Raw genomic sequence first — 261,408 nt, forward strand, 5'->3', positions numbered from 1 at the left:
GCCTTACCAATCTCACCAGACAAACTAGATGTAACTTTAGCTCACCACTTGCTTTTGTGTTGGAAGACATCAACATTTCAGGGCATGTTTCAAGAACACTGGTCGCATGGACCTCACAATGCATTAACATCTGATATGTGCCAGCCTTTAGGAAACCTCATGGTGCATCTTTGATCCATTTGCAGGGCACTTCTGTAATTTAATGCAGCACTTTGGACTGTTCCAATAACTCTCATTGTAATGTTGCAGTAAGGATACTGTGTGCTCAGGGACACACATCTAGCTCATGTATTGGACCTACTGCGTCTCTAGACTCTTCACTTGTTGGCCTAGCGCTCGCTGACTCTGAGCCTACCTGGATGCTCACAGCATCCATACCTTCCCTTACGTTGGTCCTCCAGTGAGAGATACCAAACTAACATTACTGCTGTGCAGTTTAGTGCAGACACAAAGCCTGGAAGCCTGTCCTGGTGAACACCAGGCTTCAATCAAACGGTATAGCCCTTCATTCAAGGTATCCCAGGATAGCAAAGCAAGGGCATCCTCTGATAGCAGTCCAGTGGTTTGAACATGGTTAGTCAGCCACTCGAGTGGTTATTGTCAGAATTCTGTCCAGGTGACAGGTAAGGAGCTGAATGTTGGGATGTCCATCATCTGTTTTGGTTCTTTCTGCCTTATCATGGGTTTTTGTCCTGGAATTATGGAACATGAGAGCAAGTGACACAGCTTTTACAGCTGGTGAGATGTTCCGAGCTATTGAGTGAGCAACGCAGAGGGCATGTAGGGTTAGTAGTGTCGGGGTTGTAGGATCACAGTGAGTAAGGGTAGATGTTGCAGGTAATAGTGAGAATGATGCAGCATGAGTCTTGATGGGAGGTGAGAACAGCAGCAGAGATAGAGTGAGGTGTTAAACAGAAGATGGCGGTACTTATGCTAGCAAAGTGCAAAAGTACCTATAGCACTGAGCATTCTTCCAGTTGGCAGAGACTGCTTTAATCTGTTTAAAAAAACCCAGACCAGGCTGGCTTGGTCAGGAATCTATACTGCGGATCCTGAGGAAATCCTACCTCTGCACCACCCTCCTCCAGCTCCCTGCCTGCACAGTGGGCCACTGATTTCCCTCTTTCTGCTGCAACCAAGGCAAAAGCCAGCAACCATTCTTCAATCTAAGTTAGATGAATGCAGCAAAGTAGCATGTTCATCCCTGTGTTCAAACGGGAACAAGATTTTATTTCCTTGAAACAAAGATTACATAGTGATTGTATCACTTGATGCAACACCTAATTTGTCATTTACAAAGACAAGGAGTTAGGAATCTTTCATTAAAACTTTATAAGTTTGAACATTTCTAATCATCGTTATTTGTTTCTCTCTGTTTTCAAGAGGAGTGCAATGAGAGAAAGAGTTCACTGTGTACTCCACAGTGAAAGTATAGACAATCTGGATGGCCCATTTGTGACTGGGTCTTTGTACATTTGATCTTTACCTGTGTCTTTGACGCATTTTACAATATTGATACATTTTGACTCAGAAACACGCAGTCTGACATTTTCTGTAATCATTAACCCACTGCATGTTTAACATTGCTCAATATGTCACTGAGCATCCATCTCTTTATATAAGCCTTCATTATGCATTCCAAGTAAACAACTGCACAGTACTGACCCAACCACTGCAGGACAATGAGACTATTTTCAGGTTTTGTTCTTTTCTCCTTGTTGTTATTCTATGTCATGGGTAAGTTACTCCTCATTCCATTGTTTGCTATTATGGACTGTAATCACTCCTGGCATTCTTTCTTCTTATTTTGTTTTCTGAACTAAGTAATAGACTTACCACTAATGAACTTAATTCTGTTTGTGGAGAAGCCGGTGTTGGACTGGGGTGGACAAAGTTAAAAATCACACAACACCAGGTTATAGTCCAACAGGTTTATTTGGAAGGACTAGCTTTCAGAGCGCTGTTTCTTCATCAGGATCATAAAACACAGAATTTATATCAAAGGATCACAGTGTCTTGCAATTAAAACGATATATTGAATAAACCTAGATTGCTGTTAAGTCTTTCATCTTTTAGAATGGGTTGCAGGTTTCGGTTCATTAAAAGATAAATCCCAGAATTTCTTTGCAGAATTGTATTTGCAGATGCATTCCATTCTTGCTCAAAAAGCACACAACCCAAAGCAGCCAATGCAGGTAGCCAATCCATGCAACACGCTACAAATTCCTCCTTTGAAACCGAACCAATCTGACCCAAGAACGGGACACAGGCAGACCTGTCCCACTGGTTACCTGATGAAGGAACAGTGCTCTAAAAGCTAGTGCTTTAAAATAAACCTGTTGGACTATAACCTGGCATTGTGTGATTTTGAACTTAATTCTGTAAGCACCTTATACTTTCCACTGTAATTGGTTAAGCCTAAAGTGACAATGAAGGGTGAATTGCACTGGTTGTTCTCGAGAGCAATTTTATCCACAACGCACTTGCGATGCTGCCTCACTTGTTCACTAGAGAGTTTTATATCCTGCTATAGGTCGGAGAAGAGTTTGACTCCAAACTTTGAATGGAACTTACTCTTAATGATGTGATAGTTTTGGGAATGGTGTTAACTTTTCCTAAATGCCCACTGTACCCCATCCCTCCAGTATAAAGAATTCGCAACTGTGTACAATAAGGAGTTTCAAATCATTTCCACCTTCATTAATATGCTCCAAATGAAGTCCAATGCATTCTTGTAATATTAAAAAAAATTTCTCAGCCTCACTCTTGTTGAATTGCAATTTAGAATAATATCAAGTTGCTATTAAATGAAGGCATTGATGGTGATGTTTTTAACTCCATATAGCATACTAATGCTGAGAAACTAAGCCATATAGTGCCTGGTTTTTCAGGCCTCTTAATCTTCTCATATTGATGAGCATAATTTTAGCTCTTACAGCCAGAAGTGCGCCACACCTCAAATTGGAATGTGGATGTGTTTGCATCAGCAGTGCACATTAAGAAAACTTGCCAATTACATTGGGATCCTGCACCTCTTTCAGGACCCATTTTCAATGGCACTATCCTCGAGCACACTACACACGCTGAACTCACATGGTGTAATGTGACACACATTTTGAGGAAGGCCCTCAAAAATGAATCTGGAGCTGAGATGCGCAAAACTGCATGTCCTAGCCCTATACGACAATAATGCAGGCAGTGATCTGCCAGACATAAATTGTCCCTCCCTCAATCATTGCTACCTACACTAACAAACCACTAATTGCCCATGGCACACCTCAAATCCCAATTACACATGCTTCCTCATTTACTTGGGGGTCAAAGTGATTCCAGCAACAACTTAAGTGTCTTTAATGATTCCATCTTCATTCAATGAGGCCTATGGATTAATAGGGGCCTTCATTGTTCAAGCTCAGTGTCTGTGATCTGTGCCCAAATTTCTAGAACAACTATCTGTATCATGCTCAACAGGGATGTAACCAGTGTCTTATATGAAGGAATATCCTCACACGCTCTCTAGATAAAATTCTTTTTCCTGTTTGATCTCCATGATATGAGGCTCATCTATAGGTAAAGGTGAAGTCACCATTTTCTTAACAGACCATAGGCTACTCTCTCATTCGAGAGAGACGACTAGTGGTGGTTTAACCTGAGGGGCACCACAACTCAGACAAGGGGAGAAAGTTGAGAAGGAAAGTCCTTCATGGTAACCTTAGTCAGAATTGAACCCACGTTATTGGCATTACTCTGCATTGCGAGCGATGTAAGTTAATTGTTGAAATAAGGAAGCGAACAGTTGACACAAGCTTCTTGGTTAAATCCTTGCTGCTTTTGAGATAATTGTTGATCATGTTCTCTATTTTAAGTCAACTTTACAAGATCCTGAACTTTTTTGCTTTATCGTGAATATGGATTTTCTCTCATGCCACTCTTTTATCTTGTTGATTCACTTTTATTCCATTGTCTCTCTTGTTTTTAACTCATCATTTCTCCATTTTTAATATATTTTGATTCTAATTGATTTTCATGATTTTGTTTCGAACATTTCTTGTCTTGAAGCTTTTTATTATTTTCCCCTCCCCTGTGATAAGCAATATTTACCAGATGAGTGCTCAGCACAGACCACCAGAAAAAAATTAAGTACACAGTCCAAGTGTTGGGAAATTGCCTGTATTTGGGAATCCTTAAAAATTAAACTTGCTGACCATACCAAGATCAGAGATCAAAACGATTACAATCCAGTGACAAATACGATTGTATAATTATGAAGGCTGAGCCTTGAAGTAAACATGGTGTTCAACAAAATGGAAATACTGGATCTATTCCGAGAAGATTGACGAGGAGGGACTGCACATCATGAAAAACTACTGGAGAAAGCAAAAGAAAGTTGCACTATTTATACAAACCATGGGTTTAGTGAATGCCTCAGAATATAATTTAGTTTTGTCCTTTAAATGAGTCTTCATAGGATGGTTTTGCTTGTCAATATATAATCTAACCAAAGTATGCAAAATGTGTTGTTTTCGTAAGGCTCATAATTCAGTAACTATTTTTTATCCTGTTATTTTAATTTTTATAGCTGTAAACTTTGAAACAGGAATGGAGGTAAGCAGTCCATATTTACCCTTCAATGTTAAAGCTGTTGTGATTTAGAACACAACTATTTTCACTTTGTGATCGAGATTTCATGCAATTATGTCTGAAAAATCACTCACATGACAGAGTGCCTGTGACTCACTCTCCATTCCAGAGCGTCTGTAACTCACTCTCATTCCAGAGCGCCTATGACTCAGACTCACTCTCATTCCAGAACGCCTGTGACTCACTCTCATTCCAGAGCGCCTGTGACTCACTCTCCATTCCAGAGTGCCTGTGACTCACTCTCCATTCCAGAGTGCCTGTGACACACTCTCATTCCAGAGCGCCTACGACTCACTCTCATTCCAGAGCACCTGTGACTCACTCTCCATTCCAGAGCACCTGTGACTCACTCTCCATTCCAGAGTGCCTGTGACTCACTCTCCATTCCAGAGTGCCTGTGACACACTCTCATTCCAGAGCGCCTACGACTCACTCTCATTCCAGAACGCCTGTGACTCACTCTCATTCCAGAGCACCTGTGACTCACTCTCCATTCCAGAGCGCATGTGACTCACTCTCATTCCAGAACACATGTGACTCACTCTCATTCCAGAGCGCCTGTGACTCACTCTCCATTCCAGAGTGCCTGTGACTCACTCTCATTCCAGAGCACCTGTGACTCACTCTCCATTCCAGAGTGCCTGTGACTCACTCTCCATTCCAGAGTGCCTGTGACTCACTCTCATTCCAGAGCGCCTACGACTCACTCTCATTCCAGAGCACCTGTGACTCACTCTCCATTCCAGAGCGTATGTGACTCATTCTCATTCCAGAGCACCTGTGACTCACTCTCCATTCCAGAGTGCCTGTGACTCACTCTCCATTCCAGAGTGCCTGTGACTCACTCTCATTCCAGAGCGCCTACGACTCACTCTCATTCCAGAACGCCTGTGACTCACTCTCATTCCAGAGCACCTGTGACTCACTCTCCATTCCAGAGCGCATGTGACTCACTCTCATTCCAGAACACCTGTGACTCACTCTCATTCCAGAGCGCCTGTGACTCACTCTCCATTCCAGAGTGCCTGTGACTCACTCTCATTCCAGGGCACCTGCGACTCACTCTCATTCCAGAACGCCTGTGACTCACTCTCATTCCAGAGCGCCTGTGACTCACTCTCCATTCCAGTGCCTGTCACTCACTCTCCATTCCAGAGCACCTGTGACTCACTCTCCATTCCAGAGCACCTGTGACTCACTCTCATTCCAGAGCACCTGTGACTCACTCTCATTCCAGAACGCCCGTGACTCACTCTCCATTCCAGTGCCTGTGACTTACTCTCATTCCAGAGCACCTGTGACTCACTCTCCATTCCAGAACGCCTGTGACTCACTCTCCATTCCAGAGTGCCTGTCACTCACTCTACATTCCACAGTGCCTGTGACTCACTCTCATTTCAGAACGCCTGTGACTCACTCTCCTTTCCAGTGCCTGTGACTCACTCTCCATTCCAGAGCACCTGTGACTCACTCTCCATTCCAGAGTGCCTGTGACTCACTCTCCATTCCACAGTGCCTGTGACTCACTCTCATTTCAGAATGCCTGTGACTCACTATCCTTTCCAGTGCCTGTGACTCACTCTCATTCCAGAGCGCCTGTAACTCACTCTCCATTCCAGAGTGCCTGTCACTCACTCTCATTCCAGAGCGCCTGTGACTCATTCTCATTCCAGAACGCCTGTGACTCACTCTCATTCCAGAGCGCCTGTGACTCACTCTCCATTCCAGAGCACCTGTGACTCACTCTCCATTCCAGAGTGCCTGTGACTCACTCTCCATTCCAGAGTGCCTGTGACTCACTCTCATTCCAGAGCGCCTACGACTCACTCTCATTCCAGAACACCTGTGACTCACTCTCATTCCAGAGCACCTGTGACTCACTCTCCATTCCAGAGCGCATGTGACTCACTCTCATTCCAGAACACCTGTGACTCACTCTCATTCCAGAGCGCCTGTTACTCACTCTCCATTCCAGAGTGCCTGTGACTCACTCTCATTCCAGAGCACCTGCGACTCACTCTCATTCCAGAACGCCTGTGACTCACTCTCATTCCAGAGCGCCTGTGACTCACTCTCCATTCCAGTGCCTGTCACTCACTCTCATTCCAGAGCACCTGTGACTCACTCTCCATTCCAGAGCACCTGTGACTCACTCTCATTCCAGAGCACCTGTGACTCACTCTCATTCCAGAACGCCTGTGACTCACTCTCCATTCCAGTGCCTGTGACTTACTCTCATTCCAGAGCACCTGTAACTCACTCTCCATTGCAGAGTGCCTGTCACTCACTCTCATTCCAGAGCGCCTGTGACTCATTCTCATTCCAGAACGCCTGTGACTCACTCTCATTCCAGAGCGCCTGTGACTCACTCTCCATTCCAGAGCACCTGTGACTCACTCTCATTCTAGAGCGCCTGTAACTCCATTCCAGAGCACCTGTGACTCACTCTTCATTCCAGAGTGCCTGAAACTCACTCTCCATTCCAGAGTGCCTGTGACTCACACTTCATTCCAGAGCACCTGTGACTCACTCTCCATTCCAGAGCAACTGTGACTCACTCTCATTCCTGAGCGCCTGTGACTCATTCTCATTCCAGAACGCCTGTGACTCACCCTCCATTCCAGTGCCTGTGACTCACTCTCCATTCCAGAGTGCCTGTGACTCACTCTCATTCCAGAGCGCCTACGACTCACTCTCATTCCAGAACGCCTGTGACTCACTCTCATTCCAGAGCACCTGTGACTCACTCTCCATTCCAGCGCGCATGTGACTCACTCTCATTCCAGAACACATGTGACTCACTCTCATTCCAGAGCGCCTGTAACTCACTCTCCATTCCAGAGCACCTGTGACTCACTCTCATTTCAGAACGCCTGTGACTCACTCTCATTCCAGAGTGCCTGTGACTCACTCTCATTCCAGAGCGCCTGTGACTCAGTCTCATTCCAGAGCACCTGCAACTCACTCTCATTTCAGAGTGCCTGTAACTCACTCTCATTCCAGAGCACCTGCAACTCACTCTCATTTCAGAGTGCCTGTGACTCACTCTCATTCCAGAGCACCTGTGACTCATTCTCCATTCCAGAGCACCTGTGACTCACTCTCCATTCCAGAGCACCTGTGACTCACTCTTCATTCCAGAGCACCTGTGACTCACTCTCCATTCCAGAGTGCCTGTGACTCACTCTCCATTCCAGAGTGCCTGTGACTCACTCTCATTCCAGAGCGCCTACGACTCACTCTCATTCCAGAACGCCTGTGACTCACTCTCATTCCAGAGCACCTGTGACTCACTCTCCATTCCAGAGCGCATGTGACTCACTCTCATTCCAGAACACCTGTGACTCACTCTCATTCCAGAGCGCCTGTGACTCACTCTCCATTCCAGAGTGCCTGTGACTCACTCTCATTCCAGAGCACCTGCGACTCACTCTCATTCCAGAGCGCCTGTGACTCACTCTCCATTCCAGTGCCTGTCACTCACTCTCATTCCAGAGCACCTGTGACTCACTCTCCATTCCAGAGCACCTGTGACTCACTCTCATTCCAGAGCACCTGTGACTCACTCTCATTCCAGAACGCCTGTGACTCACTCTCCATTCCAGTGCCTGTGACTTACTCTCATTCCAGAGCACCTGTGACTCACTCTCCATTCCAGAACGCCTGTGACTCACTCTCCATTCCAGAGTGCCTGTGACTCACTCTCCATTCCACAGTGCCTGTGACTCACTCTCATTTCAGAACGCCTGTGACTCACTATCCTTTCCAGTGCCTGTGACTCACTCTCATTCCAGAGCGCCTGTAACTCACTCTCCATTCCAGAGTGCCTGTCACTCACTCTCATTCCAGAGCGCCTGTGACTCATTCTCATTCCAGAACGCCTGTGACTCACTCTCATTCCAGAGCGCCTGTGACTCACTCTCCATTCCAGAGCACCTGTGACTCACTCTCATTCCAGAGCGCCTGTGACTCACTCTCCATTCCAGAGTACCTGTGACTCACTCTCATTTCAGAATGCCTGTGACTCACTCTCCATTCGAGTGCCTGTGACTCACTCTCATTCCAGAACGCCTGTGACTCACTCTCATTCCAGAACCCTGTGACTCACTCTCCATTCCAGTGCCTGTGGCTCACTCTCCATTCCAGAGTTCCTGTGACTCACTCTCATTCCAGAGCACCTGTGACTCACTCTCATTCCGGAACGCCTGTGACTCACTCTCCATTCCAGTGCCTGTGACTCACTCTCATTCCAGAGCGCCTGTGACTCACTCTCCATTCCAGAGCACCTGTGACTCACTCTCATTCCAGAACGCCTGTGACTCACTATCATTCCAGAGCACCTGTGACTCACTCTCACTCCAGAGCGCCTGTGACGCACTCTCATTCCAGAGCGCCTGTAACTCACTCTCCATTCCAGAGCACCTGTGACTCACTCTCCATTCCAGAGTGCCTGTGACTCACTCTCCATTCCAGAGTGCCTGTGACTCACTCTCATTCCAGAGCGCCTACGACTCACTCTCATTCCAGAACGCCTGTGACTCACTCTCATTCCAGAGCACCTGTGACTCACTCTCCATTCCAGAGCGCATGTGACTCACTCTCATTCCAGAACACCTGTGACTCACTCTCATTCCAGAGCGCCTGTGACTCACTCTCCATTCCAGAGTGCCTGTGACTCACTCTCATTCCAGAGCACCTGCGACTCACTCTCATTCCAGAACGCCTGTGACTCACTCTCATTCCAGAGCGCCTGTGACTCACTCTCCATTCCAGTGCCTGTCACTCACTCTCATTCCAGAGCACCTGTGACTCACTCTCCATTCCAGAGCACCTGTGACTCACTCTCATTCCAGAGCACCTGTGACTCACTCTAATTCCAGAACGCCTGTGACTCACTCTCCATTCCAGTGCCTGTGACTTACTCTCATTCCAGAGCACCTGTGACTCACTCTCCATTCCAGAACGCCTGTGACTCACTCTCCATTCCAGAGTGCCTGTCACTCACTCTCATTCCAGAGCGCCTGTGACTCATTCTCATTCCAGAACGCCTGTGACTCACTCTCATTCCAGAGCGCCTGTGACTCACTCTCCATTCCAGAGCACCTGTGACTCACTCTCATTCTAGAGCGCCTGTAACTCCATTCCAGAGCACCTGTGACTCACTCTTCATTCCAGAGTGCCTGAAACTCACTCTCCATTCCAGAGTGCCTGTGACTCACACTTCATTCCAGAGCACCTGTGACTCACTCTCCATTCCAGAGCAACTGTGACTCACTCTCATTCCTGAGCGCCTGTGACTCATTCTCATTCCAGAACGCCTGTGACTCACCCTCCATTCCAGTGCCTGTGACTCACTCTCCATTCCAGAGTGCCTAAGACTCACTCTCATTCCAGAACGCCTGTGACTCACTCTCATTCCAGAGCACCTGTGACTCACTCTCCATTCCAGAGCGCCTACGACTCACTCTCATTCCAGAACGCCTGTGACTCACTCTCATTCCAGAGCACCTGTGACTCACTCTCCATTCCAGAGCGCATGTGACTCACTCTCATTCCAGAACACATGTGACTCACTCTCATTCCAGAGCGCCTGTAACTCACTCTCCATTCCAGAGCACCTGTGACTCACTCTCATTTCAGAACGCCTGTGACTCACTCTCATTCCAGAACGCCTGTGACTCACCCTCCATTCCAGTGCCTGTGACTCACTCTCCATTCCAGAGTGCCTGTGACTCACTCTCATTCCAGAGCGCCTACGACTCACTCTCATTCCAGAACGCCTGTGACTCACTCTCATTCCAGAGCACCTGTGACTCACTCTCCATTCCAGCGCGCATGTGACTCACTCTCATTCCAGAACACATGTGACTCACTCTCATTCCAGAGCGCCTGTAACTCACTCTCCATTCCAGAGCACCTGTGACTCACTCTCATTTCAGAACGCCTGTGACTCACTCTCATTCCAGAGTGCCTGTGACTCACTCTCATTCCAGAGCGCCTGTGACTCAGTCTCATTCCAGAGCACCTGCAACTCACTCTCATTTCAGAGTGCCTGTAACTCACTCTCATTCCAGAGCACCTGCAACTCACTCTCATTTCAGAGTGCCTGTGACTCACTCTCATTCCAGAGCACCTGTGACTCATTCTCCATTCCAGAGCACCTGTGACTCACTCTCCATTCCAGAGCACCTGTGACTCACTCTTCATTCCAGAGCACCTGTGACTCACTCTCCATTCCAGAGTGCCTGTGACTCACTCTCCATTCCAGAGTGCCTGTGACTCACTCTCATTCCAGAGCGCCTACGACTCACTCTCATTCCAGAACGCCTGTGACTCACTCTCATTCCAGAGCACCTGTGACTCACTCTCCATTCCAGAGCGCATGTGACTCACTCTCATTCCAGAACACCTGTGACTCACTCTCATTCCAGAGCGCCTGTGACTCACTCTCCATTCCAGAGTGCCTGTGACTCACTCTCATTCCAGAGCACCTGCGACTCACTCTCATTCCAGAGCGCCTGTGACTCACTCTCCATTCCAGTGCCTGTCACTCACTCTCATTCCAGAGCACCTGTGACTCACTCTCCATTCCAGAGCACCTGTGACTCACTCTCATTCCAGAGCACCTGTGACTCACTCTCATTCCAGAACGCCTGTGACTCACTCTCCATTCCAGTGCCTGTGACTTACTCTCATTCCAGAGCACCTGTGACTCACTCTCCATTCCAGAACGCCTGTGACTCACTCTCCATTCCAGAGTGCCTGTGACTCACTCTCCATTCCACAGTGCCTGTGACTCACTCTCATTTCAGAACGCCTGTGACTCACTATCCTTTCCAGTGCCTGTGACTCACTCTCATTCCAGAGCGCCTGTAACTCACTCTCCATTCCAGAGTGCCTGTCACTCACTCTCATTCCAGAGCGCCTGTGACTCATTCTCATTCCAGAACGCCTGTGACTCACTCTCATTCCAGAGCGCCTGTGACTCACTCTCCATTCCAGAGCACCTGTGACTCACTCTCATTCCAGAGCGCCTGTGACTCACTCTCCATTCCAGAGTACCTGTGACTCACTCTCATTTCAGAATGCCTGTGACTCACTCTCCATTCGAGTGCCTGTGACTCACTCTCATTCCAGAACGCCTGTGACTCACTCTCATTCCAGAACCCTGTGACTCACTCTCCATTCCAGTGCCTGTGGCTCACTCTCCATTCCAGAGTTCCTGTGACTCACTCTCATTCCAGAGCACCTGTGACTCACTCTCATTCCGGAACGCCTGTGACTCACTCTCCATTCCAGTGCCTGTGACTCACTCTCATTCCAGAGCGCCTGTGACTCACTCTCCATTCCAGAGCACCTGTGACTCACTCTCATTCCAGAACGCCTGTGACTCACTATCATTCCAGAGCACCTGTGACTCACTCTCACTCCAGAGCGCCTGTGACGCACTCTCATTCCAGAGCGCCTGTAACTCACTCTCCATTCCAGAGCACCTGTGACTCACTCTCCATTCCAGAGTGCCTGTGACTCACTCTCCATTCCAGAGTGCCTGTGACTCACTCTCATTCCAGAGCGCCTACGACTCACTCTCATTCCAGAACGCCTGTGACTCACTCTCATTCCAGAGCACCTGTGACTCACTCTCCATTCCAGAGCGCATGTGACTCACTCTCATTCCAGAACACCTGTGACTCACTCTCATTCCAGAGCGCCTGTGACTCACTCTCCATTCCAGAGTGCCTGTGACTCACTCTCATTCCAGAGCACCTGCGACTCACTCTCATTCCAGAACGCCTGTGACTCACTCTCATTCCAGAGCGCCTGTGACTCACTCTCCATTCCAGTGCCTGTCACTCACTCTCATTCCAGAGCACCTGTGACTCACTCTCCATTCCAGAGCACCTGTGACTCACTCTCATTCCAGAGCACCTGTGACTCACTCTAATTCCAGAACGCCTGTGACTCACTCTCCATTCCAGTGCCTGTGACTTACTCTCATTCCAGAGCACCTGTGACTCACTCTCCATTCCAGAACGCCTGTGACTCACTCTCCATTCCAGAGTGCCTGTCACTCACTCTCATTCCAGAGCGCCTGTGACTCATTCTCATTCCAGAACGCCTGTGACTCACTCTCATTCCAGAGCGCCTGTGACTCACTCTCCATTCCAGAGCACCTGTGACTCACTCTCATTCTAGAGCGCCTGTAACTCCATTCCAGAGCACCTGTGACTCACTCTTCATTCCAGAGTGCCTGAAACTCACTCTCCATTCCAGAGTGCCTGTGACTCACACTTCATTCCAGAGCACCTGTGACTCACTCTCCATTCCAGAGCAACTGTGACTCACTCTCATTCCTGAGCGCCTGTGACTCATTCTCATTCCAGAACGCCTGTGACTCACCCTCCATTCCAGTGCCTGTGACTCACTCTCCATTCCAGAGTGCCTAAGACTCACTCTCATTCCAGAACGCCTGTGACTCACTCTCATTCCAGAGCACCTGTGACTCACTCTCCATTCCAGAGCGCCTACGACTCACTCTCATTCCAGAACGCCTGTGACTCACTCTCATTCCAGAGCACCTGTGACTCACTCTCCATTCCAGAGCGCATGTGACTCACTCTCATTCCAGAACACATGTGACTCACTCTCATTCCAGAGCGCCTGTAACTCACTCTCCATTCCAGAGCACCTGTGACTCACTCTCATTTCAGAACGCCTGTGACTCACTCTCATTCCAGAGTGCCTGTGACTCACTCTCATTCCAGAGCGCCTGTGACTCACTCTCATTCCAGAGCACCTGCAACTCACTCTCATTTCAGAGTGCCTGTAACTCACTCTCATTCCACAGCACCTGCAACTCACTCTCATTTCAGAGTGCCTGTGACTCACTCTCATTCCAGAGCACCTGTGACTCATTCTCCATTCCAGAGCACCTGTGACTCACTCTCCATTCCAGAGCACCTGTGACTCACTCTTCATTCCAGAGCACCTGTGACTCACTCTCCATTCCAGAGTGCCTGTGACTAACTCTCCATTCCAGAGTGCCTGTGACTCACTCTCATTCCAGAGCGCCTACGACTCACTCTCATTCCAGAACGCCTGTGACTCACTCTCATTCCAGAGCACCTGTGACTCACTCTCCATTCCAGAGCGCATGTGACTCACTCTCATTCCAGAACACCTGTGACTCACTCTCATTCCAGAGCGCCTGTGACTCACTCTCCATTCCAGAGTGCCTGTGACTCACTCTCATTCCAGAGCACCTGCGACTCACTCTCATTCCAGAGCGCCTGTGACTCACTCTCCATTCCAGTGCCTGTCACTCACTCTCATTCCAGAGCACCTGTGACTCACTCTCCATTCCAGAGCACCTGTGACTCACTCTCATTCCAGAGCACCTGTGACTCACTCTCATTCCAGAACGCCTGTGACTCACTCTCCATTCCAGTGCCTGTGACTTACTCTCATTCCAGAGCACCTGTGACTCACTCTCCATTCCAGAACGCCTGTGACTCACTCTCCATTCCAGAGTGCCTGTGACTCACTCTCCATTCCACAGTGCCTGTGACTCACTCTCATTTCAGAACGCCTGTGACTCACTATCCTTTCCAGTGCCTGTGACTCACTCTCATTCCAGAGCGCCTGTAACTCACTCTCCATTCCAGAGTGCCTGTCACTCACTCTCATTCCAGAGCGCCTGTGACTCATTCTCATTCCAGAACGCCTGTGACTCACTCTCATTCCAGAGCGCCTGTGACTCACTCTCCATTCCAGAGCACCTGTGACTCACTCTCATTCCAGAGCGCCTGTGACTCACTCTCCATTCCAGAGTACCTGTGACTCACTCTCATTTCAGAATGCCTGTGACTCACTCTCCATTCGAGTGCCTGTGACTCACTCTCATTCCAGAACGCCTGTGACTCACTCTCATTCCAGAACGCCTGTGACTCACTCTCCATTCCAGTGCCTGTGGCTCACTCTCCATTCCAGAGTTCCTGTGACTCACTCTCATTCCAGAGCACCTGTGACTCACTCTCATTCCGGAACGCCTGTGACTCACTCTCCATTCCAGTGCCTGTGACTCACTCTCATTCCAGAGCGCCTGTGACTCACTCTCCATTCCAGAGCACCTGTGACTCACTCTCATTCCAGAACGCCTGTGACTCACTATCATTCCAGAGCACCTGTGACTCACTCTCACTCCAGAGCGCCTGTGACGCACTCTCATTCCAGAGCGCCTGTAACTCACTCTCCATTCCAGAGCACCTGTGACTCACTCCCCTTTTGAGAACGCCTGTGACTCACTGTCATTCCAGAGTGCCTGTGACTCACTCTCCATTCCAGAGTGCCTGTGACTCACTCTCATTCCAGAGCACCTGCGACTCACTCTCATTCCAGAGCGCCTGTGACTCACTCTCCATTCCAGTGCCTGTCACTCACTCTCATTCCAGAGCACCTGTGACTCACTCTCCATTCCAGAGCACCTGTGACTCACTCTCATTCCAGAGCACCTGTGACTCACTCTCATTCCAGAACGCCTGTGACTCACTCTCCATTCCAGTGCCTGTGACTTACTCTCATTCCAGAGCACCTGTGACTCACTCTCCATTCCAGAACGCCTGTGACTCACTCTCCATTCCAGAGTGCCTGTGACTCACTCTCCATTCCACAGTGCCTGTGACTCACTCTCATTTCAGAACGCCTGTGACTCACTATCCTTTCCAGTGCCTGTGACTCACTCTCATTCCAGAGCGCCTGTAACTCACTCTCCATTCCAGAGTGCCTGTCACTCACTCTCATTCCAGAGCGCCTGTGACTCATTCTCATTCCAGAACGCCTGTGACTCACTCTCATTCCAGAGCGCCTGTGACTCACTCTCCATTCCAGAGCACCTGTGACTCACTCTCATTCCAGAGCGCCTGTGACTCACTCTCCATTCCAGAGTACCTGTGACTCACTCTCATTTCAGAATGCCTGTGACTCACTCTCCATTCGAGTGCCTGTGACTCACTCTCATTCCAGAACGCCTGTGACTCACTCTCATTCCAGAACCCTGTGACTCACTCTCCATTCCAGTGCCTGTGGCTCACTCTCCATTCCAGAGTTCCTGTGACTCACTCTCATTCCAGAGCACCTGTGACTCACTCTCATTCCGGAACGCCTGTGACTCACTCTCCATTCCAGTGCCTGTGACTCACTCTCATTCCAGAGCGCCTGTGACTCACTCTCCATTCCAGAGCACCTGTGACTCACTCTCATTCCAGAACGCCTGTGACTCACTATCATTCCAGAGCACCTGTGACTCACTCTCACTCCAGAGCGCCTGTGACGCACTCTCATTCCAGAGCGCCTGTAACTCACTCTCCATTCCAGAGCACCTGTGACTCACTCTCCATTCCAGAGTGCCTGTGACTCACTCTCCATTCCAGAGTGCCTGTGACTCACTCTCATTCCAGAGCGCCTACGACTCACTCTCATTCCAGAACGCCTGTGACTCACTCTCATTCCAGAGCACCTGTGACTCACTCTCCATTCCAGAGCGCATGTGACTCACTCTCATTCCAGAACACCTGTGACTCACTCTCATTCCAGAGCGCCTGTGACTCACTCTCCATTCCAGAGTGCCTGTGACTCACTCTCATTCCAGAGCACCTGCGACTCACTCTCATTCCAGAACGCCTGTGACTCACTCTCATTCCAGAGCGCCTGTGACTCACTCTCCATTCCAGTGCCTGTCACTCACTCTCATTCCAGAGCACCTGTGACTCACTCTCCATTCCAGAGCACCTGTGACTCACTCTCATTCCAGAGCACCTGTGACTCACTCTAATTCCAGAACGCCTGTGACTCACTCTCCATTCCAGTGCCTGTGACTTACTCTCATTCCAGAGCACCTGTGACTCACTCTCCATTCCAGAACGCCTGTGACTCACTCTCCATTCCAGAGTGCCTGTCACTCACTCTCATTCCAGAGCGCCTGTGACTCATTCTCATTCCAGAACGCCTGTGACTCACTCTCATTCCAGAGCGCCTGTGACTCACTCTCCATTCCAGAGCACCTGTGACTCACTCTCATTCTAGAGCGCCTGTAACTCCATTCCAGAGCACCTGTGACTCACTCTTCATTCCAGAGTGCCTGAAACTCACTCTCCATTCCAGAGTGCCTGTGACTCACACTTCATTCCAGAGCACCTGTGACTCACTCTCCATTCCAGAGCAACTGTGACTCACTCTCATTCCTGAGCGCCTGTGACTCATTCTCATTCCAGAACGCCTGTGACTCACCCTCCATTCCAGTGCCTGTGACTCACTCTCCATTCCAGAGTGCCTAAGACTCACTCTCATTCCAGAACGCCTGTGACTCACTCTCATTCCAGAGCACCTGTGACTCACTCTCCATTCCAGAGCGCCTACGACTCACTCTCATTCCAGAACGCCTGTGACTCACTCTCATTCCAGAGCACCTGTGACTCACTCTCCATTCCAGAGCGCATGTGACTCACTCTCATTCCAGAACACATGTGACTCACTCTCATTCCAGAGCGCCTGTAACTCACTCTCCATTCCAGAGCACCTGTGACTCACTCTCATTTCAGAACGCCTGTGACTCACTCTCATTCCAGAGTGCCTGTGACTCACTCTCATTCCAGAGCGCCTGTGACTCACTCTCATTCCAGAGCACCTGCAACTCACTCTCATTTCAGAGTGCCTGTAACTCACTCTCATTCCACAGCACCTGCAACTCACTCTCATTTCAGAGTGCCTGTGACTCACTCTCATTCCAGAGCACCTGTGACTCATTCTCCATTCCAGAGCACCTGTGACTCACTCTCCATTCCAGAGCACCTGTGACTCACTCTTCATTCCAGAGCACCTGTGACTCACTCTCCATTCCAGAGTGCCTGTGACTAACTCTCCATTCCAGAGTGCCTGTGACTCACTCTCATTCCAGAGCGCCTACGACTCACTCTCATTCCAGAACGCCTGTGACTCACTCTCATTCCAGAGCACCTGTGACTCACTCTCCATTCCAGAGCGCATGTGACTCACTCTCATTCCAGAACACCTGTGACTCACTCTCATTCCAGAGCGCCTGTGACTCACTCTCCATTCCAGAGTGCCTGTGACTCACTCTCATTCCAGAGCACCTGCGACTCACTCTCATTCCAGAGCGCCTGTGACTCACTCTCCATTCCAGTGCCTGTCACTCACTCTCATTCCAGAGCACCTGTGACTCACTCTCCATTCCAGAGCACCTGTGACTCACTCTCATTCCAGAGCACCTGTGACTCACTCTCATTCCAGAACGCCTGTGACTCACTCTCCATTCCAGTGCCTGTGACTTACTCTCATTCCAGAGCACCTGTGACTCACTCTCCATTCCAGAACGCCTGTGACTCACTCTCCATTCCAGAGTGCCTGTGACTCACTCTCCATTCCACAGTGCCTGTGACTCACTCTCATTTCAGAACGCCTGTGACTCACTATCCTTTCCAGTGCCTGTGACTCACTCTCATTCCAGAGCGCCTGTAACTCACTCTCCATTCCAGAGTGCCTGTCACTCACTCTCATTCCAGAGCGCCTGTGACTCATTCTCATTCCAGAACGCCTGTGACTCACTCTCATTCCAGAGCGCCTGTGACTCACTCTCCATTCCAGAGCACCTGTGACTCACTCTCATTCCAGAGCGCCTGTGACTCACTCTCCATTCCAGAGTACCTGTGACTCACTCTCATTTCAGAATGCCTGTGACTCACTCTCCATTCGAGTGCCTGTGACTCACTCTCATTCCAGAACGCCTGTGACTCACTCTCATTCCAGAACGCCTGTGACTCACTCTCCATTCCAGTGCCTGTGGCTCACTCTCCATTCCAGAGTTCCTGTGACTCACTCTCATTCCAGAGCACCTGTGACTCACTCTCATTCCGGAACGCCTGTGACTCACTCTCCATTCCAGTGCCTGTGACTCACTCTCATTCCAGAGCGCCTGTGACTCACTCTCCATTCCAGAGCACCTGTGACTCACTCTCATTCCAGAACGCCTGTGACTCACTATCATTCCAGAGCACCTGTGACTCACTCTCACTCCAGAGCGCCTGTGACGCACTCTCATTCCAGAGCGCCTGTAACTCACTCTCCATTCCAGAGCACCTGTGACTCACTCCCCTTTTGAGAACGCCTGTGACTCACTGTCATTCCAGAGTGCCTGTGACTCACTCTCATTCCAGAGCGCCTGTGACTCACTCTCATTCCAAAGCACCTGCAACTCCCTCTCATTTCTGAGTGCCTGTAACTCACTCACATTCCAGAGCACCTGCAACTCACTCTCATTTCAGAGTGCCTGTGACTCACTCTCCATTCCAGAGCACCTGTGACTCACTCTCCATTCCAGAGCACCTGTGACTCACTCTCATTCCAGAGAACCTGCAACTCACTCTCATTTCAGAGTGCCTGTAACTCACTCTCATTCCAGAGCACCTGTGACTCACTCTCCATTCCCGAGCACCTGTGACTCACTCTCATTCCAGAGCGCCTGTAACTCACTCTCCATTCCAGAGCACCTGTGACTTACTCTCCATTCCAGAGCACCTGTAACTCACTCTCATTCTAGAGCGCCTGTAACTCCATTCCAGAGCACCTGTGACTCACTCTTCATTCCAGAGTGCCTGAAACTCACTCTCCATTCCAGAGTGCCTGTGACTCACACTTCATTCCAGAGCACCTGTGACTCACTCTCATTCCAGAGCAACTGTGACTCACTCTCATTCCTGAGCGCCTGTGACTCATTCTCATTCCAGAACGCCTGTGACTCACTCTCATTCCAGAGCGCCTGTGACTCACTCTCCATTCCAGAGTACCTGTGACTCACTCTCATTTCAGAATGCCTGTGACTCACTCTCCTTTCGAGTGCCTGTGACTCACTCTCATTCCAGAACGCCTGTGACTCACTCTCATTCCAGAACGCCTGTGACTCACTCTCCATTCCAGTGCCTGTGACTCACTCTCCATTCCAGAGTTCCTGTGACTCACTCTCATTCCGGAACGCCTGTGACTCACTCTCCATTCCAGTGCCTGTGACTCACTCTCCATTCCAGTGCCTGTGACTCACTCTCCATTCCAGAGTTCCTGTGACTCACTCTCATTCCAGAGCACCTGTAACTCACTCTCCATTCCAGAGCACCTGTGACTCACTCTCATTTCAGAACGCCTGTGACTCACTCTCATTCCAGAGTGCCTGTGACTCACTTTCATTCCAGAGCGCCTGTGACTCACTCTCATTCCAGAGCACCTGCAACTCACTCTCATTTCAGAGTGCCTGTAACTCACTCTCATTCCAGAGCACCTGCAACTCACTCTCATTTCAGAGTGCCTGTAACTCACTCTCATTCCAGAGCACCTGCAACTCACTCTCATTTCAGAGTGCCTGTGACTCACTCTCATTCCAGAGCGCCTGTAACTCACTCTCCATTCCAGAGCACCTGTGACTCACTCTCATTTCTGAGTGCCTGTAACTCACTCTCATTCCAGAGCACCTGCAATTCACTCTCATTTCAGAGTGCCTGTAACTCACTCTCATTCCAGAGCACCTGTGACTCACTCTCCATTCCAGAGCACCTGTGACTCACTCTCATTCCAGAGCACCTGTGACTCACTCTCCATTCCAGAGCACCTGTGACTCACTCTCATTCCAGAGCGCCTGTGACTCACACTCCATTCCAGAGTGCCTGTGACTCACTCTCATTCCAGAGCACGTGCAACTCACTCTCATATCAGCGCGCTTGTGACTCACTCTCCATTCCAGAGCACCTGTGACTCACTCTCATTCCAGAGCACCTGTGACTCACTCTCATTCCAGAGTGCCTGTGACTCACTCTCATTCCAGAGCACCTGTGACTCACTCTCATTCCAGAGCGCCTGTGACTCACTCTCCATTCCAGAGTACCTGTGACTCACTCTCATTCCAGAGCACCTGTGACTCACTCTCATTCCAGAGCACCTGTGACTCACTCTCCATTCCAGAGCGCCTGAAACTCACTCTCCATTCCAGAGTGCCTGTGACTCACACTTCATTCCAGAGCACCTGTGACTCACTCTCCATTCCGAGCACCTTTGACTCACTCTCATTCCAGAGCGCCTGTAACTCACTCTGCATTCCAGAGCACCTGTGATTTACTCTCCATTCCAGAGCACCTGTAACTCACTCTCATTCTAGAGCCCCCGAAACTCCATTCCAGAGCACCTGTGACTCACTCTCCATTCCAGAGTACCTGTGACTCACTCTCATTTCAGAATGCCTGTGACTCACTCTCCATTCGAGTGCCTGTGACTCACTATCATTCCAGAACGCCTGTGACTCACTCTCATTCCAGAACGCCTGTGACTCACTCTCCATTCCAGTGCCTGTGACTCACTCTCCATTCCAGAGTTCCTGTGACTCACTCTCATTCCAGAGCACCTGTGACTCACTCTCATTCCGGAACGCCTGTGACTCACTCTCCATTCCAGTGCCTGTGACTCACTCTCATTCCAGAGCGCCTGTGACTCACTCTCCATTCCAGAGCACCTGTGACTCACACTCATTCCAGAACGCCTGTGACTCACGATCATTCCAGAGCGCCTGTGACTTACTCTCACTCCAGAGCGCCTGTGACTCACTCTCATTCCAGAGCGCCTGTAACTCACTATCCATTCCAGAGCACCTGTGACTCACTCTTATTTCAGAACGCCTGTGACTCACTCTCATTCCAGAGCGCCTGTGACTCACTCTCATTCCAGAGCACCTGCAACTCACTCTCATTTCAGAGTGCCTGTAACTCACTCTCATTCCAGAGCACCTGCAATTCACTCTCATTTCAGAGTGCCTGTAACTCACTCTCATTCCAGAGCACCTGCAACTCACTCTCATTTCAGAGTGCCTGTAACTCACTCTCATTCCAGAGCACCTGCAACCCACTCTCATTTCTGAGTGCCTGTAACTCACTCTCATTCCAGAGCACCTGCAACTCACTCTCATTTCAGAGTGCCTGTGACTCACTCTCATTCCAGAGCGCCTGTAACTCACTCTCCATTCCAGAGCACCTGTGACTCACTCTCATTTCAGAACGCCTCTGACTCACTCTCATTCCAGAGTGCCTGTGACTCACTCTCATTCCAGAGCGCCTGTAACCCACTCTCATTCCAGAGCACCTGCAACTCACTCTCATTTCTGAGTGCCTGTAACTCACTCTCATTCCAGAGCACCTGTGACTCACTCTCCATTCCAGAGCACCTGTGACTCACTCTCATTCCAGAGCACGTGCAACTCACTCTCATTTCAGCGCGCTTGTGACTCACTCTCCATTCCAGAGCACCTGTGACTCACTCTCATTCCAGAGCACCTGTGACTCACTCTCATTCCAGAGTGCCTGTGACTCACTCTCATTCCAGAGCACCTTTGACTCACTCTCATTCCAGAGCGCCTGTGACTCACTCTCCATTCCAGAGTACTTGTGACTCACTCTCATTCCAGAGCACCTGTGACTCACTCTCATTCCAGAGCACCTGTGACTCAATCTCCATTCCAGAGCGCCTGAAACTCACTCTCCATTCCAGAGTGCCTGTGACTCACACTTCATTCCAGAGCACCTGTGACTCACTCTCCATTCCCGAGCACCTGTGACTCACTCTCACTCCAGAGCGCCTGTAACTCACTCTGCATTCCAGAGCACCTGTGACTTACTCTCCATTCCAGAGCACCTGTAACTCACTCTCATTCTAGAGCGCCTGTAACTCCATTCCAGAGCACCTGTGACTCACTCTTCATTCCAGAGTGCCTGAAACTCACTCTCCATTCCAGAGTGCCTGTGACTCACACTTCATTCCACAGCACCTGTGACTCACTCTCCATTCCAGAGCAACTGTGACTCACTCTCATTCCTGAGCGCCTGTGACTCATTCTCATTCCAGAACGCCTGTGACTCACCCTCCATTCCAGAGTGCCTGTGACTCACTCTCCATTCCAGAGTGCCTGTGACTCACTCTCATTCCAGAGCGCCTACGACTCACTCTCCATTCCAGAGCGCATGTGACTCACTCTCGTTCCAGAACACATGTGACTCACTCTCATTCCAGAGCGCCTGTGACTCACTCTCCATTCCAGAGTGCCTGTGACTCACTCTCATTCCAGAGCACCTGTGACTCACTCTCCATTCCAGAGTGCCTGTGACTCACTCTCCATTCCAGAGTGCCTGTGACTCACTCTCATTCCAGAGGGCCTACGACTCACTCTCATTCCAGAACGCCTGTGACTCACTCTCATTCCAGAGCACCTGTGACTCACTCTCATTCCAGAGCACCTGTGACTCACTCTCCATTCCAGAGCACCTGTGACTCACTCTTCATTCCAGAGCACCTGTGACTCACTCTCCATTCCAGAGTGCCTGTGACTCACTCTCCATTCCAGAGTGCCTGTGACTCACTCTCATTCCAGAGGGCCTACGACTCACTCTCATTCCAGAGCACCTGTGACTCACTCTCCATTCCAGAGCACCTGTGACTCACTCTCCATTCCAGAGCACCTGTGACTCACTCTCATTCCAGAGCACCTGTGACTCACTCTCCATTCCAGTGCCTGTGACTTACTCTCATTCCAGAGCACCTGTGACTCACTCTCCATTCCAGAACGCCTGTGACTCACTCTCCATTCCAGAGTGCCTGTCACTCACTCTCCATTCCAGAGTGCCTGTCACTCACTCTCCATTCCAGAGCACCTGTGACTCACTCTCATTCCAGAGCACCTGTGACTCACTCTCCATTCCAGTGCCTGTGACTTACTCTCATTCCAGAGCACCTGTGACTCACTCTCCATTCCAGAACGCCTGTGACTCACTCTCCATTCCAGAGTGCCTGTCACTCACTCTCCATTCCAGAGTGCCTGTCACTCACTCTCATTCCAGAGCGCCTGTGACTCATTCTCATTCCAGAACGCCTGTGACTCACTCTCATTCCAGAGCGCCTGTGACTCACTCTCCATTCCAGAGCACCTGTGACTCACTCTCATTCCAGAGCACCTGTGACTCACTCTCCATTCCAGAGTGCATGTGACTCACTCTCATTTCAGAACGCCTGTGACTCACTCTCCTTTCCAGTGCCTGTGACTCACTCTCCATTCCAGAGCACCTGTGACTCACTCTCCATTCTAGAGTGCCTGTGACTCACTCTCCATTCCACAGTGCCTGTGACTCACTCTCATTTCAGAACGCCTGTGACTCACTATCCTTTCCAGTGCCTGTGACTCACTCTCATTCCAGAGCGCCTGTAACTCACTCTCTATTCCAGAGTGCCTGTCACTCACTCTCATTCCAGAGCGCCTGTGACTCATTCTCATTCCAGAACGCCTGTGACTCACTCTCATTCCAGAGCGCCTGTGACTCACTCTCCATTCCAGAGCACCTGTGACTCACTCTCATTCCAGAGCGCCTGTGACTCACTCTCCATTCCAGAGTACCTGTGACTCACTCTCATTTCAGAATGCCTGTGACTCACTCTCCTTTCGAGTGCCTGTGACTCACTCTCATTCCAGAACGCCTGTGAGTCACTCTCATTCCGGAACGCCTGTGACTCACTCTCCATTCCAGTGCCTGTGACTCACTATCATTACAGAGCGCCTGTGACTCACTCTCACTCCAGAGCGCCTGTGACTCACTCTCATTCCAGAGCGCCTGTAACTCACTCTCCATTCCAGAGCACCTGTGACTCACTCTCATTTCAGAACGCCTGTGACTCACTCTCATTCCAGAGTGCCTGTGACTCACTCTCATTCCAGAGCGCCTGTGACTCATTCTCATTCCAGAGCACCTGCAACTCACTCTCATTTCAGAGTGCCTGTAACTCACTCTCATTCCAGAGCACCTGCAAATCACTCTCATTTCAGAGTGCCTGTGACTCACTCTCATTTCAGAGTGCCTGTGACTCACTCTCATTCCAGTGCCTGTCACTCACTCTCATTCCAGAGCACCTGTGACTCATTCTCATTCCAGAGCACCTGTGACTCACTCTCATTCCAGAACGCCTGTGACTCACTCTCCATTCCAGAGTGCCTGTCACTCACTCTCATTCCAGAGCGCCTGTGACTCACTCTCATTTCAGAGTGCCTGTAACTCACTCTCATTCCAGAGCACCTGCAAATCACTCTCATTTCAGAGTGCCTGTGACTCACTCTCATTTCAGAGTGCCTGTGACTCACTCTCATTCCAGAGCACCTGTGACTCACTCTCATTCCAGAACGCCTGTGACTCACTATCATTACAGAGTGCCTGTGACTCACTCTCACTCCAGAGCGCCTGTGACTCACTCTCATTCCAGAGCACCTGTAACTCACTCTCCATTCCAGAGCACCTGTGACTCACTCTCATTCCAGAACGCCTGTGACTCACTATCATTACAGAGTGCCTGTGACTCACTCTCACTCCAGAGCGCCTGTGACTCACTCTCATTCCAGAGCACCTGTAACTCACTCTCCATTCCAGAGCACCTGTGACTCACTCTCATTTCAGAACGCCTGTGACTCACTCTCATTCCAGAGTGCCTGTGACTCACTCTCATTCCAGAGCGCCTGTGACTCATTCTCATTCCAGAGCACCTGCAACTCACTCTCATTTCAGAGTGCCTGTAACTCACTCTCATTCCAGAGCACCTGCAACTCACTCTCATTTCAGAGTGCCTGTGACTCACTCTCATTTCAGAATGCCTGTGACTCACTCTCATTCCAGAGCACCTGTGACTCACTCTCCATTCCAGAGCACCTGTGACTCACTCTCCATTCCAGAGCACCTGTGACTCACTCTTCATTCCAGAGCACCTGTGACTCACTCTCATTTCAGAATGCCTGTGACTCACTCTCCTTTCGAGTGCCTGTGACTCACTCTCATTCCAGAACGCCTGTGACTCACTCTCATTCCGGAACGCCTGTGACTCACTCTCCATTCCAGTGCCTGTGACTCACTCTCATTCCAGAGCGCCTGTGACTCACTCTCCATTCCAGAGCACCTGTGACTCACTCTCATTCCAGAACGCCTGTGACTCACTATCATTCCAGAGCGCCTGTGACTCACTCTCATTCCAGAGCGCCTATGACTCACTCTCACTCCAGAGTGCCTGTGACTCACTCTCCATTCCAGAGCACCTGTGACTCACTCTCATTTCAGAACGCCTATGACTCACACTCATTCCAGAGTGCCTGTGACTCACTCTCATTCCAGAGCGCCTGTGACTCACTCTCATTCCAGAGCACCTGCAACTCACTCTCATTTCAGAGTGCCTGTAACTCACTCTCATTCCAGAGCACCTGCAACTCACTCTCATTTCAGAGTGCCTGTAACTCACTCTCATTCCAGAGCACCTGCAACTCACTCTCATTTCAGAGTGCCTGTGACTCACTCTCATTCCAGAGTGCATGTGACTCACTCTCATTTCAGAATGCCTGTGACTCACTCTCCATTCCAGTGCCTGTCACTCACTCTCATTCCAGAGCACCTGTGACTCATTCTCATTCCAGAGCACCTGTGACTCACTCTCATTCCAGAACGCCTGTGACTCACTCTCCATTCCAGTGCCTGTGACTTACTCTCATTCCAGAACACCTGTGACTCACTCTCCATTCCAGAACGCCTGTGACTCACTCTCCATTCCAGAGTGCCTGTCACTCACTCTCATTCCAGAGCGCCTGTGACTCATTCTCATTCTAGAACGCCTGTGACTCACTCTCATTCCAGAGCGCCTGTGATTCACTCTCCATTCCAGAGCACCTGTGACTCACTCTCATTCCAGAGCACCTGTGACTCACTCTCCATTCCAGAGTGCATGTGACTCACTCTCATTTCAGAACGCCTGTGACTCACTCTCCTTTCCAGTGCCTGTGACTCACTCTCCATTCCAGAGCACCTGTGACTCACTCTCCATTCCAGAGTGCCTGTGACTCACTCTCATTCCAGAGCGCCTACGACTCACTCTCATTCCAGAATGCCTGTGACTCACTCTCCATTCCAGTGCCTGTCACTCACTCTCATTCCAGAGCACCTGTGACTCATTCTCATTCCAGAGCACCTGTGACTCACTCTCATTCCAGAACGCCTGTGACTCACTCTCCATTCCAGTGCCTGTGACTTACTCTCATTCCAGAACACCTGTGACTCACTCTCCATTCCAGAACGCCTGTGACTCACTCTCCATTCCAGAGTGCCTGTCACTCACTCTCATTCCAGAGCGCCTGTGACTCATTCTCATTCTAGAACGCCTGTGACTCACTCTCATTCCAGAGCGCCTGTGATTCACTCTCCATTCCAGAGCACCTGTGACTCACTCTCATTCCAGAGCACCTGTGACTCACTCTCCATTCCAGAGTGCATGTGACTCACTCTCATTCCAGAGCGCCTACGACTCACTCTCATTCCAGAACGCCTGTGACTCACTCTCATTCCAGAGCACCTGTGACTCACTCTCATTCCAGAACGCCTGTAACTCACTCTCCATTCCAGAGCACCTGTGACTCACTCTCATTTCAGAACGCCTGTGACTCACTCTCATTCCAGAGTGCCTGTGACTCACTCTCATTCCAGAGCGCCTGTGACTCATTCTCATTCCAGAGCACCTGCAACTCACTCTCATTTCAGAGTGCCTGTAACTCACTCTCATTCCAGAGCACCTGCAACTCACTCTCATTTCAGAGTGCCTGTGACTCACTCTCATTCCAGAGCACCTGTGACTCACTCTCATTCCAGAACGCCTGTGACTCACTCTCATTCCAGAGCGCCTGTTACTCACTCTCCATTCCAGTGCCTGTCACTCACTCTCATTCCAGAGCACCTGTGACTCACTCTCCATTCCAGAGCACCTGTGACTCACTCTCATTCCAGAGCACCTGTGACTCACTCTCATTCCAGAGCGCCTGTGACTCACTCTCCATTCCAGAGCACCTGTGACTCACTCTCATTCAAGAACGCCTGTGACTCACTATCATTACAGAGCGCCTGTGACTCACTCTCACTCCAGAGCGCCTGTGACTCACTCTCATTCCAGAGCGCCTGTAACTCACTCTCCATTCCAGAGCACCTGTGACTCACTCTCATTTCAGAACGCCTGTGACTCACTCTCATTCCAGAGCGCCTGTGACTCATTCTCATTCCAGAGCACCTGCAACTCACTCTCATTTCAGAGTGCCTGTAACTCACTCTCATTCCAGAGCACCTGCAACTCACTCTCATTTCAGAGTGCCTGTGACTCACTCTCATTTCAGAGTGCCTGTGACTTACTCTCATTCCAGAGCACCTGTGACTCACTCTCATTCCAGAACGCCTGTGACTCACTCTCATTCCAGAGCGCCTGTGACTCACTCTCCATTCCAGTGCCTGTCACTCACTCTCATTCCAGAACACCTGTGACTCATTCTCATTCCAGAACGCCTGTGACTCACTCTCATTCCAGAGCACCTGTGACTCACTCTCCATTCCAGAGCACCTGTGACTCACTCTCATTCCAGAGCACCTGTGACTCACTCTCATTCCAGAACGCCTGTGACTCACTCTCCATTCCAGTGCCTGTGACTTACTCTCATTCCAGAGCACCTGTGACTCACTCTCCATTCCAGAACGCCTGTGACTCACTCTCCATTCCAGAGTGCCTGTCACTCACTCTCATTCCAGATCGCCTGTGACTCATTCTCATTCCAGAACACCTGTGACTCACTCTCATTCCAGAGTGCCTGTCACTCACTCTCATTCCAGATCGCCTGTGACTCATTCTCATTCCAGAACACCTGTGACTCACTCTCCATTCCAGAGCACCTGTGACTCACTCTCCATTCCAGAGTGCCTGTCACTCACTCTCATTCCAGATCGCCTGTGACTCATTCTCATTCCAGAACACCTGTGACTCACTCTCCATTCCAGAGCACCTGTGACTCACTCTCATTCCAGAGCACCTGTGACTCACTCTCATTCCGGAACGCCTGTGACTCACTCTCCATTCCAGTGCCTGTGACTCACTCTCATTCCAGAGCGCCTGTGACTCACTCTCCATTCCAGAGCACCTGTGACTCACTCTCATTCCAGAACGCCTGTGACTCACTCTCATTCCAGAGTGCCTGTGACTCACTCTCCATTCCAGAGCACCTGTGACTCACTCTCATTTCAGAACGCCTGTGACTCACTCTCATTCCAGAGTGCCTGTGACTCACTCTCATTCCAGAGCGCCTGTGACTCATTCTCATTCCAGAGCACCTGCAACTCACTCTCATTTCAGAGTGCCTGTAACTCACTCTCATTCCAGAGCACCTGCAACTCACTCTCATTTCAGAGTGCCTGTAACTCACTCTCATTCCAGAGCACCTGCAACTCACTCTCATTTCAGAGTGCCTGTAACTCACTCTCATTCCAGAGCACCTGCAACTCACTCTCATTTCAGAGTGCCTGTGACTCACTCTCATTCCAGAGTGCATGTGACTCACTCTCATTTCAGAATGCCTGTGACTCACTCTCCATTCCAGTGCCTGTCACTCACTCTCATTCCAGAGCACCTGTGACTCATTCTCATTCCAGAGCACCTGTGACTCACTCTCATTCCAGAACGCCTGTGACTCACTCTCCATTCCAGTGCCTGTGACTTACTCTCATTCCAGAGCACCTGTGACTCACTCTCCATTCCAGAACGCCTGTGACTCACTCTCCATTCCAGAGTGCCTGTCACTCACTCTCATTCCAGAGCGCCTGTGACTCATTCTCATTCTAGAACGCCTGTGACTCACTCTCATTCCAGAGCGCCTGTGATTCACTCTCCATTCCAGAGCACCTGTGACTCACTCTCATTCCAGAGCACCTGTGACTCACTCTCCATTCCAGAGTGCATGTGACTCACTCTCATTTCAGAACGCCTGTGACTCACTCTCCTTTCCAGTGCCTGTGACTCACTCTCCATTCCAGAGCACCTGTGACTCACTCTCCATTCCAGAGTGCCTGTGACTCACTCTCATTCCAGAGCGCCTACGACTCACTCTCATTCCAGAGTGCCTGTGACTCACTCTCATTCCAGAGCGCCTACGACTCACTCTCATTCCAGAACGCCTGTGACTCACTCTCATTCCAGAGCACCTGTGACTCACTCTCATTCCAGAACGCCTGTAACTCACTCTCCATTCCAGAGCACCTGTGACTCACTCTCATTTCAGAACGCCTGTGACTCACTCTCATTCCAGAGTGCCTGTGACTCACTCTCATTCCAGAGCGCCTGTGACTCATTCTCATTCCAGAGCACCTGCAACTCACTCTCATTTCAGAGTGCCTGTAACTCACTCTCATTCCAGAGCACCTGCAACTCACTCTCATTTCAGAGTGCCTGTGACTCACTCTCATTCCAGAGCACCTGTGACTCACTCTCATTCCAGAACGCCTGTGACTCACTCTCATTCCAGAGCGCCTGTTACTCACTCTCCATTCCAGTGCCTGTCACTCACTCTCATTCCAGAGCACCTGTGACTCACTCTCCATTCCAGAGCACCTGTGACTCACTCTCATTCCAGAGCACCTGTGACTCACTCTCATTCCAGAGCGCCTGTGACTCACTCTCCATTCCAGAGCACCTGTGACTCACTCTCATTCAAGAACGCCTGTGACTCACTATCATTACAGAGCGCCTGTGACTCACTCTCACTCCAGAGCGCCTGTGACTCACTCTCATTCCAGAGCGCCTGTAACTCACTCTCCATTCCAGAGCACCTGTGACTCACTCTCATTTCAGAACGCCTGTGACTCACTCTCATTCCAGAGCGCCTGTGACTCATTCTCATTCCAGAGCACCTGCAACTCACTCTCATTTCAGAGTGCCTGTAACTCACTCTCATTCCAGAGCACCTGCAACTCACTCTCATTTCAGAGTGCCTGTGACTCACTCTCATTTCAGAGTGCCTGTGACTCACTCTCATTCCAGAGCACCTGTGACTCACTCTCATTCCAGAACGCCTGTGACTCACTCTCATTCCAGAGCGCCTGTGACTCACTCTCCATTCCAGTGCCTGTCACTCACTCTCATTCCAGAACACCTGTGACTCATTCTCATTCCAGAACGCCTGTGACTCACTCTCATTCCAGAGCACCTGTGACTCACTCTCCATTCCAGAGCACCTGTGACTCACTCTCATTCCAGAGCACCTGTGACTCACTCTCATTCCAGAACGCCTGTGACTCACTCTCCATTCCAGTGCCTGTGACTTACTCTCATTCCAGAGCACCTGTGACTCACTCTCCATTCCAGAACGCCTGTGACTCACTCTCCATTCCAGAGTGCCTGTCACTCACTCTCATTCCAGATCGCCTGTGACTCATTCTCATTCCAGAACACCTGTGACTCACTCTCATTCCAGAGTGCCTGTCACTCACTCTCATTCCAGATCGCCTGTGACTCATTCTCATTCCAGAACACCTGTGACTCACTCTCCATTCCAGAGCACCTGTGACTCACTCTCCATTCCAGAGTGCCTGTCACTCACTCTCATTCCAGATCGCCTGTGACTCATTCTCATTCCAGAACACCTGTGACTCACTCTCCATTCCAGAGCACCTGTGACTCACTCTCATTCCAGAGCACCTGTGACTCACTCTCATTCCGGAACGCCTGTGACTCACTCTCCATTCCAGTGCCTGTGACTCACTCTCATTCCAGAGCGCCTGTGACTCACTCTCCATTCCAGAGCACCTGTGACTCACTCTCATTCCAGAACGCCTGTGACTCACTCTCATTCCAGAGTGCCTGTGACTCACTCTCCATTCCAGAGCACCTGTGACTCACTCTCATTTCAGAACGCCTGTGACTCACTCTCATTCCAGAGTGCCTATGACTCACTCTCATTCCAGAGCGCCTGTGACTCATTCTCATTCCAGAGCACCTGCAACTCACTCTCATTTCAGAGTGCCTGTAACTCACTCTCATTCCAGAGCACCTGCAACTCACTCTCATTTCAGAGTGCCTGTGACTCACTCTCATTTCAGAATGCCTGTGACTCACTCTCATTCCAGAGCACCTGTGACTCACTCTCCATTCCAGAGCACCTGTGACTCACTCTCCATTCCAGAGCACCTGTGACTCACTCTTCATTCCAGAGCACCTGTGACTCACTCTCATTTCAGAATGCCTGTGACTCACTCTCCTTTCGAGTGCCTGTGACTCACTCTCATTCCAGAACGCCTGTGACTCACTCTCATTCCGGAACGCCTGTGACTCACTCTCCATTCCAGTGCCTGTGACTCACTCTCATTCCAGAGCGCCTGTGACTCACTCTCATTCCAGAGCACCTGTGACTCACTCTCATTCCAGAACGCCTGTGACTCACTATCATTCCAGAGCGCCTGTGACTCACTCTCACTCCAGAGCGCCTGTGACTCACTCTCATTCCAGAGCGCCTGTAACTCACTCTCCATTCCAGAGCACCTGTGACTCACTCTCATTTCAGAACGCCTATGACTCACTCTCATTCCAGAGTGCCTGTGACTCACTCTCATTCCAGAGCGCCTGTGACTCACTCTCATTCCAGAGCACCTGCAACTCACTCTCATTTCAGAGTGCCTGTAACTCACTCTCATTCCAGAGCACCTGCAACTCACTCTCATTTCAGAGTGCCTGTAACTCACTCTCATTCCAGAGCACCTGCAACTCACTCTCATTTCAGAGTGCCTGTGACTCACTCTCATTCCAGAGTGCATGTGACTCACTCTCATTTCAGAACGCCTGTGACTCACTCTCCATTCCAGTGCCTGTCACTCACTCTCATTCCAGAGCACCTGTGACTCACTCTCATTCCAGAGCACCTGTGACTCACTCTCATTCCAGAACGCCTGTGACTCACTCTCCATTCTAGTGCCTGTGACTTACTCTCATTCCAGAGCACCTGTGACTCACTCTCCATTCCAGAACGCCTGTGACTCACTCTCCATTCCAGAGTGCCTGTCACTCACTCTCATTCCAGAGCGCCTGTGACTCATTCTCATTCCAGAACGCCTGTGACTCACTCTCATTCCAGAGCGCCTGTGATTCACTCTCCATTCCAGAGCACCTGTGACTCACTCTCATTCCAGAGCACCTGTGACTCACTCTCCATTCCAGAGTGCATGTGACTCACTCTCATTTCAGAACGCCTGTGACTCACTCTCCTTTCCAGTGCCTGTGACTCACTCTCCATTCCAGAGCACCTGTGACTCACTCTCCATTCCAGAGTGCCTGTGACTCACTCTCATTCCAGAGCGCCTACGACTCACTCTCATTCCAGAGTGCCTGTGACTCACTCTCATTCCAGAGCGCCTACGACTCACTCTCATTCCAGAACGCCTGTGACTCACTCTCATTCCAGAGCACCTGTGACTCACTCTCATTCCAGAACGCCTGTAACTCACTCTCCATTCCAGAGCACCTGTGACTCACTCTCATTTCAGAACGCCTGTGACTCACTCTCATTCCAGAGTGCCTGTGACTCACTCTCATTCCAGAGCGCCTGTGACTCATTCTCATTCCAGAGCACCTGCAACTCACTCTCATTTCAGAGTGCCTGTAACTCACTCTCATTCCAGAGCACCTGCAAATCACTCTCATTTCAGAGTGCCTGTGACTCACTCTCATTCCAGAGCACCTGTGACTCACTCTCATTCCAGAACGCCTGTGACTCACTCTCATTCCAGAGCGCCTGTTACTCACTCTCCATTCCAGTGCCTGTCACTCACTCTCATTCCAGAGCACCTGTGACTCACTCTCCATTCCAGAGCACCTGTGACTCACTCTCATTCCAGAGCACCTGTGACTCACTCTCATTCCAGAGCGCCTGTGACTCACTCTCCATTCCAGAACGCCTGTGACTCACTATCATTACAGAGTGCCTGTGACTCACTCTCACTCCAGAGCGCCTGTGACTCACTCTCATTCCAGAGCGCCTGTAACTCACTCTCCATTCCAGAGCACCTGTGATTCACTCTCATTTCAGAACGCCTGTGACTCACTCTCATTCCAGAGTCCCTGTGACTCACTCTCATTCCAGAGCGCCTGTGACTCATTCTCATTCCAGAGCACCTGCAACTCACTCTCATTTCAGAGTGCTTGTAAGTCACTCTCATTCCAGAGCACCTGCAACTCACTCTCATTTCAGAGTGCCTGTGACTCACTCTCATTTCAGAGTGCCTGTGACTCACTCTCATTCCAGAGCACCTGTGACTCACTCTCCATTCCAGAGCACCTGTGACTCACACTCCATTCCAGAGCACCTGTGACTCACTCTTCATTCCAGAGCACCTGTGACTCACTCTCCATTCCAGAGCGCATGTGACTCACTCTCATTCCAGAACACCTGTGACTCACTCTCATTCCAGAGCGCCTGTGACTCACTCTCCATTCCAGAGTGCCTGTGTCTCACTCTCATTCCAGAGCACCTGTGACTCACTCTCATTCCAGAACGTCTGTGACTCACTCTCATTCCAGAGCGCCTGTGACTCACTCTCCATTCCAGTGCCTGTCACTCACTCTCATTCCAGAGCACCTGTGACTCACTCTCCATTCCAGAGCACCTGTGACTCACTCTCATTCCAGAGCACCTGTGACTCACTCTCATTCCAGAACGCCTGTGACTCACTCTCCATTCCAGTGCCTGTGACTTACTCTCATTCCAGAGCACCTGTGACTCACTCTCCATTCCAGAACGCCTGTGACTCACTCTCCATTCCAGAGTGCCTGTCACTCACTCTCATTCCAGAGCGCCTGTGACTCATTCTCATTCCAGAACACCTGTGACTCACTCTCATTCCAGAGCGCCTGTGACTCACTCTCATTCCGGAACGCCTGTGACTCACTCTCCATTCCAGTGCCTGTGACTCACTCTCATTCCAGAGCGCCTGTGACTCACTCTCCATTCCAGAGCACCTGTGACTCACTCTCATTCCAGAGCACCTGTGACTCACTCTCATTCCAGAGCACCTGTGACTCACTCTCATTCCGGAACGCCTGTGACTCACTCTCCATTCCAGTGCCTGTGACTCACTCTCATTCCAGAGCGCCTGTGACTCACTCTCCATTCCAGAGCACCTGTGACTCACTCTCATTCCAGAACGCCTGTGACTCACTCTCATTCCAGAGTGCCTGTGACTCACTCTCCATTCCAGAGCACCTGTGACTCACTCTCATTTCAGAACGCCTGTGACTCACTCTCATTCCAGAGTGCCTGTGACTCACTCTCATTCCAGAGCGCCTGTGACTCATTCTCATTCCAGAGCACCTGCAACTCACTCTCATTTCAGAGTGCCTGTGACTCACTCTCATTCCAGAGCGTCTGTGACTCATTCTCATTCCAGAGCACCTGCAACTCACTCTCATTTCAGAGTGCCTGTACCTCACTCTCATTCCAGAGCACCTGCAACTCACTCTCATTTCAGAGTGCCTGTGACTCACTCTCATTTCAGAGTGCCTGTGACTCACTCTCATTCCAGAGCACCTGTGACTCACTCTCCATTCCAGAGCACCTGTGACTCACTCTCCATTCCAGAGCACCTGTGACTCACTCTTCATTCCAGAGCACCTGTGACTCACTCTCCATTCCAGAGCGCATGTGACTCACTCTCATTTCAGAACGCCTGTGACTCACTCTCCATTCCAGTGCCTGTCACTCACTCTCATTCCAGAGCACCTGTGACTCACTCTCATTCCAGAGCACCTGTGACTCACTCTCATTCCAGAACGCCTGTGACTCACTCTCCATTCCAGTGCCTGTGACTTACTCTCATTCCAGAGCACCTGTGACTCACTCTCCATTCCAGAACGCCTGTGACTCACTCTCCATTCCAGAGTGCCTGTCACTCACTCTCATTCCAGAGCGCCTGTGACTCATTCTCATTCCAGAACGCCTGTGACTCACTCTCATTCCAGAGCGCCTGTGATTCACTCTCCATTCCAGAGCACCTGTGACTCACTCTCATTCCAGAGCACCTGTGACTCACTCTCCATTCCAGAGTGCATGTGACTCACTCTCATTTCAGAACGCCTGTGACTCACTCTCCTTTCCAGTGCCTGTGACTCACTCTCCATTCCAGAGCACCTGTGACTCACTCTCCATTCCAGAGTGCCTGTGACTCACTCTCCATTCCAGAGCGCCTACGACTCACTCTCATTCCAGAGTGCCTGTGACTCACTCTCATTCCAGAGCGCCTACGACTCACTCTCATTCCAGAACGCCTGTGACTCACTCTCATTCCAGAGCACCTGTGACTCACTCTCATTCCAGAACGCCTGTAACTCACTCTCCATTCCAGAGCACCTGTGACTCACTCTCATTTCAGAACGCCTGTGACTCACTCTCATTCCAGAGTGCCTGTGACTCACTCTCATTCCAGAGCGCCTGTGACTCATTCTCATTCCAGAGCACCTGCAACTCACTCTCATTTCAGAGTGCCTGTAACTCACTCTCATTCCAGAGCACCTGCAACTCACTCTCATTTCAGAGTGCCTGTGACTCACTCTCATTCCAGAGCACCTGTGACTCACTCTCATTCCAGAACGCCTGTGACTCACTCTCATTCCAGAGCGCCTGTTACTCACTCTCCATTCCAGTGCCTGTCACTCACTCTCATTCCAGAGCACCTGTGACTCACTCTCCATTCCAGAGCACCTGTGACTCACTCTCATTCCAGAGCACCTGTGACTCACTCTCATTCCAGAGCACCTGTGACTCACTCTCATTCCAGAGCGCCTGTGACTCACTCTCATTCCAGAACGCCTGTGACTCACTATCATTACAGAGTGCCTGTGACTCACTCTCACTCCAGAGCGCCTGTGACTCACTCTCATTCCAGAGCGCCTGTAACTCACTCTCCATTCCAGAGCACCTGTGACTCACTCTCATTTCAGAACGCCTGTGACTCACTCTCATTCCAGAGTGCCTGTGACTCACTCTCATTCCAGAGCGCCTGTGACTCATTCTCATTCCAGAGCACCTGCAACTCACTCTCATTTCAGAGTGCCTGTAACTCACTCTCATTCCAGAGCACCTGCAACTCACTCTCATTTCAGAGTGCCTGTGACTCACTCTCATTTCAGAGTGCCTGTGACTCACTCTCATTCCAGAGCACGTGTGACTCACTCTCCATTCCAGAGCACCTGTGACTCACTCTCCATTCCAGAGCACCTGTGACTCACTCTTCATTCCAGAGCACCTGTGACTCACTCTCCATTCCAGAGCGCATGTGACTCACTCTCATTCCAGAACACCTGTGACTCACTCTCATTCCAGAGCGCCTGTGACTCACTCTCCATTCCAGAGTGCCTGTGTCTCACTCTCATTCCAGAGCACCTGTGACTCACTCTCATTCCAGAACGCCTGTGACTCACTCTCATTCCAGAGCGCCTGTGACTCACTCTCCATTCCAGTGCCTGTCACTCACTCTCATTCCTGAGCACCTGTGACTCACTCTCCATTCCAGAGCACCTGTGACTCACTCTCATTCCAGAGCACCTGTGACTCACTCTCATTCCAGAACGCCTGTGACTCACTCTCCATTCCAGTGCCTGTGACTTACTCTCATTCCAGAGCACCTGTGACTCACTCTCCATTCCAGAACGCCTGTGACTCACTCTCCATTCCAGAGTGCCTGTCACTCACTCTCATTCCAGAGCGCCTGTGACTCATTCTCATTCCAGAACACCTGTGACTCACTCTCATTCCAGAGCGCCTGTGACTCACTCTCCATTCCAGAGCACCTGTGACTCACTCTCATTCCAGAGCACCTGTGACTCACTCTCATTCCGGAACGCCTGTGACTCACTCTCCATTCCAGTGCCTGTGACTCACTCTCCATTCCAGAGCACCTGTGACTCACTCTCATTTCAGAACGCCTGTGACTCACTCTCATTCCAGAGTGCCTGTGACTCACTCTCATTCCAGAGCGCCTGTGACTCATTCTCATTCCAGAGCACCTGCAACTCACTCTCATTTCAGAGTGCCTGTGACTCACTCTCATTCCAGAGCGCCTGTGACTCATTCTCATTCCAGAGCACCTGCAACTCACTCTCATTTCAGAGTGCCTGTAACTCACTCTCATTCCAGAGCACCTGCAACTCACTCTCATTTCAGAGTGCCTGTGACTCACTCTCATTTCAGAGCACCTGTGACTCACTCTCATTTCAGAGTGCCTGTGACTCACTCTCATTCCAGAGCGCCTGTGACTCATTCTCATTCCAGAGCACCTGCAACTCACTCTCATTTCAGAGTGCCTGTAACTCACTCTCATTCCAGAGCACCTGCAACTCACTCTCATTCCAGAGCGCCTGTGACTCACTCTCATTCCAGAGCACCTGTGACTCACTCTCCATTCCAGAGCACCTGTGACTCACTCTCCATTCCAGAGCACCTGTGACTCACTCTTCATTCCAGTGCGCCTGTGACTCACTCTCCATTCCAGAGCACCTGTGACTCACTCTCCATTCCAGAGCACCTGTGACTCACTCTCCATTCCAGAGCACCTGTGACTCACTCTCCATTCCAGAGCGCATGTGACTCACTCTCATTTCAGAACGCCTGTGACTCACTCTCCATTCCAGTGCCTGTCACTCACTCTCATTGCAGAGCACCTGTGACTCACTCTCATTCCAGAGCACCTGTGACTCACTCTCATTCCAGAACGCCTGTGACTCACTCTCCATTCCAGTGCCTGTGACTTACTCTCATTCCAGAGCACCTGTGACTCACTCTCCATTCCAGAACGCCTGTGACTCACTCTCCATTCCAGAGTGCCTGTCACTCACTCTCATTCCAGAGCGCCTGTGACTCATTCTCATTCCAGAACGCCTGTGACTCACTCTCATTCCAGAGCGCCTGTGATTCACTCTCCATTCCAGAGCACCTGTGACTCACTCTCATTCCAGAGCACCTGTGACTCACTCTCCATTCCAGAGTGCATGTGACTCACTCTCATTTCAGAACGCCTGTGACTCACTCTCCTTTCCAGTGCCTGTGACTCACTCTCCATTCCAGAGCACCTGTGACTCACTCTCCATTCCAGAGTGCCTGTGACTCACTCTCCATTCCAGAGCGCCTACAACTCACTCTCATTCCAGAGTGCCTGTGACTCACTCTCATTCCAGAGCGCCTACGACTCACTCTCATTCCAGAACGCCTGTGACTCACTCTCATTCCAGAGCACCTGTGACTCACTCTCATTCCAGAACGCCTGTAACTCACTCTCCATTCCAGAGCACCTGTGACTCACTCTCATTTCAGAACGCCTGTGACTCACTCTCATTCCAGAGTGCCTGTGACTCACTCTCATTCCAGAGCGCCTGTGACTCATTCTCATTCCAGAGCACCTGCAACTCACTCTCATTTCAGAGTGCCTGTAACTCACTCTCATTCCAGAGCACCTGCAACTCACTCTCATTTCAGAGTGCCTGTGACTCACTCTCATTCCAGAGCACCTGTGACTCACTCTCATTCCAGAACGCCTGTGACTCACTCTCATTCCAGAGCGCCTGTTACTCACTCTCCATTCCAGTGCCTGTCACTCACTCTCATTCCAGAGCACCTGTGACTCACTCTCCATTCCAGAGCACCTGTGACTCACTCTCATTCCAGAGCACCTGTGACTCACTCTCATTCCAGAGCGCCTGTGACTCACTCTCCATTCCAGAGCACCTGTGACTCACTCTCATTCCAGAACGCCTGTGACTCACTATCATTACAGAGTGCCTGTGACTCACTCTCACTCCAGAGTGCCTGTGACTCACTCTCATTCCAGAGCGCCTGTAACTCACTCTCCATTCCAGAGCACCTGTGACTCACTCTCATTTCAGAACGCCTGTGACTCACTCTCATTCCAGAGTGCCTGTGACTCACTCTCATTCCAGAGCGCCTGTGACTCATTCTCATTCCAGAGCACCTGCAACTCACTCTCATTTCAGAGTGCCTGTAACTCACTCTCATTCCAGAGCACCTGCAACTCACTCTCATTTCAGAGTGCCTGTGACTCACTCTCATTTCAGAGTGCCTGTGACTCACTCTCATTCCAGAGCACGTGTGACTCACTCTCCATTCCAGAGCACCTGTGACTCACTCTCCATTCCAGAGCACCTGTGACTCACTCTTCATTCCAGAGCACCTGTGACTCACTCTCCATTCCAGAGCGCATGTGACTCACTCTCATTCCAGAACACCTGTGACTCACTCTCATTCCAGAGCGCCTGTGACTCACTCTCCATTCCAGAGTGCCTGTGTCTCACTCTCATTCCAGAGCACCTGTGACTCACTCTCATTCCAGAACGTCTGTGACTCACTCTCATTCCAGAGCGCCTGTGACTCACTCTCCATTCCAGTGCCTGTCACTCACTCTCATTCCAGAGCACCTGTGACTCACTCTCCATTCCAGAGCACCTGTGACTCACTCTCATTCCAGAACGCCTGTGACTCACTCTCCATTCCAGTGCCTGTGACTTACTCTCATTCCAGAGCACCTGTGACTCACTCTCCATTCCAGAACGCCTGTGATTCACTCTCCATTCCAGAGTGCCTGTCACTCACTCTCATTCCAGAGCGCCTGTGACTCATTCTCATTCCAGAACACCTGTGACTCACTCTCATTCCAGAGCGCCTGTGACTCACTCTCCATTCCAGAGCACCTGTGACTCACTCTCATTCCAGAGCACCTGTGACTCACTCTCATTCCGGAACGCCTGTGACTCACTCTCCATTCCAGTGCCTGTGACTCACTCTCATTCCAGAGCGCCTGTGACTCACTCTCCATTCCAGAGCACCTGTGACTCACTCTCATTCCAGAACGCCTGTGACTCACTCTCATTCCAGAGTGCCTGTGACTCACTCTCCATTCCAGAGCACCTGTGACTCACTCTCATTTCAGAACGCCTGTGACTCACTCTCATTCCAGAGTGCCTGTGACTCACTCTCATTCCAGAGCGCCTGTGACTCATTCTCATTCCAGAGCACCTGCAACTCACTCTCATTTCAGAGTGCCTGTGACTCACTCTCATTCCAGAGCGCCTGTGACTCATTCTCATTCCAGAGCACCTGCAACTCACTCTCATTTCAGAGTGCCTGTAACTCACTCTCATTCCAGAGCACCTGCAACTCACTCTCATTTCAGAGTGCCTGTGACTCACTCTCATTTCAGAGTGCCTGTGACTCACTCTCATTCCAGAGCACCTGTGACTCACTCTCCATTCCAGAGCACCTGTGACTCACTCTCCATTCCAGAGCACCTGTGACTCACTCTTCATTCCAGAGCACCTGTGACTCACTCTCCATTCCAGAGCGCATGTGACTCACTCTCATTCCAGAACACCTGTGACTCACTCTCATTCCAGAGCGCCTGTGACTCACTCTCCATTCCAGAGTGCCTGTGTCTCACTCTCATTCCAGAGCACCTGTGACTCACTCTCATTCCAGAACGCCTGTGACTCACTCTCATTCCAGAGCCCCTGTGACTCACTCTCCATTCCAGTGCCTGTCACTCACTCTCATTCCAGAGCACCTGTGACTCACTCTCCATTCCAGAGCACCTGTGACTCACTCTCATTCCAGAGCACCTGTGACTCACTCTCATTCCAGAACGCCTGTGACTCACTCTCCATTCCAGAGTGCCTGTCACTCATTCTCATTCCAGAGCGCCTGTGACTCACTCTCCATTCCAGAACGCCTGTGACTCACTCTCCATTCCAGAGTGCCTGTCACTCACTCTCATTCCTGAGCGCCTGTGACTCATTCTCATTCCAGAACACCTGTGACTCACTCTCATTCCAGAGCGCCTGTGACTCACTCTCCATTCCAGAGCACCTGTGACTCACTCTCATTCCAGAACGCCTGTGACTCACTCTCATTCCAGAGTGCCTGTGACTCACTCTCATTCCAGAGCGCCTGTAACCCACTCTCATTCCAGAGCGCCTGAAACTCACTCTCCATTCCAGGGTGCCTGTGACTCACACTTCATTCCAGAGCACCTGTGACTCACTCTCCATTCCCGAGCACCTGTGACTCACTCTCATTCCAGAGCGCCTGTAACTCACTTTCCATTCCAGAGCACCTGTGACTTACTCTCCATTCCAGAGCACCTGTGACTCACTCTCATTCTAGAGCGCCTGTAACTCCATTCCAGAGCACCTGTGACTCACTCTTCATTCCAGTGTGCCTGAAACTCACTCTCCATTCCAGAGTGCCTGTGACTCACACTTCATTCCAGAGCACCTGTGACTCACTCTCCATTCCCGAGCACCTGTGACTCACTCTCATTCCAGAGTGCCTGTGACTCACACTTCATTCCAGAGCACCTGTGACTCACTCTCCATTCCAGAGCAACTGTGACTCACTCTCATTCCTGAGCGCCTGTGACTCATTCTCATTCCAGAACGCCTGTGACTCACCCTCCATTCCAGTGCCTGTGACTCACTCTCCATTCCAGAGTGCCTGTGACTCACTCTCATTCCAGAGCGCCTACGACTCACTCTCATTCCAGAACGCCTGTGACTCACTCTCATTCCAGAGCACCTGTGACTCACTCTCCATTCCAGAGCGCATGTGACTCACTCTCATTCCAGAACACATGTGACTCACTCTCATTCCAGAGCGCCTGTGACTCACTCTCCATTCCAGAGTGCCTGTGACTCACTCTCATTCCAGAGCACCTGTGACTCACTCTCCATTCCAGAGTGCCTGTGACTCACTCTCCATTCCAGAGTGCCTGTGACTCACTCTCATTCCAGAGGGCCTACGACTCACTCTCATTCCAGAACGCCTGTGACTCACTCTCCATTCCAGAGCACCTGTGACTCACTCTCCATTCCAGAGCACCTGTGACTCACTCTTCATTCCAGAGCACCTGTGACTCACTCTCCATTCCAGATGGCCTGTGACTCACTCTCCATTCCAGAGTTCCTGTGACTCACTCTCATTCCGGAGCGCCTACGACTCACTCTCATTCCAGAACGCCTGTGACTCACTCTCATTCCAGAGCACCTGTGACTCACTCTCCATTCCAGAGCGCATGTGACTCACTCTCATTCCAGAACGCCTGTGACTCACTCTCATTCCAGAGCGCCTGTGACTCACTCTCATTCCAGAGCACCTGTGACTCACTCTCCATTCCAGAGCGCATGTGACTCACTCTCCATTCCAGAGTGCCTGTGACTCACTCTCTTTCCAGAGCACCTGTGACTCACTCTCCATTCCAGAGTGCCTGTGACTCACTCTCCATTCCAGAGCACCTGTGACTCACTCTCCATTCCAGAGTGCCTGTGACTCACTCTCCATTCCAGAGTGCCTGTGACTCACTCTCCATTCCAGAGTGCCTGTGACTCACTCTCATTCCAGAGCGCATGTGACTCACTCTCATTCCAGAACGCCTGTGACTCACTCTCATTCCAGAGCGCCTGTGACTCACTCTCCATTCCAGAGCACCTGTGACTCACTCTCATTCCAGAGCACCTGTGACTCACTCTCCATTCCAGAGTGCATGTGACTCACTCTCATTTCAGAACGCCTGTGACTCACTCTCCTTTCCAGTGCCTGTGACTCACTCTCCATTCCAGAGCACCTGTGACTCACTCTCCATTCCAGAGTGCCTGTGACTCACTCTCCATTCCACAGTGCCTGTGACTCACTCTCATTTCAGAACGCCTGTGACTCACTATCCTTTCCAGTGCCTGTGACTCACTCTCATTCCAGAGCGCCTGTAACTGACTCTCCATTCCAGAGTGCCTGTCACTCACTCTCATTCCAGAGCGCCTGTGACTCATTCTCATTCCAGAACGCCTGTGACTCACTCTCATTCCAGAGCGCCTGTGACTCACTCTCCATTCCAGAGCACCTGTGACTCACTCTCATTCCAGAGCGCCTGTGACTCACTCTCCATTCCAGAGCACCTGTGACTCACTCTCATTCCAGAGCACCTGTGACTCACTCTCCATTCCAGAGTGCATGTGACTCACTCTCATTTCAGAACGCCTGTGACTCACTCTCATTTCAGAATGCCTGTGACTCACTCTCCTTTCGAGTGCCTGTGACTCACTCTCATTCCAGAACGCCTGTGACTCACTCTCATTCCGGAACGCCTGTGACTCACTCTCCATTCCAGTGCCTGTGACTCACTCTCATTCCAGAGCGCCTGTGACTCACTCTCCATTCCAGAGCACCTGTGACTCACTCTCATTCCAGAACGCCTGTGACTCACTATCATTCCAGAGCGCCTGTGACTCACTCTCACTCCAGAGCGCCTGTGACTCACTCTCATTCCAGAGTGCCTGTAACTCACTCTCCATTCCAGAGCACCTGTGACTCACTCTCATTTCAGAACGCCTATGACTCACTCTCATTCCAGAGTGCCTGTGACTCACTCTCATTCCAGAGCGCCTGTGACTCACTCTCATTCCAGAGCACCTGCAACTCACTCTCATTTCAGAGTGCCTGTAACTCACTCTCATTCCAGAGCACCTGCAACTCACTCTCATTTCAGAGTGCCTGTAACTCACTCTCATTCCAGAGCACCTGCAACTCACTCTCATTTCAGAGTGCCTGTGACTCACTCTCATTCCAGAGTGCATGTGACTCACTCTCATTTCAGAACGCCTGTGACTCACTCTCCATTCCAGTGCCTGTGACTCACTCTCATTCCAGAGCACCTGTGACTCACTCTCATTCCAGAGCGCCTGTGACTCACTCTCATTCCAGAACGCCTGTGACTCACTCTCCATTCCAGTGCCTGTGACTTACTCTCATTCCAGAGCACCTGTGACTCACTCTCCATTCCAGAACGCCTGTGACTCACTCTCCATTCCAGAGTGCCTGTCACTCACTCTCATTCCAGAGCGCCTGTGACTCATTCTCATTCCAGAACGCCTGTGACTCACTCTCATTCCAGGGCGCCTGTGACTCACTCTCCATTCCAGAGCACCTGTGACTCACTCTCATTCCAGAGCACCTGTGACTCACTCTCCATTCCAGAGTGCATGTGACTCACTCTCATTTCAGAACGCCTGTGACTCACTCTCCTTTCCAGTGCCTGTGACTCACTCTCCATTCCAGAGCACCTGTGACTCACTCTCCATTCCAGAGTGCCTGTGACTCACTCTCATTCCAGAGCGCCTACGACTCACTCTCATTCCAGAGTGCCTGTGACTCACTCTCATTCCAGAGCGCCTACGACTCACTCTCATTCCAGAACGCCTGTGACTCACTCTCATTCCAGAGCACCTGTGACTCACTCTCCATTCCAGAGCGCATGTGACTCACTCTCATTCCAGAACGCCTGTGACTCACTCTCATTCCAGAGCACCTGTGACTCACTCTCATTCCAGAGCACCTGTGACTCACTCTCCATTCCAGAGCGCATGTGACTCACTCTCATTCCAGAACACATGTGACTCACTCTCATTCCAGAGCGCCTGTGACTCACTCTCCATTCCAGAGTGCCTGTGACTCACTCTCATTCCAGAGCACCTGTGACTCACTCTCCATTCCAGAGCGCCTGTGACTCACTCTCATTCCAGAGTGCCTGTGATTCACTCTCATTCCAGAGGGCCTACGACTCACTCTCATTCCAGAACGCCTGTGACTCACTCTCCATTCCAGAGCACCTGTGACTCACTCTCCATTCCAGAGCACCTGTGACTCACTCTTCATTCCAGAGCACCTGTGACTCACTCTCCATTCCAGAGTGCCTGTGACTCACTCTCCATTCCAGAGTGCCTGTGACTCACTCTCATTCCAGAGCGCCTACGACTCACTCTCATTCCAGAACGCCTGTGACTCACTCTCATTCCAGAGCACCTGTGACTCACTCTCCATTCCAGAGCGCATGTGACTCACTCTCATTCCAGAACGCCTGTGACTCACTCTCATTCCAGAGCGCCTGTGACTCACTCTCCATTCCAGAGCACCTGTGACTCACTCTCATTCCAGAGCACCTGTGACTCACTCTCCATTCCAGAGTGCATGTGACTCACTCTCATTTCAGAACGCCTGTGACTCACTCTCCTTTCCAGTGCCTGTGACTCACTCTCCATTCCAGAGCACCTGTGACTCACTCTCCATTCCAGAGTGCCTGTGACTCACTCTCCATTCCACAGTGCCTGTGACTCACTCTCATTTCAGAACGCCTGTGACTCACTATCCTTTCCAGTGCCTGTGACTCACTCTCATTCCAGAGCGCCTGTAACTGACTCTCCATTCCAGAGTGCCTGTCACTCACTCTCATTCCAGAGCGCCTGTGACTCATTCTCATTCCAGAACGCCTGTGACTCACTCTCATTCCAGAGCGCCTGTGACTCACTCTCCATTCCAGAGCACCTGTGACTCACTCTCATTCCAGAGCGCCTGTGACTCACTCTCCATTCCAGAGTACCTGTGACTCACTCTCATTTCAGAATGCCTGTGACTCACTCTCCTTTCGAGTGCCTGTGACTCACTCTCATTCCAGAACGCCTGTGACTCACTCTCATTCCGGAACGCCTGTGACTCACTCTCCATTCCAGTGCCTGTGACTCACTCTCATTCCAGAGCGCCTTTGACTCACTCTCCATTCCAGAGCACGTGTGACTCACTCTCATTCCAGAACGCCTGTGACTCACTATCATTCCAGAGCGCCTGTGACTCACTCTCACTCCAGAGCGCCTGTGACTCACTCTCATTCCAGAGCGCCTGTAACTCACTCTCCATTCCAGAGCACCTGTGATTCACTCTCATTTCAGAACGCCTATGACTCACTCTCATTCCAGAGTGCCTGTGACTCACTCTCATTCCAGAGCGCCTGTGACTCACTCTCATTCCAGAGCACCTGCAACTCACTCTCATTTCAGAGTGCCTGTAACTCACTCTCATTCCAGAGCACCTGCAACTCACTCTCATTTCAGAGTGCCTGTAACTCACTCTCATTCCAGAGCACCTGCAACTCACTCTCATTTCAGAGTGCCTGTGACTCACTCTCATTCCAGAGTGCATGTGACTCACTCTCATTTCAGAACGCCTGTGACTCACTCTCCATTCCAGTGCCTGTCACTCACTCTCATTCCAGAGCACCTGTGACTCACTCTCATTCCAGAGCGCCTGTGACTCACTCTCCATTCCAGAGTACCTGTGACTCACTCTCATTTCAGAATGCCTGTGACTCACTCTCCTTTCGAGTGCCTGTGACTCACTCTCATTCCAGAACGCCTGTGACTCACTCTCATTCCGGAACGCCTGTGACTCACTCTCCATTCCAGTGCCTGTGACTCACTCTCATTTCAGAACGCCTGTGACTCACTATCCTTTCCAGTGCCTGTGACTCACTCTCATTCCAGAGCGCCTGTAACTGACTCTCCATTCCAGAGTGCCTGTCACTCACTCTCATTCCAGAGCGCCTGTGACTCATTCTCATTCCAGAACGCCTGTGACTCACTCTCATTCCAGAGCGCCTGTGACTCACTCTCCATTCCAGAGCACCTGTGACTCACTCTCATTCCAGAGCGCCTGTGACTCACTCTCCATTCCAGAGTACCTGTGACTCACTCTCATTTCAGAATGCCTGTGACTCACTCTCCTTTCGAGTGCCTGTGACTCACTCTCATTCCAGAACGCCTGTGACTCACTCTCATTCCGGAACGCCTGTGACTCACTCTCCATTCCAGTGCCTGTGACTCACTCTCATTCCAGAGCGCCTTTGACTCACTCTCCATTCCAGAGCACGTGTGACTCACTCTCATTCCAGAACGCCTGTGACTCACTATCATTCCAGAGCGCCTGTGACTCACTCTCACTCCAGAGCGCCTGTGACTCACTCTCATTCCAGAGCGCCTGTAACTCACTCTCCATTCCAGAGCACCTGTGATTCACTCTCATTTCAGAACGCCTATGACTCACTCTCATTCCAGAGTGCCTGTGACTCACTCTCATTCCAGAGCGCCTGTGACTCACTCTCATTCCAGAGCACCTGCAACTCACTCTCATTTCAGAGTGCCTCTAACTCACTCTCATTCCAGAGCACCTGCAACTCACTCTCATTTCAGAGTGCCTGTAACTCACTCTCATTCCAGAGCACCTGCAACTCACTCTCATTTCAGAGTGCCTGTGACTCACTCTCATTCCAGAGTGCATGTGACTCACTCTCATTTCAGAACGCCTGTGACTCACTCTCCATTCCAGTGCCTGTCACTCACTCTCATTCCAGAGCACCTGTGACTCACTCTCATTCCAGAGCGCCTGTGACTCACTCTCCATTCCAGAGTACCTGTGACTCACTCTCATTTCAGAATGCCTGTGACTCACTCTCCTTTCGAGTGCCTGTGACTCACTCTCATTCCAGAACGCCTGTGACTCACTCTCATTCCGGAACGCCTGTGACTCACTCTCCATTCCAGTGCCTGTGACTCACTCTCATTCCAGAGCGCCTTTGACTCACTCTCCATTCCAGAGCACGTGTGACTCACTCTCATTCCAGAACGCCTGTGACTCACTATCATTCCAGAGCGCCTGTGACTCACTCTCACTCCAGAGCGCCTGTGACTCACTCTCATTCCAGAGCGCCTGTAACTCACTCTCCATTCCAGAGCACCTGTGATTCACTCTCATTTCAGAACGCCTATGACTCACTCTCATTCCAGAGTGCCTGTGACTCACTCTCATTCCAGAGCGCCTGTGACTCACTCTCATTCCAGAGCACCTGCAACTCACTCTCATTTCAGAGTGCCTCTAACTCACTCTCATTCCAGAGCACCTGCAACTCACTCTCATTTCAGAGTGCCTGTAACTCACTCTCATTCCAGAGCACCTGCAACTCACTCTCATTTCAGAGTGCCTGTGACTCACTCTCATTCCAGAGTGCATGTGACTCACTCTCATTTCAGAACGCCTGTGACTCACTCTCCATTCCAGTGCCTGTCACTCACTCTCATTCCAGAGCACCTGTGACTCACTCTCATTCCAGAACGCCTGTGACACACTCTCCATTCCAGTGCCTGTGACTCACTCTCCATTCCAGAGCACCTGTGACTCACTCTCCATTCCAGAGTGCCTGTGACTCACTCTCCATTCCACAGTGCCTGTGACTCACTCTCATTTCAGATCGCCTGTGACTCACTATCCTTTCCAGTGGCTGTGACTCACTCACATTCCAGAGCGCCTATAACTCACTCTCCATTCCAGAGTGCCTGTCACTCACTCTCATTCCAGAGCGCCTGTGACTCATTCTCATTCCAGAACGCCTGTGACTCACTCTCATTCCAGAGCGCCTGTGACTCACTCTCCATTCCAGAGCACCTGTGACTCACTCTCATTCCAGAGCGCCTGTGACTCACTCTCCATTCCAGAGTACCTGTGACTCACTCTCATTTCAGAATGCCTGTGACTCACTCTCCTTTCGAGTGCCTGTGACTCACTCTCATTCCAGAACGCCTGTGACTCACTCTCATTCCAGAACGCCTGTGACTCACTCTCCATTCCAGTGCCTGTGACTCACTCTCCATTCCAGAGTTCCTGTGTCTCACTCTCATTCCAGAGCACCTGTGACTCACTCTCATTCCGGAACGCCTGTGACTCACTCTCCATTCCAGTGCCTGTGACTCACTCTCATTCCAGAGCACCTGTGACTCACTCTCATTCCGGAACGCCTGTGACTCACTCTCCATTCCAGTGCCTGTGACTCACTCTCATTCCAGAGCGCCTGTGACTCACTCTCCATTACAGAGCACCTGTGACTCACTCTCATTCCAGAACGCCTGTGACTCACTATCATTCCAGAGCGCCTGTGACTCACTCTCACTCCAGAGCGCCTGTGACTCACTCTCATTCCAGAGCGCCTGTAACTCACTCTCCATTCCAGAGCACCTGTGATTCACTCTCATTTCAGAACGCCTATGACTCACTCTCATTCCAGAGTGCCTGTGACTCACTCTCATTCCAGAGCGCCTGTGACTCACTCTCATTCCAGAGCACCTGCAACTCACTCTCATTTCAGAGTGCCTCTAACTCACTCTCATTCCAGAGCACCTGCAACTCACTCTCATTTCAGAGTGCCTGTAACTCACTCTCATTCCAGAGCACCTGCAACTCACTCTCATTTCAGAGTGCCTGTGACTCACTCTCATTCCAGAGTGCATGTGACTCACTCTCATTTCAGAACGCCTGTGACTCACTCTCCATTCCAGTGCCTGTCACTCACTCTCATTCCAGAGCACCTGTGACTCACTCTCATTCCAGAACGCCTGTGACACACTCTCCATTCCAGTGCCTGTGACTCACTCTCCATTCCAGAGCACCTGTGACTCACTCTCCATTCCAGAGTGCCTGTGACTCACTCTCCATTCCACAGTGCCTGTGACTCACTCTCATTTCAGATCGCCTGTGACTCACTATCCTTTCCAGTGGCTGTGACTCACTCACATTCCAGAGCGCCTATAACTCACTCTCCATTCCAGAGTGCCTGTCACTCACTCTCATTCCAGAGCGCCTGTGACTCATTCTCATTCCAGAACGCCTGTGACTCACTCTCATTCCAGAGCGCCTGTGACTCACTCTCCATTCCAGAGCACCTGTGACTCACTCTCATTCCAGAGCGCCTGTGACTCACTCTCCATTCCAGAGTACCTGTGACTCACTCTCATTTCAGAATGCCTGTGACTCACTCTCCTTTCGAGTGCCTGTGACTTACTCTCATTCCAGAACGCCTGTGACTCACTCTCATTCCAGAACGCCTGTGACTCACTCTCCATTCCAGTGCCTGTGACTCACTCTCATTCCAGAGCACCTGTGACTCACTCTCATTCCGGAACGCCTGTGACTCACTCTCCATTCCAGTGCCTGTGACTCACTCTCATTCCAGAGCGCCTGTGACTCACTCTCCATTCCAGAGCACCTGTGACTCACTCTCATTCCAGAACGCCTGTGACTCACTATCATTCCAGAGCGCCTGTGACTTACTCTCACTCCAGAGTGCCTGTGACTCACTCTCATTCCAGAGCGCCTGTAACTCACTCTCCATTCCAGAGCACCTGTGACTCACTCTCATTCCAGAGTGCCTGTGACTCACTCTCATTCCAGAGCGCCTGTGAATCACTCTCATTCCAGAGCACCTGCAACTCACTCTCATTTCAGAGTGCCTGTGACTCACTCTCATTCCAGAGCGCCTGTAACTCACTCTCCATTCCAGAGCACCTGAGACTCACTCTCATTTCAGAGTGCCTGTAACTCACTCTCATTCCAGAGCACCTGTGACTCACTCTCATTTCAGAGTGCCTGTAACTCACTCTCATTCCAGAGCACCTGTGACTCACTCACATTCCAGAGCACCTGCAACTCACTCTCATTTCAGAGTGCCTGTAACTCACTCTCATTCCAGAGCACCTGTGACTCACTCTCATTTCAGAGTGTCTGTAACTCACTCTCATTCCAGAGCACCTGCAACTCACTCTCATTTCAGCGCGCCTGTAACTCACTCTCATTCCAGAGCGCCTGCAACTCACTCTCATTTCAGAGTGCCTGTGACTCACTCTCCATTCCAGAGCACCTGTGACTCACTCTCATTCCAGAGCACCTGTGACTCACTCTCATTCCAGAGTGCCTGTGACTCACTCTCATTCCAGAGCACCTGTGACTCACTCTCATTCCAGAGCGCCTGTGACTCACTCTCCATTCCAGAGTGCCTGTGACTCACTCTCATTCCAGAGCACCTGTGAGTCACTCTCCATTCCCGAGCACCTGTGACTCACTCTCATTCCAGAGCGCCTGTAACTCACTCTCCATTCCAGAGCACCTGTGACTTACTCTCCATTCCAGAGCACCTGTGACTCACTCTCATTCTAGAGCGCCTGTACCTCCATTCCAGAGCACCTGTGACTCACTCTTCATTCCAGAGTGCCTGAAACTCACTCTCCATTCCAGTGTGCCTGTGACTCACACTTCATTCCAGAGCACCTGTGACTCACTCTCCATTCCAAAGCAACTGTGACTCACTCTCATTCCAGAGCGCCTGTGACTCACTCTCCATTCCAGAGTGCCTGTCACTCAGGCGCATTCCAGAGCGCCTGTGACTCATTCTCATTCCAGAACGCCTGTGACTCACTCTCATCCAGAGCGCCTGTGACTCACTCTCCATTCCAGACCACCTGTGACTCACTCTCATTCCAGAGCGCCTGTGACTCACTCTCCATTCCAGAGTACCTGTGACTCACTCTCATTTCAGAATGCCTGTGACTCACTCTCCTTTCGAGTGCCTGTGACTCACTCTCATTCCAGAACGCCTGTGAGTCACTCTCATTCCGGAACGCCTGTGACTCACTCTCCATTCCAGTGCCTGTGACTCACTCTCATTCCAGAGCGCCTGTGACTCACTCTCCATTCCAGAGCACCTGTGACTCACTCTCATTCCAGAACGTCTGTGACTCACTATCATTCCAGAGCGCCTGTGACTCACTCTCACTCCAGAGCGCCTGTGACTCACTCTCATTCCAGAGCGCCTGTAACTCACTCTCCATTCCAGAGCACCTGTGACTCACTCTCATTTCAGAACGCCTGTGACTCACTCTCATTCCAGAGTGCCTGTGACTCACTCTCATTCCAGAGCGCCTGTGACTCACTCTCATTCCAGAGCACCTGCAACTCACTCTCATTCCAGAGTGCCTCTAACTCACTCTCCATTCCAGAGCACCTGCAACTCACTCTCATTTCAGAGTGCCTGTAACTCACTCTCATTCCAGAGCGCCTATGACTCACTCTCATTCCAGAGCACGTGCAACTCACTCTCATTCCAGAGTGCTTGTGACTCACTCTCCATTCCAGATCACCTGTGACTCACTCTCATTCCAGAGCACCTGTGACTCACTCTCCATTCCAGAGTGCCTGTGACTCACTCTCATTCCAGAGCACCTGTGACTCACTCTCATTCCAGAGCACCTCTGACTCACTCTCATTCCAGAGCACCTGTGACTCACTCTCCATTCCAAAGCAACTGTGACTCACTCTCATTCCAGTGCGCCTACGACTCACTCTCATTCCAGAACGCCTGTGACTCACTCTCATTCCAGAGCACCTGTGACTCACTCTCCATTCCAGAGTGCCTGTCACTCAGGCGCATTCCAGAGTGCCTGTGACTCACTCTCCATTCCACAGTGCCTGTGACTCACTCTCATTTCAGATCGCCTGTGACTCACTATCCTTTCCAGTGGCTGTGACTCACTCACATTCCAGAGCGCCTATAACTCACTCTCCATTCCAGAGTGCCTGTCACTCACTCTCATTCCAGAGCGCCTGTGACTCATTCTCATTCCAGAACGCCTGTGACTCACTCTCATTCCAGAGCGCCTGTGACTCACTCTCCATTCCAGAGCACCTGTGACTCACTCTCATTCCAGAGCGCCTGTGACTCACTCTCCATTCCAGAGTACCTGTGACTCACTCTCATTTCAGAATGCCTGTGACTCACTCTCCTTTCGAGTGCCTGTGACTCACTCTCATTCCAGAACGCCTGTGACTCACTCTCATTCCATAACGCCTGTGACTTACTCTCCATTCCAGTGCCTGTGACTCACTCTCCATTCCAGAGTTCCTGTGTCTCACTCTCATTCCAGAGCACCTGTGACTCACTCTCATTCCGGAACGCCTGTGACTCACTCTCCATTCCAGTGCCTGTGACTCACTCTCATTCCAGAGCGCCTGTGACTCACTCTCATTCCGGAACGCCTGTGACTCACTCTCCATTCCAGTGCCTGTGACTCACTCTCATTCCAGAGCGCCTGTGACTCACTCTCCATTACAGAGCACCTGTGACTCACTCTCATTCCAGAACGCCTGTGACTCACTATCATTCCAGAGCGCCTGTGACTCACTCTCACTCCAGAGCGCCTGTGACTCACTCTCATTCCAGAGCGCCTGTAACTCACTCTCCATTCCAGAGCACCTGTGATTCACTCTCATTTCAGAACGCCTATGACTCACTCTCATTCCAGAGTGCCTGTGACTCACTCTCATTCCAGAGCGCCTGTGACTCACTCTCATTCCAGAGCACCTGCAACTCACTCTCATTTCAGAGTGCCTCTAACTCACTCTCATTCCAGAGCACCTGCAACTCACTCTCATTTCAGAGTGCCTGTAACTCACTCTCATTCCAGAGCACCTGCAACTCACTCTCATTTCAGAGTGCCTGTGACTCACTCTCATTCCAGAGTGCATGTGACTCACTCTCATTTCAGAACGCCTGTGACTCACTCTCCATTCCAGTGCCTGTCACTCACTCTCATTCCAGAGCACCTGTGACTCACTCTCATTCCAGAACGCCTGTGACACACTCTCCATTCCAGTGCCTGTGACTCACTCTCCATTCCAGAGCACCTGTGACTCACTCTCCATTCCAGAGTGCCTGTGACTCACTCTCCATTCCACAGTGCCTGTGACTCACTCTCATTTCAGATCGCCTGTGACTCACTATCCTTTCCAGTGGCTGTGACTCACTCACATTCCAGAGCGCCTATAACTCACTCTCCATTCCAGAGTGCCTGTCACTCACTCTCATTCCAGAGCGCCTGTGACTCATTCTCATTCCAGAACGCCTGTGACTCACTCTCATTCCAGAGCGCCTGTGACTCACTCTCCATTCCAGAGCACCTGTGACTCACTCTCATTCCAGAGCGCCTGTGACTCACTCTCCATTCCAGAGTACCTGTGACTCACTCTCATTTCAGAATGCCTGTGACTCACTCTCCTTTCGAGTGCCTGTGACTCACTCTCATTCCAGAACGCCTGTGACTCACTCTCATTCCAGAACGCCTGTGACTCACTCTCCATTCCAGTGCCTGTGACTCACTCTCCATTCCAGAGTTCCTGTGTCTCACTCTCATTCCAGAGCACCTGTGACTCACTCTCATTCCGGAACGCCTGTGACTCACTCTCCATTCCAGTGCCTGTGACTCACTCTCATTCCAGAGCGCCTGTGACTCACTCTCATTCCGGAACGCCTGTGACTCACTCTCCATTCCAGTGCCTGTGACTCACTCTCATTCCAGAGCGCCTGTGACTCACTCTCCATTACAGAGCACCTGTGACTCACTCTCATTCCAGAACGCCTGTGACTCACTATCATTCCAGAGCGCCTGTGACTCACTCTCACTCCAGAGCGCCTGTGACTCACTCTCATTCCAGAGCGCCTGTAACTCACTCTCCATTCCAGAGCACCTGTGATTCACTCTCATTTCAGAACGCCTATGACTCACTCTCATTCCAGAGTGCCTGTGACTCACTCTCATTCCAGAGCGCCTGTGACTCACTCTCATTCCAGAGCACCTGCAACTCACTCTCATTTCAGAGTGCCTCTAACTCACTCTCATTCCAGAGCACCTGCAACTCACTCTCATTTCAGAGTGCCTGTAACTCACTCTCATTCCAGAGCACCTGCAACTCACTCTCATTTCAGAGTGCCTGTGACTCACTCTCATTCCAGAGTGCATGTGACTCACTCTCATTTCAGAACGCCTGTGACTCACTCTCCATTCCAGTGCCTGTCACTCACTCTCATTCCAGAGCACCTGTGACTCACTCTCATTCCAGAACGCCTGTGACACACTCTCCATTCCAGTGCCTGTGACTCACTCTCCATTCCAGAGCACCTGTGACTCACTCTCCATTCCAGAGTGCCTGTCACTCACTCTCATTCCAGAGCGCCTGTGACTCATTCTCATTCCAGAACGCCTGTGACTCACTCTCATTCCAGAGCGCCTGTGACTCACTCTCCATTCCAGAGCACCTGTGACTCACTCTCATTCCAGAGCGCCTGTGACTCACTCTCCATTCCAGAGTACCTGTGACTCACTCTCATTTCAGAATGCCTGTGACTCACTCTCCTTTCGAGTGCCTGTGACTTACTCTCATTCCAGAAGGCCTGTGACTCACTCTCATTCCAGAACGCCTGTGACTCACTCTCCATTCCAGTGCCTGTGACTCACTCTCCATTCCAGAGTTCCTGTGACTCACTCTCATTCCAGAGCACCTGTGACTCACTCTCATTCCGGAACGCCTGTGACTCACTCTCCATTCCAGTGCCTGTGACTCACTCTCATTCCAGAGCGCCTGTGACTCACTCTCCATTCCAGAGCACCTGTGACTCACTCTCATTCCAGAACGCCTGTGACTCACTCTCATTCCAGAGCGCCTGTAACTCACTCTCCATTCCAGAGCACCTGTGACTTACTCTCATTTCAGCGCGCTTGTGACTCACTCTTCATTCCAGAGCACCTGTGACTCACTCTCATTCCAGAGTGCCTGTGACTCACTCTCATTCCAGAGCGCCTGTGAATCACTCTCATTCCAGAGCACCTGCAACTCACTCTCATTTCAGAGTGCCTGTGACTCACTCTCATTCCAGAGCGCCTGTAACTCACTCTCCATTCCAGAGCACCTGAGACTCACTCTCATTTCAGAGCACCTGCAACTCACTCTCATTTCAGAGTGCCTGTAACTCACTCTCATTCCAGAGCACCTGTGACTCACTCTCATTTCAGAGTGTCTGTAACTCACTCTCATTCCAGAGCACCTGCAACTCACTCTCATTTCAGAGTGTCTGTAACTCACTCTCATTCCAGAGCACCTGCAACTCACTCTCATTTCAGCGCGCCTGTAACTCACTCTCATTCCAGAGCGCCTGCAACTCACTCTCATTTCAGAGTGCCTGTGACTCACTCTCCATTCCAGAGCACCTGTGACTCACTCTCATTCCAGAGCACCTGTGACTCACTCTCATTCCAGAGTGCCTGTGACTCACTCTCATTCCAGAGCACCTGTGACTCACTCTCATTCCAGAGCGCCTGTGACTCACTCTCCATTCCAGAGTGCCTGTGACTCACTCTCATTCCAGAGCACCTGTGAGTCACTCTCCATTCCCGAGCACCTGTGACTCACTCTCATTCCAGAGCACCTGTGACTTACTCTCCATTCCAGAGCACCTGTGACTCACTCTCATTCTAGAGCGCCTGTACCTCCATTCCAGAGCACCTGTGACTCACTCTTCATTCCAGAGTGCCTGAAACTCACTCTCCATTCCAGTGTGCCTGTGACTCACACTTCATTCCAGAGCACCTGTGACTCACTCTCCATTCCAAAGCAACTGTGACTCACTCTCATTCCAGTGCGCCTACGACTCACTCTCATTCCAGAACGCCTGTGACTCACTCTCATTCCAGAGCACCTGTGACTCACTCTCCATTCCAGAGTGCCTGTCACTCAGGCGCATTCCAGAGCGCCTGTGACTCATTCTCATTCCAGAACGCCTGTGACTCACTCTCATCCAGAGCGCCTGTGACTCACTCTCCATTCCAGACCACCTGTGACTCACTCTCATTCCAGAGCGCCTGTGACTCACTCTCCATTCCAGAGTACCTGTGACTCACTCTCATTTCAGAATGCCTGTGACTCACTCTCCTTTCGAGTGCCTGTGACTCACTCTCATTCCAGAACGCCTGTGAGTCACTCTCATTCCGGAACGCCTGTGACTCACTCTCCATTCCAGTGCCTGTGACTCACTCTCATTCCAGAGCGCCTGTGACTCACTCTCCATTCCAGAGCACCTGTGACTCACTCTCATTCCAGAACGTCTGTGACTCACTATCATTCCAGAGCGCCTGTGACTCACTCTCACTCCAGAGCGCCTGTGACTCACTCTCATTCCAGAGCGCCTGTAACTCACTCTCCATTCCAGAGCACCTGTGACTCACTCTCATTTCAGAACGCCTGTGACTCACTCTCATTCCAGAGTGCCTGTGACTCACTCTCATTCCAGAGCGCCTGTGACTCACTCTCATTCCAGAGCACCTGCAACTCACTCTCATTCCAGAGTGCCTCTAACTCACTCTCATTCCAGAGCACCTGCAACTCACTCTCATTTCAGAGTGCCTGTAACTCACTCTCATTCCAGAGCGCCTATGACTCACTCTCATTCCAGAGCACGTGCAACTCACTCTCATTCCAGAGTGCTTGTGACTCACTCTCCATTCCAGAGCACCTGTGACTCACTCTCATTCCAGAGCACCTGTGACTCACTCTCCATTCCAGAGTGCCTGTGACTCACTCTCATTCCAGAGCACCTGTGACTCACTCTCATTCCAGAGCACCTCTGACTCACTCTCATTCCAGAGCACCTGTGACTCACTCTCATTCCAGAGCGCCTGTGACTCACTCTCCATTCCGGAGTGCCTGTGACTCACTCTCATTCCAGAGCACCTGTGACTCACTCTCATTCCAGAGCACCTGTGACTCACTCTCCATTCCAGAGCACCTGAAACTCACTCTCCATTCCAGAGTGCCTGTGACTCACACTTCATTCCAGAGCACCTGTGACTCACTCTCCATTCCCGAGCACCTGTGACTCACTCTCATTCCAGAGCGCCTGTAACTCACTCTCCATTCCTGAGCACCTGTGACTCACTCTCATTCTAGAGCGCCTGTAACTCCATTCCAGAGCACCTGTGAGTCACTCTTCATTCCAGAGTGCCTGAAACTCACTCTCCATTCCAGAGTGCCTGTGACTCACACTTCATTCCAGAGCACCTGTGACTCACTCTCCATTCCAGAGCAACTGTGACTCACTCTCATTCCTGAGCACCTGTGACTCATTCTCATTCCAGAACGCCTGTGACTCACCCTCCATTCCAATGCCTGTGACTCACTCTCCATTCCAGAGTGCCTGTGACTCACTCTCAATCCAGAGCGCCTACGACTCACTCTCATTCCAGAACGCCTGTGACTCACTCTCATTCCAGAGCACCTGTGACTCACTCTCCATTCCAGAGTGCCTGTCACTCATTCGCATTCCAGAGCGCCTGTGACTCATTCTCATTCCAGAACGCCTGTGACTCACTCTCCATTCCAGAGCGCCTGTGACTCACTCTCCATTCCAGAGCACCTGTGACTCACTCTCATTCCAGAGTGCCTGTGACTCACTCTCATTCCAGAGCACCTGTGACTCACTCTCATTCCAGAGCGCCTGTGACTCACTCTCATTCCAGAGCGCCTGTGACTCACTCTCCATTCCAGAGCACCTGTGACTCACTCTCATTCCAGAGTGCCTGTGACTCACTCTCATTCCAGAGCACCTGTGACTCACTCTCATTCCAGAGCACCTGTGACTCACTCTCATTCCAGAGCACCTGTGACTCACTCTCATTCCAGAGCGCCTGTGACTCACTCTCATTCCAGAGCACCTGTGACTCACTCTCATTCCAGAGTACCTGTGACTCACTCTCATTTCAGAATGCCTGTGTCTCACTCTCCTTTCGAGTGCCTGTGACTCACTCTCATTCCAGAACGCCTGTGAGTCACTCTCATTCCGGAACGCCTGTGACTCACTCTCCATTCCAGTGCCTGTGACTCACTCTCATTCCAGAGCGCCTGTGACTCACTCTCCATTCCAGAGCACCTGTGACTCACTCTCATTCCAGAACGCCTGTGACTCACTATCATTCCAGAGCGCCTGTGACTCACTCTGACTCCAGAGCGCCTGTGACTCACTCTAATTCCAGAGCGCCTGTAACTCACTCTCCATTCAAGAGCACCTGTGACTCACTCTCATTTCAGAACGCCTGTGACTTACTCTCATTCCAGAGTGCCAGTGACTCACTCTCATTCCAGAGCGCCTGTGACTCACTCTCATTCCAGAGCACCTGCAACTCACTCTCATTTCAGAGTGCCTCTAACTCACTCTCATTCCAGAGCACCTGCAACTCACTCTCATTTCAGAGTGCCTGTAACTCACTCTCATTCCAGAGCGCCTGCAACTCACTCTCATTCCAGAGCGCCTGTAACTCACTCTCCATTCCAGAGCACCTGTGACTCACTCTCATTTCAGAACGCCTGTGACTCACTCTCATTCCAGAGTGCCTGTGACTCACTCTCATTCCAGAGCGCCTGTAACCCACTCTCATTCCAGAGCACCTGCAACTCACTCTCATTTCTGAGTGCCTGTAACTCACTCTCATTCCAGAGCACCTGTGACTCACTCTCATTCCAGAGCACCTGCAACTCACTCTCATTCCAGAGCACCTGTGACTCACTCTCCATTCCAGAGCACCTGTGACTCACTCTCATTCCAGAGCACCTGCAACTCACTCTCATTCCAGAACGCCTGTAACTCACTCTCATTCCAGAGCACCTGTGACTCACTCTCCATTCCAGAGCGCCTGAAACTAACTCTCCATTCCAGAGTGCCTGTGACTCACACTTCATTCCAGAGCACCTGTGACTCACTCTCCATTCCCGAGCACCTGTGACTCACTCTCATTCCAGAGCGCCTGTAACTCACTCTCCATTCCAGAGCACCTGTGACTTACTCTCCATTCCAGAGCACCTGTGACTCACTCTCATTCTAGAGCGCCTGTAACTCCATTCCAGAGCACCTGTGACACACTCTTCATTCCAGAGTGCCTGAAACTCACTCTCCATTCCAGTGCCTGTGACTCACTCTCCATTCCAGAGTGCCTGTGCCAATGACTCACACTTCATTCCAGAGCACCTGTGACTCACTCTCCATTCCCGAGCACCTGTGACTCACTCTCATTCCAGAGCGCCTGTAACTCACTCTCCATTCCAGAGTGCCTGTGACTCACACTTCATTCCAGAGCACCTGTGACTCACTCTCCATTCCAGAGCAACTGTGACTCACTCCCATTCCTGAGCGCCTGTGACTCATTCTCATTCCAGAACGCCTGTGACTCACCCTCCATTCCAGTGCCTGTGACTCACTCTCCATTCCAGAGTGCCTGTGACTCACTCTCATTCCAGAGCGCCTACGACTCACTCTCATTCCAGAACGCCTGTGACTCACTCTCATTCCAGAGCACCTGTGACTCACTCTCCATTCCAGAGCGCATGTGACTCACTCTCATTCCAGAACACATGTGACTCACTCTCATTCCAGAGCGCCTGTGACTCACTCTCCATTCCAGAGTGCCTGTGACTCACTCTCATTCCAGAGCACCTGTGACTCACTCTCCATTCCAGAGTGCCTGTGACTCACTCTCCATTCCAGAGTGCCTGTGACTCACTCTCCATTCCAGAGTGCCTGTGACTCACTCTCATTCCAGAGGGCCTACGACTCACTCTCATTCCAGAACGCCTGTGACTCACTCTCCATTCCAGAGCGCATGTGACTCACTCTCATTCCAGAGCACCTGTGACTCACTCTCCATTCCAGAGCACCTGTGACTCACTCTCCATTCCAGAGCACCTGTGACTCACTCTTCATTCCAGAGCACCTGTGACTCACTCTCCATTCCAGAGTGCCTGTGACTCACTCTCCATTCCAGAGTGCCTGTGACTCACTCTCATTCCAGAGCGCCTACGACTCACTCTCATTCCAGAACGCCTGTGACTCACTCTCATTCCAGAGCACCTGTGACTCACTCTCCATTCCAGAGCGCATGTGACTCACTCTCATTCCAGAACACCTGTGACTCACTCTCATTCCAGAGCGCCTGTGACTCACTCTCCATTCCAGAGTGCCTGTGACTCACTCTCATTCCAGAGCACCTGTGACTCACTCTCCTTCCAGAACGCCTGTGACTCACTCTCATTCCAGAGCGCCTGTGACTCACTCTCCATTCCAGTGCCTGTCACTCACTCTCATTCCAGAGCACCTGTGACTCACTCTCCATTCCAGAGCACCTGTGACTCACTCTCAACCAGAGCACCTGTGACTCACTCTCATTCCAGAACGCCTGTGACTCACTCTCCATTCCAGTGCCTGTGACTTACTCTCATTCCAGAGCACCTGTGACTCACTCTCCATTCCAGAACGCCTGTGACTCACTCTCCATTCCAGAGTGCCTGTCACTCACTCTCATTCCAGAGCGCCTGTGACTCATTCTCATTCCAGAACGCCTGTGACTCACTCTCATTCCAGAGCGCCTGTGACTCACTCTCTATTCCAGAGCACCTGTGACTCACTCTCATTCCAGAGCACCTGTGACTCACTCTCCATTCCAGAGTGCATGTGACTCACTCTCATTTCAGAACACCTGTGACTCACTCTCCTTTCCAGTGCCTGTGACTCACTCTCCATTCCAGAGCACCTGTGACTCACTCTCCATTCCAGAGTGCCTGTGACTCACTCTCCATTCCACAGTGCCTGTGACTCACTCTCATTTCAGAACGCCTGTGACTCACTATCCTTTCCAGTGCCTGTGACTCACTCTCATTCCAGAGCGCCTGTAACTCACTCTGCATTCCAGAGTGCCTGTCAGTCACTCTCATTCCAGAGCGCCTGTGACTCATTCTCATTCCAGAACGCCTGTGACTCACTCTCATTCCAGAGCGCCTGTGACTCACTCTCCATTCCAGAGCACCTGTGACTCACTCTCATTCCAGAGCGCCTGTGACTCACTCTCCATTCCAGAGTACCTGTGACTCACTCTCATTTCAGAATGCCTGTGACTCACTCTCCTTTCAAGTGCCTGTGACTCACTCTCATTCCAGAACGCCTGTGACTCACTCTCATTCCAGAACGCCTGTGACTCACTCTCCATTCCAGTGCCTGTGACTCACTCTCCATTCCAGAGTACCTGTGACTCACTCTCATTCCAGAGCACCTGTGACTCACTCTCATTCCAGAACGCCTGTGACTCACTCTCCATTCCATTGCCTGTGACTCACTCTCATTCCAGAGCGCCTGTGACTCACTCTCCATTCCAGAGCACCTGTGACTCACTCTCATTCCAGAACGCCTGTGACTCACTATCATTCCAGAGCGCCTGTGACTCACTCTCACTCCAGAGCGCCTGTGACTCACTCTCATTCCAGAGCGCCTGTAACTCACTCTCCATTCCAGAGCACCTGTGACTCACTCTCATCTCAGAACGCCTGTGACTCACTCTCATTCCAGAGCACCTGTGACTCACTCTCCATTCCAGAGCGCATGTGACTCACTCTCATTCCAGAACACATGTGACTCACTCTCATTCCAGAGCGCCTGTGACTCACTCCCCATTCCAGAGTGCCTGTGACTCACTCTCATTCCAGAGCACCTGTGACTCACTCTCCATTCCAGAGTGCCTGTGACTCACTCTCCATTCCAGAGTGCCTGTGACTCACTCTGCATTTCAGAGTGCCTGTGACTCACTCTCATTCCAGAGGGCCTACGACTCACTCTCATTCCAGAGCACCTGTGACTCACTCTCCATTCCAGAGCACCTGTGACTCACTCTCCATTCCAGAGCACCTGTGACTCACTCTTCATTCCAGAGCACCTGTGACTCACTCTCCATTCCAGAGTGCCTGTGACTCACTCTCCATTCCAGAGTGCCTGTGACTCACTCTCATTCCAGAGTGCCTACGACTCACTCTCATTCCAGAACGCCTGTGACTCACTCTCATTCCAGAGCACCTGTGACTCACTCTCCATTCCAGAGCGCATGTGACTCACTCTCATTCCAGAACACCTGTGACTCACTCTCATTCCAGAGCGCCTGTGACTCACTCTCCATTCCAGAGTGCCTGTGACTCACTCTCATTCCAGAGCACCTGCGACTCATTCTCATTCCAGAACGCCTGTGACTCACTCTCATTCCAGAGCGCCTGTGACTCACTCTCCATTCCAGTGCCTGTCACTCACTCTCATTCCAGAGCACCTGTGACTCACTCTCCATTCCAGAGCACCTGTGACTCCCTCTCATTCCAGAGCACCTGTGACTCACTCTCATTCCAGAACGCCTGTGACTCACTCTCCATTCCAGTGCCTGTGACTTACTCTCATTCCAGACCACCTGTGACTCACTCTCCATTCCAGAACGCCTGTGACTCACTCTCCATTCCAGAGTGCCTGTGACTCACTCTCTATTCCAGAGCACCTGTGACTCACTCTCATTCCAGAGCACCTGTGACTCACTCTCCATTCCAGAGTGCATGTGACTCACTCTCATTTCAGAACGCCTGTGACTCACTCTCCATTCCAGAGTGCCTGTGACTCACTCTCCATTCCACAGTGCCTGTGACTCACTCTCATTTCAGAACGCCTGTGACTCACTATCCTTTCCAGTGCCTGTGACTCACTCTCATTCCAGAGCGCCTGTAACTCACTCTCCATTCCAGAGCACCTGTGACTCACTCTCATTTCAGAACGCCTGTGACTTACTCTCATTCCAGAGTGCCTGTGACTCACTCTCATTCCAGAGCGCCTGTGACTCACTCTCATTCCAGAGCACCTGCAACTCACTCTCATTTCAGAGTGCCTCTAACTCACTCTCATTCCAGAGCACCTGCAACTCACTCTCATTTCAGAGTGCCTGTCACTCACTCTCATTCCAGAGCGCCTGTGACTCATTCTCATTCCAGAACGCCTGTGACTCACTCTCATTTCAGAACGCCTGTGACTCACTCTCCATTCCAGGGCACCTGTGACTCACTCTCATTCCAGAGTACCTGTGACTCACTCTCATTCCAGAACGCCTGTGACTCACTCTCCATTCCAGTGCCTGTGACTTACTCTCATTCCAGACCACCTGTGACTCACTCTCCATTCCAGAACGCCTGTGACTCACTCTCCATTCCAGAGCACCTGTGACTCACTCTCATTCCAGAGCACCTGTGACTCACTCTCCATTCCAGAGTGCATGTGACTCACTCTCATTTCAGAACGCCTGTGACTCACTCTCCATTCCAGAGTGCCTGTGACTCACTCTCCATTCCACAGTGCCTGTGACTCACTCTCATTTCAGAACGCCTGTGACTCACTATCCTTTCCAGTGCCTGTGACTCACTCTCATTCCAGAGCGCCTGTAACTCACTCTCCATTCCAGAGCACCTGTGACTCACTCTCATTTCAGAACGCCTGTGACTTACTCTCATTCCAGAGTGCCTGTGACTCACTCTCATTCCAGAGCGCCTGTGACTCACTCTCATTCCAGAGCACCTGCAACTCACTCTCATTTCAGAGTGCCTCTAACTCACTCTCATTCCAGAGCACCTGCAACTCACTCTCATTTCAGAGTGCCTGTCACTCACTCTCATTCCAGAGCGCCTGTGACTCATTCTCATTCCAGAACGCCTGTGACTCACTCTCATTCCAGAACGCCTGTGACTCACTCTCCATTCCAGGGCACCTGTGACTCACTCTCATTCCAGAGTACCTGTGACTCACTCTCATTTCAGAATGCCTGTGACTCACTCTCCTTTCGAGTGCCTGTGACTCACTCTCATTCCAGAACGCCTGTGAGTCACTCTCATTCCGGAACGCCTGTGACTCACTCTCCATTCCAGTGCCTGTGACTCACTCTCATTCCAGAGCGCCTGTGACTCACTCTCCATTCCAGAGCACCTGTGACTCACTCTCATTCCAGAACGCCTGTGACTCACTATCATTCCAGAGCGCCTGTGACTCACTCTGACTCCAGAGCGCCTGTGACTCACTCTCATTCCAGAGCGCCTGTAACTCACTCTCCATTCCAGAGCACCTGTGACTCACTCTCATTTCAGAACGCCTGTGACTTACTCTCATTCCAGAGTGCCTGTGACTCACTCTCATTCCAGAGCGCCTGTGACTCACTCTCATTCCAGAGCACCTGCAACTCACTCTCATTTCAGAGTGCCTCTAACTCACTCTCATTCCAGAGCACCTGCAACTCACTCTCATTTCAGAGTGCCTGTAACTCACTCTCATTCCAGAGCGCCTGCAACTCACTCTCATTTCAGAGTGCCTGTGACTCACTCTCATTCCAGAGCGCCTGTAACTCACTCTCCATTCCAGAGCACCTGTGACTCACTCTCATTTCAGAACGCCTGTGACTCACTCTCATTCCAGAGTGCCTGTGACTCACTCTCATTCCAGAGCGCCTGTAACCCACTCTCATTCCAGAGCACCTGCAACTCACTCTCATTTCTGAGTGCCTGTAACTCACTCTCATTCCAGAGCACCTGTGACTCACTCTCATTCCAGAGCACCTGCAACTCACTCTCATTCCAGAGCACCTGTGACTCACTCTCCATTCCAGAGCACCTGTGACTCACTCTCATTCCAGAGCACCTGCAACTCACTCTCATTCCAGAACGCCTGTAACTCACTCTCATTCCAGAGCACCTGTGACTCACTCTCCATTCCGGAGCGCCTGAAACTAACTCTCCATTCCAGAGTGCCTGTGACTCACACTTCATTCCAGAGCACCTGTGACTCACTCTCCATTCCCGAGCACCTGTGACTCACTCTCATTCCAGAGCGCCTGTAACTCACTCTCCATTCCAGAGCACCTGTGACTTACTCTCCATTCCAGAGCACCTGTGACTCACTCTCATTCTAGAGCGCCTGTAACTCCATTCCAGAGCACCTGTGACACACTCTTCATTCCAGAGTGCCTGAAACTCACTCTCCATTCCAGTGCCTGTGACTCACTCTCCATTCCAGAGTGCCTGTGCCAATGACTCACACTTCATTCCAGAGCACCTGTGACTCACTCTCCATTCCCGAGCACCTGTGACTCACTCTCATTCCAGAGCGCCTGTAACTCACTCTCCATTCCAGAGTGCCTGTGACTCACACTTCATTCCAGAGCACCTGTGACTCACTCTCCATTCCAGAGCAACTGTGACTCACTCTCATTCCTGAGCGCCTGTGACTCATTCTCATTCCAGAACGCCTGTGACTCACCCTCCATTCCAGTGCCTGTGACTCACTCTCCATTCCAGAGTGCCTGTGACTCACTCTCATTCCAGAGCGCCTGTGACTCACTCTCATTCCAGAGCACCTGCAACTCACTCTCATTTCAGAGTGCCTCTAACTCACTCTCATTCCAGAGCACCTGCAACTCACTCTCATTTCAGAGTGCCTGTCACTCACTCTCATTCCAGAGCGCCTGTGACTCATTCTCATTCCAGAACGCCTGTGACTCACTCTCATTCCAGAACGCCTGTGACTCACTCTCCATTCCAGGGCACCTGTGACTCACTCTCATTCCAGAGTACCTGTGACTCACTCTCATTCCAGAACGCCTGTGACTCACTCTCCATTCCAGTGCCTGTCACTCACTCTCATTCCAGACCACCTGTGACTCACTCTCCATTCCAGAACGCCTGTGACTCACTCTCCATTCCAGAGTGCCTGTGACTCACTCTCTATTCCAGAGCACCTGTGACTCACTCTCATTCCAGAGCACCTGTGACTCACTCTCCATTCCAGAGTGCATGTGACTCACTCTCATTTCAGAACGCCTGTGACTCACTCTCCATTCCAGAGTGCCTGTGACTCACTCTCCATTCCACAGTGCCTGTGACTCACTCTCATTTCAGAACGCCTGTGACTCACTATCCTTTCCAGTGCCTGTGACTCACTCTCATTCCAGAGCGCCTGTAACTCACTCTCCATTCCAGAGCACCTGTGACTCACTCTCATTTCAGAACGCCTGTGACTTACTCTCATTCCAGAGTGCCTGTGACTCACTCTCATTCCAGAGCGCCTGTGACTCACTCTCATTCCAGAGCACCTGCAACTCACTCTCATTTCAGAGTGCCTCTAACTCACTCTCATTCCAGAGCACCTGCAACTCACTCTCATTTCAGAGTGCCTGTCACTCACTCTCATTCCAGAGCGCCTGTGACTCATTCTCATTCCAGAACGCCTGTGACTCACTCTCATTCCAGAACGCCTGTGACTCACTCTCCATTCCAGGGCACCTGTGACTCACTCTCATTCCAGAGTACCTGTGACTCACTCTCATTTCAGAATGCCTGTGACTCACTCTCCTTTCGAGTGCCTGTGACTCACTCTCATTCCAGAACGCCTGTGAGTCACTCTCATTCCGGAACGCCTGTGACTCACTCTCCATTCCAGTGCCTGTGACTCACTCTCATTCCAGAGCGCCTGTGACTCACTCTCCATTCCAGAGCACCTGTGACTCACTCTCATTCCAGAACGCCTGTGACTCACTATCATTCCAGAGCGCCTGTGACTCACTCTGACTCCAGAGCGCCTGTGACTCACTCTCATTCCAGAGCGCCTGTAACTCACTCTCCATTCCAGAGCACCTGTGACTCACTCTCATTTCAGAACGCCTGTGACTTACTCTCATTCCAGAGTGCCTGTGACTCACTCTCATTCCAGAGCGCCTGTGACTCACTCTCATTCCAGAGCACCTGCAACTCACTCTCATTTCAGAGTGCCTCTAACTCACTCTCATTCCAGAGCACCTGCAACTCACTCTCATTTCAGAGTGCCTGTAACTCACTCTCATTCCAGAGCGCCTGCAACTCACTCTCATTTCAGAGTGCCTGTGACTCACTCTCATTCCAGAGCGCCTGTAACTCACTCTCCATTCCAGAGCACCTGTGACTCACTCTCATTTCAGAACGCCTGTGACTCACTCTCATTCCAGAGTGCCTGTGACTCACTCTCATTCCAGAGCGCCTGTAACCCACTCTCATTCCAGAGCACCTGCAACTCACTCTCATTTCTGAGTGCCTGTAACTCACTCTCATTCCAGAGCACCTGTGACTCACTCTCATTCCAGAGCACCTGCAACTCACTCTCATTCCAGAGCACCTGTGACTCACTCTCCATTCCAGAGCACCTGTGACTCACTCTCATTCCAGAGCACCTGCAACTCACTCTCATTCCAGAACGCCTGTAACTCACTCTCATTCCAGAGCACCTGTGACTCACTCTCCATTCCGGAGCGCCTGAAACTAACTCTCCATTCCAGAGTGCCTGTGACTCACACTTCATTCCAGAGCACCTGTGACTCACTCTCCATTCCCGAGCACCTGTGACTCACTCTCATTCCAGAGCGCCTGTAACTCACTCTCCATTCCAGAGCACCTGTGACTTACTCTCCATTCCAGAGCACCTGTGACTCACTCTCATTCTAGAGCGCCTGTAACTCCATTCCAGAGCACCTGTGACACACTCTTCATTCCAGAGTGCCTGAAACTCACTCTCCATTCCAGTGCCTGTGACTCACTCTCCATTCCAGAGTGCCTGTGCCAATGACTCACACTTCATTCCAGAGCACCTGTGACTCACTCTCCATTCCCGAGCACCTGTGACTCACTCTCATTCCAGAGCGCCTGTAACTCACTCTCCATTCCAGAGTGCCTGTGACTCACACTTCATTCCAGAGCACCTGTGACTCACTCTCCATTCCAGAGCAACTGTGACTCACTCTCATTCCTGAGCGCCTGTGACTCATTCTCATTCCAGAACGCCTGTGACTCACCCTCCATTCCAGTGCCTGTGACTCACTCTCCATTCCAGAGTGCCTGTGACTCACTCTCATTCCAGAGCGCCTACGACTCACTCTCATTCCAGAACGCCTGTGACTCACTCTCATTCCAGAGCACCTGTGACTCACTCTCCATTCCAGAGCGCATGTGACTCACTCTCATTCCAGAACACATGTGACTCACTCTCATTCCAGAGCGCCTGTGACTCACTCTCCATTCCAGAGTGCCTGTGACTCACTCTCATTCCAGAGCACCTGTGACTCACTCTCCATTCCAGAGTGCCTGTGACTCACTCTCCATTCCAGAGTGCCTGTGACTCACTCTCCATTCCAGAGTGCCTGTGACTCACTCTCATTCCAGAGGGCCTACGACTCACTCTCATTCCAGAACGCCTGTGACTCACTCTCCATTCCAGAGCACCTGTGACTCACTCTCCATTCCAGAGCACCTGTGACTCACTCTTCATTCCAGAGCACCTGTGACTCACTCTCCATTCCAGAGTGCCTGTGACTCACTCTCCATTCCAGAGTGCCTGTGACTCACTCTCATTCCAGAGCGCCTACGACTCACTCTCATTCCAGAACGCCTGTGACTCACTCTCATTCCAGAGCACCTGTGACTCACTCTCCATTCCAGAGCGCATGTGACTCACTCTCATTCCAGAACACCTGTGACTCACTCTCATTCCAGAGCGCCTGTGACTCACTCTCCATTCCAGAGTGCCTGTGACTCACTCTCATTCCAGAGCACCTGTGACTCACTCTCATTCCAGAGCACCTGTGACTCACTCTCATTCCAGAGCACCTGTGACTCACTCTCCATTCCAGAGCACCTGTGACTCACTCTCCATTCCAGAGCACCTGTGACTCACTCTTCATTCCATAGCACCTGTGACTCACTCTCCATTCCAGAGTGCCTGTGACTCACTCTCCATTCCAGAGTGCCTGTGACTCACTCTCATTCCAGAGCGCCTACGACTCACTCTCATTCCAGAACGCCTGTGACTCACTCTCATTCCAGAGCGCCTGTGACTCACTCTCCATTCCAGAGCGCATGTGACTCACTCTCATTCCAGAACACCTGTGACTCACTCTCATTCCAGAGCGCCTGTGACTCACTCTCCATTCCAGAGTGCCTGTGACTCACTCTCCATTCCAGAGCACCTGTGACTCACTCTCCATTCCAGAGTGCCTGTGACTTACTCTCATTCCAGAGCACCTGTGACTCACTCTCCATTCCAGAACGCCTGTGACTCACTCTCCATTCCAGAGTGCCTGTCACTCACTCTCATTCCAGAGCGCCTGTGACTCATTCTCATTCCAGAACGCCTGTGACTCACTCTCATTCCAGAGCGCCTGTGACTCACTCTCCATTCCAGTGCCTGTCACTCACTCTCATTCCAGAGCACCTGTGACTCACTCTCATTCCAGAACGCCTGTGACTCACTCTCCATTCCAGTGCCTGTGACTTACTCTCATTCCAGACCACCTGTGACTCACTCTCCATTCCAGAACGCCTGTGACTCACTCTCCATTCCAGAGTGCCTGTCACTCACCCTCATTCCAGAGCGCCTGTGACTCATTCTCATTCCAGAACGCCTGTGACTCACTCTCATTCCAGAGTGCCTGTGACTCACTCTCTATTCCAGAGCACCTGTGACTCACTCTCATTCCAGAGCACCTGTGACTCACTCTCCATTCCAGAGTGCATGTGACTCACTCTCATTTCAGAACGCCTGTGACTCACTCTCCTTTCCAGTGCCTGTGACTCACTCTCCATTCCAGAGCACCTGTGACTCACTCTCCATTCCAGAGTGCCTGTGACTCACTCTCCATTCCACAGTGCCTGTGACTCACTCTCATTTCAGAACGCCTGTGACTCACTATCCTTTCCAGTGCCTGTGACTCACTCTCATTCCAGAGCGCCTGTAACTCACTCTCCATTCCAGAGCACCTGTGACTCACTCTCATTTCAGAACGCCTGTGACTTACTCTCATTCCAGAGTGCCTGTGACTCACTCTCATTCCAGAGCGCCTGTGACTCACTCTCATTCCAGAGCACCTGCAACTCACTCTCATTTCAGAGTGCCTCTAACTCACTCTCATTCCAGAGCACCTGCAACTCACTCTCATTTCAGAGTGCCTGTCACTCACTCTCATTCCAGAGCGCCTGTGACTCATTCTCATTCCAGAACGCCTGTGACTCACTCTCATTCCAGAACGCCTGTGACTCACTCTCCATTCCAGGGCACCTGTGACTCACTCTCATTCCAGAGTACCTGTGACTCACTCTCATTTCAGAATGCCTGTGACTCACTCTCCTTTCGAGTGCCTGTGACTCACTCTCATTCCAGAACGCCTGTGACTCACTCTCATTCCAGAACGCCTGTGACTCACTCTCCATTCCAGTGCCTGTGACTCACTCTCTATTCCAGAGGGCCTGTGACTCACTCTCCTTTCCAGAGCGCCTGTGACTCACTCTCATTCCAGAACGCCTGTGACTCACTCCCATTCCAGAGCACCTGTGACTCACTCTCATTTCAGAACGCCTGTGACTCACTCTCCATTCCAGAGCGCCTGTGAATCACTCTCATTCCAGAGCACCTGTGACTCACTCTCATTCCGGAACGCCTGTGACTCACTCTCCATTCCAGTGCCTGTGACTCACTCTCATTCCAGAGCGCCTGTGACTCACTCTCCATTCCAGAGCACCTGTGACTCACTCTCTTTCCAGAACGCCTGTGACTCACTATCATTCCAGAGCGCCTGTGACTCACTCTCACTCCAGAGCGCCTGTGACTCACTCTCATTCCAGAGCGCCTGTAACTCACTCTCCATTCCAGAGCACCTGTGACTCACTCTCATTTCAGAACGCCTGTGACTCACTCTCATTCCAGAGCGCCTGTAACTCACTCACATTCCAGAGGACCTGCAACTCACTCTCATTTCAGAGTGCCTGTAACTCACTCTCATTCCAGAGCACCTGCAACTCACTCTCATTCCAGAGCACCTGTGACTCACTCTCATTCCAGAGCACCTGCAACTCACTCTCATTTCAGCGTGCTTGTGACTCACTCTCATTCCAGAGCACCTGCAACTCACTCTCATTTCAGCGCGCTTGTGACTCACTCTCCATTCCAGAGCACCTGTGACTCACTCTCATTCCAGAGCACCTGCAACTCACTCTCATTTCTGCGCGCTTGTGACTCACTCTCCATTCCAGAGCACCTGTGACTCACTCTCATTCCAGAGCACCTGTGACTCACTCTCATTCCAGAGCGCCTGTGACTCACTCTCATTCCAGAGCACCTGTGACTCACTCTCATTCCAGAGCGCCTGTGACTCACTCTCCATTCCAGAGTACCTGTGACTCACTCTCATTCCAGAGCACCTGTGACTCACTCTCATTCCAGAGCACCTGTGACTCACTCTCCATTCCAGAGCGTCTGATACTCACTCTCCATTCCAGAGTGCCTGTGACTCACACTTCATTCCAGAGCACCTGTGACTCACTCTCCATTCCCGAGCACCTGTGACTCACTCTCATTCCAGAGCGCCTGTAACTCACTCTCATTTCAGAGTGCCTGTGACTCACTCTCCATTCCAGAGCGCATGTGACTCACTCTCATTCCAGAACACCTGTGACTCACTCTCATTCCAGAGCGCCTGTGACTCACTCTCCATTCCAGAGTGCCTGTGACTCACTCTCATTCCAGAGCACCTGTGACTCACTCTCATTCCAGAACGCCTGTGACTCACTCTCATTCCAGAGCGCCTGTGACTCACTCTCCATTCCAGTGCCTGTCACTCACTCTCATTCCAGAGCACCTGTGACTCACTCTCCATTCCAGAGCACCTGTGACTCACTCTCAACCAGAGCACCTGTGACTCACTCTCATTCCAGAACGCCTGTGACTCACTCTCCATTCCAGTGCCTGTGACTTACTCTCATTCCAGAGCACCTGTGACTCACTCTCCATTCCAGAACGCCTGTGACTCACTCTCCATTCCAGAGTGCCTGTCACTCACTCTCATTCCAGAGCGCCTGTGACTCATTCTCGTTCCAGAACGCCTGTGACTCACTCTCATTCCAGAGCGCCTGTGACTCACTCTCCATTCCAGTGCCTGTCACTCACTCTCATTCCAGAGCACCTGTGACTCACTCTCATTCCAGAACGCCTGTGACTCACTCTCCATTCCAGTGCCTGTGACTTACTCTCATTCCAGACCACCTGTGACTCACTCTCCATTCCAGAACGCCTGTGACTCACTCTCCATTCCAGAGTGCCTGTCACTCACCCTCATTCCAGAGCGCCTGTGACTCATTCTCATTCCAGAACGCCTGTGACTCACTCTCATTCCAGAGTGCCTGTGACTCACTCTCTATTCCAGAGCACCTGTGACTCACTCTCATTCCAGAGCACCTGTGACTCACTCTCCATTCCAGAGTGCATGTGACTCACTCTCATTTCAGAACGCCTGTGACTCACTCTCCTTTCCAGTGCCTGTGACTCACTCTCCATTCCAGAGCACCTGTGACTCACTCTCCATTCCAGAGTGCCTGTGACTCACTCTCCATTCCACAGTGCCTGTGACTCACTCTCATTTCAGAACGCCTGTGACTCACTATCCTTTCCAGTGCCTGTGACTCACTCTCATTCCAGAGCGCCTGTAACTCACTCTCCATTCCAGAGCACCTGTGACTCACTCTCATTTCAGAACGCCTGTGACTTACTCTCATTCCAGAGTGCCTGTGACTCACTCTCATTCCAGAGCGCCTGTGACTCACTCTCATTCCAGAGCACCTGCAACTCACTCTCATTTCAGAGTGCCTCTAACTCACTCTCATTCCAGAGCACCTGCAACTCACTCTCATTTCAGAGTGCCTGTCACTCACTCTCATTCCAGAGCGCCTGTGACTCATTCTCATTCCAGAACGCCTGTGACTCACTCTCATTCCAGAACGCCTGTGACTCACTCTCCATTCCAGGGCACCTGTGACTCACTCTCATTCCAGAGTACCTGTGACTCACTCTCATTTCAGAATGCCTGTGACTCACTCTCCTTTCGAGTGCCTGTGACTCACTCTCATTCCAGAACGCCTGTGACTCACTCTCATTCCAGAACGCCTGTGACTCACTCTCCATTCCAGTGCCTGTGACTCACTCTCTATTCCAGAGGGCCTGTGACTCACTCTCCTTTCCAGAGCGCCTGTGACTCACTCTCATTCCAGAACGCCTGTGACTCACTCCCATTCCAGAGCACCTGTGACTCACTCTCATTTCAGAACGCCTGTGACTCACTCTCCATTCCAGAGCGCCTGTGAATCACTCTCATTCCAGAGCACCTGTGACTCACTCTCATTCCGGAACGCCTGTGACTCACTCTCCATTCCAGTGCCTGTGACTCACTCTCATTCCAGAGCGCCTGTGACTCACTCTCCATTCCAGAGCACCTGTGACTCACTCTCTTTCCAGAACGCCTGTGACTCACTATCATTCCAGAGCGCCTGTGACTCACTCTCACTCCAGAGCGCCTGTGACTCACTCTCATTCCAGAGCGCCTGTAACTCACTCTCCATTCCAGAGCACCTGTGACTCACTCTCATTTCAGAACGCCTGTGACTCACTCTCATTCCAGAGCGCCTGTAACTCACTCACATTCCAGAGGACCTGCAACTCACTCTCATTTCAGAGTGCCTGTAACTCACTCTCATTCCAGAGCACCTGCAACTCACTCTCATTCCAGAGCACCTGTGACTCACTCTCATTCCAGAGCACCTGCAACTCACTCTCATTTCAGCGTGCTTGTGACTCACTCTCATTCCAGAGCACCTGCAACTCACTCTCATTTCAGCGCGCTTGTGACTCACTCTCCATTCCAGAGCACCTGTGACTCACTCTCATTCCAGAGCACCTGCAACTCACTCTCATTTCTGCGCGCTTGTGACTCACTCTCCATTCCAGAGCACCTGTGACTCACTCTCATTCCAGAGCACCTGTGACTCACTCTCATTCCAGAGCGCCTGTGACTCACTCTCATTCCAGAGCACCTGTGACTCACTCTCATTCCAGAGCGCCTGTGACTCACTCTCCATTCCAGAGTACCTGTGACTCACTCTCATTCCAGAGCACCTGTGACTCACTCTCATTCCAGAGCACCTGTGACTCACTCTCCATTCCAGAGCGTCTGATACTCACTCTCCATTCCAGAGTGCCTGTGACTCACACTTCATTCCAGAGCACCTGTGACTCACTCTCCATTCCCGAGCACCTGTGACTCACTCTCATTCCAGAGCGCCTGTAACTCACTCTCATTTCAGAGTGCCTGTGACTCACTCTCCATTCCAGAGCGCATGTGACTCACTCTCATTCCAGAACACCTGTGACTCACTCTCATTCCAGAGCGCCTGTGACTCACTCTCCATTCCAGAGTGCCTGTGACTCACTCTCATTCCAGAGCACCTGTGACTCACTCTCATTCCAGAACGCCTGTGACTCACTCTCATTCCAGAGCGCCTGTGACTCACTCTCCATTCCAGTGCCTGTCACTCACTCTCATTCCAGAGCACCTGTGACTCACTCTCCATTCCAGAGCACCTGTGACTCACTCTCAACCAGAGCACCTGTGACTCACTCTCATTCCAGAACGCCTGTGACTCACTCTCCATTCCAGTGCCTGTGACTTACTCTCATTCCAGAGCACCTGTGACTCACTCTCCATTCCAGAACGCCTGTGACTCACTCTCCATTCCAGAGTGCCTGTCACTCACTCTCATTCCAGAGCGCCTGTGACTCATTCTCGTTCCAGAACGCCTGTGACTCACTCTCATTCCAGAGCGCCTGTGACTCACTCTCCATTCCAGTGCCTGTCACTCACTCTCATTCCAGAGCACCTGTGACTCACTCTCATTCCAGAACGCCTGTGACTCACTCTCCATTCCAGTGCCTGTGACTTACTCTCATTCCAGACCACCTGTGACTCACTCTCCATTCCAGAACGCCTGTGACTCACTCTCCATTCCAGAGTGCCTGTCACTCACCCTCATTCCAGAGCGCCTGTGACTCATTCTCATTCCAGAACGCCTGTGACTCACTCTCATTCCAGAGTGCCTGTGACTCACTCTCTATTCCAGAGCACCTGTGACTCACTCTCATTCCAGAGCACCTGTGACTCACTCTCCATTCCAGAGTGCATGTGACTCACTCTCATTTCAGAACGCCTGTGACTCACTCTCCTTTCCAGTGCCTGTGACTCACTCTCCATTCCAGAGCACCTGTGACTCACTCTCCATTCCAGAGTGCCTGTGACTCACTCTCCATTCCACAGTGCCTGTGACTCACTCTCATTTCAGAACGCCTGTGACTCACTATCCTTTCCAGTGCCTGTGACTCACTCTCATTCCAGAGCGCCTGTAACTCACTCTCCATTCCAGAGCACCTGTGACTCACTCTCATTTCAGAACGCCTGTGACTTACTCTCATTCCAGAGTGCCTGTGACTCACTCTCATTCCAGAGCGCCTGTGACTCACTCTCATTCCAGAGCACCTGCAACTCACTCTCATTTCAGAGTGCCTCTAACTCACTCTCATTCCAGAGCACCTGCAACTCACTCTCATTTCAGAGTGCCTGTCACTCACTCTCATTCCAGAGCGCCTGTGACTCATTCTCATTCCAGAACGCCTGTGACTCACTCTCATTCCAGAACGCCTGTGACTCACTCTCCATTCCAGGGCACCTGTGACTCACTCTCATTCCAGAGTACCTGTGACTCACTCTCATTTCAGAATGCCTGTGACTCACTCTCCTTTCGAGTGCCTGTGACTCACTCTCATTCCAGAACGCCTGTGAGTCACTCTCATTCCGGAACGCCTGTGACTCACTCTCCATTCCAGTGCCTGTGACTCACTCTCATTCCAGAGCGCCTGTGACTCACTCTCCATTCCAGAGCACCTGTGACTCACTCTCATTCCAGAACGCCTGTGACTCACTATCATTCCAGAGCGCCTGTGACTCACTCTGACTCCAGAGCGCCTGTGACTCACTCTCATTCCAGAGCGCCTGTAACTCACTCTCCATTCCAGAGCACCTGTGACTCACTCTCATTTCAGAACGCCTGTGACTTACTCTCATTCCAGAGTGCCTGTGACTCACTCTCATTCCAGAGCGCCTGTGACTCACTCTCATTCCAGAGCACCTGCAACTCACTCTCATTTCAGAGTGCCTCTAACTCACTCTCATTCCAGAGCACCTGCAACTCACTCTCATTTCAGAGTGCCTGTAACTCACTCTCATTCCAGAGCGCCTGCAACTCACTCTCATTTCAGAGTGCCTGTGACTCACTCTCATTCCAGAGCGCCTGTAACTCACTCTCCATTCCAGAGCACCTGTGACTCACTCTCATTTCAGAACGCCTGTGACTCACTCTCATTCCAGAGTGCCTGTGACTCACTCTCATTCCAGAGCGCCTGTAACCCACTCTCATTCCAGAGCACCTGCAACTCACTCTCATTTCTGAGTGCCTGTAACTCACTCTCATTCCAGAGCACCTGTGACTCACTCTCATTCCAGAGCACCTGCAACTCACTCTCATTCCAGAGCACCTGTGACTCACTCTCCATTCCAGAGCACCTGTGACTCACTCTCATTCCAGAGCACCTGCAACTCACTCTCATTCCAGAACGCCTGTAACTCACTCTCATTCCAGAGCACCTGTGACTCACTCTCCATTCCAGAGCGCCAGAAACTAACTCTCCATTCCAGAGTGCCTGTGACTCACACTTCATTCCAGAGCACCTGTGACTCACTCTCCATTCCCGAGCACCTGTGACTCACTCTCATTCCAGAGCGCCTGTAACTCACTCTCCATTCCAGAGCACCTGTGACTTACTCTCCATTCCAGAGCACCTTTGACTCACTCTCATTCTAGAGCGCCTGTAACTCCATTCCAGAGCACCTGTGACACACTCTTCATTCCAGAGTGCCTGAAACTCACTCTCCATTCCAGTGCCTGTGACTCACTCTCATTCCTGAGCGCCTGTGACTCATTCTCATTCCAGAACGCCTGTGACTCACCCTCCATTCCAGTGCCTGTGACTCACTCTCCATTCCAGAGTGCCTGTGCCAATGACTCACACTTCATTCCAGAGCACCTGTGACTCACTCTCCATTCCCGAGCACCTGTGACTCACTCTCATTCCAGAGCGCCTGTAACTCACTCTCCATTCCAGAGTGCCTGTGACTCACACTTCATTCCAGAGCACCTGTGACTCACTCTCCATTCCAGAGCAACTGTGACTCACTCTCATTCCTGAGCGCCTGTGACTCATTCTCATTCCAGAACGCCTGTGACTCACCCTCCATTCCAGTGCCTGTGACTCACTCTCCATTCCAGAGTGCCTGTGACTCACTCTCATTCCAGAGCGCCTACGACTCACTCTCATTCCAGAACGCCTGTGACTCACTCTCATTCCAGAGCACCTGTGACTCACTCTCCATTCCAGAGCGCATGTGACTCACTCTCATTCCAGAACACATGTGACTCACTCTCCATTCCAGAGTGCCTGTGACTCACTCTCCATTCCAGAGTGCCTGTGACTCACTCTCATTCCAGAGCACCTGTGACTCACTCTCCATTCCAGAGTGCCTGTGACTCACTCTCCATTCCAGAGTGCCTGTGACTCACTCTCCATTCCAGAGTGCCTGTGACTCACTCTCATTCCAGAGGGCCTACGACTCACTCTCATTCCAGAACGCCTGTGACTCACTCTCCATTCCAGAGCGCATGTGACTCACTCTCATTCCAGAGCACCTGTGACTCACTCTCCATTCCAGAGCACCTGTGACTCACTCTCCATTCCAGAGCACCTGTGACTCACTCTTCATTCCAGAGCACCTGTGACTCACTCTCCATTCCAGAGTGCCTGTGACTCACTCTCCATTCCAGAGTGCCTGTGACTCACTCTCATTCCAGAGCGCCTACGACTCACTCTCATTCCAGAACGCCTGTGACTCACTCTCATTCCAGAGCACCTGTGACTCACTCTCCATTCCAGAGCGCATGTGACTCACTCTCATTCCAGAACACCTGTGACTCACTCTCATTCCAGAGCGCCTGTGACTCACTCTCCATTCCAGAGTGCCTGTGACTCACTCTCATTCCAGAGCACCTGTGACTCACTCTCATTCCAGAACGCCTGTGACTCACTCTCATTCCAGAGCGCCTGTGACTCACTCTCCATTCCAGTGCCTGTCACTCACTCTCATTCCAGAGCACCTGTGACTCACTCTCCATTCCAGAGCACCTGTGACTCACTCTCAACCAGAGCACCTGTGACTCACTCTCATTCCAGAACGCCTGTGACTCACTCTCCATTCCAGTGCCTGTGACTTACTCTCATTCCAGAGCACCTGTGACTCACTCTCCATTCCAGAACGCCTGTGACTCACTCTCCATTCCAGAGTGCCTGTCACTCACTCTCATTCCAGAGCGCCTGTGACTCATTCTCATTCCAGAACGCCTGTGACTCACTCTCATTCCAGAGCGCCTGTGACTCACTCTCCATTCCAGTGCCTGTCACTCACTCTCATTCCAGAGCACCTGTGACTCACTCTCATTCCAGAACGCCTGTGACTCACTCTCCATTCCAGTGCCTGTGACTTACTCTCATTCCAGACCACCTGTGACTCACTCTCCATTCCAGAACGCCTGTGACTCACTCTCCATTCCAGAGTGCCTGTCACTCACCCTCATTCCAGAGCGCCTGTGACTCATTCTCATTCCAGAACGCCTGTGACTCACTCTCATTCCAGAGTGCCTGTGACTCACTCTCTATTCCAGAGCACCTGTGACTCACTCTCATTCCAGAGCACCTGTGACTCACTCTCCATTCCAGAGTGCATGTGACTCACTCTCATTTCAGAACGCCTGTGACTCACTCTCCTTTCCAGTGCCTGTGACTCACTCTCATTCCAGAGCACCTGTGACTCACTCTCCATTCCAGAGTGCCTGTGACTCACTCTCCATTCCACAGTGCCTGTGACTCACTCTCATTTCAGAACGCCTGTGACTCACTATCCTTTCCAGTGCCTGTGACTCACTCTCATTCCAGAGCGCCTGTAACTCACTCTCCATTCCAGAGCACCTGTGACTCACTCTCATTTCAGAACGCCTGTGACTTACTCTCATTCCAGAGTGCCTGTGACTCACTCTCATTCCAGAGCGCCTGTGACTCACTCTCATTCCAGAGCACCTGCAACTCACTCTCATTTCAGAGTGCCTCTAACTCACTCTCATTCCAGAGCACCTGCAACTCACTCTCATTTCAGAGTGCCTGTCACTCACTCTCATTCCAGAGCGCCTGTGACTCATTCTCATTCCAGAACGCCTGTGACTCACTCTCATTCCAGAACGCCTGTGACTCACTCTCCATTCCAGGGCACCTGTGACTCACTCTCATTCCAGAGTACCTGTGACTCACTCTCATTTCAGAATGCCTGTGACTCACTCTCCTTTCGAGTGCCTGTGACTCACTCTCATTCCAGAACGCCTGTGACTCACTCTCATTCCAGAACGCCTGTGACTCACTCTCCATTCCAGTGCCTGTGACTCACTCTCTATTCCAGAGCGCCTGTGACTCACTCTCCATTCCAGAGCGCCTGTGACTCACTCTCATTCCAGAACGCCTGTGACTCACTCCCATTCCAGAGCACCTGTGACTCACACTCATTTCAGAACGCCTGTGACTCACTCTCCATTCCAGAGCGCCTGTGACTCACTCTCATTCCAGAGCACCTGTGACTCACTCTCATTCCGGAACGCCTGTGACTCACTCTCCATTCCAGTGCCTGTGACTCACTCTCATTCCAGAGCGCCTGTGACTCACTCTCCATTCCAGAGCACCTGTGACTCACTCTCTTTCCAGAACGCCTGTGACTCACTATCATTCCAGAGCGCCTGTGACTCACTCTCACTCCAGAGCGCCTGTGACTCACTCTCCATTCCAGAGCACCTGTGACTCACTCTCATTTCAGAACGCCTGTGACTCACTCTCATTCCAGAGCGCCTGTAACTCACTCACATTCCAGAGGACCTGCAACTCACTCTCATTTCAGAGTGCCTGTAACTCACTCTCAATCCAGAGCACCTGCAACTCACTCTCATTCCAGAGCACCTGTGACTCACTCTCATTCCAGAGCACCTGCAACTCACTCTCATTTCAGCGTGCTTGTGACTCACTCTCATTCCAGAGCACCTGCAACTCACTCTCATTTCAGCGCGCTTGTGACTCACTCTCCATTCCAGAGCACCTGTGACTCACTCTCATTCCAGAGCACCTGCAACTCACTCTCATTTCTGCGCGCTTGTGACTCACTCTCCATTCCAGAGCACCTGTGACACACTCTCATTCCAGAGCACCTGTGACTCACTCTCATTCCAGAGCGCCTGTGACTCACTCTCATTCCAGAGCACCTGTGACTCACTCTCATTCCAGAGCGCCTGTGACTCACTCTCCATTCCAGAGCACCTGATACTCACTCTCCATTCCAGAGTGCCTGTGACTCACACTTCATTCCAGAGCACCTGTGACTCACTCTCATTCCAGAGCACCTGTGACTCACTCTCATTCCAGAGCACCTGTGACTCACTCTCCATTCCAGAGCGCCTGATACTCACTCTCCATTCCAGAGTGCCTGTGACTCACACTTCATTCCAGAGCACCTGTGACTCACTCTCCATTCCCGAGCACCTGTGACTCACTCTCATTCCAGAGCGCCTGTAACTCACTCTCCATTCCAGAGCACCTGTGACTTACTCTCCATTCCAGAGCACCTGTGACTCACTCTCATTCTAGAGCGCCTGTAACTCCATTCCAGAGCACCTGTGACTCACTCTTCATTCCAGAGTGCCTGAAACTCACTCTCCATTCCAGAGTGCCTGTGACTCACACTTCATTCCAGAGCACCTGTGACTCATTCTCATTCCAGAACGCCTGTGACTCACCCTCCATTCCAGTGCCTGTGATTTACTCTCATTCCAGAGTGCCTGTCACTCACTCTCATTCCAGAGCGCCTGTGACTCACTCTCTATTCCGGAGCGCCTGTGACTCACTCTCCATTCCAGAGCACCTGTGACTCACTCTCATTCCAGAGCGCCTGTGACTCACTCTCCATTCCAGAGCGCCTGTGACTCACTCTCATTCCAGAACGCCTGTGACTCACTCCCATTCCAGAGCACCTGTGACTCACTCTCATTTCAGAACGCCTGTGACTCACTCTCCATTCTAGAGCGCCTGTGACTCACTCTCATTCCAGTGCCTGTGCATCACTCTCATTCCAGAGTGCCTGTCACTCACTCTCATTCCAGAGCGCCTGTGACTCATTCTCATTCCAGAACGCCTGTGACTCACTCTCATTCCAGAGCGCCTGTGACTCACTCTCCATTCCAGAGCACTTGTGACTCAGTCTCATTCCAGAGCGCTTGTGACTCACTCTCATTCCAGAACGCCTGTGACTCACTCCCATTCCAGAGCACCTGTGACTCACTCTCATTTCAGAACGCCTGTGACTCACTCTCCATTCCAGTGCCTATGACTCACTCTCCATTCCAGAGCGCCTGTGACTCACTCTCCATTCCACCGTGCCTGTGACTCACTCTCATTCCAGAACGCCTGTGACTCACTTTCCATTCCAGTGCCTGTGACTCACTCTCATTCCAGCGCGCCTGTGACTCACTCTCCATTCCAGAACGCCTGTGCATCACTCTCATTCCAGAGCACCTGTGACTCAGTCTCATTCCAGAGTGCCTGTGACTCACACTCATTCCAGAGCACCTGTGACTCACTCTCATTCCAGAGCACGTGCAACTCACTCTCATTTCAGCGCGCTTGTGACTCACTCTCCATTCCAGAGCACCTGTGACTCACTCTCATTCCAGAGCACCTGTGACTCACTCTCATTCCAGAGCGCCTGTAACTCACTCTCATTCCAGAGCACATGCAACTCACTCTCATTTCAGAGTGCCTGTAACTCACTCTCATTCCAGAGCGCCTGTGACTCACTCTCATTCCAGAACGCCTGTGACTCACTTTCCATTCCAGTGCCTGTGACTCACTCTCATTCCAGCGCGCCTGTGACTCACTCTCCATTCCAGAGCATCTGTGACTCACTCTCATTCCAGAACGCCTGTGCATCACTCTCATTCCAGAGCACCTGTGACTCAGTCTCATTCCAGAGTGCCTGTGACTCACTCTCATTCCAGAGCGCCTGTGACTCACTCTCATTCCAGCGTGCCTGTGACTCACTCTCCATTCCAGAGCATCTGTGACTCACTCTCATTCCAGAACGCCTGTGCATCACTCTCATTCCAGAGCACCTGTGACTCAGTCTCATTCCAGAGTGCCTGTGACTCACTCTCATTCCAGAGCGCCTGTGACTCACTCTCATTCCAGAGCACCTGCAACTCACTCTCATTCCAGAGCACCTGCAACTCACTCTCATTTCAGTGTGCCTGTAACTTACTCTCATTCCAGAGCACCTGTGACTCACTCTCCATTCCGGAGTGCCTGTGACTCACTCTCATTCCAGAGCAACTGCAACTCACTCTCATTTCAGAGTGCCTGTAACTTACTCTCATTCCAGAGCACCTGTGACTCACTCTCATTCCAGAGTGCCTGTGACTCACTCTCATTCCAGAGCGCCTGTAACTCACTCTCATTCCAGAGCGCCTCTGACTCACTCCCATTCCAGAGCACCTGTGACTGACTCTCCATTCCAGAGCGCCTGTAACTTACTCTCATTCCAGAGTGCCTGTGACTCACTCTCATTCCAGAGCGCCTGTGACTCACTCTCATTCCAGAGCACCTGTGACTCACTCTCATTTCAGAGTGTCTGTAACTCGCTCTCATTCCAGAGCACCTGTGACTCACTCCCATTCCAGAGCACCTGTAACTCACATTCATTCCAGAGCACCTGTGACTGACTCTCCATTCCAGAGCGCCTATAACTCACTCTCATTCCAGAGCGCCTGTGACTCACTCTCATTCCAGAGCGCCTGTGACTCACACTCCATTCCAGAGTGCCTGTGACTCACTCTCATTCCAGAGCGCCTGTGACTCACTCTCATTCCAGAGCGCCTGTGACTCACTCTCCATTCCAGAGCGCCTGTGACTCACTCTCATTCCAGAACGCCTGTGACTCACTCCCATTCCAGAGCACCTGTGACTCACTCTCATTTCAGAACGCCTGTGACTCACTCTCCATTCCAGAGCGCCTGTGACTCACTCTCATTCCAGAGCACCTGTGACTCACTCTCATTCCGGAACGCCTGTGACTCACTCTCCATTCCAGTGCCTGTGACTCACTCTCATTCCAGAGCGCCTGTGACTCACTCTCCATTCCAGAGCACCTGTGACTCACTCTCTTTCCAGAACGCCTGTGACTCACTATCATTCCAGAGCGCCTGTGACTCACTCTCACTCCAGAGCGCCTGTGACTCACTCTCATTCCAGAGCGCCTGTAACTCACTCTCCATTCCAGAGCACCTGTGACTCACTCTCATTTCAGAACGCCTGTGACTCACTCTCATTCCAGAGCGCCTGTAACTCACTCACATTCCAGAGGACCTGCAACTCACTCTCATTTCAGAGTGCCTGTAACTCACTCTCATTCCAGAGCACCTGCAACTCACTCTCATTCCAGAGCACCTGTGACTCACTCTCATTCCAGAGCACCTGCAACTCACTCTCATTTCAGCGCGCTTGTGACTCACTCTCCATTCCAGAGCACCTGTGACTCACTCTCATTCCAGAGCACCTGCAACTCACTCTCATTTCTGCGCGATTGTGACTCACTCTCCATTCCAGAGCACCTGTGACTCACTCTCATTCCAGAGCACCTGTAACTCACTCTCATTCCAGAGCGCCTGTGACTCACTCTCATTCCAGAGCACCTGTGACTCACTCTCATTCCAGAGCGCCTGTGACTCACTCTCCATTCCAGAGTACCTGTGACTCACTCTCATTCCAGAGCACCTGTGACTCACTCTCATTCCAGAGCACCTGTGACTCACTCTCCATTCCAGAGCGCCTGATACTCACTCTCCATTCCAGAGTGCCTGTGACTCACACTTCATTCCAGAGCACCTGTGACTCACTCTCCATTCCCGAGCACCTGTGACTCACTCTCATTCCAGAGCGCCTGTAACTCACTCTCCATTCCAGAGCACCTGTGACTTACTCTCCATTCCAGAGCACCTGTGACTCACTCTCATTCTAGAGCGCCTGTAACTCCATTCCAGAGCACCTGTGACTCACTCTTCATTCCAGAGTGCCTGAAACTCACTCTCCATTCCAGAGTGCCTGTGACTCACACTTCATTCCAGAGCACCTGTGACTCATTCTCATTCCAGAACGCCTGTGACTCACCCTCCATTCCAGTGCCTGTGATTTACTCTCATTCCAGAGTGCCTGTCACTCACTCTCATTCCAGAGCGCCTGTGACTCACTCTCTATTCCGGAGCGCCTGTGACTCACTCTCCATTCCAGAGCACCTGTGACTCACTCTCATTCCAGAGCGCCTGTGACTCACTCTCCATTCCAGAGCGCCTGTGACTCACTCTCATTCCAGAACGCCTGTGACTCACTCCCATTCCAGAGCACCTGTGACTCACTCTCATTTCAGAACGCCTGTGACTCACTCTCCATTCTAGAGCGCCTGTGACTCACTCTCATTCCAGTGCCTGTGCATCACTCTCATTCCAGAGTGCCTGTCACTCACTCTCATTCCAGAGCGCCTGTGACTCATTCTCATTCCAGAACGCCTGTGACTCACTCTCATTCCAGAGCGCCTGTGACTCACTCTCCATTCCAGAGCACTTGTGACTCAGTCTCATTCCAGAGCGCTTGTGACTCACTCTCATTCCAGAACGCCTGTGACTCACTCCCATTCCAGAGCACCTGTGACTCACTCTCATTTCAGAACGCCTGGGACTCACTTTCCATTCCAGTGCCTGTGACTCACTCTCATTCCAGCGCGCCTGTGACTCACTCTCCATTCCAGAACGCCTGTGCATCACTCTCATTCCAGAGCACCTGTGACTCAGTCTCATTCCAGAGTGCCTGTGACTCACACTCATTCCAGAGCACCTGTGACTCACTCTCATTCCAGAGCACGTGCAACTCACTCTCATTTCAGCGCGCTTGTGACTCACTCTCCATTCCAGAGCACCTGTGACTCACTCTCATTCCAGAGCACCTGTGACTCACTCTCATTCCAGAGCACGTGCAACTCACTCTCATTTCAGCGCGCTTGTGACTCACTCTCCATTCCAGAGCACCTGTGACTCACTCTCATTCCAGAGCACCTGTGACTCACTCTCATTCCAGAGCGCCTGTAACTCACTCTCATTCCAGAGCACATGCAACTCACTCTCATTTCAGAGTGCCTGTAACTCACTCTCATTCCAGAGCGCCTGTGACTCACTCTCATTCCAGAACGCCTGTGACTCACTTTCCATTCCAGTGCCTGTGACTCACTCTCATTCCAGCGCGCCTGTGACTCACTCTCCATTCCAGAGCATCTGTGACTCACTCTCATTCCAGAACGCCTGTGCATCACTCTCATTCCAGAGCACCTGTGACTCAGTCTCATTCCAGAGTGCCTGTGACTCACTCTCATTCCAGAGCGCCTGTGACTCACTCTCATTCCAGCGTGCCTGTGACTCACTCTCCATTCCAGAGCATCTGTGACTCACTCTCATTCCAGAACGCCTGTGCATCACTCTCATTCCAGAGCACCTGTGACTCAGTCTCATTCCAGAGTGCCTGTGACTCACTCTCATTCCAGAGCGCCTGTGACTCACTCTCATTCCAGAGCACCTGCAACTCACTCTCATTCCAGAGCACCTGCAACTCACTCTCATTTCAGTGTGCCTGTAACTTACTCTCATTCCAGAGCACCTGTGACTCACTCTCCATTCCGGAGTGCCTGTGACTCACTCTCATTCCAGAGCAACTGCAACTCACTCTCATTTCAGAGTGCCTGTAACTTACTCTCATTCCAGAGCACCTGTGACTCACTCTCATTCCAGAGTGCCTGTGACTCACTCTCATTCCAGAGCGCCTGTAACTCACTCTCATTCCAGAGCGCCTCTGACTCACTCCCATTCCAGAGCACCTGTGACTGACTCTCCATTCCAGAGCGCCTGTAACTTACTCTCATTCCAGAGTGCCTGTGACTCACTCTCATTCCAGAGCGCCTGTGACTCACTCTCATTCCAGAGCACCTGTGACTCACTCTCATTTCAGAGTGTCTGTAACTCGCTCTCATTCCAGAGCACCTGTGACTCACTCCCATTCCAGAGCACCTGTAACTCACATTCATTCCAGAGCACCTGTGACTGACTCTCCATTCCAGAGCGCCTATAACTCACTCTCATTCCAGAGCGCCTGTGACTCACTCTCATTCCAGAGCGCCTGTGACTCACACTCCATTCCAGAGTGCCTGTGACTCACTCTCATTCCAGAGCGCCTGTGACTCACTCTCATTCCAGAGCGCCTGTGACTCACTCTCCATTCCAGAGCGCCTGTGACTCACTCTCATTCCAGAACGCCTGTGACTCACTCCCATTCCAGAGCACCTGTGACTCACTCTCATTTCAGAACGCCTGTGACTCACTCTCCATTCCAGAGCGCCTGTGACTCACTCTCATTCCAGAGCACCTGTGACTCACTCTCATTCCGGAACGCCTGTGACTCACTCTCCATTCCAGTGCCTGTGACTCACTCTCATTCCAGAGCGCCTGTGACTCACTCTCCATTCCAGAGCACCTGTGACTCACTCTCTTTCCAGAACGCCTGTGACTCACTATCATTCCAGAGCGCCTGTGACTCACTCTCACTCCAGAGCGCCTGTGACTCACTCTCATTCCAGAGCGCCTGTAACTCACTCTCCATTCCAGAGCACCTGTGACTCACTCTCATTTCAGAACGCCTGTGACTCACTCTCATTCCAGAGCGCCTGTAACTCACTCACATTCCAGAGGACCTGCAACTCACTCTCATTTCAGAGTGCCTGTAACTCACTCTCATTCCAGAGCACCTGCAACTCACTCTCATTCCAGAGCACCTGTGACTCACTCTCATTCCAGAGCACCTGCAACTCACTCTCATTTCAGCGCGCTTGTGACTCACTCTCCATTCCAGAGCACCTGTGACTCACTCTCATTCCAGAGCACCTGCAACTCACTCTCATTTCTGCGCGATTGTGACTCACTCTCCATTCCAGAGCACCTGTGACTCACTCTCATTCCAGAGCACCTGTAACTCACTCTCATTCCAGAGCGCCTGTGACTCACTCTCATTCCAGAGCACCTGTGACTCACTCTCATTCCAGAGCGCCTGTGACTCACTCTCCATTCCAGAGTACCTGTGACTCACTCTCATTCCAGAGCACCTGTGACTCACTCTCATTCCAGAGCACCTGTGACTCACTCTCCATTCCAGAGCGCCTGATACTCACTCTCCATTCCAGAGTGCCTGTGACTCACACTTCATTCCAGAGCACCTGTGACTCACTCTCCATTCCCGAGCACCTGTGACTCACTCTCATTCCAGAGCGCCTGTAACTCACTCTCCATTCCAGAGCACCTGTGACTTACTCTCCATTCCAGAGCACCTGTGACTCACTCTCATTCTAGAGCGCCTGTAACTCCATTCCAGAGCACCTGTGACTCACTCTTCATTCCAGAGTGCCTGAAACTCACTCTCCATTCCAGAGTGCCTGTGACTCACACTTCATTCCAGAGCACCTGTGACTCACTCTCCATTCCAGAGCAACTGTGACTCACTCTCATTCCTGAGCGCCTGTGACTCATTCTCATTCCAGAACGCCTGTGACTCACCCTCCATTCCAGTGCCTGTGATTTACTCTCATTTCAGAGTGCCTGTCACTCACTCTCATTCCAGAGCACCTGTGACTCACACTCCATTCCAGAGCGCCTGATACTCACTCTCCATTCCAGAGTGCCTGTGACTCACACTTCATTCCAGAGCACCTGTGACTCACTCTCCATTCCCGAGCACCTGTGACTCACTCTCATTCCAGAGCGCCTGTAACTCACTCTCCATTCCAGAGCACCTGTGACTTACTCTCCATTCCAGAGCACCTGTGACTCACTCTCATTCTAGAGCGCCTGTAACTCCATTCCAGAGCACCTGTGACTCACTCTTCATTCCAGAGTGCCTGAAACTCACTCTCCATTCCAGAGTGCCTGTGACTCACACTTCATTCCAGAGCACCTGTGACTCATTCTCATTCCAGAACGCCTGTGACTCACCCTCCATTCCAGTGCCTGTGATTTACTCTCATTCCAGAGTGCCTGTCACTCACTCTCATTCCAGAGCGCCTGTGACTCACTCTCTATTCCGGAGCGCCTGTGACTCACTCTCCATTCCAGAGCACCTGTGACTCACTCTCATTCCAGAGCGCCTGTGACTCACTCTCCATTCCAGAGCGCCTGTGACTCACTCTCATTCCAGAACGCCTGTGACTCACTCCCATTCCCGAGCACCTGTGACTCACTCTCATTTCAGAACGCCTGTGACTCACTCTCCATTCTAGAGCGCCTGTGACTCACTCTCATTCCAGTGCCTGTGCATCACTCTCATTCCAGAGTGCCTGTCACTCACTCTCATTCCAGAGCGCCTGTGACTCATTCTCATTCCAGAACGCCTGTGACTCACTCTCATTCCAGAGCGCCTGTGACTCACTCTCCATTCCAGAGCACTTGTGACTCAGTCTCATTCCAGAGCGCTTGTGACTCACTCTCATTCCAGAACGCCTGTGACTCACTCCCATTCCAGAGCACCTGTGACTCACTCTCATTTCAGAACGCCTGTGACTCACTTTCCATTCCAGTGCCTGTGACTCACTCTCATTCCAGCGCGCCTGTGACTCACTCTCCATTCCAGAACGCCTGTGCATCACTCTCATTCCAGAGCACCTGTGACTCAGTCTCATTCCAGAGTGCCTGTGACTCACACTCATTCCAGAGCACCTGTGACTCACTCTCATTCCAGAGCACGTGCAACTCACTCTCATTTCAGCGCGCTTGTGACTCACTCTCCATTCCAGAGCACCTGTGACTCACTCTCATTCCAGAGCACCTGTGACTCACTCTCATTCCAGAGCGCCTGTAACTCACTCTCATTCCAGAGCACATGCAACTCACTCTCATTTCAGAGTGCCTGTAACTCACTCTCATTCCAGAGCGCCTGTGACTCACTCTCATTCCAGAACGCCTGTGACTCACTTTCCATTCCAGTGCCTGTGACTCACTCTCATTCCAGAGCACATGCAACTCACTCTCATTTCAGAGTGCCTGTAACTCACTCTCATTCCAGAGCGCCTGTGACTCACTCTCATTCCAGAACGCCTGTGACTCACTTTCCATTCCAGTGCCTGTGACTCACTCTCCATTCCAGAGCATCTGTGACTCACTCTCATTCCAGAACGCCTGTGCATCACTCTCATTCCAGAGCACCTGTGACTCAGTCTCATTCCAGAGTGCCTGTGACTCACTCTCATTCCAGAGCGCCTGTGACTCACTCTCATTCCAGCGTGCCTGTGACTCACTCTCCATTCCAGAGCATCTGTGACTCACTCTCATTCCAGAACGCCTGTGCATCACTCTCATTCCAGAGCACCTGTGACTCAGTCTCATTCCAGAGTGCCTGTGACTCACTCTCATTCCAGAGCGCCTGTGACTCACTCTCATTCCAGAGCACCTGCAACTCACTCTCATTCCAGAGCACCTGCAACTCACTCTCATTTCAGTGTGCCTGTAACTTACTCTCATTCCAGAGCACCTGTGACTCACTCTCATTCCAGAGTGCCTGTGACTCACTCTCATTCCAGAGCGCCTGTAACTCACTCTCATTCCAGAGCGCCTCTGACTCACTCCCATTCCAGAGCACCTGTGACTGACTCTCCATTCCAGAGCGCCTGTAACTTACTCTCATTCCAGAGTGCCTGTGACTCACTCTCATTCCAGAGCGCCTGTGACTCACTCTCATTCCAGAGCACCTGTGACTCACTCTCATTTCAGAGTGTCTGTAACTCGCTCTCATTCCAGAGCACCTGTGACTCACTCCCATTCCAGAGCACCTGTAACTCACATTCATTCCAGAGCACCTGTGACTGACTCTCCATTCCAGAGCGCCTATAACTCACTCTCATTCCAGAGCGCCTGTGACTCACTCTCATTCCAGAGCGCCTGTGACTCACACTCCATTCCAGAGTGCCTGTGACTCACTCTCATTCCAGAGCGCCTGTGACTCACTCTCCATTCCAAAGCGCCTGAAACTCACTCTCCATTCCAGAGTGCCTGTGACTCACACTTCATTCCAGAACACCTGTGACTCACTCTCATTCCAGAGCACCTGTGACTCACTCTCCATTCCGGAGTGCCTGTGACTCACTCTCATTCCAGAGCAACTGCAACTCACTCTCATTTCAGAGTGCCTGTAACTTACTCTCATTCCAGAGCACCTGTGACTCACTCTCATTCCAGAGTGCCTGTGACTCACTCTCATTCCAGAGCGCCTGTAACTCACTCTCATTCCAGAGCGCCTCTGACTCACTCCCATTCCAGAGCACCTGTGACTGACTCTCCATTCCAGAGCGCCTGTAACTTACTCTCATTCCAGAGTGCCTGTGACTCACTCTCATTCCAGAGCGCCTGTGACTCACTCTCATTCCAGAGCACCTGTGACTCACTCTCATTTCAGAGTGTCTGTAACTCGCTCTCATTCCAGAGCACCTGTGACTCACTCCCATTCCAGAGCACCTGTAACTCACATTCATTCCAGAGCACCTGTGACTGACTCTCCATTCCAGAGCGCCTATAACTCACTCTCATTCCAGAGCGCCTGTGACTCACTCTCATTCCAGAGCGCCTGTGACTCACACTCCATTCCAGAGTGCCTGTGACTCACTCTCATTCCAGAGCGCCTGTGACTCACTCTCCATTCCAAAGCGCCTGAAACTCACTCTCCATTCCAGAGTGCCTGTGACTCACACTTCATTCCAGAACACCTGTGACTCACTCTCATTCCAGAGCACCTGTGACTCACTCTCCATTCCGGAGTGCCTGTGACTCACTCTCATTCCAGAGCAACTGCAACTCACTCTCATTTCAGAGTGCCTGTAACTTACTCTCATTCCAGAGCACCTGTGACTCACTCTCATTCCAGAGTGCCTGTGACTCACTCTCATTCCAGAGCGCCTGTAACTCACTCTCATTCCAGAGCGCCTCTGACTCACTCCCATTCCAGAGCACCTGTGACTGACTCTCCATTCCAGAGCGCCTGTGACTCACTCTCATTCCAGAGTGCCTGTGACTCACTCTCATTCCAGAGCGCCTGTGACTCACTCTCATTCCAGAGCACCTGTGACTCACTCTCATTTCAGAGTGTCTGTAACTCGCTCTCATTCCAGAGCACCTGTGACTCACTCCCATTCCAGAGCACCTGTGACTGACTCTCCATTCCAGAGCGCCTGTGACTCACTCTCATTCCAGAGTGCCTGTGACTCACTCTCATTCCAGAGCGCCTGTGACTCACTCTCATTCCAGAGCACCTGTGACTCACTCTCATTTCAGAGTGTCTGTAACTCGCTCTCATTCCAGAGCACCTGTGACTCACTCCCATTCCAGAGCACCTGTAACTCACACTCATTCCAGAGCACCTGTGACTCACTCCCATTCCAGAGCACCTGTGACTGACTCTCCATTCCAGAGTGCCTGTGACTCACTCTCATTCCAGAGCGCCTGTGACTCACTCTCCATTCCAAAGCGCCTGAAACTCACTCTCCATTCCAGAGTGCCTGTGACTCACACTTCATTCCAGAACACCTGTGACTCACTCTCATTCCAGAGCACCTGTGACTCACTCTCCATTCCGGAGTGCCTGTGACTCACTCTCATTCCAGAGCAACTGCAACTCACTCTCATTTCAGAGTGCCTGTAACTTACTCTCATTCCAGAGCACCTGTGACTCACTCTCATTCCAGAGTGCCTGTGACTCACTCTCATTCCAGAGCGCCTGTAACTCACTCTCATTCCAGAGCGCCTCTGACTCACTCCCATTCCAGAGCACCTGTGACTGACTCTCCATTCCAGAGCGCCTGTGACTCACTCTCATTCCAGAGTGCCTGTGACTCACTCTCATTCCAGAGCGCCTGTGACTCACTCTCATTCCAGAGCACCTGTGACTCACTCTCATTTCAGAGTGTCTGTAACTCGCTCTCATTCCAGAGCACCTGTGACTCACTCCCATTCCAGAGCACCTGTGACTGACTCTCCATTCCAGAGCGCCTGTGACTCACTCTCATTCCAGAGCGCCTCTGACTCACTCCCATTCCAGAGCACCTGTGACTGACTCTCCATTCCAGAGCGCCTGTGACTCACTCTCATTCCAGAGTGCCTGTGACTCACTCTCATTCCAGAGCGCCTGTGACTCACTCTCATTCCAGAGCACCTGTGACTCACTCTCATTTCAGAGTGTCTGTAACTCGCTCTCATTCCAGAGCACCTGTGACTCACTCCCATTCCAGAGCACCTGTGACTGACTCTCCATTCCAGAGCGCCTATAACTCACTCTCATTCCAGAGCGCCTGTAACTCACTCTCATTCCAGAGCGCCTGTGACTCACACTCCATTCCAGAGTGCCTGTGACTCACTCTCATTCCAGAGCGCCTGTGACTCACTCTCCATTCCAAAGCGCCTGAAACTCACTCTCCATTCCAGAGTGCCTGTGACTCACACTTCATTCCATAGCACCTGTAACTCACTCTCCATTCCAGAGCACCTGTGACTCACTCCCATTCCAGAGCGCCTGTAACTCACTCTCCATTCTAGAGCGCCTGTAACTCACTCTCCATTCCAGAGCACCTGTGACTCACTCTTCATTCCAGAGTGCCTGTAACTCACTCTCATTCCAGAGCACCTGCAACTCACTCTCATTTCAGAGTGCCTGTGACTCACACTCCATTCCAGAGTGCCTGTGACTCACTCTCATTCCAGAGCGCCTGTGACTCACTCTCCATTCCAAAGCGCCTGAAACTCACTCTCCATTCCAGAGTGCCTGTGACTCACACTTCATTCCAGAGCACCTGTGACTCACTCTCCATTCCCGAGCACCTGTGACTCACTCTCATTCCAGAGCGCCTGTAACTCACTCTCCATTCTAGAGCGCCTGTAACTCACTCTCCATTCCAGAGCACCTGTGACTCACACTTCATTCCAGAGCACCTGTAACTCACTCTCCATTCCAGAGCACCTGTGACTCACTCTCATTCCAGAGCGCCTGTAACTCACTCTCCATTCTAGAGCGCCTGTAACTCACTCTCCATTGCAGAGCACCTGTGACTCACTCTTCATTCCAGAGTGCCTGAAACTCACTCTCCATTCCAGAGTGCCTGTGACTCACACTTCATTCCAGAGCACCTGTGACTCACTCTCCATTCCAGAGCACGTGTGACTCACCCTCATTCCAGAGCGCCTGTGACTCATTCTCATTCCAGAACGCCTGTGACTCACCCTCCATTCCAGTGCCTGTGACTTACTCGCATTCCAGAGCACCTGTGACTCAGTCTCATTCCAGAGTGCCTGTGACTCACTCTCATTCCAGAGCACCTGTGACTCACTCTCATTCCAGAGCACGTGCAACTCACTCTCATTTCAGCGCGCTTGTGACTCACTCTCCATTCCAGAGCACCTGTGACTCACTCTCATTCCAGAGCACCTGTGACTCACTCTCCATTCCAGAGCACCTGTGACTCACTCTCCATTCCAGAGCACTTGTGACTCACTCTCGTTCCAGAGCGCTTGTGACTCACTCTCATTCCAGAACGCCTGTGACTCACTCCCATTCCAGAGCACCTGTGACTCACTCTCATTTCAGAACGCTTGTGACTCACTCTCCATTCCAGTGCCTATGACTCACTCTCCATTCCAGAGCGCCTGTGACTCACTCTCATTCCAGAGCACCTGTGACTCACTCTCATTCCGGAACGCCTGTGACTCACTCTCCATTCCAGTGCCTGTGACTCACTCTCATTCCAGAGCGCCTGTGACTCACTCTCCATTCCAGAGCACCTGTGACTCACTCTCATTCCAGAACGCCTGTGACTCACTATCATTCCAGAGCGCCTGTGACTCACTCTCATTTCAGAGCGCCTGTAACTCACTCTCATTCCAGAGCACCTGCAACTCACTCTCATTCCAGAGCACCTGTGACTCACTCTCATTCCAGAGCACCTGCAACTCACTCTCATTTCAGCGTGCTTGTGACTCACTCTCATTCCAGAGCACCTGCAACTCACTCTCATTTCAGCGCGCTTGTGACTCACTCTCCATTCCAGAGCACCTGTGACTCACTCTCATTCCAGAGCACCTGCAACTCACTCTCATTTCTGCGCGCTTGTGACTCACTCTCCATTCCAGAGCACCTGTGACTCACTCTCATTCCAGAGCACCTGTGACTCACTCTCATTCCAGAGCGCCTGTGACTCACTCTCATTCCAGAGCACCTGTGACTCACTCTCATTCCAGAGCGCCTGTGACTCACTCTCCATTCCAGAGTACCTGTGACTCACTCTCATTCCAGAGCACCTGTGACTCACTCTCATTCCAGAGCACCTGTGACTCACTCTCCATTCCAGAGCGCCTGATACTCACTCTCCATTCCAGAGTGCCTGTGACTCACACTTCATTCCAGAGCACCTGTGACTCACTCTCCATTCCCGAGCACCTGTGACTCACTCTCATTCCAGAGCGCCTGTAACTCACTCTCCATTCCAGAGCACCTGTGACTTACTCTCCATTCCAGAGCACCTGTGACTCACTCTCATTCTAGAGCGCCTGTAACTCCATTCCAGAGCACCTGTGACTCACTCTTCATTCCAGAGTGCCTGAAACTCACTCTCCATTCCAGAGTGCCTGTGACTCACACTTCATTCCAGAGCACCTGTGACTCACTCTCCATTCCAGAGCAACTGTGACTCACTCTCATTCCTGAGCGCCTGTGACTCATTCTCATTCCAGAACGCCTGTGACTCACCCTCCATTCCAGTGCCTGTGATTTACTCTCATTCCAGAGTGCCTGTCACTCACTCTCATTCCAGAGCGCCTGTGACTCACTCTCTATTCCGGAGCGCCTGTGACTCACTCTCCATTCCAGAGCACCTGTGACTCACTCTCATTCCAGAACGCCTGTGACTCACTATCATTCCAGAGCGCCTGTAACTTACTCTCATTCCAGAGTGCCTGTGACTCACTCTCATTCCAGAGCGCCTGTGACTCACTCTCATTTCAGAGTGTCTGTAACTCGCTCTCATTCCAGAGCACCTGTGACTCACTCCCATTCCAGAGCACCTGTGACTGACTCTCCATTCCAGAGCGCCTATAACTCACTCTCATTCCAGAGCGCCTGTGACTCACTCTCATTCCAGAGCGCCTGTGACTCACACTCCATTCCAGAGTGCCTGTGACTCACTCTCATTCCAGAGCGCCTGTGACTCACTCTCCATTCCAAAGCGCCTGAAACTCACTCTCCATTCCAGAGTACCTGTGACTCACACTTCATTCCATAGCACCTGTGACTCACTCTCCATTCCCGAGCACATGTGACTCACTCTCATTCCAGAGCGCCTGTAACTCACTCTCCATTCCAGAGCACCTGTGACTCACTCCCATTCCAGAGCGCCTGTAACTCACTCTCCATTCCACAGCGCCTGTACCTCACTCTCCATTCCAGAGCACCTGTGACTCACTCTTCATTCCAGAGTGCCTGTAACTCACTCTCATTCCAGAGCACCTGCAACTCACGCTCATTTCAGAGTGCCTGTGACTCACACTCCATTCCAGAGTGCCTGTGACTCACTCTCATTCCAGAGCGCCTGTGACTCTCTCTCTCCATTCCAAAGCGCCTGAAACTCACTCTCCATTCCAGAGTGCCTGTGACTCACACTTCATTCCAGAGCACCTGTGACTCACTCTCCATTCCCGAGCACCTGTGACTCACTCTCATTCCAGAGCGCCTGTAACTCACTCTCCATTCTAGAGCGCCTGTAACTCACTCTCCATTCCAGAGCACCTGTGACTCACACTTCATTCCAGAGCACCTGTAACTCACTCTCCATTCCAGAGCACCTGTGACTCACTCTCATTCCAGAGCGCCTGTAACTCACTCTCCATTCTAGAGCGCCTGTAACTCACTCTCCATTCCAGAGCACCTGTGACTCACTCTTCATTCCAGAGTGCCTGAAACTCACTCTCCATTCCAGAGTGCCTGTGACTCACACTTCATTCCAGAGCACCTGTGACTCACTCTCCATTCCAGAGCACGTGTGACTCACTCTCATTCCAGAGCGCCTGTGACTCATTCTCATTCCAGAACGCCTGTGACTCACCCTCCATTCCAGAACGCCTGTGACTTACTCGCATTCCAGAGCACCTGTGACTCACTCTCATTCCAGAACGCCTGTGACTCACTATCATTCCAGAGCGCCTGTGACTCACTCTCACTCCAGAGCGCCTGTGACTCACTCTCATTCCAGAGCGCCTGTAACTCACTCTCCATTCCAGAGCACCTGTGACTCACTCTCATTTCAGAACGCCTGTGACTCACTCTCATTCCAGAGCGCCTGTAACTCACTCACATTCCAGAGGACCTGCAACTCACTCTCATTCCAGAGTGCCTGTGACTCACTCTCATTCCAGAGCACCTGTGACTCACTCTCATTCCAGAGCACGTGCAACTCACTCTCATTTCAGCGCGCTTGTGACTCACTCTCATTCCAGAGCACCTGTGACTCACTCTCCATTCCAGAGCACCTGTGACTCACTCTCCATTCCAGAGCACTTGTGACTCACTCTCGTTCCAGAGCGCTTGTGACTCACTCTCATTCCAGAACGCCTGTGACTCACTCCCATTCCAGAGCACCTGTGACTCACTCTCATTTCAGAACGCTTGTGACTCACTCTCCATTCCAGTGCCTATGACTCACTCTCCATTCCAGAGCGCCTGTGACTCACTCTCATTCCAGAGCACCTGTGACTCACTCTCATTCCGGAACGCCTGTGACTCACTCTCCATTCCAGTGCCTGTGACTCACTCTCATTCCAGAGCGCCTGTGACTCACTCTCCATTCCAGAGCACCTGTGACTCACTCTCATTCCAGAACGCCTGTGACTCACTATCATTCCAGAGCGCCTGTGACTCACTCTCACTCCAGATCGCCTGTGACTCACTCTCATTCCAGAGCGCCTGTAACTCACTCTCCATTCCAGAGCACCTGTGACTCACTCTCATTTCAGAACGCCTGTGACTCACTCTCATTCCAGAGCGCCTGTAACTCACTCACATTCCAGAGGACCTGCAACTCACTCTCATTTCAGAGTGCCTGTAACTCACTCTCATTCCAGAGCACCTGCAACTCACTCTCATTCCAGAGCACCTGTGACTCACTCTCATTCCAGAGCACCTGCAACTCACTCTCATTTCAGCGTGCTTGTGACTCACTCTCATTCCAGAGCACCTGTGACTCACTCTCCATTCCAGAGCGCCTGATACTCACTCTCCATTCCAGAGTGCCTGTGACTCACACTTCATTCCAGAGCACCTGTGACTCACTCTCCATTCCAGAGCACCTGTGACTTACTCTCCATTCCAGAGCACCTGTGACTCACTCTCATTCTAGAGCGCCTGTAACTCCATTCCAGAGCACCTGTGACTCACTCTTCATTCCAGAGTGCCTGAAACTCACTCTCCATTCCAGAGTGCCTGTGACTCACACTTCATTCCAGAGCACCTGTGACTCACTCTCCATTCTTGAGCAACTGTGACTCACTCTCATTCCTGAGCGCCTGTGACTCATTCTCATTCCAGAACGCCTGTGACTCACCCTCCATTCCAGTGCCTGTGATTTACTCTCATTCCAGAGTGCCTGTCACTCACTCTCATTCCAGAGCGCCTGTGACTCACTCTCCATTCCAGAGCACCTGTGACTCACTCTCATTCCAGAGCGCCTGTGACTCACTCTCCATTCCAGAGCGCCTGTGACTCACTCTCATTCCAGAACGCCTGTGACTCACTCCCATTCCAGAGCACCTGTGACTCACTCTCATTTCAGAACGCCTGTGACTCACTCTCCATTCTAGAGCGCCTGTGACTCACTCTCATTCCAGTGCCTGTGCATCACTCTCATTCCAGAGTGCCCGTCACTCACTCTCATTCCAGAGCGCCTGTGACTCATTCTCATTCCAGAACGCCTGTGACTCACTCTCATTCCAGAGCGCCTGTGACTCACTCTCCATTCCAGAGCACTTGTGACTCAGTCTCATTCCAGAGCGCTTGTGACTCACTCTCATTCCAGAACGCCTGTGACTCACTCCCATTCCAGAGCACCTGTGACTCACTCTCATTTCAGAACGCCTGTGACTCACTCTCCATTCCAGTGCCTATGACTCACTCTCCATTCCAGAGCGCCTGTGACTCACTCTCATTCCAGAGCACCTGTGACTCACTCTCATTCCAGAACGCCTGTCACTTTCCATTCCAGTGCCTGTGACTCACTCTCATTCCAGCGCGCCTGTGACTCACTCTCCATTCCAGAACGCCTGTGCATCACTCTCATTCCAGAGCACCTGTGACTCAGTCTCATTCCAGAGTGCCTGTGACTCACTCTCATTCCAGAGCACCTGTGACTCACTCTCATTCCAGAGCACGTGCAACTCACTCTCATTTCAGCGCGCTTGTGACTCACTCTCCATTCCAGAGCACCTGTGACTCACTCTCATTCCAGAGCACCTGTGACTCACTCTCATTCCAGAGCGCCTGTAACTCACTCTCATTCCAGAGCACATGCAACTCACTCTCATTTCAGAGCACCTGCAACTCACTCTCATTTCAGAGTGCCTGTAACTTACTCTCATTCCAGAGCACCTGTGACTCACTCTCCATTCCGGAGTGCCTGTGACTCACTCTCCATTCCAGAGCATCTGTGACTCACTCTCATTCCAGAACGCCTGTGCATCACTCTCATTCCAGAGCACCTGTGACTCAGTCTCATTCCAGAGTGCCTGTGACTCACTCTCATTCCAGAGCGCCTGTGACTCACTCTCATTCCAGAGCACCTGCAACTCACTCTCATTCCAGAGCACCTGCAACTCACTCTCATTTCAGAGTGCCTGTAACTTACTCTCATTCCAGAGCACCTGTGACTCACTCTCATTCCAGAGTGCCTGTGACTCACTCTCATTCCAGAGCGCCTGTAACTCACTCTCATTCCAGAGCGCCTCTGACTCACTCCCATTCCAGAGCACCTGTGACTGACTCTCCATTCCAGAGCGCCTGTAACTTACTCTCATTCCAGAGTGCCTGTGACTCACTCTCATTCCAGAGCGCCTGTGACTCACTCTCATTCCAGAGCACCTGTGACTCACTCTCATTTCAGAGTGTCTGTAACTCGCTCTCATTCCAGAGCACCTGTGACTCACTCCCATTCCAGAGCACCTGTAACTCACATTCATTCCAGAGCACCTGTGACTGACTCTCCATTCCAGAGCGCCTATAACTCACTCTCATTCCAGAGCGCCTGTGACTCACTCTCCATTCCAGAGCGCCTGTGACTCACACTCCATTCCAGAGTGCCTGTGACTCACTCTCATTCCAGAGCGCCTGTGACTCACTCTCCATTCCAAAGCGCCTGAAACTCACTCTCCATTCCAGAGTGCCTGTGACTCACACTTCATTCCATAGCACCTGTGACTCACTCTCATTCCAGAGCACCTGTGACTCACTCTCCATTCCGGAGTGCCTGTGACTCACTCTCATTCCAGAGCAACTGCAACTCACTCTCATTTCAGAGTGCCTGTAACTTACTCTCATTCCAGAGCACCTGTGACTCACTCTCATTCCAGAGTGCCTGTGACTCACTCTCATTCCAGAGCGCCTGTAACTCACTCTCATTCCAGAGCGCCTCTGACTCACTCTCATTCCAGAGCACCTGTGACTGACTCTCCATTCCAGAGCGCCTGTAACTTACTCTCATTCCAGAGTGCCTGTGACTCACTCTCATTCCAGAGCGCCTGTGACTCACTCTCATTCCAGAGCACCTGTGACTCACTCTCATTTCAGAGTGTCTGTAACTCGCTCTCATTCCAGAGCACCTGTGACTCACTCCCATTCCAGAGCACCTGTAACTCACATTCATTCCAGAGCACCTGTGACTGACTCTCCATTCCAGAGCGCCTATAACTCACTCTCATTCCAGAGCGCCTGTGACTCACTCTCCATTCCAGAGCGCCTGTGACTCACACTCCATTCCAGAGTGCCTGTGACTCACTCTCATTCCAGAGCGCCTGTGACTCACTCTCCATTCCAAAGCGCCTGAAACTCACTCTCCATTCCAGAGTGCCTGTGACTCACACTTCATTCCATAGCACCTGTGACTCACTCTCATTCCAGAGCACCTGTGACTCACTCTCCATTCCGGAGTGCCTGTGACTCACTCTCATTCCAGAGCAACTGCAACTCACTCTCATTTCAGAGTGCCTGTAACTTACTCTCATTCCAGAGCACCTGTGACTCACTCTCATTCCAGAGTGCCTGTGACTCACTCTCATTCCAGAGCGCCTGTAACTCACTCTCATTCCAGAGCGCCTCTGACTCACTCTCATTCCAGAGCACCTGTGACTGACTCTCCATTCCAGAGCGCCTGTAACTTACTCTCATTCCAGAGTGCCTGTGACTCACTCTCATTCCAGAGCGCCTGTGACTCACTCTCATTCCAGAGCACCTGTGACTCACTCTCATTTCAGAGTGTCTGTAACTCGCTCTCATTCCAGAGCACCTGTGACTCACTCCCATTCCAGAGCACCTGTAACTCACACTCATTCCAGAGCACCTGTGACTCACTCCCATTCCAGAGCACCTGTGACTGACTCTCCATTCCAGAGCGCCTATAACTCACTCTCATTCCAGAGCGCCTGTGACTCACTCTCATTCCAGAGCGCCTGTGACTCACACTCCATTCCAGAGTGCCTGTGACTCACTCTCATTCCAGAGCGCCTGTGACTCACTCTCCATTCCAAAGCGCCTGAAACTCACTCTCCATTCCAGAGTGCCTGTGACTCACACTTCATTCCATAGCACCTGTGACTCACTCTCCATTCCCGAGCACATGTGACTCACTCTCATTCCAGAGCGCCTGTAACTCACTCTCCATTCCAGAGCACCTGTGACTCACTCCCATTCCAGAGCGCCTGTAACTCACTCTCCATTCTAGAGCGCCTGTAACTCACTCTCCATTCCAGAGCACCTGTGACTCACTCTTCATTCCAGAGTGCCTGTAACTCACTCTCATTCCAGAGCACCTGCAACTCACTCTCATTTCAGAGTGCCTGTGACTCACACTCCATTCCAGAGTGCCTGTGACTCACTCTCATTCCAGAGCGCCTGTGACTCACTCTCCATTCCAAAGCGCCTGAAACTCACTCTCCATTCCAGAGTGCCTGTGACTCACACTTCATTCCAGAGCACCTGTGACTCACTCTCCATTCCCGAGCACCTGTGACTCACTCTCATTCCAGAGCGCCTGTAACTCACTCTCCATTCTAGAGCGCCTGTAACTCACTCTCCATTCCAGAGCACCTGTGACTCACACTTCATTCCAGAGCACCTGTAACTCACTCTCCATTCCAGAGCACCTGTGACTCACTCTCATTCCAGAGCGCCTGTAACTCACTCTCCATTCTAGAGCGCCTGTTACTCACTCTCCATTCCAGAGCACCTGTGACTCACTCTTCATTCCAGAGTGCCTGAAACTCACTCTCCATTCCAGAGTGCCTGTGACTCACACTTCATTCCAGAGCACCTGTGACTCACTCTCCATTCCAGAGCACGTGTGACTCACTCTCATTCCAGAGTGCCTGTGACTCACTCTCATTCCAGAGCGCCTGTAACTCACTCTCATTCCAGAGCGCCTCTGACTCACTCCCATTCCAGAGCACCTGTGACTGACTCTCCATTCCAGAGCGCCTGTAACTTACTCTCATTCCAGAGTGCCTGTGACTCACTCTCATTCCAGAGCGCCTGTGACTCACTCTCATTCCAGAGCACCTGTGACTCACTCTCATTTCAGAGTGTCTGTAACTCGCTCTCATTCCAGAGCACCTGTGACTCACTCCCATTCCAGAGCACCTGTAACTCACATTCATTCCAGAGCACCTGTGACTGACTCTCCATTCCAGAGCGCCTATAACTCACTCTCATTCCAGAGCGCCTGTGACTCACTCTCATTCCAGAGCGCCTGTGACTCACACTCCATTCCAGAGTGCCTGTGACTCACTCTCATTCCAGAGCGCCTGTGACTCACTCTCCATTCCAAAGCGCCTGAAACTCACTCTCCATTCCAGAGTGCCTGTGACTCACACTTCATTCCATAGCACCTGTGACTCACTCTCATTCCAGAGCACCTGTGACTCACTCTCCATTCCGGAGTGCCTGTGACTCACTCTCATTCCAGAGCACCTGCAACTCACTCTCATTTCAGAGTGCCTGTAACTTACTCTCATTCCAGAGCACCTGTGACTCACTCTCATTCCAGAGTGCCTGTGACTCACTCTCATTCCAGAGCGCCTGTAACTCACTCTCATTCCAGAGCGCCTCTGACTCACTCCCATTCCAGAGCACCTGTGACTGACTCTCCATTCCAGAGCGCCTGTAACTTACTCTCATTCCAGAGTGCCTGTGACTCACTCTCATTCCAGAGCGCCTGTGACTCATTCTCATTCCAGAGCACCTGTGACTCACTCTCATTTCAGAGTGTCTGTAACTCGCTCTCATTCCAGAGCACCTGTGACTCACTCCCATTCCAGAGCACCTGTAACTCACACTCATTCCAGATCACCTGTGACTGACTCCCATTCCAGAGCACCTGTGACTGACTCTCCATTCCAGAGCGCCTATAACTCACTCTCATTCCAGAGCGCCTGTGATTCACTCTCATTCCAGAGCGCCTGTGACTCACACTCCATTCCAGAGTGCCTGTGACTCACTCTCATTCCAGAGCGCCTGTGACTCACTCTCCATTCCAAAGCGCCTGAAACTCACTCTCCATTCCAGAGTGCCTGTGACTCACACTTCATTCCATAGCACCTGTGACTCACTCTCCATTCCCGAGCACATGTGACTCACTCTCATTCCAGAGCGCCTGTAACTCACTCTCCATTCCAGAGCACCTGTGACTCACTCCCATTCCAGAGCGCCTGTAACTCACTCTCCATTCTAGAGCGCCTGTAACTCACTCTCCATTCCAGAGCACCTGTGACTCACTCTTCATTCCAGAGTGCCTGTAACTCACTCTCATTCCAGAGCACCTGCAACTCACTCTCATTTCAGAGTGCCTGTGACTCACACTCCATTCCAGAGTGCCTGTGACTCACTCTCATTCCAGAGCGCCTGTGACTCACTCTCCATTCCAAAGCGCCTGAAACTCACTCTCCATTCCAGAGTGCCTGTGACTCACACTTCATTCCAGAGCACCTGTGACTCACTCTCCATTCCCGAGCACCTGTGACTCACTCTCATTCCAGAGCGCCTGTAACTCACTCTCCATTCTAGAGCGCCTGTAACTCACTCTCCATTCCAGAGCACCTGTGACTCACACTTCATTCCAGAGCACCTGTAACTCACTCTCCATTCCAGAGCACCTGTGACTCACTCTCATTCCAGAGCGCCTGTAACTCACTCTCCATTCTAGAGCGCCTGTAACTCACTCTCCATTCCAGAGCACCTGTGACTCACTCTTCATTCCAGAGTGCCTGAAACTCACTCTCCATTCCAGAGTGCCTGTGACTCACACTTCATTCCAGAGCACCTGTGACTCACTCTCCATTCCAGAGCACGTGTGACTCACTCTCATTCCAGAGCGCCTGTGACTCATTCTCATTCCAGAACGCCTGTGACTCACCCTCCATTCCAGAACGCCTGTGACTTACTCGCATTCCAGAGCACCTGTGACTCAGTCTCATTCCAGAGTGCCTGTGACTCACTCTCATTCCAGAGCACCTGTGACTCACTCTCATTCCAGAGCACGTGCAACTCACTCTCATTTCAGCGCGCTTGTGACTCACTCTCCATTCCAGAGCACCTGTGACTCACTCTCATTCCAGAGCACCTGTGACTCACTCTCATTCCAGAGCACCTGTGACTCACTCTCATTCCAGAGCACGTGCAACTCACTCTCATTTCAGCGCGCTTGTGACTCACTCTCCATTCCAGAGCACCTGTGACTCACTCTCATTCCAGAGCACGTGCAACTCACTCTCATTTCAGCGCGCTTGTGACTCACTCTCCATTCCAGAGTGCCTGTAACTCACTCTCATTCCAGAGCGCCTGTGACTCACTCTCATTCCAGAACGCCTGTGACTCACTTTCCATTCCAGTGCCTGTGACTCACTCTCATTCCAGCGCGCCTGTGACTCACTCTCCATTCCAGAGCATCTGTGACTCACTCTCATTCCAGAACGCCTGTGCATCACTCTCATTCCAGAGCACCTGTGACTCAGTCTCATTCCAGAGTGCCTGTGACTCACTCTCATTCCAGAGCGCCTGTGACTCACTCTCATTCCAGCGTGCCAGTGACTCACTCTCCATTCCAGAGCATCTGTGACTCACTCTCATTCCAGAACGCCTGTGCATCACTCTCATTCCAGAGCACCTGTGACTCAGTCTCATTCCAGAGTGCCTGTGACTCACTCTCATTCCAGAGCGCCTGTGACTCACTCTCCATTCCGGAGTGCCTGTGACTCACTCTCATTCCAGAGCACCTGCAACTCACTCTCATTTCAGAGTGCCTGTAACTTACTCTCATTCCAGAGCACCTGTGACTCACTCTCATTCCAGACTGCCTGTGACTCACTCTCATTCCAGAGCGCCTGTAACTCACTCTCATTCCAGAGCGCCTCTGACTCACTCCCATTCCAGAGCACCTGTGACTGACTCTCCATTCCAGAGCGCCTGTAACTTACTCTCATTCCAGAGTGCCTGTGACTCACTCTCATTCCAGAGCGCCTGTGACTCACTCTCATTCCAGAGCACCTGTGACTCACTCTCATTCCAGAGCGCCTCTGACTCACTCCCATTCCAGAGCACCTGTGACTGACTCTCCATTCCAGAGCGCCTGTAACTTACTCTCATTCCAGAGTGCCTGTGACTCACTCTCATTCCAGAGTGTCTGTAACTCGCTCTCATTCCAGAGCACCTGTGACTCACTCCCATTCCAGAGCACCTGTAACTCACATTCATTCCAGAGCACCTGTGACTGACTCTCCATTCCAGAGCGCCTATAACTCACTCTCATTCCAGAGCGCCTGTGACTCACTCTCATTCCAGAGCGCCTGTGACTCACACTCCATTCCAGAGTGCCTGTGACTCACTCTCATTCCAGAGCGCCTGTGACTCACTCTCCATTCCAAAGCGCCTGAAACTCACTCTCCATTCCAGAGTGCCTGTGACTCACACTTCATTCCATAGCACCTGTGACTCACTCTCCATTCCAGAGCACATGTGACTCACTCTCATTTCAGAGTGTCTGTAACTCGCTCTCATTCCAGAGCACCTGTGATTCACTCCCATTCCAGAGCACCTGTGACTCACTCTCATTTCAGAGTGTCTGTAACTCGCTCTCATTCCAGAGCACCTGTGACTCACTCCCATTCCAGAGCACCTGTGACTCACTCTCATTCCAGAGCACCTGTAACTCACTCTCATTTCAGAGTGTCTGTAACTCGCTCTCATTCCAGAGCACCTGTGACTCACTCCCATTCCAGAGCACCTGTGACTGACTCTCCATTCCAGAGCGCCTATAACTCACTCTCATTCCAGAGCGCCTGTGACTCACTCTCATTCCAGAGCGCCTGTGACTCAGTCTCATTCCAGAGTGCCTGTGACTCACTCTTCATTCCAGAGCACCTGTAACTCACTCTCCATTCCAGAGCACCTGTGACTCACTCTCATTCCAGAGCGCCTGTAACTCACTCTCCATTCTAGAGCGCCTGTAACTCACTCTCCATTCCAGAGCACCTGTGACTCACTCTTCATTCCAGAGTGCCTGAAACTCACTCTCCATTCCAGAGTGCCTGTGACTCACACTTCATTCCAGAGCACCTGTGACTCACTCTCCATTCCAGAGCACGTGTGACTCACTCTCATTCCAGAGCGCCTGTGACTCATTCTCATTCCAGAGCGCCTGTGACTCACCCTCCATTCCAGAACGCCTGTGACTTACTCGCATTCCAGAGCACCTGTGACTCAGTCTCATTCCAGAGCACCTGTGACTCACTCTCATTCCAGAGCACCTGTGACTCACTCTCATTCCAGAGCACGTGCAACTCACTCTCATTTCAGCGCGCTTGTGACTCACTCTCCATTCCAGAGCACCTGTGACTCACTCTCATTCCAGAGCACCTGTGACTCACTCTCATTCCAGAGCACATGCAACTCACTCTCATTTCAGAGTGCCTGTAACTCACTCTCATTCCAGAGCGCCTGTGACTCACTCTCATTCCAGAACGCCTGTGACTCACTTTCCATTCCAGTGCCTGTGACTCACTCTCATTCCAGCGCGCCTGTGACTCACTCTCCATTCCAGAGCATCTGTGACTCACTCTCATTCCAGAACGCCTGTGCATCACTCTCATTCCAGAGCACCTGTGACTCAGTCTCATTCCAGAGTGCCTGTGACTCACTCTCATTCCAGAGCGCCTGTGACTCACTCTCATTCCAGCGTGCCAGTGACTCACTCTCCGTTCCAGAGCATCTGTGACTCACTCTCATTCCAGAACGCCTGTGCATCACTCTCATTCCAGAGCACCTGTGACTCAGTCTCATTCCAGAGTGCCTGTGACTCACTCTCATTCCAGAGCGCCTGTGACTCACTCTCCATTTCAGAGTGCCTGTAACTTACTCTCATTCCAGAGCACCTGTGACTCACTCTCATTCCAGAGTGCCTGTGACCACTCTCATTCCAGAGCGCCTGTAACTCACTCTCATTCCAGAGCGCCTCTGACTCACTCTCATTCCAGAGCACCTGTGACTGACTCTGCATTCCAGAGCGCCTGTAACTTACTCTCATTCCAGAGTGCCTGTGACTCACTCTCATTCCAGAGCGCCTGTGACTCACTCTCATTCCAGAGCACCTGTGACTCACTCTCATTTCAGAGTGTCTGTAACTCGCTCTCATTCCAGAGCACCTGTGACTCACTCCCATTCCAGAGCACCTGTAACTCACACTCATTCCAGAGCACCTGTGACTCACTCCCATTCCAGAGCACCTGTGACTGACTCTCCATTCCAGAGCGCCTATAACTCACTCTCATTCCAGAGCGCCTGTGACTCACTCTCATTCCAGAGCGCCTGTGACTCAGTCTCATTCCAGAGTGCCTGTGACTCACTCTCATTCCAGAGCGCCTGTGACTCACTCTCCATTCCAAAGCGCCTGAAACTCACTCTCCATTCCAGAGTCCCTGTGACTCACACTTCATTCCATAGCACCTGTGACTCACTCTCCATTCCCGAGCACATGTGACTCACTCTCATTCCAGAGCGCCTGTAACTCACTCTCCATTCCAGAGCACCTGTGACTCACTCTCATTCCAGAGCGCCTGTAACTTACTCTCCATTCTAGAGCGCCTGTAACTCACTCTCCATTCCAGAGCACCTGTGACTCACTCTTCATTCCAGAGTGCCTGTAACTCACTCTCATTCCAGAGCACCTGCAACTCACTCTCATTTCAGAGTGCCTGTGACTCACACTCCATTCCAGAGTGCCTGTGACTCACTCTCATTCCAGAGCGCCTGTGACTCACTCTCCATTCCAAAGCGCCTGAAACTCACTCTCCATTCCAGAGTGCCTGTGACTCACACTTCATTCCAGAGCACCTGTGACTCACTCTCCATTCCCGAGCACCTGTGACTCACTCTCATTCCAGAGCGCCTGTAACTCACTCTCCATTCCAGAGCGCCTGTAACTCACTCTCCATTCCAGAGCACCTGTGACTCACACTTCATTCCAGAGCACCTGTAACTCACTCTCCATTCCAGAGCACCTGTGACTCACTCTCATTCCAGAGCGCCTGTAACTCACTCTCCATTCTAGAGCGCCTGTAACTCACTCTCCATTCCAGAGCACCTGTGACTCACTCTTCATTCCAGAGTGCCTGAAACTCACTCTCCATTCCAGAGTGCCTGTGACTCACACTTCATTCCAGAGCACCTGTGACTCACTCTCCATTCCAGAGCACGTGTGACTCACTCTCATTCCAGAGCGCCTGTGACTCATTCTCATTCCAGAACGCCTGTGACTCACTCTCCATTCCAGTGCCTGTGACTTACTCGCATTCCAGAGTGCCTGTGACTCACTCTCATTCCAGAGCACCTGTGACTCACTCTCATTCCAGAGCGCCTGTAACTCACACTCCATTCCAGAGTGCCTGTGACTCACACTTCATTCCAGAGCACCTGTGACTCACTCTCCATTCCCGAGCCCCTGTGACTCACTCACATTCCAGAGCGCCTGTAACTCACTCTCCATTCCAGAGCACCTGTGACTCACTCTCATTCCAGAGCGCCTGTAACTCACTCTCCATTCTAGAGCGCCTGTAACTCACTCTCCATTCCAGAGCACCTGTGACTCACTCTTCATTCCTGAGTGCCTGAAACTCACTCTCCATTCCAGAGTGCCTGTGACTCACACTTCATTCCAGAGCACCTGTGACTCACTCTCCATTCCAGAGCACGTGTGACTCACTCTCATTCCAGAGCGCCTGTGACTCATTCTCATTCCAGAATGCCTGTGACTCACCCTCCATTCCAGTGCCTGTGACTTACTCGCATTCCAGAGTGCCTGTGACTCACTCTCATTCCAGAGCACGTGTGACTCACTCTCATTCCAGAGCGCCTGTAACTCACTCTCATTCCAGAGCACCTGCAACTCACTCTCATTTCAGAGTGCCTGTAACTCACTCTCATTCCAGAGCGCCTGTGACTCACTCTCATTCCAGAGCGCCTGTGACTCACTCTCATTCCAGAGCACCTGCAACTCACTCTCATTCCAGAGCGCCTGTGACTCACTCTCATTCCAGAGCGCCTGTGACTCACTCTCATTCCAGAACGCCTGTGACTCACTTTCCATTCCAGTGCCTGTGACTCACTCTCATTCCAGCGCGCCTGTGACTCACTCTCCATTCCAGAGCATCTGTGACTCACTCTCATTCCAGAATGCCTGTGCATCACTCTCATTCCAGAGCGCCTGTGACTCACTCGCATTCCAGTGCACCTGTGACTCACTCTCATTCCAGAGCACCTGCAACTCACTCTCATTCCAGAGCACCTGTGACTCACTGTCATTCCAGAGCACCTGCAACTCACTCCCATTTCGGAGTGCCTGTAACTTACTCTCAGTCCAGAGCACCTGTGACTCACTCTCATTCCAGAGCGCGCATGTGACTCACTCTCATTCCAGAGCACCTGTGACTCACTCTCATTCCAGAGCGCCTGTAACTCACTCTCATTCCAGAGCACCTGCAACTCACTCTCATTTCAGCGCGCTTGTGACTCACTCTCCATTCCAGAGCACCTGTGACTCACTCTCATTCCAGAGCACCTGTGACTCACTTGCATTCCAGAGCGCCTGTAACTCACTCTCATTCCAGAGCACCTGCAACTCACTCTCATTCCAGAGCACCTGTGACTCACTCTCATTCCAGAGCGCTTGTGTCTCACACTCCATTCCAGAGTGCCTGTGACTCACTCTCCATTCCAGAGCACCTGTGACTCACTCTCATTCCAGAGCACCTGTGACTCACTCTCATTCCAGAGCGCCTGTGACTCACTCTCCATTCCAAAGCGCCTGAAACTCACTCTCCATTCCAGAGCACCTGTGACTCACTCTCCATTCCCGAGCACCTGTGACTCACTCTCATTCCAGAGCGCCTGTAACTCATTCTCTATTCCAGAGCGCCTGTTACTCACTCTCATTCCAGAGCGCCTGTGACTCACACTCCATTCCAGAGTACCTGTGACTCACTCTCATTCCAGAGCGCCTGTGACTCACTCTCCATTCCAAGGCGCCTGAAACTCACTCTCCATTCCAGACTGCCTGTGACTCACACTTCATTCCAGAGCACCTGTGACTCACTCTCCATTCCCGAGCACCTGTGACTCACTCTCATTCCAGAGCGCCTGTAACTCACTCTCCATTCCAGAGCACCTGTGACTCACTCTCATTCCAGAGCGCCTGTAACTCACTCTCCATTCTAGAGCACCTGCAACTCACTCTCCATTCCAGAGCACCTGTGACTCACTCTTCATTCCAGAGTGCCTGAAACTCACTCTCCATTCCAGAGTGCCTGTGACTCACACTGCATTCCAGAGCACCTGTGACTCACTCTCCATTCCAGAGCACCTGTGACTCACTCTCATTCCAGAGCGCCTGTGACTCATTCTCATTCCAGAACGCCTGTGACTCACCCTCCATTCCAGTGCCTGTGACGTACTCGCATTCCAGAGTGCCTGTGACTCACTCTCATTCCAGAGCACCTGTGACTCACTCTCATTCCAGAGCGCCTGTAACTCTCTCTCATTCCAGAGCACCTGTGACTCACTCTCATTCCAGAGCGCCTGTGACTCACTCTCATTCCAGAGCGCCTGTGACTCACACTCCATTCCAGAGTGCCTGTGACTCACTGTCATTCCAGAGCACCTGCAACTCACTCTCATTTCAGAGTGCCTGTGACTCACACTTCATTCCAGAGTGCCTGTGACTCACTCTCATTCCCGAGCACCTGTGACTCACTCTCATTCCAGAGCGCCTGTAACTCACTCTCCATTCCAGAGCACCTGTGACTCACTCTCATTCCAGAGCGCCTGTAACTCACTCTCCATTCTAGAGCGCCTGTAACTCACTCTCATTCCAGAGCGCCTGTGACTCACTCTCATTCCAGAGCGCCTGTGACTCACACTCCATTCCAGAGTGCCTGTGACTCACTGTCATTCCAGAGCACCTGCAACTCACTCTCATTTCAGAGTGCCTGTGACTCACACTTCATTCCAGAGTGCCTGTGACTCACTCTCATTCCCGAGCACCTGTGACTCACTCTCATTCCAGAGCGCCTGTAACTCACTCTCCATTCCAGAGCACCTGTGACTCACTCTCATTCCAGAGCACCTGTAACTCACTCTCCATTCTAGAGCGCCTGTAACTCACTCTCCATTCCAGAGCACCTGTGACTCACTCTTCATTCCAGAGTGCCTGAAACTCACTCTCCATTCCAGAGTGCCTGTGACTCACACTTCATTCCAGAGCACCTGTGACTCACTCTCATTCCAGAGCGCCTGTGACTCATTCTCATTCCAGAACGCCTGTGACTCACCCTCCATTCCAGTGCCTGTGACTTACTCGCATTTCAGAGTGCCTGTGACTCACTCTCATTCCAGAGCACGTGCAACTCACGCTCATTCCAGAGCGCGCTTGTGACTCACTCTCATTCCAGAGCACCTGTGACTCACTCTCATTCCAGAGCACCTGCAACTCACTCTCATTTCAGAGTGCCTGTAACTCACTCTCATTCCAGAGCGCCTGTGACTCACTCTCATTCCAGAGCGCTTGTGTCTCACACTCCATTCCAGAGTGCCTGTGACTCACTCTCATTCCAGAGCACCTGTGACTCACTGTCATTCCAGAGCGCCTGTAACTCACTCTCATTCCAGAGCGCCTGTGACTCACTCCCATTCCAGAGCACCTGTGACTGACTCTCCATTCCAGAGCGCATGTAACTCACTCTCATTCCAGAGTGCCTGTGACTCACTCTCCATTCCAGAGCGCCTGTGACTCACTCTCATTCCAGAGCACCTGTGACTCACTCTCATTTCAGAGTGTCTGCAACTCACTCTCATTCCAGAGCACCTGTGACTCACTCCCATTCCAGAGCACCTGTGACTGACTCTCCATTCCAGAGCGCCTATAACTCACTCTCCATTCCAGAGCGCCTGTGACTCACTCTCATTCCAGAGTGCCTGTGACTCACACTCCATTCCAGAGTGCCTGTGACTCACTCTCATTCCAGAGCGCCTGTAACTCACTCTCCATTCCAAAGCGCCTGAACCTCACTCTCCATTCCAGAGTGCCTGTGACTCACACTTCATTCCAGAGCACCTTTGACTCACTCTCCATTCCCGAGCACCTGTGACTCACTCTCATTCCAGAGCGCCTGTAACTCACTCTCCATTCCAGAGCGCCTGTGACTCACTCTCATTCCAGAGGGCCTGTGACTCACACTCCAGTCCAGAGTGCCTGTGACTCACTCTCATTCCAGAGCGCCTGTGACTCACTCTCCATTCCAAGGCGCCTGAAACTCACTCTCCATTCCAGAGTGCCTATGACTCACACTTCATTCCAGAGCACCTGTGACTCACTCTCCATTCCCGAGCACCTGTGACTCACTCTCATTCCAGAGCGCCTGTAACTCACTCTCCATTCCAGAGCACCTGTGACTCACTCTCATTCCAGAGCGCCTGTAACTCACTCTCCATTCTAGAGCACCTGCAACTCACTCTCCATTCCAGAGCACCTGTGACTCACTCTTCATTCCAGAGTGCCTGAAACTCACTCTCCATTCCAGAGTGCCTGTGACTCACACTTCATTCCAGAGCACCTGTGACTCACTCTCCATTCCAGAGCACCTGTGACTCACTCTCATTCCAGAGCGCCTGTGGCTCATTCTCATTCCAGAATGCCTGTGACTCAGCCTCCATTCCAGTGCCTGTGACTTACTCGCATTCCAGAGTGCCTGTGACTCACTCTCATTCCAGAGCACCTGTGACTCACTCTCATTCCAGAGCGCCTGTAACTCACTCTCATTCCAGAGCACCTGCAACTCACTCTCATTTCAGAGTGCCTGTGACTCACTCTCATTCCAGAGCACCTGTGACTCACTCTCATTCCAGAGCGCCTGTAACTCACTCTCATTCCAGAGCACCTGCAACTCACTCTCATTTCAGAGTGCCTGTAACTCACTCTCATTCCAGAGCGCCTGTGACTCACTCTCATTCCAGAGCGCCTGTGACTCACACTCCATTCCAGAGCGCCTGTGACTCACTCTCATTTCAGAGCACCTGCAACTCACTCTCATTTCAGCGCGCTTGTGACTCACTCTCCATTCCAGAGCACCTGTGACTCACTCCCATTCCAGAGCACCTGTAACTCACATTCATTCCAGAGCACCTGTGACTGACTCTCCATTCCAGAGCGCCTATAACTCACTCTCATTCCAGAGCGCCTGTGACTCACTCTCATTCCAGAGCGCCTGTGACTCACACTCCATTCCAGAGTGCCTGTGACTCACTCTCATTCCAGAGCGCCTGTGACTCACTCTCCATTCCAAAGCGCCTGAAACTCACTCTCCATTCCAGAGTGCCTGTGACTCACACTTCATTCCATAGCACCTGTGACTCACTCTCATTCCAGAGCACCTGTGACTCACTCTCCATTCCGGAGTGCCTGTGACTCACTCTCATTCCAGAGCAACTGCAACTCACTCTCATTTCAGAGTGCCTGTAACTTACTCTCATTCCAGAGCACCTGTGACTCACTCTCATTCCAGAGTGCCTGTGACTCACTCTCATTCCAGAGCGCCTGTAACTCACTCTCATTCCAGAGCGCCTCTGACTCACTCCCATTCCAGAGCGCCTGTAACTCACTCTCATTCCAGAGCGCCTGTGACTCACACTCCATTCCAGAGCGCCTGTAACTTACTCTCATTCCAGAGTGCCTGTGACTCACTCTCATTCCAGAGCGCCTGTGACTCACTCTCATTCCAGAGCACCTGTGACTCACTCTCATTTCAGAGTGTCTGTAACTCGCTCTCATTCCAGAGCACCTGTGACTCACTCCCATTCCAGAGCACCTGTAACTCACACTCATTCCAGAGCACCTGTGACTCACTCCCATTCCAGAGCACCTGTGACTGACTCTCCATTCCAGAGCGCCTATAACTCACTCTCATTCCAGAGCGCCTGTGACTCACTCTCATTCCAGAGCGCCTGTGACTCAGTCTCATTCCAGAGTGCCTGTGACTCACTCTCATTCCAGAGCGCCTGTGACTCACTCTCCATTCCAAAGCGCCTGAAACTCACTCTCCATTCCAGAGTCCCTGTGACTCACACTTCATTCCATAGCACCTGTGACTCACTCTCCATTCCCGAGCACATGTGACTCACTCTCATTCCAGAGCGCCTGTAACTTACTCTCCATTCTAGAGCGCCTGTAACTCACTCTCCATTCCAGAGCACCTGTGACTCACTCTTCATTCCAGAGTGCCTGTAACTCACTCTCATTCCAGAGCACCTGCAACTCACTCTCATTTCAGAGTGCCTGTGACTCACACTCCATTCCAGAGTGCCTGTGACTCACTCTCATTCCAGAGCACCTGTGACTCACTCTCATTTCAGAGTGTCTGTAACTCGCTCTCATTCCAGAGCACCTGTGACTCACTCCCATTCCAGAGCACCTGTAACTCACACTCATTCCAGAGCACCTGTGACTCACTCCCATTCCAGAGCACCTGTGACTGACTCTCCATTCCAGAGCGCCTATAACTCACTCTCATTCCAGAGCGCCTGTGACTCACTCTCATTCCAGAGCGCCTGTGACTCACACTCCATTCCAGAGTGCCTGTGACTCACTCTCATTCCAGAGCGCCTGTGACTCACTCTCCATTCCAAAGCGCCTGAAACTCACTCTCCATTCCAGAGTGCCTGTGACTCACACTTCATTCCATAGCACCTGTGACTCACTCTCCATTCCCGAGCACATGTGACTCACTCTCATTCCAGAGCGCCTGTAACTCACTCTCCATTCCAGAGCACCTGTGACTCACTCCCATTCCAGAGCGCCTGTAACTCACTCTCCATTCTAGAGCGCCTGTAACTCACTCTCCATTCCAGAGCACCTGTGACTCACTCTTCATTCCAGAGTGCCTGTAACTCACTCTCATTCCAGAGCACCTGCAACTCACTCTCATTTCAGAGTGCCTGTGACTCACACTCCATTCCAGAGTGCCTGTGACTCACTCTCATTCCAGAGCGCCTGTGACTCACTCTCCATTCCAAAGCGCCTGAAACTCACTCTCCATTCCAGAGTGCCTGTGACTCACACTTCATTCCAGAGCACCTGTGACTCACTCTCCATTCCCGAGCACCTGTGACTCACTCTCATTCCAGAGCGCCTGTAACTCACTCTCCATTCTAGAGCGCCTGTAACTCACTCTCCATTCCAGAGCACCTGTGACTCACACTTCATTCCAGAGCACCTGTAACTCACTCTCCATTCCAGAGCACCTGTGACTCACTCTCATTCCAGAGCGCCTGTAACTCACTCTCCATTCCAGAGCGCCTGTGACTCACTCTCATTCCAGAGGGCCTGTGACTCACACTCCAGTCCAGAGTGCCTGTGACTCACTCTCATTCCAGAGCGCCTGTGACTCACTCTCCATTCCAAGGCGCCTGAAACTCACTCTCCATTCCAGAGTGCCTATGACTCACACTTCATTCCAGAGCACCTGTGACTCACTCTCCATTCCCGAGCACCTGTGACTCACTCTCATTCCAGAGCGCCTGTAACTCACTCTCCATTCCAGAGCACCTGTGACTCACTCTCATTCCAGAGCGCCTGTAACTCACTCTCCATTCTAGAGCACCTGCAACTCACTCTCCATTCCAGAGCACCTGTGACTCACTCTTCATTCCAGAGTGCCTGAAACTCACTCTCCATTCCAGAGTGCCTGTGACTCACACTTCATTCCAGAGCACCTGTGACTCACTCTCCATTCCAGAGCACCTGTGACTCACTCTCATTCCAGAGCGCCTGTGGCTCATTCTCATTCCAGAATGCCTGTGACTCAGCCTCCATTCCAGTGCCTGTGACTTACTCGCATTCCAGAGTGCCTGTGACTCACTCTCATTCCAGAGCACCTGTGACTCACTCTCATTCCAGAGCGCCTGTAACTCACTCTCATTCCAGAGCACCTGCAACTCACTCTCATTTCAGAGTGCCTGTAACTCACTCTCATTCCAGAGCGCCTGTGACTCACTCTCATTCCAGAGCGCCTGTGACTCACACTCCATTCCAGAGCACCTGTGACTCACTCTCATTTCAGAGCACCTGCAACTCACTCTCATTTCAGCGCGCTTGTGACTCACTCTCCATTCCAGAGCACCTGTGACTCACTCCCATTCCAGAGCACCTGTAACTCACATTCATTCCAGAGCACCTGTGACTGACTCTCCATTCCAGAGCGCCTATAACTCACTCTCATTCCAGAGCGCCTGTGACTCACTCTCATTCCAGAGCGCCTGTGACTCACACTCCATTCCAGAGTGCCTGTGACTCACTCTCATTCCAGAGCGCCTGTGACTCACTCTCCATTCCAAAGCACCTGAAACTCACTCTCCATTCCAGAGTGCCTGTGACTCACACTTCATTCCATAGCACCTGTGACTCACTCTCATTCCAGAGCACCTGTGACTCACTCTCCATTCCGGAGTGCCTGTGACTCACTCTCATTCCAGAGCAACTGCAACTCACTCTCATTTCAGAGTGCCTGTAACTTACTCTCATTCCAGAGCACCTGTGACTCACTCTCATTCCAGAGTGCCTGTGACTCACTCTCATTCCAGAGCGCCTGTAACTCACTCTCATTCCAGAGCGCCTCTGACTCACTCCCATTCCAGAGCACCTGTGACTGACTCTCCATTCCAGAGCGCCTGTAACTTACTCTCATTCCAGAGTGCCTGTGACTCACTCTCATTCCAGAGCGCCTGTGACTCACTCTCATTCCAGAGCACCTGTGACTCACTCTCATTTCAGAGTGTCTGTAACTCGCTCTCATTCCAGAGCACCTGTGACTCACTCCCATTCCAGAGCACCTGTAACTCACACTCATTCCAGAGCACCTGTGACTCACTCCCATTCCAGAGCACCTGTGACTGACTCTCCATTCCAGAGCGCCTATAACTCACTCTCATTCCAGAGCGCCTGTGACTCACTCTCATTCCAGAGCGCCTGTGACTCACACTCCATTCCAGAGTGCCTGTGACTCACTCTCATTCCAGAGCGCCTGTGACTCACTCTCCATTCCAAAGCGCCTGAAACTCACTCTCCATTCCAGAGTCCCTGTGACTCACACTTCATTCCATAGCACCTGTGACTCACTCTCCATTCCCGAGCACATGTGACTCACTCTCATTCCAGAGCGCCTGTAACTTACTCTCCATTCTAGAGCGCCTGTAACTCACTCTCCATTCCAGAGCACCTGTGACTCACTCTTCATTCCAGAGTGCCTGTAACTCACTCTCATTCCAGAGCACCTGCAACTCACTCTCATTTCAGAGTGCCTGTGACTCACACTCCATTCCAGAGTGCCTGTGACTCACTCTCATTCCAGAGCACCTGTGACTCACTCTCATTTCAGAGTGTCTGTAACTCGCTCTCATTCCAGAGCACCTGTGACTCACTCCCATTCCAGAGCACCTGTAACTCACACTCATTCCAGAGCACCTGTGACTCACTCCCATTCCAGAGCACCTGTGACTGACTCTCCATTCCAGAGCGCCTATAACTCACTCTCATTCCAGAGCGCCTGTGACTCACTCTCATTCCAGAGCGCCTGTGACTCACACTCCATTCCAGAGTGCCTGTGACTCACTCTCATTCCAGAGCGCCTGTGACTCACTCTCCATTCCAAAGCGCCTGAAACTCACTCTCCATTCCAGAGTGCCTGTGACTCACACTTCATTCCATAGCACCTGTGACTCACTCTCCATTCCCGAGCACATGTGACTCACTCTCATTCCAGAGCGCCTGTAACTCACTCTCCATTCCAGAGCACCTGTGACTCACTCCCATTCCAGAGCGCCTGTAACTTACTCTCCATTCTAGAGCGCCTGTAACTCACTCTCCATTCCAGAGCACCTGTGACTCACTCTTCATTCCAGAGTGCCTGTAACTCACTCTCATTCCAGAGCACCTGCAACTCACTCTCATTTCAGAGTGCCTGTGACTCACACTCCATTCCAGAGTGCCTGTGACTCACTCTCATTCCAGAGCGCCTGTGACTCACTCTCCATTCCAAAGCGCCTGAAACTCACTCTCCATTCCAGAGTGCCTGTGACTCACACTTCATTCCAGAGCACCTGTGACTCACTCTCCATTCCCGAGCACCTGTGACTCACTCTCATTCCAGAGCGCCTGTAACTCACTCTCCATTCTAGAGCGCCTGTAACTCACTCTCCATTCCAGAGCACCTGTGACTCACACTTCATTCCAGAGCACCTGTAACTCACTCTCCATTCCAGAGCACCTGTGACTCACTCTCATTCCAGAGCGCCTGTAACTCACTCTCCATTCTAGAGCGCCTGTTACTCACTCTCCATTCCAGAGCACCTGTGACTCACTCTTCATTCCAGAGTGCCTGAAACTCACTCTCCATTCCAGAGTGCCTGTGACTCACACTTCATTCCAGAGCACCTGTGACTCACTCTCCATTCCAGAGCACGTGTGACTCACTCTCATTCCAGAGTGCCTGTGACTCACTCTCATTCCAGAGCGCCTGTAACTCACTCTCATTCCAGAGCGCCTCTGACTCACTCCCATTCCAGAGCACCTGTGACTGACTCTCCATTCCAGAGCGCCTGTAACTTACTCTCATTCCAGAGTGCCTGTGACTCACTCTCATTCCAGAGCGCCTGTGACTCACTCTCATTCCAGAGCACCTGTGACTCACTCTCATTTCAGAGTGTCTGTAACTCGCTCTCATTCCAGAGCACCTGTGACTCACTCCCATTCCAGAGCGCCTATAACTCACTCTCATTCCAGAGCGCCTGTGACTCACTCTCATTCCAGAGCGCCTGTGACTCACACTCCATTCCAGAGTGCCTGTGACTCACTCTCATTCCAGAGCGCCTGTGACTCACTCTCCATTCCAAAGCGCCTGAAACTCACTCTCCATTCCAGAGTGCCTGTGACTCACACTTCATTCCATAGCACCTGTGACTCACTCTCATTCCAGAGCACCTGTGACTCACTCTCCATTCCGGAGTGCCTGTGACTCACTCTCATTCCAGAGCAACTGCAACTCACTCTCATTTCAGAGTGCCTGTAACTTACTCTCATTCCAGAGCACCTGTGACTCACTCTCATTCCAGAGTGCCTGTGACTCACTCTCATTCCAGAGCGCCTGTAACTCACTCTCATTCCAGAGCGCCTCTGACTCACTCCCATTCCAGAGCACCTGTGACTGACTCTCCATTCCAGAGCGCCTGTAACTTACTCTCATTCCAGAGTGCCTGTGACTCACTCTCATTCCAGAGCGCCTGTGACTCACTCTCATTCCAGAGCACCTGTGACTCACTCTCATTTCAGAGTGTCTGTAACTCGCTCTCATTCCAGAGCACCTGTGACTCACTCCCATTCCAGAGCACCTGTAACTCACACTCATTCCAGAGCACCTGTGACTGACTCCCATTCCAGAGCACCTGTGACTGACTCTCCATTCCAGAGCGCCTATAACTCACTCTCATTCCAGAGCGCCTGTGATTCACTCTCATTCCAGAGCGCCTGTGACTCACACTCCATTCCAGAGTGCCTGTGACTCACTCTCATTCCAGAGCGCCTGTGACTCACTCTCCATTCCAAAGCGCCTGAAACTCACTCTCCATTCCAGAGTGCCTGTGACACACACTTCATTCCATAGCACCTGTGACTCACTCTCCATTCCCGAGCACATGTGACTCACTCTCATTCCAGAGCGCCTGTAACTCACTCTCCATTCCAGAGCACCTGTGACTCACTCCCATTCCAGAGCGCCTGTAACTCACTCTCCATTCTAGAGCGCCTGTAACTCACTCTCCATTCCAGAGCACCTGTGACTCACTCTTCATTCCAGAGTGCCTGTAACTCACTCTCATTCCAGAGCACCTGCAACTCACTCTCATTTCAGAGTGCCTGTGACTCACACTCCATTCCAGAGTGCCTGTGACTCACTCTCATTCCAGAGCGCCTGTGACTCACTCTCCATTCCAAAGCGCCTGAAACTCACTCTCCATTCCAGAGTGCCTGTGACTCACACTTCATTCCAGAGCACCTGTGACTCACTCTCCATTCCCGAGCACCTGTGACTCACTCTCATTCCAGAGCGCCTGTAACTCACTCTCCATTCTAGAGCGCCTGTAACTCACTCTCCATTCCAGAGCACCTGTGACTCACACTTCATTCCAGAGCACCTGTAACTCACTCTCCATTCCAGAGCACCTGTGACTCACTCTCATTCCAGAGCGCCTGTAACTCACTCTCCATTCTAGAGCGCCTGTTACTCACTCTCCATTCCAGAGCACCTGTGACTCACTCTTCATTCCAGAGTGCCTGAAACTCACTCTCCATTCCAGAGTGCCTGTGACTCACACTTCATTCCAGAGCACCTGTGACTCACTCTCCATTCCAGAGCACGTGTGACTCACTCTCATTCCAGAGTGCCTGTGACTCACTCTCCATTCCAGAACGCCTGTGACTCACTCTCATTCCAGAGCGCCTGTAACTCACTCTCATTCCAGAGCGCCTCTGACTCACTCCCATTCCAGAGCACCTGTGACTGATTCTCCATTCCAGAGCGCCTGTAACTTACTCTCATTCCAGAGTGCCTGTAACTCACTCTCATTCCAGAGCGCCTGTGACTCACTCTCATTCCAGAGCACCTGTGACTCACTCTCATTTCAGAGTGTCTGTAACTCGCTCTCATTCCAGAGCACCTGTGACTCACTCCCATTCCAGAGCACCTGTAACTCACATTCATTCCAGAGCACCTGTGACTGACTCTCCATTCCAGAGCGCCTATAACTCACTCTCATTCCAGAGCGCCTGTGACTCACTCTCATTCCAGAGCGCCTGTGACTCACACTCCATTCCAGAGTGCCTGTGACTCACTCTCATTCCAGAGCGCCTGTGACTCACACTCCATTCCAGAGTGCCTGTGACTCACACTTCATTCCATAGCACCTGTGACTCACTCTCATTCCAGAGCACCTGTGACTCACTCTCCATTCCGGAGTGCCTGTGACTCACTCTCATTCCAGAGCACCTGCAACTCACTCTCATTTCAGAGTGCCTGTAACTTACTCTCATTCCAGAGCACCTGTGACTCACTCTCATTCCAGAGTGCCTGTGACTCACTCTCATTCCAGAGCGCCTGTAACTCACTCTCATTCCAGAGCGCCTCTGACTCACTCCCATTCCAGAGCACCTGTGACTGACTCTCCATTCCAGAGCGCCTGTAACTTACTCTCATTTCAGAGTGCCTGTGACTCACTCTCATTCCAGAGCGCCTGTGACTCACTCTCATTCCAGAGCACCTGTGACTCACTCTCATTTCAGAGTGTCTGTAACTCGCTCTCATTCCAGAGCACCTGTGACTCACTCCCATTCCAGAGCACCTGTAACTCACACTCATTCCAGAGCACCTGTGACTGACTCCCATTCCAGAGCACCTGTGACTGACTCTCCATTCCAGAGCGCCTATAACTCACTCTCATTCCAGAGCGCCTGTGATTCACTCTCATTCCAGAGCGCCTGTGACTCACACTCCATTCCAGAGTGCCTGTGACTCACTCTCATTCCAGAGCGCCTGTGACTCATTCTCATTCCAGAACGCCTGTGACTCACTCCCATTCCAGAGCACCTGTGACTCACTCTCATTTCAGAACGCCTGTGACTGACTCTCCATTCCAGTGCCTGTGACTCACTCTCAGTCCAGAGCACCTGTGACTCACTCTCATTCCAGAACGCCTGTGACTCACTCTCCATTCCAGTGCCTGTGACTCACTCTCATTCCAGAGCACCTGTGACTCACTCTCCATTCAAGAGCACCTGTGACTCACTCTCATTCCAGAACACCTGTGCATCACTCTCATTCCAGAGCACCTGTGACTCACTCTCATTTCAGAGCAACTGTGACTCACTCTCATTCCAGAACGCCTGTGACTCACTCTCATTCCAGTGCGCCTGTGACTCACTCTCATTTCAGAGCACCTGCACCTCACTCTCATTTCTGAGTGCCTGTAACTCACTCTCATTCCAGAGCACCTGTGACTCACTCTCATTCCAGAGCACCTGTGACTCACTCTCATTTCAGAGCGCTTGTGACTCACTCTCATTCCAGAGCACCTGTGACTCACTCCCATTCCAGAGCACCTGCAACTCACTCTCATTCCAGAGCGCCTGTTACTCACTCTCATTCCAGAGCGCCTGTGACTCACTCCCATTCCAGAGCACCTGTGACTCACTCTCATTCCAGAGCACCTGTGACTCACTCTCCATTCCAGAGCGCCTGTAACTCACTCTCATTCCAGAGCGCCTGTGATTCACTCTCATTCCAGAGCACCTGTGACTCACTCTCATTTCAGAGTGTCTGTAACTCACTCTCATTCCAGAGCACCTGCAACTCACTCTCATTCCAGAGCACCTGTGACTCACTCCCATTCCAGAGTGCCTGTAACTCACTCTCATTCCAGAGCACCTGTGACTCACTCTCATTCCAGAGCACATGTGACTGACTCTCCATTCCAGAGCGCCTGTAACTCACTCTCATTCCAGAGCGCCTGTGACTGACTCTCCATTCCAGAGTGCCTGTAACTCACTCTCATTCCAGAGTGCCTGTGACTCACTCTCATTCCAGAGCACCTGCAACTCACTCTCATTTCAGAGTGCCTGTAACTCACTCTCATTCCAGAGTGCCTGTGACTCACTCTCCATTCCAGAGCGCCTGTGACTCACTCTCATTCCAGAGCGCCTGTGACTCACTCTCATTCCAGAGCGCCTGTAACTCACTCTCATTTCCGAGCTCCTGTAACTCACTCTCATTCCAGAGCGCCTGTAACTCACTCTCATTTCAGAGCTCCTGTAACTCACTCTCATTCCAGAGCTCCTGTGACTCACTCTCATTCCAGAACGCCTGTGACTCACTCCCATTCCAGAGTGCCTGTGACTCACTCTCATTCCAGAGTGCCTGTAACTCACTCTCATTTCAGAGTTTCTGTAACTCACTCTCATTCCAGAGCACCTGTGACTCACTCTCCATTCCAGAGTGCCTGTGACTCACTCTCATTCCAGAGCGCCTGTGACTCACTCCCATTCCAGAGCGCCTGTGACTCACTCTCATTCCAGAGTGCCTGTGACTCACTCTCATTCCAGAGCACCTGCAACTCACTCTCATTTCAGAGCTCCTGTGACTCACTCTCATTCCAGAGCACCTGTGACTCACTCTCACAGATAGATCAAAGATCATAGAGTCGTGCAGCACGGAAACAGGCCCTTCGGCCCAACCCAACCAGGTTTCCTAAACTGAACTAATCCCATTTGCCTGCGTTGGGTCTGTATCCCTCTCAACCTTTCCTATTCAGTTGTTTATTTTAAACCCTAGACTGAAAGATTTTTGTTCGGTTCTGCTTGCTGACACTGATGCATGCACTATGCACTGCTTTAAATTGTGTGTGTGCAGATTTCAGGGGGATGCAGCCTGGGAGAGGATTTAGGGGTGACAGAGGAAGATTGGGACCAGGAAGCAGAGGGAGAGGTGGGGAGGACCTGAGAAGAAGAGAGATCAGGATCTGGGAAAGAATGCAGGGAATGATGTGGGAGGATGTTGTTGGGTTGTTGGGGGGGGGGGGGGGAAGGCGCAAAGAATGGGAGCCAGGGTTGGGAGCAAGTGCCAGGGAGAGGACCTTCTAGCTCTTGGGCCATTCTTGCACCACCCCATTCCCAGTTCCTGGACCCTCCTTGTCATTCCTTATGCCCTTCTGCTTCTGGTTCCTTATCCCATCTCTTTCTGGGGACTCCATGTCCCCTCTCCCATTCCAGAGTTCCTGATAATCACTCTCATTCCAGAGCGCCTGTGACTCACTCTCATTCCAGAGCGCCTGTGAGGCAGTCTCCGTTCCCAGGAGTTTTATAACCATTCCCAGGCAAGTTCCCAATTTGTTACAATTCTAAATGGGTATCCCTAACTGGTTATGTTCCCTTGTGAGAAAGGATAAACTGGCTCAATTCCAGCCTCAGCTGGTTGCAACAAAGTTAATTTGGAAAAGATCCCTTCCATCATTTATAACCTTTTTCCAAAAGTAGTCATTGCTGTAAATGGAGTTATTTTAACCACGATTTAAAGAAACAGTAAGTTATTACCTACGAAAACATGAGAAAAGATAGCAAAATAGACACATATACATAGAAATGAGAGGTGAGTCCAAAAGGTAAAGGTTAAAAAATATACACCATTCATTCTTTGGCTTGTCTGTTATAAATAGAGATTTTTGTCATTAAAGTGGGCGGCTTTAGTAGCACTGATTTTGACAGCCTAGTTTTTTGGAGATTCTTGGTTCTGTAGATAGCTGAATGGAGTTTGCCCAGTTTCCTTCAACAGTATTTGTTGACTTATTTTCAGCAGAGAGAGTTTATATCTTTTTGCCCACACATAGAGGTTTGGCTAAATTATTCAAGTGCATTCTTTCACATCATTAACTGGTGAAGCAATCTTAGACTATTTGTGTTTTGATTTCTCCTTTGACATGACTCCATTTTACACTTGGTTCCTGGTGGCTTGTATACAATAGTGATTTGGTGTCACGCTTTCTTCTTGCTTAGTGTATTGAAAGACACTTATGTCATATTTTGTGTTTTTCCTGAAACTGATGCAGGTTGTTGGTGTATTTTTATCTGTGCTGTCGCCATTTTGCTCAGAAATGTCTCAAAAATCTTGATTTATTATTGTCACATGTACCTAAGTACAGTGAAAAATTTTGACTTGCATGCAATACAGGCAGATCATACCATATAAGGATCATAGGGTAATAGAACAGACTGAGAATACAAAGTTACGACTGCAAAGAAGATGCACGAAAAGCAAGGTCAACATTAGATTTGAAATTTGAGAGGTTCATTCAGAGGTCTTGGGGGAAGGAAGCTGTTCTTGAAACGGTAAGTACGTGTGTTTAAGTTTTTGTATTTTCCAGGAGGAAGTGAAGACTGCAGCTGCTGGAGATCAGCGAGGAGAGTGTGGTGCTGGAAAAGCACAGCAGGTCAGGCAGCATCCGAGGAGCAGGAGAATTGACATTTTGGGTATACGAAGGGCTTATGTCCGAAACGTTGATTCTCCTGCTGCTCGGATGCTGCCTGACCTGCTGTGCTTTGCAGCGCCACACTCTCAACATTTTGTATCTTCTGCTTGACAGAAGAAATTGGAAGAGGTCATAACTGGGTTGAGAGGGATCTTTGATGATGTTGGCTGCCTTTCCTATCTTCTTATTTGAGTCCAGTGTTAAGACCTTTATGCCCTTGGCATTTCTGCCTGCAAAAGCTGCCATTGTTGCCTTTGAAGAGTTACAGCCACCATGCAAATGGAGATGTTAGCTTGGAGAGCACATCAAACTGTGATCAATTAAGAGTAGTGGCATTTTGCAGAACCATGAATGATAGTGCTTGGCAAGGAGCTGGGATAGCATTGTTTTTATAGAAGACCTCTCTATTTTGGACTCTGTGCAGGTCTCTCAGTTGCTAATTTCAAACTGAAGCACTGCCAGTGTTTGTGTGTTTGTTAACAGCCTTAAGTTCCAACATGTTCCACAAATTTCCCAATTAAATATGTCTCCAGTAAATAGACCAACACCTTCCAAAGCAATTTTTCATATTTTCACTATCCTCATAGCAACTGTAAAATTCTCAGGAAGGAAACCTCAAGAAATAGTAAGGAACTTCCAAAACAGAACTGCAGAAGCTGTTAATGGATGCTTCTACATAGACATCCACCATGATATAGGCACCTTTTGACAACACCCGTGCTTCCCTTTCTGACAAAGAATAGAGCATCCAAACAGGGGGCCCTGTGGTGCAATGGTAATGTCCCTACCTCTGAACCAAGACACCTGGGCTCAAGTCCCTCCAACTCCAACCAGAGGTGTGCAATAACATCACTGAACAGGTTGAGTAGAAACTACATCAGGTGACCAAATGGAGTGCAGTGGTAGTGTCCCATCTCTGAGTTGGGAGATCCAGGTTCACATCCCACCTACTCCAGAGGTCTGTAATAACATCACTGAACTCGTTGGTTAAAATATCAATGATGTAGAGGTGCTGGTGTTGGACTGGGGTGGACAAAGTTAAAAATTATGCAACACCAGGTTTATTTGGAAATACTAGGTTTCAGACTGCTGCTCCTTCATCAGGTAACTAGTGGACAGGATCATAAAATAAAGAATTTATAGCAAAATATCATAGTGTCATGCAATTAAAATGATATATTGAACAAACCAAGACTGCTGTTAAATCTTTCATCTTTTAGAATGGGTTGCAGGTTTCAGTTCATTAATATGTAAATCCCAGAACTTCTTTTAAGTCACCTTCTCGAGATAATTTAAGGTTTTATGAAAAAAAATGACATCTCAGCTCAGACAATGTATTAAGGATGTGAGATTAGAGTTTGTATTCCAATCTTGAGTCAGACTGGTTCTATTTCCAAAGTAAGAATTTATAAAATGTTATATGGATTGATTGCCTACAGATTGTGTGCTTTTTGAGCAAAAATAGAATGTATTTGCAAATACAATTCTGCAAATGCAAATTCACCCCATAGACTTATAAGTGTGTGTGTGTGCATGTGTGAGAGAGAGAGAGAGAGAATGTGTGAGTGTGAATGCGCGTGAGAGAATGTGTGTTTACGTGCGTGCATGCTTGGTAGAATGTGCGTGCGAGTGTGACGGAGTGTAAGCATGTGAGTGGGTGTGTGCATGGGGGTTGTGTGTGCATGTGCGCCTGTGTATGTGTGAGTGTATAGTGTAGTGGGTCACCTGTAGTGTGACATTAACCCAAGGTCCCAGTTGAGACCACCCTCATGAGTACGGAACTTGGCTATCAGCCTCTGCTCGGCCACTCTGCATTGTTGCATATCCTGAAGTCCTTCAAGGCGGACTTCGGGATATGCAACAATGCACAGTGGCCGAGCAGAGGCTAATAGCCAGGTTCAGTACCCATGAGGATGGCTTCAAACGGGACTTTGGGTTAATGTCACACTACAGGTGACACTACTACACTATACAGTCTCTCACAGCATATACAGACACTCTTACATACTCACACACTCACACAGACCCTCTCTCATGCACATGCTCTCTCTCAGACATACACACATACAACCCCCACAGTCACACCCATGCACAAACCCTCTCACAGGCTTGTACTCCATCACACTTACGCACGCACTCTACCAAGCATGCACACACACAAACACACACTCTCTGACACGCACTCACACGGACACACTCACATGCACACACACTCTTTCTCTCTCTCTCTCACTCAGTCTCTCCCTCACATGCAAATCTATGGGATGAATTTGCCTTTGCAGAATTGTATTTGCAGATACATTCTATTTTTGCTCAAAAAGCACAGAACCTGCAGGCAGTCAATGCAGATTTATACATTTTATAATTTCCTACTTTGGAAGTAGAACCAGTCTAACTCAAGATTGGGACAAAGTTAAAAATCACACAACACCAGGTTATAGTCCAACAGGTTTATTTGAAAGCACTAGTTTTCAAAGCGCTGTTCCTTCATCTGGTGATTGTGGAGCATAATACCATAAGACACAGAATTTATAACAAAAGCTTACAGTGTCATGCAACTGAAATGATATATTGAACAAAACCTGGATTGTTGATAACTAAGGTTATCTCAAGAAGGTAACTTGAAAGAAATTCTGGGATTTATTTATTAACGAGCCGAAACCCGCAACCCATTCCAAAAAATGAAAGACTGAACAACATTCCAGGTTTGTTCAATATATCATTTCAGTTGCATGACTTTGTAATCTTTTGCTTTAAATTCTATGTCTTATGGTTCTGCTCCACAACTACCTGATGAAGGAGCAGTTCTCCGAAAGCTAGTTTTTCCAAAAAAACCCCCTGTTGAACTCTAACCTGGTGTTGTATTTTAACTAAAAATACCAAAGCAGTAAATTGTAGAACACCTGATTTTACTGTGCATTTGAGAATAACACTTGTGTCAACATATTCAATGATCCACAAATTATTCTGTTTGATTTTACAGCCAAACTGTAAAATAACAAGACGTATCACTGGAGTGTGTTCCCGAATCTATGACCCAGTCTGTGGAACTGATGCGATTACGTATAGCAACGAATGTACTCTCTGTGCTGCAAGATGGTACAACCACACTCTTAATGTCATAGTCATAGAGTCATAGATGTACAGCACGGTCCTTCTAGAAAAATAAAACTTAGTGTCCTCAAATACTTTGGGTTTTGAAAACATGTAACATTCTTATCAGTACAAACAAACTGGAGAATATACATATATTATTCTCTATGTATCCCAAGAGGTGCCTCTATCCTGGGTAGTATTTACTCAGTCAGGTAGACTGTACATTCTTAAAAAAAACCTACTAGAATATCTATACCTGATTCTTCTGAAATGTGATAAATAACACTGCCAATAACTAAATTAAACAGCTGTGTGAGTTATGTCTTGAGTGGAACTCAGTTGTGAATAGAAATAAAAATAATTTATGAAAGGGGATCAGTCAGATGTTCAGAAATTTCTGAATTTGAAAGTAGCAGATTCAAAGACCCATCTAATTGTATAATGTAGTCTCGCACTTTAATAGTAGATAGTAGGGGTAGTGGCTCGGTGACTCAGTGGTTAGCACTGCTGCCCCAGGGTGCCAGTTCAATTCCAGCCTCAGGTGACTGCCTGTGTGGAGTTTGCACATTCTCCCCGTGTCTGCGTGGGTTTCCTCTGGTGCTCTGGTTTCCTCCCACAATCTGAAGATGTGTGGGTCAGGTGAATTGGTCATACTAAATTGTCCATAGTGTTAGGTGCAAAAGGGGGCGTGGGTTACTCTTCGGAGGGCTGGTGTGGACTGGTTGGGCTGAAGAGCCTGATTCCCCACCGTAGTAACTCTAACCGCAGGATAATCAAATGTATTTTCCTTTTCCTTATTATGCCAGATGCTTTACAATTTAATAAGTTGTACTTTTACCAATGCCCATCCATCAGGTTTGCACTATATTTTAAAGGTATTCCCTACAATGAATGCCAAAAGGGAAACACCTTTATTGATCTGGACATAGTAAGCTATTCTTTATAAGTCCTTTACAGTAGCATTACTGCAATTTGAAATTGTGCAGGGGATGAAATTGTTAGGAGTTTGAGTTGGTGAAGGAAACTGAAGACAGTGGTTTAAAGCTCCCATATATTTAACTGAATGAAATCTCTGCTCAAAAAATACTGGATCTCATGAAAACTGTGTAATAAATCAAAGACAGTGTTGGGGTGGGGAGAGATAGCGATGAGGCTGTAATCTCCCCAAATAGAATGCGGTGTGATTTTGGGTGAGTTGCTGAGGACCAACCTCTAGACAAGAAATAGAGGATCAAACTCCTTGAAGAACAAGAGATAGAAGCATAAGGAAGTATGGTGGAAAATTATGCAGCACATTCTGTGGTCATTGCTGGGTGGAACTTGGTGAGACCTGTCCCAGCCAGATGGAGAAACTGTAAGAGGCATTGATATGAAAAGCTGTAGACAGTTTGAGAAAGATGAGCAGGGATTGGTTTACCATCACAGTCACAGAAGCTGCCATTTGTGATCATAATAAAGTCCATTTTAGTGCAGAGCCAAGGGCAGAAATCTGATTTAAGACTTCTCAACATAGGGTTGCAGGAATATTTTTGAAGACAGACATTGGAACTGCTAACATGTTCAATAATTTTGGAGAGAAAGGGGGCAATGAGTGGGTATTTTACAATGACAGATGGATCAAGAACATTTTTATTTCAAAAGGTGTGTTGACAGTAACTTTGAAAGGAGGGAGAAAGAGAGTTCAGAGGAAGTTATTTCAATCTGATAGTCCAGGTTAGAAGATAGTGGGGAAATCTACTTTAGGGGAAATTTTGATGAGGCCAGTTAACATGCATATAGCATCTTCAATGTGATATTCTAAGGTGTTCCATTATCACTGAGTAACTTTTGATGTGCAATCCCTAACATGATATCAGTAAACTCAATAGCCGAATTGTCATAAAATCCCTACAGTACAGATAGAGGCCATTTGACCCAATGAGTCTGCACCCGCCCTCCGAAGAGCATCCTACCCAGACCTATTACGCTTATTCTCATAATCCCACATTTACAATGGCTAATCCAACTCACCTACACATTCCTGGGCAATTTAGCTTGACCAATCCATCAAATCCTACACAGCTTTGGATTGTGAGAGGAACCCGGAGCACCCGGTAGAAAGCCAAACAGAGAGAGCACAAACTGAACACAGACACCCAAGGTTAGAATCAAACCTGGGCCCCTGATGCTGCGAGACCACTGAGTGCTAACCACTGGGCTGCCGTGCCACCCTGTAGAAACTTCATCAAACATCATTTAAAGGAGAACTGCTCTGAAGATATAGGCAAGACTATGTCAACCTTCCAAATTGCCCCATGAAGATGGTTGTGGACCTACTTAGAGTCATAGAGATGTACAGCATGGAAACAGACCCTTCGGTCCAATCCGTCCATGCCGACCAGATATCCCAACCCAATCTCGTCCCACCTGCCAGCACCCAGCCCATATCCCTCCAAACCTTTCCTATTCAAATACCCATCTAAATGCCTTTTAAATGTTGCAATTAAACCAGACTCCACCGCATCCTCTGGTAGCTCATTCCATACATGTCCCACCCTCTGTGTGAAAAAGTTGCCCCTTAGGCCTCTTTTATATGTTTCCCCTCTCACCCTAAATCTATGCCATCTAGTTCTGGACTCCCCGATCCCAGGGAAAAGACTTTGTCTATTTACCCTATCCATGCCCCTCATGATTTTCTAAACTTCTATGAGGTCATCACTCAGCCTCCAACGCTCCAGGGAAAATAGCCCCAGCCTGTTCAACCTCTCCCTGTAGCTCAAATCCTCCAACCCTGGCAACATGCTTGTAAATCTTTTCTGAACCCTTTCAAGTTTCACAACATCTTTCCGATAGAAAGGAGACAAGAATTGCACGCAATATTCCAACAGTGGCCTAACCAATGTTCTGTATAGCCGCAACATGACCTCTCAACTCCTGCACTCAAGACTCTAACCAATAAAGGAAAGCATACCAAACACCTTCTTCACTATCCTATCTACCTGCGACTCCACTTTCAAGGAGCTATGATCCTGCACTCTAAGGTCTCTTTGTTCAGCAACACTCCCGAGGACCTTACCATTAAGTGTATAAGTCCTGCTAAGATTTGCTTTCCCAAAACGTAGCATCTTGCATTTATCTGAATTAAACTCCATCTGCCACTTCTCAGCCCATTGGCCCATCTGATCAAGATCCTGTTGTAATCTGAGGTAACCTGCTTCACTACCAACTACACCTCCAATTTTGGTGTCATCTGCAAACTTACTAATTGTGCCTCTTATGCTCACATCCAAATCATTTATGTAAATGACAAAAAGCAGTGGACCCAGCACCGATCCTTGTGGCACTCCACTGGTCACAGGCCTCCAATCTGAAAAACAACCCTCCACCACCACCTTCTGTCTTCTTCCTTTGAGTGATCATTTACAACACAGCATAATGTACTATCTAGATCACAGAATTAACCCATTCAGACCAATAGATCCATGCTGATGTTTCTGTTTCACACAAACCTTGTCACATAGTGCTTCACCTTACCCTATCAACATTGACCAGGGAGAAAAATGGGCAATAGTAAATCAGAGCTCCATTGTACATTTCTTTCCTGAAAGAAAATGAAAAGAAAATTCAGGAAGATCTGAAATTGGAACCATTTCCTACAGTGCCTTCTTTATTGGAGCAATAAATGTTAACATAACTCCCTTTGCCTTCTGTAACTATTAGAGCAGATTAAAATAGGCAAGACCTGCAGGGCTGCTCCAAAACTGAGCGTACACTGCATTGGAAAAAATTGACTTCATTTCAGACTTTGAGTTTCCTGATGCTCTGCTGCTTTTCCAGGAAAACCGGGAATAACATTCGGATCCAATGGTTTGGAATATGTGAAAATGAGGACAATTAAAGGCTTCCAGCAAACCAGGATTTCTGTGACAATACTTGACTTTGTTAAAGAACAATCATTCAGCCTTGATGTGCAAATAATTAATCAATTGTAATGTATTGTTGGTGTTAAAATTGATTAAATTATATACACAGTAACGTCATTAAAGCATTTTGGTTTGTAATCAAGCAGCCAGTTTTTGTTGTTACTACATTGACAAAATTGGTGATGAGCAGTTTGTTAAACACAAATCCCGAATAGACATTTTGTGAGCTTTATTGACATTCTATGTGGTTGTTCACTCTTTGTATGAACTTTGCGTGGTCATTCAACTTTCATTTTACTATACGTCAATGTCTACTTGTATTAATATGTTAATCCCAACACTTCTTTTAAGTCACATTCTTGAGACAATTTAAAGTTTTACACAAAAAAGGTGACAACTCAGCTTAGACAATGTATTAAAGGTGTGAGTTCAGAGTCTGTCTGTATCTCAATCTTGAGTCAGCCTGGTTCTAATGCCAAAGTAGGGAATTATAAAATGTTATCTGGATTGACTGCCTGCATTGAGTGACCGCAGTTTGGGTGTCTTTTGAGCAAAAATAGAATGTATTTGCAAATACAATTCTGCAAATGCAAATTCACCCCATAGACTTATATGAGTGGCTTTGCCTAGATCCTAAGAACAGGTTTTTGAAAAGTGCTGTTGGCACTTTTTGGTTTGGAGAGTGAGCTGACATAATTATAGGGATTACAGATCAGAAGTAGTCCATTGATTTTGAAAAGTCTTGAGGTGCTACATTGAAGTGGGAGAGTTAGGAAAATGCAAACTCCTAATTTTCCTCTAAGGAACGGTTACTGAACTCAAAATGGAAAATCTGTTGTCTATCCACAGATGTTGCTGGACCTGCTGAGTTTTTCTAGCAATTTCTGTTTGTGTTTCAGGTTTCCAGTGTCCACATTCCTTTGTTTATTTGGTGGAGGCTGGTACAATTGCAGCATTTCTAAGACATCTGGATGGGTAGATGAACAGGAAGGGTTTAGAGGGATATGGGCCAAGTGCTGGAAATTGGGGTTAGATTGAGTTAGGATATCCGGTTGGCATGGATGAGTGAGGTTGAAGAGCCTGTTTCCATGCTGTCCATCCCTGTGACTTTATGACTCTAATACACAATCTTACAAACATTGTATGTCTATCACCAAGATTAAATATTTTCAAAGTTTAGCCTCCAATTTGTGCTGATGAGAAGATCCCCATCTTAAAAAGCCAACAGCATTCAAGAGTAACAATTTTCTCTGTGTTCCTATAACAGTTCAAGTTTCTGTACCACCTTGCGTAACACAGAATGCATTAATTGGCGTAAGTAACCCCATCAGTTCCACAGACTGGGTGGTGTATTATGCATGAGCTTGCAGGATGGTAGCTTGATTGCAGACAATTCGGCTGTAATACCAAACAGAATCATTTGTCGTTACTGAATCATTTGACTTAACAGTTGTTCTCAAATGAACAATAAAAAGAGATGTTGCAACAGTCTGTGTTTGCTGCTGGAATTGCCAGGGCCGTCCTTCTCACTGAACAGTCCTCACTGCCTGCAACATCACTGGCTGTAACTTCCTACAAAGATACCCATCAATCACTGCCCACTCCTAACCATCACTTGCTACATTCCAAGATATTCACCCCTCTCATCTCCCACTCACTGTCCCAGTTGCCCCTCCTGTGTGAGGAGCGAGTGAAGGGGTGAGCATTAGGGTGAGGGAGCAGGCAGGGAGCGAGAGGGAGCAAGGAAAGGGTCACCACAATAATGTGAGCAGCACCAACTTCCTGTTTCAGTCAGGAGACAGGAGATACAGGCATTGGAGAATCACTGGGGAAATGCAGATGCTCCAGAATGTGGGAGCAATACATTGGCTCTATCGATTAAAGGGTAAAACACAAGTGCTCTCTGTCGGCGAATGGAACACAAGGAGTTTTAGAATGGCAAGTGAGTTTTCAGAGTAATTGTAGAGAATCTAAGTCATTAAATATAAACAGGTATAGTCAAAAACATAAAAGCTTGAAAGGTGTAGGGTAATCATATTCTTCCTACCTCAGTTCCTGGGTCAGAGTATACATCTGCAAAATCAAATGACAGTTGGAAAATTAGTCATGGCACTAGTTCATCACATAGCTTATAAAACCAACATTTTTTTAAATACCTGTAACTGTGTCAGAATGATAATCGGTTGTTCAGATATTCCAACCATTATTATTCAATCTAAGTGCTCAGTTTTAGATAAATCATTGCAACAAATAGTTAAATTAGAGACAGTTATACAGGACAAGAGGCCATTCAGCTTCCCGTGTCAGTCCTGGCTGTGGACCCAGCTATGCAACTGATTCCACTCTCCTGCCTTATTTGTGGAGCTCTCTCGATGCATCACTTTCAAATAGATCTCCCGCTCTCTTTTCAAACATCCATCTCCACCACTCTCCCAAGCAGTGATTCCAAATCGGAACAACTCCCTGATTAAAGAGGTTTACCCTCATCTCACTCCTAACTCTGGTCCTTTATAAATCCTTCTCTTCTCAGGTTATATATGCCCCTTCATGGTTTTATAAACCTCTGGAAGGTCACTATGGGCCTCTGATGCTCCAGGGGAAGAAAGTCCATGCCTAGTCAGCCTCCAGTCCTGGAACCACCCTTGGAAATGTTTTTCTGCACCCTTTCCAGTTTAGCAACATCTTTCTTAGAGCAGGGCATCCAGAATTGAAAGCAATATTCTAAGTCTGATAAAGCCACAGCAATATGCCCAACCTCCTATACTCAATGCTCTGACCAAAGAAGGTGAGTGTGTCCAACGCTAAACTGTCTGCCTACAACATCATTTTCAAGAAACTGTGTACCTGCAGCCTCAGGTCTCTTTGCTTGACTCTAGGTTTCTCTTAACTGTCAAGATGAGAATCTGGAAATTGTGACCCCTAGTTACTGTCATACCAACTAATCGAAGTGGAATATCTTTCTATACCTTGTCAAAGTTATGCATAATGTAACGTTGAACATCTTAATAAGATTACCTCTTAATCTTCTTATCACTGAGAAGAATGTGCCCAATTTCACTCATCTTTCCTTATCTCTAAAGTCCCTCATTCCTAAGTATCATTTGGAGAGTTGTAGTGTCACTTCCATGTTTGTATACTCTCTGCCTGTATTTATGAGCTCATGAATCCTAGAAGCCTTCTCAACAACTGTTTCAACTTGCCTGGTCTCCTACAGAGAATCCTGTACATGAACCCTGAGCTCCCTTTGGTTTTCTTCCACTTTTGATTGTTTTGTCTTGGTTATTGCCAAACCAGGAGGCAGGTTCATCAATCTGTCATTGTGTGAGAAACATATCTGATGTGGAGTGTGAGCAGCTCTGGTGTGGATTGAATGTCCACTCTTCCCTTTCTCCACACGGTGAAAGCCTCAGCCAGCTGGTTGGTGCCTGGAATGAGGAATCGTGGTGATAACCATGTCCTTCATGACCCCTTGATAGAGACTACAAATGCCAAATGGAATTAATGACAATATCTCAAAGCACTCAATTCCAAAACAGCAGAAACCTTTCCATATTGAGCTGAGAATGCCTGACTGAGGCATTACTGCTGTGTTCTTACTTGGAAAACACTTTTTGTGACACATCTTTTGCAATGAGAACCTAAGTTGTGGTAATGATGGCAATCAAGCATTGGCCTTAGTCTTCTACCATCTTGAGATGGACACAATGTGGTTTTAAAAGTGCTTCAATTTGAGAGTAGAGCTCCATAAACACAGTGGTAAGATCTGACTGAACTATGAATCAACAATATGACCAATCTGATGCTCACAGAGAATGCCTACTGCATCACTGTACCAAAACCACTCTCCACTCCACTGATGGCCATGTGGCGATGATATCCTTAACCAAGCCTTGGTCACTTGCAAGTCCACTATTCTCTCATCCTGCACCTTTAATCCTTTCAAGGTCACCCAAAACTGTACTATTATCCTATCCCACAATGAGCCTTGGACATCCATCACCCCTACGCTCATTGATTTGCATTAGCTCCTGCCCAAATAATTATTTCAATTGAAAAATCTATTTCTAATATCTGCTGCATGGATGGCCTCACTCTTCCCTTACTCAATAACACTTGCCATGCTACAACCCTACAAAACATTCCAAGTTCCTCCAAGTCTGGCCTCATGTACTGTTGGTGACATGGTTCAGATGTCTGGATATTAACTTCTGGAGTCACCTCTCAAAACTAACGCCGAACTTTAAAATCAAATTCTACAACAAGAAAGAATGATTTTGTAACGGCTGTATCATGTAGTATTGAGTTCAGTGTGTTTTGAGTAAGATGCTAGAGGATAGCAGTATTGGACATGCATCCTGAAAGTAGCATTGGACCCTAATGTAAACAACAGATTATGTTATTGGTCCAATCAGGATGCAAATTCCTGACATAAACTCATCTACCTGACATCAGTGTACGGTGGGAGGCACAGTTTCAGTTTGTAATTAGTATGTATTTTCTACTCTTCATATTGGAAGATTCAGATACCTGAAAATGATTGCTCTGAGTGGCCAAATCTCTCAGCATTAATATGTACATATGGAGTTAGACAATCGGGTACAATTACTTTTCTACAATTCCTTCTTGATAATGTCCAAGATGAGAATTTCAAAACAGTGCTCCTGGAAAATGCCTGCATGACTTCAAGACTATTTGTTGCAACTTACCTCATTTAGATCATAACCAAAAAATATGGGGATGTTGTGAAAACATTTCCTTATCATTTGAAGAATTCTTTGGACTGATGTGTTATCCCTTGTTGTAGGGTACATGGGTGTTTAGGACAGATTAGCATCTTTCTCAAGACCATCAGTTGAAGTGAGTTGGAGTCAGATACTCCACCAATTGTAACATGAAATAGTGCAGTGAGAAAATGTAAGAAAATCATCAGTATAGTTTTTAAAAAGCCAGGTGTTAATAAAGTCAGCGTCTGAAGTGACAAGGTTAATTCATTTTCTCTGAATGTTGAAGCAAACAGAACAAATCATATCCCAATGTTGTTTCAACTCTTAAACTATCGCCGATCAGATAGATATAAAGCACCAACAGAAAACATTCTGTCTTGTTCATATGTAGCGTTCATATTATTTAACTTATTATTTATATAATACAAACGATGACAGCAATTGAAGTATTCTTTGCACTGATGTGTTATCCTTTCTTGTAGGGTATATGGGTGTTTAGGAAAGATTAGCATCTTCCTCAAAACCATCAGTTAAAATGAGTTGGAGTCAGATACTGCACCAATCGTTGGCATGAAATAATGCAGTGAGAAAATGTAGGAAAATTAGCAGTATGTATTTTAAAAAGCCATTGTTGATAAATTCCATTTCTGAAGTGACAGGGTTCATTAATTTACTCTGAATGTTGAAGCAAACAGAACAGATTTAATCCCAATGTCATTTCAATTCTTCAACTATTGCAGATCTGATAGATAGAAAGCACCAACAGAAAGCATTCAGTTTTGTTCATACGTAGCCTTTCTAGTATTTAACTTATAATTTAAATAATACAAGAGACGGCAGCAATTAAATTTCAGAATGGTGACCAATGGTAATGGAGGAACAAAAACATGAAGAGAAGATCAAAAGCTGAGAACCATCTCATTCTCCTGCAATGGAAGCACTGGGTGGATGCTGTGCAATAGTCCATTTTTAACACAGGTGCCACAGGGTGATGCTGGTTTACACAGATATGTGATTGTACAATGAGTCAGTAAACCACACTCAATGTTTATGTAAAATGTGAGTCCATGAGCCAAAATCTCTCCATGGTAAACAATGAGCTCAAGATCATACCTTCAATGATGCCATCACATGAGGGCCACGCAGGGTTCCTTATCACGTATCCTCATCTGGGTGACCCTGTTGGGTGAGATTTTCATATTTACATTTGGTTTTGGCGAAAATCTGCAGTTCAACATATAAAAGGACACCAAAATTGGAGGTGTAGTGGACAGCGACGAGGGTTGCCTCAGATTACAACAGGATCTAGACCAGATAGGCCAATGGGCTGAGAAGTGGCAGATGGAGTTTAATTCAGATAAATGCAAGGTGCTGCATTTTGGGTCAGCAAATCTTAGCAGGACTTAATGGTAAGGTCCTAGGGAGTGTTGCTGAACAAAGAGAGCTTGGAGTGCAGGTTCATAGCTCCTTGAAAGTGGAGTCGCAGGTAGGTTGGATAGTGAAGGTGGCGTTTGGTATGCTTTCCTTTATTGGTCAGAGTATTGAGTACAGGGGTTGGGAGGTCATGTTGCGGCTGTGCAGGACATTGGTTAGTCCACTGTTGGACTATTGTGTGCAATTCTGCTCTCCTTCCTATCGGAAAGATGTTGTGAATCTTGAAAGGGTTCAGAAAAGATTTACAAGGATGTTGCCAGGGTTGAAGGATCTGAGCTACAGGGAGAGGCTGAACAGGTTGGGGCTGTTTTCCCTGGAGCGTTGGAGGCTGAGGGGTGACCTTATAGAGGTTTACAAAATTATGAGGGGCATGGATAAATAGACAAAGTCTTTTCCCTGGGGTTGGGGAGTCCAGAACTAGAGGGCATAGGTTTTGGGTGAGAGGAGAAAGATATAAAAGAGACCTAAGGGGCAACCTTTGCACGCAGAGGGTGGCACGTGTACAGAATGAGCTGCCAGAGGATATGGTGAAGGCTGGTACAATTGCAATGTTTAAGAGACATTTGGATGGGTATATGAATAGGAAGGGTTTGGAGGCATATGGGCCGGGTGCTGGCAGGTGGGACTAGATTGGGTTGGGATATCTGGTCGGCATGGATGGGGTGGACCGAAGGGTCTGTTTCCATGCTGTACATCTCTATGACTCTATGGAAGTGGCAATGTAGGACGGGGGTGGACAAAGTTAAAAGTCACACAGCACCAGTTTAGAGACTAATAGGTTTATTTGGAAGCACTAGCTTTCAGGGTGCTGCTGTTTCATCGGGTAACTCATGTGGCAGGTTCATAAAACAGAGAATGTATAGCAAAAGATCAAGCAATTAAAATGATATATTGAACAAACTCAGATTATTGTTTAGTCTTTCATCTTTTAGAATGTTTTGCAGGTTTTGGTTCATTAAGATGTTAATCCAAGAACTTCTTTTAAGTCACATTCTCGCGATAACATAAGGTTTTATAATGTATGTCCATGAGCCAAAATCTCAGTAAACCACACCCAATGTTTCTGTAAAATGAGTGTCAAATGAGTGAAAATCTATCCATGGTAAACAATAAGCTCAAGATCAAACCTTCAAGGATGCAATCACATGATGGCCATGCAAGGATCCTTATCACTTATCCTCATTCCTCATCAGGGTGAGCCTGTTGGGTGGAGATTTTCATATTTGCATTCTGATACGAGAATCTGATGTCCTTATCTCCCACGCTGTACCTGCCAGTGTTGTATGGCAGGATTTAGTCTCTGTTTTACCTTTGGGGCTTGGCCAGAGTCAGGCCTGAGCTGGGGGAAAGACAATGTGAACCTGCCAGGTTAAAATGACTGTCTCAGTCCAATTGGCTGTGTTTCTTCACAGTCATCTCTATGAAGCAAGCACCAGCTGAGATTACCATGAATGATTCTCCTTCTCTACCTCCCTCCTTGACTGGGGTTGGTTACTCTCAGGTTAAACCATCATTAGTTATCTGTCTGTAATGAGAAAGCAATGATACGGAAACTTTATCTTTTGCTTTTGATTGGGCCTGGATTACATTTAAGTTATATTGTGAGACTGTTGTATGTTTCTTCAAGGCTGGACTGACCTAGCGTGGATTGGTATCTGCACATTTCTGATCTTGCCAGAAGAGTTTTGCTCAGTTAATAAATGAAGTTTCTTGCCTGAGCACAAGTACTTCCAGGTGGTTGTTGAATTGGATTTTAATTAGCAGGGAGCTGTGAGAGCAAACTCAAAACGTTCAACTAAGATTCATAAACAACCTTGAACTGAAAAATGGTCAGCCTTTATTAAAAGAAGCAGCATGTGCATTTTGTTGGCTAAAAAACACAAGAGAGGGAGAAATGAAAGGATTCCAGTACTCTCCAAGTAATTTGCACCTTTACAAAGAAATCAGTAGCATTATATACTTTAGAATATGCTGAGAAATTACAGATTATCATGAATTGTAGGTCACCTGTAGCACTGAACGTTTGCCTTATTAAAACATTAATCATTTGTGTCATTCCATAACTCTATTTCTGTTGTACGGACACTTTGTTTTGGCTAAAATCTGCAATTCAAAATTTACAAGGAGCCATGAAGACAATTACTGAAGTTTTACGAAGCTTGTAGAATTTATTTACAGTCAGCCTGATCGTGAAAGCTGTTTCTGACCTTTTGCCACAGTCGTGTTCAACTTGCTGATCAAGAATTCGAGAGTGCGCCATCATGCAATGTTAAATATTCCCCACAATACCACATTTGTGAACATGACCAATATCATTACAGAGCCTGTTTGGAGCACACTAGAGCCTGGTCTGTCTCCTACAAACTCTTTGTTTACTCTGACCGGGTCCCCGTGAGGTTGTTTCTGTGGATAGTGCTAAATGCACTCCATCAAGTATAAATCCTTGCAGGCCCAGGATTTTCCCCTTCATGTTTATCATGCTGTTGTAGACTCATTTATATAACTACGGAAAGTAGTGTGCACAGCCCAGACCACTATGGAAGCTAACTTCCCATCCATGGAATCCATGTATTGCTGTGGAAATGCTGCCAACATCATCAATGACTCCCTCCCCCCACCCCCGGTAATGCTCTCCTACTACCTCTTCAGTCAGGCAGAAGATACAGAAGCCTGAACACATGCAACAAACATGTCGGAACAGCAGGGCCTGTGTGTACATGTGTGTAAAGATAATTGAACAGGGCAGAGTGAAAAAGCAATAAAGAGTACAGTATCATTGCCTTTAATAAGAGGGGCACAGAGTATCAGAACAAGGAGGTTATGCTGAAACTATGTTCGACACTGTTTGGACCTTAGCTGGAGTGTGAGAAACAAAGCTTTCAGTCTGAGTCAAATTTTGAAGCAGTCTTTATTCATATGGTCTTGCAAGCCGGGTGAGCATAGAGGAGGCATACCGGATCAGGAGGTTACATTACAATTTATACAGTTCAGTTGAGTCTCTTGGTACTCCCCTCTTACTTTGGTAATCTAATCAGTTTACCACATCTGTCTGCGGTGTGCAATCCCCCCCTCCCTCCGCCCCCCGCCTTGATAGCTGGGTCTCATTACTTTTGCTGACTCAACACAGGGTCTTATTTGGTTATCTTGTTCATACTAACGCCCTATATGCGTGACAATTGCAACAGTCATGTCAATACATCTGTTTCTATTAGTCGACCACCTCCCTTTTCGGTTAGTTATTTCTTGGTATATACTCTCATGATTGCACCTTGCGATGTTTACAGAAGCAAGATACAGTTACTTGTAACTGTTTGTGCAAGCGTATCTAGCTTAACATACAACCACCCCCCATGACTCAGCCTTGTGATTTTTGCAGAAACAACAACCTTCGCAAAGGCCTCTCACAATCCCCCCCGCTTTTTTAAAATAATTGTTGTTTTCTGCATTCCTCTCATATGTTGTCCCCAAATTTGCAAACATCATCCCCGAGACTTCATCCATCTTGGCCTCAAGGCCACCCATCCCCTCATAGTTCAAGAGGTACAGTTCCTCTGCCTGATTACCTTTTAGGGGCATCTGTTTTGCCAAGGCTGTCTCAATCAGCTGTTGGGTTAGTCCCTGTACACAAGGTATGATACAACAGCCAATTTCTACCAATACCCCTACTATCACTATCAGGGAGGTGAGGATGGAGACTACCACTCCCTTACATTTCCCAAACCATGATTCCAGCCATCCTGTGAGTGATGTGTCCACCCCTAAATTCTCAGCCAGTTCTTCCACAAGGTGGTCAATCCTCACAAGGCACGAGTGATTGATGCATCAGGTGCTGTGTTATTTGGAATAAAAGTACAACAGTTCCCTCCTAACATCACGCATACACCCGTTTCTTCAGCTAAGATCATATCTCAGACCATTCTATTTTCCCAGGCCATTCTACTGGTTGCATCAAGCTGTTCTGCTATGTCTTTGACTGCACCCCTAGTGTAATTGATGAATCTTTGCTGATTAACCTTTCTTCTTAGTCTGTGAACCCTAGTCCTGGAATTCCCCATCATCAAGAACATTCTTCCCCCATCTAGCCTGTCCAGACCCATCAGAGTTTGATATTTTTCTTTGAGATCCCGCCCCTCCATTTTCTAAATTCCAATGAGTACAAGCCCAGTCGATCCAGTTTTTCTTGATATGTCAGTCCGGCCATCCCGGGAATCGGTCGCCTGAACCTTGTCATATCACCTGTAAATATATTGGTTATGCAACAAATTTCTTTCATTACACTGTAATTGGTTTATTGCTTCTGATTTCTTACCACCAACAGAAATGACATTAAAATTAATTAATTAGTTGTAGACCAAATGAAGAATGAATCTTAAAGAGTGAAGTGAATTTGAATCAAATGAATCCTGGTTTACTGGAGAAATTTCACTTCTCATAGTTGTTACTCTGACAGCAGCGACTGTGTTGCATCCAGACATTTCTTCCAATTCTCCTGGAATAACAACAGAGCATTAGTACAACAGAGCATTAGCTCAGGTGAAACTGAAATATGGACCTACATCTCTTGGTCTAGATGGAGTAATTGTGTGCTGTAAGTAATACATTATACTCTGTGTACGACTAGTTGTAAATGATCACTCAAGCAGCTCTACCATGTTGCTGCAATTTAGGACCGGCAATAAAGGTGGTTTTGCCTATATCCCAGGAACAGGCTTTGAAAAGTGCTGTTGGCTGTATGTTTTTGGTTTGGAGAGTTAACTGACATAATTGTAGGGATTACAGATCAGAAGTAGTCCATTGATTTTGAAAGGTCTTGGGGTGCTACGTTGAAGTGGGAGAGTTAGAAAAATGCAAACTGCTAAATTTCCTCTAAGGAAAATTTACTGGACTCAAAATGTAAATTCTGTTGTTGATGCACAGATGTAGCTAGACCTGCTGAGCTTTTCTAGCGATTTTTGTTTTGCTTCAGGTTTCCAGTATCCACATTGCCTTGTTTATTTGGTGGAGACTAGTACAATTGCCGCATTTCAAAGGCATCTGGATGGGTATGTGAATAGGAAGGGTTGAGGGGGATATGGGCCTAGTGCTGGGTAATGGGACTAGATTAGGTTAGCATATATGGTTGGCATGGTGAGTTAGACCGAAGGGTCTGTTTCCGTGCTGTTCGTCTCTGTGACTCTATGATTCTAATACACAATCTTATAAACTTTATATTTGTATCAGCAAAAATAAATATTTTCTAAGTTTATCCTCCAATTGGTGCTGATGAGGATGTTCCCATTTTAAAAAGCTGACAACGTTCAAGAGCACCAATTTTCTCAGTTTTCTGTAACAGTTCAAGTGTCTGTACCACCTTGCTTCACACAGCATGCATTCTTTGGTGAAAGTAACCCCCTCAGTTCCACAGACTGGGTCATAGTTTAAGAGGCACGGTGGAGGATCCTGGCTTGATTGCGGACAGTGTGGCTGCAATAACAAACAGAATCATTTGTCGTTACTGAATCATTTGACTTAGCAGTTGTTCTCAAATGGACAATAAAAAAAGATGTTGCAACAGTCTGTGTTTGCTGCTGGAATTGCCAGGGCCGTCCTTCTCACTGAACAGTCCTCACTGCCTGCAACATCACTGGCTGTAACTTCCTACAAAGATACCCATCAATCACTGCCCACTCCTAACTCTCACTTGTGACATTCCTCGGCTTTCACCCCACTCACCTCCCACTCACTGTCCCAGTTGCCCCTCCTGTGTGAGGAGCGAGTGAAGGGGTGAGCAGTAGCGTGAGGGAGCAGGCAGGGATCGAGAGGGAGCAAGGAAAGGGTCACCACAATAATGTGAGCAGCACCAACTTCCTGTTACAGTCAGGAGACAGGAGATATAGGCATTGGAGAATCATTGGGGAAATGCAGACGCTCCAGAATGTGGGAGCAATACATTGGATCGATCAATTAAAGAGTAAAACACAAGTGCTCTATTTCAGCAAATGGAACACAGGAGATTTAGAATGGCAAGTGAGTTTTCAGAGTATTTGCACAGAATCTAAGTCATTAAGTATAAACAGGTATAGTCTAAAACATAAAAGCTTGAAAGGTGAAAGATAATCATATTCTTTCTACCTCAGTTCCTGAGTCAGAGTATGATTCTGCAAAATCAAATGACAGTTGGAAAAATAGTCACGGCACTAGTTCATTACATAGTTTATAAAAACAACAGGGTTTTTAAAACCTGCAACTGTGTCAGAATGATAATGGGTTGTTTGGATATTTCAACCATTATACTTCAATCTTAGCGTTCAGCTTTAGATCAGTCATTGCAACAAATAGTTAGAGACAGTTATACAGGACAAGAGGCCATTCAGCTTCCCGTGTCAGTCCTGGCTGTGGACCCAGCTATGCAACTGATTCCACTCTCCTGCCTTATTTGTGGAGCTCTCTCGATGCATCACTTTCAAATAGATCTCCCGCTCTCTTTTCAAACATCCATCTCCACCACTCTCCCAAGCAGTGATTCCAAATCGGAACAACTCCCTGATTAAAGAGGTTTACCCTCATCTCACTCCTAACTCTGGTCCTTTATAAATCCTTCTCTTCTCAGGTTATATATGCCCCTTCATGGTTTTATAAACCTCTGGAAGGTCACTATGGGCCTCTGATGCTCCAGGGGAAGAAAGTCCATGCCTAGTCAGCCTCCAGTCCTGGAACCACCCTTGGAAATGTTTTTCTGCACCCTTTCCAGTTTAGCAACATCTTTCTTAGAGCAGGGCATCCAGAATTGAAAGCAATATTCTAAGTCTGATAAAGCCACAGCAATATGCCCAACCTCCTATACTCAATGCTCTGACCAAAGAAGGTGAGTGTGTCCAACGCTAAACTGTCTGCCTACAACATCATTTTCAAGAAACTGTGTACCTGCAGCCTCAGGTCTCTTTGCTTGACTCTAGGTTTCTCTTAACTGTCAAGATGAGAATCTGGAAATTGTGACCCCTAGTTACTGTCATACCAACTAATCGAAGTGGAATATCTTTCTATACCTTGTCAAAGTTATGCATAATGTAACGTTGAACATCTTAATAAGATTACCTCTTAATCTTCTTATCACTGAGAAGAATGTGCCCAATTTCACTCATCTTTCCTTATCTCTAAAGTCCCTCATTCCTAAGTATCATTTGGAGAGTTGTAGTGTCACTTCCATGTTTGTATACTCTCTGCCTGTATTTATGAGCTCATGAATCCTAGAAGCCTTCTCAACAACTGTTTCAACTTGCCTGGTCTCCTACAGAGAATCCTGTACATGAACCCTGAGCTCCCTTTGGTTTTCTTCCACTTTTGATTGTTTTGTCTTGGTTATTGCCAAACCAGGAGGCAGGTTCATCAATCTGTCATTGTGTGAGAAACATATCTGATGTGGAGTGTGAGCAGCTCTGGTGTGGATTGAATGTCCACTCTTCCCTTTCTCCACACGGTGAAAGCCTCAGCCAGCTGGTTGGTGCCTGGAATGAGGAATCGTGGTGATAACCATGTCCTTCATGACCCCTTGATAGAGACTACAAATGCCAAATGGAATTAATGACAATATCTCAAAGCACTCAATTCCAAAACAGCAGAAACCTTTCCATATTGAGCTGAGAATGCCTGACTGAGGCATTACTGCTGTGTTCTTACTTGGAAAACACTTTTTGTGACACATCTTTTGCAATGAGAACCTAAGTTGTGGTAATGATGGCAATCAAGCATTGGCCTTAGTCTTCTACCATCTTGAGATGGACACAATGTGGTTTTAAAAGTGCTTCAATTTGAGAGTAGAGCTCCATAAACACAGTGGTAAGATCTGACTGAACTATGAATCAACAATATGACCAATCTGATGCTCACAGAGAATGCCTACTGCATCACTGTACCAAAACCACTCTCCACTCCACTGATGGCCATGTGGCGATGATATCCTTAACCAAGCCTTGGTCACTTGCAAGTCCACTATTCTCTCATCCTGCACCTTTAATCCTTTCAAGGTCACCCAAAACTGTACTATTATCCTATCCCACAATGAGCCTTGGACATCCATCACCCCTACGCTCATTGATTTGCATTAGCTCCTGCCCAAATAATTATTTCAATTGAAAAATCCATTTCTAATATCTGCTGCATGGATGGCCTCACTCTTCCCTTACTCAATAACACTTGCCATGCTACAACCCTACAAAACATTCCAAGTTCCTCCAAGTCTGGCCTCATGTACTGTTGGTGACACGGTTCAGATGTCTGGATATTAACTTCTGGAGTCACCTCTCAAAACTAACGCCGAACTTTAAAATCAAATTCTGCAACAAGAAAGAATGATTTTGTAACGGCTGTATCATGTAGTATTGAGTTCAGTGTGTTTTGAGTAAGATGCTAGAGGATAGCAGTATTGGACATGCATCCTGAAAGTAGCATTGGACCCTAATGTAAACAACAGATTATGTTATTGGTCCAATCAGGATGCAAATTCCTGACATAAACTCATCTACCTGACATCAGTGTACGGTGGGAGGCACAGTTTCAGTTTGTAATTAGTATGTATTTTCTACTCTTCATATTGGAAGATTCAGATACCTGAAAATGATTGCTCTGAGTGGCCAAATCTCTCAGCATTAATATGTACATATGGAGTTAGACAATCGGGTACAATTACTTTTCTACAATTCCTTCTTGATAATGTCCAAGATGAGAATTTCAAAACAGTGCTCCTGGAAAATGCCTGCATGACTTCAAGACTATTTGTTGCAACTTACCTCATTTAGATCATAACCAAAAAATATGGGGATGTTGTGAAAACATTTCCTTATCATTTGAAGAATTCTTTGGACTGATGTGTTATCCCTTCTTGTAGGGTACATGGGTGTTTAGGACAGATTAGCATCTTTCTCAAGACCATCAGTTGAAGTGAGTTGGAGTCAGATACTCCACCAATTGTAACATGAAATAGTGCAGTGAGAAAATGTAAGAAAATCATCAGTATAGTTTTTAAAAAGCCAGGTGTTAATAAAGTCAGCGTCTGAAGTGACAAGGTTAATTCATTTTCTCTGAATGTTGAAGCAAACAGAACAAATCATATCCCAATGTTGTTTCAACTCTTAAACTATCGCCGATCAGATAGATATAAAGCACCAACAGAAAACATTCTGTCTTGTTCATATGTAGCGTTCATATTATTTAACTTATTATTTATATAATACAAACGATGACAGCAATTGAAGTATTCTTTGCACTGATGTGTTATCCTTTCTTGTAGGGTATATGGGTGTTTAGGAAAGATTAGCATCTTCCTCAAAACCATCAGTTAAAATGAGTTGGAGTCAGATACTGCACCAATCGTTGGCATGAAATAATGCAGTGAGAAAATGTAGGAAAATTAGCAGTATGTATTTTAAAAAGCCATTGTTGATAAATTCCATTTCTGAAGTGACAGGGTTCATTAATTTACTCTGAATGTTGAAGCAAACAGAACAAATTAAATCCCAATGTCATTTCAATTCTTCAACTATTGCAGATCTGATAGATAGAAAGCACCAACAGAAAGCATTCAGTTTTGTTCATACGTAGCCTTTCTAGTATTTAACTTATAATTTAAATAATACAAGAGACGGCAGCAATTAAATTTCAGAATGGTGACCAATGGTAATGGAGGAACAAAAACATGAAGAGAAGATCAAAAGCTGAGAACCGTCTCATTCTCCTGCAATGGAAGCACTGGGTGGATGCTGTGCAATAGTCCATTTTTAACACAGGTGCCACAGGGTGATGCTGGTTTACACAGATATGTGATTGTACAATGAGTCAGTAAACCACACTCAATGTTTATGTAAAATGTGAGTCCATGAGCCAAAATCTCTCCATGGTAAACAATGAGCTCAAGATCATACCTTCAATGATGCCATCACATGAGGGCCACGCAGGGTTCCTTATCACGTATCCTCATCTGGGTGACCCTGTTGGGTGAGATTTTCATATTTACATTTGGTTTTGGCGAAAATCTGCAGTTCAACATATACAAGGACACCAAAATTGGAGGTGTAGTGGACAGCGACGAGGGTTACCTCAGATTACAACAGGATCTAGACCAGATAGGCCAATGGGCTGAGAAGTGGCAGATGGAGTTTAATTCAGATAAATGCAAGGTGCTGCATTTTGGGTCAGCAAATCTTAGCAGGACTTAATGGTAAGGTCCTAGGGAGTGTTGCTGAACAAAGAGAGCTTGGAGTGCAGGTTCATAGCTCCTTGAAAGTGGAGTCGCAGGTAGGTTGGATAGTGAAGGTGGCGTTTGGTATGCTTTCCTTTATTGGTCAGAGTATTGAGTACAGGGGTTGGGAGGTCATGTTGCGGCTGTGCAGGACATTGGTTAGTCCACTGTTGGACTATTGTGTGCAATTCTGCTCTCCTTCCTATCGGAAAGATGTTGTGAATCTTGAAAGGGTTCAGAAAAGATTTACAAGGATGTTGCCAGGGTTGAAGGATCTGAGCTACAGGGAGAGGCTGAACAGGTTGGGGCTGTTTTCCCTGGAGCGTTGGAGGCTGAGGGGTGACCTTATAGAGGTTTACAAAATTATGAGGGGCATGGATAAATAGACAAAGTCTTTTCCCTGGGGTTGGGGAGTCCAGAACTAGAGGGCATAGGTTTTGGGTGAGAGGAGAAAGATATAAAAGAGACCTAAGGGGCAACCTTTGCACGCAGAGGGTGGCACGTGTACAGAATGAGCTGCCAGAGGATATGGTGAAGGCTGGTACAATTGCAACGTTTAAGAGACATTTGGATGGGTATATGAATAGGAAGGGTTTGGAGGCATATGGGCCGGGTGCTGGCAGGTGGGACTAGATTGGGTTGGGATATCTGGTCGGCATGGATGGGGTGGACCGAAGGGTCTGTTTCCATGCTGTACATCTCTATGACTCTATGGAAGTGGCAATGTAGGACGGGGGTGGACAAAGTTAAAAGTCACACAGCACCAGTTTAGAGACTAATAGGTTTATTTGGAAGCACTAGCTTTCAGGGTGCTGCTGTTTCATCGGGTAACTCATGTGGCAGGTTCATAAAACAGAGAATGGAAAGCAAAAGATCAAGCAATTAAAATGATATATTGAACAAACTCAGATTATTGTTTAGTCTTTCATCTTTTAGAATGTTTTGCAGGTTTTGGTTCATTAAGATGTTAATCCAAGAACTTCTTTTAAGTCACATTCTCGCGATAACATAAGGTTTTATAATGTATGTCCATGAGCCAAAATCTCAGTAAACCACACCCAATGTTTCTGTAAAATGAGTGTCAAATGAGTGAAAATCTATCCATGGTAAACAATAAGCTCAAGATCAAACCTTCAAGGATGCAATCACATGATGGCCATGCAAGGATCCTTATCACTTATCCTCATTCCTCATCAGGGTGAGCCTGTTGGGTGGAGATTTTCATATTTGCATTCTGATACGAGAATCTGATGTCCTTATCTCCCACGCTGTACCTGCCAGTGTTGTATGGCAGGATTTAGTCTCTGTTTTACCTTTGGGGCTTGGCCAGAGTCAGGCCTGAGCTGGGGGAAAGACAATGTGAACCTGCCAGGTTAAAATGACTGTCTCAGTCCAATTGGCTGTGTTTCTTCACAGTCATCTCTATGAAGCAAGCACCAGCTGAGATTACCATGAATGATTCTCCTTCTCTACCTCCCTCCTTGACTGGGGTTGGTTACTCTCAGGTTAAACCATCATTAGTTATCTGTCTGTAATGAGAAAGCAATGATACGGAAACTTTATCTTTTGCTTTTGATTGGGCCTGGATTACATTTAAGTTATATTGTGAGACTGTTGTATGTTTCTTCAAGGCTGGACTGACCTAGCGTGGATTGGTATCTGCACATTTCTGATCTTGCCAGAAGAGTTTTGCTCAGTTAATAAATGAAGTTTCTTGCCTGAGCACAAGTACTTCCAGGTGGTTGTTGAATTGGATTTTAATTAGCAGGGAGCTGTGAGAGCAAACTCAAAACGTTCAACTAAGATTCATAAACAACCTTGAACTGAAAAATGGTCAGCCTTTATTAAAAGAAGCAGCATGTGCATTTTGTTGGCTAAAAAACACAAGAGAGGGAGAAATGAAAGGATTCCAGTACTCTCCAAGTAATTTGCACCTTTACAAAGAAATCAGCAGCATTATATACTTTAGAATATGCTGAGAAATTACAGATTATCATGAATTGTAGGTCACCTGTAGCACTGAACGTTTGCCTTATTAAAACATTAATCATTTGTGTCATTCCATAACTCTATTTCTGTTGTACGGACACTTTGTTTTGGCTAAAATCTGCAATTCAAAATTTACAAGGAGCCATGAAGACAATTACTGAAGTTTTACGAAGCTTGTAGAATTTATTTACAGTCAGCCTGATCGTGAAAGCTGTTTCTGACCTTTTGCCACAGTCGTGTCCAACTTGCTGATCAAGAATTCGAGAGTGCGCCATCATGCAATGTTAAATATTCCCCACAATACCACATTTGTGAACATGACCAATATCATTACAGAGCCTGTTTGGAGCACACTAGAGCCTGGTCTGTCTCCTACAAACTCTTTGTTTACTCTGACCGGGTCCCCGTGAGGTTGTTTCTGTGGATAGTGCTAAATGCACTCAAGTATAAATCCTTGCAGGCCCAGGATTTTCCCCTTCATGTTTATCATGCTGTTGTAGACTCATTTATATAACTACGGAAAGTAGTGTGCACAGCCCAGACCACTATGGAAGCTAACTTCCCATCCATGGAATCCATGTATTGCTGTGGAAATGCTGCCAACATCATCAATGACTCCCTCCCCCCACCCCCGGTAATGCTCTCCTACTACCTCTTCAGTCAGGCAGAAGGTACAGAAGCCTGAACACATGCAACAAACATGTCGGAACAGCAGGGCCTGTGTGTACATGTGTGTAAAGATAATTGAACAGGGCAGAGTGAAAAAGCAATAAAGAGTACAGTATCATTGCCTTTAATAAGAGGGGCACAGAGTATCAGAACAAGGAGGTTATGCTGAAACTATGTTCGACACTGTTTGGACCTTAGCTGGAGTGTGAGAAACAAAGCTTTCAGTCTGAGTCAAATTTTGAAGCAGTCTTTATTCATATGGTCTTGCAAGCCGGGTGAGCATAGAGGAGGCATACCGGATCAGGAGGTTACATTACAATTTATACAGTTCAGTTGAGTCTCTTGGTACTCCCCTCTTACTTTGGTAATCTAATCAGTTTACCACATCTGTCTGCGGTGTGCAATCCCCCCCTCCCTCCGCCCCCCGCCTTGATAGCTGGGTCTCATTACTTTTGCTGACTCAACACAGGGTCTTATTTGGTTATCTTGTTCATACTAACGCCCTATATGCGTGACAATTGCAACAGTCATGTCAATACATCTGTTTCTATTAGTCGACCACCTCCCTTTTCGGTTAGTTATTTCTTGGTATATACTCTCATGATTGCACCTTGCGATGTTTACAGAAGCAAGATACAGTTACTTGTAACTGTTTGTGCAAGCGTATCTAGCTTAACATACAACCACCCCCCATGACTCAGCCTTGTGATTTTTGCAGAAACAACAACCTTCGCAAAGGCCTCTCACAATCCCCCCCGCTTTTTTAAAATAATTGTTGTTTTCTGCATTCCTCTCATATGTTGTCCCCAAATTTGCAAACATCATCCCCGAGACTTCATCCATCTTGGCCTCAAGGCCACCCATCCCCTCATAGTTCAAGAGGTACAGTTCCTCTGCCTGATTACCTTTTAGGGGCATCTGTTTTGCCAAGGCTGTCTCAATCAGCTGTTGGGTTAGTCCCTGTACACAAGGTATGATACAACAGCCAATTTCTACCAATACCCCTACTATCACTATCAGGGAGGTGAGGATGGAGACTACCACTCCCTTACATTTCCCAAACCATGATTCCAGCCATCCTGTGAGTGATGTGTCCACCCCTAAATTCTCAGCCAGTTCTTCCACAAGGTGGTCAATCCTCACAAGGCACGAGTGATTGATGCATCAGGTGCTGTGTTATTTGGAATAAAAGTACAACAGTTCCCTCCTAACATCACGCATACACCCCTTTCTTCAGCTAAGATCATATCTCAGACCATTCTATTTTCCCAGGCCATTCTACTGGTTGCATCAAGCTGTTCTGCTATGCCTTTGACTGCACCCCTAGTGTAATTGATGAATCTTTGCTGATTAACCTTTCTTCTTAGTCTGTGAACCCTAGTCCTGGAATTCCCCATCATCAGGAACATTCTTCCCCCATCTAGCCTGTCCAGACCCATCAGAGTTTGATATTTTTCTTTGAGATCCCGCCCCTCCATTTTCTAAATTCCAATGAGTACAAGCCCAGTCGATCCAGTTTTTCTTGATATGTCAGTCCGGCCATCCCGGGAATCGGTCGCCTGAACCTTGTCATATCACCTGTAAATATATTGGTTATGCAACAAATTTCTTTCATTACACTGTAATTGGTTTATTGCTTCTGATTTCTTACCACCAACAGAAATGACATTAAAATTAATTAATTAGTTGTAGACCAAAGGAAGAATGAATCTTAAAGAGTGAAGTGATTTTGAATCAAATGAATCCTGGTTTACTGGAGAAATTTCACTTCTCATAGTTGTTACTCTGACAGCAGCGACTGTGTTGCATCCAGACATTTCTTCCAATTCTCCTGGAATAACAACAGAGCATTAGTACAACAGAGCATTAGCTCAGGTGAAACTGAAATATGGACCTACATCTCTTGGTCTAGATGCAGTAATTGTGTGCTGTAAGTAATACATTATACTCTGTGTACGACTAGTTGTAAATGATCACTCAAGCAGCTCTACCATGTTGCTGCAATTTAGGACCGGCAATAAAGGTGGTTTTGCCTATATCCCAGGAACAGGCTTTGAAAAGTGCTGTTGGCTGTATGTTTTTGGTTTGGAGAGTTAACTGACATAATTGTAGGGATTACAGATCAGAAGTAGTCCATTGATTTTGAAAGGTCTTGGGGTGCTACGTTGAAGTGGGAGAGTTAGAAAAATGCAAACTGCTAAATTTCCTCTAAGGAAAATTTACTGGACTCAAAATGTAAATTCTGTTGTTGATGCACAGATGTAGCTAGACCTGCTGAGCTTTTCTAGCGATTTTTGTTTTGCTTCAGGTTTCCAGTATCCACATTGCCTTGTTTATTTGGTGGAGACTAGTACAATTGTCGCATTTCAAAGGCATCTGGATGGGTATGTGAATAGGAAGGGTTGAGGGGGATATGGGCCTAGTGCTGGGTAATGGGACTAGATTAGGTTAGCATATATGGTTGGCATGGTGAGTTAGACCAAAGGGTCTGTTTCCGTGCTGTTCGTCTCTGTGACTCTATGATTCTAATACACAATCTTATAAACTTTATATTTCTATCAGCAAAAATAAATATTTTCTAAGTTTATCCTCCAATTGGTGCTGATGAGGATGTTCCCATTTTAAAAAGCTGACAACGTTCAAGAGCAACAATTTTCTCAGTTTTCTGTAACAGTTCAAGTGTCTGTACCACCTTGCTTCACACAGCATGCATTCTTTGGTGAAAGTAACCCCCTCAGTTCCACAGACTGGGTCATAGTTTAAGAGGCACGGTGGAGGATCCTGGCTTGATTGCGGACAGTGTGGCTGCAATAACAAACAGAATCATTTGTCGTTACTGAATCATTTGACTTAGCAGTTGTTATCAAATGGACAATAAAAAGAGATGTTGCAACAGTCTGTGTTTGCTGCTGGAATTGCCAGGGCCGTCCTTCTCACTGAACAGTCCTCACTGCCTGCAACATCACTGGCTGTAACTTCCTACAAAGATACCCATCAATCACTGCCCACTCCTAACCCTCACTTGTGACATTACTCGGCTTTCACCTCACTCACCTCCCACTCACTGTCCCAGTTGCCCCTCCTGTGTGAGGAGCGAGTGAAGGGGTGAGCATTAGCGTGAGGGAGCAGGCAGGGAGCGAGAGGCAGCAAGGAAAGGGTCACCACAATAATGTGAGCAGCACCAACTTCCTGTTTCAGTCAGGAGACAGGAGATACAGGCATTGGAGAATCATTGGGGAAATGCAGACGCTCCAGAATGTGGGAGCAATACATTGGATCGATCAATTAAAGAGTAAAACACAAGTGCTCTATTTCAGCAAATGGAACACAGGAGATTTAGAATGGCAAGTGAGTTTTCAGAGTATTTGCACAGAATCTAAGTCATTAAGTATAAACAGGTATAGTCTAAAACATAAAAGCTTGAAAGGTGAAAGATAATCATATTCTTTCTACCTCAGTTCCTGAGTCAGAGTATGATTCTGCAAAATCAAATGACAGTTGGAAAAATAGTCACGACACTAGTTCATTACATAGTTTATAAAAACAACAGGGTTTTTAAAACCTGCAACTGTGTCAGAATGATAATGGGTTGTTTGGATATTTCAACCATTATACTTCAATCTTAGCGTTCAGCTTTAGATCAGTCATTGCAACAAATAGTTAGAGACAGTTATACAGGACAAGAGGCCATTCAGCCTCCCGTGTCAGTCCTGGCTGTGGACCCAGCTATGCAACTGATTCCACTCTCCTGCCTTATTTGTGGAGCTCTCTCAATGCATCACTTTCAAATAGATCTCCCGCTCTCTTTTCAAACATCCATCTCCACCACTCTCCCAAGCAGTGATTCCAAATCGGAACAACTCCCTGAGGTTTACCCTCATCTAACTCCTAACTCTGGTCCTTTATAAATCCTTCTCTTCTCAGGTTATATATGCCCCTTCATGGTTTTATAAACCTCTGGAAGGTCACTATGGGCCTCTGATGCTCCAGGGGAAGAAAGTCCATGCCTAGTCAGCCTCCAATCCTGGAACCACCCTTGGAAATGTTTTTCTGCACCCTTTCCAGTTTAGCAACATCTTTCTTAGAGCAGGGCATCCAGAATTTAAAGCAATATTCTAAAAGTGGCCTCATCAAAGTCTGATAAAGCCACAGCAATATGCCCAACCTCCTATACTCAATGCTCTGACCAAAGAAGGTGAGTGTGTCCAATGCCAAACTGTCTGCCTACAACACCATTTTCAAGAAACTGTGTACCTGCAGCCTCAGGTCTCTTTGCTTGACTCTAGGTTTCTCTTAACTGTCAAGATGAGAATCTGGAAATTGTGACCCCTAGGTACTGTCATACCAACAAATCGAAGTGGAATATCTTTCTATACCTTGTCAAAGTTATGCATAATGTAATGTTGAACATCTTAATAAGATTACCTCTTAATCTTCTTATCACTGAGAAGAATGTGCCCAATTTCACTCATCTTTCCTTATCTCTAAAGTCCCTCATTCCTAAGTATCATTCTATCAAATCCCCCTTGAATATTCTTCTTAATAAATATTTTCAAAGCTTACATTCCAAATTGTGCTCATGGGATGTCCTCATCCTAAAACGTTGGCAGCATTCAACGATTATTTGGAGAGTTGTAGTGTCACTTCCATGTTTGTATACTCTCTGCCTGTATTTATGAGCTCATGAATCCTAGAAGCCTTCTCGACAACTGTTTCAACTTGCCTGGTCAATTTCAGAGAATCCTGTACATGAACCCTGAGCTCCCTTTGGTTTTCTCCCACTTTTGATAGTTTTGTCTTGGTTATTGCCAAACCAGGAGGCAGGTTCATCAATCTGTCATTGTGTGAGAAACATATCTGATGTGGAGTGTGAGCAGCTCTGGTGTGGATTGAATGTCCACTCTTCCCTTTCTCCACACGGTGAAAGCCTCAGCCAGCTGGTTGGTGCCTGGAATGAGGAATCGTGGTGATAACCATGTCCTTCATGACCCCTTGACAGAGACTACAAATGCCAAATGGAGTTAATGGCAATATCTCAAAGCACTCAATTCCAAAACAGCAGAAACCTTTCCATATTGAACTGAGAATGCCTGACTGAGGCATTACCGTTGTGTTCTTACTTGGAAAACACTTTTTGTGACACATCTTTTACATGAGAACCTACGTTGTGGTAATGGTGACAATCAAGCATTGGCCTTAGTCTTCTACTGTCTTGAGATGGACACAATATGGTTTTAAAAGTGCTTCAATTTGAGAGTAGAGCTCCATAAGGAGAAAGTGAGGTCTGCAGATGCTGGAGATCAAAGTTGAAACTTTATTGCTGGAACAGCACAGCAGGTCAGGCAGCATCCAGGGAACAGGAGATTCGACGTTTCGGGCACAGGCCCTTCTTCAGGAATGAGCAGAGAGTGTTCAGCAGGAGAAGATAAAAGGTAGGGAGGAGGGACTTGGAGGAGGGGCGTTGGAAATGTGATAGGTGGAAAGAGGTCAAGGTGAGGGTGATAGGTCGGAGTAGGATGGAGGCGGAGATGTCAAGAAGAAGACTGCAGGTCAGGAAGGCGGTGCCGGGCTGGAGGGATTCGGCTGAGACAAGGTGGGGGGAGGGGGGATGAAGAAACTGGTGAAGTCCAAGTTCATTCCCAGTCGGAAGATAAGACGCTCCTCCTCCGACCGTCGCGTTGTTGTGGTTTGGCGGTGGATGAGTCCAATGACCTGCATATCCTCGGTGGAGTGGGAGGGGGAGTTGAAATGCTGTGCTACAGGGTGGTTAGGTTGGTTCGTCCGGGTGGCCCAGAGGTGCTCTCTGAATCGCTCCGCAAGTAGGCGGCCTGTCTCCCCAATATAGAGGAGGCCACACCAGCTGCAGCGGATGCAGTAGATGATGTGGGTGGAGGTGCAGGTGAATCTGTGGCGGATATGGAAGGTTCCTTTGGGGCCTTGGAGAGAAGTGAGGGGGGAGGTGTGGGCGCAAGTGTTGCACCTCCTGCGGTTGCAAGGGAAGGTGCCGGGAGTGGAGGTTGGGTCGGTGGGTGGTGTGGATCTGACAAGGGAGTCGCGGAGGGAGTGGTCTCTACGGAAAGCTGATGGGGGGGGAGGGAAATATACCCTTGGTGCTGGGGTCTGTTTGGAGGTGGCAGAAGTGACGGCGGATGATGCGCTGTACATGGAGATTGGTGGGGTGGTAGGTGAGGACCAGTGGGGTTCTGTCCTGGTGGCGGTTGGAGGGGCGGGGCTCAAGGGCGGAGGAGCGGGAAGTGGAGGAGATGCGGTGGAGGGCACCGTCGACCACGTCGGGGGGGAAATTGCGGTCCTTGAAGAAGGAGGCCATCTGTGTTGTACGTATTTTGAACTGGTCAAAACTGGTCAAAACTGAGCTCCATAAACACAGTGGTAAGATCTGACTGAACTATGAATCAACAATATGACCAATCTGATGCTCACAGAGAATGCCTACTGCATCACTGTACCATTCCCACTCTCCACTCCACTGATGGCCATGTGGCGCTGTTATCCTTATCCAAGCCATGGTCACTTGCAAGTCCACTATTCTCTCATCCTGCACCTTTAATCCTTTCAAGGTCACCCAAAACTGTACTATTATCCTATCCCACAATGAGCCTTGGACATCCATCACCCCTACGCTCATTGATTTGCATTAGCTCCTGCCCAAAAAATTATTTCAATTGAAAAATCTATTTCTAATATCTGCTGCCTTGATGGCCTCACTCTTCCCTTATTCAATAACACTTTCCATGTTACAACCCTACAAAATATTCCAAGTTCTTCCAAGTCTGGCCTCATGTACTGTTGGTGACATGGTTCAGATGTCTGGATATTAACTTCTGGAGTCACCTCTCAAAACTAACGCCGAACTTTAAAATCAAATTCTGCAACAAGAAAGAATGATTGTGTAACGAGTGTACCATGTAGTATTGAGTTCAGTGTGTTTTGAGTAAGATGCTAGAGGATAGCAGTATTGGACATGGGTCCTGAAAGTAGCACTGGACCCTAATGTAAACAACAGATGATGTTATTGGACCAATCAGGATGCAAATTCCTGACATAAACTCATCTACCTGACATCAGTGTACGGTGGGAGGCACAGTTTCAGTTTGTAATTAGTATGTATTTTCTACTCTTCATATTGGAAGGTTCAGATGCCTGAAAATGATTGCTCTGAGTGGCCAAATCTCTCAGCATTAATATGTACATATGGAGTTAGACAATCGGGTACAATTACTTTTCTACAATTCCTTCTTGATAATGTCCAAGATGAGAATTTCAAAACAGTGCACCTGGAAAATGCCTGCATGACTTCAAGACTATTTGTTGCAACTTACCTCATTTAGATCATAACCAAAAAATATGGGGATGTTGTGAAAATATTTCCTTATCATTTGAAGAATTCTTTGGACTGATGTGTTATCCCTTGTTGTAAGGTACATGGGTGTTTAAGACAGATTAGCATCTTTCTCAAGACCATCAGTTGAAGTGAGTTGGAGTCAGATACTCCACCAATTGTAACATGAAATAGTGCAGTGAGAAAATGTAAGAAAATCATCAGTATAGTTTTAAAAAAGCCAGGTGTTAATAAAGTCAGCGTCTGAAGTGACAAGGTTAATTCATTTTCTCTGAATGTTGAAGCAAACAGAACAAATCATATCCCAATGTTGTTTCAACTCTTAAACTATCGCCGATCAGATAGATATAAAGCACCAACAGAAAACATTCTGTCTTGTTCATATGTAGCGTTCATATTATTTAACTTATTATTTATATAATACAAACGATGACAGCAATTGAAGTATTCTTTGCACTGATGTGTTATCCTTTCTTGTAGGGTATATGGGTGTTTAGGAAAGATTAGCATCTTCCTCAAAACCATCAGTTAAAATGAGTTGGAGTCAGATACTGCACCAATCGTTGGCATGAAATAATGCAGTGAGAAAATGTAGGAAAATTAGCAGTATGTATTTTAAAAAGCCAATTGTTGATAAATTCCGTTTCTGAAGTGACAGGGTTCATTAATTTACTCTGAATGTTGAAGCAAACAGAACAAATTAAATCCCAATGTCATTTCAATTCTTCAACTATTGCAGATCTGATAGATAGAAAGCACCCACAGAAAGCATTCAGTTTTGTTCATACGTAGCCTTTCTAGTATTTAACTTATAATTTAAATAATACAAGAGACAGCAGCAATTAAATTTCAGAATGGTGACCAATGGTAATGGAGGAACAAAAACATGAAGAGAAGATCAAAAGCTGAGAACCATCTCATTCTCCTGCAATGGAAGCACTGGGTGGATGCTGTGCAATAGTCCATTTTTAACACAGGTGCCACAGGGTGATGCTGGTTTACACAAATATGTGATTGTACAATGAGTCAGTAAACCACACTCAATGTTTATGTAAAATGTGTGTCCATGAGCCAAAATCTCTCCATGGTAAACAATGAGCTCAAGATCATACCTTCAATGATGCCATCACATGAGGGCCACGCAGGGTTCCTTATCACGTATCCTCATCTGGGTGACCCTGTTGGGTGAGATTTTCATATTTACATTTGGTTTTGGCGAAAATCTGCAGTTCAACATATACAAGGACACCAAAATTGGAGGTGTAGTGGACAGCGACGAGGGTTACCTCAGATTACAACAGGATCTAGACCAGATAGGCCAATGGGCTGAGAAGTGGCAGATGGAGTTTAATTCAGATAAATGCAAGGTGCTGCATTTTGGGAAAGCAAATCTTAGCAGGACTTAATGGTAAGGTCCTAGGGAGTGTTGCTGAACAAAGAGACCTTGGAGTGCAGGTTCATAGCTCCTTGAAAGTGGAGTCGCAGGTAGGTTGGATAGTGAAGGTGGCGTTTGGTATGCTTTCCTTTATTGGTCAGAGTATTGAGTACAGGAGTTGGGAGGTCATGTTGCGGCTGTGCAGGACATTGGTTAATCCACTGTTGGACTATTGTGTGCAATTCTGCTCTCCTTCCTATCGGAAAGATGTTGTGAATCTTGAAAGGGTTCAGAAAAGATTTACAAGGATGTTGCCAGGGTTGGAGGATCTGAGCTACAGGGAGAGGCTGAACAGGTTGGGGCTGTTTTCCCTGGAGCGTTGGAGGCTGAGGGGTGACCTTATAGAGGTTTACAAAATTATGAGGGGCATGGATAGGATAAATAGACAAAGTCTTTTCCCTGGGGTTGGGGAGTCCAGAACTAGAGGGATAGGTTTAGGGTGAGAGGAGAAAGATATAAAAGAGACCTAAGGAGCAACCTTTGCACGCAGAGGGTGGCACGTGTACAGAATGAGCTGCCAGAGGATATGGTGAAGGCTGGTACAATTGCAACGTTTAAGAGAAATTTGGATGGGTATATGAATAGGAAGGGTTTGGAGGCATATGGGCCGGGTGCTGGCAGGTAGGACTAGATTGGGTTGGGATATCTGGTCGGCATGGATGGGGTGGACCGAAGGGTCTGTTTCCATGCTGTACATCTCTATGACTCTATGGAAGTGGCAATGTAGGACGGGGGTGGACAAAGTTAAAAGTCACACAGCACCAGTTTAGAGACCAATAGGTTTATTTGGAAGCACTAGCTTTCAGGGTGCTGCTGTTTCATCGGGTAACTCATGTGGCAGGTTCATAAAACAGAGAATGTATAGCAAAAGATCAAGCAATTAAAATGATATATTGAACAAACTCAGATTATTGTTTAGTCTTTCATCTTTTAGAATGTTTTGCAGGTTTTGGTTCATTAAGATGTTAATCCAAGAACTTCTTTTAAGTCACATTCTCGCGATAACATAAGGTTTTATAATGTATGTCCATGAGCCAAAATCTCAGTAAACCACACCCAATGTTTCTGTAAAATGAGTGTCAAATGAGTGAAAATCTATCCATGGTAAACAATAAGCTCAAGATCAAACCTTTAAGGATGCAATCACATGATGGCCATGCAAGGATCCTTATCACTTATCCTCATTCCTCATCAGGGTGAGCCTGTTGGGTGGAGATTTTCATATTTGCATTCTGATACGAGAATCTGATGTCCTTATCTCCCACGCTGTACCTGCCAGTGTTGTATGGCAGGATTTAGTCTCTGTTTTACCTTTGGGGCTTGGCCAGAGTCAGGCCTGAGCTGGGGGAAAGACAATGTGAACCTGCCAGGTTAAAATGACTGTCTCAGGCCAATTGGCTGTGTTTCTTCACAGTCATCTCTGTGAAGCAAGCACCAGCTGAGATTACCATGAATGATTCTCCTTCTCTACCTCTCTCCTTGACTGGGGTTGGTTACTCTCAGGTTAAACCATCATTAGTTATCTGTCTGTAATGAGAAAGCAGTGATACGGAAACTTTATCTTTTGCTTTTGATTGGGCCTGGATTACATTTAAGTTATATTGTGAGACTGTTGTATGTTTCTTCAAGGCTGGACTGACCTGGCGTGGATTGGTATCTGCACATTTCTGATCTTGCCAGAAGAGTTTTGCTCAGTTAATAAATGAAGTTTCTTGCCTGAGCACAAGTACTTCCAGGTGGTTGTTGAATTGGATTTTAATTAGCAGGGAGCTGTGAGAGCAAACTCAAAACGTTCAACTAAGATTCATAAACAACCTTGAACTGAAAAATGGTCAGCCTTTATTAAAAGAAGCAGCATGTGCATTTTGTTGGCTAAAAAACACAAGAGAGGGAGAAATGAAAGGATTCCAGTACTCTCCAAGTAATTTGCACCTTTACAAAGAAATCAGTAGCATTATATACTTTAGAATATGCTGAGAAATTACAGATTATCATGAATTGTAGGTCACCTGTAGCACGGAACCTTTGCCTTATTAAAACATTAATCATTTGTGTCATTCCATAACTCTATTTCTGTGGTACAGACATTTTGTTTTGGCTAAAATCTGCATTCAAAATTTACAAGGAGCCATGAAGACAATTGCTGAAGTTTTACAAAGCTTGTAGAATTTATTTACAGTCAGCCTGATCGTGAAAGCTGTTTCTGACCTTTTGCCACAGTCGTGTCCAACTTGCTGATCAAGAATTCGAGAGTGTGCCAGCATGCAATGTTAAATATTCCCCACAATACCACATTTGTGAACATGACCAATATCATTACAGAGCCTGTTTGGAGCACACTAGAGCCTGGTGTGTCTCCTACAAACTCCTTGTTTACTCTGACCGGGTCCCCGTGAGGTTGTTTCTGTGGATAGTGCTAAATGCACTCCATCAAGTATAAATCCTTGCAGGCCCAGGATTTTCCCCTTCATGTTTATCATGCTGTTGTAGACTCATTTATATAACTACGGAAAGTAGTGTGCACAGCCCAGACCACTATGGAAGCTAACTTCCCATCCATGGAATCCATGTATTGCTGTGGAAATGCTGCCAACATCATCAATGACTCCCTCCCCCCACCCCCGGTAATGCTCTCCTACTACCTCTTCAGTCGGACAGAAAATACAGAAGCCTGAACACATGCAACAAACATGTCGGAACAGCAGGGCCTGTGTGTACATGTGTGTAAAGATAATTGAACAGGGCAGAGTGAAAAAGCAATAAAGAGTACAGTATCATTGCCTTTAATAAGAGGGGCACAGAGTTTAAGAACAAGGAGGTTATGCTGAAACTATGTTCGACACTGTTTGGACCTTAGCTGGAGTGTGAGAAACAAAGCTTTCAGTCTGAGTCAAATTTTGAAGCAGTCTTTATTCATATGGTCTTGCAAGCCGGGTGAGCATAGAGGAGGCATACCGGATCAGGAGGTTACATTACAATTTATACAGTTCAGTTGAGTCTCTTGGTACTCCCCTCTTACTTTGGTAATCTAATCAGCTTACCACATCTGTCTGCGGTGTGCAATCCCCGCCTCCCTCCGCCCCCCGCCTTGATAGCTGGGTCTCATTACTTTTGCTGACTCAACACAGGGTCTTATTTGGTTATCTTGTTCATACTAACGCCCTATATGCGTGACAATTGCAACAGTCATGTCAATACATCTGTTTCTATTAGTCGACCACCTCCCTTTTCGGTTAGTTATTTCTTGGTATATACTCTCATGATTGCACCTTGCGATGTTTACAGAAGCAAGATACAGTCACTTGTAACTGTTTGTGCAAGCGTATCTAGCTTAACATACAACCACCCCCCATGACTCAGCCTTGTGATTTTTGCAGAAACAACAACCTTTGCAAAGACCTCTCACAATCCCCCCCACTTTTTTAAAATAATTGTTGTTTTCTGCATTCCTCTCATATGTTGTCCCCAAATTTGCAAACATCATCCCCGAGACTTCATCCATCTTGGCCTCAAGGCCACCCATCCCCTCATAGTTCAAGAGGTACAGTTCCTCTGCCTGATTACCTTTTAGGGGCATCTGTTTTGCCAAGGCTGTCTCAATCAGCCGTTGGGTTAGTCCCTGTACACAAGGTATGATACAACAGCCAATTTCTACCAATACCCCTACTATCACTATCAGGGAGGTGAGGATGGAGACTACCACTCCCTTACATTTCCCAAACCATGATTCCAGCCATCCTGTGAGTGATGTGTCCACCCCTAAATTCTCAGCCAGTTCTTCCACAAGGTGGTCAATCCTCACAAGGCACGAGTGATTGATGCATCAGGTGCTGTGTTATTTGGAATAAAAGTACAACAGTTCCCTCCTAACATCACGCATACACCCCTTTCTTCAGCTAAGATCATATCTCAGACCATTCTATTTTCCCAGGCCATTCTACTGGTTGCATCAAGCTGTTCTGCTATGCCTTTGACTGCACCCCTAGTGTAATTGATGAATCTTTGCTGATTAACCTTTCTTCTTAGTCTGTGAACCCTAGTCCTGGAATTTCCCATCATCAGGAACATTCTTCCCCCATCTAGCCTGTCCAGACCCATCAGAGTTTGATATTTTTCTTTGAGATCCCGCCCCTCCATTTTCTAAATTCCAATGAGTACAAGCCCAGTCAATCCAGTTTTTCTTGATATGTCAGTCCGGCCATCCCGGGAATCGGTCGCCTGAACCTTGTCATATCACCTGTAAATATATTGGTTATGCAACAAATATCTTTCATTACACTGTAATTGGTTTATTGCTTCTGATTTCTTACCACCAACAGAAATGACATTAAAATTAATTAATTAGTTGTAGACCAAATGAAGAATGAAACTTAAAGAGTGAAGTGAATTTGAATCAAATGAATCCTGGTTTACTGGAGAAATTTCACTTCTCATAGTTGTTACTCTGACAGCAGCCAGTGTGTTGCATCCAGACATTTCTTCCAATTCTCCTGGAATAACAACAGAGCATTAGTACAACCAATGTCTAAAACAAAGGCATTTACTTGTAGTGTACAGTTGTAAGTATATAGCTATGACACAGATTGGCTGCTCAGTTTTGAAGGGTTCCTGTACCTCTTGCTTGTTTTAATCTCCTCTGGTATGACAATGGGGACCATTTTAATCTTTATTGCCAAGTTAAGGAGAAGGCTGCAGGATGCTAATTTCACATTTTGCCCAACTTTGCTTCCATTTTATTTCACTAAACAGGCGTACAATGGTGTTCTGATTTGCTAACCTCAGTTTTCTCCCTACCCTGCGTTGATTGGGTGAGGTGCAGCACAGGATGCTCAGGTGAAACTGAAATATGGACCTACATCTCTTGGTCTAGATGGAGTAATTGTGTGCTGTAAGTAATACATTATACTCTGTGTACGACGAGTTGTAAATGATCACTCAAGCAGCTCTACCATGTTGCTGCAATTTAGGACCGGCAATAAAGGTGGTTTTGCCTATATCCCAGGAACAGGCTTTGAAAAGTGCTGTTGGCTGTATGTTTTTGGTTTGGAGAGTTAACTGACATAATTGTAGGGATTACAGATCAGAAGTAGTCCATTGATTTTGAAAGGTCTTGGGGTGCTACGTTGAAGTGGGAGAGTTAGAAAAATGCAAACTACTAAATTTCCTCGAAGGAAAATTTACTGGACTCAAAATGTAAATTCTGTTGTTGATGCACAGATGTAGCTAGACCTGCTGAGCTTTTCTAGCGATTTTTGTTTTGCTTCAGGTTTCCAGTATCCACAGTGCCTTGTTTATTTGGTGGAGACTAGTACAATTGCCGCATTTCAAAGGCATCTGGATGGGTATGTGAATAGGAAGGGTTGAGGGGGATATGGGCCTAGTGCTGGGTAATGGGACTAGATTAGGTTAGCATATATGGTTGGCATGGTGAGTTAGACCGAAGGGTCTGTTTCCGTGCTGTTCGTCTCTGTGACTCTATGATTCTAATACACAATCTTATAAACTTTATATTTCTATCAGCAAAAATAAATATTTTCTAAGTTTATCCTCCAATTGGTGCTGATGAGGATGTTCCCATTTTAAAAAGCTGACAACGTTCAAGAGCAACAATTTTCTCAGTTTTCTGTAACAGTTCAAGTGTCTGTACCACCTTGCTTCACACAGCATGCATTCTTTGGTGAAAGTAACCTCCTCAGTTCCACAGACTGGGTCATAGTTTAAGAGGCACGGTGGAGGATCCTGGCTTGATTGCGGACAGTGTGGCTGCAATAACAAACAGAATCATTTGTCGTTACTGAATCATTTGACTTAGCAGTTGTTCTCAAATGGACAATAAAAAGAGATGCTGCAACAGTCTGTGTTTGCTGCTGGAATTGCCAGGGCCGTCCTTCTCACTGAACAGTCCTCACTGCCTGCAACATCACTGGCTGTAACTTCCTACAAAGATGCTCATCAATCACTGCCCACTCCTAACCCTCACTTGTGACATTCCTCGGCTTTCACCCCACTCACCTCCCACTCACTGTCCCAGTTGCCCCTCCTGTGTGAGGAGCGAGTGAAGGGGTGAGCAGTAGCGTGAGGGAGCAGGCAGGGAGCGAGAGGGAGCAAGGAAAGGGTCACCACAATAATGTGAGCAGCACCAACTTCCTGTTTCAGTCAGGAGACAGGAGATACAGGCATTGGAGAATCATTGGGGAAATGCAGACGCTCCAGAATGTGGGAGCAATACATTGGATCGATCAATTAAAGAGTAAAACACAAGTGCTCTATTTCAGCAAATGGAACACAGGAGATTTAGAATGGCAAGTGAGTTTTCAGAGTATTTGCACAGAATCTAAGTCATTAAGTATAAACAGGTATAGTCTAAAACATAAAAGCTTGAAAGGTGAAAGATAATCATATTCTTTCTACCTCAGTTCCTGAGTCAGAGTATGATTCTGCAAAATCAAATGACAGTTGGAAAAATAGTCACGACACTAGTTCATTACATAGTTTATAAAAACAACAGGGTTTTTAAAACCTGCAACTGTGTCAGAATGATAATGGGTTGTTTGGATATTTCAACCATTCTTCTTCAATCTTAGCGTTCAGCTTTAGATCAGTCATTGCAACAAATAGTTAGAGACAGTTATACAGGACAAGAGGCCATTCAGCCTCCCATGTCACTCCTGGCTCTGGACCCAGCTATGCAACTGATTCCACTCTCCTGCCTTATTTGTTGAGCTCTCTCGATGCATCACTTTCAAATAGATCTCCCGCTCTCTTTTCAAACATCCATCTCCACCACTCTCCCAAGCAGTGATTCCAAATCGGAACAACTCCCTGATTAAAGAGGTTTACCCTCATCTCACTCCTAACTCTGGTCCTTTCTAAATCCTTCTCTTCTCAGGTTATATATGCCCCTTCATGGTTTTATAAACCTCTGGAAGGTCACTATGGGCCTCTGATACTCCGGGGGAAGAAAGTCCATGCCTAGTCAGCCTCCAGTCCTGGAACCACCCTTGGAAATGTTTTTCTGCACCCTTTCCAGTTTAGCAACATCTTTCTTAGAGCAGGGCATCCAGAATTTAAAGCAATATTCTAAAAGTGGCCTCATCAAAGTCTGATAAAGCCACAGCAATATGCCCAACCTCCTACACTCAATGCTCTGACCAAAGAAGGTGAGTGTGTCCAATGCCAAACTGTCTGCCTACAACACCATTTTCAAGAAACTGTGTACCTGCAGCCTCAGGTCTCTTTGCTTGACTCTAGGTTTCTCTTAACTGTCAAGATGAGAATCTGGAAATTGTGACCCCTAGTTACTGTCATACCAACTAATCGAAGTGGAATATCTTTCTATACCTTGTCAAAGTTATGCATAATGTAATGTTGAACATCTTAATAAGATTACCTCTTAATCTTCTTATCACTGAGAAGAATGTGCCCAATTTCACTCATCTTTCCTTATCTCTAAAGTCCCTCATTCCTAAGTATCATTCTATCAAATCCCCCTTGAATATTCTTCTTAATAAATATTTTCAAAGCTTACATTCCAAATTGTGCTCATGGGATGTCCTCATCCTAAAATGTTGGCAGCATTCAACAATTATTTGGAGAGTTGTAGTGTCACTTCCATGTTTGTATACTCTCTGCCTGTATTTATGAGCTCATGAATCCTAGAAGCCTTCTCAACAACTGTTTCAACTTGCCTGGTCACTTTCAGAGAATCCTGTACATGAACCCTGAGCTCCCTTTGGTTTTCTCCCACTTTTGATAGTTTTGTCTTGGTTATTGCCAAACCAGGAGGCAGGTTCATCAATCTGTCATTGTGTGAGAAACATATCTGATGTGGAGTGTGAGCAGCTCTGGTGTGGATTGAATGTCCACTCTTCCCTTTCTCCACACGGTGAAAGCCTCAGCCAGCTGGTTGGTGCCTGGAATGAGGAATCGTGGTGATAACCATGTCCTTCATGACCCCTTGATAGAGACTACAAATGCCAAATGGAGTTAATGGCAATATCTCAAAGCACTCAATTCCAAAACAGCAGAAACCTTTCCAGATTGAACTGAGAATGCCTGACTGAGGCATTACCGTTGTGTTCTTACTTGGAAAACACTTTTTGTGACACATCTTTTACATGAGAACCTACGTTGTGGTAATGGTGACAATCAAGCATTGGCCTTAGTCTTCTACTGCCTTGAGATGGACACAATGTGGTTTTAAAAGTGCTTCAATTTGAGAGTAGAGCTCCATAAACACAGTGGTAAGATCTGACGGAACTATGAATCAACAATATGACCAATCTGATGCTCACAGAGAATGCCTACTGCATCACTGTACCATTCCCACTCTCCACTCCACTGATGGCCATGTGGCGCTGTTATCCTTATCCAAGCCATGGTCACTTGCAAGTCCACTATTCTGTCATCCTGCACCTTTAATCCTTTCAAGGTCACCCAAAACTGTACTATTATCCTATCCCACAATGAGCCTTGGACATCCATCACCCCTACGCTCATTGATTTGCATTAGCTCCTGCCCAAAAAATTATTTCAATTGAAAAATCTATTTCTAATATCTGCTGCCTTGATGGCCTCACTCTTCCCTTATTCAATAACACTTTCCATGTTACAACCCTACAAAATATTCCAAGTTCCTCCAAGTCTGGCCTCATGTACTGTTGGTGACATGGTTCAGATGTCTGGATATTAACTTCTGGAGTCACCTCTCAAAACTAATGCCGAACTTTAAAATCAAATTCTGCAACAAGAAAGAATGATTGTGTAACGAGTGTACCATGTAGTATTGAGTTCAGTGTGTTTTGAGTAAGATGCTAGAGGATAGCAGTATTGGACATGGGTCTTGAAAGTAGCACTGGACCCTAATGTAAACAACAGATTAAGTTATTGGACCAATCAGGATGCAAATTCCTGACATAAACTCATCTACCTGACATCACTGTACGGTGGGAGGCACAGAGTCAGTTTGTAATTAGTATGTATTTTCTACTCTTCATATTGGAAGGTTCAGATGCCTGAAAATGATTTCTCTGAGTGGCCAAATCTCTCAGCATTAATATGTACATATGGAGTTAGACAATCGGGTACAATTACTTTTCTACAATTCCTTCTTGATAATGTCCAAGATGAGAATTTCAAAACAGTGCTCCTGGAAAATGCCTGCATGACTTCAAGACTATTTGTTGCAACTTACCTCATTTAGATCATAACCAAAAAATATGGGGATGTTGTGAAAACATTTCCTTATCATTTGAAGAATTCTTTGGACTGATGTGTTATCCCTTCTTGTAGGGTACATGGGTGTTTAGAACAGATTAGCATCTTTCTCAAGACCATCAGTTGAAGTGAGTTGGAGTCAGATACTCCACCAATTGTAACATGAAATAGTGCAGTGAGAAAATGTAAGAAAATCATCAGTATAGTTTTTAAAAAGCCAGGTGTTAATAAAGTCAGCGTCTGAAGTGACAAGGTTAATTCATTTTCTCTGAATGTTGAAGCAAACAGAACAAATCATATCCCAATGTTGTTTCAACTCTTAAACTATCGCCGATCAGATAGATATAAAGCACCAACAGAAAACATTCCGTCTTGTTCATATGTAGCGTTCATATTATTTAACTTATTATTTATATAATACAAACGATGACAGCAATTGAAGTATTCTTTGCACTGATGTGTTATCCTTTCTTGTAGGGTATATGGGTGTTTAGGAAAGATTAGCATCTTCCTCAAAACCATCAGTTAAAATGAGTTGGAGTCAGATACTGCACCAATCATTGGCATGAAATAATGCAGTGAGAAAATGTAGGAAAATTAGCAGTATGTATTTTAAAAAGCCAATTGTTGATAAATTCCGTTTCTGAAGTGACAGGGTTCATTAATTTACTCTGAATGTTGAAGCAAACAGAACAAATTAAATCCCAATGTCATTTCAATTCTTCAACTATTGCAGATCTGATAGATAGAAAGCACCAACAGAAAGCATTCAGTTTTGTTCATACGTAGCCTTTCTAGTATTTAACTTATAATTTAAATAATACAAGAGACGGCAGCAATTAAATTTCAGAATGGTGACCAATGGTAATGGAGGAACAAAAACATGAAGAGAAGATCAAAAGCTGAGAACCATCTCATTCTCCTGCAATGGAAGCACTGGGTGGATGCTGTGCAATAGTCCATTTTTAACACAGGTGCCACAGGGTGATGCTGGTTTACACAAATATGTGATTGTACAATGAGTCAGTAAACCACACTCAATGTTTATGTAAAATGTGTGTCCATGAGCCAAAATCTCTCCATGGTAAACAATGAGCTCAAGATCATACCTTCAATGATGCCATCACATGAGGGCCACGCAGGGTTCCTTATCACGTATCCTCTTCTGGGTGACCCTGTTGGGTGAGATTTTCATATTTACATTTGGTTTTGGCTAAAATCTAAGTTCAACATATACAAGGACACCAAAATTGGAGGTGTAGTGGACAGCGACGAGGGTTACCTCAGATTACAACAGGATCTAGACCAGATAGGCCAATGGGCTGGGAAGTGGCAGATGGAGTTTAATTCAGATAAATGCAAGGTGCTGCATTTTGGGAAAGCAAATCTTAGCAGGACTTAATGGTAAGGTCCTAGGGAGTGTTGCTGAACAAAGAGACCTTGGAGTGCAGGTTCATAGCTCCTTGAAACTGGAGTCGCAGGTAGGTTGGATAGTGAAGGTGGCGTTTGTTATGCTTTCCTTTATTGGTCAGAGTATTGAGTACAGGAGTTGGGAGGTCATGTTGCGGCTGTGCAGGACATTGGTTAATCCACTGTTGGACTATTGTGTGCAATTCTGCTCTCCTTCCTATCGGAAAGATGTTGTGAATCTTGAAAGGGTTCAGAAAAGATTTACAAGGATGTTGCCAGGGTTGGAGGATCTGAGCTACAGGGAGAGGCTGAACAGGTTGGGGCTGTTTTCCCTGGAGCGTTGGAGGCTGAGGGGTGACCTTATAGAGGTTTACAAAATTATGAGGGGCATGGATAGGATAAATAGACAAAGTCTTTTCCCTGGGGTTGGGGAGTCCAGAACTAGAAGGCATAGGTTTAGGGTGAGAGGAGAAAGATATAAAAGAGACCTAAGGGGCAACCTTTGCACGCAGAGGGTGGCACGTGTACAGAATGAGCTGCCAGAGGATATGGTGAAGACTGGTACAATTGCAACGTTTAAGAGACATTTGGATGGGTATATGAATAGGAAGGGTTTGGAGGCATATGGGCCGGGTGCTGGCAGGTGGGACTAGATTGGGTTGGGATATCTGGTCGGCATGGATGGGGTGGACCGAAGGGTCTGTTTCCATGCTGTACATCTCTATGACTCTATGGAAGTGGCAATGTAGGACGGGGGTGGACAAAGTTAAAAGTCACACAGCACCAGTTTAGAGACCAATAGGTTTATTTGGAAGCACTAGCTTTCAGGGTGCTGCTGTTTCATCGGGTAACTCATGTGGCAGGTTCATAAAACAGAGAATGTATAGCAAAAGATCAAGCAATTAAAATGATATATTGAACAAACTCAGATTATTGTTTATCTTTCATCTTTTAGAATGTTTTGCAGGTTTTGGTTCATTAAGATGTTAATCCAAGAACTTCTTTTAAGTCACATTCTCGCGATAACATAAGGTTTTATAATGTATGTCCATGAGCCAAAATCTCAGTAAACCACACCCAATGTTTCTGTAAAATGAGTGTCAAATGAGTGAAAATCTATCCATGGTAAACAATAAGCTCAAGATCAAACCTTCAAGGATGCAATCACATGATGGCCATGCAAGGATCCTTATCACTTATCCTCATTCCTCATCAGGGTGAGCCTGTTGGGTGGAGATTTTCATATTTGCATTCTGATACGAGAATCTGATGTCCTTATCTCCCACGCTGTACCTGCCAGTGTTGTATGGCAGGATTTAGTGTCTGTTTTACCTTTGGGGCTTGGCCAGAGTCAGGCCTGAGCTGGGGGAAAGACAATGTGAACCTGCCAGGTTAAAATGACTGTCTCAGGCCAATTGGCTGTGTTTCTTCACAGTCATCTCTGTGAAGCAAGCACCAGCTGAGATTACCATGAATGATTCTCCTTCTCTACCTCTCCACTTGACTGGGGTCGGTTACTCTCAGGTTAAACCATCATTAGTTATCTGTCTGTAATGAGAAAGCAGTCCTATGGTCTTTTGCTTTTGAATGGGCCTGGATTACATTTAAGTTATATTGTGAGACTGTTGTATGTTTCTTCAAGGCTGGACTGATCTAGCGTGGATTGGTATCTGCACATTTCTGATCTTGCCAGAAGAGTTTTGCTCAGTTAATAAATGAAGTTTCTTGCCTGAGCACAAGTACTTCCAGGTGGTTGTTGAATTGGATTTTAATTAGCAGGGAGCTGTGAGAGCAAACTCAAAACGTTCAACTAAGATTCATAAACAACCTTGAACTGAAAAATGGTCAGCCTTTATTAAAAGAAGCAGCATGTGCATTTTGTTGGCTAAAAAACACAAGAGAGGGAGAAATGAAAGGATTCCAGTACTCTCCAAATAATTTGCACCTTTACAAAGAAATCAGTAGCATTATATACTTTAGAATATGCTGAGAAATTACAGATTATCATGAATTGTAGGTCACCTGTAGCACTGAACGTTTGCCTTATTAAAACATTAATCATTTGTGTCATTCCATAACTCTATTTCTGTTGTACGGACACTTTGTTTTGGCTAAAATCTGCAATTCAAAATTTACAAGGAGCCATGAAGACAATTACTGAAGTTTTACAAAGCTTGTAGAATTTATTTACAGTCAGCCTGATCGTGAAAGCTGTTTCTGACCTTTTGCCACAGTCGTGTCCAACTTGCTGATCAAGAATTCGAGAGTGTGCCATCATGCAATGTTAAATATTCCCCACAATACCACATTTGTGAACATGACCAATATCATTACAGAGCCTGTTTGGAGCACACTAGAGCCTGGTCTGTCTCCTACAAACTCCTTGTTTACTCTGACCGGGTCCCCGTGAGGTTTTTTCTGTGGATAGTGCTAAATGCACACCATCAAGTATAAATCCTTGCAGGCCCAGGATTTTCCCCTTCATGTTTATCATGCTGTTGTAGACTCATTTATATAACTACGGAAAGTAGTGTGCACAGCCCAGACCACTATGGAAGCTAACTTCCCATCCATGGAATCCATGTATTGCTGTGGAAATGCTGCCAACATCATCAATGACTCCCTCCCCCCACCCCCGGTAATGCTCTCCTACTACCTCTTCAGTCAGACAGAAGATACAGAAGCCTGAACACATGCAACAAACATGTCGGAACAGCAGGGCCTGTGTGTACATGTGTGTAAAGATAATTGAACAGGGCAGAGTGAAAAAGCAATAAAGAGTACAGTATCATTGCCTTTAATAAGAGGGGCACAGAGTATAAGAACAAGGAGGTTATGCTGAAACTATGTTCGACACTGTTTGGACCTTAGCTGGAGTGTGAGAAACAAAGCTTTCAGTCTGAGTCAAATTTTGAAGCAGTCTTTATTCATATGGTCTTGCAAGCCGGGTGAGCATAGAGGAGGCATACCGGATCAGGAGGTTACATTACAATTTATACAGTTCAGTTGAGTCTCTTGGTACTCCCCTCTTACTATGGTAATCTAATCAGCTTACCACATCTGTCTGCGGTGTGCAAGCCCCCCCTCCCTCCGCCCCCCGCCTTGATAGCGGGGTCTCATTACTTTTGCTGACTCAACACAGGGTCTTATTTGGTTATCTTGTTCATACTAACGCCCTATATGCGTGACAATTGCAACAGTCATGTCAATACATCTGTTTCTATTAGTCGACTACCTCCCTTTTCGGTTAGTTATTTCTTGGTATATACTCTCATGATTGCACCTTGCGATGTTTACAGAAGCAAGATACAGTTACTTGTAACTGTTTGTGCAAGCGTATCTAGCTTAACATACAACCACCCCCCATGACTCAGCCTTGTGATTTTTGCAGAAACAACAACCTTCGCAAAGGCTTCTCACAATCCCCCCCCTTTTTTAAAATAATTGTTGTTTTCTGCATTCCTCTCATATGTTGTCCCCAAATTTGCAAACATCGTCCCCGAGACTTCATCCATCTTGGCCTCAAGGCCACCCATCCCCTCATAGTTCAAGAGGTACAGTTCCTCTGCCTGATTACCTTTTAGGGGCATCTGTTTTGCCAAGGCTGTCTCAATCAGCCGTTGGGTTAGTCCCTGTACACAAGGTATGATACAACAGCCAATTTCTACCAATACCCCTACTATCACTATCAGGGAGGTGAGGATGGAGACTACCACTCCCTTACATTTCCCAAACCATGATTCCAGCCATCCTGTGAGTGATGTGTCCACCCCTAAATTCTCAGCCAGTTCTTCCACAAGGTGGTCAATCCTCACAAGGCACGAGTGATTGATGCATCAGGTGCTGTGTTATTTGGAATAAAAGTACAACAGTTCCCTCCTAACATCACGCATACACCCCTTTCTTCAGCTAAGATCATATCTCAGACCATTCTATTTTCCCAGGCCATTCTACTGGTTGCATCAAGCTGTTCTGCTATGCCTTTGACTGCACCCCTAGTGTAATTGATGAATCTTTGCTGATTAACCTTTCTTCTTAGTCTGTGAACCCTAGTCCTGGAATTCCCCATCATCAGGAACATTCTTCCCCCATCTAGCCTGTCCAGACCCATCAGAGTTTGATATTTTTCTTTGAGATCCCGCCCCTCCATTTTCTAAATTCCAATGAGTACAAGCCCAGTCGATCCAGTTTTTCTTGATATGTCAGTCCGGCCATCCCGGGAATCGGTCGCCTGAACCTTGTCATATCACCTGTAAATATATTGGTTATGCAACAAAATTCTTTCATTACACTGTAATTGGTTTATTGCTTCTGATTTCTTACCACCAACAGAAATGACATTAAAATTAATTAATTAGTTGTAGACCAAATGAAGAATGAATCTTAAAGAGTGAAGTGAATTTGAATCAAATGAATCCTGGTTTACTGGAGAAATTTCACTTCTCATAGTTGTTACTCTGACAGCAGCCAGTGTGTTGCATCCAGACATTTCTTCCAATTCTCCTGGAATAACAACAGAGCATTAGTACAACCAATGTCTAAAACAAAGGCATTTACTTGTAGTGTACAATTGTAAGTATTTGACTCAGATTGGCTGCTCAGTTTTGAAGGGTTCCTGTACCTCTTGCTTGTTTTAATCTCCTCTGGTATGACAATGGGGACCATTTTAATCTTTATTGCCAAGTTAAGGAGAAGGCTGCAGGATGCTAATTTCACATTTTGCCCAACTTTGCTTCCATTTTATTTCACTAAACAGGCGTACAATGGTGTTCTGATTTGCTAACCTCAGTTTTCTCCCTACCCTGCGTTTATTTGGTGAGGTGCAGCACAGGATGCTCAGGTGAAACTGAAATATGGACCTACATCTCTTGGTCTAGATGGAGTAATTGTGTGCTGTAAGTAATACATTATACTCTGTGTACGACTAGTTGTAAATGATCACTCAAGCAGCTCTACCATGTTGCTGCAATTTAGGACAGTCAATAAAGGTGGTTTTGCCTATATCCCAGGAACAGGCTTTGAAAAGTGCTGTTGGCTGTATGTTTTTGGTTTGGAGAGTTAACTGACATAATTGTAGGGATTACAGATCAGAAGTAGTCCATTGATTTTGAAAGGTCTTGGGGTGCTATGTTGAAGTGGGAGAGTTAGAAAAATGCAAACTGCTAAATTTCCTCTAAGGAAAATTTACTGGACTCAAAATGTAAATTCTGTTGTTGATGCACAGATGTCGCTAGACCTGCTGAGCTTTTCTAGCGATTTTTGTTTTGCTTCAGGTTTCCAGTATCCACAGTGCCTTGTTTATTTGGTGGAGACTAGTACAATTGCCGCATTTCAAAGGCATCTGGATGGGTATGTGAATAGGAAGGGTTGAGGGGGATATGGGCCTAGTGCTGGGTAATGGGACTAGATTAGGTTAGCATATATGGTTGGCATGGTGAGTTAGACCGAAGGGTCTGTTTCCGTGCTGTTCGTCTCTGTGACTCTATGATTCTAATACACAATCTTATAAACTTTATATTTCTATCAGCAAAAATAAATATTTTCTAAGTTTATCCTCCAATTGGTGCTGATGAGGATGTTCCCATTTTAAAAAGCTGACAACGTTCAAGAGCAACAATTTTCTCAGTTTTCTGTACAGTTCAAGTGTCTGTACCACCTTGCTTCACACAGCATGCATTCTTTGGTGAAAGTAACCCCCTCAGTTCCACAGACTGGGTCATAGTTTAAGAGGCACGGTGGAGGATCCTGGCTTGATTGCGGACAGTGTGGCTGCAATAACAAACAGAATCATTTGTCGTTACTGAATCATTTGACTTAGCAGTTGTTCTCAAATGGACAATAAAAAGAGATGTTGCAACAGTCTGTGTTTGCTGCTGGAATTGCCAGGGCCGTCCTTCTCACTGAACAGTCCTCACTGCCTGCAACATCACTGGCTGTAACTTCCTACAAAGATACCCATCAATCACTGCCCACTCCTAACCCTCACTTGTGACATTCCTCGGCTTTCACCCCACTCACCTCCCACTCACTGTCCCAGTTGCCCCTCATGTGTGAGGAGCGAGTGAAGGGGTGAGCAGTAGCGTGAGGGAGCAGGCAGGGAGCGAGAGGCAGCAAGGAAAGGGTCACCACAATAATGTGAGCAGCACCAACTTCCTGTTACAGTCAGGAGACAGGAGATATAGGCATTGGAGAATCATTGGGGAAATGCAGACGCTCCAGAATGTGGGAGCAATACATTGGATCGATCAATTAAAGAGTAAAACACAAGTGCTCTATTTCAGCAAATGGAACACAGGAGATTTAGAATGGCAAGTGAGTTTTCAGAGTATTTGCACAGAATCTAAGTCATTAAGTATAAACAGGTATAGTCTAAAACATAAAAGCTTGAAAGGTGAAAGATAATCATATTCTTTCTACCTCAGTTCCTGAGTCAGAGTATGATTCTGCAAAATCAAATGACAGTTGGAAAAATAGTCACGGCACTAGTTCATTACATAGTTTATAAAAACAACAGGGTTTTTAAAACCTGCAACTGTGTCAGAATGATAATGGGTTGTTCAGATATTCCAACCATTATACTTCAATCTTAGCGTTCAGTTTTAGATCAATCATTGTGACAAAGAGTTGAATTAGAGACAGTTATACAGGACAAGAGGCCATTCAGCCTCCCGTGTCACTCCTGGCTCTGGACCCAGCTATGCAACTGATTCCACTCTCCTGCCTTATTTGTTGAGCTCTCTCGATGCATCACTTTCAAATAGATCTCCCGCTCTCTTTTCAAACATCCATCTCCACCACTCTCCCAAGCAGTGATTCCAAATCGGAACAACTCCCTGATTAAAGAGGTTTACCCTCATCTCACTCCTAACTCTGGTCCTTTTCAAATCATTCACTTCTCAGCTTATCTATGCCCCTTCATGGTTTTACAAACATCTGGAAGGTCATCACGAGATTCTGATGCTCCGTTATTCAGCTTCCAGTCCCGGAAATACCCTTGGAACTACTTTCAAATCTTACCCAGCAAATTATGCTGATGAGACATCCTTGTCTTAAAACATTGACAGCAATCAAGAATTTAACATCCTCCTACAAATAGGGTATCCTGAACTGAACACAATAATCCAGACGCAGTCTTAGCAATGACTTGGAGAAGTGTAGCATCACTTCCATGTTTTTATATTCTCTGCCTGTATTTATGAGCTCATGAATCTTAGAGCCTTCTCAACAACTGTTTCAACTTGCCTGGTCTCTGTACATGAACTCTGAGCTCTCTTTGGTTTTCTCCCACTTTTGATTGCTTTGTCTTGGTTATTGCCAAACCAGGAGGCAGGTTCATCAATCTGTCATTGTGTGAGAAACATATCTGATGTGGAGAGTGAGCAGCTCTGGTGTGGATTGAATGTCCACTCTTCCCTTTCTCCACACGGTGAAAGCCTCAGCCAGCTGGTTGGTGCCTGGAATGAGGAATCGTGGTGATAACCATGTCATTCATGACCCCTTGATAGAGACTACAAATGCCAAATGGAGTTAATTGCAATGTCTCAAAGCACTCAATTCCCAAACAGCAGACACCTTTCTATATTGAGCTGAGAATGCCTGACTGAGGCATTACCGCTGTGTTCTTACTTGGAAAACACTTTTTACATCTTTTGCATGAGACCCTGAATTGTGGTAACGATGGCAATCAAGCATTGGCCTTAGTCTTCTGCAGCTTTGAAATGACCACAATGTGGTTTTAAAATTGCTTCAATTTGACAGCTCTATAAACACATTGGGGAAGATCTTAAACTTAACCAGGCATCAACAATATGACCAATCTGAAATTCACAGAGAATGCCAACTACATCTCTGTATCATCCCCACTCTGGCCTCACTCCTCCCTGTCTCCATAACACTTTCCATGCTACAACCCTACAAAATATTCCATGTTCCTCCAAGTCTGGCCTCATGTACATCCTCCCATTCCTTTATCCCACTGTTGGTGACATGGTTCAGATGTCTGGATATTAACTTCCTGAGTCACCTCTCAAACCTAACGCCAGACTTTAAAATCAAATTCTGCAACAAGAAAGGATGATTTTGTAACAGTTGTATCATGTAGTATTGAATTCAGTGCTTTTTTAGTAATATGCCAGAGGAGTGCACTTTTGGAAATGGGTCCTGAAAGTAGCACTGGACTCTAATGTAAACAAAAGATTATGTTATTGGACCAATTAGGATACAAATTCCTGACATATACTCATCTACCTGACATCAGTGTATGTTGGGAGGCACAGTTTCAGCTTGTAAATGGTATGTACTTTTTACTCTTAATATTGGAAGATTCAGATGCCTGAAAATGATTGCTCTAAATGGCCAAATCTCTCAGTATTCATACATATACATGGAGTTAGACAATCGGGTACAATTACTTTTCTACAATTCCTTCTTGATAATATTCAAGATGAGAATTTCAAAACAGTGCACCTGGAAAATGCCACCATCCCTTCAAGACTACTTGTTGAAACACGCCTCATTTAGATCATAACCAAAAAAATATGGGCATGTTGTGAAAACATTTCATTATCATTTGAAGAATTCTTTGGACAGATGTGTTATCCCTTATTGGAGGGCTAGGGGTATTTAGGACAGATTAGCATCTTTCTCAAGACCATCAGTTGAAGTGAGTTGGAGTCAGATACTCCACCAAACATTTGCAAGAAACAATGCCTTCAGAAAATATCAGGAGATCATCAGTATGTTTTACTAAAAGTCATGTGTTAGTAAAGTCAGTTTCTGAAGTGACAAGATTAATTAATTTTCTCTGAATAGTGAAGCAAACGAAACAAATTATATCCCAATGTCATTTCAACTCTTAAACTCTTGCCAATCAGATAGATATAAAGCACCAATGGAAAACATTCAGTCTTGTTCATACCTGGCCTTTCTATTATTTAGGAGAAAGTGAGTACTGCAGATGCTGGAGACCAGAGTTGAAAAATGTGGTGCTGGACAAACACAGCAGGCCAGGCAGGCATCTGAGGAGCAGGAGAATCGATGTTTCGGGCATAAGCCCTTCTTCAGGAATGAGGCTGGTGTGCCAAGCGGGCTGAGATAAAAGGTAGGGGGGAGGGAATTTGGGGGAGGGGCGCTGGGAATATGATAGGTGGAAGGAGGTGAGGGTGAGGGTGATAGGCCGGAGAGGGGGTAGGGGCGAAGAGGTCGGGAAGAAGATTGCAGGTCAAGAGGGCGGTGCTGAGTTCGAGGGTTGGGACTGAGATAAGGTGGGGGAGGGGAAATGAGGAAGCTGGAGAAATCTGCATTCATCCCATGTGGTTGGAGGATTCCTAGGCGGAAGATGAGGCGCTCTTCCTCCAGGCGTCGTGTGGTCAGGGTCTGGCGATGGAGGAGGCCAAGGACCTGCACGTCCTTGGCGGAGTGGGAGGGGGAGTTAAAGTGTTCAGCCACGGGACGGTTGGGTTGGTTGGTGCGGGTGTCCCAGAGGTGTTCCCTGAAACGTTCCACAAGTAGGCGGCCTGTCTCCTCAATGTAGAGGAGACCTCATCGGGTGTAGCGGATACAGTAAATGATGTGTGTGGAGGTGCAGGTGAATTTGCGATGGATATGGAAGGATTAATTGGGGCATTGGAGGGAGGTGAGAGGGGAGGTGTGGGCGCAAGTTTTGCACTTCTTGCGGTTGCAGGGAAGGTGCCGGGAGTGGAGGTTGGATTGGTGGGCAGTGTGGACCTGACGAGGGAGTCGCAAAGGGAGTGGTCTCTCTGGAAGGCTGATAGGGGTGGGGAGGGAAATATATCCCTAGTGGTGGGGTCTGTTTGGAGGTGGCGGAAATGACGGAAGATGATACAATGTATCCGGAGGTTGGTGGGTTAACTTATCATTTAAATAATACAAGAGATGGCAGCAATTAAATCCCAGAATGGTGACCAATGGTAATGAGAGGAACTAACCTGTAACAGAGAACAAAACCATGAAGAGAAGACCAAAAGCTGAGAACCATCTCATTCTCCTGCAATGGAAGCACTGGCTGGGTGCTGTGTAACGGTCCACTTTTAACACAGGTGCCACTGGGTGAAGCTGGTTTACACAGATATGTGATTGTACCATGACTCAGTAAACCACACCCAATGTTTATGTAAAATGTGTGTCCATGAGCCAAAATCTCTCTGTGGTAAACAATGAGCTCAAGATCAAAGCTTCATCATCTGGGTGATCCTGTTGGGTAAGTGTTTCATATTTGCATTCTGATTTGACAGTCTCATGCCCTCATCTGCCATGCTTTACCTGCCAGTGTTGGTTGGCAGGATTTAGTCTTTGTCTTGTCTTTGGGACCTGGCCAGAGTCAGGCCTGAGCTGATGGAAAGACAATGTGAACCTGCCAGGTTAAAATGCCTGTCTGAGTCCAGTTGGCTGTGTTTCTTCACAGTCATCTCTTCCTCATGAACTGGTATTTCTGCAGGACAGTATGTGGTGACCTCACTTCCTCCAGAAACCACATGTCATGTGATGATTTTGCAAGAGACCTTTTGTGGGATCAGGGTGACTGACAAGATTTGCAATTGTCTCACCAATGGAACCGTGTGATGGTCAACCTATTGCAGAAATATCACATGTGACCAGGTTAACCTGACTTGACACTGGCTTTTACTTGAGAAAGAGTGTCTTGCCTGACCTTTGACTGACAGTAATCCAGTTTGTTGCAGGGACCAAATAACTACCTCTGCAGCTGCCTTGGAAAGGGATCTGTGGGGCCAGCTAGTGCCGCACGACCAGTGCAGCTTGTGCAAAGCCTCTGTCCATACTGGCAGCTGCCTGTGTCAGGCAGGTATTTCCTGTTCATGGTATGTGTTCAGGGGGTTTAACTGACATGGAACTTGATCCCTGGGCCAGATGGATGGTATACTTTGAATGATCATGTCGTATGTACTGCTTTGCACAGGTGGCAGGGTCAGTTATTTTGGATGGCTGGTCTGCAATACAGAATGACACTAACAGTATGGGTTCAATTCCTGCACCAGCTGAGGTTACCATGAAGGATTCTCCTTCTCTACCTCTCCCCTTGACTGAGGTGTGGTTACTCTCAGGTTAAACTATCACTTGGTATATGTCTGTAATGGAAAAGCAGTCCTATGGTTTGGTTAGAGTATGGAGATTTTATTTTTTGCTTTTGAATGGGACAGGATCACATAGCCTGGAGATTTAAGATAAATTGTGAGTCATAGAATCATGGAGATGTACAGCATGGAAACAGACCCCTCAGTCCAGCTTGTCCAAGCCAACCAGATATCCCAACCAATCTAGCCCCATGTGTCAGCACCCGGCCCATATCTCTCCAAACCCTTCCTATTCATATACCTATCCAAATGCCTCTTAAATGTTGCAATTGTACCAGTCTCCACTATTTCCTCTGGCAGCTCATTCTATACATGTACTACCCTCTGCGTGAAAAAGCTGCCCCTTAGGTCTCTTTTATATCTTTCCTCGCTCACCCTAAACCTATACCTGCTAGTTCTGGACACCCCCACCCCCGGGAAAAGACTTTGTCTATTTACCCTATCCATGCCCCTCATAATTTTGTAAACCTCTATAAGGTCATCCCTCAGCCTCCGCGCTCCAGGGAAACCAGCCCCAGCTTATTCAGCCTCTCCCTATAGCTCAAATCCTCTAACCCCGGCAACATCCTTGTAAATCTTTTCTGAACCTTTTCAAGTTTCACAACATCCTTCCAATAAGAAGTATGTTGTAGGTTCCTTCAAGGCTGGATTGATCTAGCGTGGATTGGAATATTCACATTTCTGATCTTGCCAGAAGAGTTTTGTTGAGTTAGTAAATGAAGTTTCTTGCTTGAGCACAAGGATTTACTGGTGTTTAGACAATAGACAATAGACAATAGGTGCAGGAGTAGTCCATTCTGCCCTTTGAGCTGATCATCCTCATTCATTATCCTGTTCCTGCCTTATCCTCATAACCCTTGATTCCACTATTCTTAAGAGCTCTGTCCAACTCTTTCTTGAAAGTATCCAGAACTGGGCCTCCACTGCCTTCTGGGGCAGAGCATTCCATACACCCACCACTCTCTGGGTGAAGAAGTTTCTCCTCATCTCTGTCCTAAATGGCCTACCCCTTATTTTTAAGCTGTGTCCTCTGGTTCGGGACTCACCCATCAGCGGAAACATGTTTCCTGCCTCCACAGTGTCCAATCCTTTAATAATCTTATAGGTCTCAATCAGATCCCCTCTCAGTCTTCTAAACTCAAACGTATACAAGCCCAGTCGCTCCAATCTTTCAGTGTAAGATAGTCCCGCCATTCCAGGAATTGACCTCGTGAACCTATGCTGTCCTCCCTCAATAGCCATAATGTCTTTCCTCAAATTTGGAGATTAAAACTGCGCACAATATTCCAGGTGCAATCTCACGAGGGCCCTGTACTGCTGCAGAAGGACCTCTTTGCTTCTATACTCAATCCCTCTTGTTATAAAGGCCAGCATACTATTAGCTTTCTTCACTGCCTGCTGTATCTGCATGCTTGCTTTCATTGACTGGTGTACAAGAACACCTAGATCTCGGTGTACTGCCCCTTTACCTAACTTGACTCCATTTAGGTGCTAATCTGCCTTCCTGTTCTTGCCACCAAAGTAGATAACCTTCACAAACCTTGCAAAAAATGTATCCACATTAAACTGTAACTGCCATGCATCCATCCACTCACTCAGCCTGCCTAGGTCACCCTGTATTCTCCTCAGATTTCACCCTGCCAGCCAGCTTTGTGTCATCAGCAAATTTGCTAATATTACTTTTAATACCTTCATCTATATTATTAATGTACATTGTAAAAAGCTGCGGTCCCAGCACTGATCCCTGCGGTACCCCACTGGTCACCACCTGCCATTCTGAAAGGGAGCTGTTTATCGCTACTCTTTGTTTCCTGTCAGCCAACCAAGTTTCAATCCATGTCAGTATTTTGCCCCTAATACCATGTGCCCTAATTTTGCTCACTAACCTCCTATGTGGGACTTTATCAAAGACTTTCTGAAAGTCCAGGTATACTACATCCACTGGATCTTCCTTGTCCATCTTCAGAGTTACATCCTCAAAAAATTCCAGAAGATTAGTCAAGCATGATTTCCCCTTCATAAATCCATGCTGACTCTGACCTATCCTGTTACTGCTATCCAGATATGTCGTAATTTCGTCCTTTATAATTGACTCCAGCATTTTTTCCACCACTGAGGTCAAACTAACTGGTCTACATTTCTCTGTTTTCTCTCTCCCTCCTTTCTTAAAAAGTGGGACAACATTAGCCACCCTCCAATCCGCAGGAACTGATCCTGAATCTATAGAACATTGAAAAATGATCACCAATGCATCCACAATTTCTCGAGCCACCTCCTTCAGTACCCTGGGATGTAGACCATCAGGTCCCAGGGACTTACCAGCCTTCAGACCTAACAGTCTCTCCAACACCATTTCCTGCCTAATATAAATTCCCTTCAGTTCAGGTCCTTCAGCCACTATTACATCTGGGAGATTGCTTGTGTCTTCCCTAGTGAAGACAGATCTAAAGTACCAATTCAACTCTTCTGCCATTTCTTTGTCCCTCGTAATAAATTCACCCGTTTCTGTCTTCAAGGGCCCAATCTTAGTCTTAACCATTTTTTTTTCACATACTTAAAAAAGCCTTCACTATCCTCCTTTATATTTTTGGCCAGTTTACCTTCGTACCTTGTTTTTTCTTTGCGTATTTCCTTTATAGTTATCCTTTGTTGTTCTTTAAAAGCTTCCCAGTCCTCCGATTTCCCACTCATCTTTGCTATGTTATACTTTTTCCCTTTTGTATTTATATGGTCCTTAACTTCCCTCGTCAGCCACGGCCACCCCTGCCTCCCCTTAGGATCTTTCTTCCTTTTTGGAATGAATTGATCCTGCATCTCTTGCATTATACCCAGAAATACTTGCCATTGTTGCTCCACTGCCATGCCTGTTAGGGTATTACACCATTGAACTTTGGCCACCAGATCCTCCCTCATAGCTCCATAGAGAGGTCTCTGATCAAATCCGGTTCATTGCACAGCACCAGATCCAGAACTGCCTTCTCCCTGGTAGGCTCCAGCACCAGCTGTTCTAAGAATCCATCTCAGAGGCCCTCCACAAACTCCCTTTCTTGGGGTTCAGTACCATCCTGATTCCCCACAGTCTACCTGCATGTTGAAATCCCCCATAACAACTGTAGTAATATCTTTGCGACTGGCTAATTGCAGCTCCTTATTCAACTTACTGCTGTTGAATTGGATTTTAATTAACAGGGATCTGTGAGTGCAAACTCAAAACTTTTGACAAAGATTTATAAACAACCTTGAACTGAAAAATGTACAGCCTTTATTAAAAGAAGCAGCACATGCAGTATTTTTTTGCTTAAAAACATGAGAGAGGAAGAAACTAAAGGATTCCAGCACTCTCCAAGTATTTTGTGCCTTTACAAATAAATCAGTAACATTATATACTTTAGAATATGCTGAGAAATTACAGATCATCATGAAATGTAGGTCACCTGTAGCACTGAACGTTTGTCTTATTGATTTTTCAAAACGTTAATCATTTGCGTCATTCCATAACTGTATTTCTGTTGCACAGACACTTTGTTTTGGATAATATGCAAGGAGCCATTAAGACGACTACTGAAGTTTTATCAAGCTTGTAGAATTTGTTTACAATCAGCCTGTTTGTGAAAGCTGTTTCTGACCTTTTGCTGTAGTCCTGTTCAACTTGCTGATCAAGAATTCGAGAGTTGGCCACTTATTCCCATCATGCAATGTTAAATGTTCCCCACAATACCACATTTGTGAACATGACCAATATCATTACAGAGCCTGTTTGGAGCACACTAGAGCCTGGTCTGTCTCCTACAAACTCCTTGTTTACTCTGACCAGGTCCCCATGAGGTTGTTTCTGTGGAATAGCTTAATGCACTCAATCAAGTATAAATCCTTCCAGCTGAAAATGTGTTGCTGGAAACGTGCAGCAGGTCAGGCAGCATCCAAGGAACAGGAGAATCGACGTTTTGGGCATAAGCCCTTCTTCAGGAAGCCCTATTCCTGAAGAAGGGCTTATGCCCGAAACGTCGATTCTCCTGTTCCTTGGATGCTGCCTGACCTGCTGCACGTTTCCAGCAACACATTTTCAGCTCTGATCTCCAGCATCTGCAGTCCTCACTTTCTCCTCCTAAATCCTTCCAGCACCAACATTCAGTATGATCATGGTTGATTATGTAATTTCACTCCTGCTTTCTCTCCATACCCTTGATCCCTTTCGTTGCTATGTGCAGCTCCCTCTTGAATATATCTTGGAGTAGAAGTGCCGGTGTGGGGCTAGGGCGGACAAAGTTAAAAATCATAAATCATCAGGTTACAGTCCAAAAGGTTTATTTGGAAGTACCAAATTTCAGCGCGCTGCACCTTCATCTGGTAACTAGTGGGGCAGGATCATAAAACAGAGAATTGATAGCAAAATATCACAGTGTCATACAATTAAAACGATATATTGAACAAACTTAGGCTGTTGTTAGTCTTTCATCTTTTTGAATGGGTTGCAGGTTTCGGTTCATTAATATGTTAATCCCAGAACTTCTTTTAGGTCACTTTCTTGAGACAACTTAAGGTTTTATAAAAGAAGGTGACATCTCAGCTCAGACAATGCATTAGAAATGTAAGGTTAGACTGTCTGTATCTCAATCTTGAGTCAGACAGTTCTATTTCCAAAGTATGAATGTATAAAGTGTTACATGGATTGACTGCCTGCATTGACTGACTGCTGGTTGTGTGCTTTTTGGGAAACAATGCAAATGCACCCCATAGGTGTGTGTGTGTGTGTGATCTACCAAGCACACACACACACAGTGCATTTGCATTATTGTCCAAAAAGCACACAACCAGCAGTCAATCAATGGAGGCATTCAATCCAGATAACATGTCATAAATTCATACTTTGGAAATAGAACCAGTCTGACTCAAGATTGGGATAAAGACAGACTCTAATCTCACACCATTAATACATTATCTAAGCTGAGATGTCACCATTTTTTGATAACACTTAAATTGTATTGAGAATGTGATTTAAAAGGAGTTCTGGGATTAGCATATTAATGAACTGAAACCTGAAACCCATTCTAAAAGGTGAAGACTTAACAGCAATCTAAGTTTGTTCAATGTATCATTTTAATTGCATGACAGTGTGATCTTTTGTGATAAATTCTGTGTCTTATGATCCTGCCCCACTCGTTACCCGCTGAAAGGGCAGCACTTTTCAAGATGGTACAGTACTTCCAAATGAACCTGTTGGACTATAACCTGATGTTGTGTGATTTTTAACTTTGAATATATCTAACAAACTGATCCCAACAGCATTCAATGGGAGAGAATTCTACAGGTTCACAACTCACTGTGTGAAGAGATTCTTCCACATCTCAGTCCTGAATGGCTTTCCCCTTATTCTTAATGATATGGAGGTCCTAGTGTTAGACTGGGGTGGACAATGTTACTAGGTTACCTGATGAAGGAGCAGTGCTCTGAAAGCTATTACTTTCTCATAAACCTGTTGGAATATAACTTCGCGTTGTGTGATTTTTAACTCTTATTCTAAGACTGTGAACCCCAGTCCTGGAATTCCCCAATATCAGGAACATTGTTCTCACATCTAGTTTGTCCAGTCCCATCAGAGGACTACATGTATTTTTGAGACCCGGCCCCCTCCACCTCCATTTTCTAAATTCCAGTGAGTACAAACCCAGTCGATCCAGTCTTTCTTCATATGTCAGTCCGGCCATCCCGGGAATCGGTCGCCTGAACCTTGTCATATCACCTGTAAATATATTGGTTATGCAACAAATTTCTTTCATTACACTGTAATTGGTTTATTGCTTCTGATTTCTTACCACCAACAGAAATGACATTAAAATTAATTAATTAGTTGTAGACCAAATGAAGAATGAATCTTAAAGAGTGAAGTGAATTTGAATCAAATGAATCCTGGTTTCCTGGGGAAATTTCACTTCCCATTGTTGTTACTCTAACATACTCCAGTGTGTTGGATCTGGTCGTATTTTCCAATTCTCCTGAATAGCAACAGAGCATCAATAAAACCAATGTCTAAAACAAAGGTAATTACTTGTAGTGTACAATATGTCAGTATCTAGCTACGGCACAGCTTGGCTGCTCAGTTTTGAAGTGTTCCTGTACCTTTTGCTTGTTTTAATCTCCTCTGGTATGACAAAAATAATGGTGGCTATTTTAATTTTAATTACCAAGTTAAGGAGAAGGCTGCAGGATGCTAATTTTACATCTTTCCCAATTTCCCTTCCATTTCATTTCACTGAAGAGGTGTGCAATGGTGTTCTGATTTGCTCAACTCAGTTTTCTCCCAACTCTGTGTTGATTGGGTGCAGTGCAGCGCAGGATGCTCAGGTGAAACTGAAATATGGACCTAAATCTATTGGTCTAAATGGAGTAATTGTGTGCTGTAAATAATACATTATGCTCTGTGTATGACTAGTTATAAATGATCACTCAAGCAGCTCTACCACATTGATGCAATTTAGGACCGGCAATAAAGGTGGTTTTGCCTATATCCCAGGAACAGGCTTCGAAAAGTGCTGTATGTTTTTGGTTTGGAGAGTTAACTGACATAATTGTAGGGATTACAGATCAATAGTAGTCCATTGATTATGAAAGGTCTTAAGGTACTACGTTAAAGTGGGAGAGTTAGGAAAATTTAAACTCCTAACTTTCCTCTAAGGAAAATTACTGGACTTAAAATGTAAATTCTGTTGGCTATCTGCAGATGTAACTGGACCTGCTGAGTTTTCCTCATGATTTTTGTTTTGTTTCAGATTTCCAGTATTCCCATCCCTTTATCTATTTGGTGGAGGCTGGTACAATTGCAGTATTTAAAAGGCATCTGGGTGGGTAGATGAATAGGAAGGATTTAGAGGGATATGGGCCAAGTGCTGGAAAATGGGACTAGATTAAGTTAGGATATCTGGTTGGCATGGATGAGTTCGATCCAGGAGTCTGTTTCCCTGCTGTCCATCTCTGTGACTCATATGATTCGAATACACGATCTTGTAAACTTTGCATTTCTCTCAGCAAAAATAAATATTTTCAAAGTTTATCCTCCAATTGGCACTGACGAGAATGTTCCCATCTTAAAAAGCTGACATAGTTCAGGAGCAACAGTTTTCTCCATGTTCCTATAACAGTTCAAGTTTCTGTACCACCTTGCGTAACCCAGCATACATTCATTGGTATAAGTAACCCCATCAGTCCCACAGACTGGATGGTACATTGAGAAGCACGTTGCAGGAATGTGGCTTGATTGCGGACAGTTCGGCTGCAATACCAAACAGAATCATTTGTTGTTACTGAATCATTTAACTTAACAGTTGTTCTCAAATGGACAATAAAAAAGAGATGTTGCAACAGTCTGTGTTTGCTGCTGGAATTGCCAGGGCCGTGCTTCTCACTGAACAGTCCTCACTGCCTGCAACATCACTGGCTGTAACTTCCTACAAAGATACCCATCAATCACTGCCCACTCCTTACCATCACTTGCCACTTTCCTCAGCATTCACCCCACTCGCCTCCCACTCACTGTCCCAGTTGCCCCTCCTGTGTGAGGAGCGAGTGAAGGGGTGAGCATTAGGGTGAGGGAGCAGGCAGGGAGCGAGAGGCAGCATGGAAAGGGTCACCACAATAATGTGAGCAGCACCAACTTCCTGTTTCAGTCAGGAGACAGGAGATACAGGCATTGGAGAATCACTGGGGAAATGCAGACGCTCCAGAATGTGGGGGTAATACATTATCTATCGATTAAAGGATTAAACCTGCAACTGTGTCAGAATGATAATGCATTGTTTGGATATTCCAACCATTATACTTCAATCTTAGCGTTCAGTTTTAGATCAATCATTGCAACAAATAGTTAAATTAGAGACAGTTATACAGAACAAGAAGGGCTTATGCCCGAAACGTCGATTCTCCTGTTCCCTGGATGCTGCCTGACCTGCTGCGCTGGTCAGCTCAGCTCAGCTCAGTACAGGACAAGAGGCCATTCAGCTTCCCGTGTCAGTCCTGGCTCTGGACCCAGCTGACAACTGTTTCCATTCTCCTTCTTTATTTGTTGAGCTCTCTCGATACATCACTTTCAAATAGATCTCCAGCTCTCTTTTCAAACATCCATCTCCACCACTCTCCCAAGCAATGATTCCAAATCGGAACAACTCCCTGATTAAAGAGGTTTACCCTCATCTCACTCCTAACTCTGGTCCTTTATACATTATTCTCATCTCAGTTTATCTATGCCCCTTCATGGTTTTATAAATCTCTAGAAGGTCATTGCGAATCTCTGATGCTCCAGGCAAAAAAAGTCCAGCCCTATTCAGCCTCCAGTCCCGGAAACATCCTTGAAAATGTTTTTTCTGCACCCTTTCCTATAGCAAGGTGACCAGAATTGAAAACAATATTCCAGAAGTGGCCTCATCAAAGTCTTATAACGCCACAGCATGATGTCCAACCTCTTATACTCAATGCTCTGACCAAAGAAGGTAAGTGTGCCAAGAATATGACCCCAGTTACTGACAAACCAACTAATAGAAATGCAATATCCTTCTATACTCTGTCAAATTTGTGTATTCTTAATCTTCTCGTCTCTGAGAAGAATGTGCCCAATTTCACTCATCTTTCCTTGTCTCTAAAACCCCTCATTCCCATTATCATTCTATCAAATCTCACTTGAAAATCCTTCTTAATAAATATTTTCAAAGCTTACCCAGCAAATTCTGCTCACGAGATGACCTCATTGTAAAATGTTGACAGCATTCAAGGCTTTAACATCCTCCTGTGAAAAAGGTATCCTGAACGGAACACAATAATCCAGATGCAGTCTGAGCGATAATTTGGAGAAGTGTAGCATCACTTCCATGTTTTATACTTGCTGCCTGTATTTATGAGCTCATGAATCTTAGAAGCCTTCTCAACAAATGTTTCAGCAGTCCTGATGAAGGGCTTTTGCCCAAAACATTGATTTTCCTGCTGGATTCCTGTCGGATGCTGCCTGACAGGCTGTGCTTTTCCAGCGCCACTCTAATCTAGACTCTGATTTCCAACATCTATGTCCACACTTTTACTGAGTTGATTTTAACCTTACTGCGAATCCTCTTGTAAGGATGCCTACCTTGAAGAAGTTCTCCTCCTCTCTCCACAAGAATCTCAGTGAGTCTCTCTCTCACTGCAACCCCCACGTCATCTCCTCTGCCCCGAAGCTCTGCAACCATGTACTGAAACCGACTTGCCACCACAGCCACATCTGCTTCCTCAGTGCTTGCCTCCGCAGCCAACTGATCCCACATGGACTCTGGACTACATTCAGACCAGCACAGTTTGGACCCGAACAGGACAACCAATACAGACTACAGATTCAAAACCACCAGCAACGGTTCTCCTTCAGGATCCTCCACTCAACGCTCACAGCAATGCGCCGACACCTAATCTCTCTACAGTCAGCTATGCCTCAACTGAGGGCCACACTCTCTCAGAACTGCAAAGGACCCCTTCTGTACTATATCCTATGAAGAATTTATACTCTCAACAAACAGTATTTCAACACCATCTCAAACATCAAAAGCTGTCAGTACAACAAACTTTTATACACCCATCTCCATAACCAGCACTCTTCAAACATTCCAGAATGTTCCCCTGGCCTCTGGAACTGTTCGGAAGCCATTAACCATGCGGCTGCCACAGCAACCACCCCCACGGTGATCGGTGACGTCACTTCCGCCCCTCACGATTTCACATGCATGACACGTGACATCACTTCCATCACTTCCGCCCCGCACATCGCTGACGTCACACGTTCAACAACTGCCGCCTCCCCCCCCACTGCCGTGTTCACAACCACTTCTGCCCCCACCAATGCCACTCACCTGCATACTGCTGGCACGCCCCCCCACTGTCACCATCCCCGCCCCTAGAACCCTGAGGGCAACATCACCCCTACTCTTGACTCCACCCCCATTCCAGTTACAGGCTCCGCCCCCACTCCCAGGACCTAGCTCCCAGCCCTGCCTAGCTTTCATCATCCCCTCAGACCTCCCCCTCACTGAGGATGATCAGACCTCAGCAAAGGCCTTACCTTTATCCCCCTCCGACGACGCACCAACGAATTTAATGCACATCGTGACGTTGAACACTTCTTCCGCCGCCTCCGCCTCCGAGCTTACTTTCACAATCAGGATTCCCGCCCACCTTCTGAGGACCCCTTCATCCACCTCCAACACACTCCATCCACCTGGACACCCTGTGCTGGCCTATTATCCGTCCTCGAACTCGACATTTCAAACTGCTGCCGAGACATTAACCACCTCAACCTGTCTACCCCCCTCCTCCACTCCAAACTCTCACCCTCACAATGCGCAGCCCTCCACTCCCTCTGCTCCAATCCCAACCTCACCATCAAACCAGTGAATAAAGGGGGTGCAGTGGTAGTTTGGCGCACTGACCTCTACACCGCTGAAGCCAGACGCCAACTCGAAGACACCTCCTCCTACCACCCGCTCGACCAAGACCCCACCCCCCATCACCAAACCAACATCTCCCAGACCATACACCTGACCTGATGAAGGGCTTTTGCCGGAAACGTCGATATTCTTGCTCCTCCGATGCTGCCTGACAGGCTGTACCTTTCCAGCACCACTCTAATATAGACTCTGATTTCCAGCATCTGCAGTCCTCACTTATACTTAACTGTTTCAACTTGCCTGGTCATCTTCAGACAATCCTGTACATGAACTCTGAGCTCCCTCTGGTTTTCTTCCACTTTTGATAGTTTTGTCTTGGTTATTGCCAAACCAGGAGGCAGGTTCATCAATCTGTCATTGTGTGAGAAACTGCTCTGATATGGAGAGTGAGCAGCTCTGACTTGGTTGAATGTCCACTCTTCCCTTTCTCCATACGGTGACAGTTTCAGCCAGCTGGTTGGTGCGTGGAATGACGAATCATGGTGATAACCATGTCCTTCATGACCACTTGGTACAGATGACAAATGCCAAATGGTATTTATGGCAATATCCCAAAGCACTCAATTCCCAAACAGCAGAATCCTTTCCATATCGAGCTGAGAATGCCTAACTGAGGCATTACTGCTGTATTCTTAGTTGGAAAACCCTTTTTGTGACACATCTTTTGCATGAGAACCTGAATTGTGGTAATGATGGCAATCAAGCATTGGCCTTACTCTTCTCCAGCCTTGAGATGAACACAATGTGGTTTTAAATGTGCTTCAATTTGACAGTAGAGCTCCATAAACTCACTGGGGGAGATCTTAAGCTGAGCTATGAATCAACAATATGACCAACCTGATGCTCACAGAGAAAGCCTACTATATCTCTGTACCATCCCCCCTCTCCACTCTGCCGATGGCTGTATGCCGATGACATCCTTATCCAAGCCTTGGTCACTTGAAAGCCCACTATTCTCCCATCCTGCACCTTTAGTCCTTTCAAGATCACCTAAAACTGTACTATTATCCTATCCAACAATGAGCCCTGAACATCCATCCCCCCTGTGATCATTGATTAGCATTGGCACCCGCCTACATAATTATTTCAATTGAAAAATCCAGTTATTATTGATTGCCTCACTCCTCCCTATCTCTATAACAACCTCCATTCTACAACCCTACAAAGTATTCTATTTTCCTCCAAGTCTGGCCTCATATACATTCTCCCGTTCCTTTATCCCACTGTTGGTGACACGGTTCAGATGTCTGGATATTAACTTCTAGAGTCACCTCTCAAAACTAATGCCGAACTTTAAAATCAAATTCTGGAAGAAGAAAGGACGATTTTGTAACGGATGTACCATGTGGTAGTGAGTTCAGTGTGTTTTTAGTAATATACCAGAGGAGAGCACTTTTGGAAATGGGTCCTGAAAGTAGCACTGGACCCTAATGTAAACAACAGATTATGTTATTGGACCAATCAGGATGCAAATTCCTGACATAAACTCATCTACCTGACATCAGTGTACGGTGGGAGGCACAGAGTCAGTTTGTAATTAGTATGTATTTTCTACTCTTCATATTGGAAGGTTCAGATGCCTGAAAATGATTGTTCTGTCCAAACCTCTCAGCATTAATAAATATATATGGAGTTAGACAATTGGGAACAATTAGTTTTCCACAATTCTTACTGGCTAATGTCTGAGATTAAAATTTTGGGTGTTTAGGAAAGATTAGCATCTTTCTGAAGACCATCAGTCTCCTCTGAATGTTGAAGCAAACAGAACAAACTATTTCCCAATGTCATTTCAACTCTTAAACTATTACCGATCTGATAGATATAAAGCACCAACGGAAAGCATTCAGTCTTGTTCATACGCAGCCACTTCTATTATTCTACTTATAATTTAAATAGTACAAGAGATGGCAGCAATTTAATTCCAGAATGGTGATCAATGGTAATGGAGGAACTAACCTGTAACAGAGAACAAAAACATGAAGAGAAGACCAAAAGCTGAGAACTGTCTCATTCTCCTGCAATGGAAGCACTGGCTGGGTGCTGTGCAATTGTCCACTTTTAACACAGGTGCCACAGGGTGATGCTGGTTTACACAGATATGTGATTGTACCGTGACTCAGTAAACCACACCCAATGTTTATGTGAAATGTGTCCATGAGCCAAAATCTCTCTGTGGTAAACAATGAGCTCAAGATCAAAGCTTCAAGGATGCAGTCACATAATGGCCATTCAGGGTTCCTTATCTCATATCCTCATTCCTCATCAGGGTAATCCTGTTGGGCAAGATTTTCATATTTATGTTCTGATACGAGAATCTCATGCCCTCATTTGCCATGCTATACCTGCCAGTGTTGGTTGGCAGGATTTAGTCTTTGTTTTGTCTTTGGGGCCTGGCCAGAGTCAAGCCTGAGCTGGGGGAAAGACAATGTGAACCTGCCAGGTTAAAATGCCTGTCTCAGTCCAGTTGGCTGTGTTTCTTCACAGTCATCTCTTCCTCATGAACTGGTATTTCTGCAGGACAGTATGTGGTGACCTCACTTCCTCCAGAAACCACATGTCCTGTGATGTTTTTGCAAGAGACCTTTTGTGAGATCAGGGTGACTGACAAGATTTGCAATTGTCTCACCAATGGAACCGTGTGATGGTCAACCTATTGCAGAAATATCACATGTGACCAGGTTAACCTGACTTGACACTGGCTTTTACTTGAGAAAGAGCGTCTTGCAATGACCTTTGACTGACAGTGATCCAGTTTGTTGCAGGGACCAAATAACTACCTCTGCAGCTGCCTTGAAAAGGGATCTGTGGGGCCAGCTAGTGCCGCACGATCAGTGCAGTTTGTGCAAAGCCTCTGTGCATACTGGCTGCTGCCTGTGTCAGGCAGGTACTTCCCATTCATACTTTGAACAATCATATCACATGTACTGCTTTGCACAGGTGACAGGGTCAGTTATTTTGGATGGCTGGTCTGCAATACAAAATGACACTAACAGTATGGGTTCAATTCCTGCACCAGCTGAGATTACCATGAAGGATTCTCTGTCTCTACCTCTCCCCTTGACTGAGGTGTGGTTACTCTCAGGTTAAACAATCACTGGTTATCTATCTGTAATGAGAAAGCAGTCCTATGGTCTGGTCAGACTATGGAGATTTTGTTTTCTGCTTTTGAATGGGACAGGATCACATAGCCCGGAGATTTAAGATATATTGTGAGTATGTTGTAGGTTTATTCAAGGCTGGATTGATCAAGTGTGGATCTTGCCAGAAGAGTTTTGCTGAGTTAATAAATGAAGTTTCTTGCATGAGCACAATATTTCCAGGTTTTTGTTGAATCGAATTTTAATGAGCAGGGATCTGTGAGAGCAAACTCAAAACGTTCGGCAAAGATTCAGAAACAACCTTGAATATGCTGAGAAATTACAGACTATCATGAAATGTACGTCATCTGTAACACTGAATCTTTGCCTTTTTGGTTTTATCAAAACGTTACTCATTCACGTCATTCCTAACTCTATTTCTGTTGTATGGACATTTTGTTTCAGCTAAAATCTGCATTTCAGAATAAAGTAGGAGCCATTTAGAAGATTACTGAAGTTTTGTCAAGCTTGTCGAATTTGTTTATATTCTTCCTGTTTGTGAAAGCTGTTTCCAACCTTCTGCCACAGTCCTGTCCAACTTGCTGATCAAGAATTCGATAGTTGGCCATTTTGTCCCATCATGCAATGTTAAATGTTCCCCAAAATACCACATTTGTAAATATGGCACATATCATTACAGAGTCTGCTCGGAGCACACTTGTTGATATATATTTTGTTCCACAAATCTGGACGGCACAAGTTTCAGTACAACGGTAGATGCCTTATTATCGGACACCCAGTGAGAGATTCTCAATGTCCCCAGAGTGGTCTTATGCTACCTGTGATGACACTTCTCCACCAATCTCTGCTCTGCACACAAGGGCAGAACTTTTTATAGGAATAATACAAAAGGTCTATAAGTCAGCAGTTTTAGAAGGGAGAGGCACAGACAAAGGAAGCACTGGTGAGGTCAGTGCAGGAGAGAGAGAGAAAGAAACTAACAGAGCAGTGAACCTGCACAGTTACTGCCTTTGCTGTTTGAATTCATGTATCGCTGAACATCGGAGTGCATCTGGGAAAATTAACAAACAGTGAAATTCTCAACTGATCTTGGAGGAATCTGTTTGGGAGAGCTCACAGCACAGAAACTGATATGAATATTTAAGCACGACCTGCAGTCGGGAATAGAGTGGGTTCATTCTTGATTATATGTTTTATTGGGATATGTCTCTTGATTAAACTTAAAATACAAGCCAGAAGTATTATTTTAACCTGGAGCAGTGTTTTGGAGAGGAATAAGACAGTGCTATTTTCTGGGTCTGTAAATTGTGAAGGAGAAAAAATGACCTTTAGAAGAGTGATATGCTCTTGTTGTTGGATGTGGGAGTGTAGGGAGAGTTTACTGAGGATTATATCTGCGATAAATGCTGTTGGTTGGGAATCACATCAGATTGAATGGATCAGTTGGAGAGACAGTTAGAGGTAATGAGGAATTTACAAGAGCAAGGGGATGTGATGAATGGCAGTTATAGGAAAGGAGAAAAGTCGCAGATACAGTCACATAGGTTGGTGGGGGGGTGGTGGTGTGTGGGGTGGTACCCAAGGAGATAATGAGGAAAGAGACCAATCTGAGACTGATACAATTGAGAACAGAAGTGAGTCAAACAGTCAGGGCAGGCAGGGACAAAGCACAGAACTAGGTAGGACTGATATATTAAACTGCATTTCAATCTAAGGGGCCTAACAGGGAAAGCAGATGAACTCAGGGCATGGTTAGGAACATGGGACTGGGATAGCATAGCAATTACAGAAACATGGCTCAGGGATGGGCATGACTGGCAGCTTAATGTTCCCGGATACAAATGCTACAGGAAGGATAGAAAGAGAGGCAAGAGAGGAGGGGGAGTGGCATTTTTGATAAAGGATAGCATCACAGCTGTACTGCAGGAGGATATTCCTGGAAATACATCCAGGGAAGTTATTTGGGTGGAACTGAGAAATAAGAAAGGGATGATCATCTTATTGGGATTGTATTATAGACTCCCTAACAGTCAGAGGGAAATTGGGAAACAAATTTGTAAGGAGATCTCAGTTATCTGTAAGAATAATAAGGTGGTTATGGTAGGCGATTGTAACTTTCCAAACATAGATTGGGCCTGCCATAGTGTTAAGGTTTAGATGGAGAGGAATTTGGTAAATGTGCACAAGAAAATTTTCTGATTCAGTATGTGGATATACCTATGTGAGAAGGTGCAAAACCTGACCTACTCTTGGGAAATAAGGCAGGGCAGGTGACTGAGGTGTCAGCGGGGGAGCACTTTGGGGCCAGTGACCATAATTCTATTAGTTTTAAAATAGTGATGGAAAAGGATAGATCAGATCTAAAAGTTGAAGTTCTAAATTGGAGAAAGGCCAATTTTGATGGTATTAGGCAAGAACTTTCAAAAGCTGATTGGAGGCAAATGTTTGCAGGTAAAAGAACAGCTGGAAAATGGGAAGCCTTCAGAAAAGAGATAACGAGAATCCAGGAGAAAGTATATTCACATTAGGGTGAAAGGGAAGGCTGACAGCTGGAGGGAATGCTGGATGACTAAAGAAATGGAGGGTTTGGTGAAGAGATAAAGGAACCATATGTCAGGTATAGACAGGATAGATTGAGTGAATCCTAGTAGGGTTTAAAGGCAGTAGGAGTACACTTAAAAGGGAAATCAGGAGGGAAAAAAGGAGACATGAGAAGTGACAAAGAGGATTGATGAGGCCAGAACAGTCGACATGATTTGCAAGGCGGCCTTTGTGTGGAGCTGCAGAAAATGGAGGAGATACTAAACAAATATTTTACATCAGTATTTACTGTGGAAAAGGATATGGAAGATATAGAATGTAGGGAAATAGATGGTGACATCTTGAAAAATGTCCATATTACAGAGGATTAAGTGCTGAATGTCTTGAAGTGCATAAACGTCGGTAAATCCCCAGGACTTGATCACGGGTACCCTAGAGGTCTGTGGGAGGCGAAGGAAGTGAGTGCTAGGCCTCCTAGAGTCATTGAGTCATAGAGATGTACAGTATGGAAACAGACCCTTCGGTCCAACCCGTTCATGCCGACCAGATATGCCAACCCAATCTAGTCCCAACTGCCAGCACCCGGCCCATATCCCTCCAAACCTTTCCTATTCATATACCCATCCAAATGCCTCTTAAATGTTGCAATTATATCAGCCTCCACCACATCCTCTGGCAGCTCATTCCATACACACACAACCATCTGCGTGAAAAAGTTGCCCCTTAGGTCTCTTTTATATCTTTCTCCTCTCACCCTAAACCTATGCCCTCTAGTTCTGGACTCCCCCACCCCAGGGAAAAGACTTTGTCTATTTAGCCTATCCATGCCCCTCATAACTTTGTAAACCTCTATAAGGTCATCACTCAGCCTCCGCGCTCCAGGGAAACCAGCTCCAACCTGTTCAGCCTCTCCCCGTAGCTCAAATCCTCCAACCCTGGCAACATCCTTGTAAATCTTTTCTGAACCCTTTCAAGTTTCACAACATCTTTCTGATAGGAAGGAGACCAGAATTGCATGCAATATTCCAACAGTGGCCTAACCAATGTCCTGTACAGCCGCAACATGACCTTCCAACTCCTGTACTCAATACTCTGACCAATAAAGGAAAGCATACCAAACGCCTTCTTTACTATCTTGTCTACCTGCAACTCCACTTTCAAGGAGCTATGAACCTGCACTCCAAGGTCTCTTTGTTCAGCGACACTCCCTAGGACCTTACTATTAGTGTATAAGTCCTGCTAAGACTTGCTTTCCCAAAATGCAGCACCTTGCATTTATCTGAATTAAACTCCATCTGCCACTTCTCAGCCCATTGGCCCATCTGATCTCGATCCTGTTATAATCTGAGGTAACCCTCTTCGTTGTCCACCACATCTCCAATTTTGGTGTCATCTGCAAACTTACTAACTGTACCTCTAATGCTCGCATCCAAATCATTTATGTAAATGACAAAAAGTAAAGGGCCCAGATCCCGATCCCTGTGGCACTCCACTGGTCACAGGCCTCCAGTCTGAAAAACAACCCTCCAGCACCACCCTCTGTCTTCTACCTTTGAGCCAGTTCTGTATCCAAATGGCTAGTTCTCCCTGTATTCCATGAGATCTAACCTTGCTAATCAGTCTCCCATGGGGAACCTTGTCGAACGCCTTACTAAGTCCATATAGATCACATCTACTGCTCTGCCCTCATCAATCTTCTTTGTTACTTCTTCAAAAAACTCAATCAAGTTTGTGAGACATGATTTCCCATGCCCAAAGCCATGTTGACTATCCCGAATCAGTCCTTGCCTTTTCAAATACATGTACATCCTGTCCCTCAGCATTCCCTCCAACAACTTGCTCACCACTGCCGTCAGGCTCACCGGTCTATAGTTCCCTGGCTTGTCTTTACCGCCCTTCTTAAACAGTGGCACAACGTTAGCCAACCTCCAGTCTTCCGACACCTCACCTGTGACTATTGATGATACAAATATCTCAGCAAGAGGCCCAGCAATCACTTCTCTAGCTTCCCACACAGTTCTCGGGTACACCTGATCATGTCCTGGGGATTTATCCACCTTTAACCATTTCAAGACATCCAGTATTTCCTCCTCTATAATCTGGACATTTTGCAAGATGTCACCATCTATTTCACTGCAGTCTATATTTTCCATATCCTTTTCCACAGTAAATACTGATGCAAAATATTCATCTAGTATCTCTCCCATTTTCTGTGGCTCCACACAAAGGCCGCCTTACTGATCTTTGAGGGGGCCTATTCTCTCCCTAGTTACCCTTTTGTCCTTAATATATTTATAAAAACCCTTTGGATTCTCCTTAATTCTATTTGCCAAAGCTATCTCATGTCCCCGTTTTGCCCTCCTGATTTGCCTCTTAAGTATACTCCTACTTTCTTTATACTCTTCTAAGGATTCACTCGATCTATACCTGACATATGCTTCCTTCTTTTTCTTAACCAAACCCTCAATTTCTTTAGTCATCCAGCATTCCCTATACCTACCAGCCTTCCCTTTCACCCTGACAGGAATATACTTTCTCTGGATTCTTGTTATCTCATTTCTGAAGGCTTCCCATTTTCCAGCATATCATCGATAGTCACAGGTGAGGTGCCAGAAGACTGGAGGTTGGCTAACGTAGTGCCACTGTTTAAGAAGGGCGGTAAAGAGAAACTAGGGAACTATAGACCAGTGAGCCTGACAGCAGTGGTTGGCAAGTTGTTGGAGGGAATGCTGAGGGACAGGATGTACATGTATTTGGAAAGGCAAGGACTGATTATGGATAGTCAAGATGACTTTGTGCGTGGGAAATCATGTCTCATAAACTTGATTGAGTTTTTTGAAGAAGTAACAAAGAAGATTGATGAGGGCAGAACGGTAAGGTAATCTATATGGACTTCAGTAAGGCATTCAACAAGGTTCCCCCATGGGAGACTGGTGAGTAAGTTTAGATCTCACAGAATACAGGGAGAACTAGCCTTTTGGATACAGAACTGGCTCAAAGGTAGAAGAGGTGGTGGGGGGTTGTTTTTCAGACTGGAGGCCTGTGACCAGTGGAGTGCCATAAGGATTGGTGCTGGGTCCACTTCTTTTTTGTCATTTATATAAATGATTTGGATGCGAGCATAAGAGATATAGTTAGTAAGTATGCAGATGACACCAAAATTGGAGGTGTAGTTGGTAGTGAAACAGGTTAACTCAGATTACAACAGGATCTTGATCAGATGGGCCAATGGGCTGAGAAGTGGCAGATGGAGTTTAATTCAGATAAATGCAAGATGCTACGTTTTGGGAAAGCAAATCTTAGCGGGACTTATACACTTAATGGTAAGGTCCTCGGGAGTGTTGCTGAACAAAGAGACCTTGGAGTGCAGGATCATAGCTCCTTGAAAGTGGAGTCGCAGGTAGATAGGATAGTGAAGAAGGTGTTTGGTATGCTTTCCTTTATTGGTTAGAGTCTTGTGTGCAGGAGTTGAGAGGTCATGTTGCGGCTATACAGAACATTGGTTAGGCTACTGTTGGAATAATGCGTGCAATTCTTGTCTCCTTTCTATCGGAAAGATGTTGTGAAACTTGAAAGGGTTCAGAACAGATTTACAAGCATGTTGCCAGGGTTGGAGGATTTGAGCTATAGGGAGAGGCTGAACAGGCAGGGGCTGTTTTCCCTGGAGCGTCGGAGGCTGAGGGGTGACCTTATAGAAGTTTAGAAAATCATGAGGGGCATGGATAGACAAAGTGAATCGACGTTTCGGGCATAAGCCCTTCTTCAGGAATGGGGAAACCAGCCTTGTCAGCCTTGTCCAGGGAGGACACATACCTTTGTCTGAGGCTGAAAGTGGAATTCACATGCATGGCTCCAGAGAAATCAGTTCTCTAAGAGTCACCCAGTCCCCCGGCTGAGATGTCATGTCTCATTCTGTAAGAGGACAGGCATGCAATTAATACTACAGACAGTCCTTTTAGCAGTGGAATGTTTAACCCTTGAGTCCCCTGTATGCCAAGAAAGCAAATGAAAAATAGAACTGATCCCTTTTAGGCTTTCTAACCTCCTTACACTAGCACCTGGTCTGACACCTACAAACTCCTTCTTTGCTCTGACCAGGTCCCCGTGAGGTTGTTTCTGTGGATAGTGCTTAATGCACTCAATCAAGTATAAATCCTTCCAGGCCCAGGATTTTGCCCTTCATGTTTATCATGCTGTTGTAGATTCATTTATATAACTATGGAAAGTAGCGTGCACAGCCCAGACCACCATGGAAGCTAACTTCCCATCCATGGACTCCATTGACACTTGACATTGCTGTGGAAATGCTGCCAACATCGTTAGTGATTCGCCCCCACACCCACCATGGTAATGGTCTCCGACAACCTCTTCAGTCAGACAAAAGTTAGAGAAGCTAGAACACATGCAACAAAAGGTTCAAGAACAGCTGTCAGAACAGCAGGACCTGTGTGTACACGTGTGCAACATGCAGTCAGTCAATGCAGGCAGTCAATCCATACAACATTTTATAAATTCCTCTTTTGGAAATGAAACCAGTCTGACTCAAGATTGGGATACTGACAGATTCTAACCTTGCGCCTTTAATACATTGTCTGATCTGCGTGGTCACCTATTTTTATAAAGCCTAAGTTGTCTCGAGAATGTGACTTCAAAAATGTTCTGGGATTAGCATATTAATTAACCGAAACCTGCAATCCATTCTAAAAGATGAAAGATTTGATATCAATCTAGGTTTGCTCATTATATCATTATAACTGCATGAAACTGTGATCTTTTGCGATAAATTCTGTGTCTTATGATTCTGCCCCACTCGATACCTGCTGAAAGGGCAGCACTTCTCAAGCTGGTACTTCCAAATGAACCTGTTGGACTATAACCTGGTGTTGTGTGATTTATAACTTTGAATATATCTACCAAACTGGCCCCAACACCATTCTATGAGAGAGAATTCCACAGGTTCACAACTCACTGTGAGAAGAGATTCTTCCTCATCTCAGTCCTGAATGGCATCCCTCTTATTCTTAATGATATTGAGGTCCTGGTGTTGGACTGGGGTGGACAAAGTTACTAGGTCACCTGATGAAGGAGCAGTGATCCGAAAGCTAGTGCTTCCACATAAACCTATTGGACTATAACTTAAAGTTGTGTGATTTTTAACTCTTATTTTTAGACTGTGAGCCCTAGTCCAGGAATTCCCCAACATCAGGAACATTCTTCTTACATCTAGCCTGTCCAGTCCCTTCAGGGTTTGATCTTTGAGATCCCACCGCTCCATTTTCTAAATTCCAGTGAGTACAAGCCCAGTCGATCCAGTTTTTCTTCATATGTCAGTCGGGCCATCCCGGGAATCGGTCGCCTGAACCTTGTCATATCACGTGTAAATATATTGGTTATGCAACAAAATTCTTTCATTACACTGTAATTGGTTTATTGTTTCTGATTTCTTACCACCAACAGAAATGACATTAAAATTAATTAATTGCACACCAAATGAAGAATGAATCTTACAGCGTGAAGTCAATTTGAATCAAATGAATCCTGGTTTTCTCGAACTTTCACTTCCTATTGTTGTTACTCTGACAATCTCCATTGTGTTGCACCTGGATGTTTCTTACAAGTTTCCTGGAATAGCAACAGAGCATTAGTACAATCAATGTCTAAAGCAAAGGCACTTATTTGTCATGTACAATATGTAAGTATCCAGCTATGGTGCAGCTTGGCTGCTCAGTTTTGGAGTGTTACTGTACCTCTTGCTTGTTTTAATCTCCTCTGGTATGACAAAAGTACAGAGAGCCATTTTAACCTTTATTGCCAAGTTAAGGAGAAGCTTGTAGGATGCTAATTTCACATCTTTCCCAATTTTCCTTCCATTTTGTTTCAATGAAGTGGTGTACAATGGTGTTCTGATTTGCTAACCTCAGTTTTCTCCCAACTCTGTGTTGATTGGGTGAGGTGCAGCACAGGATGCTCAGGTGAAACTGAAATATGGACCTAAATCTATTGGTCTAAATGGAGTAATTGTGTGCTGTAAATAATACATTATACTCTGTGTACGACTAGTTGTAAATGATCACTCAAGCAGCTCTACGACGTTGCTGCAATTTAGGACAGTCAATAAAGGTGGCTCTGCCTACATCCCAGGAACAGGCTTTGAAGAGTGCTGTTGGCTGTATGTTTTTGGTTTGGAGAGTTAACTGACATAATTGTAGGGATTACAGATCAAAGGTAGTCCACTGATTATGAAAGGTCTTGGCGTGCTACATTGAAGTGGGAGAATTATTAAAATGCAAACTGCTAACTTTCCGCTAAGGAATGGTTACTGGACTCAAAATGTAAAATCTGTTGTCTATCAACAAATGTTGCTGGACCTGCTGAGTTTTTCTAGCGATTTTTGTTTTTGTTTCAGATTTCTAGTTTTAACATTGCGTTGTTTATTTGGTGGAGCCTGGAACAATTTCAAAGCCATCTGGGTGGGTAGATGAATCGGAAGGATTTAGAGGGATATGAGCCAAGTGCTGGAAAATGGGATTAGATTAAGTTAGGATATCTGGTCGGCATGGACAGGTTAGACCGAAGGGTGTGTTTCCATGCTATACGTCTCTGCGACTCTATCACTCCATGACTCTAATACATGATCTTACAAACTTTGTACGTCAATCAGCAAAATTAAATATTTTCAAAGTTTATCCTCCAATTCGTGCTGACGAGAATGTCCCCATCTTAAAAAGCTGACAACGTTCAAGAGCAACAATTTTCTCCGTGTTCCTATGACAATTCAAGTTTTTGTAGTACCTTGCTTCACACAGCATGCATTCATTGGCATAAGTAACCCCATCAGTTCCACAGACTGGGTCATAGTTTAAGGGGCACGGTGGAGGATCCTGACTTGTTTGCAGACAGTTTGGCTGTAATAGCAAACAGAATCATTTGTCGTTACTGAATCATTTGACTTAGCAGTTGTTCTCAAATGGACAATAAAATAAGATATTGCAACAGTCTGTGTTTGCTGCTGGAATTGCCAGGGCCGTGCTTCTCACTGAACAGTCCTCACTGCCTGCAACATCACTGGCTGTAACTTCCTACAAAGATACCCATCAATCACTGCCCACTCCTAACCCTCACTTGCTACATTCCAAGATATTCACCCCACTCACCTCCCACTCACTGTCCCAGTTGCCCCTCCTCTGTGAGGAGCGAGTGAAGGGGCGAGCATTAGGGTGAGGGAGCAGGCAGGGAGCGAGAGGCAGCAAGGAAAGGGTCACCACAATAATGTGAGCAGCACCAACTTCCTGTTTCAGTCAGGAGACAGGAGGTACAGGCATTGGAGAATCACTGGGGAAATGCAGACGCTCCAGAATGTGGGAGCAATACATTAGCTCTATTGATTAAAGGGTAAAATACAAGTGCTCTATATCGGCGAGTGAAACACAGGAGATTTAGAATAGAACGTGAGTTTTCAGAGTAATTGTAGAGAATCTAAGTCATTAACTATAAACAGGTATAGTCTAAAACATGAAAGCTTGGAAGCAGAAAAATAATCATATTCTTCCTACCTCAGTTCCTGGGTCAGAGTATGATTCTGCAAAATGAAATGACAGTTGGAAAAATAGTCACAGGACTAGTTCATTATATAGTTTATAAAATCAACAGATTTTTAAAAACCTGTTACTATGTCAGAATGACAATGGGTCATTCGGATATTCCAACCATTATACTTCAATGTTAGCGTTCAGTTTTAGATCAATCATTGCAACAAATAGTTAAATTAGAGACAGTTGTACAGGACAAGAGGCCATTCAGCTTCCCGTGTCAGTCCTGGCTCTGGACCCAGCTATGCAACTGATTCCACTCTCCCGCCTTATTTGTGGAGCTCTCTCGATACATCACTTTCAAATAGATCTCCAGCTCTCTTTTCAAACATCCATCTCCACCACTCTCCCAAGCAGTGATTCCAAACCGGAACAACTCCCTGATTAAAGAGGTTTCCCCTCATCTCACTCCTAACTCTGGTCCTTTTCAAATCATTCACTTCTCAGTTTATTTGTGCCCCTTCGTGATTTTATAAACCGCTGGAAGGTCACCATGAGATTCTGATGCTCCAGGGAAAAATGTCACTGCGTATTCAGTTTCCAGTCCCTGAAACACCCTTGGAAATATTTTCAAAGCTTACCCTTGTCCTTGTCTTAAAACGTTGACAGCAATCAAGGTTTTAACATCCTCCTGTAAATAAGGTATCCTGAACTGAACACAATAATCCAGACATGGTCTGAGCGATGATTTGGAGAAGTGTAGCATCACTTCCATGTTTTTATACTCTCTGCCTGTATTTATGAGCTCATGAATCTTAGAAACCTTCTCAACAACAGTTTCAACTTGCCTGGTCTCCTTCAGAGAATCCTGTACATGAACCCTGAGCTCCCTTTGGTTTTCTTCCACTTTTGATTGTTTTGTCTTGGTTATTGTCAAACCAGGAGGCAGGTACATCAATCTGTCATTGTGTGACAAACTGCTCTGATATGGAGAGTGAGCAGCTCTGGTGTGGATTGAAAGTCTACTCATCCCTTTCTCCACACGGTGAAAGTCTCAGCCAGCTGGTTGGTGCCTGGAATGAGGAATCGTGGTGATAACCATGCCCTTCATGACCCCTTGGGACAGATGACAAATGCTGAAAATGTGTTGCTGGAAAAGCGCAGCAGGTCAGGCAGCATCCAAGGAGCAGGAGAATCGATGTTTCGGGCATGACCCCTTCTTCAGGAATGACAACAGATGACAAATACCAAATGGAGTTAATTGCAATATCTCAAAGCACTCAATTCCAAAACAGCAGAAACCTTTCCATATTGAGCTCAGAATGCTTGACTGAGGCATTACTGCTGTGTTCTTACTTGGAAAACACTATTTGTGACACATTTTGTGCATGGGAACCTGAGTTGTGGTAATGATGGCAATCAAGCATTGGCCTTAGTCTTCTACAGCCTTGAGATGGACACAATGTGGTTTTAAAAGTGCTTCAATTTTAACAGTAGAGCTCCATAAACACATTGGGGGAGATCTTAGACTTAACTATGCATCAACAATATGACCAACCTGATGCTCACAGAGAATGCCTACTGCATCTCTGTACCATCCCCACTCTGCACTCCTCACTGGCCTCACTCCTCCCTGTCTCTATAACACCTTCCATGCTACAACCCTACAAATATTCCATGTTCCTCCAAGTCTGGCCTCATGTACATCCTCCCATTCCTTTATCCCACTGTTGGTGACATGGTTCAGATGTCTGGATATTAACTTCTGGAGTCACCTCTCAAACCTAACGCCAGACTTTAAAATCAAATTCTGCAACAAGAAAGGACGATTTTGTAACAGTTGTATCATGTAGTATTGAGTTCAGTGAATTTTTAGTAATATACCAGAGGAGAGCACTTTTGGAAATGGGTCCTGAAAGTAGCATTGGACCCTAATGTAAACAACAGATGATGTTATTGGACCAATCAGGATGCAAATTCCTGACATAAACTCATCTACCTGACATCAGTGTACGGTGGGAGGCACAGTTTCAGTTTGTAATTAGTATGTATTTTCTACTCTTCATATTGGAAGGTTCAGATGCCTGAAAATGATTGCTCTGAGTGGCCAAATCTCTCAGCATTAATATGTACATATGGAGTTAGACAATCGGGTACAATTACTTTTCTACAATTCCTTCTTGATAATATTCTAGATGAGAATTTCAAACAGTGCACCTGGAAAATGCCGCCATCACTTCAAGACTACTTGTTGAAACACGCCTCATTTAGATCATAACCAAAAAATATGGGGATGGAGTTAAAGCATTTCATTACCATTTGAAAAGTTCTTTGGACTGATGTGTTATCCCTTGTTGGAGGGCGTAGGGGTATTTAGGACAGATTAGCATCTTTCTCAAGACCATCAGTTGAAGTGAGTTGGAGTCAGATACTCCACCAATTGTAACATGAAATAGTGCAGTGAGAAAATGTAGGAAAATCATCAGTATAGCTTTAAAAAAGCCAGGTGTTAATAAAGTCAGTTTCTGAAGTGACAAGGTTAATTAATTTTCTCTGAATGTTGAAGCAAACAGAACAAATCATATCCTAATGTTGTTTCAACTCTTAAACTATCGCCGATCAGATAGATATAAAGCACCAACAGAAAACATTCTGTCTTGTTCATATGTAGCGTTCTTATTATTTAACTTATTTATATAATACAAACGATGACAGCAATTGAAGTATTCTTTGCACTGACGTGTTATCCTTTCTTGTAGGGTATATGGGTGTTTAGGAAAGATTAGCATCTTCCTCAAAACCATCAGTTAAAATGAGTTGGAGTCAGATACTGCACCAATCGTTGGCATGAAATAATGCAGTGAGAAAATGTAGGAAAATTAGCAGTATGTATTTTAAAAAGCCATTGTTGATAAAGTCCGTTTCTGAAGTGACAGGGTTCATTAATTTACTCTGAATGTTGAAGCAAACAGAACAAGGTGTTTCCCAATGTCATTTCAATTCTTCAACTATTACCGATCTGATAGATAGAAAACACCAACAGAAAACATTCAGTTTTGTTCATACCTGGCCTTTCTATTATTTAACTTATAATTTAAATAATACAAGAGATGACAGCAATTAAATCCCAGAATGATGACCAATGGTAATGAGAAGAACTAACCTGTAACAGAGAGCAAAAACATGAAGAGAAGACCAAAAGCTGAGAACCGTCTCATTCTCCTGCAATGGAAGCACTGGCTGGGTGCTGTGTAACCGTCCACTTTTAACACAGGTGCCACAGGGTGAAGCTGGTTTACACAGATATGTGATTGTACAATGAGTCAGTAAACCACACCCAATGTTTATGTAAAATGTGTGTCCATGAGCCAAAATCTCTCCGTGGTAAACAATGAGCTCAAGATCAAACCTTCAAGAATGCCGTCACATGATGGCCGTTTAGGGTTCCTTATCACTTATCTCATTCCTCACCAGGGTGATCCTGTTAGGCAAGATTTTTGTATTTGCATTTGGTTTCGGCTAAAATCTGTAGTTCAACATATACAAGGAGTCGTTAAGACGATTACTGAAGTTTTATCAAGCTTGTAGAATTTATTTACAGTCAGCCTGATCGTGAAAGCTGTTTCTGACCTTTTGCCACAGTCGTGTTCAACTTGCTGATCAAGAATTCGAGAGTGCGCCATTTTTAAATATTCCCCACAATACCACATTTGTGAACATGACCAATATCATTACAGAGCCTGTTTGGAGCACACTAGAGCCTGGTCTGTCTCCTACAAACTCTTTGTTTACTCTGACCGGTTCCCCGTGAGGTTGTTTCTGTGGATAGTGCTAAATGCACTCCATCAAGTATAAATCCTTCCAGGCCCAGGATTTTCCCCTTCATGTTTATCATGCTGTCATAGATTCATTTATATAACTACGGAAAGTAGTGTGCACAGCCCAGACCACTAAGGAAGCCAACTTCCCATCCATGGACGCCATTTACACTTCACGTTGCTGTGGAAATGCTGTCAGCGTCATCAATGACTCCCTCCCCCCAACCCCACCCCGGTTATGCTCTCCTACTACCTCTTCAGTCAGGCAGAAGATACAGAAGGTTGAGCACGTGCAACAAAAGATTCAAGATCTGCTGTCGGAACAGCAGGGCCTGTTTGTACATGTGTGTAAAGATAATTGAACAGGGCAGAGTGAAAAAGCAATTAAGTACAATATCATTGCCTTTAATAAGTGGGGCATAGACTACACGAACAAGGAGGTTATGCTGAACCTATGTTGGACCTTAGCTGGAGTATTGTGAAAAGTTGTGGATGTCACATTATATGAAGCATGTAAATGTGTTGGGAAGTGTGCAGTAATGATTTCCAAGAGTGACTCCAGAGATCAGAAATGTCTGTAATGGGTCCATAGAAACATAGAAAATGGGTGCAGGAGTAGGCCATTCTGCCCTTCAAGCCAGCACTTCCATTCAATATGATCATGGCTGATCATGTAATTGAAGTATCTCACTCCCGCTTTCTCTCCATACCCCTTGATCCCTTTCGCTGCTATGTGCAGCTGCCTCTTGAATATATCTTGAAGTAGAAGTGCCAATGTAGGACTGGGGTGGACAAAATTAAAAGTCACACAACACCAGGTTATAGTCCAACAGGTTTATTTGGAAGTACTAGCTTTCAGAGCGCTGCTCCTTCATTGGGTACCTAGTGTGGCAGGATCATAAACCAGAGAATTTATAGCAAAATATCATGTAATTAAAATGATATATTGAACAAACAGATTGTTGTTAAGTCTTTCATCTTTTAGAATGGGTTGCAGGTTTCGGTTCGTTAATGTTAATGCCAGAACTTCTTTTTAGTCACATTCTTGAGATAACTTAAGGTTTTATAAAAAAAGGTGACATCTCAGCTCAGACAATGTATTAAAGGTTTGAGGTGTGTCTGTCTGTATTTCACTCTTGAGTCAGACTGGTTCCATTTCCAAACCAGGATTTTATAAACTGTTATATGGATTGACTGCCTGCATTGAGTGTCTGCAAGTTGTGTTCTTTTTGAACAAAAATAGAATGGGTCCATAAATCCAGCAAGACATCCTTACACCAATACACAAGTCTTCTCACTGTGAAGGCCAGAATGACACCCAGGTCTCTTTGCACGTCACCTTTTTCTAAATTGCCACCATTCAGACAATAATCTCCCTCCCTGTTTTGCAACAAAAGTGTATAACCTCACACTTATCCCCATTATATTGAATTTGCCAGTATTTGCCCACTCACCTAGCCTGTCCAAGTCACCCTGCAGCCTCTTAGTACACACTGCCACTCAGCTCAGTGCCATCTGCATAGTTGGAGATATTGCATCCAATTCTTTCATCTAAATTGTTAATGTATATTGTGAACAGTGAGGTCCCAGCACTGAACCCTGTGGCACCCCACTCATCATTGCCTGCTACTCTGAAAAGGATCCATTTATTCCAACTCTCTGCATCCTGTCTGCCAACCAGTTTTCTATCCATGTCAATACACTACCTCCGATACCATTAGCTTTAATTTTCCTTACCAACCTCTTGTGTGGAATCTGTCAAAAGCCTTTTGGAAGTTCAGATACACAACACCTACTGATTCACCCTCGTCCATTCTACTGGTCACATCTTCAAAAACTTTCAGAAGATATGTCAACCATGATTCCTCTTTAGTGAATCCATGCTGACTTGGATCAATTCTGTCATTGCTTTCCAAATGCTCAGTTATTACCTCCTTAATAATTGACTACAACATTTTCCTCATCACCGATGTCAGGCTAACAGCCTTTAATTTCCCATTTTCACTCTCGCTCTTATTTTAAAGACTGGGGTTACACTGGTTACCTTTCAGGTCATTGAAACTCATCAGAGTCTGCAGAATGCTGGAAAATGATCGCCAATGCATCTGCTATTTCTAGAGCCACTACCTTAAGTACTCTGGGATGCAGAGCATCAAGCGCTGGGGACTTAACGGGTTTTCATCCCATCAATTTTCCCAATAACACTTCCTGACTAATAAGGGTTTCCTTCGTTCCTGTTTCATGCTTGACCCTCTGACCCCTATCATTTCCTGAAAGTTATTTGTGTCATCCTTAGTGAAGACAGATTCAAAGTATTTGTTCAACAGATTTGAGCAGATTGGAGAAGTTGGGAAGGAAAGGTTTTTAAATTCATTAATGAGTGTGTTAGTGTAGATCATAAGTAATCATTCCCTTGTAAACTGCTCATTGCTTGTTAAAGTTTCAAGAAACAAATGCATAGATTTATGGTGATGTGCAAAGGAAGTGAATGAGATGTGAGAAAATAAACCTATTTCATATATTGAGTAGTTAGGGTATGGAATGCATTGCTAGGAATTGTGTTGACAACAGGTTCAACTGAGGCATTCAAGAGGGTATTGGATGATTTTTAGATAGAAACAATATATAAAACTAATAAAAAATATTATTTGTTCAACTTGTGCCTTACAATCCAGTTTTGGAACTATTCTATATACCTTGAAAATGGTCGTCTGCAGAATGTCCAATTTTGAGCTTTATTTGGCCCATCTCTGATATGAAGCCTTCCTAGCATCGCTGCTTCTGTTGCCACAACTTGCTGATGTAGTTAATATTTTATGTTCCTTAAAGATGCTTAATCTGAGTAATATTGTTTATCCTGCATGTTACTAATTTCCTTTGGATTTGCTTGTGCCTCACGGCTATAATGAAGACTTTCCCACAAAGCCGCACAATAATTCTTGTTGAATGCTCTCTGCTTCCCAAACAAATTCTGTATCAGAGTAGAATCACATGTTTCTTTAAATTTCCCAATGTTTTTGTACATGAAAAGGCCATTGTCAGTAATTTCCCTGGCTTCCTGCCATGTAATTTCTCTCATGGCCCTCTAATCTTCATTTCTCCAGCATTTGTGCTGAGACGGCATTGCATATTGGAGGAGCAATATCTTTTTTAGAAACTGCTACTTTTTGAGCATGAATTGCCTGTGTAATGTTCTGTGCTTTTCTATCCAAGAGATTGTAGATTTTGTCTCACACAATCCTCAGTGTCTGGTCAGCTCACCAGCTTAGCCTGGGACTTGGGTCACTAACTGATGGAGAATGATCTGAGGTTGTATTTCTGAACATAGTACTCAGAATGACATATTCCCGGGTCACCTTTCCTAACTGTTTACATTTCAACTGAATTGAAATTAATCTTATTTACTAACCTTCACCCAGACCACCCTTAAGATGCTGAAGGCAGGGTACAGAAGGTGGTGGTGGAGGCCTGTGACCAGTGGTATGCCACAAGGATTGGTGCTGGGTCCATTGCTTTTTGTCATCTATATAAATGACTTGAATGTGAACATAGGAGGCATGGTTAGTAAGGTTGCCAATGACACCAAAAGTGGAGGTCTAGTGGATGGCCAAGAAGGTTACCTCAGAGTACAATGAGCCAAGTAGTGGCAGATGGAGTTTAATTTAGACAAATGTGAGATGCTGCAATTTGGAAAGGCAAATCAGGGCAGGACTTATACGCTTAATGATAAGGTCCTGGTGAGTGTTGCTGAACAAAGAGACCTTGAAGTGCAGGTTCATAGTTCCCTGAAAGTGGAGTCGCAAATCAGTAGGGTAATGTAGAAAGCGTTTGGTACGCTTGCCTTTATTTGTCAGAGCAGAAAAAGTGAGGTCTGCAGATGCTGGAGATCAGAGCTGAAAATGTGTTGCTGGAAAAGCGCAGCAGGTCAGGCAGCATCCAAGGAACAGGAGAATCGACGTTTCGGGCATAAGCCCTTCTTCAGGAATGAGGAAAGTGTGTCCAGCAGGCTAAGATACCTTTTATCTTATCTTAGCCTGCTGGACACACTTTCCTCATTCCTGAAGAAGGGCTTATGCCCGAAACGTCGATTCTCCTGTTCCTTGGATGCTGCCTTATCTGCTGCGCTTTTCCAGCAACACATTTTCAGCTTTTATTTGTCAGAGCATTGAGTATAGGAGTTGGGGGGTCATGTTGTGGCTGTACAGTACACTGATTAGGCCCCTTTTGGAATCCTGGGTTTGATTCTGGTCTGCCTGTTATTGGGAGGATGTTGTTAAACTTGAAAGTGTCCAGAAAAGATTTACAAGGATGTTGCCAGGGTTGGAGGGTTTGAGCTATAGAGAGAGGCTGTATAAGCTGGCGTTGTTTTCCATAGAGCATCAAAGTTTGAGAGTTGATCCTGTAGAAGTTTATGAAATCATGAGGACATGGATAGGGTGAATAACCAAGGTCTTTTCCCCAAGAGTGGGGGAGTCCATAACTAGAGGTCATAGATTTAAGGTGAGAGGTGAAAGATTTAAAAGGGAACTAAGGGACAACTTTTTCACACAGAGGGTGGAATGAGCTGCCAAAGGGATTGTTGGAAGCTGGTACAATTACAACATTCAAAAGGCATCTGGATGGGTACATGCACAGGAAGGATTCACAGGAGGTGAGGCCAAATGCTGGCAAGTGGGACTAGATTAATTTAGGAAATCTGGTCGGCATGGATGAATTGTGGACCGAAGTATCTGTTACTGTGCTGTACATCTCTATCACGGCATAATCCTGTGATTGAATTTTCCTGACAAGTTGTCAAGGGAAAAGCCAGACCACACATCATGTGCTAAGCATTGCTTTTTTAGAACACAATCTTACCTTAGGTGTTCAAATGCTTCATACACAGGCGTGAGTGTGAGCTAAGTCACATTGTAATTAAGCAGCTGATCATTGATGGATAATTATAAGGCATAATGAGTTATAAATCCATGGAATCCCTGCAGCCATTTGGCCCAATGAGTCCACACTGACCCTTCGAAGAGCATCCCACAAAGACTCATCCTATCCTGTCCCTGTAACCCTGCATTTCCCATGGCTAATCAACTTAACTTAAACATCCCTGGACATTATAGGTCATTTAGCATGGCCAATCTACCTAACCTTCACATCTTTGGACTGTGGGAGGGATCTGGAGCACCCAGAGGAAACCCACGCAGACACAGACAGTCACCTGAGGGTGGAATTGAACCAAGGTCCCTGGTGCTGTGAGGCAGCAATGCTAACCACTGAGCAACTGTGCCACCCAATGTTATAGAGAGAATGTAATGTATCATTGTAAACAAGGACTAAAACAAAGTAACTATTAGTAACAATGATCAAGATTCTGAAGTTTTAAATTAATGAGAGTACTTAGATTATTTTCTTGGACAGCTGACACATTTAAAGTTCAATAGCCAGCCTTCCAAATATTTTAAGGCTGATGTGCATGATGAACAGAGTTTATTCACTTTATTCACAAAAGTGGCATGTTTGAGTCAATCAAGGATTATGGGGAAAAGGCAGGAGAATGGGATTAAGAGACATGTCAACCATAGTCAAATGGCAGACCAGACCCAATGGGCCAAATGGCAAAATTCTGCCCTTCTATCTTATGGTCTAATGATCTTCTTTTCCTGAGGTTATGGAGAATTGAGACAATAGATCATTTAGCAGTTGGAGTTGTTACAACCTTGTCTGTTTTTAATTTACTTTAAACTGGCTTTCATCTCAGCTTTTGAAAGCTGATATCACTCACAACGGATGACACTCTTCGCTGTGTGCATCAATTGGTATACTTCTTAAATCTGTGACTAGGCTCTTAAAAGCTCCATTGAACTGTGTAGTGATTGGAAGAAGATTGACCAGGTAGATCTCAGCGAATATGAGATCCCCGATTGGGGTTGTTAACCCGGGCCAATCAGAGACTCCTGGCTGACAGATATAAACAGGAGTCTCAGAGAATGTACTCACTCTAGGGACTGGCTCAGAGCTAGCAGGGCAGAGTACATGTATTATGCATGTGTAAATAAAGGATGACTTGGTGATGGGATACCAACCTCTGTGCAATTATTTCAAACTGGTATTACATCCCTTACACCTGCTAGATAAATATTTTGAGAGAAGAAAGGCAAAAACAAAAGCCATCTTCTAATCAGTGGAGAGTGACTTGGAAAGACAAAGAAAATTCTGTTTCTTGCTTACTCACTTTTCAGAAATGCTTAGTCCCTTTTGTGTCAAGAATAGCATTGAAGAATGTTATGAATTTGTGCTGAATCAATATTAAAGCATGCATCTCCAAATATAACTTAATAATTAAAAGCCTATATTCATTGCACACTTTCTGGCACTCAGTTTTAACAGCCGAGTTTCATAGTCTAAGACCATCCTTGGGCAGATTCAAGAGCATTTTTAGGACTGATCTTGTGAACAACCTGTTTGCAAATCTGTGGGCACTCAACCTGTGAGGTTTTCTTACCTTTAACATAGTATGTATCTCAGTCAGGATCAGGTGGTATGGCAAGTATATCATACACATTTACTGTTTCATAATGGAAAGGCAAAAAATGCTCTTTATATTACTGATGATTTCAAACAACATCATGGCTCCTATCCAAAACCACTTCACTTATTGATGTCAGTTTGTAGTCTCCCTTTGTTGAGGGAGATTGGAGTAAGGAAGGGGAGGGGAGATTCTGGATTGCTGATAAATTTCAAGATTGAAGGGTGAATTCCAAAGTGGCCTGGGGAGAGCAGGATATTGCTTCTGGTTGTCAGAGAGGATTGCATGATGGTCATGGGTTGGGTAGGAGATGGGGTTGGCCAGCAGTTGTGGCGCAATCAGATAGATTGCTGCTTTGGAAGTGTTTACCAAGGAACCTGTTGGATCTGGTCCACTCCTCTTGACCCACAAAGGGTGTAGCAATTACATTTATTTTATGGTTCTGGCTTTTTTTCACCACTTTTATTTTGATTTGATTTGATTTATTATTGTCACATATACCTAGGAACAGTGAAAAGTTTTGTTTTGTGTGCAATACAGGCAGATCATACCATACAAAGCGCATTAGGGTCATAGAATAGAACAAAGAATTCAATGCTTTGGCTGCAGAGAAGGTGCTCAAAGAACGAGGTGGTGATTTTAACAGACTTGGAAATGAGTTTCAAAAGAGCAGAACATTGTAAGATATGTAAGAATAGGATCTGCTTTAGACAGCTTGCAAAGAGTCTCCATGCTTTGACAACATCTTGTTGAGAAGCTGTATTTCCTGAGAACCATCAGTTAAAATGATAATGTCCGTTCGAATGAAAATTGAAAATGGTCAATCCACTTTCCACAAGACGACAAGTTTGCACCTTTTGTAACAGCACTGTCTATGTCGGAGGTAGTTTCAAGGCAAATATATTTCTTGGTCCAGACTTGTTGCAGTCTGTGACACAATTCCTGCCCACCTGGTTTTGACTGTCAAGATTCAGACCAACATTCAGGATGTTTTCTTTACAGAATACATTTGCAAAACATTTATTCAGAGATAGACAATGTTCAAATAATTCATTTTAGTGAACAGTTCTGACTTAAAATTGGCCAGAAAGATAGTGTCTGTCCACTCCCACTGTGATTCTTTGGAGTTCGTTGTAAAATTGAGTTCAACACTTTTCAAACTTCTGAATCTTGATTTCACTTTTGGTTGTCCTGAAATGCAAATCAGTCTGTTATACTGGACTCAGTCATACTGCTGAGCTGAACAGAGGGAGAAAGTATGATTGAGGATGGAGGGAAACAATCAAGGTCTAGAGGGAAAGCCACCCTCAAACTCGCATGGATTTCCCAGAGAGATAAACATGCTTCTTTCAAAGAGAGGCACAGATTTACATCTGTCCTTTTCTATCAGTGTCTTTTCTTGCCACAATGAGAGTATTACACAACTGATTTACAAACAAAATGGCTGAGAATTTCTCGAGGTTCACCTCTTAACTGTAAACTCTGACTCACCAATCCAGCAACTGACATTCCATAAGCCCAGTTGTGACTATTCCACATTCCATTGGATCTTTAAGCTCCGCTTGAGAGGGCAAATAATGTTTTTAATGCTTTAACTATTTGCCAGCAGGCTGCATTTTTCCAAAATCGCTGGGTTTTGCAAACTGCGTGGTTTTACAATATTACAGGAAGTTGCTGACTAAAAAGCTGCCCCCCCACCTTAACTGTCTTTAAGGGCGGTGAGACAGGAAAGTCAATGGGAGGGGTCTTGATGGAACTGAATGCAAGTTTCCCCAGCTGTACATCCTCTGGGAGAGAAGACCAGTAAAAACAAAGATCTAACACCTCTTCAACCTGTTTACAGATGTTATTACACATCTTTAGAATAAGTGGGACTTGAACTCAGCCCTCCTGACTCAAAGGTAGGGACACTATCATTGAAGGAGGAGCCACAGCAATACTTGGAAGAGAAAGCGCTAGTCATAGTGGTCCTCTGTGGTACAACATCTTCTTGTGGTAAATAAATCAAGGTAGACCTTCACATGTTTTATTGGCTGTTCCTTCTAATGGAAACTCAATGGGGGGGGCAGGATAGTTTCAGAAGTTGTTACAAGGGGGGTTGGGGAAGGGTTTAATATTCTTGAGTTCTGCCTAATGTCTCTGAATGGGCAGCAATCCCTCAGTCAAGAGTCATTAAAGCTTTTGTTCTGATGCCTTTGCAGTAAAACTTGAACCCCATAACCTCTTGACTCAAGGGCAATCTGAGAACGGTTTCCAATCAAATATAAATCCTGTGTTAAAGCTGAAGCTTTTAGTATATATCTTAGTTTATAGTTTGTACATCTTTGTAAATCAGGTTAGAAACGTGCAAATCTGCAGTGTGAGTTTGTTGATAATGTTTCATTTCTATTCTTCATATGTTTACAACTTACTTCACACAGTCTGATAAAATTATTCTTTCATTATCTGAAAGGGTTGAAAGACATAACTTACCTACCTTGTTTCATTTATAAGGATTAAATTATAATAATTACCATGTCCACAATGTAATATAGCATCCAAAGTCAAGAGAACTCTTTCATTCCAGCTCAGTTCCTACTCAAAATGGTCTTCCTTTACCATCGCTGAAAGGACTTGAGGAGTCAAGGCTTTTCATCTTGCACTCAGCAGGGCTGGGCAGGCAAAACCAGATTTGTAAAGGAAGATTAAATCTATATGGCATGAATAGAAGGTGCCAATTGACTGAGGCATCATTTCTGTGGAGAGGTGGCAGGAACAATTACTGTCAATCTTAGCTCTCAAACCAGGCAGGTCTACTCTGAATGTTCAGAGTGTTGCCATGGGAATGCAGCAAAGGTTGGCCTTTTTTTATTAACCAATGGAAAAGGTGCAAGGCACGTATGAATTCCATTGACATACATAAACCACAGTTCTGTGTGGTAATCTTTGGAGCTTCTCGCATGTGTAAATGCATCACATTGCAAGTCTGACTGAAATCTTAAACTGGCTTCCAGTGGAATTCTTGGCACAATCTGGGATATTTAATAATTGTTGACCAATAGCAGAACCATATCTAACGTTGGACCTGATGTTCTAAGCCTTGCAGGCATAGGCTGGTCAAGTACAGTTGCTAGGATGCTGACTGCTGATAATGGCTCAACAAATCAGCAGCCTCATCTCATGCAGTCTAAATTGCTATTTGTTTTTCTAGTCTGTTTTCTTGCATCCTCGCTCTGAAAGCGCAAAACAAAAAGCCTCGACTTCTTGTCTCCTTTTAGCAATGTTTAACTTATTTCCCAATGACTTATGCATTTCCTCGTATGCCATCATAATTTGGTCTCCCAATTCCCAGCAGGAAGTGTTGATCCAATAAGGTCTCAGAATCCAGTTCAATATATATCTATTTTGACTTATATTTTATCCACTTAGATGATAGACTTTCGAACATAACATTAATTGATCCAAGGGCTTGTATTTACCTGATTTTGAGACAGAGGAAACATTCATTGTTATACGTGACCCCGTCAGTTCCACATACTGGCTCAAATTTAGCAGGACATTTCAAATTTGACTGGATCCTCCCACAGAGTGGCTGGAACAAAGGAGAGAATCACTTGCACGGACTCTTAACTCTAGAAATAAAACTATATAAAGACATTGCAGAAATGGAAATTGAAAAGAGTTTTAATTTACCTCGATGGGATTTTCAGCAGTTTCTACAGCTGCAGATGTGGGAAGAGAATCAGGCACTTATTCAGTGATATATTGCAGGTAAAATCAAACATGTACACATTTGAAGATAAAGGAAGACTGGAAATCAGAGTGTAGTACATTTCAGAACTTAATTTTGATTTGCTTTGATTTATTGTTGTCATGTGTACCTATGTACAGTGGAAAAGTTTTGTTTTGCAAGTAGTACAGGCAGATCACAGCAAACAAGGGCATCCAGATCATAGGGTTCTTAGACATACAAGATTATGTCTGCACAGCAGGTACACATAAGCAAGGATTTCTTAAAACCCTTCACTGTCATTGAAATACTCGAAGGATAATCAGTATTATAATGACAGTCAATTCATGCACAATTTATTTACAGTAAACACCCACAAATAGCAAAAGTGTCCAGAATAAAACAAAGAACTGCAGATGCTGAAAATCTGAAACAAAGATAGATATTGTTGCAGAAACTTAGCAGGTCAGGTGGCATTTGAAAAGGAAAAGCAGAGTTAACATTTCAGGTCCAGTGACCCTTTGTTGTTTGAGGAATAAATATTGGGCAGACACACATTCAGGCAACGAATGTAAAATATTATCGGTTTGCTTGCGGCCTGCAGCACTCCCATAAAGGGGAGGCTATTAGACTATGATGGGCCTTGTTTTCCTGAAGGAATCAGAGCTGGCTGTTTCAGGACAAATGTTTTTTGCAGGGAGTCTCAATAAGGCTTCAGGTCTTTACTTAAAAAGAGTCAAACACTTGTTTCAGGCATGGATACAACATTTCGTTTTGGCTTATATCAACTTGGTCGTCGCACACTTCTGATTTGTAATGGGTGAGTGCATACTGGCTACCACACTGGGGATTTACAAAGCCATTTAGCAGTTGAAGAATGGCTGTATTTCCCTCCTTTTGAATATGACAATTGGATACATTGTGTATTCTCAACAGCCATTCAGATCCATTTACTGAATGTTCAGTCAGTACCTTGGTACATTATTGAGTGTAGGTTGGGACCAGAAAAATCAGCTTGCAATTTCAGACAGTGCAATTAAGACCAACAGAAATAAAAATGGCATTATGCTGCCAAAAATACAATCTTCATCTCATGAATTAACTATTTAAATCTCCTCCCAGGTTGACATTCGTAACTTTGGGCAGAAACCAGCATGTCTGTACAAAGTGGTCATATGGACGTCTGGATTCTCGAAAACATTGTAAATGGTGGTTTAACTTCTCGTTTGTGCATTAGCTCTTTGTGAGTCTTTGCAGTGGGTATATTGGTCACTGCACATGCCTGTATGTAGCAACACAGCATGGTGATGCAGTCATTGGTTATGACATGTGTCAGGGCATCCTGAGGATGTGTATAAGGCGCTATTATAATAAGTGGATTCTAGTTCATTATAGCACAGACATTATTTAACCAAGGAAGCAAAATGGTCACAAATAATAAGTGACATTGGGATAAATTGTATTCAACGGTCAATAACAATGCTACACCGAGGAACTTACCCACAGTGCCCAGTAAGAACAGGGAGAGAAAAGTAAAAGCTGAGGATGATTTCATTCTCCTGCAGCAGCAGTACTGGGTCAGCAGTGTGCAGATGTCTTCTTGTGTTGATACTTGTCTCAGTGTAATACTGCACAAGATGGAGCTGGTTTATTTAAAGGGAAGGCTGACTTGTGACTCATTGAGCAATGTGAACGCACAGAACAGAAATATAAGGATGGCTGCGTGTTTATGCACAAGACAACAGTCAATCATACTAAACAAGAACAAATGTAACAGCATTAATCAATGTATAGGCCAAGGCACAACAAGAGACTACGTACAAGGATACAATCACTGGAAGGCCACCCAGAGTTGCTAGCCTTTTACTGATGTACATAGAGAGCTCCTCATTTCACTCCATTCGACCCTGAAGCCGAAAGTAACACGATGACAACTTGTATGTCCTTGTGTTACAATTTGATGAAGCTCTCCCACCTCCCAAATTCATTCTGTGTACTCAGGGAAAGCAGCAACACTATGGAACTGGAGCTTTGAAATTGCCTAATCTCTGTGAATCTTCTTGTGTCGACTGTATATAAACTAGTCATTTACTGCACACTCAAGACACGAATATCACACTCATAAATGGAGGTATGAGTGGAAATTGGCCTTATGTGTTTTCATGACCTTTTGTCCCTCTCAGGAGATTGCCTGATGCTAAATAAAAATCAAAAGAACTAGGGATGCTGCTAATCAGAAACAAAACAGATATTGTTGAAAAAGCTCAGCAAATCTTGGCAGCATCTGTGGAGAGAAATCAGAGTTAATGTTTGGGGTTGAGTGACCCTTCCTCATATGAGTCTGATTTCTCTCCACACCTATTGCCAGACTTGCTGAGCTTTTCCAGCAATTTCTGTTTTGGTTCTGATTCTGTGGGAACTGAGGCAGTTTTACATAGGATTACATTGAATACAAAGTACAGAGACAGCTCAAATAGTGCATATAAGAGTTTATACTCCACTAGAGTCTCTCCTATTTCTCCTTTTCCAAATCAATATTGCAACCCTCTAGTCCCTTCTACCTCATATGGTTGTTTAGTTTCCCTGAAATACATCCATACTATTCAGAACTGCCCAGAGTATTCTAAACCTGATCTAACCAAGATTCAATATTGGATTAGCACAGCTTCCGTATTTACAGCATGCCAGGTTTTGGACAATCTCATAGAATCATAGAGGTTTACAGCATGGAAACAGGCCCTTTAGCCCAACCTGTCCATGCTGCTTGGTTTTCACAATTAGTCTAGTCCCATTTGCCTGCATTTGGTCCAATTCTTCCATAGCTGTCCTATCCACGTACCTATTCAAATGTTTCTTAAATGACAAAATTGTAGTCACCTCCACTAATGAATGAATTGGATTTTCCTACCATTAGTAAAACAGGCAGGGACAAGGTAGGACTAGTAAATTAAACTGCATTTATTTCGATGCAAGGGGCCTAACAGGGAAGGCAGATGAACGTAGGGCATGATTAGGAACATGGGACTGGGATGTCATAGCAATTACGGAAACATGGCTCAAGGATGGGCAGGACTGGCAGCTTAATGTTCCAGGATACAAATGCTACAGGAAGGATAGAAAGGGAGGCAAGAGATGAGGGGGAATGGCATTTTTGATAAGGGATAGCATTACAGCTGTGCTGAGGGAGGATATTCCCAGAAATACACCCAGGGAAGTTATTTGAGTGGAACTGAGAAATAAGAAAGTGATGTTCACCTTATTGGAATTGTATTATAGAGCCCCCCAATAGTCAGAGGGAAGTTGAGAAACAAACTTTTAAGGAGATCTCAGCTATCTGTAAGAATAATAGGGTGGTTATGGTAGGGGATTTTAACTTTCCAAACATCGACTGGGACTGCCATAGTGTTAAAGGTTTAAATGGAGAGGAATTTGTTAAGTGTGTACAAGACAATTTTCTGATTCAGTATGTGGATGTACCTACTAGAGAAGGTGCAAAACATGACCTACTCTTGGGAAATAAGGCAGGGCAGGTGACTGAGGTGTCAGTGGGGGAGCACTTTGAGGCCAGCGACCATAATTCTATTCATTTTAAAATAGTGATGGAAAAGGATACACCAGATCTAAAAGTTGAAGTTCTAAATTGGAGAAAGGCCAATTTTGACGGTATTAGGCAAGAACTTTCGAAAGCTGATTGGAGGCAGATGTTCACAGGTAAAGGGACGGCTGGAAAATGGGAAGCCTTCAGAAATGAGATAACAAGAATCCAGAGAAAGTATATTCCTGTCAGGGTGAAAGGGAAGGCTGGTAGGTATAGGGAATGCTGGATGACTAAAGAAATTGAGGGTTTGGTTAAGAAAAAGAAGGAAGCATAAGTCAGGTATAGACAGGATAGATCGAGTGAATCCTTAGAAGAGTATAAAGGAAGTAGGAGTATATTTAAGAGGGAAATCAGGAGGGCAAAACGGGGACATGAGATAGCTTTGGCAAATAGAATTAAGGAGAATCCAAAGGGTTTTTATAAATATATTAAGGACAAAAGGGTAACTAGGGAGAGAATAGGGCCACTCAAAGATCAGTAAGACAGCCTTTGTGTGGAGCCACAGAAAATGGGGGAGATACTAAATGAATATTTTGCATCAGTATTTACTGTGGAAAAGGATATGGAAAATATAGACTGTAGGGAAATAGATGGTGACATCTTGCAAAATGTCCAGATTACAGAGGAGGAAGTGCTGGATGTCTTGAAAGGTTAAAGGTGGATAAATTCCCAGGACCTGATCAGGTGTACCCAAGAACTCTGTGGGAAGCTAGAGAAGTGATTGCTGGGTCTCTTGCTGAGATATTTGTATCATCGATAGTCACAGGTGAGGTGCGGGAAGACTGGAGGTTGGCTAACGTGGTGCCACTGTTTAAGAAGGGCGGTAAAGACAAGCCAGGGAACTATAGACCGGTGAGCCTGACCTCAGTGGTGGGCAAGTTGTTGGAGGGAATCCTGAGGGACAGGATGTACATGTATTTGGAAAGACAAGGTCTGATTCGGGATAGTCAACATGGCTTTGTGCGTGGGAAATCATGTCTCACAAACTTGATTGAGTTTTTTAAGAAGTAACAAAGAAGATTGATGAGGGCAGAGCAGTAGATGTGATCTATATGGATTTCAGTAAGGTGTTCGACAAGGTTCCCCATGGGAGACTGATTAGCAAGGTTAGATCTCATGGAATACAGGGGGAACTAGCCATTTGGATACAGAACTGGCTCAAAGGTAGAAGGCAGAGGGTGATGGTGGATGGTTGTTTTTCAGACTGGAGGCCTGTGACCAGTGGAATGCCACAAGGATCAGTGCTGGGCCCTCTACTTTTTGTCATTTACATAAATGATTTGGATGCGAGCATAAGAGGTGCAGTCAGTAAGTTTTCAGATGACACCAAAATTGGAGGCGTAGTGGAGAGCGAAGAGGGTTACCTTAGATTACAACAGGATCTTGACCAGATGGGCCAATGGGCTGAGAAGTAGCAGATGGAGTTTAATTCAGATAAATGCAAGGTGCTGCATTTTGGGAAAGCAAGTCTTAGCAGGACTTATACACGTAATGGCAAGGTCCTAGGGAATGTTGCTGAACAAAGAGACCTTGGAGTGCAGGTTCATAGCTCCTTGAAAGTCGAGTCGCAGGTAGATAGGATAGTGAAGGCGGCGTTTGGTGTGCTTTCCTTTATTAGTCAGAGAATTGAGTACAGGAGTTGGGAGGTCATGTTACGGCTGTACAGGACATTGGTAGGCCACTGTTGGAAAATTGCATGCAATTCTGGTCTCAAGTTGTGAAACTTGAAAGGGTTCAGAAAAGATTTACAAGGATGTTTCCAGGGTTGGAGGATCTGAGCTACAGGGAGATGCTGAACAGGCTGGGGCTGGTTTTTCTGGAGCATCGGAGGCTGAGGGGTGACCTTATAGAGGTTTACAAAATTATGGGGCATGGATAGGATAAATAGACAAAGTCTTTTCCCTGGGGTCGGGGAGTCCAGAACTGGTGGGCATAGGTTTAGGGTGAGAGGGGAAAGATATAAAAGAGACCTAAGATTAGATTACTTACAGTGTGGAAACAGGCCCTTCGGCCCAACAAGTCCACACCGACCCACCGAAACGCAACCCACCCATTCCCCTACAGTTACCCCTTTACCTAACACTACGGGCAATTTAGCATGGCCAATTCACCTGACCTGCACATCTTTGGACTGTGGGCGGAAACCGGAGCACCCGGAGAAAACTCACGCAGACACGGGGAGAATGTGCAAACTCCACACAGTCAGTCGCCTGAGTCGGGAATTGAACCCGGGTCTCTGGCGCTGTGAGGCAGCAGTGCTAACCACTGTGCCACCGTGCCACCCACAGAGCAACTTTTTCATGCAGAGGGTGGTACGTGTATGGAATATGCTGCCAGAGGATGTGGGTGGAGGCTGGTACAATTGCAACATTTAAGAGGTATTTGGATGGGTATATGAATAGGAAGGGTTTGGAGGGATATGGGCCGGGTGCTGGCAGGTGGGACTAGATTGGGTTGGGATATCTGGTCGGCACGGACAGGTTGGACGGAAGGGTCTGTTTCCATGCTGTACATCTCTATGACTCTATGACTTTAAGTCTCCTCCCATTTCCCTTTTCCCAGTGGTCAGCTTTTCTTTTTCAGACTGGAGGGAAGTATACCCTGATGCCCCTTGGGTTTGGTGGTTGGATAATTCTTTTTGATACAAATTCATGACCAGCATAGTTAGGTATTATTTCAAGGGTCATGGATGGGTATGAAACTTGGAAATGTAATAAACAGTGAGCAAATTTAATAAGATCATTGCCTGTTAAAATGACAGACACAGGCAGGTAAAATTTAATTCAGAGAAGTGTGAAGTGGTACATTTTGATAGAATGAATTAGAAGAAAATTGTACTCTTAAGATGAATGCAGTTACAGAAAATCCTGCTATTTCAGATGGAGGTGGTAAGTCAAGATAAGAAGCCATTAATTTTTTTATTGGATCCTTTTCTTCATATACAGAAAACTGGTTACATATTTTGTTCCAGGAGAGGGAAATACGAATCAGGCCTATTCCCAAATTCAGAAATTCGAGTGACCTCCTAACCCCATCCTCCCACATCTTTATCTCTGAGGTACATGGGTAGAGTGAGCTTGGATTTGGGTTTGAGCATTGCAATGGAATGCAAGAGGAGTGTGAGTTCAGTATGAATATGGGTGTACTTAGGAAAAACAGTCCATCTCCCAACATTGTTCTTATAGCAACAAACTTAACATTGATCCCCTCACCCACCTTCATTTTCCCTTCTCTTGCCATGGCCTTCTTTCTTCTATATCCTGATGCTTGTGCCTTTTCATCATGCCTTTGAATACCCCTATGTCCCCTCACATACCCCATTCCTATAGCATCTGCCCCCATTCACACACACAATTTATCTTCCATAGCCATTCGTTCACTATAGATGGAATCAGGATGTCTTTGAAATTAACATAAAAATAAAAATCACACAACACCAGGTTATAGTTCAACAGGTTTAATTGGAAGCACTAGCTTTCGGAGCACTGCTCCTGATGAAGGAGCAGCACTCCGAACCTGGTGTTGTGTGATTTTTAACTTTGTACACCCCAGTCCAACACCGGCATCTCCAAATCATAACATAAAAATAAACTTCTTAAAGATTAATAGATGAATCATTCAGCACAATGTCATACTAAAAAAAAGTCTCTTATTCATAAAGTTCAGTCAAAAAATATAAATCCCTTCTAGTGTTCAATGGTATAAAACAAAACATCCAATACTATACCACAGACAGATAATCCTTTCATAACTGCTTAAACATTGTCAATCAAAATGTGAACACAGTCCCCTGCTGACATAAATGATTCACTAGCTATTCAAACTCAAACAAACATTTATAATAAATTCAGCTGTAATAAGAATCCTTAGAAATTTAACAAGACAGTCTCGTATGGTGTTTCATTTCCATTTCAATGCAGATTGCCTATCAATCAGTGGAATGCAACAAGTTTTTGGATTTTCTAAATAGGGGCAAGTTAATTTCCAAAACTAAAGATCGTTTGACATTTAAATTATAGTCCAAAACACAAAACTAGAGAACTGTTTAATTTACTTTTGAATGTATAAGAACACCTTTCCCAATGTAAAATCGATTGCACAGCATCTCAATAATTAAGGAATGCTGGTCAGCATAGTGGTCAACTTATATTTCCAACAAAACCTTAGGATGAAGTATCTAATCATGACGCTGTTACTAAAACGTAGAACACTTCTTTGCCAGAGTGATCCTCCCCAGTGGTTCTGAATTACTCTTTGAGGTGGGTTATTTCAGGGCTTACAATGCCCACCAACCCACAAGTATAGCAGTGGTGATGATGGTGGTGACGGTGGTGGTGTGGACGATGGAACATATTGAGCTTACTATGGCAACCCCAACTTCAGATGATGTATCTTTGGGGATGTGACCTGCAAATTGATTGCATGAAATTGATCTGGCATTGGAAAAGCAAAGGAAATTTGTTCTTCCAGCCAAAGAAATTTCAAGTTTCCTGACCCCATTCCTGCCTCTGATGGGAGCCCAAAAAAATCAGCCCATAGTGCACAAAACAAAGAAGACATACGAAGGAATCTTGGTTATCTGAATGACACAGGCAGGGAGTATTTTGTTTGGATAATTGAATGTTCGGATGACACAGTTTAGCCAAGCGGCGGGACCTTACGATCTTGTTCGGATAATCCAAAATTCGGATGGATAATCGAGATTCCTCTGTACTAAGCTTTTCCAAATTACTGATTAGGTTCCAGAGATTCAACAAAGTGAGGTGAGGAACATCAGTTACATGGAGAATTTCAGAAACCGGAGCTGTTCTTAGAGCAGAGGAAGTTATGGGACAATTTAACAGAAGTGTTAATGTCATGATGCTTTATGATAGAGTAAGTCAGGGGAAATGTTTTCCCATGGTTTAGTAAGCAGAAACAGGGCAAACAAACAAGATTTAAGGTGCTTGGAAAGGAACTAAAGTGAATTTTCATACTCAGTGATTTACTATAACCTGGAATGCACTGCTTAACAGGGAGATGGAAGCAGTTTTAAGAATAGCTTTCTGAAAGAAGGAAATTCACAAGCTATGGAGAAAGGGTATGGACAGAGCTAATTGGATAGCTTTATCAAAGAGTCAATATGGGCATTATGGTTTAACTGGTCTTCCTCATGTACTGTGTCTTTTAATAATTATATGGTGCTACTTAATAGCAAAAGCTGCAAATAGCTACATCTGGATTCCCAATTGTCCACATGTGGTTACTGCTAACAAGTTTGACAATTTTAGTTAATACATAAAGACAAGTCAGTCACCGTTATTTGCTACATTGGGGAGGGTTGGGACATGACAAAGAGCTCACTGTACTCCAATGAAAAGATGGTTTCTCTGGATGGCCCTCAATAAAGTGTGTCCTTGCAGGTTCATCTTGTGCCTGGACTTGTGTTGCTAAAAACTGTACCACTTGTCCCAGCTTATTACTTTTATCTGTTGCCTCACACACATACTCAGCCATCCTTAGTTTATATTTACCCCCTGCACAATTAGCATTGCTCAATGAGTCATGATCAGTATTCCCTTTATATAAACCAACTCCATTGGGTGCAGTGTAATATTTCAAGACGTGTCAATACTGGTTGACAACTACACACCCTGTGCTGTTTGAGAATGAAACCATTCTCAGCTTTTGTTCTTCTTGTCATGCATTTTCTCTACGCTGATGGTAAGTTCTGCTTAATATAGCTGTTTACAGTCATGGGCTTTCCTTTCTCCCAATTTCTCTTTTTATTTATTACCATTTTGAGTTAAATAACTTCTGTGCAACTGATGAGCTGGACTCTGATCATTCTGTGGGCCTTACACTTCTGATCTAGACTCAGATTTGATTGGAGATTGATGCTTCAAATTGGAGTCTGTGATATCTTGGATAGAATAGGTGCAAAGTCAACAAACAATCATTAATTATGTTCAGGTATGAGACAAATGATGTTCTTGGGTACGAGGGATCTGACGAGAGGGTATGGAAATGTCAGACTTATAAAGGCTGAGCCATGATCGCACTGAATGGCAGACCAGCATCAAGGGATCATGGTCAATTTCTGTTCCTAGTTCTGACTTTCTTAAGTTCTTATTTCCAATATGCATCGAGTGAAAGTGCATCCTGATTTCAACATAGATAATTATGAGGTATTGGAAAAATAAGAAGATCCCTTTTCGCTTGGAGAATATTGAAAAGAGGAACAAAGGGATATACGAGTGTAAATATACAGGTTACTTAAAGTAATAAGGCCCATAAAAGCAAAGCAAACTCTCGGATTTATTTCTCGATGGATATAACTGGAAGGTGAGGAAAATATGCCAAGTGTAGTATCCAACTTTAATTAGACCACAAGGAGAGTACCATATTATAGAAAGGACATAGAAGTATTGGAAAGGATGCAGAGAAAATTGACCATCATTGTAACAGAAATGGCTGGGTATGCATGTTAATAGAGAATTGACAGGCTGTGTTTTCGTTGAAAAATGATAGGCTAAAGGATGACATATTAGAAGGCTTTAACATTTTGAAAGGCTTTAACAGAGTAGATGTAGGGCGTAGCATAAGTAGGGATCATCAATGTAAGGTAAATCTAAGGAATCAAATAGTACAGAAGCAACTTCTTTATCCAGAGTGGCAAGAATGTGCAATTTTCTGCTGTTGGGAGTAGTTGCAGTGAGCAGTATAAATACTTTAAAATGAAACTATATCAAAGTATGAGGGGGAAGAGAGTGGAGGGTCATGCTAATTGAATTCAATGAGGAAGGATTGGAGGATGCTTGAGAGAAGCATAAATATCAGCAAGAGCTGTGGAGCAAGTGGCCTTTCCCTGGGCCATATGTGATTCCTGAATAACTCAACTCCAATTTGAAAATGATATCTCCTTGTCCTCGATTCCTGTGTCAGGGAAAACCATTTCACTGCATTTACTCAAAGTAATCATTTAACCTTATAAGTACCTTAAGTAGTTTTCTATATTCAAAGAATGCCAGTTCAATTTATGCAATCTATTCATATAATTCAATGATGTCAATACATAAAAGGGTGAACTATTAAGGAGCTGAACATCCTTTGGAAGAGGAGAAACCCCCATGTTCAGCTGAAATGCATCCCAGGCTGTTGAGGGAAACAAGAGAAAAAATAATAGAGTCTCTGGTCACCATTTTCCAATCCTCTGTGTCCAAAGGTATGAAGGACAGTTCAACGTGTACCATTCTGTGAACAGGTAGAATGCCTGAAATTCCAAGTAATTATTAACAAATGAATCTCACCCCAGTGATGGGAAAATTGTTGGTATAAATTCTAATGGGGCAGGATAAAACTTGAATAAGATATGGAATAATCAATGACAATCAGCATGGAATTGTTAACAGGAAGTTGCACCTGTTGAAGAGGATCAAAGTTTTTGAGATGGTAATAAGGAAGGTCATTAAGTTTAGGGTATTTCATGTTGTCAGTGTGGATTTCAGCAAGGTTCATAGTTCGATAGTCAAAAGTAGTAGGTCATGCAATTCAGGACAAGTGACAAGTTAGATCCAAAATTAATCCAGTGGCTGCAGACGAAGGATAATGGTTATTGTTGCTAGAAAGGTAGTTCTTAGTAGGCTTTCCACACGCTCAGAATTAGCTCCCTTGTTTTTTGTGGTAAATGCTTTCATTCGACTTGAATGTAGGGAGAATGATTAAATGTTTGCAGAAAATATAAAAGTGACTGTGTTTGATAATGAAGAAAAAAGCTGAGACTGCAGGAAGATTAGATTCTCTACAGTGTGGAAACAGGCCCTTTGGCCCAACAAGTCCACACCAGCCCTCCAAAGAGTGACACACCCAGACTCATTTCCCTCTGACTAATGCACCTAACACTATGGGAAATTTAGCATGGCTAATTCACCTGACCTGCACATCTTTGGACTGTGGGAGGAAACCCACGCAGACAGAGGGAGAATGTGCAAACTCCACACAGACAGTCACCTCAGGCTGGAATCAAACCTGGGACCCTGGTGCTGTGAGGCTCTGGATTAAATGTAGTCAGCCATTGTTCTGCTCAGCCGATTCAGCCTTTCCCAAACAATTAGAGGGCTACAGGCCAAATACTGGCAAATGAGACAGGACTTATTTAGGATATCTGGTCGGCATGGAAAAGTTGGACCGACGGATCTGTTTCCATCTCTACGACTCTATGAATCTAACCTAATGAAAGATACTATTAGACATTATTTTACTTATAATTTTACTGTAACAATCAAACCAAACCAACATTATTCAAGTATTAATTAACAGACAAGTAAACTTCACTTAAACTGATGCTATGATCATTTCTAAACATATGTGATATCAGGAATCTTCCCAGATCTCTGACAGAGTTTCACCCCTTTGCCATGTTGAGGCAAATCTTACAAAGACCTTTGCCAACCATTCCACTGTGCCCAGTCTTTCCAGAGACAGCTTTCACTAGTAAGACACACTTTTTTGAACATCCCCTCCCTCTGGGTACCTCAGTCCTGACAACACAGATTCCCAAAGACATCTTATCCAACCCCTTGAATAAACCCAAGTCAGCTTGGGTAAAACTACTTTTCCACAAAGAAAATTTCTTGTTCTTCACATCCACTTTCCTACTGAATATTAAAGACCTTTTCCAGAGAGGGTTTTATTTCTCTGTGTGTTTTTCTCTGTCAGAATGTTTTCTGCACAAAAGTTGGAAACACAGATTAGGTGTCTGCTTTTGCATAAGCTCACTTTCATTTACATAGCAACCCTAGTCATGTGTAAACTTCCAGGCATATGGTGTCATTACCAGGAATGACATTAACTCAGTCTCCCAGTGAGGACTGCAGATGTTGAAGATCAGAGTCGAAGAGTGTGGTGCAGGAAAAGCACAGCAGGTCAGGCAGTATCCGAGAGGCAGGAGAGTTCATATTTCGGGCATAAGCCCTTTCTTGATGAAGGACTTATGCTCAAAACGTCGACTCTCTTGCTCCTCGGATGCTGCCTGACCGGCTGTGTTTTTCCATCACCACACTCTGACTTTAATCTCCCAGAAGCCAATACAGTTTCCCCTCAGATTTAAAGGACACTCAAAATATAAATGCCTTGCAAAATTCAGTGATCTGGACAGTGGCACCATATTGAAAAGTGTGGAGGAACAGAGGGATCTTCAGACCTGAGGATGCATATTCACAGATTCCTGCTGGTGACTGACAGGTAGATAAAGTGGTAAAAATGTATTGCAGGAAACTCTTTTAAAATAATTCTTTCATGGGATGTGAGTGTTACTAGCAAGCCCAGTATTTGTTATGCATCCCTAAATGCCGATAAGAAGGTGGCAGTGAGCTGCTGTCTTGAACTGCTGCACTCCATTTGGTGCAGGTATATCCCAGTGCATTAGGAAAGGATTTCAGGATATTCATTCAGCAATAGGGTAGGAATGGCAATATAAATGTAAGCCAAGACTATGAGAGGCTTGGAGGGGAATTGCAGGGTGCTATATCTGTTCTTCTAGGTAATAGAGGTTGCATTGTTGGAAGGTGCTATTAAAGAAACCTTGGTCAGTTGCTGAAATGCATGGTACACTCTGCTGTCACAGTACATCTGTGGTGGTGGAATTGAATGTTTAAATTGATGGATCGATATCAAACAAGCGGGCTACTTTCTTCTGGGAGGAATTGAGCTTCTTGAGTGTTGTTGGCGCTGCACTCATCCAGGCAAATAGAGAGTATTCTATCAGACTCTTGACTTGTGTCTCAGAGATAATTGACTGGCTTTGGGGAATTACAAAGTGATTTACTTGACACAGAATCCTTAGCCTCTAAACTGTTCTTGTAGTGACATTGTATGTATGGTTGGTTCAGTTCAGTTTCTGGTCAATGGTAACCTCAAGATAGTACAATTTATAGCAATGGTAACACCATTGAATAGAAGAGGAGATGGATAGATTCTCCCTTGTTAGAGATAGTCATTCTTGAGGTTTATCCCCAAGACTGAATGTTCTCCAGATCTTGCTGCATTTGGATATAGAGTCATTGCGTCATAAAGTCTTACAGCATGAAAACAGATTCTTCAGTCCAACTCACATGCGCAAACCAGACATCTCAATTTGACCTCGTCCCATTTGCCAGCATTTGGCCTGTATTCCTTCCTATTCATATACCAATCCAGATGCTTTTCAGTGTTGTAATTGTATCAGCCTTCACCACTTCCTGTAGCAACTCATTCTATGCATGCGCCACCCTCTGTGTGAAAAAGTCATTTTTAAACCTTTCCCCCTCACCTTAAACCATGCCCTCCAGTTATGGACTCCCCACCCTGGGAAAAAGACCTTGGCTATTCACTCTGTCCATACCCCTCATGATTTTATAAACCTTGTTAAAGTCATCCCTCAACCTCTAACTCAATGGAAAAAAGCCTCAGCCTATTGAGCCTCTCCCTATAACTCAAACCCTCCAACTCTGGCATCATCCTCCTAAATAATTTCTGGCCTCTCAAGTTTAACAATATCTTTCCATGACCAGAACTAAACACAATATTCCAATGTTGACCTCACTAATGTCTTGTATAGCGACAACATGACATTCCAATTCCTATAGGAGAAAGTGAGGACTGCAGATGCTGGAGATCAGAGCTGAAAATGTGTTGCTGGAAAAGCGCAGCAGGTCAGGCAGCATCCAAGGAGCAGGAGAATCGATGTTTCGTGCCTGAGCCCTTTTTCTTTCCTGAAGAAGAGCTCATTCCAACTCCTATACCCAATGTTATGACAAATGAAGTCAACCATGCCAAATTTGCATCACCCTGTGTACGTGCAACTCCACTTTCAAGGAATTATGTACCCACACCCCTAGGTCTCTTTGTTTGGGCAACATTTCCCAAGACCCTACCATTAAGTGTATAAGTCCTGCCCTGGTTTGCCTTACTTTTGCCTTACATTTATCTGATTTAAACCCCATCTGCCATTCCTTAGCCCATTGGCCCATCTGATCAAGGTCCGACTGTACTCTGAGATAATCTTCTTCACCTATTCTGGTGACAGCTGCAAACTTACTAACTAAACCTCCTGTATTCACATCTAAATCATGTCTATAAATGACAAAAAGCAGTGGACCCAGCACTGATCCTTGTGACACACCACTGATCTCTAGTCTGAAAAAAGTCCATCCACAACCTCCCTCTGTCTCCTAACGTCAAGCCAATTTTGTATCCAATTGGCTAGCTCCCTGTGAATCCCATGTGATCAAACGTTACTAACCAATCTATCATGGGACATGAACTGCTTCAGTAACTGAGCAGATGAAGATGGTACTGAACAATGTGCAATCATCAGCGAACATTGTTATTTCTGAAGTTATAATGGAGAGGATGTCATTTGTGTAGCCGTTGAAGAATGTACAGCCTAAGATAATACCTTGAGGAATTCCTGCTGGGATGTCTTGGGATTGAGATGATTGGCCTCCAACAGATACAACCATCTTCCTTTGAGCGGGGTATGATTCCAACTAGTCCAGGAGACATGTCCTTCTGGACTTGACCTGCTCAGTCAGTAGTTTAAAGTTTCAAAATACCCAAGATTCTAAGGAAGGTTGGAAAATGGAAAATGATGCTTCTATATTCAAAAGAGACAGAGACGGAAAGCAGGAGTTATAGGGTGGTTAGCCTAACATCTGTCATAGGGAAAATGCTGGAATCTATTATGAAGAAGATTGTAGTATAGCACTTAAAAATCTTAAATAAATCAGACAGAGTCAACACGGTTTTGTGAAAGGGAAATCATGTTTAACTAATTTATTAGTTAAATTATATAAGTGATTCTAAAAGAAAGGATTTAAATGCATTTGGAGAGGCAAGAAATGATTAGAGATAGTCAGCATGGTTGTATGCAAGGGAAATCCTGCCTCACAAACTTGATTGAGTTTCTTGAGGAAACGACCAAGAAGACTGATGAGGGCAGAACGGTAGACATTATTTACTTGGATTTTGGTAACGCCTTTGACAAGGTTCCACTAACCTAATTAGTAAGGTTAGATCACATGTGATTGAGGGTGAGTTTGCTACGTGGATACAAAATTGGCTCAATGCAGGAGACAGAGGGTGATGATGGGGAGTTGTTTTTTCCGGACTGAAGGCCTAAGACCAACAGTGATCCACTGGTGTTGGGTCCACTTTTGTTTGTCGTTAATATAACTGACTTAGATGAGAATACAGAAGGCATGGTTAGTAAGTTTGTGGATGACACCAGAATCGGTGGTAGTGGATGGTGGGGAAGGATATCTAAGATTAAAAAGAGATCTTGATCAATGAGGTCAGTAGGCTGAGGAGTGACAGATAGAGTTTAATTTGGACAAATGTGAGGAATTGCATTTTGATGCAACAAACAAGGGAAGGACTTATACAATTAAAAATAGGGCCATGGCCCCGGCACACCCCTTTAAATTTATAACGGAAGCCTTTTCAAAATTGATGGCTTTTGATGCCCGTCATATAATTATAGGGGGAGACTTTAATTGTATTATGGATCCGGAAATAGACAGGATTCCCAAGAGTACTGCAGGAGTATCTCCCAGATCTAGACAATTGATGGATCTGAACAAAGAATTAGGATTAGTAGATGTATGGAGATGTCTTCATCCACAGGGTAGAGATTTTTCTTTCTACTCTAATCCACATAAATGTCATACCAGAATTGATATGTTTTTTGCCCCCTCAATTTTTTTAAATTCCATATCATCCTGTAAAATAGGTAATATAGCAATTTCTGACCACGCTGCTGTATATATGGAAACTAAGGCGAGGAACAGTGGGACATCCCCTCGGCATTGGCGTATGGACCCCTTCTTAATGAAAGATAGTAAATTTGTAAAGTACTTCTCTCAAGAATTTAAAACTTTTTTAGAAATTAATTCAGGTACAGCTAGCAACCCGTCAATGATGTGGGAGACCATCAAAGCTTACACGCGAGGCTTGATCATCTCCTACTCAGCGACCCAGAAGAAATTAAAGGGAGAACAACAGCGTTTGCTTGAAGCCCGCTTAAAAGCGGCTGAAACAGCATACACTGATAGACCCTCTATTATTAAATTGCAAAGGATTACAGCTCTTAGGACAGCTCTAAATACTATACTTACTCAAACGGCTAAGAGGGAAATATTATTTGCAAAGCAAAGGTTATATGAATATGGCGACAAACCGGGTAGATACTTAGCATTTCTTGCAAAGAAAAAAAAGGCCTCTCAGACTATTATGTCTATCAAGGAAAGTACGGGTATTTTGACTCATGATCATAAAAAGATTAATGCGACCTTTAGAAAATTCTATTCTGAGTTATATAAATCACAGGATTGTGAAGATAGGATGAAGAGGATGCAGTCATTTTTTAAAAATTTGACTTTTCCAGACCTAACTCCGGAACAAGTATCGGTCCTAAATGCTCCTCTTACACCCCAAGAAATAGTTGATGCAATTAGGCACCTTCAAAATGGTAAGACGCCGGGCCCAGATGGCTTTCAAGCTGAATTCTATAAAGAATTTACAGAAATACTGGTTGGTCCACTTATGGACATGTATAACTATGCATATAGTCAGGGCTGTCTCCCGCCTTCGCTGAAAGAGGCAAATATCTCTCTTATCCTTAAAAAAGGAAAGGACCCAGAAGATTGTACATCATACAGACCAATATCCTTGCTAAATGTAGATTTTAAAATCCTCTCTAAAACGTTAGCACTGAGATTAGAAAGGATACTGCCACATATTATAAAGGAGGATCAGACGGGGTTTATTAAGGGCCGTAGATCATCCAATAATGTTAGAAGGGCTCTGAATATGATTCAAGCTTGTCATCAGGGAAAGATACCAGGAGTAGTGGTTTCATTAGACGCGGAAAAGGCATTTGATAGGGTCGAATGGTCATATTTGTTTTACACATTGGAGAGGTTTGGTGTTGGACAGGTGTTTACCAAATGGATCTCAACATTGTATAGTGATCCCAAAGCAGTTGTGGTTACCAATGGATTAGGCTCGGATAGCTTCAGTGTGGGTAGGGGCTGCCGTCAGGGATGTCCCCTCTCGCCATTGTTATTCACGCTAATAATTGAACCACTAGCAGAAGCTATACGAGCTGATCCTAATATAGTGGCCCCAAGGATTGGTACAGGTAAACATAAAATTACCCTTTATGCAGATGATGTTCTTCTATTCCTCAGTAACCCTTTGATGTCCATACCTCGCTTAATCCAAATTATTAATACATTTAGTGCATTCTCAGGCTATAAAATTAATTTTTCAAAATCGGAGGCTATGCCAATGGGTGGCCTTGCTGTGATACCCCGCTTAGCGGACGGTTCCCTTTTTCCCTTTCGCTGGTCCCTGGAGGGTTTCTTATATTTAGGCATTTTTATTACTCCAGTATTTGGTCAGTTGTATAAGGCTAATTTTGTGTATTTATTGGAAAGGATAAGGCAGGACCTCCAGCGATGGGGAGACTTGCCAATTTCCTGGTTGGGTAGAATAGCATTAATCAAAATGAATATCCTGCCCCGTCTCCTATATCCTATGAGAATGCTTCCGGTGATGCTGCCGAGGACAGCTTTATGTAAATTATACGGCTGGCTGAGTTCCTTTATCTGGAACCATAGGCGGCCCCTCATTAAGCTGAAGAAGCTACAGCTTCCACAGGCAAGGGGTGGATTGGACTTCCCAGATTTTAGGAAATATCAATTAAGTTCCCTATTAAGTTATATAGCTGATTGGGTCTTGTCTGATCCACAATCAATCTGGTTGGACATCGAGGCTTCTCAAGTAAAATACCCACTTATTAACCTTTTATTCTCAGACAAGAGGAAAATCATTACAGATCACTGTAAAAACCCTATAATACTGAATACAATCAAGGCTTGGAATATAATGCGGCAAAATGAGGGTAATTCACATAAAACATCCCCCTATGCACCGATAGTGGGAGCATGGGGATTCCAACCGGGGTTAACAGATGCCACTTTTAAACTCTGGAGATCCAGGGGTATCTCATGTCTCGGGGATTTATTTAAAGATGGGGTCCTGATGTCTTTCGGACAGCTGCGTCAGAAATTCAGATTACCCAATGGAGACCTCTTTCGATACTTCCAAATTCGAGATTTTATACAGAAGAAGACTACGTTATTAGATAGTCTTTATAAATCCGATAGAGAATGTAATGTCCTACGACCAGTGGGGGTATCTTCCGTCAGTAATATTTATCATTTGCTACATGATGAAGTATCGGGAGATATGGATAATCTGCTTAAAACATGGGATCAGGATCTGGGACTAGAAATCTCCACAGAAACGTGGAATGATATCTGGGAAAATGTTAGAAGAATTACTATTTGTAACAGAACCCAGGCTATCCAGCTGAAGATACTTCATAGGGCCCATATAGCACCGGTTCGATTGGCAAAATTTAAGGCAGGAGCATCTCCAATGTGTCCTAAATGCAAAATAGAGGTGGGCACTCTTGTACATTGCTTATGGACCTGTCATAAGATCCGTAGATATTGGACTAAAGTAGCAAGTACCCTGACAGAAATTTTAGGAACAGAAATAAAAGTGGACCCCGTATCTCTCCTCTTGGGCTTTTCGAACTTTCCCTCCCTGGACACGTACGGGAAGAGACTATTTTCTATTCTTTCTTTCTGTGCAAGGAAAAATATTTTGATGAACTGGGTGGCGGAGGGCCCCCCTGGACTTTCAAATTGGCACAGACTAATTATGGAATGTATTCCCCTTGACTTCCTTACAAATATGGTGCACCGAAAGACCGAATTATTTTATAAAATATGGCAGCCCTTTTTGAATTACATAAATACAGATATTTCGGCTATCCTAACAAGGGCTTTTATTTAATTGAGACTACAGACCTGGCTGGTCCGCGGCCCCTCGGGGGTGGAATCCCGCACGAATACGGGTTTTATCATATCTGATGTTAACACATCCCGAGCATGTAAGAGACTTAAATATACACCCTGGTTAGTTGTAGGTTAGATTAGTAGATAGTTGAGTTTTGTTTGTTTGTTTTTTTTTCTTTCTTTTCGGTTTTTTTTTGTTGTTTTGTTTTTTTTGTCAAATTTTGGCTATTGTATATTTGAGCTAATTGTATATCAATGTTTATATCTGAGAGTTTTGTTTATTTTTGTAAACTTGTAAAAATGTTAAATTTCTAATAAAAATATCTATTAAAAAAAAATAGGGCCATGGATAGTGTTGTAGAACAGAGAGACCTAGGGATTCACGTCCATACTTCTTTGAAGGTTGCATCATGTGTAGACAGGGTGATTAAAAAGACATTTGGCACTTGCCTTCATTGCTTAGACCTTTGAGTATAGAAGTTGGGAAGTTTTGCTGAGGTTCTACAGGACATTGGTGAGGCCTATTCTGGAATACTGTGTCCAGTTCTGGTCACAGAAAGGATATTATTAAGCTGAAGAGGGTTCAGAAGAGATTTACCATGAATGAAGGGTTTGAGTTATAACAAGAGACTGGGACATTTTTCATTGTAACATAGGAGGTTGAGGGGTGATCTTATAGAGATTTATAAGATCATAAGTGGGGTACAGGTAAGGCAAATGGCAGGTGTCTTTCCCCTAGAGCGGGGGGTTTCGAGATAAGGAGTTTCTTTAAGGTGAGAAGAGAAAGATTAATAAACAAAAAAATAGGGGCAACTTTTTATGTAGAGAGTGGTTTGTGTGTAGAATGAACTTCCTGAGGAAGTGATGGATGCAGGTAGGTATAATATTTAAAAGATATTTGGATAGGTACATGAATAAGAAATGTTTGGAGGGATATGGGCCAAGCGCATGCAGGTGGGACTAGTTTAGTTTGGGACTATGGTTATCATGGACTGGTTGGGTCAAAGGATTTGTTTCTGCACTATATGACTCTATGACTCTATTATAGTTTTTTTGAAGAAGTTAAAAGCAACATGAACAAAATGGAACCGATGGGTGTATTGCAGATAGATTTCAAGAAGACATTTGAAAAGGTGATCCATCAAATGTTAAGAATCAAAATAAGAGTTCATGGTGAACAAGGTAACATATTAACATGGATAAATGTGTTGGTTAGCTAATAGGAAGCAGTGAATGGGAATAAAATGGGCAATTTTAATATTTACAGGATGTGACGAGGGGAGTGTCACAGGGATTAGTTTCTTACCCTCAGTTGTTTACAAGATGTCTTGGATGAAGGGTTTGAATGCCTGGATGATAAATTTGCTGCAGATTCAAAGATATGTAGGAAGGTAAGTTTTGAAAGGGATGTAAGGAATGTGCAAAGGGATTTTGCTGGGTTACGTGAGTGGGCGAAAATTTGGCTGATGGTGTATAATGTGTGGAAATGTGAAGCTGTCCATTTTGGCAGGAGGAATAGAAAAACAGCTTATTATTTAAATGGAGTGAGATTGCAGAACTCTATGGTACAGAGGGATCTGGGTTATGCTAGTATATGAATCACAAAAGTTAGTACGCAGGCAAAGCAAGTGCTTAAAAAGGCAAATAGAATGTTGGAGTTTCTTGTGAGGGAGTTAGATATAAAAGTAGGACTGTTTTACTGCAGTTGTATTGAGCATTAGTGAGATCACACCTGGAGTACTGTGTACAGTTATAGTCCTTTTATTCAAGAAAATATGTAAATGCATCAGAAGACGTTCAGAGAAGGCTCACTTATCTAATGCCTGGGATGGGGGGTTTACATTATGTAGAAAGTTTGGACAGGCTGGTCTTGTATCCACTGGATTTAGAAGAATAAGAGTTTACATAATTGAAGCATAGAAGATCCTGATGGGATTTGACAGTGTGGATGCTGAAATTATGCTTTCCCTTGTCAGCATTCTAGAACTAAGGGACACAGTGTAAGAATTAGGGGTCTCCTGTTTAAGATGGGGGTGAAAAGAATTTTCTTTTCTCTCAGAAGGCTGTCAGTTTTTGGAACTTTCTTTCCCAAAGGAGGTAGAGATGGGCCATTTAAGGCAGAGGTAGGTTCATGGAATTAAGGGCTATGGGGAGAATGCGGGTAAGTGGAGTTGAAATGCCTATCAGCCATGATTGAATGGTGGAATGGAATCGATGGGCCGAATGGCCTTACTTTCGCTCCTATGTCTTATGGTCTTATGGTCTTATGGACAGCAAGGGAGCCAAAGGTTGTGAGGAGTAAGTGGGAAGGTGGATTTGAAGCTAGAATCAGAACAGCCATGACCTTACTGAATAGCAGAGCATGCTCAATAGGCTGAATAGCCTACTCCTGCTCTCAGTTTGTATGTTCATAGGTAAGATAGACATCTCCCTCTCAGAGGGCAATCTTAGTCTTTGTCTTCGTTGTTTTCATTATTGAAAGTGTAAACAACAAGAATTGGGAGTTTATCCTGAAACTGCATAAAACACCGGATAGGTGGAGCACTCTGTGCAAGTTTGATCACTGCACAATAGGAAGAAGTGTGTGTATTAAAGAGAGTGTAGAGGAAATTGGGATGGTGTCACCGTGACTGGTGAATATTAGTGTTGGGGAAAGATTGGATAGGCTAGGGTTTTAAAAAATTTGTTCATGGTATATGGGTGTCACTGGCTAGACCAGCATTTATTGCCCATCCCTAATTGCCCAGAGGGCAATTTAAGAGTCAACCACGTTACTGTGGGTGTGGAGACACATGCAGGTCAGACCAGATAAGGATGACAGCATCCTTCCCGAAACGACATTAATGAACCAGACAGGTTTTCCTGACAATCAGCAATAGATTCATAGTCATCATTAGACACTTGATTCCAGATTATTGTATTGAATTCAAATTCCATCATCTGCCATGTCACTAGTACAAGAGCTGAGTTTGTGGATGAATAATCTGGTGATAATACCACTATGGTATTCCCTTTCCACAAATTATTTTATTTTAAAACAGAGAGTGCTGGGGATGATTCAATTAAAATGTGTAAAAATTATGTTTGAGTCTGGAAAAAGTGGATGGGAAAACCTTATTCCCCTTGGTTGAGGGGTCTGTAACCATTGGGTATAGATTTATTATAAGATGTCAAAGATTTTGAGAGTATTTGTGGGGAATCTTCTCACCTGCAGTGCGGTAGGTGTCTGAAAATCACTGGCTAAAAGGATGCTAGAGGCAGGAACATTTAAAAAATATCGTTCTGCACTTGAAGTGCCATTAACATGCAAGGCAAATCCTAATCCTAACCCTGACCTGTAAGAGATAGAAAGTGAGATTGGGATGGATGGCTCCTGGTCAGCTAATGTGGACACAATTGATACATTGTCCATTGATATAACACACATACCTCAGAATATGTTCAGCAGACCTCTGCCTAGTCTCATAGTTCTCATGAAACCAATGGATGGTAAAACTTTTGTTTCAAATTGCCACGGACTCTTCAATTTCATGAGACTTGCTTTTTAAAAATGTTCAGCAAAATATGGCTTTCCTTACATCCATTCCTAGGTAGAAGGACCTCCTCTAGTACAGAGGTTTGAGGGTTTCCTGGGTGTTGTGTTTACCAGTTAGAGTTCATGGGTTTTGACAGCATCTGCTTGATCTGAAATTGCAGCCAGACTCCAGTTACTAACCTGTGAGACAGAGACACAGGCTGTGTTCACTAGTCTCTCAGGACTCTCATGGTGCTGGAAAAATCACACAGACCGAGTCGTTCTCTGCCCTCAAGCTGTGAAGGTCAAAGTTAGGCAACATGTTAACTCCCCCTAAAAGCACAACATTGATTCTTTGTAAGGAAAGGGTTTTGACCATTTGCAGATCAGCTCGAATTCAAATATCTGATACAATCTATGGGGTTATCCTTTTCAGGAGACAATTGATTTAAAGTTGATGAATGACAATGTTGGGATGGATTGACATTCTGTAGTTTACCAGTGTGCAGAACAGATTCACTGATGCAATGGCTCAGAGGCCTTTTGACTGTAAGCCTTGATAGGCAGCTATCTGCACTGTACCAAGCAAAGACCATTTTTGTCCGTGTCTTTTTACTTCATAAAAAAAGCGAAGTCAAATCGTAAAGATCTCAAGCTGCTTAAGATCATCCTGAATTGTGCATTGTGTTGCAGTTAGCTCTGCATCAGTGATGACATCTGCTTAACAGTCATCCTTTTGCAGTGTACATTAGTCAAATCCAATTGAAAAGCTGGCAGTGGCGCAAGTTTTATAAAAGGGAATGCCTCCTTGCATACTGTATTGAATGGACAATGTCAGCCAAAACATTAAACTGTCTTTATAGACTGTTTGCAAACTTACTAGCTGTACCACTTATGCTCTCATCCAAATCATTTATGTAAATGACAAAAAGTAAAGGGCCAAGCACCGATCCTTGTGGCACTCCATTGGTCACAGGCCTCCAGTCTGAAAAACAACCCTCCACCACCACCCTCTGTCTTCTACCTTTAATCTAATCAGAACAGAAAATGCTGGAAATAATCAGCAGGTCCAGTTGCATCTATGAAAACATCAAGATTTAACAGTGTGGATTGCACATGCTCTTCCACAGGTATCATTTCAGTGGTGGGGCCTTCAAAATGTGTGAGGGGTGTCCAGCCCAGCTTTTACCCACCTACCTCCAAACTTACCCTGATAATCTGGAGGCCACCATCTCTAATAACTAAGGGTCAGAATTGAGCTTGTTACATACTCAAAGTTGGCTGAAGTAATGTCCTGCTCACACCACATGTGTACACAGTGCTTTTTAAGGTTTCTTAAGTCCTTCAGGAAGAAAGAGATAATATTTTTGGACATCGCCCTGTGCCCATCAGAGGCACCACTTCAGAAATTAGGATCCCCCGACTCCATCTGTGGCCACACTTAAAAACTTGTCCCCCACCAGCCTTCCCTTAGCTGACTGAACCTGCTCTGACCCATAGCCCCTTACTTACCAAGTCTGGGGTTCCATTACCTTTTCTTCTTGGGACTGGTTACAGTCCCATTAGCCCCAGTGACTGAGCTGTGGTGCTGTTGGGACTGCTGGTGAATCAAGGCGGGAAGGTGTTTAGGTTTGATTTTAATTCTGGCACTTAATTATAGGCAAGAAACTGATGAATAATAAGACTGGGTAATATTTCAATTTTAGTTCTATTTACCTATGTTTTCTTCATATTCCTTACTACCCTTGAATAACAATGTCCATCAATTTCAGTTTCAAAAACTTAGATTATCCTTGCATTCACTTCTTTTGGGGAAATGAATTCTAAAAATGAAAAATTAATCCAGATGTCGATGGACCTAATGTTCCAATCCATGCCCTAAAATAACCTCCCCATGGAATTTCCAGAGTTGGGAGTTGAATTTTCAGCCAATGTTTTGCTCAAACATAATGATTACCTTACCTTCACCTTTTGTTTTGCAGCCACAGAATTCACCTTTTCTGATGAAGCCACTGAGGCGAGTTGTGACTAATTTGCTTTCTCGTACGTATATGCAGCTTCTTTTTATCTACATTTGCTTCCAATCGTTGAATGACTATAAGTGAATGTGTTCTCTGTTTCAGCCCATTTGTGATCAGCTAAGAGAGCTGTTCCAAATCTGCCCGAAAAGCTACATACCTGTATGTGGGACCGATGGTGTCACCTATGACAATGAATGCCACCTTTGCAATGCTGTTCAGTAAGTTACATCTTATTGTTTGGAAATGTTGCTTGTTGCTTTATTCTGGGTGAGAACATTTCAGGGCTAGTCTGCGCTCTGTACGTACATGTAGTGCATCATCTTTGCTACCTCATAAAATAATTCAATGAGCAATGAATACAATATCGATCAGTTTATTTTTTACATACAATGAGTTACACAAAGTGACAAGGTAGTGAATACAATATTACGGCAATCCTTAGGAAAGCAGCTGTATCTGAGCTGCCAGATCCGTTGCTCTGTTTCTTCTGCACTTGCCTGGCCTCCCAATTAAAAGCAATCTTTCTGTATATCCTCAATCCATGCTGTATCCTCATCGCATAAATGAGTCTGGAAGGTGTAGACATTATAGGTCAGTGAAGGCATAAGGGAGTTTGGCAAGGTTGCCAAAGAGTCTGACAAACAAAGCAGATAAGTCGATGGCGTCAATTGGCATGATGTAAAAATGGTTAGCACTGCTGCCTCACAGCACCAAGGACCCAGGTTGAATTCCAGCCTCAGGTGACTGTCTTGTGGAGTTTGCATGTTCTTCCTATGTCTGCGTGGGTTTCCACTCGATGCTCTGGCATCCTCCCACAGTCCAAAGATGTGCAGGTCAGGGTGGATTAGCCTTGGGAAATACAGGGATAAGATGGGGGCATAGGTCTGGGTGGGATGCTCTTTAGCGGGTCGATGTGGACTCAATGGGCCAAATGGCCGCCTTCCACACTGTAGGGGTTCTATGATAATCAGTTTAACCCACTTTACCTTTATAAAGACATATTTCCATTTTATTGTATCTGATTCACCAACAGTTTCGACCAACAACTGTTATAAACTACAGTGAAACAATTGATGATCAAACACTCTGTAAAGAGAAGCAGCTTCCAATCCTGGTTTCTTGTGCTTCCTCATTCCCTGTCTTCACCCGACCATCAGCAGTCATTTCTTTGCCACCTGGATCCCACTCTCTGAAATTGCCTCCTCACAGCTTTTGCCTGGCTCTCTGCCCTTGAAAACAGAAATGGTGACTACACTTCAAAATGACTTCCTTGGACATGAAGAACTTTGGGACATGTTGAGGTGGTGAAAGGTGAAAAGGTGGTGTACAAATACAGTTTTGTTATTGCTTATAAACTCACTGCTTTCACTGAACATTTAGTAAGACTGAAGAGTTCCTTTACTCCTCTGGCTGTGAAGAAGCTGAATGTGGGTAAACCTGGGGAAGGTGATGGCCTAGTGGTATTATCACGAGACAGTTAATCCCGAGAGTCAGGTAATGGCCTGGGGAACTGGGTTTGAATCTTGCCTCGGCAGATAGTGAAAGTTGAATTTGATGAAAATTGGGAATTAAGGGTTTAATGATGACCATCAACCCATTGCCATTGATGGAAATACCCATCTGGTTCATTCAGGGAAGAAAACTACTGTCTACATGTGTGGTCAACATGTGACTTCAGACCTACAGCAATACAATTGACTTTTAACTTCCCTCTGGGCAATAAATGATGGCTTAGTCAGTGACATCCTTATCTTGTGAATGAAGTTTTAAAAAATCAAATTGCAGTTAATTTCAAACTGAACACTAAAATCTGCAAACAGATTGAATATCCCTCTGATTCTGGTCTTTTGCAATATCGAGCAGAATCACATAGGGGTCTGAATAATGTGAACGATGGTGAGGTTTGAGGCAGAATCAGATGGGATGTCCATGAGGTCCATCTCAACATCAGGAGCAACTCACTCCAACTTTTATGTTTTTACTAAGCGGCGTGGGAACCTTCTCAGTCGACAATGGCAGGTTGTCAGTTAATGGGGAAATATTGCTTACTGAACACATTGGGAGAAAGTGAGGACTGCAGATGCTGGAGATCAGAGCTGAAAATGTGTTGCTGGAAAAGCGCAGCAGGTCAGGCAGCATCAAAGGAGCAGGAGAATCGATGTTTTGGGCATGAGCCCTTCTTCAGGAAAGCCCTTCCTGAAGAAGGGCTCATGCCCGAAACGTCGATTCTGGTTCCGAAAGACCTCCACCTTGTTTCGGACCAAACGGTATCTCAGGATCTATTGGCATCTGCCACACATTCCCCTCATTCACGGATATTGGCATCTAGCCTTTGCCAACCCCTCACATCTATCATGGTACATCTCTGATCCACAAACAGCTCTTTCAGGAAGTACAGACTCCATTGCAGTGTGTACCAGCAATTGGCATTGAGAGGCTACTGCATAGGGACAGGCCTCCAGCCAACAGACTGGACCAGGCTACATCTCCGGGCTGCTTGTTCACTGAATGCCACCTCTCTTAGTGCTTTTTCACTGAATGCCACCTGAATGCTCACAGCATCTGTGCCTTGCATTGCCTTTTCTTGTCTGATAGCGCTTTGGCATTTGAGCCAAAGATAGTCAGTACTGCTGTATTGGTGTGCTCTTTAGCTCCCTTCTGACAGAGCCTTGACAGCTACATTCTTATTTGAAAATATCTCAGCAGATTCTGTGCAAGTGCGAGATCAAAGAAGGGCCTTAAAACAGAAGGTGGAAACAAAGGGAAATCCCAAACAGTGGGCACTGATTCCAGTGGCGAGATTAAGGGATGGAGTGTGAGGATGACAGTGACAGTGAAGATTCAGAAGATGCCAATGCTCTTTCTATACTTCCTTCACTGTAGGCTGCTTGTCATTAGGGATCTGTCAGGTTATTGAGGCAATTTTTTGCTATATGACGCACCAACAGCATGTGACAACTGCCTACCTGACAACACACTGCATGTGTATCTAATCAAATAACCAAGTCGAAAACCAGGTGTAGGTTGGACCTAGTGGCTAAACAATGACTAGGGTGAAAGAAGGGGATTGTATGTGCGAGGGAGTTTCAGCCATGTCCTGGACTCAGAGACCTGATAGATCCTTAACTTTGGAAAGCCCACAGTTACTGGACTCGACACTAATGCCAACACATTGCTCCCTCAACCACATTTGCCTTCACCCTGGGGGCCTACAACATGGGACATGCCAAGAGGTGTGGGTGGTGTGACTGTGGTAAGTATCCCTTTTGTCTTCAATATCTATATTGAGCCTTCAGAGCTGGAGAGCCAATATCCTCAGGACTTACAGATTAATATTGAATTTACAAACACAGGAAATTTCAGCTAGGATGGTGTGTATATATAGAGGTAAAAACAATGAGTGCAGATGCTGGAAACCAGATTCTGGATTAGTGGTGCTGGAAGAGCACAGCAGTTCAGGCAGCATCCAAGGAGCTTCGAAATCGACGTTTCGGGCAAAAGCCCTTCATCAGGAATAACGGCAGTGAGCCTGAAGCGTGGAGAGATAAGCTCGGGGAGGGTGGGGGTAGGGAAAGAGTAGCATAGAGTACAATAGGTAAGTGGGGGAGGAGATGAAGGTGATAGGTCAGGGAGGAGAGGGTGGAGTGGATAGGTGGAAAAGGAGATAGGCATGTCGGACAAGTCCGGACAAGTCAAGGGGACAGTGCGGGCTGGAAGTTTGAAACTAGGATGAGGTGGGGGAAGGGGAAATGAGGAAGCTGTTGAAGTCCACATTGATGCCCTGGGGTTGAAGTGTTCCAAGGCGGAAGATGAGGCGTTCTTCCTCCAGGCGTCTGGTGGTGAGGGAGCGGCGGTGAAGGAGGCCCAGGACCTCCATGTCCTCGGCAGAGTGGGAGGGGGAGTTGAAATGTTGGGCCACGGGGCGGTGTGGTTGATTGGTGCGGGTGTCTCGGAGATGTTCCCTAAAGCGCTCTGCTAGGAGGCGCCCTGTCTCCCCAATGTAGAGGAGACCGCATCGGGAGCAATGGATACAATAAATGATATTAGTGGATGTGCAGGTAAAACTTTGATGGATGTGGAAGGCTCCTTTAGGGCCTTGGATAGAGGTGAGGGAGGAGGTGTGGGCACAGGTTTTACAGTTCCTGCGGTGGCAGGGGAAAGTGCCAGGATGGGAGGGTGGGTCGTAGGGGGGACGTGGACCTGACCCGGTAGTCACGGAGGCAACGGTCTTTGCGGAAGGCGGAGAGGGGTGGGGAGGGAAATATATCCCTGGTGGTGGGGTCTGTTTGGAGGTGGCGGAAATGTTGGCGGATGATTTGGTTTATGCGAAGGTTTGTAGTTTGAAAGGTGAGCACCAGGGGGGTTCTGCCCTTGTTACGGTTGGAGGTGTGGGGTCTGAGGGCGGAGGTGCGGGATGTGGACGAGACGAGTTGGAGGGCATCTTTAACCACGTGGGAAGGGAAATTGCAGTCTCTAAAGAAGGAGGCCATCTGGTGTGTTCTATGGTGGAACTGGTCCTCCTGGGAGCAGATATGGCAGAGGCGGAGGAATTGGGAATACGGGATGGCATTTTTGCAAGAGATAGGGTGGGAAGAGGTGTAATCCAGGTAGCTGTGGGAGTCGGTGGGTTTGTAAAAAATGTCAGTGTCAAGTCGGTCGTCATTAATGGAGATGGAGAGGTCCCAGGATTCCTGTCTTGAGCTGTGAGGATACAGAAAGACTTCAGTGTGATTTGGACAAGTTGAGTGACTGAGCTGATGCATGGCAGGTGAAGTTTAAAGTGGATAAATGTGTGATCTGAATGGTGATATTTTGGAAAAAGGGAAAATGCAATGAGACCTGTGTGTACAAGTTATTGGAAGTAAGCCCACAGCAGGCTTTGAAGAAAGCAAATGAGATGTTGACCTTCATAGCAAGAGAATTCGAGAACAGGAACAGGGATGTCTTGCTGCAGTTGTACAGGGCCTCAGTAAGACTACACTCGAATATTGTGTACAGCTTTGGTCTTAGCGAGTTTTGAGAAGATTTATAGCTCAGGTTGAGGTTTTGGAAGTAGGTTTGCTCGCTGAGCTGCAAGGTTCATTTCCAGACATTTCATTACCCTACTAGGTAACATCTTCAGTGGGCCTCAGGCGAAGCAATGCTGAAAATTCCTGCTTTCTATTTATATGTTTGGGTTTCTTTGGGTTGGTAATGTTATTTCCTGTGGTGAAATCACTTCCTGTTCCTTTTCTCAGGGGATGGTAGATGGGGTCTAACTCGATGTGTTTGTTGATAGAGTTCCAGTTGGAATGCCATGCTTCTAGGAATTCTCGTGGGTGTCTTTGTTTGGCTTGTCCTAGGATGGATGTGTTGTCCCAGTCAAAGTGGTGTCCTTCCTCATCCGTATGTGAAGATACTAGTGAGAGAGGGCCATGTCTTTTTGTGGCTATTTGGTGTTCATGTATTCTGCTGGCTAGTTTTCCGCCTATTTGTCCAATGTAGTGTTTGTGACAGTCCTTGCATGGTATTTTGTAAATGATGTTAGTTTTGCTCAGTGTCTGTATAGGGTCTTTCAAGTTCATTAGCTGCTGATTTAGTGTGTTGGTGGATTTGTGGGCTACCATGATGCCAAGGGGTCTGAGTAGTCTGGCAGTCATTTCCAAGATGTCTTTGATGTAGGGGACAGTGGCTCGGGTTTCTAGATGCGTTTTGTCTGCTTATTTGGGTTTGTTGCTGAGAAAGCGGCGGGCTGTGTTCATTGGATACCCATTCTTTTTGAATACATGGTATAGGTGATTTTTCTCCGCAATGCGTAGTACCTCTGCGCTGCAGTGTGTGTTGGTTCGTTGGAATAATGTTCTGATGCAGCTTCATTTGTGGGTGTTGGGATGATTGCTTCTGTAGTTCAATATTCTGTAGTTCAATATTACAGACAAAGAGCAAAACTAATGTCATTTACAAAATACCGTACAAGAACAGTAACAAACACTACATTGGACAAACAGGCAGAAAACTAGCCATCGGGATACATGAACACCAACTAGCAACAAAAAGACATGACCCTCTCTCACTAGTATCCTCACATACAGATGAGGAAGGACACCACTTCGACTGGGACAACACATCCATCCTAGGACAGGCCAAACAAAGACACTCATGAGAATTCTAAGAAGCATGGCATTCCAACTGGAACTCTATCAACAAACACATTGAGTTAGACCCCATCTACCACTCCCTGAGAAAAGGAACAGGAAGTGATTTCACCACAGGAAATGACATCACCTCAGGAAATGACATTACCAACCTAAACATACAAATAGAAAGCAGGAATTTTCAGCATTGATTCGCCTGAGGCCCATTGAAGATGTTACCTAGTATAGTGATAAAATGTCTAGAAATGAACCTTCCAGCTTAGTGAGCAAACATACATCCATAGCTTTGGTCTGTTTAATTGAGGAAGGATGTTCTGGTTATAGAGGAAGTGCATTGGAGGTTTACCAGACTGATTCATGGGCTGGCAAGGCTGATATATGGTGGGAGATTGGATGTTTAGGATTATATTCACTGGAATGTAGAAGAATGAGGAGTGTTCTTATTGAAACCTATAAAATTCTAATAGGTTTAGACAGCGTAAAAGCAGGAAGGATGTTCCTGATGATCAGGAATCCAGAACCAAGGGTCACAGTCTATGTGTATAGGAAAGGTCAAATAGGACCGAGATGAGGAGAAATTTCTTTACACAGAGAGTGGTGAGTCTGTAGAATTCTCTGCCATAGAAAGCACCCGAGCCCAAACATGTTTTCAATAAGGAGATAGATACGGTTCTCATGGCTGTAGAGATCAAAGGGTATGGGGAGAAAGCAGGAATAGGATGCTGAATTGGTTGATTAGCCATCATAATATTTAATGATGGCACAGGCTCAAAGGACCGAATGGCCTATTCCTGTTCCTATTTTACATGTTCCTATGTCTCTATAACATCACATATTGCAGGCAGGTCAGTGTTGTTAAAAGGGAAATGAAGCAAGATAACCTCAATGGAAGAATAAATTAATATGCAAGAACACATTCCCTCTATAAAACATCAAATAAGCAACTCACAACAAGATACACTGTCATCATCAACACAATGAGAGGAATATTAATGGTTGAAAATTTGGGAATTCAAGAGCTGGTGTTTGGAGAGTTGGAATGAGTACGATTTTCTGGAACAGAGTTTAGTTTAGTATTTTCTATGTAACAGAGAAACCTGCAGATCTTCTCATTCACTACTTCAGAATGTGAGGCTGTATGTAGTGACAATTAACCTGACTGCGTTTAAATATCTTGATCTCCTTCTGATGACAGAACTTTCTATCTGTTTCTAAACAGATCTGTTGCCCTGGTGAGGCAGTTTGGTCAAATGCTGACTTATTTCTAATAAAAGGAGAGAATAAACTTGCCCCCAAATACTTTTGTTGGAGAATTTATGCTGCGGCAGTTGTTGCAAAGGATTATTCATCTCAAAGGCTTGACTTCCTTAAATATCATAACAACCCAGTTGGATTCTTGGTCAGGACTTGAGTGTATGAATAATTTGTGGCTTGTACCATTTCAATCCATTCACTGGAAGATGCACTGAAATCTCTCCATGCCATTAGAGGTGTTACAGCAGTACCTGGATTTTCCTGTCAACTATCTGTATCCAGTCAGAATACTGCCATGAATGTCTAACAAGCTTGGGTGGGGATGATGGTCTGATATCCCACTCAAATCCTGAAGGAAGAAGATCAGGAAAAGTCAACCCTAGGTGGCAGAGATTGTCACAATGGGCACTAGAAAGGATACAGTATACAATATATCAGGATTGGTAATATGGCTTTATTTGCAGACTGTGATAAATTTGGACCAGATCAACTCATTTCCTCTTCAATCAGTTGTATCAGGGTCTTTTGTCGGTATCAAACAGGCAAGATCGTGGTTTGAAGTATCGTCAGAAAGACAATACAACATTCTCATAACATTGCTCTCAAGGTATCAACTTAGAAGATGAGCTCAACTTTCTGGAGTATGGCATGAACCTATGACCTCCTGACAGAAAGTGATAATACCAGCAACAGGAGCATGGCCAATGTGTGAGAGCCAATGCCCCAGCCCTTTCAAGGCAAAACTTTATACCGTGTCTTTAAAGTAGTAAAGCATTCCAAGGCATTGTAAAATCAGACAGTCATTAGCTCTTAACTAAAGGAGATAGTAGGATGGGGACTCAAGGATTGGCCAACGATGTCAGTTTGAGGATGACATTAAATGAGAAGAGACAGCAGAAAAGACTGGACATTTAGTTTATGTATTACTGAAAGTTAGGTGACGGGAGTGGAGAATACATGTGAGGTTCAAAATTATTGGAGGATTATAGATCTGTTGGAGTTTGCAGAGACAAAGAAGGGTAAGGCCACAGTAGGATTTGAATGTGAGGGTGAAAATTTTAAAATTGCAGTTTTGCTGGACTTGGAGCTAATAGAGGTCGTTGAGTAGAGGGGCAATGAATGAAAGGGATGTGATTCAAATTAGAATACAGGCAGTTATCTTATTCCATGTTATTAATTCCAGACTCTAGCAACTATATATTACCAACAATAATCTTGCTTTGATGTTTTGAAATTAGTCTAACTGGTGGTTTCTATATTTCAGAAAAGGTCGATCTGATATCATGATTCAGAAGTTTGGGCCGTGTGAATATCAAAGTCGTGAAGACTAGTGAGGCTCGTCCATGTCAGTCAAACTGAAAATCATTATTCTCAGTTGTAATTAAGAAATTTCTATTCCTGAAAGTAGAAGCAATCATATCATTTGACTGTTAGGAGTGCTATCTTTAAGATTATTAAATCCATCAAAAGCTTTTTTTTTGTATGTAAACCAAATCGCAGTGAACTATTTATTATGGCACTAAGATATTTTGTTAACAATATGTATTTATATGGCATTTTAACTTTGAAACACATTGAGATGTTTTATTCAGAAGCATGCTGACCAGTCAACTAAAATGACAGTTAAACTGAAGTTGAGACATGAGTTGAATGAAAACTTTGGTGAAAAAATAAAGAACATCTTAAAGGAAGGTGTGAAATGGAAATTCAGAGAGATTCGAGGAGAATATTAGACAGTTAGTGTCAAAACAATTGCCAATAATAATGGATTGAGGAAAATGAGGGATGAGGGTGGAGTTGCAGGAGCACAGAGTTCCTGAAAGTTTTAACATGACATACGAATTTTTAATTTCAAGCCCTCAATGAAATATGAGCCAATATAGATGCATAAGCACAGGCACAATGGGTGTATGGAATTAGTGCAAATTAACATAAGGGCAGCAGAAATGTGAATGGACAGAAGTTTAAGAATAATAAAAAATAGGAGATAACCAGGAAAGCTTTGCAATAGTCAATCAGGAAGCAGAAATGTATGGATGAGAGTTTCAATAGCCAGATAGGAGCAGAAATGGCTTATATAATGGAGGCAGAAGGAGGTGGACTTACTGATGGAGGGAATGTGGGATCAGAAACTCACCTCAATCAAGTGTATAATTAAAAATCCTTCAACCAGAAACATGGTGTCATGCCTCATCTTTCACACAGTCAAAAGGAAAGGATAGCCAGGAGCACACCAAGATAGTCAGAACGCAGAGGAGGTCCCCATGGTTTGGAAACAAGCCAATGTCGGAATTATCTCTCAATCCAACAAAAACATGGATGCAGAACCAAAAGTCAATTTAGGGATGGCTAAAAGCTTGGTCAGAAAGTTAAGCAATGAAAAGGAGAAGGAGAAGGTAAAGTGGAAGTCAATAGAGCAAGAATCCCAAATGATGGGACAGAGATAGCTGAATGCACAGCTGCCAATGATCAAGTGATGGGAAAGAGGATCCACAGTCAATGGAATAGGTAGTTCCCAAACTGTAGCTGAAGATAGTTTCAACGATAGGGAGAACAAAAGCCATGATGAGAATTAACCACAAGCGTGAAAATTTTAAATTTAAGGTGCAGTGTGGTACCATAAGTAAATGAGACTGGGGCAAGAATGGGGCTGATGGGCGAGTGGGTGGGGGATATAGCAACAGAGGTTTCAATCATCTGAGGTGTATGAGGGCTGGAGGATTGAAGAAATTGTGCAAAATCTCCCAACATGTATTAGGATGCTTCTCTCTGTCTCCTTCCACAGCCTAAATCTCTATAGCAACTTAATGAAATGTCCCACGGTGCTTCAACAGAATTTTCAAACAATCTTTGACACCAAACCACATGATTAGTCATATATCAGGAAAGACCTTAAAATGTGTTGTCACAGAGGTAAGATTGGTTTTGGGGAGGGGCTATGTGCAGCTGTTTTTCTGATGGGTCAGGGTGAACGAGAACAGGGTTATGGGATAGTGTGAGCAGGATGTCGAACCAGCTTAAAGGCTGGTTGTTCTACATTCTTTCCTCTCGATTGGAGACTGTGGAATCGCAGTCATGTTACTGGGCTAGTGATCCAGAACCTGAATTTAGGATCTGGAACCAACAGTCTGAAATCACACTGTGAAAGCTGCAGAATTTAAAACCTGATAACTAAAGAAAAACATCTGGAATTAATAGCAACTGTGGTACTATGTAAGTACCAGATTGTTGTAACTGCCCATCTGGTTCCATCATGCCCTTTAGAGAGCGCAATCTGTCATGAATAAATAAATGCAGCCATCCTTTTCAGCCTGAACTTTATGTGACTCCTCATTCACAGCAAAGTGACTATCTCTTACCTGCCCTCTGAAGTAGCCCAGTAGGCCAACTCAGTTACCAATATGCCTTCTACAGGGCCAGTAAGAATGGTCCAAAAAAATCTAATGATGCTCATATTATATGTAAGAAAAATTGGAGAACCCCTGGAAATGAGAGAGCAGGTTGCATTACATTAATACTGCCCGCTGGATGACATGACTTGCCATGTGCAATCACAGAATTACCTGTGTTGTTCATTGGCTGCTTGAGGGGTCGTGCTATTTGGGAACAGTTGGCATCTCATAAACGGGAGGTGCACTGACACTGCAAAAAGTGCTGGGAGTCCTTTGAAAAATTAGCCTATGGGTGTAGCACTTTGAAAGATGGCTGAATATATCAGATATGGTGTATCAAAGTTTTCTGACACTACTGAGGATTTTAGTGCCAATGGTGAAAAGAAGGAGAGCTAGGCTCCATCTGTAAGGGGGGACCTTCTACACTTATGTTCAGAACACAGTATTCAACTCATTGCAATCATCTACCAAGAATTATTATTGACCAGTATTCAATTGTTCAATTGGTATATTATATCTGACTCTTACAATCTTGGAAAGACCGACATTTATATTATACTTTTTAAGCCTACAGCTAATAAAACACTTTCCAAAGTGTTGTTGCTTTAATAACTTAGAAAATAAAGCACCAAGTTGCTCACAGAAAGCTTATACAAGCAGCAAAATGGCAATGACTGTATATTTTTCAGTAATATTGATTGAAGAATAAATATTGATTGAGACATCAGGCATAATTACCTTGCTCTTCTTCGAGAAGATGTAAGGGGTTCTGATATATCTACCTGAGAATTTGATGCTGCATTAAAAGGACAGTGCCTCTCCACATCTCCCCAGTTCTACTGTGGATTACCAGTTTAGGGTTTTATGCTCAGGCTCCTGGAATGAGAGTTGACCCCACAAGATACAAAGGTGAAAGAATTAGCAATTAAATCACTGAAGCAGCATCTGCACCAACAAATCACAGCTCACTTATTCCAATTGTTATTCAGTCATGACTTAATAATACAGGACACTCAGTAACACCTTCCGTCACCTTCTTACAGGAGACAATGATGCACAACAGGAAAGAATCAGATAAGGACAATTGTGACTGCATATAAAACATATATAGAACAGTACATATTTATATATGTACAACATATATACAACACAGGAACAGGCCCTTTGGCACACCATGTCTGTGCTGACCATGGTGCCAATGTAAACTAATCCCATCTGCCTGCCCCTATCCCTCTATTCCCTTCCTGTTCATGTTTGAACCTTAACAATTGTACTGAGGGAATTGGAATGTGGTGTTGTTGCAGGCAGGTCTGGGGCATATGGCAGTACTTTGGAAAGGATCCCTGAGATTTGTTAGGATGGAAATCGGGATGAGGGGGTGGCAGGTAGCGGGATGGGGGTGGCGTTAAAATACGCAGGTTGATTTATTGGGTGGGTTCTGCTTTCCAGTCAGGATATGTGGATTACAGTGAATCTCGAGTGGCGAGTTTTTTCTGAGCTTCTGATCTGATTAAAGTCTGGATCTTATTTACGATCGAAGGTTGAACCCAGTATGAACGGCTTCAGGGTCAACAGATTGTAATGATAACTTGGCTGGGAGTCCTGTAACACAATAATGGTATCACTAGAACAATTAATGCTGAGGGTTAAACATTATTAACCATCATAACCATTGAACCCAGAGATAACTGTTAGCAACTCTGGGAGAAGTATTTCTTATTTTCAGCTTGTTAAAAATAAATTTACTGACATGTGGCAAAACCAATAATCCTATCAGTAACAAACAAAAACATTCCAATTAAAGGAGTCATCTGTCTAAACTAATGAGGGGTTAGAACTTGAAGTTCTAGAGGAGAGAAATAACAGAACTAGAAAGAGCTGCTGATCTTTTCTCTTATCTTATCTCTTATCTGGAAGTTGGCCAGCTCAATAGATGTAACTTGCCACAAATTCAATATCCTCCAACTGTTGCAGGGCTCCTTCACATGACGGAAGAATCCTGATGGAAGTCCTAGGAAGATGGATAACGCTATGGTGAGCTGTCCCAGGAAAAGAGATCACCACTTGGTTAAACATTTGACCCAAAACTAATTCCAGTTGGACTGGCCCACTGCCAACATGATGTCTTGTCCCTCCCTTGAGGTAATGGGATATATAGGATTGTTAGAAAACTTTGGTGTTAATTACAACTAAAGGGGAAGTATTGATGTTCTCAGTCATAAGGAACCTACTATCAATGCGCAGTTGATTCCTTGCTGGTGATTGTGTGTAAGTATTTTGCTTGCTTTATATTCTGACTTATAACGTTCATTGCAAGTTGAACTTATGTAAGAACTTGGATGTCAGAAATAATTCAATAGATATAGATATCTGACTCAAATAAAAATAAAATATCGCAGATACTAGAAATCTGAAATGAACACAGAACCACTGGAGAAACTCAGCAGGTCTGGCAACAACTGTGGAGGGAGGAACAACTAACATTTCAAGTCTGACAAGAACTGGATCAGAAGAAGAATCATACCAGAGTTGAAATGTTAATTTTGCTTTAGATACCTGACTCAGTGTTTTCCATTGTTTCTGTAATACCTGTATCTGAACCTGAATAAAAGATCACAAAGCCCTACAACTAGTTAGTTAAGTCTTTAGGGAATGTGTGGAGCAAGGATTTCAGGATCCTAAAACAACGTTATGATTATGCTAAGGAGTTTTTTCCCTCAGGGCATAAATAGCACAGTGTGGGAGTGGTTAACTAGATTTGTCTCTTAACAATATAACAATACAGTCAGAATCTGGTATCTCTCACTTTGCCATGTATAGGTGTATTTAGTGTAAACATTCAGAAAATATAGAAGAGTAAGATTGAAGACAATTATTGAACTTGCTTCCTCCTTGACTGGTCTGTTTTGAAGTCACTCTCTCAAGTGCAGCCCTTACATTAAAGACAAAAGAAAATGATCCTCAACACAAATGCAATGTGAAAGGAACTACTGTTGGTGGCAGAGAGAAAGAGAGAGAGAGAGACAGAGAGAGAGAGAAAGGGCTGAGCTCCATGGACATATTTTAAGGCACCTGAGACCCTTGGCCTCTCCTGGTCACCTTCCCCTTCCTGCCATATTTTCATGACTGGGTTTGGTACCATGCAGGCATCCTGATTTTCTCGAATTAAAAAAGGTTTTCATGACATTGACAGCCACAACTTTAACATACTCAAGCAGATTTCCGTGAGCCTTAGGTTGGATTTTACAGGGTGTCATATTTCTAACTTACTGAGCAGAAAGTTAGTTCTCAGCCTTCCTACTAAAGCCAGGCTGCCCCACAATGACATCATGCTAGGAACAGCCCGAACAGTTTCTTCTTGAGACTCCCACTGCCACTGGGGAGAAAATCCTGCCCCAGAGAGCTATGGACCAATGTAACAGGCTTGCAGCTCTGTAGTCCCAGCAGCCCCACCATTAGTGAAATAGGGCCATTAATGGGGCAGCCCCTGGAAGAAGAGGTAATGGACTCCAGACTTCAAAGTGAAGTAACTGACCCTGGCACCATGGTACAGGAGAAAGTGAGGACTGCAGATGCTGGAGATCAGAGCTGAAAAATGTGTTGCTGGAAAAGCACAGCAGGTCAGGCAGCATCCAAGGAGCAGGAGAATCGACATTTTGGGCATAAGCCCTTCTTCAGGAATTCCTGAAGGATGCTGTCTGACCTGCTGCACTTTTCCAGCAACACATTTTTCAACCATGGTACAGGATGCCATTTCAGTTGGAGAAGCAAAAAGAAATGTAATGGTAGCAGAGGGTGGTAAAGTGTGGGCATGGACACTGTTCTGCACAGCCAGGATTGAGTCCACGTTGCCTACTTGGTACTAGGGATAGGAAACCTGCTCAAGTCTGGAAGGCGAGGTATTCAGTTGTTGAGGTCCATGTAGGTGCCTATGGCATAGGCAGGAGAAAGATGAGGTTTTCTTTAGTCTGAGGAGCTAGACATCATGTTGAAGAGCGGAACTTCAAGGGTAATAATCTCTGTACTTTTGAGGCCTGTGACCAGTGAAGTGCCACAAGGATCGGTGCTGGGTCCACTACTTTTCATCATTTATATAAATTTTTGGATGTGAGTTTAAGAGGTATAGGCGCCACCAAAATTGGAGGTGTAGTGGACAGTGAAGGAGGTTACCTCGGATTACAATATAATCTTGACCAGATGGGCCCATGGGCAGATGGAGTTTAATTTAGGTAAATGCGAGGGGCTGCATTTTGGGAAAGCAAACCTTAGTAGGATTTATAGACTTAATAGTAAGTTCCTTGGGAGTGCTGCTGAACAAAGGGACCTTGGAGTGCAGGGTCTTAGCTCCTTGAAAGTGGAGTCACAGGTAGATAGGATAGTAAAGAAGGCATTTGGTATGCTTTCCTTTACTGGTCAAAGTATGGAGTACAGGAGTTGGGAGGTCATGTTGCGGCTGTGCAGGACATTAGTTAGGCTACTTTTGGGATATTGTGTACAATTCTGGTCTCCTTTCTATTGGAAGGATATTGTGAAACTTGAATGGGTTCAGAAAAGATTTACAAGGATGTTGCCAGGGTTGGAGGATTTGAGCTATAGGGAGAGGTTGAACAGGCTGGGGCTGTTTTCCCTGGTGCGTCGGAGGCTGAGGGGTGATCTTATAGAGATTTATAAAATTATGAGGGACATGGATAGGGTAAATAGATACGGTCTTTTCAATGGGGTGGAGGAGTCCAGAACTAGAGGGCTTGGTTTAGGGTGAGAGCAGAAAGATATAAAAGAGACCTAAGGGGCAAACTGAATTTAATTTTCACGCAGAGGGTGGTGTGTATATGGAATGAGCTGCCAGAGGATGTGGTGGAGGCTGGTACAATTGCATCATTTAAAAGGCAACTGGATGGATATATGAATAGGAAGAGTTTAGAGGTATATGGGCCGGGTGCTGGCAGGTGGGACTAGATTGGGTTGGGATATCTGGTCAGCATGGATGAGTCAGACTGAAGGGTCTGTTTCCATGCTGTAGGACTTTATGATACTATGACAGCTGACATGGCTCAATGATTGCTGTGGCAGTAATGGATCATGGTTCATGGCATCAGTATGTAGAGTATGGCCTGCACCTGAACTGTTATGGAGATAAGGCAGGAACAGGATATTGATTAAGGATGATCAGCCATGATCATATTGAATGGTGGTGCAGGCTCAAAGGGCAGAATGACCTACTCCTGCACCTATTGTCTATTGTCTATTGTACTGGGACCAGTCTTCTCTCAGGC

At 46.4% G+C, this 261,408-nt stretch overlaps 1 protein-coding gene and 2 long non-coding RNA genes across 3 annotated transcripts; 2 read left to right on the forward strand and 1 right to left on the reverse strand.

Annotated features, from left to right (window-relative positions):
- The first annotated feature begins 1,631 nt into the window (after positions 1 to 1,631).
- LOC122564855 (uncharacterized) lies at positions 1,632 to 129,206 on the forward strand. Its single transcript, XR_015759601.1, has 3 exons — positions 1,632 to 1,737; positions 4,580 to 4,605; positions 129,094 to 129,206. It is a non-coding gene; the product is annotated as an uncharacterized LOC122564855 (long non-coding RNA).
- A 74,971-nt stretch (positions 129,207 to 204,177) lies between these two features.
- On the reverse strand, positions 204,178 to 209,578 carry LOC122564857 (serine protease inhibitor Kazal-type 1-like). Its single transcript, XM_043720216.2, has 4 exons — positions 209,455 to 209,578; positions 206,316 to 206,341; positions 205,555 to 205,667; positions 204,178 to 204,384 (listed from the first exon to the last, which is right to left on the reverse strand). Exons 1-4 carry the CDS (start codon positions 209,507 to 209,509, stop codon positions 204,318 to 204,320), a joined length of 261 nt encoding a protein of 86 aa, XP_043576151.2. The 5' UTR covers positions 209,510 to 209,578; the 3' UTR covers positions 204,178 to 204,317.
- Positions 209,579 to 245,457: 35,879 nt separating this feature from the next.
- On the forward strand, positions 245,458 to 254,882 carry LOC122564863 (uncharacterized). The gene is made up of 3 exons (XR_015758968.1): positions 245,458 to 245,573; positions 246,389 to 246,674; positions 254,008 to 254,882. It is a non-coding gene; the product is annotated as an uncharacterized LOC122564863 (long non-coding RNA).
- Positions 254,883 to 261,408: the final 6,526 nt, after the last annotated feature.

The sequence above is a fragment of the Chiloscyllium plagiosum genome, unplaced genomic scaffold, assembly GCF_037043375.1.
Source record: "Chiloscyllium plagiosum isolate Xiang-an unplaced genomic scaffold, Cpla_swu_hap1 HiC_scaffold_2, whole genome shotgun sequence".
Lineage (NCBI taxonomy): Eukaryota > Metazoa > Chordata > Chondrichthyes > Orectolobiformes > Hemiscylliidae > Chiloscyllium > Chiloscyllium plagiosum.

What these genes read in the sequence shown, in the direction of transcription:
- LOC122564857 (XM_043720216.2), bottom strand. Translation starts at nt 209,509, where the DNA reads ATGAGACGGTTCTCAGCTTTTGGTCTTCTCTTCATGTTTTTGCTCTCT. An exon ending in ACTCTGACCCAGGAACTGAG is followed by an intron (nt 205,668 to 206,315) that starts GTAGGAAGAATA and finishes TTGCTATTACAG; the next exon opens with CCAAACTGTCTGCAAACAAG. An exon ending in TGCATGCTGTGTGAAGCAAG is followed by an intron (nt 204,385 to 205,554) that starts GTACTACAAAAA and finishes TTGCTATTCCAG; the next exon opens with GAAACTTGTAAGAAACATCC.